The sequence below is a fragment of the Ambystoma mexicanum genome, chromosome 2q, assembly GCF_040938575.1.
Source record: "Ambystoma mexicanum isolate Mex_15411 chromosome 2q, UKY_AmexF1_1, whole genome shotgun sequence".
In the NCBI taxonomy this organism is placed as follows: Eukaryota; Metazoa; Chordata; class Amphibia; order Caudata; family Ambystomatidae; genus Ambystoma; species Ambystoma mexicanum.
Genome location: NC_090924.1, coordinates 16,232,959 through 16,521,316, shown reverse-complemented (window position 1 = coordinate 16,521,316; position 288,358 = coordinate 16,232,959).

Genomic DNA, 288,358 nt, shown 5'->3' with positions numbered 1-288,358 from the left:
CAATTCAATTCAACATTTTCTCCTCCTTGTGCTCCTCTCTAAATCCTCGACTCGCTCTTGGTCTTGGTGATGGGGGTGGGGGTAAAGGAATATTATCTAATGGAGACTGTGTAGCTTCTCAGGCTCCTGAGGGCGCCCCTCCCCCATAACGGTCGTTGGATGGAGGATTTGGTTTCCACAAGAGTCATTGTGAAAGAATTCCCTCTAGCCTCATCTGGGCATTTGTGTTCAATTGATGGGAACTTGTAGTGGGCATTTTCTTTTTCACAGGTGAAATAATGATATATGAGATATATATACAAAATGACAAATTGGCCCAAAAAAGAAGTAGGAATGATGCAGCTAGAAGGATACATGCTCGATTGTTGTACTTTCAGTGTTGTGATGCTAACTAGACTGGATAAGGCATAGCTCATGCAACATGTCCCCTGCCTAGAACAAAAGATACCGTTGCCCTCTGCTCTGCTCCAGACCACCATCGTCTGTTGCTGGAGAGGTACCAGGAATGGAAGCGAGAGGAGCAGCTAGCCACCAGTTGATGAAGGAACCACGGGAGCCACTGGCCCCCCACATGAACATTCGGACCCAGTGGTCGAAGTGTTCGAAAAGAAGTAGTGGAACTATGTTCCTTACTGGCGCTGACCTGACCCCGCTCCCCACAGACCTCATTGCCGTGCCCCCTCCCATGCACAATAAAAAACCCAAAACACATGTGCCTGCTCTTTAAGGAAACGTCCTATGCATTGCACTGAAAGTGCAAGTTCCAACCTCTTCCTACACTTTTATTTTAAAACGAAACCGTTCCAGAATGGTTTCTTTTTTAAATAAAAGTGTAGGAACGGTAAAACCGTTGCTAGGTGAGGGGGGGGGGGGGTGCACAGGCTGCTATAGCTTAGTGTCTTTCAGTTGTAGTCCGGGATGGAAGCTCAGGTGCAGCAACCAAAATGCTACCTTGCCCCGAGTCACGACATTCCTGACGTTAGATTAGCCCCTGAACTTTTCCAGACCTAGCAACACACCTGCCGCTCCCGACCGCTCCCGCCCATTTCGACCACTGTTCAGATCACCACGCAAATAGAAGGATGCTAGCTGGTGGCGGGGCCGGACGGAATGGCAAGCCACACTGCGGGTGTACCCGCATGCCGCTTCGCGTGCCCTCCCTTCACAGCTGCTTCCACCAGTCTCCTACCTTCGATAGCAGAAAGAAAACTGCTTTAAAAATTTTAAAGTAAGATAAATGGAAAGATTTTTTTTTTTTTTTAATCGTCGGACGACAACGTTAACAGTTAGAAACAAAATTTTATTTTTGAAAAGATGTGCGCTCCTTTTGATATATTTGAAAATATTTCATAAAATGAACAGTTACCATAATGTTTAAAACATGTTTACATGTTGGAAGCAGGAACATTCATTTCTTCCACACGGTCACACCATAAAAAAACTTCTTATGGGTGGGAGCTCACGCTACGTTGCTCAAAGCGAATGGGACCGTGTTCCACATTTTTGCTAGTTTGCTCTTGAGTTCTAGTGTAGGCAAGTATGTGTTCCTATTTCTTGTGTATTCGTTTTAGTAACCTAGTAGCACCAATCCTAATTTCTAGAGCTATATGTTCACCTGGCAGGTTATGTCTGTATATTATGTCTCTATAGCATGAGACAATACCCAAAGCCAGTTACTGAAATCTGAAAGGTTGTGGCAGCCAGCACGAGATCTGCATCCATTGTTGACAATGTGATGTCTTTTGTGGTGTTGACTCACAATATCAAGAGACATTGAAGCATTTCAAGGGATCCAGAAGAGGATCCAACGCACTTCCCCTGATTCTTTGATGCAATTTTTATTGCATGTGTAATGGATTGCCAATGTGAAATTCATTTATCTGGGTGATAGTGCCTGAGGGGCATTGCTTATTCATTTCTACGATTTAATATCGTATATGACCCAACGGCGTGCATGCTGAGCTGGGTGTCTGATGGATTATTGATTGCTACTGCCATCTTTGATTGATGACCACTTTGCAATGCAATGCTAATGTACGTTTCAAAAATGCATATGTATCTTCTGCAAAGTAAAGAGAAATGGCATTTGAAATAAGGAAAATAAAAACTAAACTCTTTTAGAACGCGCCTGGGTTAAAAGCTATTTTATATCAACATGTGGTGCTTGGTCAAATCCATTTACATAACCTTTAATCACGTTAGATTTCCGTACTGAAGGATCAATTGACCAACATTTTTTCAATTACAGAAAATATCCCATGTATGTATTTTTATATATTTTCTGTGATAACTCAATGCACATGAAGAACTCATTTGACTAAAATACCTTATTCCGAAAAGGTTCAATGCAATATCCACTGTAATGCTCATTTGGGAAACATATTCCCCGTCTTCATTTGCACACCAGCCACTCCACTTGTAGCTGTTTATCTAAGGACTCCCCCCAGAATCAAGGTGTGAAAAGGTGCTTTGCATACGAAAATTATCAGTCGGAAGGGCACATTTTATTTGTCTGTAATTACCAATCAAATCTGATTATGCATTCATAACCAAAGCGATTGTAACATTACAAATGTCTTTGTGAGCCAACAGTAATCGTCGATTAAAGTTATTCAATAGCGATATTGCCTTATCATGGTGTCCATCATTGTAATGTAGCTGGTACTGAGCTTGGTCTATGTGAGGCCATGCAAGAAGAGGCTATTACAATTGAGATGGGGACTAAAGTTTACATTGATTTATTTATTTTACACGCACAATCACCCCATCACCAGTGGATCACTGAGAACTAACGCTCTAAGCTTTGCTTGTGTGCAACAAATCTCATGGTGAAATGTTGGCAGGGTAGTCAAACTTGCACCCTTCAGAGGTCAGTAAATTATTGACTGAGGTAATAATAATAATCACAGTGCTTAGAAGTAGTTGAAGGAAGACTGCATAAACCACCACATAAAGTTAAATACCTGTCTGGATTACCTTAACTGGGTCATGTCTGTTCAGTTGTATTGCAGTTACAAATATAACCATCATTTGTGTTTGTTTTGTCGCAGCACTTGCACAGGTTAAAGAGTTGGGGTTTGAGTGTTCAAATGTTAGTCTTGAAGTTCTGAAACAGGCTGTGAAACCTTCGATTGGTGTAATGACAATCCCTCATACTTGAGCAAGGTCCCTCCTGCCACTGACCATTTATAGTACCTTTGACCAAATTGACTCCAAGTTAAGCTTGGTGGATGTTCAAACTAGAAATACAATACTCATCCGTGCCTCAAATAAGGTTTTGAGGTGGTATTATTTTACACACTTTTTATAATTAGAGTGTACATTAAATTGTGAGAGTAAATGTGATTTGCCTGCAAAAGAGTGCAAAATGTGTGCGACAAGCAACCAAAACATGAATAAACTGAAAAAAATTGAACATATTAGTAAGAAAACAGTGTAGCAAAGATGTCTGGTTTCAAATAGTGCTTTATATGTGTGGAAAGCTTGAACACACCATATAGGTTCAGCCTGATAATAAATGCGCACAATGCAGGAACACAGAAAAATACTTTTGTGCAATGCAAGCATGGAGTATTCACACCAAAAAGTAATTTCTTTGTTACAATTATAATTATTGTTCTTTCATAATGCACTTAATACCAACAATTGGTTTCTAAGTGCGGTATGATGATTTGAACCTGTGTTGCCATGCGTTGTCTTGCTTCAAAGACAAACGTGTTGCTCGTGATCTATACTTCCTCCCCTCCACCTATTATAAAGGATACGTCCCAATTGTTACTAAGTTTTCAATCATATTACTGACAGGACTGTAAAATGCAAGCAAAATAAAAATGCATGCATATTCCACTACATGAGCATCTAGACAAAAGACACAGCACTTAGACAAAACCTCAAATCTCATAGTCTGCTGTATCTTTCAGAAAAGCATGCTGCACACAGTTAAGAGAGCAAATGTCTTGTTTTTACACTGCTCCCTATGAGCCTGCTATTTCATCAAAGCATATAACAACCAAGATGCTCGGATTTATGTCAATTTACTAGCCCTCTGCTCTCCAATTGTGGATACATAATACACCAGAAAGATAAACGTGATAGTATTTGCAAGATGTTAATGCGTAAGAAGGCCTGGTACGACACTTATCTGGAGGCATGTTCCCATTGGGAGCTGTCAGAGGTATTTAGGGTGATATTTTTGGTTGGTGGTATTTTGGGATATTTTGTTGTATAGTGGTGAGCCTAACTTTAGAGTACTACCTGATAGTTGTTCTTATACCAGGATTACTAACAATAGGCAATACTGGACTTAGTACACTCTAAACAATGAACTTTTCCCCTGTGGTATTTTATTTACAATACTCAATATACCCTTTTGGCTTGCATCTCAGTATGCACTTACCATGTAAATGAAATATGAACATTCACACACACACACATAGCTCTTACAGCTTTGTGCCAGGAATCGAAAATAAACATCTCTAAGTGCAATTCACTTGTGGTTATTTTTCTTTGCAATGAAAGGGCCTTGCTATGCTAGATTTGAAAGTGTTTTTTTATTTTTATAAATGAGCCTGCAGGACAGTGGGCCTCATTACGAGTTTGGCGGTAGCCGTGCCCTTAAAGGCACGGCTACCACCAAACTCGTGACCGGCACCCACGAATGGGCCGTTACCAGCCCATTACGAGTTGAACGGGCCAGTAATTGCCCATTCGCGGGTGCCGGTATGGCCGGGCTCCCGATACCCATTCTGCCCGATAGGGCAGAATGGGGGTGTTGTTGCATGGTTGCACCGGCACTGTTTATAACGGTGCTGGTGCAATCACGAGTTCTGCTCGCGGGTGCCGCTCTGCATGCCTGGTCTGACCCAGCGTGCAGAGCGGCACCAGCAAGCCGAACTTGTAATGTGGCGGTACGGTAACAATGGTGCCGGTAGCACTACTGGCACCGTTGTTGCCTTATCGCCACTTTGAAATGAGGCCCAGTGTATTTTGGTAACTAGCCAGCGCTCTGTGAAAACTGACATGGAGCTTCTAAAAAGACTTGGTGAAGACTAAACTTCTATTACATTTGAATTTGGTTGCATGAATAAAAAAGAATATAAACACAGTTATGCACGTTTACGACTTCACTGTACGGTACCTAAAAATGAAATATCCACCCCTGACAAGTTTTGAATTATATTCTTCACCCCACCCTATCCAATACTAAGCAGTCCCACATTAACACACTCCTTAAATTAACTGAAGTTCACAAGGATAATCTTTACCTGTGTGTGTGTCCCGTACTGCCAGCACCCCCGTCTATCTGCTGTATACTCTCTTCTTAGTTTGGAAACAACACATGGGATCCTCTGTCAAAGCCTGCCTGCACACTTCGCCCAGGGCCAGCAAAATTCTTCCGAGATGGCTGCTAACCAGGAACCCGTAGCGAGAGAGTGAGAAGAAAAAGTCCCAGACCTTTCCTGACAAGCCTTTTTAGACCTACTCAGAATATAGATCCTACATACATAAACTGCAGAAATGCCCACCCCTTTCTGTGCCCTCATGTGTCATTTAAAATCACCTCCCTTTTTGTCAATCGGCCAGCCCTCCAGACAGTTCTGAAGCACATGACCAATTTGCCGGCTTCGAGCGGTACCAAATTGGATGGAAAAGTTGCATTTGCCCCGTTTCCTCCTCTGAAAGTCTTTTAAACAATAAGCAAAACAGATATCACATTCCACACTTCTGACTCGTCACATCTTCATTCAGACACAGCATAGCTTTGATTCTGTACATTTTTTTATGATATTTTCAAACTAACCCTGCACAGCCCAAATGCCTTGGAGTTATCAATCTGCACAAAGCTTATATAACTGGCATGAACTGATTTGTACTGATACTTAGTATGTAGATATGTTATATGTTAGATGGATAAGGTAAATTAGTATATGTTAGTCTGTTGTTTTTATTAGAGTGCAACTCAGCTCACAACTGTGGTGTCATGGTGCAAAGTGATAACACCCTGTTATACAATGCCCAATTCAAAACCTTTATTTTTCTAGCATGTGTTCTGTGCATTCCCAATATTGGCATCTATTAGATACAGCCTTAGTCTCACACATGAGTCTCACACTCTTGCTCTCCACTGGGACCAATATTTTACGCTGTTGAAATGCAGTGCTAGTTGAAATACATACCTTTACTAAATGTGGATGTTAAAATGTGGAGCTACCCTTGTTGAAATTCAGAATACATTTCCCTACACAACCTGTAATTCCCAAAGCCCAGGCCAAGTGCCATGAGCCGTCATTGTGTTAGGACAGGGACTCTAAATAGGCAGCCCTCAGGAAGACCAGCTTCTGTGCAATTTACGTGGACCTGAGGACTGCATGTGACACTGTGCCCACTGTTGGAGGTTCTCAGGGGGCTTAGTATTCCGGTTCTCTTCTTTGACGGCTATCCAGAGTTTGTATATGAGCAATACAGCTGTGGTTTGGTGGGGAATTTATCGTAGCACCTCGGGTAGGATCAACATCGAAAACGCTGTCTGCCAGTGGTGCGTCCTTGCTCCAAAACATTTCTGTATTTCTATAAATGGTGTTATTGAGGGGCTGTTGGCCTCCCCGAATGATGCATCAGTGATAGCTGGCGATAGGATACCAGTCTTGCTGTTTGCGGATGACGCGGTATTGCTATTCTTTACACCGACCGGCGTCTGCAAGCAGTTGGACTGCTATCTGATAACCAACTATCACGGACGCATCATTCTAGGAGTCCAACAGCTCTTAAATAACAACATTCATAAAAATACAGAAAGGTTTTGCGCGTTTTGCAAGAAAAATGGCATAGACTTAATCCATGGTTTTCAACACCAACACCAGGAGGAAACACAAAGGCCTCAAGCTGGCCCTGGAAGAGGGCGAAATAGAGCAAGTATAATTTTACGATTACTTGGGGCTGTAAGAGGATTCAATTCAACACTACAGCTAAGTCAACGCCTAGTCTATAATACTGAATGAAAACCCTTATTGATATATCTTTATGTACAGTTCATGCGTTCTGGATGACTACCCCTATATAACACCCCTCTCTTGGAATCCTCCTGACCCCACTGAGCCAAGAAGTAGTTCTGTTTTGCAAGTTAAAGGTTTATTTGATAAATTAAACAATATATATATATATCACGCTTTATAATAAATTAATAATTGAATATCACACTTAATCCGATATGATAAAGATTAACAACGGAGAATCTGGCACTAGCACACTTCTTTATAATCACTAAGGAGTTGACATGAAATGGATAAGATAGCAACAATACTTTTATGGTTTCCAATGGATACAATGTGGAATGAAATGCAGTACAGAAAATAACTTGATAGGATTTCAGCAAAAGACAATGTAATCACTTTCTTGGACAATTCACCCCCCCCTTTTATGCAATGCAAGGAAGTGGAAGGAAGGCACACAATTCTCAGAAATGCAATTCAAATGTAATTCAGTTCACCCCAGCAACTTAGACTACGGAAGTTGAAAACACAGGCCCAAATGCTTTTAAATGTGCTGGAAATGAAGAAAAAAAATATGCTAAAATGCTTTTAATTCCCTCTAGAGGTTCAGGGTGAGTGAAATCAAGTTAATATTAGTCCAGGCTCACACTAGCAATGATTCAGGGATGATTAGCAGGTTAAACGAATTTCTGGCAAAGGAAAGCAAGAAGCTTCTGTTTTCACACGTGGAGAAATTTGCAAATCGCTGCAAAATTTGCGAATGCGTGTTCCGCGATTGCGGTAAAACTATAAGGGGTAGGAATGTGGTTCTTGGTGCGATTAAAAGCTAAGATTCTAAGCTTTCAGATGAAAGTTACTGCAAGTCTCTAAGACAAACGGTCGCGGAGATATGAGCGATTTAGTGAAGGTCGTTTTTGGTTTTGCAAATTTTAAACGCAACACTTTTTCAGCTTTAAAAATGATGGCAGAATAACACAATTGCTAAGCTGCAGTTCTACTTAGATTAAAAATGGATTGAATTATATGATTTTAACTAAGAGATGTGTTCTGAGTTTTGCTGAGTACTCACAAGAGATTTTGAACCGGAAAGCGACTTGGTCACGGACTTCAGTCTGGTCAGGTCTTCCCGAGTTCCGCTCACAGCGCCTGGCCTCTGGAACTGCTCACAGCATCGGGGTCAGCACTCTGGATACAATGGCCTGGTCTCTGCTAGGCACCGGTTCTCTGGGTCGGGTCCTGCCTTCTCTTTGGATATTTCTGTCACCGGGTTCTTGCAAAAGTTCTTGGCAAAATTCAGACGGCGTCAGCCGGCTGTCTGAAGAGTTCAGTTGCAAAAAGATTTTCAGGCCTGTTGACAAATACTCTTGCTGGCAGTGGCCTTTTTGGTTAAGGTTCTGTAGTCTCTGTTTATCTTGGAGTCTAAGTGTTGGCTCCTTGAAGGTTGATGGAGGTAAGTCTGGATTTTTCCGGCAGAGCGTCCCGCTGCAGATGGAAATGAATCTCTCTACCTAAGTTTCAGTGGTCCATTTATATGTTCTGCAAGTGGGTGTGTGTGTTGGTCATAACTAAACTTGCCCCTCTCACTTGTCATTGGTCCAGCTTTCATTTCTCCCCTGATTGGGGGAGCTAAGTTGTGTCAGAGTGATGTCAGCCATTTATGATCTCTTGAAAAAAACTCCCCTGTCATCTGTGCACCCAAATCTATATATGATCAAAATACATATTTCACAGTTACACAGTTGTTTGAAATTACATACCCATGTCACATATCACATGAGGTATACTCTGTCCCAAATCTGCTGTTTCTAAGAGCTTGCATTCAAAAATGGCAACTTTTAGCACTTTTTAATGTGCTAAACAACATTGGATCTTCATTAAATTTTATACAACTGTTCCTCACATATCTACCCACATACCAATGCATTTTCGTTTGTCTAGCTGAAACAGGGAGTCTGTAATATTAATAAACAGCAGGGTTTTGTCCCAGAATATCCCACAATTTGGAGTTTGGGCTTGAATTAAAGGTACATTTTTTAAATTAAGTCTCTCAAAGTTATACATTTCTGTCATTTGATTACAAAGAGTTATCAGTGTTTTTGTAAAATATATATTTTACTTTCAATTCAGTCCTCAGAGTGTTGGAGTCCGCCTCCAAGACTTGGGTGGGTCAGTCACATCTCTTCTGGCAGGCAGGCCTTTGTTGACAGTAAAACAGTAAAAATCAACATATTCCTTTCAGAGGAGAGGGTCCATTGTGTGGTCTCTGGGAAGCTGAGATCAGGAGGCCAGGGAGCCACTTTGCATTTAATTAACAGAACCCTGTGATTTCCAGGCTTCTTGTGTTGAGTTCTGAAGTGTCAAGAGTTCTCAGGACAGGCAACCCCTTTGAACTTTTGATGAAATGAGACCCCTTTCTTTGCACTGGACAGTTTTGCAAGACAGCTCTCCTGTCAGAGTTTAGACCGCTAGCGCCACCCTCAGGATTTTGCGGTTACTGCATCCCTCCTTGGGATTTTTTTTTAGATTGATTCATTTCAGCAAGTGATATTACATGGAGTATATTGTCCATGTTCAGGACATGGCATTGGTGTGTTTCTGAAGTAAAGTAATTCTGTGCCCATGATTTTGCCATATTTGACATTCAAGAAAAATGAATTCCCAACAGTTATGGGTTTGCTTTTGGCAATCAGCATTGCCTCTCTGAGCTCACAATATAGGCGAAATGGGATTTTCCTGTGCATTTTCTGGGGAGCTCTGGCCATTATGATGTTTTCAATGCCAGTACTGCACAGTTTTGAGGTAGGGCTCGGATGCATGGGTAAATACATCCCACAGGGCTCAGAGTGATGGCTTCATGTAGTTGGTCAATGCCTTTGGAGAAAGCGAGGACAACTCTAGGCAGATATGGCGGTGCTCTATCCAGGTTCACAGTTGAACATGGTAATGGGGCAGTGCGTGTCTTCTTGGAAGCATATAAGGCCCAGGCGAGACAGGCCATGATATACGGGGCTGAGTTGTGGGGGTAGATATCCATTATTTGGCAAGAGTCAAAAACAAATATCTAAATAACAAATATCTAAATAACACTTGGATCACCTCTTAGCACTCACAATCTGCTAGTGTTTCTGGAGAAGGGCTGCAGGGGATGGTTTCCATCTGTCAGCTCCTCCCGGTGTTGTTTTGTGTCCGGTAGTCCAATGAAAATCTTGTTAAATATAGAGATGCATTGACAGATGTTCTTTCACAGTCTATGAAGTGGGTTGCGCACGTTAAGACATGCCTTGAAGACCTGGACCTTGGGGCTTATTGGAGCGACCCATGTTCGATTACCAAGCATACGAAAAGGTGTAGTAAAAAGGGCTGCTCTTGCTAAGGCGCAGCACGATGTTACTCAAAAAAGTCTTGGCTCTTCGTCTCTCGGGCGTTATTAAATATAAAGACCCAGGAGGGATATGAGGGTTACCTTGACTGTATAAAGCTCACATTTGAAAGGTCCTTATAAATAAAGATTCGGTTTGGTACATTGCCTATGGCATCTTTGAAACACAAGTGACATAATGAGGGCTCTCCTTTGTACCCTTTGTGTAACAGTGGAAATGAGGATCTGAATCATTTTTGTATGTTGTGCTCTGTTACATTGGCATTAAGGAAACGTTTTTTAAAGCAACTGTTTTGCCTACGTGGCTGCAGCACCATTGAGGATGCTATGGTAATTTGTTTAAATTCCACAGATACTGTGTTTGCTACTTGTAGATATTTAAAATTGGCATGGAGAATAAGATCAAAGAAGTTGCTGGTGTATACCCATTAATTACACAGTTATGCAATTCTGTAATTTTAATGAATCATGTGGTTAATTGTATGTATTGTATGCTGTTTTACTGATGTATGCTTTTATTACTTGTTTGTCGAAATAAAGTTAATTGAACTGAATTGACAAGGACTCTTGAAAAGATGATTTTTAGCTTTAAAATCTGCACTTCGTACAGCCAGCTGACATTTTGAAAGCCTACATTTTGAACTTTCCCCTTTATTGTGATTTAGAAGTCGAAATGTTACATGTGCTAGCAGCATCTGAGAATGTAGCATTCTATTGACATTTTGTGCTGCAAATCCAAATTGACCTCCATTCCCTTGGGAGTTCCTCTCTACCTTCTCCAACTCTTTTCTGCTCATCTTGCAGGCTCTTAGTCACACATATGAAGCACGAGAATGAGTACTGTAAATTAAATATTTTTGTCCTGAAGAACACCATTTTTCAACGGTTAAAATTCCTCATTGTTGAAACTAGCTATACAGCACTCTGGCCAACAAACTTTATTTTTTTCAAAATCGGGCACACCATCTCAATAGTAGACCGCATTTTCATTTTTCTTTTTCATTAATAGTTTACATTTGTTTTTTTGATTGAGAATTGACATATTTTCTTTCAAATTATTTGTTGTCATTAATGTGCAAATATGCACTTTGCTTTTTCTGTTCATGTTCAAATGATTCATATGCCTCACTTGATTAACTTTGGAGGCTTTATATTCGAATATGCCACACTACACATTATATATTTTGCTATATCTTAGATTTTTCTTTTTGCAACAAAAAAGATACCATTATCGTGATGACATTACATTTTGTGAGGTCAGTTATACATGTTATGTTATGTTATGTTATTTTGCACTTATATAGCGCCTTATATACCATTGGTATGGTCTGAAGGCGCTGGTAGGTTGAACGCCCTTGGGAACCGAAGTTCAGGTCAGTAGAGAAAGTAGGGAGATTCAACGGCACGTGTGCGCACCGGTTATGTGAGCAGCTGGTGTGGTATTTGTGTAATAGCTGCTTCTTAGCGGTAGGTGTGGTGGTTGAGATCACGGGTATGTGTTCGTTCTGGCAGGATTTATCCAGACCGACTGTGGCTGCGTTAGTGCCTGAGGAGAACGCCTGGCTGGGGAGTGTGTAACCAGCAGTGTTTACTTAGAATGATGGGGAGTGAGCGGGAGATGTTGGTATGAGAACAGTTATACCGAATGGTGTCATAGTATCTCTGTGTTCAAGTTGAGTGGTGGTGTAAAGAAGAGAGTAAGCGTGGGGTGTGATATGATGGGTTACATGCTCTCCAGTCCGTCCTGCGCGCTCACGTCGGCCCCGCGCGCTCCAGTCTGCCCCACGCATGCACTCCTGTCTGCCCCTGTATTTCGCATTCACCCACCTTACGGAGTCACCCGTTCCCCGCATTCATCCGTTCCCCGCACTCACCAGCTCCCCGCACTCATTCGCTCCCCGCACTCATTCGCTCACCGCACTCATCCACTCCCCACATTCATCCGCTTCCCGCACACATCCGCTCCCCGCATTCATCCGCTCCCCGCACTCATCTGTTCCCCTCATTCATCAGCTCTCCTCACTTCTCTGCTCAATGCACTCATCCACTCTATGTACTCATCTGCTCTATGCACTCGTGCTTTCCACGCATTGAACTCATCCGCACCCTGCACTGTCATGCGCCCCTTTTTTGTTAAACATTAGAGCCGTTGGAAGTTTGGCCGCCATGGATTGTCCCACTACGTTTGATACGTTTCTTAGGTCGCGGTCTAGTCTTCTCCCAACATGGCCGCCCCCATCTTATTAGCGTTCAGTTGCTGCCGGCTCGCCGCGTTGCAACATTTGCTTTCGGCTAATCTTGCTGTTGTTGCGCTTTGTTATTTCTCTTGGCTCTGCTGAGCCCCTCCTTTCCTCAGGGCTCCTCCGCCCCTCCCCACTACGTCATTTCTCTTTTTCCATCTCCTTCCCGGCTCTCCGGGATCGCTGTTTGCTCTCTCGCTGTCCCGCTTCCCTTCGCTCATTCTCCCCATCTCTCTATCTCCCCGGTAGGCTGCCGCTTACGGCTCTCTTTCTTCTCTGGCCCGTTTTCTCCCTTGGCGCTTCCCCGCCTCCTCTCAAACGTCACGGAGGATACTCCTGGACTCCTGCCGGCTGCCCTTGCCCTCCTGGTACCCTGGCACTTACCTGTTCCTGGTGTTTCGTGTTATTCACCGGTCACTAGAGTCTGCAGAATTATTTACCTTTGGCTAGACATCCTGGTTTTTTTTGCCTACTTGGCTTTTTCCCCGTTGGCTATCACGGTTCCGGGGCCACTGGTTTCCGGAAACTTCCGTAACCATTGTGGCGTCGTTCCATGGTAGACCGTATCTCCTAAAAAAGAAATCATCAGTCAAAGAAAGAAGAAAGAAGCTTCCCAAGGATATTTCCCCAGGTGAGGAGGAGGGGGAGGAAACAGAAGTGTGGAGTGACTTGGACATTACTGATAAACCCGAAGTCTTTGACATGCACTCATTCGCTCGCTTCACTCATCCGCTCCCCGCACTCATCAGTTCCCCATACTCATCTGCTCCCCGTACACATCCGCTCCGGGTACTCATCCGCTCCCCGTACTCATCTGCTCCCCGTACTCATCCGCTCCCCATACTCATCCGCTCCCCATACTCATCCACTCTATGTACTCATCCGCTCTATGTACTCATCCGCTCAATGCACTCGTGCTTTCCACGCTTTCAACTCATCCGCTCCCCGCACTCATCCGCTCTGCACACTCATCCGCTCTATGCACTCATCCGCTCTATGCATTCGCGCTTTCCCCGCATTCAACATTAATATGCACTCATCAGGCCCTTAGAGTCATTCGCTAATACGCAGTAATCCTGTTCTATAAATTCATTTGCTCTCTACACTCATCCGCTCTATACACTCGTCCGCTCTATACACTCGTCCGCTCTATACACTCATCCGCTCTTTACACTCATGCGCTCTATAACCTCATCCGCTCTATAACCTCATCCGCTCTATAACCTCGTCCACTCTATAACCTCATCTGCTCTATAACCTCATCCGCTCTATATACTCATCTGCTCTATATACTCATCCATTCTTTACCCTCATCTGCTCTATATGTTCATCCTCTCTATATACTCATCTGCTCTATATACTCATCCGCTCAGTGCACTCATCGGCTCTATATGCTCGTCCGCTCTATACACTCATCCGCTCTATACACTCATCCGCTCTATACACTCATCCGCTCTACACACTCTCCGCACTTTCATACTCATCCGCTCTACATACTCATCCGCTCTACATACTCATCTGCTTTACGTACTTATCCGCTCTACATACTCATCCGCTCTACATACTCATCCGCTCTACATATTCACTGATTGAGATTATGGTTGAATTATCTTTTTTCAAATGTAACCTATTCATCCCACTCGTCACATTTATTAGTTTCTTTTTTCAATACATTGTCCTGTTTTCTTCAGGTTCAGGGACACCGAGATAGTTTGCTTATGACACGCACTTAAAATACACTCTGTGTGATGAATCAAGGGAATATGTCCCTTCTCCCCAACAGGGAGCCCTCCTGTGAGGCTAGGGAGGTAAGCCGCTCTGCAACATCTCCCCCTAGGGGTTGAGGCATGTTTGACCTCACAGGGCACCACTGCCCTTTAGGGGACTAGGATTCTGTTTGTTCTGTGAGGAACTCCCTAAAGATGTACACACTGTGGCCTACATGGGATGCTCTAAAATACCAGAGAAATTTAAACAACAATACTGGGATTAAGAAAAACCTAATAGATGTCATTAACACCCAGAAACAGAACATGCTGCTTTCAATAGAAGTGTCCAATAATAGGAGGCCCAGAGGGAATCTTTAAACCATGTGAGAAACTTGTTTTGTGCAATTTATGAGGAAAAGTTGAATGTGAAACTGACAAAGTTAAACAGCCTTATTACGAGTTAGGTGTTAAGTCGTAAGGTTAGTAGTAACTAAGTTACCACCAATTTTACCACTACACCAAATTATGTGTTTTGGCTTTGAGTGGAGGATTTACCTCCAGCAAAACCCTGGAGGTAAATCTTCCCACTGAACGCCCAAAAAATCGGCAGAATTGGTGGAATTACCATGGCAGTGATTCCACCACTGTAATTCTGCAAAGAAAGCACCATTGGGTCCAATGGGCCAACAATAAATGGGGAATTACATTGCCACTGCCACTTGTAATCAGATGAAAATTCCACCTGACCGGGTGGTAGTAACAGTAATTCGTTTTTGGCAGATTTATCACAGAATTACCACCTACCTCATAATGAGGCTCAAAGTGTGGTTATATAAGAGAAAGAACTAATGAAAATATTGGAAGTGAAAGAAATTAACAGTGCATAACAGTACCTGGGAAAAGGAGAAGCATCCCGAAACGGTAATTCGTTTTTTGCCGATTTATCACAGAATTATCACCTACCTCATAATGAGGCTCAAAGTGTGGTTATATAAGAGAAAGAACTAATGAAAATATTGGAAGTGAAAGAAATGAACAGCGCATAACAGTACCTGGGAAAAGGAGAAGCATCCCGATATTTTATACAAGAAAAAATGACATAAGAGAAAGAGAATGTTATGAGCCAGAGTTCAGAGGAACTGTCCTGTTGAACATTATATACAAAATCAAATAAACCAGAACAAGGTGAACCATAATTGTCCAGGAGGGAAGGCCTACCAGAGAATCTGTATTTTTCAAGAATACTTCAAATCTAATAACAAGGAATACAGATGTTATAAAAGATCAACTAAGGCTATTCATAGGGAAGTGAGAAAAGCTAATAGCCCACTTGAAGTTTTACAGAGACTGATAAAATAAATAATGAAAGACAATTTGAAGATTATATTTGAAGGGTATATGGTACCCTTTGCCTTAGGACTCCTGAATAGTCAGGAGTCCTAAGGGAAAGGGTACCAAAAGTACCCTCAGGAGAAGGCAGCCAATCTCCGGACTGAAGTTAGTTTTTATAGTGGTAGGGACAGTTGGGTTCGTTTTGACAGCGTACTTATTTCTTTGGATGTTCACGACTGACTGAAAAGCACCTTACTTAGTAATATAGGTAAGGGCCACGCATAGTAATGGGGAAAGATAGGCCTTATACATTTCCTTCAATAAAAGTATGCGAAAAATGTCCTCGGAGTGTCTGTGTCCTTCTTCAGACTCGCCTCAACTCTTACACTGCATGCTCTGCTCATACAAAACACGCTCTTAGGATGCATGCTCTAGTGGCACACACACATACATTTATGACACACAGTTTATGACACACACTCTTACGACTCACACACAGTATCACAACACACACTCTTATGACACACACTTACCAGACACATACTTACAATACATGCTCTTATGACACACACACTTCCAACATACAATCTTACAACACACATGTTTATATTTATGTGAAAGGTTTTGGAGATGTAAATTGTTTACAAATATGAACTGACAAACTTTTATATGTCAGACACTTATACACCAAACACTGATTACGCTTACACAGTACACTATTAAGACACATGCTGTTACAACACATGCACTTACAACACACGTATATGCCTCCCAGTTGCCAAAACATTTCTGGACCCCTTTTGCAATGGAGCAGACAGGCTAAAAACAGCGATGTGGAAGGTTGCCCAGAGCAGTGTCAGTTGTTCAGCTTAATTCAAAACCTTCCTTCCATTCCTTTTTCGGTCCTACGTGTCTATGTACAGAAGAGCTAGAAGACGTGTGCTAAATTAATTACATATTCTACAGTACTCGACATGTACAGGTATGAAATCTACATTATCTCAGGAGGAAAGCTCAGGAGCAATGTGTTAGCCTTGGAAGCAAGACGACGCAGAGCAACACAGGTTCGATTCCTGGGTCCGCGCTTAGAAACCTCTGGGTATTAAACGTGTTATAAATAACCAATTTGAATTGCAATATATGAGAGAAACATAAAGGGTACCTGGTATAGTGACATACTCCCAGTTTAACATATATTACATGGCCCTCGGTAGTGGCCCTGTAGTTGTGGTTAAGTTGCTAAACCCATAGGAAGAGCACTTTTTTTCGGTGGCTTATAAATTCGCTCCCGCTGGAGGTATCCTCACCAAATTTTGCAAAAAAAAAGTATATGGACCGCTCTGAATATTTTTGCCAAGTTGGGTGAGGTTTCATGCAGGGGGGCAAAGTTATAGGGTGGTCCCAATATATATTTTTTTCCATAGATTGAATGGGCAAAAACTTTGCGCACAGCTACAGCCCGAACGGCTGGACGGATTTGCACCAAATTTGAGGCAGGAGCTGGGGTTTGGTTCAGAAAGCATGCTTTTGTGTGTTTGATGGAAATCCGACCAGTACTTTTTTTTGCAAATAACTGAAATGTGCATCTCCAAAAATGTGTGATATCTGGGTCCGCTCCGCGGACCCATTTCCCTGTTTGCTCCGCGGACAGACGTGTCATTGGCTTGCGGTCCAGCATGCTGTCGGAGAACTTTGGATGCGGCCGGTGGTTAGCTGGAGGGAGGAGTGCTGTACGTCAATATTTTTTCCCAAACACAGCCATGGTGTATCGGAGGACAGTGCAGAGGTGGAAGGGTCTAGAAAATATACTGTGCGCCATGTGTTGGTGGCAAGAAGGGCTGGAAAGGGTGGGGGAGTGAGAAGTGGTTCATGTGACATATGTAAATAGGGGGAAGAAGACAGAGGAGTGCCTACAGTATTTGTGCGTAGTGCACCAATTTGTGAGTACCCAGACAAGCGACTACTTTGTGTGGTAATTGGAGGCAGCTGTCATAACGGCCCAATAGCTTGTGCCGTGACCTGTTTGTGGTGACCTCTTTCGGTGGTGAGTGGTGGCAGGTGAATTTCAGATGGGGAGTGAATTGCACATGACATAAGTTGGGTGGGAGCCCCGGTGGCTTTGCTCTGAGGATGGATTGCAGTAGTTGGGCACATGGTGGCATGCATGGGTGCATGAAGTTGCGGTGGGTCTGTTGAAGGATTAGTCTATTGGGTGCAAGGCCATAGGCCATAGCCCTAGGCCAAGAGCCTAGGGCTTCAGCACACCCACCGCAGCAATGCATGTCTGACTCTGCATCTGGTAGAGGGTGGTGCTTGCATAGTGTGGTTTGTGCAGATTGTTTGGATTAGGGCCAATGTTGCGAACAGTATTTGGGTAGGTTGGCAGTGACACAATACTTTGTGAATGGAAGTGGTTACGCCCATAGAATGTGAATGAAAGTGCACAGGGGTGCAGAAGAAAGTGTTTTCTTTCTACATTATGGTAACAGTTGCAGTTTTCTGCTGCAGAGCTCCATGGCGGTGTGCAGGTTAGGTAGGAGTGCTGGTGCCAGTGGTGCATAGGTGCATAGTGGTAGTTGGTGACATGCTGACATGCATTGTTGCATTATGGTACAGTGAATGTGTGCAAGGAGCACACCCACTGCAGCAATGCAGGTTTGACAGTGCATCATGTACAGGGTGGTGATCTTTAGAGAATTGGCGTGGAGCACATTGTAGATGTGCTACAGCAGCGTGTACTGTGCGTTCCATGGTTGTGGTGATAGTTGCAACATGCTACAGTATTTGGTGTACGGCAGGAGATGGTGCAGTGAGAAGTTGTGCTGTGTGGCCACAGGGTATGGTGTTTCCATACTGTGAGTATGGAAGAGGGTATGGTTGAAGTGCAGTTTATATGTGCTTGGTTGCTGTGTGCAGATTCATTGAAGTAGGCCCAATGTTGTGAAGATGTTATGCTTAGGTTGCCAGTGACACAATACTTTGTGCATGGCAGTGGGTACGGGTGGTGCAGAGTGTGGTATGTTTGTGGATTCCGCTAATTGTGACACGTTTTCATGAATGGGTGTTTTATGGTGTGGGGGAGTTAGGTAGAAGTGCCACTATGTATGTTACACTTGTGCATAATGTTAGCTGCCCATATGGTTGCATGCATGGATCCATAGTATTGTGATGGGTGTGGGCAAGGGCTGCACTGTTGTGTGCATGGCCAAAGGTGTGCTGGGTGCACCTCAGTATTTTTGTGGATGCTCCAATCGTGCATTCTTTAGCAGAAGTTTTTGGTGGCGGCGCTTTGGAATCAAATAGAACGTGCATTGAGAGTGTTTAACGGTAAATATGGAGTGGTGTGCAGAAATGATATTGTGCAATGCAGAGGTTTGTATGTGATTGCTGCATGCATGTTTGAACATTTCACGGCACCCAATGAGGGAGTGCTGCAAAAATGCCAGTGCAAAGGGAATAAGTATTGTGTCTGCTTTACTGGGCCATGGCCCTCACTGTAGATGGGAAAGCGCACATGCCACATCCTGCCATTATGAGCACGGTGGACATGGAAGTGGAATTGTGGGAAATAGGCAATTAGGTGATAAGGGTGTGTTGACAGGAAGAGCGGTACCATTTTCTTCCAATACTGTGTTGTGAGGTTGGTAGAGATGGAGAGACGCACAGTGCTTATCGTCGTTGATACCTTTGTGCACCATCTGCACAGGTGTTGTGTGTTGCTGGTAATTTCTGGTTGGAACGAGTGGACGCTTTCTGGGGCTGTCAGTATGACAGCATTTTCAGCGGGATGGTTCGCCTTTGCAGATATGTAGCCTCCGTCATGAACATTGACTCTGTCATGGTGCACTATTGAAGTCTACATTTCGGGTTACATGTCGTGTGGATGTTTAATCCGTCACCTGAAGAGGTTGCTGAATGCAGTGATGTACATTTTTCTTACTGCCAAAGTCGTTTTCTCATGCATAACACCAAGAGGAGCATGGGCCCATGCCGGCATAATGTGTCCCAGCCGGAGGTCGGAAGGTGTGTTATAAACAGAAGCATGTGTGAATTTATGCAGACTGCTGGCATGTTCTCCACCCACTATGAGATTATGAGGTCGCTAAATATGCAGTACTTCTGTAGAAATGGCATTTATTTGAGTGCGATTGGCAATGCAGTTTTCCTTTACACTGTGCAAGAAGCATTGACCAGAATGTGGTAAAAATGTAAGGAGAGGCAAACAGAAACGCATATAAAGAGAAAAAACAAAAAAGTTGCTTGCACGCCCGTAAAAATAAAAAAAAAACTTTCTACATCTACGACAGAAGACCCAATCCCCTACCCAGATTGCTATTGCTTCCCACACCACCCCCGCCCCTCACTATCACGAAAATCTAGCAGATTCCGCTGTAATTTCAGGATTATACGTGCCACATCCTGGGTGGCCATGTGGATGGACAAATCGTGCATACTTTTACTGAACTTTGTAGTGGACATGCTTTGGAATGGCACGACACTTGTACTGTGAATGTGTAACCGTACATTTGAAGTTTACAGGAGTGACAGTGTTGGAGGATGGCAGGTTCGATGCGATTGGTGGATGCGTGTGTGCCTATTTACACGTTATCCAATGAGGTAGTGCTGCAGAGAAGATAGTTCAAAGGGAAGAAGGACTGCTCCAGCTTTACTGGGGTGCAGTCCTCGTGGTACTTTGGGAAGCGCGCATGCCACAATCTGCCCTTCTCGCCATGTTGCCCAAATGACATGGCACTGTGGGGATTATCCAATTAGGTACTGTGGGTGTGGCTCACAGGAAGGGGCAGTCAAACTGTTGTACATTACACTCTGCCTACTGAGGGTGGCTGACATGGCGAAACACATTGGGCCTCGTTACGACCCTGGCGGTATGGTGTGAATGGTGCCAGTAAGGCACCGGCACTGTCCACACCATACCGCCGAATTACGAGTTCTGCTTGTGGGTGCCTGACAGACCACCAGGTCTGAGCTGGCAGGCTGTGTGGCATCCGTGAGCAGAACTCGTGATTGCACCGGCACCATTATCAACAGTGCCGTTGCACCCATGCTCCCCACCCCAATTCTGCCCTGTGGGGCAGAAAGGGGTTCGGGAGCCCGGCCATAGCCCCACTTGCGAATGGGCAATTACCTGCCCATTTAACTCGTAATGGGCCGGTAATTGCCCAGTTACGGGTGCTGGTGCCGGTAGCGAGCTTGGCGGTAGCCGTGCCTGCCATACAGGCACGGCTACCGCCACGCTTGTAATGAGGCCCATTGTGTTGACTCTAGGTGATCCCTTTGTCATAGATCTGCACAACTATGCCCTGGAAAGACACTTTGACAGCAATTTTGGTTTGGAAGGAGGGGGCGCATTGTGGAACGCTGTGTATTAGTGCAGTTTCGCTGATATTCATGTACTTTGTGAAGACCTGGCCACTTTTGCTACTGTCGATGCTATCGTCATCCACTACGGCGGCATGTATATGGGTTACGTGGCTTGCTTAAATTTGTTCCGTCGACTCAGGAGATTGCTGGATGTCGTGAAGACGCTTTTTCCCACTGCCAAGGTGCTTTTCTCATCCATAATACCACGAAGAGTATGGGCCACTGCTCATTGATGTTGTTCCGGGCCAGACGCAGGAATGTGTCTCATCAACAGAAGAATGTGTACTTTTTTGTCCGCTCGTGGAATGTTCTTCTGCAACAATTATCTCCTTAGTTGAAATGAAATGATATTTTATTTATATCGCGCTTGTACACAAGTGTTTCAGAGCGCGACCAGGCAAAAAGGGAGGGGAACAAGGGAGAGAAAAAACAGAAAAAACAGCGATTTTACTAGGCCCGGTGACATTTAAAAAAGCGCAAGTGCATGGGAAAGGAAAATGGGAGGAAAGTGTGAAGCAGAGGAGAGAAAAACAAATAAATATTAAATAGAATAAATAATAAATAAGGGCTTTAAACCATTGTAGTGCAACCAGCAAGTAGCAGGTGAAAGTTAGTCAGAAAGGTATATCTGATAAGTGCAGATGAAACGTGGGAGGGGGATTGTATGGGTTCAGATACAGAACCCTAGTGCAGATGGTGGCCTGGAGGCAGTGCAGGAGGGTGGCAGGGTGAGCAGATACCTGGGCCCGAAAGAACAGAGGGTGGCCAGGTGCACAATGCCATGAGAAGAAACAGATCAACAGGGGAGAAGGGGGGCAAAGGCAGAGGCAAAGAGGAAGGTCTTGAGAAGTTTACGGAACCGAAGATGTTTTTCCTCAAGTTTCAAGGTGGCCGGCAGGCTGTTCCAAAGGGAGGCACCAGCCAAAGACAGGGATCTACCCCCAGCTCGTTTTTTTGCAAAACGACTAACCCTGAGGGAGTTAGAAGTAGAGGAGTGAAGGGCTTGAGAGGGGAGGTATTTACAGAGGGATAGTTAAAGGTATATTGGACCCAGGCCCCAGAAACCCTTGTGGACAATGCAGAGGGTTTTAAATGTAATCCTTGCATCCACTGGGAGCCAATGAAGGGATTTCAAGGCTGGAGAGATACGATCCCAGGGCTTGAGGCCAAGGACAAGTGTTGCAGTCCTGTTCTGGATTAGCTGTAGAGGGTGGAGAGTGGAGGCAGGGAGATTTAGGAAGAGGCTGTTACAGTAATCCAGTTTGGAAAGAACCAGAGCTTGGGAGACCGTGAGCTTTTGAGGGAAGGAGAGGAAAGGTAGAGTACCTCTAAGGAGGTCAAGTAAAAAGTTAGATTTTTTGGAGACATCAGAGATGTGTGCGGAGAAGGAAAGTGTAGAGTCAAAGATAACCCCAAGGTTCTTAGCCGCGCAAGTGGGGGTGGGAGGAGGGCCAAGGGAGGCCGGCCAGAGAGTGAGAGGAAAGGATAGAGATGGTGTACCATCCATTTTTCGTCTATGCATTATTGCTCATTTTCTATCTGCTGCTGCAGAACGAAGCTCTCACACGTAGTATGCAACAAATCTACTTCCAAATGAGATGCAACTAGAACATTGTGCCCAGTATATATGACCATTCATGCTTTCCATGTTGTGTAGAGATTTACAAATGCACCTTTCATCCAAATTCCATTCCTAGATACTGAGTTCATGTCCGATAGCTGCATATATGTGGTGCTAGTTGGCGTGTGGAACCAAAAGGTAGTTGTGGAAATGCAGAGGTTTTCCAAGAAAATGGCATTTTGTTGTCACCCATTAGCAATGCAGTTTTGTTTGCCCATCTACAGGATGCAGTAAAGAGTCTACTGTAATACTGTGAGCACAAGAAAACACAAAAGCAAATAAAAACCTAAAAAAGGTGTTTCTCTAGAAGCATCTAAAAAAATAGGCTATTTTAAGAGCCGCCCCTTACCACAAACCCTGGTTGAAAGTTATTCCACCACGCCCGCATGCAGCACGAAAGCCACATCTGGGGATTTTGAGGATGGCGGCCATAGAAATGGGACTGTGGGGATTGTCCAATCAGGTGATTAGGCTGTGCTGATATAGGAAGAAGGAATCCTGCTTCACTCGGCCCGCCCTCGCGGCACTTGGGGAAGCGCACGTGCCACATTCTGCACTTCTCACCATGCCGGCCTATGGAAATGGGACTGTAGGGATTGTCCTATCAGGTGCTCAGGGTGTGCGTCACAGGAAAGCGCTGCAATAGGAAGAAGGACTCCTCTGCTCTACTGGGGCGCAGCCCTCGCTGTACTTGGCAAAGCGCACGTGACACAATCTGCGCTTTTCACCATGCCGGCCAATGGAAATGGGACTGTGGGAATTGTCCTATCAGGTGCTCAGGGTGTGCATCACAGGAATTAGTATGCACCTATTACAATGGTTGCTGTCGCCAGCTAGCGGTCGGATGGCGTCTCATCAACAGAAGTATGTATACTTTTTTGTCCACTCGTGGGATGTTCTTCTGAAACAATGACTCCATTAGTTGTGGAAATGCAGAGTTGTTGAAAGCAAATGGCATTTTGTTGTCGTCCATTGGTAATTAAGTTTTCTTTGCTCATCTACAGGATGCGCTGAAGAGTTCACTGTAATAATGTGAGCACAAAAAAAACGAAATCAAATAAAAAATGAAAAAAAAGGTGTTTCTCTAGAAGCTCAGACACCTTCAAGATGCTAGAAGGAATCTTTAGTTGGACCACCCTACAACAGCTCTCTTTACACAGCACAAATACACAAAAAAATATGTTTAAGGGGTCCCTTGCTTTTCCATCCCCATCTGTGATCGGTCAAACCTGTATGTTATTTGCTATTGTATTCAAACATACCACTTCTAACTTTTTTCATCAAAAATATCAATATTTTATCATTTATAAAAGCACATCACTTTTAAAAAACTTTCATTAAATTTCATATTTTTCCTTTTTACAAGCATACTCAAACAGTACAAAATATATAAAACAGCCTTGTTTATCTAAAAAATCAATCACATAAACAATCTGTCATATGGTACTTAAATTCTTCTCTTTTTCAATTTATAGTATACCTATTTGTAGAACATCTTATCCATGTGCCTGTCTCATTTGACAGAGCAACACGGTAGTCCCACACCTTCAAGCTTCCTAGTGATAGTCAATCAATCATCAAACCATTCCCCATTCATAACACACCCAACATGTTTCATTTGTCATTTCAATCTCACACAATTAGCCAGGAAATTCTTCAGGGGTAAGTACTCAACAGCTGTTTATCTGAAAACAATGCTTGTCTTCTACTCGTAGTTGGAGTGTGATCTTCTGTCTCAATCCCATCTATCTTAGGTCTGGACCAGACAACAGATGATGGTCTGTGAAAAGCAAGCTAAAACAAAGATGGTTTGATTAGTAACCAGTCTTTTTATGTAGTTCTATCACTACAACAAGTCTATGGCCCTCATTACGAGGTTGGTGGTAGTCATGGTGCTATTTGCGCCATGACTACCACCAATAACGTTACCGTGTCCGGATTGGTGAGATGGGACTTACCGGTCCAGTCCGACCTTGGCGGGACTGGTAAGACCCCATTCACCAAACCATTCCCCATTCCCATTTGAGCCCCCATAGGGCTCAATGGGAATGGGGGCGCAAGTAACGGGCCGGCGTATGCCACGCCTGTTATTTGCACACAGGTCCCTTAACGGGTCCCGTTCTTAACACCAGGTCAGACCTGCCGTTAAGGAAGGGACCCACTAAGGGACCTCGTAGTAGGGCAGTAAGGGATTACCGGCACCGGTCTCCTTACCGGTGCCCAGTATCCCTCACCGCCCCACTCGGAATGAAAGCCTATATCTTGATTATGGTGGAGGACAAATAACTCTATTGCTCCCTCCTCATATCTATCTTGCATCTCCGCAACTTTGTACAGGGACGAGTTTCACAATGATACTTTCATGATAATATTTAACTTGTTCTTTACTATGGCTTTCTATTTTAACTTTTATCCTTCACCCTATCCCCACCATTGTCATTGGTGGGGGTTGGGGATCATGTCACCTGTCTCAAAATTACATAGTTCTGAATAGTTGGTCTCGTGTCTTATCTGCAACCATTTTACTGCCACACTCTTATATTCTGTAGCTTTAGGCGGTCCCATCAATGTCCGCAAAATGTTTTTTTTAAATACTCCCATGCAACAATTACATAGAAACAAGAGATTATTATAGGACTTCCTTTATCCTATCTACTTCACTTGTTATTCTATGGTCATGATGCCTCTAATTATATACCACATTACCTCTACGTCTTGGTTAATTGACATGTCCTTTTTCATACGTTCTCATACTTCGACGAATAAACTTTTCATCCTTGTAAAGTATCTTCGATGGCACAACTAGCTTCCTAGTCCCACACTGCTTGTATTTCAACAGGGCCTCAATCTATTGGTTGGAATTATAATGACATTTCACTCTTCAAATCTTAATTGAGTTTGTACCGCATCCTTGACAATCTCTGCATCAGATCATGCACTTATCTTAGTTTAGCCCGCTTCCTGTCCTTACCTGAGGATTATGAGGCGGATGCACATTTGTTTCAAATCTCGGTTGCTACTCGGGATCACGATCACTCTGGTTCCTTCTCATGGTCTGCCGCCTCCGGTCATACTATATCTGGCTCCATCAATTTCACTGTGGCTTTCAGACGAGCCTTTCCTTATAGTATTCACTTGTTCCCTACATCGCTCTTATGACATAATCACATTACCATACGTTAGTCTAGGGTCCTTTACTCGTATCCCAGCAAATCTTGCTCTACATTGTCAAGGTAACGAGGCATGTTTGCTAATCGCCATCCTAGTATTCATATATTTGATAAACGTAGCTTTTTGCCTACACAATTTTTAGAACCCGGTCATTATTAGTACATGACCAGGGGAAATGGGTCTATACGTTCTAGATGCTTTGCTGCACTCACATTCACCATTTGCCACTGCCTCCTAGGTTTGTATATGTTCTTCATTTACAATCCTCTTTACAGTTATTACCTATTCTCTATATTTAGACTACTTGTCTTATTTGGGCTTATTCTCTACTATTGCAGTTCTTTATTACAAATATGGCTTGAGTACTTGTTATTTTTTCTTTCATTATTCCAGAGGCTAGTGATACTCCAAATATAGCTCAGGTAATAGCTTTTTTTCATGGTGTTAGTCAAGGGGCTATTGGTAATCGTTAGAGCTGTTCCAGATTGATGTCATTCTGGTCTCTCATTCAGTCCAAGCTCCATGCTTTTCGTTAAGAAAATGTGTTCTTTTTCTTTCTTCAGGAGTTTCTTTTTATCCGTGTTGGTATCATTACTTGGTTTTATTTGATATATTACAGACCATGTTAGTTCTTCTGCCTTATGTATTTTGTTCTATAAAATGCCCTACCAAAGCTGCCATGTGAATCCTGTTTTTAATAGAGCTTTTATGTTCCGTGATTCGTCTTTTAACCTTTCTCTGTTTTACCTACATAGATCATTTTGCAGGGACATCAGATCACATAAACAACAAGTTCAGAATTACAATTTGTCAACCTTTCTTGCTTCTATTTCGTTTCCAGTCCCAAATCTATTTCTGTAGTTTTCTTGGATTGTTGGCAACACTTACAATTACCACATGGGTAGTGTCCTTTGGCACCTGCATTCCCCATGATTCTAGCAGTGTTGGCTGATTGCTTACTTGCCTTGGTATGTCATTACGCATTATATGGTCCTTGATTGTCTTACTCCTGCGTAAGGCAATTAGCGGTCTCTCTATGGGAACTTTCCCTTTCTCCAAGATCTTCCAATTCTGGTGTATAATTTTTGTGATCCAATTTGACAAATTACCATACGTGTTCACAAAGACCAGGCTCTCTTTCTTTTTGTCCATAGGTCTCTGTTGATGCTCAAGTAAGGCCTCACGATGATTATTGTCTGCTCTTTTCATTGCCTTTTTTGTAAGGTAAGGTGGATATCCTCTTTCATGTCCATTTTTTCTCAGTTTCCTGGCTCCTTCTCTGTAATCTTCTCTTTTGGTACTATTTCTTTTGAGCCACATGAACTGCCCAAAAGACAGGTTATCATGTATATGGGTTGGGTGGAAACATTTATAATGGAGTAATGAATTCCGGGCTCTAGGTTACTTGTACAGTTTCATGTAGAGTACTCAATTTTCTGTGTCTGCTTTGATCGTAATTTCGAGGTAGTTCAATTCTTCCTTACTATAATTCGGTGTAAACTTAAGATGTGGATCTTGTTGGTTTATCCATATCACAAACAATAGGGCTTCCTCCTCTCCCCCCTTGCAGACCAGAAAAACATCATCTATATACCTTCTCCACAGTTGGATCTTCTCTTTAAATGGTTTGGTATCCATATAGATAATGCCCTTTTCGAATGCCTCCATATAAAGGTTGGCAATACTTGGGGCTAGAGTAGCCCCCATCGCTGTTGCATGTATATGCTTGTAGTAATTCCCATTAAAATGGAAATAATTTTCCGTCAGCACTACTTCAGCGCACCACAAGATAAACGATGTAGGAGTATTGGTATCCTTTCTCTCTGCGAGTAGACGTTCCTCAAGTACGTCTAGTGATGCTCTCTGTGGTATATTTGTGTTTCTCCAGAAGCATCTACCAAAAAAAGCTCTTTTCAGAGCAGCACCTTACAACAAACTCCCCCTACCCTGGTTGCAATTTATTCCCCCATGCCCGCACACAGCACGAAAGCCACATCTGTGGATTTTCAGGATGGCGGTAATGGAAATTGGACTGTGGATGCAGAGGGATTGCGCAATACTATTTCTGGGCATGGTGTGTACGCAGAGGACTGTTGTACAGAACTGATACTGTTACATGGAGAGCTCTTCAATATTATTGGTGGATGCACGTGGAACTTTTTAACAGTATGCAATGACGGCGTGCTGGAAAGAAGACAGTAGAAAGGGAAGAAGGAATGTTTCTGCTTTATTGGGGCACGACCCTCACCGTCCTTGGGGAAACGCACGTGCACATCCTCCTGTTTTCAGCTTGCTACCCATGACATGGGGACAGTGGGGCTATCACACCAGTGTGTGTGGGTCACAGGAAGGGCCATTCTTGATGTCATCAATGAGATTTGCGATTGCATCTTTGATGTCATTGGTGTTAGTCCTTGCAGTGCACACTGGTGGCGCGGGTTATGGCTGCTTAGCTTGCCATAACTGGCAAATTACAGTTTTTTTTTCAGTTTTACCTGTAACCATAACGTCCCTGTAACAATGTTTTTTTGTTAGTGTATATATATATATACACTACAAAAAAAACTGTGTTGAGGGGACGTTATGGTTAAGTTGCCCTACCAAAATCCTGTGCAGTTCACTAAAAAAATAATTTCAACCTCCCCTTTCTGGTTCAAATTAAAACCCAAAAACCCCTGAAATTCGACAGTTATGGTAACCTAAGCCCCCAAGCCTGCCACCGCCCCTGTGCACTGCTACCACTAACACCCAGACCATGAAAGATGTCATCTCAAATGTCACTGATGACATCACTGACGACATCACATGTTTAGTCCCTTTGTTTTCTTTCCCTGCCATATATATATATATATATGTACATTCAGTAAAAAAAACTTTGTTAAAGGAATGTTATACTTCACAGTGAAACCAAAAAACACTGCTCATTCCCCCATTATGGTAAGCTAAGCAACCATAACTCGCACCATCTACGCTCATTGCTAAGACTAACTCCCAGGACATCAAAAATGACATCACTTTTTTTACTGAATGCACATATATATATATGGCAGGGAAAGAAAACAAAGGGACTAAACATGTGATGTCGTCAGTGTTGTCATCAGTGACATTTGAGATGACATCTTTCATGGTCTGGGTGTTAGTGGTAGCAGTGCACAGGGGCGGTGGCAGGATTGGGGGCCTAGGTTACCATAACTGTCGAATTTCAGGGGTTTTTCGGTTTTAATTTGAACCAGAAAGGGGAGGTTGAAATTATTTTTTTAGTGAACTGCACAGGTTTTTGGTAGGGCAACTTAACCATAGCATCCCCTCAACAAAGTTTTTTTTGTAGTGAATTTTACAGGATTTTGGAATGGGAACTTAATCATGACAGTGGGCCTCATTACGACCCAGGCGGTAAGTTACCGCCTGGGCCGTCACTTTACCACCATGGCGTAAACTACGTTTACGCCATGGTGGTTGGCGGACTTACCGCCCCATTCCGACCTTGGCGGGGCGGTAAGTCCCCAATCCCCATTTACCCTTCCCCATTCCCATTTTTGCCCCATAGGGCATAATGGGGATGGGGAAGGCGTTAATTACGCCACCGTAAATTACGGTGGCGTAATTAACTCCATGGTCCCTTAGCGCCATGGATTTTAACACCCGCTAAAAGCGGGTGTTAAAAGCTCCATGGCGCTAAGGGACCTCGTAATTGGCGGTAAGGGGTCGGCGCAGCTAACGCTGGCGTAAACCCCTTACCGCCAGGGTCGTAATGAGGCCCAGTGTGTCAAAGAAGTTGTTGTGTGGAATGTACACTGTGATTATGTGATTTTGGGAGATATGTAGTATAATGTACGTACTTGATATACATTTAACATAGAACATACAGATCCCCCTCCCTATTGATAATAGAAAGGGACGGACTGAGCGCCTGTTTGCGGACGGGGGCGACAGGATCAACATTACCCAAAGAGGCGGGGGGTATCTGAAAATGTACTATTGTCTTACACAAAAAGTGTACAACGTAGAAGAAGGACATAAAGATATCGTAAGTAGTAATAAGTAAATATGGAAACCTGAAGATGTGAAAAGAAAAGGACACATTTAATAAGCATGTAGAATGAAATGGATGGTACCATAAAAATAAAAGGATGCCTCCATCGTAATCACTTCACAGAAAGTCGGCAGCCTGGAACGACAGTGGACGGACGCAGTAGGAAGAAGTAACATTACATCAAAAGAGTGAGTGGAGGCCATATTTTTGTATGTGTGTGTTTTTTTTGTTATGTGGTGCAGGAATAATAATTTCTTTCTGTTCTTTTAACTCAGAAATGGCTAGTACTTTGGAGTGGCTGGAGGAGTATTTTCCGCATGGGGAAATGTCTGAAGACAGCGACAATAATGGTACATATTGCTCTGCATATGCAAAATAATGACCAGTATTTTATAGGCATTTAACATATGTATATTTTCTTTTAACAGACCAGGAAAGAAAAGGAGAAAGGGCAACAAACAAAACAGAAGAAGACAGGATAAAAAGAATTGAGCAGAAAATTGACATACTGAACGAGAATTTTAAAAGTTTATGGGAGTTTGTGGAGGACTGTGTGAGAGGAAAAGATTGTTACCATTGCTCCACCTGTACCTGCCCCACTTCTCCATTCCCTAGTGAACCATCCCCAAACCTTGAAGATGAAAATAGACGTTTTGACAAAATATCCATCCCTTTTTCCCCTCACAAATCTTCTCCTCATAACCAGCTCGTGTTGAATCCTAACTCCCCCATATTTGTGTCAGTGTCCGATTTCTCTGCTATTTCTTTGGACTGAAGTGTATGTGTGTGTGCGTTTGGAATGTTTTTGTGCAGTTGTTGTAGTGAAAGAGAGTGAGTAAACATTTCTTTTTTTAAAAGAAGTCAAATGTTCGCGAACAGCGCGCCTGTTCGACCTATCCGTAAGGAATGGAATGTGGGTGCTGTAAAGGCAGTACACCTACCCTTACTAATGTCAAGTAAGATGGACTTGAAGTTTGACCGCACCATCTGTTGAAGTTGTGCGTACATAAACAGAAAGGGGCGTCCTAAGGGCATTATACCTCGCTGTACTGCTTGTAAACGAGATGAAACATGTTCGTAGAACACACCAGATGTCCGGGTTGGCTGTAAATAAGCAAAATAGGAGTGTGTGAAGGACAGTATACCTGTACTTATCGGGCACAGCCAAAATGGTGCTGTCCGTAGAACAGGCGCGGTGGTCGGCAAGTTCGTAGGCAAACAAAATGGAGTTGTCCTAAGGACACTGGAACTATCCATACAGTGAACATATCATGTATGCACATGCGCAGTACAACCGTAAATATAGCGAACATTGCGCCTGTCCCTAACTGGCCATCTCACTTGTGTCGTACACTGTCAGTAGGACACTTGCACACATGCGCACGTTTGGTACTCTGCATTTGCTATCCAGCGGACTCTCATTTCTGGCGCGGATGTGTTCAGCATGTCATCATGTTACCACGCCCACACTGAGCGTGTGGACTAATTTGCGCAGTTTGTGTGCTTCCGCAATAGTCCAAAAGAAATTGTAGACACAAGGCAAAGTATTGTAGAGTGTAACAATATAATTTCACATATCCCAGGTAATAGCTGACCTGAGGACGTGATGTGTAACATTTTTGTACCGCTTTGCAGTGATGAAGACGGTCATGAGGCACACCCCTCCACCCCTACAAATGGCCACACCCCGAGCGCATCTTCATTCTACTTCTAACTATAGCAGATTGAGGTGTACTGCCTTTACTGCTGTAGAGACCAAAAGGAAACTAATCAGTATGTCTTCCATGACTGCTGTTGGTTCATTAGTCTCTGCACCACCCCCAAACCCACCACCACCTCCCCAAGAGCCTGCAGAGAGATATATGGGTGAGGATGTAGAGAGCGAGGAAGAAGAAGAGGAACAGAATGAATTGGAGGAACTCAGCAATAGGAGCACTCGCCGGGAGTCGTGGGTTTGGCGGTTGTTTTCCGTTTATGGGAACATACCAAAAGCACGTGCGAACCTGGTGAAGTGTAACCAGTGTGAGCTGGTGCTGAGTCGCTGAAGAGTTGGTTCATACAGCTTTGGTACAACAACCATGAAGCAACACCTCACTTCATTCCACACTGCGGATATTCGCAAGGTGGTGCCATGTGAAGAGCGTCGTCGCTTGAGTTCCTCCAGAGCATCCTCTGTGTCCGATCCTCCCACCACAAGAGACACTCCTGTGGTGGAGCGCCTCCCTCCAGCTGCCTCACAAGCCATTCACAATGCTGTTGACCCTTACCTTTCAAAGGTGACAATAGTGTGTAATTATTGTGATGCAGTACTCCGCAGCGGGGAGAGTTTGCGAAGTGCTTTTGAGGCTACGGTCGCAGAGCACCAGAAGATCTGCTCCTTACCTAAATAAAGCTCACCCTATATCTTTCTCTGTTCACTTGCCCTTTCTTATCCCCGTGGCTGGTGTCCCTTTCTTACCCTCCTTTGGCCTCTTCTCCTAGTGTGTCGTGTGCTGTGAAGCAATAAACGTGAAAACAACAAAAATGAGCTGCCTTTCTCAGTTTAAAGATAGAACTATGAAGTGCGGTCATGGACCCCCGCGGAGTGGTGGAAAAGTTTGCGGACAGTCGTAGGCGAAAAAAGGAAGGGTGCAAGCGGAGCAAACACAATGAAGTAGTCACTGGGAGTAAGTGGGCGCTCTGAAAAGAGCCTTTCGGTGGTGTGTTGTGTGGGTCAAAAAATGTGGATTGGAGAAAACGGATTGTCAGATAGGTTAGTGTGAATTCAAAAGAGGTTGCAATGCATTTTGTGCATTGCGAAGAAAAATCTGATTGCCAGCATATGTGAGGTGGACTCCATGTCTGCGGAAAATGAAAGTGCTGTGAAACAAACAGGGTAATTCATAGAATTTCGCAGAAAAGTGTCGCAAGCGGCTGGCGCAGAGTGTCCACGTGCGATTGTCTGCGCCAGGCGCGTGCGCCAACACCGATTTCCGCGCACAGCGTATTCATGGATTTTAGGCTCCCAAACCAGCCGTGGCGCAGAGTATCGCAGCGACCCTGCAGCAGCACCAGTAACGCCCCCAAGAACGCCCTCGCGCAAGGAAAAGCCATCAAAATCGCTAAATCATCGCAAAGGGCTGCGCTAACCCTGGACCAGTTTACAGGGCAGCCAAACAAGGAACGCAAAACGGGTAACGTTCATATCAGGGGTATGCGGGAAGTTTTACATGCGATTAGCCAGGGTAAGAGTATTACAGGGGTACGCGGGAAGTTTTACACGCGATTAGCCAGGGTACGTGTATGACAGGGGTACGCATGAAGTTTTACACGCGATTAGCCAGGGTAGGTGTATTACAGGGGTACGCAGGAATTATCACACGCGTTTTGGCTGGGTACGTGTATGACAGGGGTATGCGTGAAGTTTCACACGCGATTAGCCAGGGTACATGTATTACAGGGGTACGCAGGAATTATCACACACGATTTGGCTGGGTACGTGTATTACAGGGGTGCGCGGGAATTATCACACGCGATTTGGCTGGGTACGTGTATTGCAGGGGTGCGCGGGAATAATCACACGTGATTTGGCTGGGTACGTGTATTACAGGGGTGCGCAGGAATCATCACACGCGATTTGGCTGGGTACGTGTATTACAGGGGTGCGCGGGAATAATCACACGCGATTAGGCTGGGTGGGTCCTCACAGGTGTTCCCTGTACACCCTCCACGGCCCCTGCAGGCAGCCCACAAAACAGGGGACTACCCTGCACACCTGCTCATGTCTCCCACCCCCCACTCCCCCCCAGCAGTGTGGGGCACCCTCCACCAGGCCCCCACTCATGTCCCCTATCACCCCCACCCCCCAGCCACCATGGGCAGCCCCCACCAGGCTCCCACCCATGTCTACCACCACCCCCACCCCCCAGCACTGTGGGGCAGCCTCCACCAGGCCCCCACTCATGTCTCCCACCACCCCCACCCCCTAGCCACCATGGGCAGCCCCCACCAGGCTCCCACCCATGTCTCCCACCACCCCCACCCCCCAGCCACCATGGGCAGCCTCCACCAGGCCCCCACTCATGTCTCCCCCCCACCCCCCCAGCAGTGTGGGGCACCCTCCACCAGGCCCCCACCCATGTCTACCACCACCCCCACCCCCCAGCCACCATGGGCAGCCCCCACCAGGCCCCCACTCATGTCTCCCACCACCCCCACCCCCCAGCCACCATGGGCAGCCCCCACCAGGCTCCCACCCATGTCTCCAACCACCCCCACCCCCCAGCCACCATGGGCAGCCTCCACCAGGCCCCCACTCATGTCTCCGCCCCCACCCCCCCAGCAGTGTGGGGCACCCTCCACCAGGCCACCACCCATGTCTCCCACCACCCCCACCCCCCAGCCACCATGGGCAGGCTCCACCAGGCCCCCACTCATGTCTCCCACCCCCCACCCCCCCAGCAGTGTGGGGCACCCTCCACCAGGCCCCCATTCATGTCCCCTATCACCCCCACCCCCCAGCCACCATGGGCAGCCCCCACCAGGCTCCCACCCATGTCGACCACCACCCCCACCCCCCAGCACTGTGGGGCAGCCTCCACCAGGCCCCCGCTCATGTCTCCCACCACCCCCACCCCCCAGCCACCATGGGCAGCCTCCACCAGGCCCCCACTCATGTCCCCTATCACCCCCACCCCCCAGCCACCATGGGCAGCCCCCACCAGGCCCCCACTCATGTCCCCTATCACCCCCACCCCCAGCCACCATGGGCAGCCCCCACCAGGCTCCCACCCATGTCTACCACCACCCCCACCCCCAGCACTGTGGGGCAGCCTCCACCAGGCCCCCACCCATGTCTCCCACCCACCCCCACCCCCCAGCAGTGCAGGGGCAGCCTCCACCAGGCCCCCACTCATGTCTCCCACCCACCCCACCCCCAGCCACCATGGGCAGCCCCCACCAGGCCCCCACTCATGTCTCCTGTTAGGGAGAATTCTCTGTTTAGGCTGAATTTCCTAATCTAGTGAGTCCCCCAGCAGCTTTTCTGGATTTCTGGAGTTTGTTTTTTCCATCCTGCCAAGAGTGAGACTCTTTTCTCCCACTCTTGGACGTGTATGTGTGTAATTCCTTTGAAATGTCAATGTGTTTAATAGGCTATGGGGTCTCATAGGGTCTCATATGTTTTTCTATGTGTGTTACACCGCACCCTACGTGCCGTAACACGGGGGCGCCCTAGCGGGTCCCCCACCATAGACTCCATACCCGGGGACTGACTACTGTCTCCCCGGGCATGTAAAGTCACCATTGGCTTTACTAGACCTAAATTTACTAACAGAACTAGTACAAATCATCTTATTGTGGACGTACTAGTAGGGGTAATTTGATTACTCCTGGATCTGTTACTCGAGGGGGCACTGTCCCGTCCCCCCTCGTCGAGTTTTGGCTGGTGGCAGTGGAAACTACTTGTTATGTTCGACCCCGAGCATAACCCTATGGGATTCGTCCCATTGTTGGAGATTGATACTTTTTCTCATTAATCTCTAACGTACCACCGATCTACTTATCTTAAATAGGTTTATCGAGTAGAATTTTCTGCCAGAACTTGGTTTGTAAAATGGCGTCTGTGTTCGTCTCTGTGACTCCTAAACCAAAGGTCGAGCCCTTTGTTCCACTTTTGGCGGGCTCTGTACAGAGACCCTCCAAAGTGGTGCCATTCTGTCTGGGTTACCACAGGGGTGTGGGAGGGGGTTTAGGCGCCCTGGACCGAGTTGCCTCGACAACTCCGGTCGCACTCTGGAGTGATTGGCCCAGGTGGTGAGCCTTCCCGCTCACTACTTAGCATGTGTTGATTGACAGCTAGGCTGAATGAATGGGGGTTTTCTGCATAAAAGCAGGGCTTTTGGGACTGGATCTTCAGAAGTCGCCACAGGACCAAAAAATCCGATGAGGGTAACGCTGAGCCGACCTGCACGACGACACCTCCGGTGGAGCCCTGCGGAACCGACTCACCACTTCCCGACGACAGAGGAGATCTCCCTGCCGGAGAGTCTCTTCCCCTGACTGGTGGGAACAACCAGTCCCCTTTGCTTTTTATTCGCCTCAGGACGCGGTGGTCGAATTGCCCGTGCAGAAGCACCTCGGCAACCGGATAACCACTACCCCTGAACCGCGACCAAAAGGTGGTGCCTTGTGACGGAGCACTCCGCGGCTGGTCTCTTCCCTGGTGGTACACCGGACTTCATTTTCTTCGACGACGAGATCATCTCTACTCTTGGCAAAGAACCAACGTGCATCCACCACCAGGAACAACTGCCCCCGCCGGAGCTGCCTTCCACAACAAGGTACTGTGTCCGCCTGGCTTCCCTTTTGATCGGTTCGAGTGAGGTGTCTTAATCCTCTCCGTTCCGTTGGGTCGCCTCCAAGCTTTTCTCATTCGTTGTTCTGAACTGGTCTATCCACCGATAACAATTTGCAATACAGACTTGAATGCATCTCCACTAGAGACTTTTTGGGACATCGCGCCTTGCCTCTCTCCGAGTGGGCCTGGCCTCTGAACTTTATGATCTATTGTGAGTCTTGCCTTCATGCCTTGCATTTTATCCGCTTGGATCGAACTGTGTTGATTTCGTAACCTGCCTATCTTTTTCTCTCCCGTCCTAACTAATATTCGAGTGTCATCTGGGTTGAGGTATACACCTCTGTCTGAAAATAAGTGGTACCAGTAGAACCTAGAGTTGTCGATATTGCTAGGGGGATTGATCGTCTACTTCGTAGAGTAATTGTGCTTGATTTGTTTGCCGTGATTTGCCTTAGTGTTTTTCATAGACATTTTGTATAAATAAATACCTTAATATCTCTACACTAAGCCTCGTTGCGTGTTTGCTTGTCTTGCTGCGAAGAATTGCCCTATGTTGTATACTCCACATACTGCTCAAATTACCTTGAGAGAAGTCTGACTGCTCAGCCACAGCTACCACGTGTATCTGTGTGGTGCAGACTGCTACCAAGTGGGTTCACCGCCAACGCCTGTAGTCCTACATCTTTTGCAGTGGTCCCAGAGGGAACTGCACAGGTTTCCGCCTAACATCTCCCACCCACCCCCACCCCCAGCAGTGCAGGGGCAGCATCCACCAGGCCCCCGCTCATGTCTCCCACCCACCCCACCCCCCAGCCACCATGGGCAGCCCCCACCAGGCTCCCACCCATGTCTACCACCACCCCCACCCCCCAGCAGTGCAGGGGCAGCCTCCACCAGGCTCCCACCCATGTCTACCACCACCCCCACCCCCCAGCCACCATGGGCAGCCCCCACTAGGCTCCCACCCATGTCTCCCACCACCCCCACCCCCCAGCAGTGCAGGGGCAGCCTCCACCAGGCCCCCACTCATGTCTCCCACCCCCCACCCCCCCAGCAGTGTGGGGCACCCTCCACCAGGCCCCCACCCATGTCTCCCACCACCCCCACCCCCAACAGTGCAGGGGCAGCCTCCACCAGGCCCCCACTCATGTCTACCACCCACCCCCACCCCCCAGCCACCATGGGCAGCCCCCACCAGGCTCCCACTCATGTCTCCCACCACCCCCACCCCCAATCCACCATGGGCAGCCTCCACCAGGCCCCCACTCATGTCGCCCACCCACCCCATCCCCCATAACTGTGGAGCACCCTCCACCAGGCTCCCACCCATGTCTCCCACAACCCCCACCCCCAGCCACCATGGGCAGCCCCCACCAGGCCCCCACTCATGTCTCCCACCCACCCCCACCCCCCAGCAGTGCAGGGGCAGCCTCCACCAGGCTCCCACTCATGTCTCCCACCCACCCCACCCCCCAGCCACCATGGGCAGCCCCACCAGGCTCCCACTCATGTCCCCTATCACCCACACCCCCACCAGTGCAGGGGCAGCCTCCACCAGGCTCCCACTCATGTCTCCCACCCACCCCAGCCACCATGGGCAGCCCCCACCAGGCTCCCACTCATGTCCCCTATCACCCCCACCCCCAGCAGTGCAGGGGCAGCCTCCACCAGGCCCCCACTCATGTCTACCACCCCCCACCCCCCCAGCAGTGTGGGGCACCCTCCACCAGGCCCCCACCCATGTCTCCCACCACCCCCACCTCCCAGCCACCATGGGCAGTCTCCACCAGGCCCCCACTCATGTCTCCCGCCCACCCCACCCCCCAGCCACCATGGGCAGCCCCCACCAGGCTCCCACTCATGTCTACCACCCCCCACCCCCCCAGCAGTGTGGGGCACCCTCCACCAGGTCCCCACTCATGTCTACTACCCACCCCACCCCCCAGCCACCATGGGCAGCCTCCACCAGGCCCCCACTCATGTCTCCCACCCACCCCACCCCCCAGCACTGTGGGGCAGCCTCCACCAGGCCCCCACTCATGTCTCCCACCACCCCGACCCCCCAGCCACCATGGGCAGCCCCCACCAGGCTCCCACCCATGTCTCCCACCACCTCCACCCCCCAGCAACCATGGGCAGCCTCCACCAGGCCCCCACTCATGTATCCCACCCCCAACCCCCCAGCAGTGTGGGGCACCCTGCACCAGGCCCCCACTCATGTCCCCTATCACCCTCACCCCCCAGCCACCATGGGCAGCCCCCACCAGGCTCCCACCCATGTCTACCACCACCCCCACCCCCCAGCACTGTGGGGCAGCCTCCACCAGGCTCCCACCCATGTCGACCACCACCCCCACCCCCAGCCACCATGGGCAGCCCCCACCAGGCCCCCACTCATGTCTCCCACCCACCCCCACCCCCAGCACTGTGGGGCACCCTCCACCAGGCTCCCACTCATGTCTCCCACCCACCCCACCCCCCAGCCACCATGGGCAGCCGCCACCAGGCTCCCACTCATGTCCCCTATCACCCCCACCCCCAGCAGTGCAGGGGCAGCCTCCACCAGGCTCCCACTCATGTCTCCCACCCACCCCAGCCACCATGGGCAGCCCCCACCAGGCTCCCACTCATGTCCCCTATCACCCCCACCCCCAGCAGTGCAGGGGCAGCCTCCACCAGGCCCCCACTCATGTCTACCACCCCCCAACCCCCCAGCAGTGTGGGGCACCCTCCACCAGGCCCCCACCCATGTCTCACACCACCCCCACACCCCAGCCACCATGGGCAGCCTCCACCAGGCCCCCACTCATGTCTCACACCCACCCCACTCCCCAGCCACCATGGGCAGCCCCCACCAGGCTCCCACTCATGTCTACAACCCCCCCACCCCCCCAGCAGTGTGGGGCACCCTCCACCAGGCCCCCACTCATGTCTACCACCCACCCCACCCCCCAGCAACCATGGGCAGCCTCCACCAGGCCCCCACTCATGTCAAACCACCCACCCCACCCCCCAGCACTGTGGGGCAGCCTCCACCAGGCCCCCACTCATGTCTCCCACCACCCCCACCCCCCAGCCACCATGGGCAGCCCCAACCAGGCTCCCACCCATGTCTCCCACCACCCCCACCCCCCAGCCACCATGGGCAGCCTCCACCAGGCCCCCACTCATGTCTCCTACCCCCCACCCCCCCAGCAGTGTGGGGCACCCTCCACCAGGCCCCCATTCATGTCCCCTATCACCCCCACCCCCCAGCCACCATGGGCAGCCCCCACCAGGCTCCCACCCATGTCGACCACCACCCCCACCCCCCAGCACTGTGGGGCAGCCTCCACCAGGCCCCCGCTCATGTCTCCCACCACCCCCACCCCCCAGCCACCATGGGCAGCCTCCACCAGGCCCCCACTCATGTCCCCTATCACCCCCACCCCCCAGCCACCATGGGCAGCCCCCACCAGGCCCCCACTCATGTCCCCTATCACCCCCACCCCCAGCCACCATGGGCAGCCCCCACCAGGCTCCCACCCATGTCTACCACCACCCCCACCCCCAGCACTGTGGGGCAGCCTCCACCAGGCCCCCACCCATGTCTCCCACCCACCCCCACCCCCCAGCAGTGCAGGGGCAGCCTCCACCAGGCCCCCACTCATGTCTCCCACCCACCCCACCCCCAGCCACCATGGGCAGCCCCCACCAGGCCCCCACTCATGTCTCCTGTTAGGGAGAATTCTCTGTTTAGGCTGAATTTCCTAATCTAGTGAGTCCCCCAGCAGCTTTTCTGGATTTCTGGAGTTTGTTTTTTCCATCCTGCCAAGAGTGAGACTCTTTTCTCCCACTCTTGGACGTGTATGTGTGTAATTCCTTTGAAATGTCAATGTGTTTAATAGGCTATGGGGTCTCATAGGGTCTCATATGTTTTTCTATGTGTGTTACACCGCACCCTACGTGCCGTAACACGGGGGCGCCCTAGCGGGTCCCCCACCATAGACTCCATACCCGGGGACTGACTACTGTCTCCCCGGGCATGTAAAGTCACCATTGGCTTTACTAGACCTAAATTTACTAACAGAACTAGTACAAATCATCTTATTGTGGACGTACTAGTAGGGGTAATTTGATTACTCCTGGATCTGTTACTCGAGGGGGCACTGTCCCGTCCCCCCTCGTCGAGTTTTGGCTGGTGGCAGTGGAAACTACTTGTTATGTTCGACCCCGAGCATAACCCTATGGGATTCGTCCCATTGTTGGAGATTGATACTTTTTCTCATTAATCTCTAACGTACCACCGATCTACTTATCTTAAATAGGTTTATCGAGTAGAATTTTCTGCCAGAACTTGGTTTGTAAAATGGCGTCTGTGTTCGTCTCTGTGACTCCTAAACCAAAGGTCGAGCCCTTTGTTCCACTTTTGGCGGGCTCTGTACAGAGACCCTCCAAAGTGGTGCCATTCTGTCTGGGTTACCACAGGGGTGTGGGAGGGGGTTTAGGCGCCCTGGACCGAGTTGCCTCGACAACTCCGGTCGCACTCTGGAGTGATTGGCCCAGGTGGTGAGCCTTCCCGCTCACTACTTAGCATGTGTTGATTGACAGCTAGGCTGAATGAATGGGGGTTTTCTGCATAAAAGCAGGGCTTTTGGGACTGGATCTTCAGAAGTCGCCACAGGACCAAAAAATCCGATGAGGGTAACGCTGAGCCGACCTGCACGACGACACCTCCGGTGGAGCCCTGCGGAACCGACTCACCACTTCCCGACGACAGAGGAGATCTCCCTGCCGGAGAGTCTCTTCCCCTGACTGGTGGGAACAACCAGTCCCCTTTGCTTTTTATTCGCCTCAGGACGCGGTGGTCGAATTGCCCGTGCAGAAGCACCTCGGCAACCGGATAACCACTACCCCTGAACCGCGACCAAAAGGTGGTGCCTTGTGACGGAGCACTCCGCGGCTGGTCTCTTCCCTGGTGGTACACCGGACTTCATTTTCTTCGACGACGAGATCATCTCTACTCTTGGCAAAGAACCAACGTGCATCCACCACCAGGAACAACTGCCCCCGCCGGAGCTGCCTTCCACAACAAGGTACTGTGTCCGCCTGGCTTCCCTTTTGATCGGTTCGAGTGAGGTGTCTTAATCCTCTCCGTTCCGTTGGGTCGCCTCCAAGCTTTTCTCATTCGTTGTTCTGAACTGGTCTATCCACCGATAACAATTTGCAATACAGACTTGAATGCATCTCCACTAGAGACTTTTTGGGACATCGCGCCTTGCCTCTCTCCGAGTGGGCCTGGCCTCTGAACTTTATGATCTATTGTGAGTCTTGCCTTCATGCCTTGCATTTTATCCGCATGGATCGAACTGTGTTGATTTCGTAACCTGCCTATCTTTTTCTCTCCCGTCCTAACTAATATTCGAGTGTCATCTGGGTTGAGGTATACACCTCTGTCTGAAAATAAGTGGTACCAGTAGAACCTAGAGTTGTCGATATTGCTAGGGGGATTGATCGTCTACTTCGTAGAGTAATTGTGCTTGATTTGTTTGCCGTGATTTGCCTTAGTGTTTTTCATAGACATTTTGTATAAATAAATACCTTAATATCTCTACACTAAGCCTCGTTGCGTGTTTGCTTGTCTTGCTGCGAAGAATTGCCCTATGTTGTATACTCCACATACTGCTCAAATTACCTTGAGAGAAGTCTGACTGCTCAGCCACAGCTACCACGTGTATCTGTGTGGTGCAGACTGCTACCAAGTGGGTTCACCGCCAACGCCTGTAGTCCTACATCTTTTGCAGTGGTCCCAGAGGGAACTGCACAGGTTTCCGCCTAACATCTCCCACCCACCCCCACCCCCAGCAGTGCAGGGGCAGCATCCACCAGGCCCCCGCTCATGTCTCCCACCCACCCCACCCCCCAGCCACCATGGGCAGCCCCCACCAGGCTCCCACCCATGTCTACCACCACCCCCACCCCCCAGCAGTGCAGGGGCAGCCTCCACCAGGCTCCCACCCATGTCTACCACCACCCCCACCCCCCAGCCACCATGGGCAGCCCCCACTAGGCTCCCACCCATGTCTCCCACCACCCCCACCCCCCAGCAGTGCAGGGGCAGCCTCCACCAGGCCCCCACTCATGTCTCCCACCCCCCACCCCCCCAGCAGTGTGGGGCACCCTCCACCAGGCCCCCACCCATGTCTCCCACCACCCCCACCCCCAACAGTGCAGGGGCAGCCTCCACCAGGCCCCCACTCATGTCTACCACCCACCCCCACCCCCCAGCCACCATGGGCAGCCCCCACCAGGCTCCCACTCATGTCTCCCACCACCCCCACCCCCAATCCACCATGGGCAGCCTCCACCAGGCCCCCACTCATGTCGCCCACCCACCCCATCCCCCATAACTGTGGAGCACCCTCCACCAGGCTCCCACCCATGTCTCCCACAACCCCCACCCCCAGCCACCATGGGCAGCCCCCACCAGGCCCCCACTCATGTCTCCCACCCACCCCCACCCCCCAGCAGTGCAGGGGCAGCCTCCACCAGGCTCCCACTCATGTCTCCCACCCACCCCACCCCCCAGCCACCATGGGCAGCCCCACCAGGCTCCCACTCATGTCCCCTATCACCCACACCCCCACCAGTGCAGGGGCAGCCTCCACCAGGCTCCCACTCATGTCTCCCACCCACCCCAGCCACCATGGGCAGCCCCCACCAGGCTCCCACTCATGTCCCCTATCACCCCCACCCCCAGCAGTGCAGGGGCAGCCTCCACCAGGCCCCCACTCATGTCTACCACCCCCCACCCCCCCAGCAGTGTGGGGCACCCTCCACCAGGCCCCCACCCATGTCTCCCACCACCCCCACCTCCCAGCCACCATGGGCAGTCTCCACCAGGCCCCCACTCATGTCTCCCGCCCACCCCACCCCCCAGCCACCATGGGCAGCCCCCACCAGGCTCCCACTCATGTCTACCACCCCCCACCCCCCCAGCAGTGTGGGGCACCCTCCACCAGGTCCCCACTCATGTCTACTACCCACCCCACCCCCCAGCCACCATGGGCAGCCTCCACCAGGCCCCCACTCATGTCTCCCACCCACCCCACCCCCCAGCACTGTGGGGCAGCCTCCACCAGGCCCCCACTCATGTCTCCCACCACCCCGACCCCCCAGCCACCATGGGCAGCCCCCACCAGGCTCCCACCCATGTCTCCCACCACCTCCACCCCCCAGCAACCATGGGCAGCCTCCACCAGGCCCCCACTCATGTATCCCACCCCCCAACCCCCCAGCAGTGTGGGGCACCCTGCACCAGGCCCCCACTCATGTCCCCTATCACCCTCACCCCCCAGCCACCATGGGCAGCCCCCACCAGGCTCCCACCCATGTCTACCACCACCCCCACCCCCCAGCACTGTGGGGCAGCCTCCACCAGGCTCCCACCCATGTCGACCACCACCCCCACCCCCAGCCACCATGGGCAGACCCCACCAGGCCCCCACTCATGTCTCCCACCCACCCCCACCCCCAGCACTGTGGGGCACCCTCCACCAGGCTCCCACTCATGTCTCCCACCCACCCCACCCCCCAGCCACCATGGGCAGCCGCCACCAGGCTCCCACTCATGTCCCCTATCACCCCCACCCCCAGCAGTGCAGGGGCAGCCTCCACCAGGCTCCCACTCATGTCTCCCACCCACCCCAGCCACCATGGGCAGCCCCCACCAGGCTCCCACTCATGTCCCCTATCACCCCCACCCCCAGCAGTGCAGGGGCAGCCTCCACCAGGCCCCCACTCATGTCTACCACCCCCCAACCCCCCAGCAGTGTGGGGCACCCTCCACCAGGCCCCCACCCATGTCTCACACCACCCCCACACCCCAGCCACCATGGGCAGCCTCCACCAGGCCCCCACTCATGTCTCACACCCACCCCACTCCCCAGCCACCATGGGCAGCCCCCACCAGGCTCCCACTCATGTCTACAACCCCCCCACCCCCCCAGCAGTGTGGGGCACCCTCCACCAGGCCCCCACTCATGTCTACCACCCACCCCACCCCCCAGCAACCATGGGCAGCCTCCACCAGGCCCCCACTCATGTCAAACCACCCACCCCACCCCCCAGCACTGTGGGGCAGCCTCCACCAGGCCCCCACTCATGTCTCCCACCACCCCCACCCCCCAGCCACCATGGGCAGCCCCAACCAGGCTCCCACCCATGTCTCCCACCACCCCCACCCCCCAGCCACCATGGGCAGCCTCCACCAGGCCCCCACTCATGTCTCCTACCCCCCACCCCCCCCAGCAGTGGGGGGCACCCTCCACCAGGCCCCCACCCATGTCTCCCACCACCCCCACCCCCCAGCCACCATGGGCAGCCCCCACCAGACCCCCACTCATGTCTCCCACCCACCCCCACCCCCCAGCAGTGCAGGGACAGCCTCCACCAGGCCCCCACTCATGTCTCCCACCCACCCCACCCCCCAGCCACCATGGGCAGCCCCCACTAGTCTCCCACCCATGTCTTCCACCACCCCCACTCCCCAGCAGTGCAGGGGCAGCCTCCACCATGCTCCCACCCATGTCTACCACCACCCCCACCCCCCAACCACCATGGGCAGCCCCCACCAGGCTCCCACCCATGTCTCCCACCACCCCCACCCCCCAGCAGTGCAGGGGCAGCCTCCACCAGGCCCCAACTCATGTCTCCCACCCCCCACCCCCCAGCAGTGTGGGGCACCCTCCACCAGGCCCCCACCCATGTCTCCCACCACCCCCACCCCCCAGCCACCATGGGCAGCCCCCACCAGACTCCCACCCATGTCGACCACCACCCCCACCCCCCAGCCACCATGGGCAGCCTCCACCAGGCCCCCACTCATGTCTCCCACCCCCCCACCCCCCCCAGCAGTGTGGGGCACCCTCCACCAGGCCCCCACCCATGTCTCCCACCACCCCACCCCCCAGCCACCATGGGCAGCCTCCACCAGGCCCCCACTCATGTCTCCCACCCAACCCACCCCCAGCCACCATGGGCAGCCTCCACCAGGCTCCCACTCATGTCCCCTATCACCCCCACCCCCAGCAGTGCAGGGGCAGCCTCCACCAGGCCCCCACTCATGTCTCCCACCCACCCCACCCCCCAGCCACCATGGGCAGCCCCCAACAGGCTCCCACTCATGTCCCCTATCACCCCCACCCCCAGCAGTGGAGGGGCAGCCTCCACCAGGCCCCCACTCATGTCTACCACCCACCCCCACCCCCCAGCCATCATGGGCAGCCCCCACCAGGCTCCCACTCATGTCTCCCACCCACCCCACCCCCCAGCACTGTGGGGCACCCTCCACCAGGCTCCCACCCATGTCTCCCACCACCCCCACCCCCCAGCCACCATGGGCAGCCCCCACCAGGCCCCCACTCATGTCTCCCACCCACCCCCACCCCCCAGCATTGCTGGGGCAGCCTCCACCAGGCCCCCACTCATTTCTCCCACCCACCCCCCAGCACTGTGGGGCACCCTCCACCAGGCTCCCAACCATGTCTCCCACCCACCCCACCACCCAGCCACCATGGGCAGCCTCCACCAGGCCCCCACTCATGTCTCCCACCCACCCCACCCCCCAGCCACCATGGGCAGACCCCACCAGGCTCCCACTCATGTCCCCTATCACCCCCAACCCCAGCAGTGCAGGCTCTACCAGGCGCCCACTCATGTCTACCACCCACCCCCACCCCCCAGCAGTGCAGGGGCAGCCTCCACCAGGCCCCCACTCATGTCCCCCTGCCCACAGGCCCTGACAATCCTCAAGCATGGGCCTCATGGCCAGCCACCACAGCCCAAAGACACAACCAAGTATTACATGCGCCCATGATACTACTCCAATGGAAACAATGTAAATCAACACATGTGTCTCACACACACACACAATGGTTGCAAGTGAACCTGAAAACCCATATCATGACATGCATGAAAACAATGAGATGAAACCACACATTGAAGAATGAAAAAATCAAAATAATGTATTAAAAACAACAGTAATGGCAATCAAAATTAAACAAAATACACAAGTAAAAAAATAACAAAATTAAGCTGGCTGTCCCTTTTCAAATTAAAATCAATAAATGATAATCCAAAAAAAATTCATCCAAAGTTCAAGTCCATAAAAAGGAAATGAAGGGAAAAAAGAAATAGAAAACCTTTGCTCCATGGAAAAAAATATTCATAGTAAAAAAAATATCCAAATGCAAAGTCCAACTATGTACAAAGTATTCAGGGTCCATCATCCCAACAGAAGAAATAAAACCTACCAAAAAACCTATCTAAAATGGAACTATATACAAAAGGTGGAGCAGTGTCCGTCAACTCCAAATAAAAATAAACTATAAAGGAAACCTATCACTAAATAACTATATACAATGGCGGCAGGCCAGTCCAGCAGCTCACTCAGTGGTGTCCCGGGCCAGGGCATCACCGAACTCCTCGTCTATGTCCCGGAGGCGGTACTGTTCCATGGCCCCGAGGGTCCGCAGGGACGCCGACATGTTCACCTCCAACTCCCTGCGGATTGCCACGAGGCACTCGGCCCGCCTCAGGGCCCTCTGCATGGAGTTCTCCACCCTGACCATCGTGAGCCGCGCCTCTTCCGCCCGCCGCCGCTCCGCATCTATGGCGTGGCCCAACCGCTGCCACACGCAAGACACTTCCCGTCCAGGGTCCTCCTGCCCTCCGGCCGATGCCTGCCCCTCCGATGTTGAAGGCCCCGAGCTATCGTGGCTCCCACCTACAGCCTCCTGCTGCTGCAGCTGCTGCTGTCCATGTGCCCTGTCCGATGGTGCCTGCACATCCTCCTCCAGCTGGGGTGCAGTCGTTGATGTGGCCACCCCTGCTGGACGTCCAACTCCCGACTGTGGCAGGGATCTGTTGTCCACCAGCCTGGCCGCACGGTCGGAGGCAGCTCCACAGGGCACCCAGGTGACACATGGGTGGGAAGATGGAATGGAGGACGACTGGGGCATAGGGGGTTCCGTGGAGGAGGGGGTCAGAACAAGGTCCAGGAAACAGAGGAATCTAGCCCTGGTGAGCTGTCCCAGTGGGTCAACGCGGTCAACGAGCCATGCGAGAAGACGTGCAGACTCATCATGAAAAGACTGCAGGTCAGCTCGCATGGCCCGTTGACGCAACGCCACCCCACCCTGGACAGGCTCAACCTGGTGCAGGATAGCCACATCCGCAGGGAGAGGAAGGCTAGGTGTTGTAAGCCAATCCCCTCCCTGAGAACGGGTCTGGAGGTAGGCATCCCCGCTGGTGCAAGATGATGCAGTGACAGGAGCAGGGACAGGATTGCACACAGGCACCTCCGCGGCGGCCTGCGCTGCCTCCTGTCCCTGATCCTGCACTGCACCACTAGCACCAGTGGAATCCCCACCTCCAGACCCCGCCTCTGTCGCTTGCACGGCCTCCTCCTCCTCCAAACCCCCCACCAACCTGGATGACTCCGTGCCATCTTCCTCCGTTGGGCCCTGTGGGGTCCCAGCTGCCCCTTCTGCTGCCGAGGAGTCCAACTCCAACCTCCGCCTCTTGAACCTCCCCTCGGCAGCTGCGGCCTGGGACACAGCACCGGACTCCTCACTCCCCGATGAGATCAGAACCTGGGAGGGGATCCGGGCCTTGCGTCTCCGGCTGGTGGTGCGACCCCTGCCGCTGTGCTCCACAGCACCTTCTCCGCCCTCTTCATCAGATGACGCTGCAGACAGGGAGAAAGAAAACACAGGCATCAGGGCACTGTACAATGGACTCATACACACATGACAGTTATACATGAGTGGCATTGGTAAACCTCAGACATGGCATCACAATCCCCAACACACATGTCATTTCAACTTGCACACATGAGCAATACCACAGCCATTTTGCAACAGCCAGCACCATCCATTCACATACAACAGCATGAGCAGCCAAAGGTCATCCACACATCACATGCAACATAGGGAGTACACTACACATGCACACACACCACCAAACTTGCATGCATGTGTACACCTCCGCCAACTGTCGCAGTGTTCCGATCGACATCCATGTCACACCTGACAATCATTCCTCCACATCCTGTGCCATGCAAGCCCACACACACAAGCACCATCCATGTGACACACATGAGACCCCTCGCATGTGTCACCCTCACGGCCCTGTACACCCCCCCTACTTGCCCACATAAAAATACATGTTCAACCTGCACACTCCTGGCACACCACACGCACAGCTTACAATCAGTATGCGTGTACACTTACCGCTCGACTCCAGACGGGTCTGCCTATCAAGGCCTGGACGTGGAGCGCTGGGGATATGCATTCCAGGACCCTCATCTGATCTTCCGACAAGTGGTCCCGGAGGGTCCTGGACCTGAAGTCCTCCCAGCGCTTCCTGACACGTTCGTAGTCGCGGACTGCCACCTCCTCCGCGTTGATGGCAGTCACGATGTCCATCCAGATCCGAGTCCGTCCTTCCTTGTCGGCGCGCAACCTTCCGAAGAGGGCATCATACTGCCCCAGGACATGCTCCACCAGGACACCAACTTCGGTGGCAGTGAAGCTGGTGCCCCTCTGCCTCCTTGGCTGGGGGTTGCCACTGGTGCCAGATGTTGAAGTGCCCGACATGGCAACCCCAGAGGCAGGAGTGGGTCGGCAACTGGGTCCTGGGGCTGGGCTGTGGGCCGATGGAAAAGCAGTTGGGAGTCTTCGGTTCCAGCAGGGGTGGTCACAGCAACAGCACCCCTGGCTGATGTGCAGGCAGCAAATGGCAGGGCACGTGGGCAGCAGGCAGTCAGGCAGCAGCAGATGGCAGGTGAGAGCGTGGTCAGGGCTCTGGGGGGCAGTAATTCGGCCTTCTGGGCAGGAGCGTGGTCTTCCGTGTGTGAACGCGTGGCCAGCTTGATACGGAGTGATTTTGCATGTGAAAATCCAGCACGTCTGCGTGTAAATCGAGGAAAGGCCCTTAGCGCGTAAGCTCGTCAGCACACGTCTGTACATTCATTGGCCCAAAGGCCACCAGCGTATGCACGTCTATGAAGTCACGTGCACGTTGAATATGGCACAAGTTTGAAATGTTGCGTGTTAAAAAAATGAAAGACACGTCCGAGTGTCAAAGCGTGTAATTGGTGGAAATGGCCTTAGCACGTACACGCGGAAGTGACAAAGCATGTAATTGGTGGAAATGGCCTTAGCGCGTACACGCGGAAGTGACGCTGGACGTGTGGGCCTGCATAAAAGGTACGTGTAGAACACCATTTCCTTGTACGTGCTTTTCGTGGAGAGCGAGTGGGTGAAATCTGTACTTTTTGTCGTTTCACACGCAATTTACTTCACGCCGTTTCAAGTTCGTACTCCCTGTTACCTCTGACAGCTTTTTCTCTTTTTTCTCTTTTTCTGGTTTTCCTGGGCCTGTTCCCTCAAACAACGTTCCCTTCTACTGTTGTCCTGTCTCCTCAGACAGCGTACAATTCTTCTTTTGGCGGGGGTGTTGCCAACGCGCACACGCGCTTCTTTTCCACGCTCTTTTTCCTGGCAGACGGTGAGTCACGCATGTATCTAACATCTGTGCTTGCCCCGTATTTAGCCTACCCCTTCAGAGGTCATTCTAGGCTGCGTGTGACACGCATACGTTCATTCTTGTGTTACTGGGTGCCACAGCGTAGTGCAGGTTTTTTTTTCCGCACACGTGGTCTAGGAGGGGATGCGTGCACGTTATCTCCCTTTTTTGGGCTTCCTGTGCGTTGCGTGACCCGTCATCCTTCCCCAGGGGTCACATTCAGCCTTGCTAGAGCACTAGGGTACGATTACCATCTGGTACCCAACCCCTTTGACCCCCAATTGCCCAGGACAATAGTTTACAGCCACTCCCATACGCACATTAACATCAGTGCCATGGTTGGGAGGCGAGGAATCCGTAAGGGTGGCAAAGGTGGACGAGCCACAAGTGGTGGCCGTGGTGGATCCGTTAGGGGACGTGGTCGTTACTTGCAGGGTGACCCAGTCCCCCCATGTGTGGAGGACCAGTCAAGGGCATCCATAATCCCCCCCGCTCCCCCTGGTTGAGGGTGATGTGGCTGACACCATCCATGCTCAGCCCTTGTTGGACCAGCCCATTGTGGCACCAGACCTGGCTGACTCCATGGCTGACTTCCAGGTCAGCAGGCCTATGACACGTGCGCTGGTGCACGTTGATGTCATCAGGTCACGTTGATTAGGGGCAGCAAGGTCATCTGCTGCCCCAAGTAGGCAGGGTGGAGAGGCTGCAGGGGCAGCTGCGGCTCCATCCACCCCAGCTCTCACACACCCAGCCAGGACAGTGTCGGTCCTAGTCCATCCTGCTGACATTCCCCCTGACACCATTACACTTGAGCCAATGCCTGCACCAACTCCCATGCTGAGTGTGCAATCCCACACTCCTGATACATAGTCCACCAAGGTTCCTGCCCCTAGTGTCCAGAGTGGCGTAGGACACTCAGGATCACCACCACCTTCCAAGCAGAAGAGGAAGAGTGTTCGTCCGGCACAGGCTGATGCCCCAGACACGGCTACACAGTCCGGCCCGTCGAGGAAGCCCAGCTTCACGGATGCCGAACTGAATGCACTTGTCGAGTATGTGTCCGCACATGATAACGAAATGGTCATTGTTGCAGGATCCAAGACCACACCTGCACAACGCCAGGCACACTGGCAGACCGTTGCGGACATCATAAGTGCCCTTGGAATCGTGAGGCGCACAGCCAATGATTGCTATAAGCGCTGGAATGACCTAAAGTGCAGGGCAAAGAATAAGCTGGCCTCAAGTCATGCCGCAACTCTAGTGACTAGAGGTGGGTCTCCAGTAGAAGACATGGAACTCACTCCACATGAGTCAGTCGCTGGGACCTACGTCACGGAGGAACAGATCCAAGGCGTGGGAGATCTGCCTGATTATGAGGCATTGTCCGGTGAGTGCACATGCATGTGTGTGTCATCCATGTGCATGGTGTGTGTGTGAGGGCTTCTGTTTGTGTGCCAGGTGAGGGTGTGTGCGCCTGAGTTGTTTGGGTCACCCATGTGCTTCATGCAATACATTCTGCGGAGCAGCATTTGGCCATAGCAGTATCCCTTCTGCCAACAGTAGACATGTAGCCCAACAGCACGCCAGTTGCCCTTGAAGTGTCACCTTGCCACAACATTGTTGCTTATTTTTCTCTGTTCATTCAGGCAGATTGTTTGCATTCCACCACTTTTACTAGGCATTTCTCAGTCCTCTAGTCACATGTCTGACATGGCTATGGTAAAGTGGAGTGACTTTGCTACCTGGATATCATTTGTTTAGACATGTCCCTGTGCAATCGGACCATTTTGGACTGGCAGCTCCAGGTGAAAAATCAGACATGTTTGATTAAGAAAAGCTATTACATGAGGGAACTGGACTGAATGAATAAGTGCTGCCCTCCTCTCCATCTTCACTCAATAGCAATGGTACATGCCATCTGTGTGATGGCATGTGTGTTTCACCTGGCAATCACAGGCCAATGTGTGATGCCACTGCCAGGCAGCATGCAGAAAATGTGTTCATCTTCCATCTTGGTGTCATCAGTGTGTGCCATTTGCCTGCCCTTCATATGCAGTAAGGGTGCATGCATGGGAGGGTTTTAGTCATGTGGGACATGTGTCAATCAAGTACTGTTATTGTAGCTTCTCAGCCCTAATTGTGTGCCATAGTGCTAATGCCTGTTTCCATTTGTTTTCTTTTATGTATTTGCAGGGGAAGACGCACCTGATACTGCTGGGGTTGTGGAGATGGTGCAGACCCAGGAGGGGTCTGAGGGCCGACCGACCACCAGTGAGGGACGTGGTGTGGTGGTGGGTGAGAACCCACAAATGCTGCAGGTCGTGCTCTCAAGGGGTGTCTCTGGCTGCACCTCCCCCGAGCTGTACTCAGGTGTTGATTCGGATGATGAGACCTACGTGCCGTCGCAGGTGAGTGTTCCTGGGAGGGATTCTGTTCTGTCCGACCCACCTGCACCAGGGTTAGAACCCTCAATGGGGATGTCAGTGTTGGCAGCTACGCCTTTGGTGGTTACGGATGCAGGGTCACACTCCGCGACATCTGATCCTGTTCCTGGGCCAGCAGATCAGAGGGGGAATGCAGTCCTGCAGCCTCAGGCAGTGCCGGCACAGCAAGGCGCAGTTCGCCTTGCCCCAGACAGGTGTGGTGCCCGCCGACGTGGTGGCCATACGCCACCTGGCAATACCGCATGGGAGCAATCCATTTACGGTATGGCAACCCAACAGGAAGCATCATCAGAGATGATGGCTCAGGCCATGGATAGGGTGGCCACTTCCATTGTCCCCCCCGAAAGGCTGATGGAGCGACTACAGCAGGCAACCGACTCCATCTGCCAGTCACACAGGGAGGACATGTTGGCGTCCAACAGGGACAGGCGGGCGGCACTGGCGACTCTGCAGGAAGCCATCTCCATAGAGTCCCAGGGCCACAGGGAAGCCCTGAGGCTGAAACTCCTTCACCTCAGGACGACTCTTGTTGAGCTTGAGGCTTAAACAAACCGAAGGACAGAACAGCAGCTGGAGCGTCTCATCCGTACGCTCTCAGCTGACATGAAGGCAACTAGGGCGGAGGTCCGGGCATCCCGTGAGTTGTTGCATGGGGACCTCCGCACACTCATCCTCCAGAACGAGACCTACCACACCCGCATGCTTGCAGCCATTGAGGAACAGACTAGGGCCTTGCGTGGGCTGCCTCCCATAGTGCCACCACCTCCGGATGCAGCCGCACAGGGTGAGAATAGCGACAGCAGTGATACTCCCACAATAGGGTAGCCGTGTGGGCCATGAGCAAGATCCACACAGGTGGGTTTTGGTGTACACCCTGTCCTCGGACCTCCTGGGTGGCCTCCCCAACCCCCCCGGGCCCATTAATGGCCATTTTTTTTTTTTTTTAATTTTTCTTTTTTTTATTTTTTTTTTATTTTTTTTGGGAGAGTGTGTTGCCTTGTGTGGCTCCCGTGGGCATACGCTGCATTGTGGCTGGGCACATGCAGGCTTGTCATGTATTTGGTTCAGATGCTTGGCTTTTTGTCACACACACCCCTCCTGCTTCCCGTTGCCATGGGCTTGCAAAGGGTGTGCCCAAGTGACATTGACGTACATGGTGACATTGGACTCCCACTACATGTGTGGGTAGTCTAGTCAATACTGTGTATACATTCCTAGTGCATATTGCTGTTGTGTTGTACACTGCATGTTGCATTGATGTGTAACTCATCATCCATGTCTACCTCCTAATTTGCAGGTCCTTTCCTCATGTCTACACAAGGCCCTCTACTTTGGAGATGGAGTCCATGTTGGCAGCAGTGCACCTACAACTCTAGATGGCGGCAACACTGTACAGTTGGAAGTGGTGGGAGTGCAGGCATTTCCAGGTGGTGAGACTACCAATTTCTTACATTCGTAATGTCATGTTAATGGTAGTTTTGCGGGTCAGTAGCTGATAAGTGTTATTGCTAAATACCTGCTCAAGTGTGTTGTTGGGCCTGCATTACTGTGACCATTTCAGGTGTCGCGAGTTTCAATTAGGGACACTGTACTTTGTGACACTTGTGTCATGTTGTGGGGATTACTTTGTTTACCCGCACATAGCATGACATGGCATGGTGTGTCGTGTGGCGGTGCTGGGGATGGGTTGGGTGACATGGCACTGTCCTCATGTTGCATTTTGCAAGTGGGTATTCATTTTAGCTGCATGAATGTGTTTTTTCACGAAACTGCATTGGTGCTGTCTGTGTAGGTAGGGATGCACACATTGTAACACTTCCAGGTGAACAATCTCAGGCTGATATGGTTTTGATGGTTGATTCTCCAGACATTCAGGATCATTGTCAGGTTGAGTCATCATTGATTGTCAGATGGTATGTGCCAGGGCAGTGTGCACTCCACAGGGGTGTGATTTCTATGTGAAGTAATTAGCCACTAGCTGTGTACGGGCTGCCTCCCCCCGTGCCCTTTCCCCTCCCATGCGCAGCGGGCGGGCATTTGGTTGGGGATGTGGGGGAACCACCATGTCCACGGCCAGGCCCTGGCGTGTTGCAACGTTGTGCAGGACACATGCTGCCACTATGATCCTGCACGCTACTGGGGGAGCGTATAACAGCTGCCCGCCAGAACGGTCAAGGGAGCGAAAGCGTGACTTAAGCACTCCAATGTGCGCTCCACTATGCCCCGGGTTGCAATGTGGGCTGTGTTATATCTTACCTCGGGTGGCGTGGTGGGGTTCCGAATTGGCGTCATCATGTGGGGGCTGAGAGGGTAGGCACTGTCCCCTGTGGAGGTGGTGATGGGTATCATTGGTGGGGTTGTGACCTTTCTCAGTATCTGACATGCATGCATGTGCAGTGGCATTCATACTCACCAAGCAGCCATGTATCGCCATGCCGCCTAGCTTCTAGGTCCCGGCTTAGGGTGGACATTCGGTAAATGAAGCTGTCGTGGGTGGACCCGGGATAGTTGGCATATACTGAGGTGATGATTCCCTTGGCATTACATACTACCTGCACGTTGATGGAATGCCAGTGCTTGCGGTTCCTATAGATGTGTTCAGATGCCCTGGGGGGACGTAGAGCCACATGGGTGCAGCCGATGGCACCTAGCACTTTGGGGAATCGTGCCACACCGTAAAAATCCAGGGCGGCAGCATGCCTTTCTGCAGGTGTTCTGGGCAGGTATATGTGCCTGCGGACTGATGGGCGTGCAGTGATGATGTTCAAGACCTTGTGTAGGCAGCGTGACTGCGTGGCCTGTGACACCCCACCCACTATGGCACTTGTCTGCTGAAATGATCCAGTGGCTAAGAAGTGCAGTACATTGAGGACCTTCTCCAGGGGGCTGAGTGCTTGGGAGCACAGGGTGGGTGATGTGAGGTCATCCTCCCACTCACTCACCAGGTCCAGTATTATGTGTGGTGGAAACCTGTACTTCCCATACACCTGGTCATCAGGCATCCCAAAAAGGCTGGTTCTGGGTGTGAAAATTCTGGGCCTGACTATCCTCCTCCTCCTCCTTTGGTAGCCCACGGCCACTGCTGCTAGGAATGGTATATTCATCCTGGCGTCTGAGCTTGTTAGTTTTTTGCGCGCAAATTTATGCGTCGCGGGTCGACATATGCCTGCTTCCTACTGGCGTACGTGTTTCTTTGCGCGTGTTGTAGGCGAGCGTGTGAAACTTCCCGCGCACCCCTGAAATCCATGTACCCAGGCCAATAGCGTGTGGAAATTACCGCGCACCTCGGAATACACGTGCGCTGATGTACTCGCGTGTGTAAGTGCCCGCGCACCCCTGAAATACACGTACATAGGCCAATCGCATGTACGCGCACTTTGGTCCAATTACACGCGATGACACTCTGACGTGCAGTCTTTCCACGTGTGCTCCGTCATCACGTGCTATGAGGGAAACACCCGTGCGAGTCACATCACAGACGCGCTTACGCGCTGAGGGCCTTTGGTCCAATAGAATTGCGTATGCGTGCTGACGCGCTTACGCGCTAAGGGCCTTTCCTCGAATTTTACGCTGATGTGCAGGATTTTCACGTGCCAAATCACTCCTTATCAAGCTGGCCACGCGAAAACACACGGAAGACCACGCTCCTGCCCAGAAGGCCGAATTACTGCCCCCAGTGCCCCGAGCAGCCTCCCACGTGCCATCTGCTGCTGCCTGCCTGCCTGCCTGCCTGCTGCCACCGTGCCCTGCCATTTGGTGCCTGCACATCAGCCATCTGCAGGGGTCCAGTTGCTGTGTCCACCCCTGCTGGAACAGAAGACTCCCGACTGGGATAACATCGCTCCACAGCCCAGCCCCAGGACCCAGTTGCCCACCCACTCCTGCCTCTGGGGTTGCCATGTCGGGCACTTCGACATCTGGCACCAGTGGCAACCCCAGGCCAGAGGGGCAGAGGGGCACCAGCTTCACTGCCACCGAAGTTGATGTCCTGGTGGAGCATGTCCTGGGGCAGTATGATGCCCTCTTTGGATCGTCCCGCGCCAGCAAGGAAGGACGGGAGAGGATCTGGGCCGACTGTGTGGCTGCCATCAACGCGGAGGGGGTGGCAACCCACGACGTCCAGAAGATCAAGAGTCGCTGGGAGAACTTGAGGTCCAGGACCCTCGTGAAGGCCCGGCGCCTCGTGGAGGGGGGCCGGGGCCACATGATTTCCATCCAGATGAGGGTCCTGGAACGCGTACGCCCAGCACTCCACGCCCAGATCCTTGAGAGGGAGACCCGTCTGGAGTTGAGCGGTAAGTGGCCAAGCATTGCTGTGTGAGACAGGGCATGTTGCGGTGTGCTGGTTGTCTGATACTTGCCTGTATGTGTGACATAGGCCATGTACGCATGTATGTGTGCAGGGAAATCATGGTAATGCATGTGCGACCAGTGATGTGTGAACCACATGGTCGTTGCATGTGTTTAAATGCGACATGGGGAGCCCTATGCAGATTTTACACATGAGAGCATGCCATTCTCTGTTCCTGGACATGGGTGGGGGTGAGGGATGGGTGCTGATGCCAGGTACATATATGGTAGCCATGTCTGTGTGCCTGACCTGCGTGTCTGTGACTTGTGAATACCATGGATGCATGACACATGTCTGTGACAATGCACAGATTCACTGATGCAGCCTAGTTATCCTTGTATCCGCTGTGTTTGGGGTGTATGAGGCCAGATGGATGTGACTGAGGTGAAGTGTGTGCATGTGATAGGCATGACCCATGATGCATGTGATTTACAAATCATTGTATGTTTCAAGAGTCCATTGGACATGTATGGAAATGTCCATGGCATGCACCATGCCTGTTACTGTGTGTGTTTTGCCTGGACTGACCCATGTGTTGTGGAGGGGCATGATGGAAGTGTACTTTGACAGTGGTACTCATCTGCTATTGCTTCGTGTCTAGGGGACCATTGTACAGTACCCTGATGCTTGTGTTCTATGTCTCCCTGTACGCAGTGGCTAGTGAAGAAGAGGGCGGAGACGGCGCTGTGGAGCAAGGCGGCGGGGATGCCCCCACGGCTGCAGCGGAAGGGGTGGGTGAGCCCCCACAGGGGCCTGCTATGGCGGAAGACAGTGAGGAGCCATCCAGGTTGGTGGTTTCCACAGAGAAGGAGGAGGCCGCCACTGAGGCACACATGGGGCCTGGTGGGGGCATCCCTGCTGGTGCAAGTGGTGCAGTCCAGGGGCAGGGGCAGGAGGCAGCACAGGTCACTGTGGAGGGGCCTGTGCATGTCGCTGTCCCTGACCCTGTGAGTGCAAAACCATGCACCAGCAGGGATGCCCCGTCCCAGGCCCGTCTGCAGGTACAGGGGATGTCCATGTCACCTGACTCCCCTCCACCTGTGGACGAGGGGACCCGTGGCCGTATGGAGAAGGTCCTGATTGGGGTCGCGATGCGTGCGGGTGCAATTCGTGATGACGTGCATGCTTCCCGGGAGTAGCACGCACGTCATCACGAAGAGCACCGTGCCGACGTGGCCCAATTGGGATCTTCCATGTTCGGGGGTTTCCTGCATGTGTCGACCAATCTGGCGGCCCTCTCCTCCTCTGTGGAGGCTATACGCCGGTCGTTCTCCTTGCCGTCTTCCGGCCCAGATGCCACCAGGGCCCCCTGTGGACCTGCCCTGACCAATGCAGCCAGCTTGGTGGGGATCCCATCCCTGCCACAGTCGGGAGTCGGAGGTCCAGCAGGGGTGGACACCACAGCAACTGTACCCCAGCAGATGGAGGATGTGCCGGCATCATCAGGCAGGGCACGTGCACAACAGCGTCGGTGGATTCCATCAGCATGGATGCCGTCATGCTGGCAGAGGCGGTTGCGTCGGAGGCAGCAGCAGAGTCAACGTGGGAGGCATCATGGCTCGGGGCCATCAACATCGGAGGGGCAGGCATCGGCCGGAGGGCAGGAGGACCCAGGACGTAAAGTGTCTTCCGTGTGGCTGCGGTTGGGCCAGCAGATAGGTGCGGAGCAGCGGCGGGCGGAAGAGGCGCGGCTCACGATGGTCAGGGCGGAGAACTCCATGCGGAGGGCCCTGAGGCGGGCCGAGTGCCTCGAGGCAATCCGCAGGGGGTTGGAGGAGCAGATGGCGTCGTCCCTGCGGACCCTCGGGGCCATGGAACAGGACCGCCTCCGGGACATCGAAGAGGAGTTTGATGATGCCCTGGCCCGGAACACCACGGAGTGAGCCCGGGCTACTTGCCCGCCGCCTTTGTATATAGTTCTTTAGTTTTAGGTTTCCTTTGTTTCTTCTTATGATTTGGAGTCGACAGACACTGCTCCACTTTTTGAATATAGTTGCATTTTAGTTAGGGTTTTTTTGTAGGTTTCCTTTGTTCACTTGGGCTTATGGACCCTTGGATGTTTTGTACATAGTTCTTCATTGGATTGTTTTATTTTTTTTGTTTTTATTTATTCACCATGGAGCAATGGTCTTTGCATTTATTTTTCTTTCTCGGATTGATTTTATTTTTAATGTGACTTTGGACAACATTTTTTTGAATTTGGATTTGTAGTTTGTCTTTTTTTTTATTGCCATTGTAGTTTGTTTCATTTCATTTGCATTCTATTTTTTTTAATACAATTTTGTTTTCATACTTCACTGTGTGGTATCATCTCATTGGTTTCATGCATGTCATGTTGGGTGTTTTCCCATTCAATTGCAACCATTGTGTGTGACGGACATGGGTTCATTTGCTTTATGAACATTGGGGGTGTAACGTGTAATTACCATTTCCATGTGGGTGAATGGGTTACTTGGTAGGGCCTTTTGGCTGTGGAGGCTGACCATAACGCACATGATTGGGGATTGTGAGGACCTGGGTGCAGGGGGACATGAGTGGGGGCCTGGTGGAGGCTGCCCCTGCACTGCTGGTGGTGGGGGTGATAGGGGACATGAGTGGGGGCCTGGTGGAGGGTGCCCCTGCACTGCTGGGGGGTGGGGGTGATAGGGGACATGAGTGGGGGCCTGGTGGAGGGTGCCCCTGCACTGCTGGGGGGTGGGGGTGGTGGTAGACATGGGTGGGAGCCTGGTGGGGGCTGCCCATGGTGGCTGGGGGTTGGGGGTGGTGGTAGACATGGGTGGGAGCCTGGTGGGGGCTGCCCGTGGTGGCTGGGGGGTGGGGGTGATGGTAGACATGGGTGGGAGCCTGGTGGGGGCTGCCCCTGCACTGCTGGGGTTGGGGGTGATAGGGGACATGAGTGGGGGCCTGGTGGAGGCTGCCCCTGCACTGCTGGGGGTGGGGGTGATAGGGGACATGAGTGGGGGCCTGGTGGAGGCTGCCCCTGCACTGCTGGGGGTGGGGGTGATAGGGGACATGAGTGGGGGCCTGGTGGAGGGTGCCCCTGCACTGCTGGGGGGTGGGGGTGGTGGTAGACATGGGTGGGAGTCTGGTGGGGGCTGCCCATGGTGGCTGGGGGTTGGGGGTGGTGGTAGACATGGGTGGGAGCCTGGTGGGTGCTGCCCCTGCACTGCTGGGGGTGGGGGTGATAGGGGACATGAGTGGGGGCCTGGTGGAGGCTGCCCCTGCACTGCTGGGGGTGGGGGTGATAGGGGACATGAGTGGGGGCCTCGTGGAGGCTGCTCCTGCACTGCTGGGGGTGGGGGTGATAGGGGACATGAGTGGGGGCCTGTTGGAGGCTGCCTCTGCACTGCTGGGGGTGGGGGTGATAGGGGACATGAGTGGGGGCCTGGTGGAGGGTGCCCCCGGTGGCTGGGGGGTGGGGGTGGTGGTAGACATGGGTGGGAGCCTGGTGGGTGCTGCCCATGGTGGCTGGGGGGTGGGGTGGGTGGGAGACATGAGTGGGGGCCTGGTGGAGGCTGCCCCTGCACTGCTGGGGGGTGGGGGTGATAGGGGACATGAGTGGGGGCCTGGTGGAGGCTGCCCCTGCACTGCTGGGGGTGGGGGAGATAGGGGACATGAGTGGGGGCCTGGTGGAGGCTGCCCCTGCACTGCTGGGGGTGGGGGTAATAGGGGACATGAGTGGGGGCCTGGTGGAGGCTGCCCCTGCACTGCTGGGGGTGGGGGTGATAGGGGACATGAGTGGGGGGCTGGTGGAGGCTGCCCCTGCACTGCTGGGGGTGGGGGTGATAGGGGACATGAGTGGGGGCCTGGTAGAGGGTGCCCCTGGTGGCTGGGGGGTGGGGGTGGTGGGAGACATGAGTGGGGGCCTGGTGGAGGCTGCCCCTGGTGGCTGGGGGGTGGGGGTGGTGGGAGACATGAGTGGGGGCCTGGTGGAGGCTGCCCCACAGTGCTGGGGGGTGGGGGTGGTGGTAGACATGGGTGGGAGCCTGGTGGGGGCTGCCCATGGTGGCTGGGGGGTGGGGGTGGTGGGAGACATGAGTGGGGGCCTGGTGGAGGCTGCCCCTGCACTGATGGGGGTGGGGGTGATAGGGGACATGAGTGGGGGCCTGGTGGAGGGTGCCCCTACACTGCTGGGGGGTGGGAGTGTTGGTAGACATGGGTGGGAGCCTGGTGGGGGCTGCCATGGTGGCTGGGGGGTGGGGTGATTGGGAGACATGAGTGGGGGCCTGGTGGAGGCTGCCCCTGCACTGCTGGGGGTGGGGGTGATAGGGGACATGAGTGGGGGCCTGGTGGAGGGTGCCCCTGCACTGCTGGGGGGTGGGGGTGGTGGTAGACATGGGTGGGAGCCTGGTGGGGGCTGCCCATGGTGGCTGTGGGGGTGGGGGTAGTGGTAGACATGGATGGGAGCCTGGTGGGGGCTGCCCATGGTGGCTGGGGGTTGGGGGTGATAGGGGACATGAGTGGGGGCCTGGTGGAGGCTGCCCCTGCACTGCTGGGGGTGGGGGTGATAGGGGACATGAGTGGGGGCCTGGTGGAGGCTGCCCCTGCACTGCTGGGGGTGGGGGTGATAGGGGATATGAGTGGGGGCCTGGTGGAGGGTGCCCCCAGTGGCTGGGGGGTGGGGGTGGTGGGAGACATCAGTGGGGGCCTGGTGGAGGCTGCCACTGGTGGCTGGGGGGTGGGGGTGGTGGGAGACATGAGTGGGGGCCTGGTGGAGGCTGCCCCACAGTGCTGGGGGGTGGGGGTGGTGGGAGACATGAGTGGGGGCCTGGTGGGGGCTGCCCATGGTGGCTGGGGGGTGGGGGTGGTGGTAGACATGGGTGGGAGCCTGGTGGGGGCTGCCCATGGTGGCTGGGGGGTGGGGGTGGTGGGAGACATGAGTGGGGGCCTGGTGGAGGCTGCCCCTGCACTGCTGGGGGTGGGGGTGATAGGGGACATGAGTGGGGGCCTGGTGGAGGCTGCCCCTGCACTGCTGTGGGTGGGGGTGATAGGGGACTTGAGTGGGGGCCTGGTGGAGGGTGCCCCTGCACTGCTGGGGGGTGGGGGTGGTGGTAGACATGGGTGGGAGCCAGGTGGGGGCTGCCCATGGTGGCTGGGGGGTGGGGTGGGTGGGAGACATGAGTGGGGGCCTGGTGGAGGCTGCCCCACAGTGCTGGGGGGTGGGGGTGGTGGTAGACATGGGTGGGAGCCTGGTGGGGGCTGCCCATGGTGGCTGGGGGGTGGGGGTGGTGGGAGACATGAGTGGGGGCCTGGTGGAGGCTGCCCCTGCACTGCTGGGGGTGGGGGTGATAGGGGACATGAGTGGGGGCCTGGTGGAGGGTGCCCCTACACTGCTGGGGGGTGGGGGTGTTGGTAGACATGGGTGGGAGCCTGGTGGGGGCTGCCCATGGTGGCTGGGGGGTGGGGTGATTGGGAGACATGAGTGGGGGCCTGGTGGAGGCTGCCCCTGCACTGCTGGGGGTGGGGGTGATAGGGGACATGAGTGGGGGCCTGGTGGAGGGTGCCCCTGCACTGCTGGGGGGTGGGGGTGGTGGTAGACATGGGTGGGAGCCTGGTGGGGGCTGCCCATGGTGGCTGTGGGGGTGGGGGTAGTGGTAGACATGGATGGGAGCCTGGTGGGGGCTGCCCATGGTGGCTGGGGGGGTGGGGGTGGTGGGAGACATGAGTGGGGGCCTGGTGGAGGCTGCCCCACAGTGCTGGGGGGTGGGGGTGGTGGGAGACATGAGTGGGGGCCTGGTGGGGGCTGCCCATGGTGGCTGGGGGGTGGGGGTGGTGGGAGACATGAGTGGGGGCCTGGTGGAGGCTGCCCCACAGTGCTGGGGGGTGGGGTGATTGGGAGACATGAGTGGGGGCCTGGTGTAGGCTGCCCCTGCACTGCTGGGGGTGGGGGTGATAGGGGACATGAGTGGGGGCCTGGTGGAGGCTGCCCCTGCACTGCTGGGGGTGGGGGTGATAGGGGACATGAGTGGGGGCCTGGTGGAGGGTGCCCCCAGTGGCTGGGGGGTGGGGGTGGTGGGAGACATGAGTGGGGGCCTAGTGGAGGCTGCCACTGGTGGCTGGGGGGTGGGGGTGGTGGGAGACATGAGTGGGGGCCTGGTGGAGGCTGCCCCACAGTGCTGGGGGGTGGGGGTGGTGGGAGACATGAGTGGGGGCCTGGTGGGGGCTGCCCATGGTGGCTGGGGGGTGGGGGTGGTGGTAGACATGATTGGGAGCCTGGTGGGGGCTGCCACTGCACTGCTGGGGGTGGGGGTGATAGGGGACATGAGTGGGGGCCTGGTGGAGGCTGCCCCTGCACTGCTGGGGGTGGGGGTGATAGGGGACATGAGTGGGTGCCTGGTGGAGGCTGCCCCTGCACTGCTGGGGGTGGGGGTGATAGGGGACATGAGTGGGGGCCTGGTGGAGGGTGCCCCCAGTGGCTGGGGGCTGGGGGTGGTGGGAGACATGAGTGGGGGCCTGGTGGAGGCTGCCCCTGGTGGCTGGGGGGTGGGGGTGGTGGGAGACATGAGTAGGGGCCTGGTGGAGGCTGCCCCACAGTGCTGGGGGGTGGGGGTGGTGGGAGACATGAGTGGGGGCCTGTTGGAGGCTGCCCCTGCTCTGCTGGGGGTGGGGGTGATAGGGGACATGAGTGGGGGCCTGTTGGAGGCTGCCCCTGCACTGCTGGGGGGTGGGGGTGATAGGGGACATGAGTGGGGGCCTTGTGGTGCTGCCCCTGCACTGCGGGGGGGGGTGGAGGTGGTAGGAGACATGAGTGGAGGCCTGGTGGTGCTGCCCCTGCACTGCTGGGGGGTGGTGGTGGTGGGAGACATGAGTGTGGGCCTGGTGGAGGGTGCCCCTGCACTGCTGGGGGGTGGGGGTGGTGGTAGACATGGGTGGGAGCCTGGTGGGTGCTGCCCATGGTGGCTGGGGGGTGGGGTGGGTGGGAGACATGAGTGGGGGCCTGGTGGAGGCTGCCCCTGCACTGCTGGGGGGTGGGGGTGATAGGGGACATGTGTGGGGGCCTGGTGGAGGCTGCCCCTGCACTGCTGGGGGTGGGGGTGATAGGGGACATGAGTGGGGGCCTGGTGGAGGCTGCCCCTGCACTGCTGGGGGTGGGGGTGATAGGGGACATGAGTGGGGGCCTGGTGGAGGCTGCCCCTCCACTGCTGGGGGGTGGGGGTGATAGGGGACATGAGTGGGGGCCTGGTGGTGCTGCCCCTGCACTGCAGGGGGGTGGGGGGGTGGGAGACATGAGTGGGGGCCTGGTGGTGCTGCCCCTGCACTGCTGGGGGGTGGGGGGGAGGTTGGGAGACATGAGTGTGGGCCTGGTGGAGGGTGCCCCTGCACTGCTGGGGGGTGGGGGTGGTGGTAGACATGGGTGGGAGCCTGGTGGGTGCTGCCCATGGTGGCTGGGGAGTGGGGTGGGTGGGAGACATGAGTGGGGGCCTGGTGGAGGCTGCCCCTGCACTGCTGGGGGGTGGGGGTGATAGGGGACATGAGTGGGGGCCTGGTGGAGGCTGCCCCTGCACTGCTGGGGGTGGGGTTGACAGGGGACATGAGTGGGGGCCTGGTGGAGGCTGCCCCTGCACTGCTGGGGGTGGGGGTGATAGGGGACATGAGTGGGGGCCTGTTGGAGGGTGCCCCCGGTGGCTTGGGGGTGGGGGTGGTGGGAGACATGAGTGGGGGCCTGGTGGAGGCTGCCCCTGGAGGCTGGGGGGTGGGGGTGGTGGGAGACATGAGTGGGGGCCTGGTGGAGGCTGCCCCACAGTGCTGAGGGGTGGGGGTGGTGGTAGACATGGGTGGGAGCCTGGTGGTGGCCGCCCATGGTGGCTGGGGGTTGGGGGTGGTGGGAGACATGAGTGGGGGCCTGGTGGAGGCTGCCCCTGCACTGCTGGGGGTGGGGGTGATAGGGGACATGAGTGGGGGCCTGGTGGAGGCTGCCCCTGCACTGCTGGGGGTGGGGGTGATAGGGGACATGAGTGGGGGCCTGGTGGAGGGTGCCCCTGCACTGCTGGGGGGTGGGGGTGGTGGTAGACATGGGTGGGAGCCTGGTGGGGGCTGCCCATGGTGGCTGGGGGTGGGGGTGGTGGGAGACATGAGTGTGGGCCTGGTGGAGGGTGCCCCTGCACTGCTGGGGGGTGGGGGTGGTGGTAGACATGGGTGGGAGCCTGGTGTTGCCTGCCCATGGTGGCTGGGGGGTGGGTGGGAGACATGAGTGGGGGCCTGGTGGAGGCTGCCCCTGCACTGCTGGGGGGTGGGGGTGATAGGGGACATGAGTGGGGGCCTGGTGGAGGCTGCCCCTGCACTGCTGGGGGTGGGGGTGATAGGGGACATGAGTGGAGGCCTGGTGGATGGTGCCCCCGGTGGCTGGGGGGTGGGGGTGGTGGGAGACATGAGTGGGGGCCTGGTGGAGGCTGCCCCTGGTGGCTGGGGGGTGGGGGTGGTGGGAGACATGAGTGGGGGCCTGGTGGAGGCTGCCCCACAGTGCTGGGGGGTGGGGTGGTGGTAGACATGGGTGGGAGCCTGGTGGGGGCTGCCCATGGTGGCTGGGGGGTGGGGGTGGTGGGAGACATGAGTGGGGGCCTGGTGGAGGCTGCCCCTGCACTGCTGGGGGTGGGGGTGATAGGGGACATGAGTGGGGGCCTGGTGGTGCTGCCCCTGCACTGCGGGGGGTGGGGGTGATGGGAGACATGAGTGGGGGCCTGGTGGTGCTGCCCCTGCACTGCTGGGGGGTGGGGGTGGTGGGAGACATGAGTGTGGGCCTGGTGGAGGGTGCCCCTGCACTGCTGTGGGTGGGGGTGGTGGTAGACATGGGTGGGAGCCTGGTGGGTGCTGCCCATGGTGGCTGGGGGGTGGGGTGGGTGGGAGACATGAGTGGGGGCCTGGTGGAGGCTGCCCCTGCACTGCTGGGGGGTGGGGGTGATAGGGGACATGAGTGGGGGCCTGGTGGAGGCTTCCCCTGCACTGCTGGGGGTGGGGGTGATAGGGGACATGAGTGGGGGCCTGGTGGAGGCTGCCCCTGCACTGCTGGGGGTGGGGTGATAGGGGACATGAGTGGGGGCCTGGTGGAGGGTGCCCCCGGTGGCTGGGGGGTGGGGGTGGGGGTGGTGGGAGACATGATTGGGGGCCTGGTGGAGGCTGCCCCTGGTGGCTGGGGGTGGGGGTGGTGGGAGACATGAGTGGGGGCCTGGTGGAGGCTGCCCCATAGTGCTTGGGGGTGGGGATGGTGGTAGACATGGGTGGGAGCCTGGTGGGGGCTGCCCATGGTGGCTGGGGGGTGGGGGTGGTGGGAGACATGAGTGGGGGCCTGGTGGAGGCTGCCCCTGCACTGCTGGGGGTGGGGGTGATAGGGGACATGAGTGGGGGCCTGGTGGAGGCTGCCCCTGCACTGCTGTGGGTGGGGGTGATAGGGGACTTGAGTGGGGGCCTGGTGGAGGGTGCCCCTGCACTGCTGGGGGGTGGGGGTGGTGGAAGACATGGGTGGGAGCCTGGTGGGGGCTGCCCATGGTGGCTGGGGGGTGGGGTGGGTCGGAGACATGTGTGGGGGCCTGGTGGAGGCTGCCCCTGCACTGCTGGGGGGTGGGGGTGATAGGGGACATGAGTGGGGGCCTGGTGGAGGGTGCCCCACAGTGCTGGGGGGTGGGGGTGCTGGGTGACATGAGCAGGTGTGCAGGGTAGTCCCCTGTGGTGTCGGCTGCCTGCAGGGGCTGTGGAGGGTGTACAGGGAATACCTGGGAGCACCCAGCCAAATCGCGTGTAGAATTTCCCACGTACCCCTGAAATACACGTACCCAGCCAAATCGTGTGTGGAAATTCCCGCGCACGTACCCTGTCAAATCGCGTGTGGAACTTCCCGCGCACCCCTGAAATCCACGTACCCTGCCAGATCGCGTGTGAAACTTCCCGCGCACCCCTGAGATCCACGTACCCAGCCAAATCGTGTGTGGAAATTCCCGCGCACGTACCCGGCCAAATCGCGTGTGGAACTTCCCGCGCACCCCTGAAATCCACATACCCTGCCAAATCGCGTGTGAAACTTCCCGCGCACCCCTGAGATCCACGTACCCAGCCAAATCGCGTGTGGAAATTCCCGTGCACGTACCCGGCCAAATCGCGTGTGGAACTTCCCACGCACCCCTGAAATCCACATACCCGGCCAAATCGCGTGTGAAACTTCCTGCGCACCCCGGAATACACGCACACGTTATTTTTCAGTCAGCGGGTGTCCGTGTTTGTGGGTACCCCTTTGCACGTAATTTGTCCTGGAGGGCCACAGTATAGGACATTCATCATAGCTGTATATAGGTGCTATTTGTTGGCGCACCTTTTGGCGCACATTTATTACAGGCGCAGAGATGCTACCGCCTGCTTTCTTGTGGCGGTCGTGTTTGTGCCTTTGCGCTGGTTTGACCGTGCGCTTTTTTGCCCTATTCAATTCCATGAATACGTGTTGTAGGCGAGCGTGTGGGCGTTCCGCGCACTTGCACCCTGTACTTCCCCTGTGACGCCCACATTTTGGCAAGTTGTTCCCCATTCCGAGTGTTACGCCCCGTGTTACGCCTACTTTTGTTGTGTGCGCCGCGCTATGTGCGATTTTCGCTGTGGCCTGTGCGATTTTCGCTGTGACCTGGCGCACGCCGTTAGATGGCCTGTGCGCCAACGTGCGCCGCGCACTTTTTTAGCGCACATCCGATGGTTTTCTCGCGCACGGCCTTCCATGAATCGATGTGCGCTGCTTTTCGTGCAATTTTCACACTTGCAATGCGATTTTTGCTATTCCACTGCGAATCGCACGTTTTTGGCCACTTGCGCCACGCTAATTATTCCATGAATCGGCCTGTAAATGTTTTTATTGTGGAAAGAGGACATGCCAACATCTCTTAAAAATGCACACACAGCCTTATTCACATTGCGTCTCGCTTTCCCCATTTGTGGACCAAAAGCAGAAGAACGCAGCCATATTTGTCTTTGTGCAATACGGGAAAAAAGTATGTGACAATTTGGAAACATGTCCATGAACTTTGCAAGTCCTTCCTTCATTGCAAGTTGCAAAGAAATTCCAGAGACATGGCGCAAACTGTTTCCTCCGCAGAGAATGATAAGTATATCTGGAGGACACTCTGTCAGTAAAGTAACACAGAGAGGTATCAAATCCAGCCACCTCATGCCACACACGCCATGCCAGTGCACCTCCACATGAGGAAATCCGAGATCTGCAGGTAAACTGCAGCTTTCTGCATGCACCTTCAACCAATGTATCCAGATAATCTCTTTTCGAGCAAGGAAAGCCATGGCTGTGTGGTGTCTTGTCAGGGAGAAGATGGTCTTACTAAAGTGCGCCGTTCAGAACACATCTACTGAACTTTATGGACCAATCCCTAGCTACGCTCATTCTCATTTGCATGCGTCTCCACCACTGAATCCTCGTTGGTGATACGTGCTGGCTGAGAAGTACTGCTATGTTCGCGGACATGTATAGGATCAGAGCTTGACGACGGTACATTAAAGTGTCATTCCCCTTTTTCCCCTTTAAGATGGGCTCTGAAAAGAGTCATTTTCTTTTATTTTTGGCCAGATACCGTACAGACATCTGTTATTTTATTTATTTTTTTGTATTTTTTTTCCTTGCTTTACTCCTACAACCATTACAGAACCTTATCTAAAGCAAGCCTTATGTTCCAAAAGAACATCACATTTCCCAAAGAAGATAGAGCAACACCATCTGCTTCGAAATAATCCGCATTGCTTGAATCAATGTTATTGTGGCTGCAGAAAAATATACCAGCTCGTATCATGAATGCACGCATGCCGCGATTGATGATACACCTCCCAATACTTTCTTCTGGACAGAAAACAAGATTGGTGTCCCATTTTATTCTAGGCAGCAAAGCAGAAACAATTACTTTTGTTGTTGGGAAGATGGTCATGAGTGCTTCAACCAACTGTGCCAAATCGGCCAAGAAAGTACGTGAACTCACGTATCCCAAATGGGAAGCACCGTAGTGCAAAATTACCACATGAGGAGTGGTCATTTTACGCATGTCTCTGCAAACTTGCAGAATTGCCGCAGCATTGCCATCAGTGTCAGCGCTCCACACCACCACTACTCCTCTACCATCGAAATGGTGTGCCACATGCCTACTCTCGGCATAGTGTTTTAATCCATGCACAAAAATGTCTCCAATCACCAAAACCCTGACCCTCTGCACCTCTGCCATCTTCACTGTATGTACCGTCTTTCCACACAAAAGAGTAATGTGAACATCTGATTGGCTGATGCCTACAGTCCCCTTTCCATGCAGGATTTTCTGTAGAAGCCTGTATGTGACACGCCCTACTTGCGGACAAGCGTTGCTTACGTGCAGCACGTAACACTTACCCAGTCCTTCCACCCTTTCCACAGCAGTAGCAAGTCGAGTCCCTCATTGGACACACTAAGCAGTCACACAACCATCCACCAATCACATTGAACATCGCTAATTCTAACTCTGTCATCAAGATTGCGCACTTCAAAATTACTGTCGATGATTGTGAATGGAAGTCGCATATCATTGCAAAGCACCTACTTCATAAGCTACTGTGCAAGTATTGCGAATTTCTACGTACAGCTCCATGCATGCGCACATGCATGAGTATAGAATACAGGTTTGTATATTGTAATCAGAGAATATGTGCAACCATTATGACTTAATTTAGACAAATTAATGGCGCTAAATGTGCATAGGCAATACATACCAACGTTCCCCCTTTAAAGTATAAGATGTCCGATTTATCATTGACAAACCGCATGACTGCTTACTGTCTTCCGCATAATCTATACATACGTTGCAAGCATGCCTATTTAGGGCAGAACTCAATTTTGTATGTGAAAATGTCGGAGTTATGTACTGTGTACGGGCTACAGTAATGCTACTGGAAATGTAATCGCATGAGAAAAGTAAGCGCTTCCGAATGCTGTGGTGACATCTCCCTCTGAGGGTCTCCTGATTTTTCCCCATCTACTACTGTGCCCTCTCGCTTACAAACCTCTCTCCTATACATAGTACACCGTGTAAAAAACAAAGCATTTCCATAAACTTAAAATTGTTACCAATTTTGAAGGACTTTCAAGTACCATATTGCAAATACCATGGAAAGACTGCATAGAGTGAAGTGAAATGCACACATGCACTGGGTTGAAATATGAAAGTAGAATGCTGTGACGAAAGAAGCACATCTAATGTGTGCAGTATCATCACTGCTGTAAACACACTAAATAATTGATTTTGTTTTTTGTACCGCAGTGAACACTACTCTCCTGAGAATCAACAGTATCTACACTGCAGACAACATACCCGAAGAAACCTGGTTATTTTGAAAAATAAGTAAGTACAGTACTAGCTTTATATTGTAACTACTCCTCAAAGAGGTTGTGTGGGTTATTTGTTTATTTTGGGCGCCAAAGCAAACATTGATTTCTAAACCATTCTACCTACAAATATCCATTTATTGAACAAAGAATAATAGGCAGAATGGCTCACAAATCCCTGTGTGTTTGGAACTCAAACAACATACGTAATCCTTAGAAGGTTAGATTTAGAAAAGAAGTTGCTGTCGCAAGTTTATGGCATTTCGTTCATTAATAATGGTTTTCGTCACAAGTAGGCCACTTTGTAATCTCATTTGAAGCACATTGTAGCAGTATAGAAACAATAAAGTAGCATTACCAAATCATTGCAAGAGTCCAATGCACATACACACCATGACAAAGACCTCCCCATCAGACTCATGCACACATGCACACAGCACACAGACATTGGACAACAGACTAAAGTATACCTTTTTTTTTTTTTCAACAGACACCAAAGAATGCCTACCAAAAAGCAAATCCATAGAAAGGAACACAAAAGTAGAGCAAATAAAAATAAAAGTGCCCAATGTAAGCATCCACCTGTTGTAGAGTTTGTAGAGAATGTTGGAACAAACCAGCTAATGCAGTTGGTTAGCAAAACAATGGAAGTCTCAACTACCAAAACTTTACCTCCTCCATCAAAATGTGTCACAAAACACAAAAATATTGTCAAAAAAACAACTACCAGTACAGCTAACAATGCACCTAATAATCCTGATAGCGTAACAAGAATGCATAGTAAAAAAAGTATTTTATCAAAAATGTTTCATCACAGAGTGCTTCAGAATCTACTAAGAAGAGGAGCGAAATCATCCTACCCTTTAAAACCTACCGTAGAAAGTTAATCCTACAAGGTCTCGTGGACAGTGCAATCCTTCTCAAAAGGACGTTGTCTATATTAGTGTTAAATAGGATGAAAGCACTAACAAAACTAAGTACTATATTTTACATGTTTGTGGTGGTGAATGGAGTCACACAACAACCACAGAACCATATTTTAATGAAGAAGCATACAAACAAAATCAAACAAACACAATTGCCATCCATAGCAGTGGACGAGGGTATGAGAAAATTAATACTACCATCATGGAACAAGAAACACTGCTTACAAATGTATTCCCTGAAAACTCAGAATTACCTCTCGATTCAGCAGAACCACACCGTGCAGTATACAAATGGCCGTGCACATCATTGTGTACCATTCCAAACAAAGCGTTCAAATCTTTACGTCAGTTCCTTAATCAATATGTAAAAGGTAAAGAGAAAAGTAAAATGAAAATGCTGCAAAATATGGATATTTGTCCAGTGCGGAAATACACAGGACTAAAAGGACATTTATTAGCCTGCATTTCTGGGCCTATTTGCAAAAGCACCTTCCATGATATCAAAAGGATACCAATACATCATTCCAATGTAAGAAATCTAGTGAATAAAATATACTATGCAAAAAGTCCAGCTTCAGAATTAGGCAACATAAATACCACTCTTCTGCATGGTACACCCAAATACTTACAAGAAGAAATTGACCGTATTCAGATAAAGTATTTTGGAAGTGAGAGCCACTTACAAAATGCAACAGTTTTAGAACAAAGTAGCAACAATTCCGCACATAGCAACCTTCTATTACACACATACAGAAACAAAATAGTAAAATTTAAAAGGTCATCGGCCGAAGTACCAAACCATGTGTGTGTGTGTGCTGCCGCAGAACGTTTTACAAAAGGAACACAAAAAATGAGGACATAGCATACAAAATAGAAGACAATGAAGATTCTAAATGTTTTGAATTAGCTCTCTACCTTTAAGCAGAAGACAAATATGAACTAACTGAATGCCTAATATGTTGCAGTTACTGTACTACAAAATTAGACAACAGCCACACTCCTTCACATGCTATTACAAATAAGTATGAGAGCATAATAATTCAAACATTTCACCCATTTCAAGCAATTATACGCCTTCATCCAAAAACAACAAAATTACCTTCCTCTGAATTGGTGAAAGGCATTCGTGGCAAAGTAGTTTATTTGCCATTAGATCTAACGGAAAATGTACACACTCTAGGAGTGGAACGTTCAAAAGAGCATTCTTTAATAGTCTTGGTAAATGGGGTACCAACAAAGGACAAAAAGAATTGGCAACAATTAGTGGATTTACACAAAGTTAGACAAGCATTGCAATATCTAAAAGACAATAATGAGTACTACAAGGAAATAAATATTTATGAAAGCTTAAGGGAAACAATTGAAATAATTCAAGAGCCATCAGAAACAGGTCAATTCAAACTTCTGGATCCTGCTACAGTATCCAGTATCCACTCTTTTGGACCATTACACAATTCATCCATTGCATTCCAATGAAAGCAAAGATGATGCACTAGAAACTTACCAAATGCGACAAACCAAAGGGTCACCAATAAGTATATGGGAAAAAAGTATAGAAGCACATGCTTTTACACTGCTATTTCCTACTGGCAAAGGTGGAAGATACGATGATAGACCCACTCAGATTGGGGCATCAGAATACCGTTCATTACGAATGTATTCGCAAAATCCCAGATTTAGACAAAATGTGGAATACATATTCCACCTACTGAAAGTGAATTAGCAACACTATATTACGGAGTTACACACATTTTTAAATCTGGTACCCACTTTCAAAATATGTCAGCTACGCAGTTAATACAAAAAGTACAGGAAAAAGATGAGGTTTTACAATCAAGTATAACAAATTTGTTTGCAAACATTCGTGGTACAAAGGAATATTGGTTCCGACAGCACAGAGACGTGCGTTGTATGATCATAAACCTAGGACCACCGACTTGGTTTGTTACGCTAAGTTGTGCCGAATATGCATGGGAAGATTTACATGAGTTCCTACGCACAGCAAACAGCAATAAAAACAACATAGATATATTAACACCTGGAGAACTTTGCTCTGTAGATCCAGTTAATGTGTCAAGATATTTCCATCATCGTTTCATTGCCATGCTACACTCTATTTGCAATAAAACTGTTCCTCCCCCTGGAGAAGTACAGCACTTCTTTTGGAGAAAAGAATATCAAGCGAGAGGAGCACCACATATTCACATGCTGTTATGGATCAAAGGTGCACCGAAATTTGGTCACGACAGTGACAGCACTGTTTTGCAGTTTATCCAAAAATATATCCCTTGTGAAATACCTTCTCAACGGACACATAGTGAGCTGCATGGGCAGATTTTACAATTTCAAAGACACAAATGTGGCAAATATTGTTGCCGCAAATAAAAAAACAAAGGTAATACTACACCAAATGCTGCTTTGGTTTCCCTAGACCAGTTACAGAAACAGGTGAAGTAAACAACTTCATGTCTTCAGTTCGACATAGTGTTAAAAGTAAATCACCTAAGAACACGTATTACATAAAAAGAAGGGAAGAATCAAAATATATCAATGATTACAATGCAATCATTGCCCTCTTATGGAATGCAAACATAGATGTGCAGTACATTGCGGACAATTCCACTTCTGTTGCATGATATGTTATAGCCTACTTAACAAAAGCAGAAAAGACAGAGCATCAAGACCTCTGGGATGACCTAGCATCAGACAAAACATTATTACAGAAATTGTACAGCCTAGGCATAAAAAATGCTCTCTCATAGAGAAAGTGGCACCTATGAAGCAGCAGATCTTTTAACTGGTACTGCTTTGTATGGAAAATCAGACAACATAGTATGGCTCAGTCTTGGTCCTGCAAAATCTAGAAAAATAGTGCTAAAATCATATGAGGACAAAGAAACAATTGCCAGAAATGATTCCAACAGCCAAGACATTCTGAAAAACAATTTACTGGACACATACTATCCAAACAGGAGTAGCACTCTGGAAAGCATGTGTCTATACCACATAGCTCAAAACTTTTCATACAAAAATAATGTAAAACACAATGAAAGTAAACATAGATATAGAGTGAACGATTGTGAAGGGAGCTTAGTGAAAATAACCAAATGAAGCTTAATTAATCATGGAAAATTGTCATTAAAATGTCCTCAACAGAAAGAACTATATTACATGTCTCTGTTACAACTTTTCAAACCATGGAGAAAAGAGGAAGACATATTAGATAACTATGACTGCTATGAAGATGCTTTCAAAGTAAATGAAAGCGCTATCACTGATGTGAAATTTACGCAGTACAAAACAATGTTACACAATGAGCAGCAACAGGAAGAACAGGCCCAACTAAATAAGGACTCTTCCGACAGTAGTCAACCTTCTGTAACAGGAAGTCAAGAAGCACTAGGACAACCACTAATAGCAAATGAGGCTGAAATAGCTATGGCAGAAGTAGAAAACACCATGTATCAGTATCAAGAAGATACAGAAGACTTAACTGTGCAACAAGCAAAACTTAACAACGATCAGCGCACCATTTTTGAAGATGTAACAAAACAAATTGTACATGCTGTACAACACGAAAATAAAGAATGTACCTGCCAAAATTACAAACCTATGCTGCTGTACGTCAGTGGTGAAGCTGGATCAGGGAAAACATTCTTAATCAAAATCATCAGCAAGTTCCCTCAGCAATTGACAAGCAACAAACTATCAGCTGTTTTAATGGCCCCCACAGGTCCAGCTACCTACAACATAGGCGTTGCCACTTTACACTGATTACCACTGCTTCCAGTAGAGCATCAAAATAAATTAGACTACTACAAACTTTCTGCAGAAGCTGCAATGGAATTATGTAGAGTATTGAAACAAATGAAAATGCTACTAATAGATGAAGTGAGCATGGTCTCCAACCTAATGTTGGCTTTGATTCATCTCAGATAGCAAGAAGTACTTAAAAATAACAACGAAGAACTCTTTGCAGGGAAACACATTATCGTTTTCGGAGATCTTCTACAATTGGCACCAGTGAAAGGTGAACCGATTTTTAAAACCTTAGGCCACAAACTCTGCCGGAAAACTGTTGGTAGCATAGGTAATGTTAACCTTTGGCAACATTTCCAATATAGAGAATTAACTGAGAACATGCTTCAATCTGCAGATCTCACTTATGCCAACATCTTAAAAAGTATTAGAGTTGGTGTATTATCGCAAGAAGCACAAGTTTAATAGAAAAACCGGCACATACATGCACTTTATGGTGACAATGCATGTGCAACTGATTTTATGGAACAAATAGCGCACAAAAATGTCAATGTATGGCCTTAATGCCAACTCTTGCAAGCTGTTTCAAATTCAATGAAACAATGTTAAGTAAAGAAATGCAACCAATACTGGAAATTAATGCCACAGACAAACTAGACGTACATGGTATGACAGTACCCATGTGTGAGCAAGCCACAACAAGGCTAAGGGGGTAATTCATAGAACTCAGCGCACAAGTGGCGCATGCGGCTGGCGCACAGTGTGTGCGTGCGACTTTCTGCGCCAGCCGCATGCGCTAAAATCCATTTCCGCGCACAGAGTATTCATGGATTTTAACATCCAAAACCAGCCATGGCGCAGAGTGGTGCAGTGACCCAGCAGCAGTGCCAGTTACGCCCCCAACACCTCCCTGTGTGCCATGTACAGCGCACAAATCCCGTACATGGCGCACAGGCTCACAACCATGAAAATGCCTGTAAAACTCCCTGCGCACTGCTCCGAACACACGTACCCCACTGCGCAGGAAGTCTCACACGTGATTGGGCCTGTGCGAGCGGGGTACGTGGATTACTGGGGTGCGCGGGAAGTTTCACATGCGATTGGGCCTGTGCGAGCGGGGTACGTGGATTACTGGGGTGCGTGTAAAGTTTCACACATGATTGGCCCTGTGCGTGCGGGCTACCTGGATTACTGGGGTGCGTGTGAAGTTTCACACGCGATTGGGCCTGGGCGTGCGGGGTACATGGATTTGGGGGTGCACGGGAAGTTTCACACATGGCAGGCCCTGTGCGTACGGTCTACGTGGATTAATGGGGTGTGCGGGAAGTTTCACACGCGATTGGGCCTGTGCGAGCGGGGTATGTGGATTAGTGGGGTGCGCGGGAAGTTTCACATGCGATTGGCCCTGTGCGTGCGGGCTATGTGGATTACTGGGGTGCACAGGAAGTTTCACACGCGATTGGACCTGTGCGAGTAGGGTACGTGGATTACTGGGGTGCGCAGGAAGTTTCACACGCGATTGGCCCTGTGCGAGCAGGGTTCATGTATTACTGGGGTTCGCGGGAAGTTTCACACGCGATTGGCCCTGTGCGAGCAGGGTACGTGTATTACTGGGGTTTGCGGGAAGTTTCACACACGATTGGCCCTGTGCGAGTGGGATACGTGTATTTCTTGGGTGTGCGTGAAGTTTCACATGCGATTTTGCTGTCAGAGTGGGGTACGTGTATTTCGGGGGTGCACGTGAAGTTTCACACATGATTTTGCTGTCAGAGTGGGGTACGTATATTTCGGGGGTGCGCGGGGAGTCCTACACGTGAATTGGCAGTGTGGGTCCTCCCAGATGTCCCCTCTACCCCCTCCACGGCCCCTGCAGGCAGCCCACACCACAGGGGACTACCCTGCACCCCTGGTCATGTCCCACAGGCAGCCCATCCACCATGGGCATGCCCCCCAGCCAAGCCACATGTCACATTGCAATATGATCACCAACTCATGTCCCCCAGCACCCCCACCCCCAGCAGTGAGGGGCACCTGCCAGCAGGCCCCCACTCATGTCCCACTCATGTCCCCCAGCACCCACACCCCCCAGCAGTGAGGGGCACCTACCAGCAGGCCCCCACTCATGTCCCACTCATGTCCCCCAGCACCCCCACCCCCCAGCAGTGAGGGGCACCTGCCAGCAGGCCCCCACTCATGTCCCCCAGCACCCCTACCCCACAGCAGTGAGGGGCACCTGCCAGCGGGCCCCTACTCATGTCCCACTCATGTCCCCCTGCACCCCCACTCCCCAGCAGAGAGGGGCACCTGCCAGCAGGCCCCCACTAATGTCCCCCTGCACCCCCACCCCCCAGCAGTGAGGGGCACCTGCCAGCAGGCCCCCACTCATGTCCCCCAGCACCCCCAACCCCCAGCAGTGAGGGGCCCCTGCCAGCAGGCCCCCACTCATGTCCCCTAGCACCCCCACCTCCCAGCAGTGAGGGGCACCTGCCAGCAGGCCCCCACTCATGTTCCACTCATGTCCCCCTGAACCCCCACCCCCCAGCAGTGAGGGGCACCTGCCAGCAGGCCCCCACTCATTTCCCCCCCAACGTGTCAACATGACCCACAATCATGGCCCTCATGGCCACCAAAATCCCACCGCACGCCACCCCTGCCCAAATAACCAACCAAGCATAACATACACCCCACATTGAAATGCCCATTACATGAAACAACCGAAATGGCATGAATGTACATCAACACATGTCCGTCAAACACACACAATGGGTGCCAGTGAATGTGAAAACCCACATCGTGACATGCATGAAACCAATGAGAGAATACCACACATTGAAGTAGGGGAACAAATGTATTGAACAAAAAATGTGGTGAAAGAAAATCAAATACCAAACAATGGACATAAGGAAAACAATGCAGAATGTCACATAATGATAAAAAAAGGAAATCAGAATCCAAAATATATGAAATAAAAAAAAAGTCTCCTTCCAACAAAGCAAATCCAAACAGAAATGAAAAAGTAAAATCCATTGCTCCATGGAAAAATCAACAAAAGAAAATGCCGACAAATCCATACTCCAACTATTTACAAGGATGAAATCCTGGGTCCATGAGCCCAACTGTCCAAATGAAACCTACAAAAATACACTAACTAATGAACTATATAGAAAAATGTGGGGTATTGTCCAAGCGCCCCAAAAAAAATGAAAACCAAAATGAAACCTAACACTAACTAACTAACTAACTATTTACATTGTCAGCAGGCTAGTCCGACGACTCACTTTTGGATGTCCCGGGCCAGGGCATCATCGAACTCCCGCTCAATGTCCTGGAGGCGGTCCTCTTCCATGGCCCCGAGGGTTCGCAGGGACAATGACATGTTGGCCCCCAACTCCCTGCAAATTGCCTCAGTGCCCTCTGCATGGAGTTCTCTGCCCTGACCATTGTGAGCCGTGCCTCCTCCGACCCGCTGCCGCTCCGCATCTATGGCGTGGCCCAACCGCTGCCACACAGAAGACACTTGCAATCCTGGGTCCTCCTGCCCTCTGGCTGATGCCTGCCCCTCCGATGTTGAAGGCCCCGAGCCATCATTGCTCCCACCATGTTGCTGCTGCTGCTGTGCCTGTGCCTGCACCCTGGATCTTGCTGCCTGCACGTCCTCCTCCGGCTGGGGTGCAGTTGTCGTGGTGGCCATCCCTGAAGGACATCCGAATCCCGACTGTGGCAGGGATGTGTCCTCCACCATACTGGCCGCTGGGTCAGAGGCAGCTCCACAGGGTACCCAGGTGATACATGGGTGGGAAGATGGCATGGAGGATGACTGGTGTGTAGGGGGTTCAGGTGAGGAGGGGTTCACAAGAAGGTCCAGCACACGGAGGAATCCAGCACTGGTGACCCGTCCCAGTAGGTCAACGTTGTCAAAGAGGCATCCGAGATGACGTGCAGTGTCTTCACGAAAACACTGCAGGTCACCTCGCCTGCCCCATTGACGCAACGCTATCCCAGCCAGGACAGGCTTAACACGGTCCTGGATAGCCACGTCTGCAGGGAGAGGAGGGCCAGTTGTTGTGCGCCAATCCCCTCCCTGAAAACGGGTCTGGATGTAGGCATCCCTGCTGGTGCCGGAAGATGCAGTCACAGGATCAGGGACAGGATTACACACAGGCACCTGTGTGGTGGCCTGTGCTGCCTCCTGTCCCTACCCCTGCACTGCACCACTGGCACCAGTGGAATCCCCACCTCCAGACCCCGTGTGTGTCCCTTCCACGGCCTCCTCCTCCTCCAAACCCCCCACCAACCTGGATGACTCCATGCCATCTTCCTCCGTCGGCCCCTGTGGGGTCTCAGCTGCCCCTTCTGCTGCCGAGGAGTCCATCTCCAACCTCCGCCTCTTGGACCTACCCTCGGCAGCTGCGGCCTGGGACGCGGCACCAGACTCCTCACTCCCCGAAGATATGACAATCTGGGAGGGGAGCCGGGCCTTGCATCTCCGGCTGGCGGTGCGATCCCTGCCGCTTTGCTCCACAGCACTCTCTCCGCCCTCTTCATCAGTTGACGCTGCAGATCTCCGGCTGGCGGTGCGATCCCTGCCGCTTTGCTCCACAGCACTCTCTCCGCCCTCTTCATCAGTTGACGCTGCAGACAGGGACAGATAGAACACAGGCATCAGGGCACTGTACAATGGACTGATACACACATGACAGTTGTACATGAGTGGCAGTGTCAAACTTCAGACATGGTATCACACTCCCTAACACACATGTCATTTCTACTCACACACATGAGCAATTCCACAGCAATATTGCACCAGGCAGCACAATCCATACACATACAACAGCACCAGCATCCGAAGGTGAGCCTGACGACACATGAAACACGGGGAGTACACAACACATGGACACACACACCAACACACTTACATGCATGTGTGCATGTCCACCAACTGTCAGAGTGATGAGATCGCCATTCATGTCACATCTGGCATTCAGCCTTCTACATGTCAGTGCCACATGCATTCATGTTGCATCACAGTTGCACACTTGTCAAATACACACACATGCACATGTACACAGTGCAGATACATGCAGCTGGAACCAACATCCATGTGTGACACCACAACCATGCTAACGTACATACACAGTAATTCAAACATGTGCGCTCCCACATCTCCATTTGGCCTGCATGCTTATCCACACATACACCATCCATGTGTCTCACACATGAGAGGACTCGCATGTGTCAGCCTCACGCCCCTGTACATACACATCCATACATGGCCCTACAGAAACACACGTGCAACCTGCACACTACTGGCACACCACGACACGCACAAGGTCCAACCAGTGTGCATGTACACTTACCGCTCGACTCCAGGCGGGTCTGCCTCTAAAGGACCTGGACGTGGAGCGCTGGGCTTATGCATTCCAGGACCCTCATTTGGTGGTCGGACAGGTGGCCCCGGCACCCCTTGGAATCCGCTGCCTTCAAGAGGCGCCGGGCCTTGTCGAGGGTCCTGGACCTGAAGTCCTCCCAGCGCTTCTTGACATGTTTGATGTCGCGGACTGCCACCCCCTCCTCGTTGATGGCAGTCACGATGTCCATCCAGATCCTGGTCTGTCCTTCATAGTCGGCGCGCAAACTTCCAAAGAGGGCATCATACTGCCCCAGGACTTGCTCCACCAGGACACCAACTTCCCTGGCACTGAAGCTGGTGGCCCTCTGCCCCTCTGGCTGGGGGTTGCCAGTGGTGCCAGATGGTGTTGTGCCCGACATGGCAACCTCAGAGGCAGGTGTGGGTGGGCAACTGGGTCCTGGGGCTGGGCTGTGGAGCAATGGTATCCCAGTCGGGAGTCTTCAGTTCCAGCAGGGGTGGTCACTGCAACTTCAGCCCTGGCTGACGTGCAGGCAGCAAATAGCAGGGCACATGGGCACCAGGCAGGCAGCAGCAGATGGCAGGTGGGAGCCTGCTTGGGGTTCTTGGGGGCAGTAATTTGGCTTTCTGGCCAGGAGGGTGGTCTTCCTTGTGCTGTCGCGTGGCCAGCTTGATACGGAGTGATTTGGCACATGAAAAAATTGCACGCCAGTGTGTAATTCGAGGAAAGAGCCTTAGCGTGTAAGCGCATCTGTGATGTTACGTGCGTGGGCGTTTCCCTCGTGACGTGGGCATAGTGGTTCAGGGCGCATGAAAAAACTGCATGTCCACGTGTGAATGCGTGTAATCCGAGGAAAGGGCCTATGCGTCTGTGACGTGACATGCAAGGGAGTTCCCCTCAACACAAGTGCATGTTCATCGTACACGTGCAAAAACTGCACGTCCGAGTGTCAGCTCGTGTAATTGGATGAAAGAGCCTTAGCGCGTACACGCGTAAGTGACATTGTACGTGTGGGCCAGTTTAAAAGGTACGTGTAGGACGCCATTTCCTTGTAAGTGCTTTTCGTGGAGAGCGAGTGGGTACTTCTTGTCGGTTCACACGCGATTACTTCACAGCGTTTCAAGTTCGTACTCCCTGTTACCTCTGACAGCGTTCATTTTTCTTGTTGGGCCTGTTTCCTCAAACAGCGTTCACTTCTTCTTTTGTCCTGTCTCCTCAGACAGCGTACAATTCTTCATTTGGCGGGGGTGTTGCCAACGCACAGACGTGCTTCTTTTTTATGTTCTTTTTCCAGGCAGACGGTGAGTCGCGCACATATTTACCAACTGTGCTTGACCCGTGTGTCGCGTACCCCTTCAGAGGTCATAGTAGGCTGCGTGTAACACGCGTATGCTGTTTTTGTGTTTCTGGGTGCCACAGCATAGTGCAGATGGATTTTTCCATGCACGTGGTCTAAGAGGGGTTGCGTGCACATTATTTTTTGTTTTTGGGGTGCCCGTGCATTGCGTGACCCGTCATCTTCTCCCAGGGGTCACAGACAGCCTTTCTAGAGCACTAGGGTATGAATTCCATCTAGTACCCTACCCCTTTCACCACCAATTGTCCGGGACAATCGTTTACTGCTACTCCCATATGCACAACAACATCAGTGCCATGGTTGGGAGGCGACCAAGCGGTAAGGGAGGCAAAGGTGGCTGACCTCCAAAAGGTGGGCGTGGTGGGCGCGGTAGGGGACATGGCCAGGATTTGCAGGGTGCCCCTAGACCCCCATGTGTGGAGGAGCAATCAGGGACACCCATGCCCCCCCCATGGTTGTGGGAAATGTAGCTGACACCATCCCAGCTCAGCCCTTGTTGGACCAGCCCATTGTGGCACCTGAACTGGCACAGGATGACTCCCAGGCTGACTTCCAGGTCAGCAAGTCTACGCCACGTGTGGCGGTGCAAGTTGTTGTCACCAGGCCACGTGGATCTGGGGCAGCTATGTCATCTGCTACCCCAAGTAGGCAGGGCGGGGAGGCTTCAGGGGCAGCTGCAGCTCAATCCACCCCACCTCTGAGTCTCCCAGCTGAGACAGTGTTGGTCCCAGTCCTTCAAACCAGCGTTGCACCTGCCAACATCACCCTGCAGCCAATGCCTGCACCAAGACCTATGGTCATTGTGCATTCGCACACGCCTAGTACCCAGTCTTCCGGCACTTCTGCCCCTACTGACCAGAGCGGCGTAAGCCACTCAGGATCCGCACCACCTTTGAAAAAGAGGAAGAAGAGTGCTCTGGCACTACAGGCTGTGACCCCAGACATGGCTACCCACTCCGGCATGTCAAGGAAGCCTAGCTTAAATGACGCCGAACTTGATGCACTAGTGGCCTATGTGTCGGCACATAGCTGCAAAATGGTGGTTTCTGCAGGGTGCAAGACCACACCTGGTCAACGTAAGGCACACTGGCAGACCATCGCAGATATCATTAGTGCCCTTGGATTTGTGAGGCGCTCAGCTGATGATTGCTACAAGCGCTGGAATGACCTGAAACGCAGAACAAAGAACAAGCTGGCCTCAAATCATGCTTCTACTCTGGTGACTGGCGGTGGGTCTCCACAAGAGGACAACCAACTCACTGAACATGAGTCTGTTGCTGGAACCTTCATCACAGAGGAACAGATCCAAGGCGTGGGAGACCTACCAGGTTACGACGCATTGTCCGGTGAGTGCCCATGCATGTGTGTGTAATCCATGTGTATGTTGTGTGGGTGACGGGTTCTGATTGAGTGCCAGGTGAGGGTGTGTGCACCTGAGTGGCATGTGCTTCCTCCAAAACATTCACTGGCCTTGGATTTGGGTATGACAGTATCCCTTCTGCCCACAGTAGCCATTAAGCGCCACATTGCTGCAGTTTCCCTTGAACTATCATCTTGCAACAACATTGTTCAGAATTTTTCAGTGTTCATTCAGGCTGATTTTCTCAATTCTCCCACTTTTGCAATGCATTTTCCAGCCCTATTGTCACATATGTGACATGCTTCTGTCATTGATTACACCCCACATTGGCCCACATTTGTTACCTTGTTATGTGAATGATTAGACCATTCAGGCTAATTGAGTATTGGCCTGCTCACATTGATTTTTGGTGCCTGTTTCTATGTGGTACTTGATAGATGTTTCCTGTGATGTTTAAGTCACCAACCATTGATGTGTACATCTGCCTGCAATCACTGTATTCTTGTACACTGGATGTGTTGCAGTGAGTGGCACATGCATATTTTGTCACACTATGTAGCATTGTTCATCTCATCATGTCCATCTCACATGGATGGCTGACAGTACTCATTCACTGACATATAGCTGTACTTGTCAAATGTACCATGGCTATGCTACATGCCATCTGTGTGCTGGCATGTGTCATGTATGTGTATTGGACATGCCACTCACAGGCTAATGTGTGATGCCAGTGCTACCCAGCATACAGCAAATGTGTTGCTTTTCCATCTTGGTGTCATCAGTGTCTGCTTTTTGCCTCCCCTTCCAACTCAGTGACAGTGCATGCATGCCAGGGTTATAGTCATGTGGGACATGTGTAAATCATGTACTGGATCTCTGGCTTGTCAGGCCTATGTGTGTGCTATGGTGCTAATGCCTGTTTCCATTTTTTGTGTTTCATGTTTTTGCAGGTGATGACGCACTTCATGCTGTTGAGGTTGAGGAGATGTTGCAGACCCAGGTGGAATCTCAGGCACGACTGGGCACCAGTGGGGGACATGGTGTGGTGGTGGGTGAAAACCCAATCTTATTGCAGACCATACTGTCCTTGGGTGTCTCTGGGTGCACCTCCCCAGACCTCTATTCAGGTGCTGAATCGGATGATGAGACTTATGTGCCGTCGCAGGTGGGTGTTTCTGGCAGGGATTCTGTTCTGTCCAACCCACCTGCACCAGGGGTAGAACCCTATATGGGGTTGTCAGTGTTGGTAAGTCCGTCTTTGGCGGTTACGAATGCAGGGTCACACTCCACAACATCTGATCCTGTTCCTGGGCCAGCAGATCAGAGGGGGAATGCAGTCCTGCTGCTTCAGGCAGTGCCAGCACAGCAAGGTGCAGATCGCCTTGCCCCAAACAGGTGTGGTGCCCGCCGACGCGGTGGCTGTATGCCACCAGGCAATACTGTATGGGAAAACTCCATGTATGGTATGGCAACCAAACAGGCAGCATCAGTTGAAATGATGGCTCAGGCAATGGAGAGGGTGGCCACTTCCATTATCCCCCCTGAAAGCCAGATGGAGCAACAACAGCAGGCAACAGACTCCATTTGCCGATCACACAGGGAAGACATGTTGGCGTCCAACAGGGACAAACGGGCGGCACTGGAGACTCTGCGGTAAGCCATTTCTATAGAGTCATAGGGCCTCACGGAAGCCCTGAGGGTAGAACTCCATAACCTCAGGGAGACTCTTGTTGAACTTGAGGCTTCCACAAATTTGAGGACAGAACAGCAGCTGGAGCGGCTAACATGTTCGCTCTCAGCTGAGCTGCAGGCAACTCGGGAGGAGATCCGGGCATCACAGGAGGCCATGCATGCAGAAATGCAGGCAACCCATCAGGTGCTGCATGGGGATCTCCGTACTATCATCCTCCAGAACGAGACCTTCCACACCTGCATGCTTGCTGCCATGGAGGACCATACCAGGGCTTTGCGTGGGCTGCCTCCCATAGCACCACCACCTCCTGATGCAGCAGCAGAGGGTGATGATAGCGACCGCAGCACTTCTCCCACAGTAGCGTAGCCGTGCAGGCCATGAGCCTATGGAGGTGTTTTTTTTCACAACATCCACACAGGTGGGTGTTGGTGTGCACCCTGTCCTCGGGCCTCCTGGGTGGCCTCGGCCCCCACATGGCCATTTTTGATTTTTTTTTTTTTTTTTTTTTACAGTGTGTTGCCTTGTGTGGCTCCCGTGGGCATCCACTGTGTATTCCGGCTGGGCACATGCAGGCTTGTCCTGTGTTTGGGTTAGATGCTTGGGTTCCTGACACACACACCCCTTCTGCTTCCCATTTCCATGGGCTTGCAAAGGGTGTGACCAAGTGACAGTGGCTTATACAGTGACATTGGGCTCCCATGAGCTGTGTGGGCAGTCTGTAGTCATAACTGTGTGGATATCCCTAGTGGGGTTTGTTTTTGTATTGAACACTGCATGGTGTATTGATATGTGCTTGTGCATCCATGTCTTCCTCCTTATCCGCAGGTACCTTCTTCATGTCTTCACAAGGCCATCTCCTTTGCAGATGCAGTTCATGTTGTATGCAGTACACTGACACATTTGCCTGACAGCAACACTCTGGAGTTGGAAGGGGTCGATGTGCTGGTTTATTGAGGTTGTGAGACTTACATTACTTTGAGTTTGTACTGTCATATTTTGGCGATGTTTCATTCTATGTTGCTGTATTGTGTTGCTGGTAAGTATTTGGTCATGTGTGCTGTTTGTTTGTTATTGATTACTGGGAGCATATTGTCTGTGGCCTGTCTCTGTCTGTGGCCTGTTTCCATTTGGGACAGTGCACTTTGTGACACTTGTGTCATGTGTTGTGCATTCCTTTGTTTGCTTTCACATTGCATGACATGCCATGGTGTGTTGGGTGGCGGAGATGGGGAGGGATTGGGTGACATGGTGCTATTTTCATGTTTTATTTTGCAAGGGGATAGTCATTCCTGCAGCATAAATGTGTGTCTTTTTGTGACACAGCATTGGTTGTCTTTTGGTAGGTAGGAATGCACACAATGTAACACTTCCAGGTGACCAATCTCAGGCTGGTATGGTTGTGACAGTTGACTGTCCCTTATGTCATCATCATTGCTTGTGAGCTGGTATGTGCCAGGGTTGTGTGCACTCCAAAGGGGTGTGATTTTAGGTGAACTAATTAGCCACCAGCTGCGTTCGGGCTGCCTCACCACGTGCCCTTTCCCCTCCCATGCGCAGCGGCCGTGCTTGTGGTTGGGGATGTGGGAGCACCACCATGTCCACCGGCAGGCCATGGCGTGTTGCAACGTTGTGGCGTGTTGCAACGTTGTGCAGGACACATGCAGCCACTATGATCCTGCACACTACTGGGGGCGCGTATAGCAGCTGCCCACCAGAGCAGTCAAGGGAGCGAAAGCATGACTTGAGCACTCCGAATGTGCGCTCCACTATGCCCCGGGTTGCAATATGGTCTGTGTTGTATCTTACCTTGGGTGCTGTGGTGGGGTTCCGAATTGGCGTCATCATGTGGGTGCTCAGAGGGTAGGCACTGTCCCCTGGGGAGGTGATGATGGGTATCATTAGTGGGGTGGTGACATTACTCAGTATGTGACATGCATGCATGTGCAGGGGCATTTATACTCACCAAGCAGCCATGTATCACCATGCCGGCCAGCTTCTATGTCCCGGTTTAGGGTTGACATTCAGTAAATGAAATTGTCATGGGTGGACCCTGGATAGTTGGCATATACTGAGGTGATGATTCCCTTGGCATCACATACTACCTGCACGTTGATGGAATGCCAGCACTTGCGGTTTCTGTAGATGTGCTCAGTTGCCCTGGGAGGACGTAGAGCCACATGGGTGCAGTCAATGGCACCTAGCACTTTGGGGAAGTGTGCCACCACGTAAAAATCCTGGACGACAGCCTGCCTTTCTGCAGGTGTTCTGGGCAGGTATATGTGCCTGCGGACTGATGGGCGTGCAGTCATGATGGCCAACACCTGGTGCAGGCAGCGTGACTGTGTGGCCTGTGACACCCCCCCGCTATGGCACTTGTCTGCTGAAATGAACCAGTGGCCAAGAAGTGCAGTACATTGAGCACCTTTTCCAAGGGGCTCAGTGCTTGGGAGCACAGGGTGGGTGATGTGAGGTCATCCTCCCACTCACTCACCAGGTCGAGTATTATGTGAGATGGAAACCTGTACCTCCCATACACCTGGTCATCAGGCATCCCAAAAAGGCTGGTTCTGGGTGTAACAATTCTGGCCCTGACTATCCTCCTCCTCCTCCTTTGGTATCCCACGACCACTGCTGCGAGGAACGGTATATTCATCTTAGCGTCTGAGCTTGTTTGTTGTTTGCGTGCACTTTTATGCTGCACGGGTCCATGTACACCTACTTCCTGCTGGCGTACGTGTTTCTGGATTAGCGCATCTTTTTTAGCGCACGCGTTAGCCCCGTTCGATTCCATGAATACGTGTAGTAGGCGCGCATGTGGGTGTTCCGCGCATTTGCCTCCTGTACTTCCCCCATGACGCCCACATTTTCACGTGTTGTTCCCCATTCCGCGTGTTACGCCCCGTGTTACGCCTACTTTTGTTGTGTGCGCTGCGCTATGTGTGCTTTTGCTGTGCGCGTAGCTAACACTGTTTGAAGAGGTGTGCGCCAGCGTGGGCCACGCAGGATTTTAGCACACATCCATGGATTTACACGCGCACGGACTTCCATGAATTCACTGTGGGCGGGTTTTGCTGCGATTTTCGCACTTGCGCTGCGATTCGCATGCTTTCGCACGCTTGCACAGAAATTGTCAGCGCTCATTAATTCCATGAATTAATAGTAAATAGTTTAGAAAATTCAATCTCCAACTCAGCTGGGTTGGAAAAAATATTGAAATGATCCTTAAATTGTAGAGTAATGTTTAAACGTAACCTTGACGTAGAGCAAGGGCTTGTTAATGGAGCACTGGGCACAGTTGTTGGCTTTCAGTCATACCCACGTGATAGCAACATTCAGTTTGTCAATATTCGCTTTGATAAAGTTTCAGAAGTGAAAAGAATAGGGCGCTCAATTGCTTGATTCCTTCTCTTCAAAGACATGTATGTACGTAGAGAGCAATTTTCTCTAGCTCATGCATATGCACTTACCATTCATAAATCCCAAGGTCTTACCCTAGACAAAGCATTGATAGATATAGGAAACACAGTCTTTAAGGAAAGCATGAGCTACATAGCATTATCACGCTTACGTACACATTTGACGGTCTATTGCTAATGAACTTTGATGTAAGTAAAGTCAAAGCTGATATTCCTTGCATTCTAGAATACAATAGATTGCGTTCACTGTACACCCCTCATCTGAAACAATACCCTGTTCCAGTTAAAGTAAAATGTGGTCAAAGAAAACGAAATGAAACAGAAATGCAACAGAATCCATCCAACAGTAAACCCCTGAAAGAAAAGAAAAGAAGCTAAAGTTTCATCAATTACCGCAAACATAGAAGAACCTTTTAGGGAATGTAAAATGCACTCAGATACAGAACTTGCTGGAACATTCAAATGTGCAAATGAAAGTGGGGTAATTTGCTATGCAAATGTAGCAATTAATATTCTATTTCAATTGCCACCAATTGCTAATAATATTTACCTCCACAGTACAGACCAATTGTGTTTGCAAATGTTAGTGCTGCATAGAAATGCAACAAGCAATCCTGACAATACATACAGTGTTCATGGAGTAAGGCAACAATTGGACGACTGTGCTGGAATGGTGAGATTCAGTATGAACTCACAAGAAGATCCACAAGAATTTCTAATGTACATACTATTGGTATTGGAAAACAAAAGCATACCTGTAAATGAAATCTTCCAGATGTCGTACATGTGGAAACATACATGCACTCTCTGTAGCAAAGTGATACAGGAAGAAATCCCAAATGAGCGATTTGTGTATGTTTCCATACCAAATTGTGAGAGCATTCCATTTCAGCAACTTGTACAAAATGCAAACCATGGCAGATTATGTACTATTTGCAATTCAGACAATCGCTCCACCTTACTGATACAATCATATAGTGCCTACATAATACTTATGCTTCTATTACCTACTGTTGTAAAGGTTTTCTTTCCAAGTGACACTTGGCCGTGTGTGAATCCAGTCAGTTTGCAGTTGTTTTTGGTGCCATCTGCATTATAACGTAGAAGCATTAGTATTACGTATTTACTATGTGTTTGTATTACTAACGTGGAGTGATTATCTGAATTGCAGGTAGAGCATAATCTACCATGGTTTGCATTTTGTACAAGTTGCTGAAATGGAATGGATTCACAATTTGGTATTGATATATATATGAAGCGTTCATTGGGGATTTCTTCTTGTGTCACATTGTTGCAGAGAGTGCATGTATGTTTCCACATGTATGCAATCTGAAAGATTTCATTTATATGTATGTTTTTGTTTTCCAGTACTTATAGTAAGTACATTAGAAATTCTTGTGGATCTTCCTGTGTGTTTATAGTGAATTTCACTATTCCAGCACAGTAGTCCAATTGTCGTCTTATTCCAAAAACACTATATGTGTTGTCAGGATTGTTTGCTGCATTTCTGTGAAGTACTAACATTTGCAAACACAAAGGGTCTGTACTGTGTAAGTAAATGTTGTCAACAATTGGTGGTAATTGAAATAGAATATCCATTGTTACATTTGCATAGCAAATTACACCAACTATATTTGAGAATTTAAATGGTCCAGGTAGTTCTGTATCTAACTGCTTTTTTTGGAGTTTGTCTTCCTTCTTTAAAGAAGTACCTGGTTTACTTTCTCTAATTGATTCTTTTTTGTTTGTGGTACTTGATGAAGTATTAGTTTCTTTTACTCTCTTTGGAGGATTTGCAGTGATGTCCTGTTGCATTTCTGTTTGATTTAGTTTTCTTTTACAACGTTTTAGTTTTTGTGGAACAGAATATGTGTTTAGATGGAGAGTGTATAGTGAGCGAAGTCTATTATATTCTAAAATGCAAGAAATATCAGCGTTTACTAGAAATAGACCGTCAAGTGTACGTAAGCGTGATAGTGCTACGTAGCTCATGCCTTCTTCAAAGACTGTGTTACCAATATCTATCATTGCTTTGTCTAGGGTAAGACCTTGTGATTTATGAATCGTGACTGCGTATGCAAGAGTTAGAGAAAATTGTTCTCTGCGTAAATACATATCTTTGAAGAGAAGGAATCTAGCTGTTGAGCGTCCTATCCGTTTTACTTCTGAAAGTTTGTCAAAGAGTATATTGACAAACTGAATTTTGTTGTCACGTGGCTATGTTTGAAAGCCAACAACTGTACCCAGTGCTCCATTAACTAGTCCTTGGTCCACGTCAAGGTTACGTTTAAGCATTACTCTGCAATTTAAGGATAATTTTAACATCTTTTCTAAGCCTGCTGTGTTTGAGATTGATTTTTCTAAACTATTTAGTCTTGTTGTGGCTTGGTCACACATGGGTAGTGTCATTCCATGTACATCTAGTTTGTCTGTGGCGCTAATTTCCATTATTGGTTGCATTTCTTTACTTAGCATGATTTCATTGAATTTGAGACAGCTTGCAAGAGTTGGCATTAAGGCCATACAATTGACATTTTTGTGGGCTAATTGTTCCATAACATCTGTAGCACATGCATTATCGCCATAAAGTGCATTAATGTGCCAGGTTTTCAATGTTGCTTCTGCTTCTTTAGAAAGTATACCAACTCTCAAACTTTTTAAAATGTTGGCATAAGTTAGATCTGCAGATTGGTGCATGTTTTCTGTTAATTCTCTGTATTGGAAATGTTGCCAAAGGTTGACATTTCCAATGCTGCCAACAGTTTGTACGGCAGAGTTTGTGCCCTAATGTTTTGAAAATAGGTTCACCTTTTACTGGTGTTAATTGAAGAAGATCTCCAAAAACAATAATGTGTTTTCCTGCAAAGAGCTCTTCATAGTCTGTTTTGAGTACTTCTTGTAATCTGAGGTGAATCAAAGCTAACATCAGGTTGGAAACCATGCTCACTTCATCTATTAGTAGCATTTTCATTTGTTTCAATACTCTGCGTAATTCCATTGCAGCTTCTGCAGAAAGTTTGTAATAGTCTAATTTGTTCTGGTGTTCTACTGGTAATAGTAGTAATCGGTGTAATGTAACACCACCTATGTTGTAGGCAGCTAAACCTGTGAGGGCAGTGACAACAGCTGACAGTTTGTTGTTTGTCAATTGTTGAAGGAACTTACTAATGATTTTGATTAGGAATGTTTTGCCAGAACCAGCTTCACCACTGATGTACAGTAGTATAGGTTTATAATTATGGCAGGAACATTCTTTATTTTCATGTTTTACACCATGTGCAATTTGTTTTGTTACTTCTTGAAAAATGCTACTTTGCTCATTGTTTAGTTTTGATTGTGTAGTATAGTTAAGTCTTCCTTATCTTCATACTGACACATGGTGTTTTCTACTTCTATCATAGCTAATTCTGCCTCATTTGTTATTAGTGGTTCTCCCAGTGGTTCTTGGCTTCATGTTACAGAAGGTTGACTACTGTCAGGAGTATCCTTATCTAGTTGGGCTTGGAGTTCTTCTTCATGTTGCTGTTCATTGTGCAACATTGTTTTGTACTGTGTAAAGTTTACATCAGTTATAGTGCTTTCATTTGCTTTGAAAGCATCCTCATATGAGTCATAGTTATCTAGTAATTGTTCTTCTTTTCTCCATGGTTTGAAGAGTTGTAGCAGGGACATGTAATATACTTCTTTATGTTGAGGAGTCTTCAATGACAATTTGATATGATTAATTAAATTTGGTTTAGTGAGTTTATCTAAGCTGCCTTCACACTCTGTCACTCTATATTTACCTTTTTTTTCATCAGGTTTCATATTATTTTTGTATGTGTAGTTTTGGGCTATTTGGTATAGACACGTGTTTTCCAAAGTATTACTTCTGTTTGGGTAGTATGTGTCCGATATATTGTTTTTTAAAATGTCTTGGCTGTTTGGATCATGTTTGGTTATTGTTTCTATATCTTCATATGATTTTAGAACTCTTTTTCTAGATTTAGCTGGACCAAGACTTAGCCATACTATATTTTCAGATTTACCATACAATGAAGTACCAGTTAAATGATCAGCTGCTTCATAAGATCCACATTCTCAATGGTGAGCATGTTTATGCCCAAGCTGTATGATTTCTGAGATACTGTTTTATCTGATGACAGGTCATTCCAGAGGTCTTGGAGCTCTGTCTTTTCTGCTTTAGTTAAGTATGCTGTGACATATCGTGCAACTGCAGTAGAATTGTCTGCAATGTACTGCACATCTATGTTTGCATTCCATAAGTGGGCAATGATTGCATTATAATCATTGATATATTTTTCTTCTTCTTTTCTTTTTATGTAATATGTATTTTAGGTGACTTACCTTTAACACTATGTCTAACTGAAGACATGAGGTTGTTTACTTGACCTGTATTTGTAACTGGTCTAGGGAAACCAAATCGGCATTTGGTGTAGTATTTGCCTTTGTTTTTGTATTTGCGACGACAATATTTTCCACATTTGTGTCTTTGAAATTGTAAAATTTGTGCATGAAGATCACTATTTGTGGCTTCTGATGGAATTTCACAAGTGACATATTTTTCAATAAACTGTAAAACAGTGGCATCACTGTCTTGACCAAATTTAGGAGCATCTTTAATCCATAAAAGCATGCGGATATGTGGTGCTCCTCTGGCTTGGTATTCTTTTCTCCAAAAGAAGTGTTGCACTTCTCCAAGGGGAGGAACAGTTTTATTACAAATAAAATGTAGCATAGCAATGAAGCGATGGTGAAAATATCTTGAAACATTAACAGGATCCAAAGAACAAAGTTCTCCAGGTGTTAGAATATCTATGTTTGTTTTGTTTTTATTTGATATGCGTAGGAAATCATGTAAATCTTCCCATGCATATTCTGCACAACTTAATGTAACAAACCAAGTGGGTGGGCTAAGGTTTCTGATCATACAACGTACATCTCCATGACGTTGAAACCAGTACTCTTTAGTACCACGCATGTTTGCTAATAGATTGCTAATAGATTGCTAATAGATTTGTAATATTTGATTGTAAAACCTCATCTTTTTGTTGCACTTTCTCTAATAATTGTGTAGCTGTCATATTTTGAAAGTGTGATCCTGATTTTAATATGTGTGCAACTCCGTAACATAAAGTTGCTAGTTCACTTTCAAAGAGTAGGTGGAATATGTATTCCACATTTTGTCTAAATCTGGGATCTTCAGAATACATCCGTAATGAGCGGTATTCTGAAGCTGATATTTGAATAGGTCTATCATCCTACCTTCCTCCTTTGCCAGTAGGAAAGAGTAGAGGAAAAGCACGTGCTTCTACACTTTTTTCCCATATACTGATTGGCGATCCTTTTGTTTGACGCATTTGGTAAGTTTCCAGTACATCTTGTACGGTGTCATTACAGTGCAAAGGATGAATTGTATAATGGTCTAAAGTATTTGATATTGTAGCAGGATCTAGTAGCTGAAATTGACCAGCTTCTTGTGTTTCTTGAATTATTTCAGTTGTATCTTTCAAGTTTTCTTCAATATTAATTTCTTTGTAATATTCATTATTCTCTTTAAGATATTGGAAGGCTTGTCTAACTTTATATTAATCTACCAGCTGTTGCCATATTTTTTTGTCTTTTGAAGGTACTCCATTTACTAATATAATTAAAGATTGCTGCATTGGACGTTGCACTCCTAGAGTATGCACATTTTCTTTTAGATTTAATGGTAAATAAACTACTTTTCCACGAATGCCTTTTACCAATTCAGAGGGAGGTAATTTTGCTGTTTTTGGTTGAAGGCGTATTATTGCTTCAAATGGGTGTACTGTTTGAATTATGATGCTCTCATATAAATTAAGTTGTTTTAGAGGTTTTGGTACTGGGTATAATTCCAAATTATTTGTGATAGAACGTGAAGGAGTTTGGTTGTTGTCAAGTTTTGTAGTGCAATAACTGCAAAGTATTAAGGGCTCAGTTATTTCATATTTGTTTTCTGCTAGAAGGTAGAGAGCTAATTCAAACCATTTAGAATCTTCATTGTCTTCTATTTTGTATGATAGGTCCACAGTTTTTGTGTTACTTTTATAAAAAATTCTACGGCAACATACACATACATTGTTTGGTACTTCAGCTGATGTACTTTTAAATTTTAGTATTTCTTTTTGTATGTGTTTAGCAAAAGGTTGCCATGTGTAGAATTGTTGCTTAATTGGTTTAAAGCTATTTCATTCTGTAAATGGCTTTCACTTCCAAAATATTTTTTCTGGATATAGTGAATTTCTTCAAGTAGGTCTTTTGCTGTACCATGTAGAAGGATGTTATTTAACTTTGCTAGTGCTAAAGCAGGACTTTTAGCATAGTACAGTTTATAGACTAGATTTCTTATAGTTGAATGATGTGTTGATATCCTTTTGATATCATGGAAAGTGATTTTACAAGTAGGTCCTGTAATGCAGACCAATGAATGTCCTTGTAGTCCTGTGTTCTCGCGCACTGGACAGGTATCTATATTTTGCAGTAATTTAATTTTGATTTTGTCTTTGCTTTTTACATATTTATTGAGGAATTGGTGTAAAGATTTGAAACATTGTTTGGGAATGTTACACATTGACGTGCATGGCCATTTGTACACTAGACGTTCTGATTCAGTTGAATGGAGGGGTAATTCTAAGTTTTCAGGACGTATTTTTGTAAGGAGTACTTCTTGTTCCATTATGGTATTATTCACTTTTTCATAACCTCGACCACTGCTATTTATGGCAATTGTATTTGTTTGCTTTTGTTTGTACGCTTCTTCATTAAAATATGGTTCTGTGCTAGTAGTGTGATTCCATTCACCTCCGCAGATACTTAAGAAGTTCTTTCTGTTGACATTTCGCTTATTGAGAAGTATTTTTTGTAATTTAGTTATTAGTTTTGTTAGTGGTTTCATTTTGTTTAACAGTAAAATAAATACATTTCTTTTGAGAAGAATTGCACTGTCCATCAATGCTTCTAAGATTAATTTCCTACGATAGGTTTTAAGCTTTGAACCTGATTTCTCTCCTGTTTTTATAAGATTTTGAAGGACTTTGTGACGGTATATTTTGGCTAAAATACTTTTCTTGGTATGCTTACTTTGCACTATATTAACATTTGAAGAAGTAGTTTTATCTGTACTGATAGCTGATTTTCTGTTAATTGTTTTTTGGTTTGTTTTACATTTTGATAGAGGAAGCGAAGTTGTTGTACTTGAAACTTCTTGTGTTTCACTAAATGATTGTATTAGCTGTTTTGTTTCAACTTTTTTTACAAATTCTGCTGGAGATGGATGCTTATGCTGGACACCTTTATTTTCATTTGCTCTAATTTTGCGTTGCTTTCTACGGAGTTGTCTTTTGGTAGGCATTCTTTAGGGTCTGTTGAAAAAAATAAAGAAGATATGGGTTGGGGTGTTCTGGAATGTATGTGTGCTGTGTGCATGAGTGTTTGAGTAAGATGATAAAGATGTATGTAATGGTGCGTGATTGTGCATTGGGAACTAAAACTAGTAGGGATAGGTATTCTTGAATTTATGTGTTACTAAACTGGGGTTCAGATGACAAAAAAAAAGTAAGCTAGTGGCGTGGAAAAGTACAAATAGTAAATCTAATGTATACAATTAAAACAGTTGTTTGTTCTATAATATGAACATTGTAGTGGTTCAGTTGGCTAATTTGTGTGTCCAAAAATAGAAATTTGTGGGTTCTGGTTGTAAATCGCTGTTTAAGACATGGACATTTTTTGGACAAAATGGTACAAAATCTCTATTTTAAGAAACCAAAATAGCTCATATTAATGTTATAGTATATTTGATTACTAATATAAATATTATGGTGATATTTTACTTACTTTTTTTAAAATTAACAGGTAACTTCTTAGTTTTTCTTTCTTCTTCGAATTCGGCTGCTTCTTTTCAGGAAACTGGTCTTCACTGCAATTGTAAAAGCTTCAAATTAGTAACTTTGTTTGTATATAGCACTGTTTTTAATTTAGATATTGATTTTTTTAATTGTAATCCTCAGTGCCTTCTGTAAAACCATTAAACTAATTTATTTACATATGATACATTGCATCAGTTCAGTACATATGATATGTTGTTAATGAACACATTGTATTGAATGACTAACTGTAGCAAAAAAAAAATTTCTTTACTATGTCTTGTGAAATTTATAATATATTAGTGAATACCACTATTTCTGTAAGTAAACTGTTCTAGGTAATAGCGCCTCAATGTCATGTCTAATTTAAAGTAATTAAGTAAATAAATAAATAAAAACTAAAAATATGAAATTGTATAAGTATTTTTATAAAGGTTTAAACATAGATTGTGTTTGCATGCAATTTTGTTTGAATATATGTAGTCTATATATTTCATTTAAAAAATGTTAGTTTAACATGATTTGAGTGTGTGTATATAAAGAAAGTAAAAAGTATAAAGGTTTATAAGTGATAGTTGATTTTAGGAAATTGAAAAAAGTACAGTAAATTCATTTTACAGATTTAACAAGGTAAAAGTCTGGTTGAAAATGTGTTCATCTACCATAGCTCTCAACTCACACGCTTTTGGCGGGTGTCACACGCCTTGTAAAGGGCAGACTCACCCGCCAAGCCTCCTGCACGCCCATTCATTCCAATGGGCGTCTCACCCGCCAAAAACAAAATCGGGTGATTTCACCCACCTGTAAAACAAAAATGGTTGAGAGCTACGTCATCGACTATACAGAAAATATGCATACCTGAAGTTTGTGTTCATGCATATGGATATGCATGGAGCTGCAAGTAGAAATCTTGAAGACTTGTACAGTATTTGTGGTAGATGCTGCTTGCCAATGATATGACACTTGTACTCAGAGAGATTCAGAGTACATTTGCAGTGCTGATCTATGATGATGCAGTTAGATGTAGAGGTCTTGAATGTGATTGGTGCATGGTCATGTGATTTCTGAGGTACATCCAATGAGGGAATGGCAGAGAGAGTGCAGTGGAAATGGTAGAAGGGCTGTTCATGTTACAATATGTCCGCGGACATGGCGGTAGTTCGCGGACATCAGGAGTTACATCCGGGGATTTTTGGGTTCAGAAGTCATGCAAATGAAAATAGGCACTGAAAGGGATTGGTCAGGAAAGTTTGGTGGGTGTGTTGTGCCAGGAGAGATTTTCTCAGATACTCTTTTTGCTGAGAGAACAAAAGATAGCTATGGCTGTGTGTTTCAGAAAACAGATTGTTTGGATTTTAGGAGATTCGTGGATACATTGGTTGAAGGTGCATGCAGAAAGCTGTGGAGTAGCTGTAGATCTTGGATTCCCACATGTGGAAGTACACTGGCATGGAGTATGTGGAATGAAGTGGTTGGACTTGCTACCTCTCTGTACTACTTTGGAGACAGAGCAACATCCAGACATAATTGTAATTCATTGTGGAGGGAACAGTTTAGGACATGTGACTGGGATTTTTTTGCAATTTGCTATGAAAGAAGGACTTAGGAAGGTTATGGACATGTTTCCTAATTCTCAAGTGATATTTTCATGGATTGCGCAGAGACAAATGTGGCTTCGTTCTTCTTCATTTGGTCCACAAATGGAAAGAGCAAGGCGCAATGTTAATAAGGCTGTTTGTGGCTTTCTAAGAGATTTTGGCATGTCTTCTTTTCACAATGAAAATATTATGTTTTGTAGTACATACATTTTTCGCAGAGATGGAGTCCATCTTACTTATGCTGGCAATCAGATTTTTCTGAGAAATGTACAAAATGCATTGCGAGCTTTTTTGGAATTACAACAACGATTTTGAAGTAGATGTTAAGCATTTACAATTTTTGACTTACAAACACCACCCAAAGGCTCTTTTCAGAGCCACCACTTCTTTCCAGAGAAAATTACAATGTTTGTGATGGAGTAGCAACCCAATTTTTTTTAATGTTCGCGAACTGTCCGCGGACTTCTAAAAAATACAAAGAGCCCTGCTTCATTTATTTTCACTTCTATTTTTTAACTGGGAAAGGCGGCTCTGAAAAGCGCCTTATTTTTTTTTTGATTTTTGTAATTTTGTATTATTTTGGGTTTTTCAGACATGACACACTAGGAGAGGAGGGTAAAGGAGGGTAAAGGTGGGGACACCAACCACAGGGATAAGAAAGGGCGAGCTGAGAGAGGATGATGTAGAGTGAGTTTTTTTTGTGTAGTGAGCAGGTCTTCTCGTGCTCTGAGACGATAGTCTCAAAAGCACTTCGAAGTCGCTCCCCCCTGCAGAGTACTGTGTCACAGTACATACATACAACTGTGACCCTCGAAAGGTTAGGGTCATCAGCATTCTGTATGGCCTGTGAGGCAGCTTGAGAAAGACGCTGTCCCACAGAGGTGGTCCTTGTGGTGACAGGATCAGAAACAGAGGATGAAGTAGAGGAAATCAACCTGCTACGTTCTTCGCAAGGTACAACCCTGCGAATAGCCCCAGAGTGAAATGACCTCAGGTGTCGCTTCAGAGTAGTGGTCCCAAAGCTGTAGTTACCGTGCTTCCCGCGACTGAGTATCATTTTGCACTCATTGCAAGTAACATGGTTTGCACGAGCCTTAGGACCATTCCCATGAATGGTAAATAACCGCCACACCCAAGACTCACGCCTAGTGCGGGTAGTAGGGATTTCCTCTGCCTCATTCTCATCATCCTCTTCTTCCTCCTCCGCATCCTCAGTCCTGTTCCCCTCTTCAGGCCCTTGGGGAGGTGGTGGTGGTGGAGGGGGTGGTGGTGGTGTTGAAGCAGGTGCAGCACCAAGTGGCAGTTCAGCAGCCAAGGATGCCATCTCGATGATGGTGTAGTCTGCAGGTGGCAGCAAAAATCACTGTGTTCTGAGGAATAGCCAGAAACACAATGGGAATAAGCTCTTGGGCGTGGTCTTTTATAGGGGTGCTTGTGCGTGGTCCGCGGACATGCGCACTGTGCGCGGACAGATCGAACACAAAAAAAGGATCGGAAAGTTTCAAAAGGTATATAGAAACTCAAGATTGCTATGTGGGACTTGTGGCATGGTGAGATTTTATTGAAAAATATTATGGATTAACTGAAAATGTACTTTTAAATTGTTCGGGGACACGAACAGTGTCCGCATTTCAGGACACACGATGAGCGTGGGCGCGGTCATATGATCCGTTTGCGAACTAGTCCGCGAAGGAAGCGCCTGTCCGCAGGACACCAAGTGCACGGAGATTGGTTAGCGCATGCGCATTGATGTCCTGCGGACACTGTTCGGGTTCTGAAGTAATTAAAAGTGCGTCACACGTGAAATGAACATTTCAGGACACCGCGTGTGTTCTTAGAACAGTTTAAACTTGGTAGCGAACAGTAAGGACAGATATATTGTTCTTCAGGACACGTGTAATTTAGTTTATGTACGAACATTTCAGGACACCAATTGTGTTCTTAGAACAGTTTCAATTGGGTAGCGAACTCTACGAACAGGTATAGTGTTCTTCAGGACACCTCCATTTTCGTTTACGTACGAACATTTCAGGACACCAATAGCGTTCTTAGAACAGTTTGAACTTGCTAGTGAACAGTACCGGACAGGTATAGTGTTCTTTAGGACACTTTAATTTTTGTTTGTTTACGAACAATTCAGGACACCGCGTGTGTTCTTAGTACAGTTTCATGTTGCTAGTGAACACTACGAACAGTTGTACTGTTGTTCAGGACACATAATTTTCGTTTATTTACGAACATTTCAGGACACTAATTGTGTTCTTAGGACAGTTTTAAGTTGATAGCGAACATTACGGACAGATATAGTGTTCTTTAGAACACTTTAATTTTTGTTTCTTTACGAACATTTCAGGACACCAATTGTGTTCTTAGGACAGTTTCAACTTGCTAGCGAACAGTACGAACAGGTGTGGTGTTCTTCAGGACACCTCCATTTTCGTTTATGTATGAATATTTCAGAACACTCACACTGTCCGTGGACACTTTTATTGTTTTAAAAAAAAAACGGAAACTATTCACAATACAATATAAAAATTAAACTTTATTTAACATATATTAATAATTTATGACAAAGAAGGTGAGGCAGAAACAGAAACAAAAACAGGAGAATTTGGGGTTTCAACATGATTGGTATTAGGTGAAGAAGGGATGGAAATCTCATCAAAACGTTTTGGATTATGGAGAGGGTTTGGGGATAATTGACTGGGATATGGTGAGGAGGGACAAGTACATGTGGGGCAATGGTATGACGTTTTTGTTTTAAAATGATCTTCAACAAAAGTTTTCAAATTATTAAAATTGGTCAACAGTAAATCAATTTTTTCTTTTATGTTGTCAAGCGTGTTTTCCATAACAGCTTCTTCAGATGTAGTTTCTATTTTGTTATGCTCTGTACAAAGAAAATATATATATGTTAAATGTATACAAAATAATAATATTTAAATGGTTTATATTATAAAGTGTTTACCATTAGTTTCACTATCTTGTGACATTTCTTCATGTGGGAAATTGTCCTCTAGCCATTCCAGAGTACTAGACATTTCTGTGAGAAAAAAAAAAAGATAATATATTTTTTAATCTAATACAGAAAGTTTATAAATATATGAGTAAAATGAAGTACACTTACTATTTCTGGTAAGATAAATCCTATGTATTCAGTGGGTCTGGTCTTGTTCTCAGTTCTGTTGTGTCTGTGAGGTAATTATGTTGGAAGCCAATTTATGTTCTTGTGGTATATTCCATTTCAGAACATATTGTATTTAAATGAATGGTTAGTTACATATATGGGTTACATTTCTTATGTATTACTATATATAATGTGTTTGTGTGCTGCTTTTTGAATGTGTTAAATGTTCCTATATTATGATATAACAATCAAACAACCCCACCACCACCCCCCCCACAGTTTTTAGGTAGTGGTACTGTTCTCCGAACATGTCCGCGAACATTAAATAAGTTCGCGGACATCACGTTCATAAGAAGAGATCTAGTCAGTTACATATGACATGTATATAAAGTCAAAGTCATTATTGTTAAGTTTTGCTACTAAAAACCTATGAAATTCAGTGAAAAAACTTTGTTAAAGGGACGTTATGGTTAAGTTGCGCTACTAAAAACCTATGAAATTCAGTGAAAAAAACTTTGTTAAAGGGACCTTATGGTTAAGTTGCGCTACTAAAAACCTATGAAATTCAGTGAAAAAACTTTGTTAAAGGGACGTTATGGTTCCAAGTAAAACCGAAAAACCCTTGAAATTCGCCAGTTATGGTAAGCTAAGCAACCATAACTCGCGCCACCACCGTGCACTGCTAAAACTAACACCCAGGACATCAAAGATGACATCACAAATGTCATTGATGACATCACTGATGACATCACATGTGTATGTACTTCTCATGAAATATGTGTAGAAGGGATTCTTATTATGATGCGAAAAAAGTGTCAAGAATCATTGCAAGAAATATACCCTAATAAGTGCATTGAACGATGCATTGATATAAATATCATCCTATTATGGGGTTCTATCTAGTATACTAAGCTACTCATACAGAAACATAACATTGTGTGCAGCGTACAAGATGAAGGTATGATATTCGTAATGTTAATATGTTGAATAATGAAATGATAATTGTTTTCTTAATAGATTTTTGTGTACTGTGAAATATGTAATAAGTAGCTAATAAAACCCATGTATTACATAATTGCATTACTATAGACAAAACACAAAGACACAAGAACACATACCAATATGGGTATATACAGGGAAAGTGAAATTCGCAAAAAAGCACAAGTATTAGCAGAAACAATTCATAACTTAACTGATTAGTTTCATGCAAATAAATGATTGCTCTGTTTCAAAGCTGCTATTTACCCTATGTATATGTATCACTTGATGTGATTGGACCCTAAGGAAAGTACTGTGAGTACAATGTATACAAATATGACCATATACAGGGAAAGTACAGCCATAAAAAAAAACAGAACTATCAGAAAGTGCTCATAAGTCTAGTGATTATCTTTATGCACAAAAAGGATTGCTGTCTTTCAAGCTTGTATTTTCCCATATGTATATGTTTCATATGATGTGACTGTACTCTAAGGGAATTACTGTAGGAACCTACTAGAAGGATATGTCTACAAATGAAATAAAATTCTTAGTTTCTGACTGTTACTGAAGAAAACCATGTGGCCTAGATATGTCAGCAAAAGAGAAAATAGTGAGCCAGACATGTGATGTCATCAGTGATGTCATCAATGACATTTGTGATGTCATCTTTGATGTCCTGGGTGTTAGTCTTAGCAGTGCACGGTGGTGGCGCGAGTTATGGTTGCTTAGCTTACCATAACTGGCGAATTTCAAGGGTTTTTCGGTTTTACTTGGAACCATAACGTCCCTTTAACAACGTTTTTTCACTGAATTTCGTAGGTTTTTAGTAGCGCAAATTAACCATAACGTCCCTTTAACAAAGTTTTTTTCACTGAATTTCATAGGTTTTTAGTAGCGCAACTTAACCATAACGTCGCTTTAACAAAGTTTTTTCACTGATATATATATATATATACACAAAAAAATGATTGAGACCTAGTATGTTCGACATACCTCCAATATAAAATTCTACAACCATCGCATCCAAGTTACCATGAAACATTTTATTTTATTTCAGAATCCAAAATTAAAAAAATTGACCTCAGCTACGTGCTTTCTTCAAAACAGACACCATATATTATAAGTTGTTTTAACTATTTACAATTCAGCATCAAGAGCTAAAACATAAGCTAAATATCCAGTTACCGCATGAACAATGGACTATAACAATACATAAAGTGACAATTCACACATTACATCACCATAACATTGTATCACTCACCTAGTGCTCCTACTTAGGTCTTAAATCTACATATGTCAATTTGTGCTTTGTGAGACCTATATATATTTAACAATGTGAGAATTCCATTCTGTTAATTCGGTCGACATGTGTTTCAGCTGGTTAGTGAGCTGTTGTGCTGCTCCAATTATATTCGGTCTTCATCAGGACATGGGTGGAGCCTATTAATGCGCCACTCCATTTATTTTCTTGTGTTCACGTGTGTCTATAAAATACATTTTGTATATGTACACTACTATACAATAAAAACTGACATCAGAGTTTGGAATAACTGATGCTAATTTTCATATGTATAAAACACGTATTCAAGATATAAATTGCATAAATGGATTATATTTAAAACGTATGCCTTATATGCCTTAAGCTCATACTCATATGCACTCATACAGCAAATACTTCTATTACATACACTTATGCAAAATATACTCAAACGCTATATGTAATTCTCCAGACAAAAAAGACTGAAATTAATATGTATGTTTTTTTAAAGCAAGTGTTAAGGTTAACCTCACAAAAAATAAAGATCACAAAGAGTTGCACTAACATTGTTCAGGACCAAAAACTCACTGTGTACTACTACAAATTCAACGATGAAATTCCCTTAAAGACTTAGGAAGGTTACATCAATACCATTGTTGATGTGAGTGTTAAGGTTGGAATTGTAGTGATATGTCTTGTGCGTTTATAGTCCACAATACATAAAGTGACAATTCACACATTTCATCACCATAACATTGTATCACTCGCCTAGTGCTCCTACTTAGGTCTTAAACCTACATACGTCATTTTGTGCTTTGTCAGACCTATATATATTTAACAATGTGAGAATTCCTTTCCGTTAATTCGGTCGACACGTGTTTCGGCTGGTTAGTGAGCTGTTGTGCTGCTCCAATTATATTCGGCCTTCATCAGGACATGAGTGGAGCCTATTAATGCACCACTCCATTTATTTTCTTGTGTTCACGTGTGTCTATAAAATACATTTTGTATATGTACACTACTATACAATAAAAACTGACATCAGAGTTTGGAATAACTGATGCTAATTTTCATATGTATAAAACACGTATTCAAGATAAATATTGCATAAATGGATTACATTTAAAACGTATGCCTTATATGCCATAAGCTCATACTCATATGCACTCATACAGCAAATACTTCTACTACATACACTGATGCAAAATATACTCAAACGCTATACGTAATTCTCCAGACAAAAAAGACTGAAATTAATATGTATGTTTTTTTAAAGCAAGTGTTAAGGTTAACCTCACAAAAAATAAAGATCACAAAGAGTTGCACTAACATTGTTCAGGACCAAAAACTCACTGTGTACTACTACAAATTCAACCATGAAATTCCCTTAAAGACTTAGGAAGGTTACATCAAGACCATTGTTGATGTGAGTGTTAAGGTTGGAATTGTAGTGATATGTAGTGTGCATTTATAGTCCACAATACATAAAGTGACAATTCACACATTTCATCACCATAACATTGTATCACTCGCCTAGTGCTCCTACTTAGGTCTTAAACCTACATACGTCATTTTGTGCTTTGTCAGACCTATATATATTTAACAATGTGAGAATTCCTTTCCGTTAATTCGGTCGACACGTGTTTCAGCTGGTTATTGAGCTGTTGTGCTGCTCCAATTATATTCGGCCTTCATCAGGACATGAGTGGAGCCTATTAATGCACCACTCCATTTATTTTCTTGTGTTCATGTGTGTCTATAAAATACATTTTGTATATGTACACTACTATACAATAAAAACTGACATCAGAGTTTGGAATAACTGATGCTAATTTTCATATGTATAAAACACGTATTCAAGATAAACATTGCATAAATGGATTACATTTAAAACGTATGCCTTATATGCCATAAGCTCATACTCATATGCACTCATACAGCAAATACTTCTACTACATACACTTATGCAAAATATATTCAAACGCTATACGTAATTCTCCAGACAAAAAAGACTGAAATTAATATGTATGTTTTTTTAAAGCAAGTGTTAAGGTTAACCTCACAAAAAATAAAGATCACAAAGAGTTGCACTAACATTGTTCAGGACCAAAAACTCACTGTGTACTACTACAAATTCAACCATGAAATTCCCTTAAAGACTTAGGAAGGTTACATCAATACCATTGTTGATGTGAGTGTTAAGGTTGGAATTGTAGTGATATGTAGTGTGCGTTTATAGTCCACAATACATAAAGTGACAATTCACACATTTCATCACCATAACATTGTATCACTCGCCTAGTGCTCCTACTTAGGTCTTAAACCTACATACGTCATTGTGTGCTTTGTCAGACCTATATATATTTAACAATGTGAGAATTCCTTTCCGTTAATTCGGTCGACACGTGTTTCAGCTGGTTAGTGAGCTGTTGTGCTGCTCCAATTATATTCAGCCTTCATCAGGACATGGGTGGAGCCTATTAATGCACCACTCCATTTATTTTCTTGTGTTCACGGTTGTCTATAAAATACATTTGGTATATGTACACTACTATACAATAAAAACTGACATCAGAGTTTGGAATAACTGATGCTAATTTTCATATGTATAAAACACGTATTCAAGATAAACATTGCATAAATGGATTACATTTAAAACGTATGCCTTATATGCCATAAGCTCATACTCATATGCACTCATACAGCAAATACTTCTACTACATACACTGATGCAAAATATACTCAAACGCTATACGTAATTCTCCAGACAAAAAAGACTGAAATTAATATGTATGTTTTTTTAAAGCAAGTGTTAAGGTTAACCTCACAAAAAATAAAGATCACAAAGAGTTGCACTAACATTGTTCAGGACCAAAAACTCACTGTGTACTACTACAAATTCAACCATGAAATTCCCTTAAAGACTTAGGAAGGTTACATCAATACCATTGTTGATGTGAGTGTTGAGGTTGGAATTGTAGTGATATGTAGTGTGCGTTTATACGACCAGGTTTAATGTAGAATTTGTAGTGGTATACACTGAGCGTTTGCACCTTTAAATATGCTATTTTCACTCTTGTAGACTTTTTGTGAGATTAGCCTTAACTCCTGATTTAAATATTGCATATTACATATATTTTCATATCTCATTCATGCTTGCATCTCTCATATATGTTTGTACAGAGGAAAAAAAAGGTTAAATATTCAAAGGTATTTCTAGAGATATGTATTTTGATCATACAATGATTGCATGTTCTTTGTTGAGTGATTATTATTCATCATTTGAATACAATCATATCTCTTTTCACAGTTATAAGAGTTAGCATTAATGCCTGGTCCCCAAGTATAGGTGAAGTGACAGGGACATGAAGCTACTAGTGAGAATGGATGCTTTGGTGGGGCAATTTAACACCCAGAATTCTTAATATATAGTCCCCATGGTTGAACGTCTTCTCAGCATCATGTAAAATGACAGAATTCATATTTACTCTTAACCCTGTTTTTTTGTTGCTAAAAAATCAGTCCCATATTGCCCATGGAGTGTCTATGACAGATGATTAGTTCGGTTTGTATGATCTAATCTAGGGGGGACATACAGCCTCCATGTCAATCCAAAGTAGGACTGCCTGAATTTGGCAAACTTTCATTATAAATTGCGTTTTATGGCCAGGCACAATCTCAGTAACAATGATACAGTTAAATTCAATATAATCATCTCAGAAACATACATTGCTCAAAGTGAAACTGATGTATCCCCCTCTGGTGAGTGTGTCTATCTGACCTTGCTGAACATGCAACAATAAGTGCAAAGTGGGTCAAAATTTGCTTTTGCAAATCTGGAGATGCAAAAGAATATTGTAAGCATAGTATGTCACATTCATAAACATATGAAAGCTGAACTGTATATCAAAACATTAATACAACTAGTTGACGTGAAATAGAATAGTTTGGCTATGTACTAAATAGGGCAACATCTAGAGGATAATTCCCCTGGCTTTCCCAAGGATATATTAGCAACCAAAACACAGGGTTACAAATATGTTTAGGCGTGATTGACTGAGTATTTTACTAAACCAAAACTCAGGAGTGCTCCTCCAGAAAGTGTTATCCTTCCATCCCATTCCCATTCTGTTTGTTACTAGGTTTTAAGGATCATAAAGAGAGAATCCTGTGTTCACATTGTTCAGAAGGGAATTGCCATAGCATGTTGGTACTGGACTGCCCATGTGGGTGGGACAAAGACTGATAGGCAAATGGATATTTCCCATCTGTGAAAGGTACAGTGAGCAAAAATCAGGTGGCTGTGAAATCTCAAAGTGGTCAATAACCTCTGAACAGGTTATCATGCCATGTTCTTTCGAGAGAGGGGCGCCTGCTACCTTTTTTGTATTTTTGGAAGGAATTTGGGGTTGGTTACCCTAAGTTACCTGGGGGCAACCAGATGTGGACTCCCTGCACACTGTGCTCAGAGAGGCACAGCTCTACCTCACTGATGAGGCCCAACAAGGCTGAAACATGCAAATGGGGTTGCTGTTGGTACTCTTGTTCAGAAGGCAATTGCCATAGCATTTCGGTGCTGAACTGCCCATGTGGGCGGGACAAAGACTGATATGCAAATTGATATTTCCCATCTGTGAGAGGTACAGTGAGCAAAAAGCAGATGGCTGTGAACTCTCAAAGTGGTTAAAAACCACTGAATAGTTTATCATGCTGGGTTCTTTCGAGAGAGGGACGCATGCTACCTTTATTGTAGCTGTGTTGACATTCACTCCATTGTACATACATGCATGCAGAAATGTTTTTGGAAGAACAGACATCAATCTCTTTCAAACAGAAGAATCAAATGTAAAATTGAAATCAAAATTAATTCGAAAAATGGCAGAAAACAATGTGATAGATGTTTTTCAAAAAATGGTCAGTGATGATCTCAGACAAAACTATCTCAGAAATAAACCTTCTAAATTCAAACATAATCTCTCACTAAAAGAATCAAAATCTATTGACTCTCTTGCTAAAAATAAACAATGGGTAACTAAATCCGCTGACAAAGGAGGAAATATTGTTCTCATGCAAAGAAAGGATTACATAACTGAAAGAAACAGACATTTGAGTGACAGAAACTGTTACTCTATACTTCAAAAAAATCCAATCAAAGAACTGCAGACACAATGGTGTCTCATGATCAAAAATTGGGAAGAAATCGGCCTACTTTCAGAAGAAGAACACAACTATTTAGATAACACCTATCCAATAATGCCCATAATATATTTTTTACCGGAAATCCACAAAATATTCGACCAATTTCCATCATGCAGACCCATAATAAAAGGTATAGGCTCACTAACGGAGAGAGCCTCACAATACATAGACCTTCTTTTACAACCATTGACCCAACTCCGCAAACCTGTTCATGAGACATATTGAGATCAATCATGCGTGACAACACTCAGCATTTACAGAAAGATATATTGTTTACAGGGCACGTTACATCGATGATGTACTAATGATATGGAATGGAGACACAAGGAAACTACAAGAATACATCAGTTATTTGAACACAAATGATTACAATATCAAATTCACAGATAAAACAAGCCCAGAGAGCATATAATTTTTGGATTTACCCATCTACACGGATGGAGAAAAGATTTTGACCGACTTGTATATAAAACCTACTGCAGTAAACAAAGTTTTACATGCAGAAAGTAACCATGTGAAGCATATAATTAAAAATATACCTTACAGTGAAATTCTGAGAACAAAATGGAACTGCAGCTCAAAAGAAAAGTATGAAGAACATGTTTCACATCTCAAAGAAAAGTTTGTAAAGAGGGACTACAAAACGGAAGAAGTAGAAAGAGCCATAAGAAAAGCTGACAAAATACCAAGAACTGAATTATTAAAAGACAGACCAAAATTGAAAAATAAAGAGACAAAGGTAGATTTTATCACGACTTACAATAGTGAAGCATATATTCTAAAAAAACTATTAAAAAAACATTGTAATATTTTACAAAGTGATGAAACGATCAAAGAAAATATAGAAGTCAAACCAAGGATAATTTATCAAAGAGCTCCGACATTGAAACAAAAAGTCAGTCCGAGTCATCATAAAGGCGATAGAAATGAGATTCTCAGTCAATTCTTAGAAGTGCCAGCACCAACAGGAACTTATAGTTGCGGAAATTGTGCAGTTTGCAACCAAATGGAAAATGTAATGAAAGAAATAGAATTGCCAAATGGAAAACCTCAAAAGATCAAACAATATATTAATTGTAATACAAAAGTGTAATCTACACAATCACATGTATTTGCAAGAAAAGATATGTTGGGAGTACCATTAGAGCATTAAAAATCAGATTCCAAGAACATATACGAGCCATCAAAAACAACGACACGAGATACCCCATGGCAGTGCATTTTAATCAAGAACATCAAACAATTGAAATCAAAGAAATCTAATTCCTGGCCCTTGAAAGAGTAGACACAATGGAATGAGGAGGAAATAGAGAACTCCAGTTAAGAAAAGAGAAGCTAAATGGATATGTACCCTGGACACGTGTCACTCTGGCCTGAACTCTGAGCATGAGATGGCCTATTGGCTATAAAAATTGAAATTTTGAAAATAGAGTGCAAGATTTATTGAGTTTCATCCAATTTTAGAAAATACAAATCAATCATGACCACTTTTTTGAGTATACACACCTGGCTATCCTTGTACTTTCTGTTAACCATCATGGACATTTGGTATAAGTTTTCTTTAATTATGTCATTAGAATGTGTATTAAGAAAAAGGAGATCAGCCAAATTGTACCAAGTTGCTGACTAATTTTGACATTGTTTACACCAAATGCTCTTACCTTATGGTAAATCTGTACTGTTCACCTTTCTGTTTCTTTATTCTCTTATGTTTCATTTATTTACATATATACTTTATCCATATTCATTATGGCCTAAGAGACAATTTATCCAGGTTAATCCTACAAAAGCAGAACACAAACTATCATAACGGCTCAATCATTCTTTTAAAAGCAAAGGAACTAGATTGTGGTCATGGCACGAAAATAGAATTCAAAATGTCCGCTTTGCGTTATTGCGTGACACGTGTCATCATCGCGCAACGTAATGCGGTGACGTCATGCGTCACGTTATCGCAGCCTTTAAAAAGGAAAGAAAAAGCACGGATCCTGGCAGACAACTAGCAATCGCACCGAGAAGAACTTGAGGTAATTTATCAAGAGGAAAGCTAGAAATATATTCTGGGTTTAGCTTGCTATTGTCATAATTTGGGCACCTTATAAAAGGCTCAAATTCACAGCTGTGGAAAGTTAGAAGGTATATATTTAGGGTTTGGCATGTTATTGTCTTGGGTACTTTAGAAAGTACACATATATATATGAGAATTAGAAGCTTTGGAAAGCAAGAAGATACATATTTAGGGTTTGGTATGTCACTGTCTTGAGTACCTTGGAGTAGCTTGGAGAGAATAGTGGCAGCTTCAGAATAAGAGACCCTAATACCTAAAAGATGGCTAAACATATGGTTTGGGAATTGTAAAAGAATATGGCCTAAACTTATGACTTTTTAAAATTATTTCCAGAACTATATTATAAAAAATATCTCCATGAGAATAAAAATGAGAGATATAAAAATGAAAAAGGAATATTAAGAAATCAGAGAGATCATTGTTTATAAAAGAAACCACATTTAGGTGAGTACACTTAACAGGCTATGTAATTATAGTTGCTCACCGCATTTCACCACCACAAAAACCTAACATTTATTTATGATTCTAATTCTTAAAAGATTATTTTATTTTTTCCTTCTTTCTTTCATATTCTTTTTCCTAGTATCTCTCCTGAACAACCACGGGTATAAAACATGGGGAAACACGTGTTGAGAGAAATAAATATGTACAGAAAGAAATAAATATGAATATGTGAATCAATGAATGAAAATGGAAGTTGCATGATATTAATGCAAATAATAAATACCACATATGGAATAATTTTGTTGGTGTGATTTATACTGTTTTTACCAGAAGCGCAACCCACAAAAGTGTTTTCCAAAAAGAAAAACAGATTTAAATATTGCTGCAGTTGCAATATACACTTAAGGGTGCAGCATCTAGGTAAACCTACCAGTCAATTTTGGCACGAAATAGGAAGTAAAAGCCGACAAGGACTGCAATCAGTAAAACAAAATGCATGAATATGTATCTAATCATATTTCTGAAACCAGCCCCACTCAGCCCCATCAGTGGTGCAGTCCCTCTGGTATTTGTAGATTCAAAGGTTATTTAACAGAGCCCATGCCAGCTCTGGTATAGTGCCTTTCTTTCCATCAATAGCATTCCTGACTGAATCGTCCATTATGAAACAATGGATGTGACATAGTCACTGTGTCCTCACCAAGTAGAAAAAACAGTTTTTATTCTAGCTTTGTCCACAAGGCCTTCTGGGGCCTGGGGCCGCAATACTTTCAGCTCTCTCTTCCCAAATATCTTCCTTCTTGAGCTCTTCGCTCATCCTCCTCCAACTCCCTCAGGGTCAGTCACTTCTCCAAGCAATGAGTTGGTGGTAGATCTCTCTCTTCGGCAGGGGCCTCCCTCAGGAACAGCCTTCCTGCCTCCCTGAAACTTGAGGAGAACCATCTCCGGTTCTGGAAGCACCTCAAAACCATCCTCTTTGCTTCTGCCTTCTCTCCCCCTCTCCCCTGTTGAATTCCTGGTTGAAACTGCACTGGCTACCTGGCCACCCTTTCTGATCTCGGGCTCGGGCCCTGCCAATTGCACACCTGCACTGCGTCCCTGGCAACCACCGCACCTGGGGACTGTTATTCTGTATCCCTACAGTCCCCCCACCAGCACTTAGGTCTGCTCTTACCATGCACAGGCCACCATCTGGCCGTTTTATTTATCTTATTATTCTACTATCCCATGTACTGCACTTTCCCCCCTCCCCTCCCCCATGCACTTTTCCCTCCCCCCCTTCCCATGCACTTGCGCAATCTGAATGACACCTGGCCTAGTAAGATTGTTGGGCCTCATTACGTCTCAGGCGGTAAGGGGTTTACGGCGGCGTAAACAGCGCCGACCCTTACCGCCTGATTCCGAGGTCCCTTAGCGCCATGGAGGTTTTAACACCTGTGTTAAAATCCATGGCGCTAAGGGACCTTGATGTTAATTACGCCACCGTAATTTACGGTGGCGTAATTAACGCCTTCCCCACTCCCATTATGCCCTATGGGGCAAAAATGGGAATGGGGAAGGGTAAATGGGGATTGGGGACTTACCGCCCCGCCAACCTCGGAATGGGGCGGTAAGTCCGCCAACCACCATGGCGTAAACGTAGTTTACACCATGGTGGTAAAGGTACGACCCAGGCGGTAACTTACCGCCTGGGTCGTAATGAGGCCCAAGTTGTCTGTCTTCCCCCTGTTTCCCCCTCCCTTGCCTCGTCGCGCCTCAAAACACTTGTGTATAGGCGCGTTATAAATGCCATATCATATCATATCATAGCTTCTGGGTCAAGATCATGTACTCTGATAAAGTTATCCACTTCTTGCAGTGATTGGAAATTATACCAATGTTACTGTGTTGAACACAACAAGTGTGTCTATTTCTTCAAGATGAAGATAGTTGTACATTCCTTTTCCAAAACTAATTGTATATGTGTCAGTTCAGAATATCAATTACTCTCTGCTCCCCCTGAACATGGTCTCGCTGGAGTGCAGTTCTGTTAGTCGGCACAGGTTCAATTCCTCTGAAGGCATCATCTTTAGTCCTTCAGTTCATATCAGCGGTCGTGCAGTCTCTCTGGAATTTGTAGATTAATCAGCTATTATACATGGCCCATGCCTGCTCTGTCACACTGCCTTATGTCCATCAATAACATTCCTGAATGAGTAGTCCATTATGAATGTTCATAATCACTGTGGCCTAACCGGAAAGTAGTAATTGGAGAGTCTGGGGTGCTGGACAAGCCACCTTCTCTGTGATGGGACCCTTAGAAGAGGCAAGTTGGGGGTTCCACAAATGTGCACAGTCCTTCCAGTAATATTAAGAGTGACCAATAGTGCTTATGTCTCCTACGGTTAGATTGGTTGGTACTCTCAGACAAACACACAGACATCACACACACACATACAAGCAGCTGATAAAATGAAGAAATGCACGTCAACTAATTTGTACGCAATCTGTGGTTTCAGAAGTGCAGCAGGTGTCCAATTAAATGCTCTCTCTGGGACAAAACCAGCCTGGATAGTAGCCAGGGCTCCTAACCAAAATATATGAACAACAGTGTCCAGTCAGAGCGATACCATCAGAAAGGAAAGATGCAACTTCCACTGCATGAGACAGGCAGAAAATTGGCATGCAGCTATAGCTCTAATGCCTGATTCCAACATGGCAGACACGTGCAAGGCTTGAACAGAAAGGATTACCCTTGTCTGGAGATGAGGAAAGGGAGGGTCTACCAATTAGTGTAGAAAAAGGGTGCAATGTTCCAGAGACAATGGGCTTCATTACAAGTTTGCGGTAGCCTTGCCGGTAAAACCGGCAGGCTACCGCCGAACTTGAACATTTTTCTGGCGCCTGGCAATGGGGAAATACAGTGGCATTACAGCCCTGGCGGACCCTGTATTTCCCCATTGCCAGGCGCCGGAATTGATTATTCCCCATTCCCATTTGAATCCCATAGGACTCAATGGGAAGGGGAGGACGGTAGCACCAGCACCATTCACAATGGTGGCGGTGCTACCGTCAGTGTCTGCTTGAGGGTGCCGGTAACAACAGTACCGGCAAGCTTTCCAGAACCTTTGTTACCAGACCGGAAAACTTGTAATGAGGCACAATGACATGGACAGGAACTAGGGAACAAATACGGTGGCCAATCATGAATATAACCCCAAATATTATATTTTATTGTAACACTGTAGTAAGTTCCAAAGAAACTTTTACAATGCATTCTTAAGTAAACAAACACGTTTCATGAATATATTATATCACATGTCACAATTTAAACATGATATAACTTTCAATTTATTACATTACCTTTTTAAGAACAATGCATATTATTGATTAAACATTTATTCACTAAAATATAGTCAGGTCTATTCTACGCTAAAAGAGAATACAAAACTAGCAAGTAATTGACAGTTATTCTCCAGGTGTTTCAATAAATTCTGCCATACCTATAAAGTGCTATCTGCGTTGCATTAGAATCAGTGTTGAGACACTAGTTCCAGTCTAACTCATGACACAGATCTCACATCGACGTAGTGAATGGGTTCCCACGATTTTGCCTATAAGTAACATGTTGGGAACTGCTCCTATTATCCATAAGAGGGGGTACACTGGGAATGTTTTAGCTTTCAGGAAGAGCTCTCCTCTGTGTTTCAACAACACAGCCTTCAGTAAAAGTAGAACTAGCCCCAGACGGATATATTCTATTGGGGTCGAACGAGGGAGACCCAAAATAATACACCAGAAAAAACCCTCAATGACATTGAACCATTTCACATCCTTTAGGCCGAGAGGCTCCAGTCCATATAACCCCAATCTCATTCTTACCCACACTATGAAAGGCACACAATTTACACTTGTTTCTGGTGGAGGGTACAGTGTTGAGTGAATGTGAAGCATGCATGACTAGGCAGAGGTGGATAAGCACAAGTGAGATCAGGAATAGGCAAAGGAATAGGAGCAGAGGAAGAGTATTAGTAAGAGCAGAAAGAGGAGGACCTGAGCTACAGTGTTTTATATCAGGAGGGTCACTGGGGGCAGAGCATGTTACTGGGTTGGAAGACCTCCATTGTAAGTTTAGGCATGATAGTCACGGCTTCTACACTGGTGCACATATCAGCTCCCTGTGTGTCAAGTGATCAGCACTACTGCACTGGAAATGTCATATGCTGCGCATTGGGGCTCCCATCTCCTGAAACTCCAAGAACTTGAGCAAGTGAGGACCTGGGATCTGATACTGTGGTCTGTAAGCTGTCAACCAATTATGCTAAACACCCTCTTCCTGTCTGGGGTCTTTTATTTTTTTTACAAACTCTATTTTTATTTTCTTCTCAAGAGCTCCAGTAATAGGCATACATATGAGAAACATTATACGACATACTCATCACCAATCATCCTTTCGGTTCTCATCCCAATCTTATAACGGCTCATGAATTAACAGATATAACAGTTTCAACTACCTCCCACCATCCCCCTTCGTCATTTTAATCTAATTGATTTCGGTAGAACAGGAACACCGCAACTTGACACATTTGAGTCCAATGCAGGCAAGTCCGCCCTCTCAGGGCATGCTTATTCACACAATGGAGACCCTACGAAGGAGCTTAGGCTTAAAGAACATTTGTTCTCTGTCCTCCATGAATTCGTAGAGAGGCAGCCATACATTCAGGTATTTTGGGTAAGAGCCATATGCCAGTGCCAATAGCTTCTCCATCACCATCACTCCCCATAGCCTCACCCACCACGTGGCCACCACCAGCCCCTGTTTGGTTTTCCACGAATGCGCTAGGTTAATTCTGGCTGCGCTCAGCATATAAGTGATAAGAGTAGTTCTATTTCCTGTGTTGACATAGCATCCCTCCACTGCTTCCCCAGGAAGACCACCCCTGGGTCAAAAGGTAGTTGAACACCTGGGCAGGCAAACCACATATGGATCAGATCCCCAACTTGCCCATAGCCCCTCCAACATGTCGAGAGGTAACTTGGGTTGATGGAGTGCATTCGTTGTGGCGTTATGTACCACCTCAGACAGATATTATATGCTGCCTCTTTCATTGAAACGCATTTGGAACTTTTTGTGGCCCGGCGCCATATTTGGCTCGATGTCTCCTCTGGTATTGGCCTCCCTAAATCTAATTCCCATTTCTGCATGTATGGTAAGATTTCCTATGGGTCGGCCCCACACAATAGTCAATATAGTCTTGACACTCCTTTCTCTGTTGCCCCTTTTTTTACCGTGAGTTCCAGTCCTCTTGGGTCCAGGGATGCCCCCTCCCTTACTTTTGTGTTTGTGATCCAATGTCTAACTTGAGTGTAGCAGAAGCGCTCGCTTTCAGGAATTTGGAACTTATCTCTACACTCTTGGAATGTCATGGGTGTCCCCTCAGTGTAGAAATCCCCCAGTGTCAGAGTTGCCCCTCCCCAATGTGTCCAGAAATTGGGTTGCATGCCTGGTGTGAAGTCCGGGTTGTGGGCTACTAGTGTGCTTGGGCCCTCTCCTATTTTTATCCCCTTCCCTGTAGCGCTTTATCCCAGCACCATAGAGTGGCTTTCGTTGTTTCCTATAGTACTCCTCCACCTCCCCTGTGCCATTCATGGTAGGAATCCCAGACTTTCTAGTGGGATCATAGTTGCTTCTATTGCCAGGGTTGCCCATCGGTTCTGAACTTCCCAGGGAGCTCATTGCAGCATTGGGGCCACTTGTGCTGCCCCTAGATATCTGCCGAATTCCGGTACTCCCAGCCGCCTAAGTGCTTGTGACCAGATGAAGACCTTCCTAGGAACCCTGGCCTTTTTACCTTTCCAGATGAAAGTCATAACTTTGTAGATTTTGAATTGCTGGGCCTGGGATTTGTATTGGGAGCACTCCCACCACATATAGGAACCTGGCAGGAGGAGGGACATCTTGACTGCTGGCGAACCAGGATAGCTTCTGCATGTCCCATCTTTTAAGATCCTCCATCAGAGTCTTCAACAGTTCTGGAATATTTGCCCCGTAGAGCCTCCCATGAATAGATGCTAGGTGTATTCCCAGGTATTTAATGGATCTTTGTTCCCAGTTGAGCGGAAAGGGGCTCCCCCATTCTAACATTTGCCCTGGGTCTTCATTGACGTTAAGTGCCTTGGATTTGGGGTAAATAATATGGAATAAGAGCTTGGTGAATCTATCCTACAGCTTTAAAGCCACGGGGAGCGAGCAAGCTGTGTCGTTCAGGAACAGCAGAACATTGTCCGCTTAGAGGGCTATTTTCTGGGTACCGCTGTATCCTGCCTCCACCCCTTGAATTCTTTGTTCATCTCGTGCCATCTGTGCCAGGGGCTCCATAGACATGGGGAAGATCAGCGGTGACAATGGGCACCCCTGCCTCGTTCCTTTGTGGATCGGAATACTGTCAGTAAGTTGTCCATTAATCATCAGACGCGTGGTTGGGTTCCCATAATTCACCAGGTTCATGTGGGTAAAAATCGGGCCACACCTACCTTTTTCAAGGGTCAGTTGTAAAAAGCCCCAGTCTAGGCTGTCGAAAGGCTCTAGAAGCATTAAGTACCAGCACAGAAAACTGCTGTCCTGTCCTCCGTCCCCATTCAATGGTGTTTATGGCCCTGCGAATATTGTCCTATGTGTGGCGCCCCCTCACGAAACCAGCCTGGTCCGGATGGACAATTTTCGTGAGGATGTTTGCCAGCCTTGGGCCAGGATCGTGGGGTAGATTTTTGCATCCCTATTTAATAAGGAGATAGGGCAGTAGCTTGCACAATTGGATGGGTCTCTGTCAGGTTTTAACAGGAGCACCATGGTAGCTGGGCCCATGTTCCCAGAAGTCTGCCATGTGTCCCTTATGTGGTTGAAGAGTTTTGTTAAGGGACCTGCCAGGATGGTCTTGAAAGTCTTGTGATATGCGTTACATAGTCCACCTGGGCCAGGGGATTTGTGCCCCTTCAAAGCGTTTATGATCTCCCCTACCTCCTCTTCCTATATCAGCGCTTCCAACATCTGTCAGTCCGTTTCTGTAATTCGTGGCAATACCACTTGTCACAGAAACTCTACTTGTGCCTCCTTCTCTAGATTATCCCCTTTCAGGTTGTCTGTGCAGAATGAGTGCATGATTTTGGCTATCTCTTTTTCCCCCCTCATCATTTCCCTTCCCTGGTGTTTGAGCTGATTGATGTGGTTACAGACTTTCTGCTTCCTTAGTTTGCCTGCCAGGAATCAGTTAGCTTTATCCCCTTTTATGTAGTCAGTTTTCTTAGTTCGTAGGAGAAGTTGTGCAGATTCATCTGCGAGATGGCCCTCTAGGGCAGCCCTAACCTTTTTCAGTTCCCGCCAAGCCCTCTGTAACCCTTTATCTCTATAGTATGCTTGAGCAGTTGCCAGTGCGGCTTCCAGTCCCCACCTCACCTTCTCCTTCCTTTTTAAGAAGTTTGCTGTGTGAGTGATGAACTCCACCCTTACCACTGCTTTGCTAGCATCCCAGATTGTTCCCTAGTCAACCCCCTGTTTGATGTTTTCTTTAAAAGAATTTCTTAGGACCAATTCTATATCTGACCTAAGGGTCTGGTCTTTTAGGATTATTTCATTCAGGCTTTATAGCTTTCGGACCCACGGGAGAGGGGCCATTGGCTCCACCTTCAGAGAGACCGGTGCATGATCTGATAAGCATTGCACCACTATTTCCATCCCCGAGATTTGTGGGATCAGGGTGTCCAAAATCAGCACCATGTCAATCCGCAAGAAGCCCTTATGTGTGGCTGAATAGTGGGTGTAAGCTTTGTCCAGTGGGTGAAAAAACCACCAGGTTTCTATTAAATGTAATTCCCTAAGGAATCGAGCTAGCGATTGTCTGTGTATGTTGTCAATGGGGGTGGCTGGGAGGGTTTTATCCACTTCAGCATCCATTACGCAATTGAAATCACCTCCTATGAGGATCTGCCCCACCCCCCATTCTGCAATTTTTGATAGCAGCCTTAGCAAAAACCGGTCTTGTTTTTTAGTGTGAGCATAAATCGCCACTAGTGTTACCAATTGGCCCATCAGTATCCCTCCCAGCACCAGGTATAGGCCCTCCGGTTCCCTTTTTATGAATTGTTTCTTGAAGCGTACCCCTTTAGCAAACAGTATGCCCACTCCCTTTTTTTTAGTTCCACTTGAAGCTAAATATTGTGTGGGGAACCTTGTCCACAGGGAGAAGGTGTGTTTCCTGCAGCCACACCGCTGAGGTCTGATTTCCTTTTTATTGGGGAGTTCATCTCCTGGACATTTAGCATTACAATTTTCAAATCAGCCATTGTCGGGAAGTGGTTGTATGCCCTTTACCCCACTGCAGAGACCTTCAAGCCTCCTTAATTAGTCCACCTGTGGTGCACCAGCTATCAACCAAAATACCATGTTCCTTTGTCCCCCCCCAACTCCCCAACTTGTAACAACTCCGTAAACTTCAACAATAACATTCACCATGATGATACCATAGTGAGTCACCGGGTTTATATTACCCCCAGGAATTTGGGGTCCGGGTCCCTTTTCCCCCATCCACCTCCCTTTGTCTTGTATGAGATTATTGCCTTTCCACTCCCTGTCCTGGCAACCACCACCATCAGGAAGTTCCTCCAATATGGCACTCAGCCCCTCTCTTTCCTGCAGAACACCCTCTTACTCTCAGACCCTAGCAATCCCAGTGATTAAGTTATAGTCACCAGCTCGCTCTTCATGTCTCTGCTACTCCTATGAGATCTGCTGTTTTGGTTTCTTACAACCTCTCGGGCAGGGCCGTGCTCACTTCTGATGCCCCCTCTTGGGTCTGTCATCCTCTTCCATGTTTCAAGGAGTGATTTGCTCGCTGTCGTTGGTTCCGGCGACTCCATCCTCCTTCATGAGGTAGTCCATAGCCTCTTCTTTTGAGATTGTATTGTATTGCCCCTTCCACTCAAACCGGAGCCCATTCAGGAATGCCCATCCATCGGTAGTGCCCTTACCTTGATCTCAGCCAGTGTGTAACTACCCTCAGGCATTTCCACTTCATAAGTGTGGCTTGCGCCAGGTCCTGATAAAGCTGCATTGGTGTTGAGTGAAAACATATGGGTTCTCTTTTTAGGTCAGCCCACATAATATCTTCCTTCAGTTGGAATAGGTCTATCCGAGTCAGTACATTCGGGGTCAGGTTCCTTTTGAGTTGGTATGTGGAGTAAACTTTGTGTGTCCGGTCCAGAACAAGGTCCCTCTCGTCTGCCGGGTCCAGGATTTGCTTGAACAGGTTCACCACATATTGTTGCAGGTCAGTGTCCGCCACGGACTTCGGAATCCCCTGGATTCATATATTATTTTGCCTGGACATGTTTTCTGTATTCGCTTGTTTGTTTTGGACATGGTCCATTTGTTGTTCTAACTCCTGTAACCTCCTGGCCAGTTAATCTTCTTCCTGGCCTTGTTCTGCTACTGTGGTCTCCACCTCATCGACCCTTCTCTCTACAGCCATAACACCTTTATTGAGGTCCGCAATGGACTTGGCTAAATCTGAAGCGCTATCTTTGATGTCTTTTTTTAACTCTTTTAATATTGCCAGAAAGTCCAATTTCCATATAGGTGGATCATCTGACACTCGTGGGTTCTCTGAGGGAGGGGAGTGTATCTGAGCGGTCGCCTGTTGCTAGTTGCATTTCTGAGTTTCTGCAGTTTGCATCACAGCTATAATATCTCTGGACGCTGTACCTTTCTGTTTCGTCGCCTGTTTAGCCATCCTTGACTGTACTTGGGGTCTAAGGTGCCCCCAGCTAATGTTCTAAATCTTGGCAGCACCTTTGTTATGACCAATGGTTTCAATAATTGCCTTGCCCTAGGCCTTCTGCACCCATGGTTTTGTGCGGGTCTATTGCCAATTTTCAACAGATGGGATGCCCCTTTATTTGGCCTGCTGTGCGTTTGCTCCTTTGTTTTAGTGCTACTGTGTTTGAGCGCCTATGGTCCACGGTCCGCCGTCTCCCTATCAGGTTGTGCTTGATGCTCAGCTTTTGTGGCTCCCCCGTCTGTCCTGCTATAACAGGGGTGGTGTTAGTTAAGCCACCTCAGATGGGCCACTAGAGGTGTCCCCACTAATCTTCTGCCGTCCAACGGGATCTTTGTTACTCCAGGTACGTGCCAGGGACATGCTGTAGTACTTTTTGCTACCTTTGGCCGTTAAGGGCCATGTGGAGTCAACCAGGCTTCCCATTCCGCTGCTAGGCATTGCTATTTTCATGATTTGCGTGTTATGACCTTTTGCAGTCGCTTTACATTCCCCTTGTTTTTGGCTGACATCGAAGTGTTTTAGCCGCACTCTTAAGTCAGTTGCTCAGGGCTTTGCCGCTTTGGCCAGCATTCAGGAGATGCTGCCAGCCGATTGGGTTCTGGGCTCCCATTCCCGCCCAGTGAATCATTTGCAGCGTATCAACTGAGGCTTTAGTTCTGTTCCGGAATTGCCCTCCCGCCTCACCATGCATCCGCAGTGAAGTATTGTGTGTTTCTTCCCCGCCGCCACCAGCGTCTCCTTACCAGAGTCCTCCAGCGAGCCTCTATGTCCCTGTTCCGCTCTCCAGCCCGCTCGTGTGTGGGGGGAAGGGCTTCACCACTCGGGTCCTCGTTGCTATTGCCCGTTGATTTCGAGCAACGGGCACCCCACGGGTGGATGATGGTGGACCGTTTACCGCAGAGTTCTGTCTTCCTTCTTGGGGCCGAGTCAGTTTGTTGGTTTCGTCTCGGGACCTGGTCGACATCTTGGTGGGCATCCGCTTCGCACAGGGATTTTCACTCGCAACTCTGTCGGGCTGGGCTCCTTAGAACCGCAGTCTCATACAGTCGACTCCCGGGGCATTCCGAAGCCCATTACATATTTCTTTCGGGCTGCCAGACATATTTAAAGGGGGGGGTATGGGCCTCAAGGCGGGGAAGGGACTCAGAGCTTACCGAGAAGACATCTGCTGGAGTGCTTGGCTGGCCAGGCTCCCCTGACTCGGATATTTTATGGCAGCCAGTACTAGGGTACCCCTGAACAGAGGGTGGAATGAAAAGGCCGGCTCTAGCGTGCAACCATATATCACTTCTAGAGTCACACCACTTCATAGAGTTGATTGCTCACCCCAATGGCCTCACGATCCTCCCCTGTTTTCCTGTCAAATGTCACTTTATCGCGAATGAGAAACTAAGGCATGAAAAACAACCCCAGTGAAAAAGAAAACATTAAAAATAATGTTTTCTTAAAATTTAGAAAATAAAATACAATTATGCAGTATTATTATGGCGTTATTTCCTAAAAATAACTCCAACTTAATGTAGTAAAAATAACTCTTCCAAAGGTGATAACTGACTGTATTTACTGTTTAACAATATAAAAACGAATGAAAAGGAATAGAAAAAGGATTACTATAAATATGTATTAGAAGAAATGAGAAAGTCAAGAAGAAAGGACATGGACCACACAAATGGGCTTGGCAGGAGCAGAGGGACTAGGATGAAGATGTAGGACTAAATGCTAGGTTGCGGACAAACGAGTTGGACTTAGATGATGAATAGGATGAACAAAAAATGGACTAGGATGATGGACTAGGATAAAGTTGAAGGACTAAGACTAGGTTGAAAGAGAAGTATTAGGCCAATATATGTCTATGGCAAGAATGAAGAACTAGGATAAGGGATTATATTCAAGAAGACATAATATTGCTAAGGACACAGCTAAAAGAGGATTATGCTGAAGGGGAAAGGCTTGCAAGAAGGAGAAGAGCAATGACAAAGTAGAAGAACCAAGAAGAAAGAGAAAAAGAAGGCTTTGATGAAGTAAACATGATTAGGAGGAAGCACAAAGACTTGATTGAAGCACTGGGATGAAGGAGAAGGAGAAGGAAATACACCAATATGGAATGCAGAAAAAGATTAATTACTTGGAGCAAGGATGCAGGTGAAGGAATAACATGAAGGGGAAGGACTATGATGAAGGTGAAGGGCTAGGATGAAAGACTAAGACAAAGAAATGTATATTGTATTTAAGAATTAGTCCGCGGCCCGGTATAGCATAACACACACTAAGATCTTAAGTATTTCTGATGATGTTTCTTTTATGTAATTGATTTCCATTGTATATTAACTCTTTTTTTTATTTTACTGCATTTTATACTGCTTTTATGGCTTTGAGCTGAAATAAAGATGAATTTTATTGAGAAAGGAATGATTGTCACAAAGGAATACAATGAAGGAGAAGGAAAAGGGTGAAAGATTATGATAAGGACTAGGAGGAGGAAGTAGAAGTTATAGGACTGGGTCAAGGGGCTAGGACAAAGCAGAACGATGAAGGACTAGGTTGAAGAGATATATTAGGATGAAGAAGGTGGACAAAACTGAAAAGATTAAGAGCTAGGATGAAGGAGATATAATATGATGAAGGGGAAAGACTAGAACAAAGGAAACGCACAATGATGAGTGACTATAATAAGTGAATATATTGATGGAGAAGGACTTTGAAGTAATGTGAAGAAGGATTAAGATGAAGGTGGCCTAGGATGAAGGAGTATACAGGAGTAAAAGCTATCTGATACAAGATTGTGATGGAGAATGACCAAGATAAATTAAAATTACTCAGAAAAAGGATTATGATTAAGGAGTATGAGAAAAGAGAAGGACTCTGATGAACGAGGTCTATGAAGATGGACTACGCTTCATTTGTAGGTCAGCCTATGATAAAAGATTACGTTGAAGGTCTACAATTAAGGTATATGATGAAGGTATATATACTAGGACAAAATATTATAATGAAGGAATAGGATTACTGAGTATGGTGAGTGTGGGAGAAGGAAAAGAACAAAGGCCTCTGTCAAATGAGCATCACTAGGTCAAAGGATTATGCTGAAAAAGAACACTAGGATGAAGGGCTTTAATGAAGAAGAATGACTATGAGGACAGATTTTGACAAATGAAAAGGAAGAGCGTCAATGATGAAGGAAAAAGACACGACTAAGGAAAATCACTGTGATTATGGTCTATGAAGGAGAAGAAGGACTAGGTTGAAGGATTATGTGAAAGGAGAAACACTAGGATGGAAAACTATCATGAAGGATGATAATGACACAGGACAGTCGGGATGAGGACAAAGAAAAGACTAATATAATTGACTTTGATTAAGGAATGTTATGCAGGACTAGGATGAATGACTATGACAAATTAGAAGCACTAGGAGGAAAGAGAAATACTATGAAGTACTACGAGAAATAACTAGGGTGAAGAATAGAAGGGGAAGAACTAGGACAAAAGAATATGATATAGGAAAGGACTGGATTGTAGGGCAATGATGACTGAGAATGACATAACAAAGAGGAAAGACTAAGATTAATATGAAGAAGAAAGACTAGGATGGATAAGGACTCGAAGGTAGGAAAGTGATATACGAAAATGTAACTGTGACAAAGAAAAGGGACTAAGAAAAAGCACTATAATGAAGGATAAGGATTGGGCTGCAAGGATAGCTAAGGGGCTATAGGATTATCTTGGAAACAAGACAACACCGAGCAGAACAGGTTTAAAACCCATTTGAGCATTTAGAATTTTGATTCCAACATGAAACACAATATTACTATACACATTCACTTTCTTTTATGACATAGGACTATAAAAAAGGAGAAGAACTAGGATGAAGGACTACGATTAATGAAAAGGACTCTGATGAGGGGAAAGGTTCTATGATGGAAAATTGCCAAGACAAAAAGTAGTAATAATGAAAAAGGACTATTATTTAAGCAATAGAACCCATAGGTAAGGACCCGAGCGAAAAGGTAAGTGGGGTTGGGAGGGCAGGAGTGGGACGGGGAAGAGGAGAAAAAAAAAACATACCTGCGTCCCCGGCGTAGGACGAGGGAAGCCCCCAGCCGTGTGGAGGCGCAGAGCGGGCATGGCCCCGCTCCGAGTCTCCACACGGCTGGAGGCTTCCCTCGTCCCCCGCTGGGGACGCAGGACCAAGAAGGTAAGTTGGGGGGGGGTGGGAGGGAAGGGAGGGAATTTAAAAAAAAAAAAGTACCCGAGTCCCCGGCGGGGGGCGAAGGCAGCCTCTCAGCCGCGGGGAGGCTCGGAGCGGGGATGGCCCCGCTTCAAGCCTCCTCATTGGCTGAGGGGTTGCCACGCCCTCCGTTGGGGACAAAGGCCGTGGAATCCCGATGGAGGGATTCCCGGCCGGGTAGGGACCTGGCGAACCAATCAGAATGCTTGTTGCATTCAGATTGTCTCTCGCCGGGTACTAATATAGAATATTACACAGATTAAGGACCTAGATGAAAGAACCTTATAAATAAGGACTATAATTAATGGGAATGGGACAGATTAGATACTGCCCCACAGGAGCACAAGGATGAGTAGGGGTAACATTCCCACTCAGCCTTCACACTTCGACAAACCAAAACACAATGCAACCATGAAGGTAAAACAGGGACAGTTAAGAGATATACTTTGCCTTTTGTGGTAATGTGGGCTGAGGGAAGGCTATACCGATAAGAGGGGTCTGAAAGTGAACCAGTAGTGACAGAGACAACCCAATATTACTGTGCAAAATAAAGGGAATGTCCAATCAAGGTTCTATAAAAATATATATTACAGGGCATGCACTAGCGACTATAAAAAAGGAGAAGAACTAGGATGAAGGACTACGATTAATGAAAAGGACTCTGATGAGGGGAAAGGTTCTATGATGGAAAATTGCCAAGACAAAAAGTAGTAATAATGAAAAAGGACTATTATTTAAGCAATAGAACCCATAGGTAAGGACCCGAGCGAAAAGGTAAGTGGGGTTGGGAGGGCAGGAGTGGGACGGGGAAGAGGAGAAAAAAAAAACATACCTGCGTCCCCGGCGTAGGACGAGGGAAGCCCCCAGCCGTGTGGAGGCGCAGAGCGGGCATGGCCCCGCTCCGAGTCTCCACACGGCTGGAGGCTTCCCTCGTCCCCCGCTGGGGACGCAGGACCAAGAAGGTAAGTTGGGGGGGGGTGGGAGGGAAGGGAGGGAATTTAAAAAAAAAAAAAAGTACCCGAGTCCCCGGCGGGGGGCGAAGGCAGCCTCTCAGCCGCGGGGAGGCTCGGAGCGGGGATGGCCCCGCTTCAAGCCTCCTCATTGGCTGAGGGGTTGCCACACCCTCCGTTGGGGACAAAGGCCGTGGAATCCCGATGGAGGGATTCCCGGCCGGGTAGGGACCTGGCGAACCAATCAGAATGCTTGTTGCATTCAGATTGTCTCTCGCCGGGTACTAATATAGAATATTACACAGATTAAGGACCTAGATGAAAGAACCTTATAAATAAGGACTATAATTAATGGGAATGGGACAGATTAGATACTGCCCCACAGGAGCACAAGGATGAGTAGGGGTAACATTCCCACTCAGCCTTCACACTTCGACAAACCAAAACACAATGCAACCATGAAGGTAAAACAGGGACAGTTAAGAGATATACTTTGCCTTTTGTGGTAATGTGGGCTGAGGGAAGGCTATACTGATAAGAGGGGTCTGAAAGTGAACCAGTAGTGACAGAGACAACCCAATATTACTGTGCAAAATAAAGGGAATGTCCAATCAAGGTTCTATAAAAATATATATTACAGGGCATGCACTAGCGACCCTGTAGTTATGGTTAAATTGCCTAACCCATAGGAAAAGCACCTTTTGGCAGCTTATAACACCTGCCAACCCTGGACCAATCCTCACGAAACTTTGAAAAAAAAGTATATGGTCCTGTCAAATTGATTGCAAAGTCTGGTGAGGTTTTGTCGATTACGGCAAATTTATAGGGGGTCCCAGAATGTGTGGTGTTTCCCGTAGACGCAATGGAGAAAGAAATGTGCTCCTGCCTACAGCCCAAAACGGATGACATATTTTTACCAAATGTGTGGCAGGAGCGGTGGCTTGGTCCCAAAAGCGTGCTTTTGTAAATTTGGGGTAAATACGTCCAGTAGTTTTTTTTTAAACAGCCAAAAAGTAGGTAAATCAATATTAGCGATATCTGGGTCCGGTCCGCATACTCGCTTCTGTGTTCTAGACTAGAGATGTTCTAGTCTCACAGAATTAATTCCTTTTAATGCACGGATGGCAGTGTGGAACACACTTGCCACGCCCAGTTGCTGCTTTGCAGTCTGTTCCCACAGGGCCAATACACCAAAATTATGTAAGAGGTTTTGTCTTTGAGGCTATTACCTAATTTGGCAGTAATTTAGTATTGTGGTATTTTGCTGGTAAATTGGCATTACCTCATTTTGGTGGTAATTTAGTGATGAGCAAATGGTTTACACAACCCGATATGATAGGACAAACCTTCTCGCTTTTATAACTATGATACACTTCGGGCTGACTGTAAGCATGTACACAGACTCAGCACATTTATAGGGAACCCAGTCAGATCATAAATAATGTCAAGAATTGCATATAGAGTGTGCCAGTGACGTATCTACCCCATAGGCCCAGGACCTTGGAGGGCTTTGTTCCTTCTCAGCATGCATGATGAAACTCACTCATACAACACAGCAACTTTCTAGCTTGTATATATATATATTTTCCCCTTTTCTCTGATTTTACCTCCAGCTGTAAAAAAAAAGTGTACCACTGTGCTGTAGATACCAGAGCGCCTCCCAGTTACTTTCCCCCACTGAAATAATGACCATCAGACGTATGAAATGAAAAAGAAAACACTAAACACCAAAATTGCTTCTGCTATTGCAGTTATTATTTTTAAATACAGCAATATATAAGAAGAAAGAAAACATTACATTTCATGATAGCACAGTTATAATCTCTTACCAACAGGCTGGCACAGCTGCGATTCTCTGCAGAACAAAATATAAATGCATTGCAAACACTTTTTCTTCTCTTATTGTTAGTTGCCCGTGTGCGAAATAACCCATAATTACCTATTTGGAAATAATGCTCTATTTTTGTTTAAATAGTCACAGAGATAATTGGCAGTCACCCAGCGCTCTCCTCAATTTCACAAATACTTACATAAGAACTTGAAGTAGCTGTGTTATCTGCGGAACCACTCTTTGCTCCTGCCTGCGCTGAAGTCTTCCAAGCCACAGGATCCCTGGCACTTCACAGATGGCCTTGGGCTTTCAGGCAGATATGTGACTGCAACCCTTCTGCAGCTGGCAGCCAAAACCCCAGCACCCAGCAGTGGTGCAGGAAAGAACATAAAAGACCCAGCCTTTCGGTTCAACCCCCTATTTAATCAATCTGCCTGTCAATCAAGAGTTGCACTGCCTCGCCCTTGATATATCTGGACACCTCCTATACTCCTGACTCCACTGTCCAATCACCCACGAGAGCATGTATCAATTCATTTCCTGCACACTTAAGAGATTTCAGAATACACAAAAGACAGTTCATTTTTTTTCCTACCATGCATATTTGAGTTGTTTCTGAATTCTGGATTCATGGGAGGTGGGGAACATGGTGTGATCATTCTTTGGTTGTGATCCACTGTTGGTGGTGATTGATTATAGTGGCGCAAGCTATAGTTCATGTTTTGTCTTTCATTTTGTGGGAACTGTCCCCTATGCTGATTTCCATTTTCAATTAACCGATCTACATATCGTGGTCTGTCCTGATTACCATATACCATGATATTGGGGTCAGACCTGCCCTGCGCTCCAAATGTCTGGTAGGGACTATTGTTTCTTTGATCTTGATTTTGTCTCTGATTGTTATTCATGCCTGACATATCGGGCCGGTATCCCAACTGGGTCTGTCTCCCATGTACCTAGGATTAATGTAACTCTCTCTATTGCTCGGATCATGTGACTGAAACATCAGCGTTTGGGATGGCAATCTCTGTGGTGCGCCTCTCTGATCCAATGTCATATTCTTTCTGACCAGAGTTTGGGCTGATTCAAGTGACATTTTAGCAGATCTTGCCTCCATTACTGTTGTTGAGGAGTGTTTAGATCTTGACTTTATTTCTTTAATTCTATCTTCCTCTCCACTTTGATAATATATGACTTCATATAGTTTAGTTCCTTGATCCACAATCCACTCCAGTGACTTCTCTTGATTTGATGAAATTTGCAAATTAACAGGGATATTATTTATTTGCATAGGCGATAAAAGTAGGCAGACTACAACTCAGTGGAATTAGGACTAAAGGACACATCAAAGCGAGAGAATGCTCTTTTTAACTCTTGGAGAAATTGGTAAGGTGACACATTTGGTTTGGCTGTCATTGTATATGCGGCTTTCTTTGCATCCTGCAGTGACTGATATGGTGAAAAATTGTGTCTAACGTCTTTTTCAAATTCTGCCCATGACATATTTTCCTGTTCATTCAAGCCCCTGATGATGCTCGCTTTGGCAGCATCAAGAGAAAGTATTATCTATATTGTTCCCTGGATATTTGTAGGGCTTTAAATATGTCATGCACTGTCTCCAGGCGGTCCTCTATACAGCAATCACCACCTTTTTTGAATGGTTTAATTAGGGCCTTGATTGATTTCATTATTTTGATAGGGCTACTTGGCGCTATATTTGGAGTTGCATTATTCTGTTGTTCATTTCTTCTTCAGGGTTATGGGACTGATGGCAACCCCCAATGGGTGTGTCAAACCCCCAAAATGTGTTAAAACCAGAACCAGCCAACGGTATAAACACTGGGACATTATTCCCCTGTGTAGAAATGGGCTAACTTAAAACCCATTGAATGTGGTACCTTGTTGCTTTTCCTGAGACCTGAAATTGCATATTTGCTGTTCCAAATCTTTGCACTTTTTATGGAGCTGGTCTGCCTCTTGACACAGGTAAGTATTTTCATCACCCATTTTATTAATTACATCCTGCATTTGACTTATTTTCATTTGGCATTGATCAAATTAATTTTCCTTTCGGTCCTTTTCTTGGAACATTTTAGCTATCTCTTGTTCAATAGCCTGGAGCTCACTTTCCTTCTCCATGCTGTCCTTCTGGAGAGTTTTCATCTCTAATATAACATCCTCTTTATCTTGCCTAATGTCACTTATTAACCCTTTCAAGTGTTTTAGTTCCTGTTCACTGTCTTCAAACTGCTTCCTTCTCTGAGACAGTTGGATGTCGAATTCCTTGCATTTAGACTGCATTTCTTTTTGACATAACTCTAGTTCTGATTTTAACTTTTTCTCCTGCTAATTGCTACATCTAATTCGATTTTTAGTCTGCGAATTACCTCAGCATCATTTTCCTGCATTCGTAGAGATCTATTCAAAATTAACCAGATCTTGGAACAGAGCTTTATCAAGCAGTCTCTCTCAGAATTTTAGTCAGTAGCTCTACATAATCTCAGAAGACACACCTGAATTATACTGCCCTCTTCAAAGATGCTGTTCAGTGGTTCTTTCTGCACTTCTCCACAAATGTGAGCATGCCACTGTATGGCATTGTCTGATGACCACACCCCATGCGCATATCATTTTGCCTCTAGGTATTTCACCAGTCCTGGAAATGTAGCCTCAATTTGAGACATATTAATATAATGGGCAGCGTTGTTCTAGTATCAGAGAATAAATTCCCTTTAATCACGGATGGTGGTGTGGCACACACTTGCCACGCCCAGTAGCTGTTTTACAGTTTGTTCCCACAGGACCAATGCACCAAAATTATGTAAGAAGTTTTGTCTTTGGGGCTATTACCTAATTTGGCAGTAATTTAGTATTGTGGTATTTTGGTGGTAAATTGGTATTACCTCATTTTGGTGGTAATTTAGTGGTGAGCAAATGGTTTACACTACCCCATATGATAAGACAAACCATCTCCCTTTTATAACTATGATACACTTCGGGCTGACTGTAAGCATGTACTCAGACTCAGCACATTTATAGGGAACCCAGTAAGATCATAAATAATGTCAAGAATTGCATATAGAGTGTGCCAGTGATGTATCTACCCCATAGGCCTAGGACCTTGGAGGGCTTTGTTCCTTCTCAGCATGCATGATGAAACCCACTCATACAACACACCAACTTTCTAGCTTGTATATATATATATTTTCCCCTTTTCTCTGATTTTACCTCCAGCTGTAAAAAAAGAGCGCCACCTAGTTACTTTCCCCCACTGAAATAATGACCATCAGATGTATGAAATGAAAAAGAAAACACTAAACAACAAAATTGCTTCTGCTGTTGCAGTTATTATTTTTAAATACAGCAATATATAACAAGAAACAAAACATTACATTTCATGATAGCACAGTTATAATCTCTTACCAACAGGCTGACGCAGCTGCGATTCTCTGAGAAACAAAATATAAATGCATAGCAAAATCTTTTTCTTTTCTTATTGTTAGTTGCCCGTGTGCGAAATAACCCACAATGACCTATTTGAAAATAGTGCCCTATTCTTGTCTAAATAGTCATAGAGATAATTGGCAGTCACCCAACGCTCTCCTCAATTTCACAATTACTTACATAAGGACTTGAAGTAGCGGTGTTATCTGCGCGACCACTCTTTGCTCCTGCCTGCGCTGAAGCCTTCCAAGCCACACAATCCCTGGCACTTCAGAGATGTTGTAAGGGCTTCAAGCTACATATGTGACTGCAGCCCTTCTGCAGCCGGCAGCCAAAACTCCAGCACCCAGCAGTGGCGCATGAAAGAACAGAAAAGACCCAGCCTTTCGGTTCAACCCCCTATTTAATCAATCTACCTGTCAATCAAGAGTTGCACTGCCTCCCCCATGACGTATCTGGACACCTCCTATACTCCTGACTCCACTGTCCAATCACCCACGAGAGCATGTATCAATTTATTTCCTGCACACTGCAAGAGATTTCAGAGTGGACAAAAAACAGTTCATTTTTTTTCCTACCATGCATATGTATCTACCATGGAAAAACACTAAAACAGAATTTAATCTGTGTTCACTGACATTGCATTGCAATGTTAATCAGGGAATTAATTAGTTACTGAGGTGAGATGCATGGCAGATGGTTCCAGTAATACTTCACAGTTGGCCGAATTAGACTTTTGCCACAGGGGCTAGACGATGAGTGATGCCACAGCCATCAAAGTAGAGATCATGGGTGCATTGATGTGCGAAGATTGAGGCGGCATTTAAAGAGTTAGCTGGGCCAAGCCAAGGTTTTAACTCTTGATTAGAGTCAGCGTGTGACTCTCCAGTAATTCAGTTAGGGTCCGGGTCTTAGCAGGTGATAAGCTTTAGATATGAGTCGATACAGTGTTGAGCTGGTTGGAATTGCAAGCAAGTTTGAAGGGGTGGAGTGTAGCAACCAACGCTAGCAATTTGCCTCTTGTTCCAGGTGTGGTGAACATGGAGTGACCGGTTCAGTGGGTAGAACAGGCAGATTCAGCTGGTCTAGTCCTCTGGTTGCTGTGAGGCCCACTCAGGGGGATTAGAGGATAGGATGGTTCCATTTAGGGCCTGATCAAGTGGGTTAGTTTTACAGGATTGTGGCAGCTGTACACCTTTTACTAAGTTGCACTATGACACAGCATTTTTGCCATTTTAGTAGATGACTCGACTCTGTGAAATATGCCATATGTATAATTATTGAGTGGGTGATTATCAAGATAGTGATGGAGAACAATTGTCATGAGAACATGGTCTGAGGACTGCATAGATGCATTATATAAATAGTATGAAACATATATACACATAGATGTTAATATACAATTCAGTGGTTGAGTAAGAACCACCAGTACAGGGTGATAGATGACGGAATTAATTAGGAATTATGTTGTTAAGAGCTGGGGAAGGTTCACCTTCCAGAGAAAGAAACTGTAATTCCAAGAATGATTTGAAAGAAGTCATAGTTGAGATATTCTTGGTGTCTGGGGAAGGGTGTTCCATTCAAAAGGGTCAAGAAGAAAGGAGGAGCGAAATGCGGGGGAAGTACAGTGAGAGTGCAGAACTGGGAGATTGAGTAGGAGACTGCAGTGAAGAGTATGAGGAGGGGAGTGGCGTATAAAGGCACTGGCCCAATGGAAGAATAGACCATGAACTCAAAGGGGTCCTCCAAGGCAAGTAATGATTGAAACACCAAAGTAATCCAAGAAGGAGCGTACACAAAGCAGGAAGTAGTGACATTTATTCAGGCCCAGACACAGCTGGTAAAGCACAGTTCAAACAGCTCTGAGAACTGAACTGCATAAAGTGAGCTACCAACGCCGCCCACAGCGGGCAAAAGTTGATACACAAATTACAAAATTTGCATACACACATTTGAAACATTTTTTAAAACATCTTACAGAGCTGATCGGTTGGACAACACCAGTCCCCTATATCCAGGGCTTCTTTGAATGATTGTAGTTTGTCCCTGCCATCCTGGCCCCCATTGTCCAACACCACTCATTGTGAAGTCACAAACCTTCCCACACCGCCCCACAATTACGTTTCAAAGCATTGCGCGATTGTGCTGAGACTGGAACTTTATTCATCTGCCATTGGTCAGCCTCCTTCGAACGCAGAAGACAGCCTGAGCCTGGCAAAGGAGACACATTCACACAGCATCTAACTAATTAGGAGCCCTTCGGACATCAGCAAGGACACAAAACACTGTTGCGTCCTAGGGACACCAAAGCCTTTCCTGGTGATTGGTTCCCGGTCACCCGTTCCCTCATCCCCCAGCTCTCTTCCCATAGTCATCCGCCAAGGAGCAATTTGAAATTGCATACCTCACTGTGGTTGTATTATAGTTGACTGCATTTAATTTCTAATCCCTACAATTTGTCAGTGAGCCCCGAGGTGCGTGGCTCACTGGTCTCGAAAGTATCTACTGGTCCCATTCCCCTGTGGCTATGTTCTCCTGGGAACTGCCAACTTGCAACATTTCACCAGCACCCTGCTGTAGCTGAGCACTGAAGACATTCATGGTTACCCAGAACATGAGGACTATGGCTGCGAAAAGACTAATGTTTTACTTACCTGAGGCATAGATTCCAAAATGGCTGCTATGTTGTTCACACCGTTCTACACTACCTTTCTACCCATTACCCCTACCCCTTATTCCTACCCCCTGTGTGCCCCTTTCTCTCGTGCCCCACTCTATACCCCTAGTCCCACTCTACCCTGCTGACTTATCCGGCTTCACCTGAGCATAGGTTACATAGTGCAGCAGTCAATGATGTCCTCACCCCCAGGAGTGCCCCCTCACCTTCCCTGCTGCGTCCATCCCACCAGTTACATAATTGATAGGTGTACCCCCTTAGCATGGCAGCACTGAATGTGCACCTTTACTGCAAACAGATGTTATTTAAATAATGAGGAGACATGAGCTGTACATCTGAGCAAAATATTAGCACCCGGGCGGCAGAAGCAACCAATCAGGTTGTTCGGATCACGGGCGGAATCCCACAATCTCTGCTTGCATTTTGAGCAGCCAGATAGCTGCTTTCCCCACCCCCATATTCTCCCCACTGGCCCCCATTTCCACCTCCCCTACTCTCCCCTTCCCCTCAATGTTTTTTAAATCTCTTCCCAACCTTGCCCCACTTACCTGAATCGTTCAGTGGCACCACCCAGCCGCGCCACCACTCTGTGTCCTTGTTGGCAACTATGGAAATGGAAGAGGGGCTCTGTATGGAGCACCGTCTTCCAGCTCCATGGTGCTCATCTTGGGTAAGTATTTTGTTTGATTGAACGGGATGCCGCTGTTAGCACCCCAGCTTTCATAATTGAAAACCCATTCTGGGGGCTTCACCGGCTGGTAACGGCTATAATAAACAATCCCTGGAAATGGGTCTGAAATAGAGGCACATTTTGTTGTGGCTATTTGCATAGTATAATCTTGGTAAGTAAAGGGATACAACTCAGGGACGGTCTCCTTTGCTACCCTGAATATTATTATTTTTTTAAATATTTCTTTTTTATTGAAGCTCCTGGGCTGTGTCGAGTGCCATGTGGCTCTTCGTTTCTAGAGTGGCTAGCTTCCTTGTTCAGGCCTCTTAAAAAAACAGGGAGTTCACAAGTGTAAAACTTACAGCAGTGACCCTAAAAAAGAAAGAATAGGAAAAACAAATAATGTGTCTTTCTGGAATTCTATACAATAATTGCTAGACTCTTTAAAGGTTTATTTCAGACACACTTCAGGAGATGAGTCACTGATTTAGTCTGTTCTTAAACACCTCAAATTCACAATGCAGAATAAAACTTCCAAAAAGCATTTAGAGTAGAATAAGCATCCATTTTGGACTATGGGTCTCATCATCGGATGGGCGGAGCGGTAAACATGCAGCAGTGACACTATTACAATGCTGAGTTGGGGTGGAATGTTTGCGATTTACCTCCAGCTTTTAGCTGTAGGTAAATCTGGCCACTTTCCACCCATTTTTGGCGCTATTACCGTTGTGCCATTTGCTATTAGATCAGCAGTAATAGCGGCACAATTTCCACCATAGAGTCCTATGGACTCTGAAAGAAATGGCGATTTACGGCCTTGCCGTAACTCAGGATCCAGCGCTAATAGCACCTGACTGAGTTGCTATAATGCTATTTGCGTTGGGTGGTATCCCAGTGTATTTACCACCGGGATAGTGACCAACTTGTGATGACCCCCATGTATTTTGCTTTTCACAAGTTGCAGTTATAGAATATCTGCCGTTGTCTGTTGTGATCTTCACAAGACATTCCATTTTGGTGTCCTCGGTCACTTGACACAATCCTTGCGCCTTAAAACTTGTGTACAGTGCAAAAATGTTTGACCATAGCACTTAAAGTGTTCATTGTGCCACAATGAATGCTTTGTTGTAAGGTGTCTATCTTTCCTATCTCTTTGGCATTCTGTTCAGGATGTTTGTTTGCATGTATGAGGTAACAAGTGCCCAGAGTACGGGATGATGTGTTAGATCGCTGCTTCCCCTGCACTACTGTAAATTCTTTAATACACAGTTATGAACTATCCTAATGGTATGTATTTTGCCAACCTCTGAAGCCTGAAAAGTAGATCTACACAGGTTTGACAAGTGGCCAACTTTGCACCAGACCTGCAGATTAACTGTCCTGGGGTTGAATCTCAGTTACCAGTTTAATGATATCCACTACAGAGTGTAATTTGCTTTCTGACTTTGAGAACATTCAGACATGTAATTGCTAAATTTACTGTAGCTGGTAAGATAGCTATTGCTGGTGAGATAGCTCAGTGGGTTGAGCGTTCGCTGCTGAGATGTGTGTGTGTGGTCTGAGGTTGCAGGTTTGAATCCCGGCAAGGCTAATTCAACCGTTCATTCTCATGAGGTTGATAAATGAGTACCAACACAGGTTGGGTGATATTGTATGTATATTTCCTCTATATAAAGAGCTTAAGTGGAAATGCTATATAACAACAGATCTTTATCATTAGGCCTTGGACTTCTGCTAGCATTCGTAGTAATTTGCTAATATGGTCCTATACACACTGATATTAATAATACATATGGTGATCCATTCTTGTATGAAATGTATATCACATTGCAGTAATATCGTAACCATATTTTTCGTTGTGTATTTAGGAACAATGTTATGTGATGTCACTTCCTGTTTTGTCTAAGTGATGAAAGGTTGTGTTCCATCGCTTCCTGTGATGTCACTTTGGTGTGGGGTCAAATGGCATCACTTCCTGTGCTGTCATCCCAGGTCAAGGGCCATGTGATGTCACTTCTGCTACCCCAGGCATTTTTGTGAAATGTCATCCCTGATATAACTGTCTGTACCTTCTGGAAACAATGATTTTCCTGCCATTCACATTGACAATGATAACTTTCAATAATGTTTAGTCTTGGGAAGCTAGAGAAATACTGCTATTGTTAGTACTCACCAATTCCAGAGCAGGTTTGTGGGAACGGTGACAGAGCTGAAAACCAGACAATCGAAGCGATTACTGTATTGTAGTAACACCATGGCCAGATACCGGCCCAAGTCTCCTCAGAGAGGGAGTTCTTTCCCTTGAAACATCCCTCTGCTGTGAAGAACACACCAGAACAGAGGAGCAAATCAACTGGAAGAGCAGGTAGAACATACCGCCAAGGTGCCAGGCTGTAAAGGAAAAGGCAACCAGTTAGACAACTTGTTTATGGAAGAAGGAGTACAATAAGAGCAATAGGTATTGGAATAAGCTGCTGTTCTAGCACGGATGTTGATAATTTCTTAGTAGAACTGAAGAACTCCTCAATGCCTTTTTGACCTACGAATAACAAAAGATAATAATTATGCTATGCCAGGGATCTAAATAAAAGAACTTTAAGGATGTCAATTGGGCTCTTACCGGTAGTGTGGCTGTCAAGTGGGAAGATGGATGAGGTTGCGCAAGACAAGGAATCGAAGGGTGAGGAAATGAAGGAAGAAAGGGAATGTTTGTAGGTATCTAATCCCGAATGGCATGAGGGCTGAGCTAGTTCCGGGAAGGTGCACTGATTGTTAGCTGCAGAGTGTCCTGGTCGTGTGCACAAGTTAATCCTGAAGACGTTAACTGAAAAAACGTCCCAGTGTTCCTAAAGGATTCCTTGCGTCGGATTTCCAGAACGAGAGCCGGAGTCCTTAGCATTGGGGTCCAGCAGCAGTGGGGCGTGCTGAGGTATGTAGAGAGACAGGCAGAGGTTCTGTTATCGTGTGGGCAACAACTAGGATCAAAAAACAGGAGACAGGAAACAGTACACGGGACAGGCTAGGTTCGGCAATGTTGCTGGCAAAGTGAAAAAGAATCGGTATCAAAAGGCAATCCGTGGTCAAAGCAGAGGTCCAAAATACAGTAGATTCAAAACGAGAGACTTTAGGTACAACTTTAATTAGAAGCAGCTTGTAACAGAACAGGTACATTTTATATGGGCGAAGTGAGTGGAGCCTGCCACACAGAACAGACAATACAACCAGATAATCATTCTGCAGCCTACGTCGTGCTGCAGTGGAATGCATTGTTGCGGAAGGATGCATATACACGGCACATCTTCATGGCAACCGCCAATGATGGTAAAACAGAGATACCATGCACCGAGATTGATGAGAAGTAATCTTCCTCAAACGGTCATGTGGTTTGTGGGGTCGAGAGCAGACCCTTAGGATCGTGACAGCTATCATATTAACTATTTGTAGACTATTGGGCAGATTTCTTGACCTGTTGGCCATCTTACCTAAGGCTAAGCTTTGATGGGTGAGTCTACTAATAAGATATTGGTTTTGCTAGAATTCCTTGATACACTGCTGTGGTGCATACAAAAGTACATACAGGGTGGCAGATACAAAATTATATTCATCATCATTATGTTTATTTCGGATATGCGTATTACAATCCATGAAACAATACAAAATACAAATTACAATTAAAATATCTCACAATAAGGATATAATTCATAAAATTCCATAGAAAACCCATACAAATCCATGTCCTAACAATAATCATACAAATTGTCTTTTCATGTCATACTTCTGAGCATACATTTCCTCAAATAGAGTGCTGATTTTAAGTATGTAAGCATAGGCCAACCCACATGAGGTGAGTCAGCTCACAATAAGTATATTAGAGCAGGCCGATATTGCACAAAGCCCATTTCACGCAATAAGAGCTGTAGAAGAGAACCTCTCACTTTGGCATATGCGGGACAGAAAAATTCCAAATGTGCAAGGTCCTCATGTGGCGCAACACACAGAGGGCAAGACAAATTGGTAATCCCCCCAGACCAAGCAGCCACTACCACCCATAATGGGACACAATCAAACTGTGCCCTAGTTATGAGCCCACGTTCTATTCTGCCCACAACAAGTAATTCTGAAAACCAGAGGTCATGATGGAGTTAACTCTCTGTTGTTGGGTTTCAACAACTCCTTGCTTTGTGTATTCGTACTCACATGCTCATAAAAGTGGGCAGTCACAATTTTGTCTCCCCTAGGGAGAGCATATTGCCAGGCCGAAACAAGTGTGTGATGTTAATTGCTCCTAATTGTTTTATAAAATGGCACAACCATTGGACCTTACCACCAGTATCTTTAGCAATCTTAGAATCAATTCATGAGTAAGAATAGCTCTTTCTATGCCCCAAAGCCTAAGCCAATGCAGGGTGGGCTGCAAGGAGACCACATCCCTGATTGGCCCTCAGCCCAGTTCCATGTATACTCCATAATTTGGAGCTGACGATGGCAAGCCCAACATTTTCTTGAAACAATATAGTCCACTATTTGAACAGCGTTAACATTAGCGTAACCCAACAGCTCCATTCCAAATCTGGCCACTGAGGCCGCCTCGCATTTATACCATTTGAGCAGTAAATCAATCGGTCTGGCTCTAAACATGGTCATAGCCCTGGTAACCCCACCCAGAGCCCGTTTGAACCGCACAGCCTGTTTTTTTATGTGGGTGCTGGCACAGAAGCTGGCAGGAAATCTGACCCCTAAGTAGTCGATACGATTGACCCTGGGGTTCACACTGCACTTACAATGGATGGCCCTGAATTTCACCATAAGCCTTCCCTGCCAACAGACCATTGCTGCCGACTTTGCTGTATTTTAGCACAAAATCTAACCTATGCATAAAAACAGCATAGTCAGAAATGAAGCACTGCCGTTCTCTTGGGTTACGTGCCATCAGGACAGAGTCATCTGTGTATACAAGAACCAGGAGAGACCGACCACCTATCCTAGGTACGTCAGTGCAACAGTTATGTATTATAATGATGAGGTGGCAGGGCCAAGACGCAATTTAATCACTATCTATGTCTTATCGGTTCCCTTGTCTGCGGCCGTCCTAGTGAAGGGATAAGCATGATGAGAGATAGAACATATACAATAATGAGAGTGGCAGGAATGTCTAACGAGGATTTGCAGTGAAATAAATGAATGTGAAAATACTCTCCAGACACAGACCTTAAAATTGCATGTGTCTGATAACCAGGAGTATAACAACAGCAGCACTACTGACATGTTGATGAATTCAAATGGCACTAAAAAGATCCATCAATGCCAGACCACTAACAGCCCCACTTTTAACAAACTGTCGCAAATCATCTAGAATAACACAATAAGTGGAAATTTGAGTGAAATATATCCAGAAGCCATGCTTATTCATGTCAAATTGACACTTTAGGGTCTTCAGAATTTGCCTAAAATCAATGGAATACGTCTTCGCGTCACCAATAATTTATATATTTCAGAAAAGCCAATATTTGAAGGTGGTCCCTGAGCATTTGCAATAGGTTTATACTGATCTACTGAGGGAAAAATGCAAATCATCTGTTTACTTGACAGAGTAGCCAAGGGTTGTAGCTCATGCCTTAAGGCGTATTGCTGCTAATGTTGTGAAGGTCCTACAGGCTAGATTACAGCCTATCCTATTGTACATAAGGCACATTTTAGTTGTGTACTTGGTATATAGTCAGTACCAAAATGATTGCCCTAGTACTAATAGGGCACAGTGAGAAGGCATAGGGCAATTTTTCCCAGTTTGCTATCACTGTGTAAAATTGCAATACCAGCAATGCAAAGCTTCTGTAATGAGTCCCCAATGGATATCACCCTGTTTTCACATCACTTTGATTTACAATGTTTTTCAAAAAAACAACTCACGATTCAGAAAATATATGCTTACTACTTCACAAAACACAAATGAAGGTATAGTTTCAAAACCACTAAGCAATTTCCTATTGCAGTAATATGCAACTTTTCAATGTTTCTCTGCTTTGTTAAACTTCTCATTCTACCCAGTGTATAGTATTGATTTTGAATATTTTAACTAGCAATAACATTGAGTTTTCCATGACAGTCAATCACGGGCTACTTTATATGTAACGTGAATTTTAAAAAAGCCCAGTGCCTTTTTGCATTCTAAATTCCAAAGCCATTTAACTAATTGCAGGTCATTAAGTTCAACTCTTTTGAATAATCAGGGAAGTCAATCTAATGTATGCACCTTTCTAAACAGTGGAGTGATGCACAAGCAGCGGTTACAGATAGTATGGGATACATGATTGTCCTGGAGAAGAATGCACAGTTCCAAAGGATGAATCTCTTGATATCCTTGTCGTCCGGCTAATAGTACACAAACAACTTCCTTTATTCATTGTAATTGGGTCGTCCAGCTAATGATGCAGGAACAACTTCCTTTATTCATTGTAATTGGGTCGTCCAGTTAATAATACAGGAACAACTTCATTTATTCAATGTAATGTGTGTTAAACTTTGCCAGCTCTGTAAGTAGCCATTTACTGGAAAGGCTTGGCTATTTCCATCGAGCGTTTTTACATTAGCCCACGCCGTGAGTTCACTAACAGTGTAGGCAGAATTGCATGTTGTGGGTTATTGTGTCATACAGAATGGCACTACTTTGCGAAGAAAAATCTTCGAGCATCAGCAGGGGTCAAAAGTCTCACATTTAAATTGCTTCATTGCTAGAACTGTGGTTCCTTTTATATTTCGGTCGACATATTTTTATTGAAAGCTTCGCAAGAACAGCAAGAACGTACCAATCAATGTAAGCAAAGATTGTCCAAGTTCCATCATTGTGCTCTCTAGCAGAGGGTACTGTGCAGCAATAACGAGCGACGCATCGATAGTCACAAAAGCAAATGAACATTTAAAAGGATCTGGGGAGGGGTTGTCAAATGGTACAAGTGCCTCCGAGACTGGCCAAATCCTCTTGCAGATAAAAGATATGGTTATGCAAAACGTTATTTGCACAAGGTATTACATGTACCCTAACTGAGCCAAGTAGATAGTGGTCACCTTTCTATACATCGAAATGATGCTAAAATTCAACAGTGCATACCATAACTAAGCGGTGAATGATGTGTAGTCAATTATGACACCTCACATTTAGGTATGATTAGATTAGACTGCAACATGTTATGTGTCCTAAATATAGGCAGGGACACGTTTTTAGAGTTCACCTTGTGTCACTTACGTTGCCAAGGATGAAGCACTGTCTCAAGGACAAAAGATGTTTAGTTAATCACTTTTAAGCATTGGCTTGCCTGCAAGTTAGAAAGTTATATAATGCAGGGATGCTGAGTTTGGTTCTGGTGTAGACACTACGCCTTGTATTACTTAAGTGTTAAGCAGAAGTTCCAAGGGTTGGAATGGGTGTTAATGGCCTCAGGACAATAACACCCGTTCCTGCCCTTTGAACGGGTGCTTATCAGTACTAGCAATCGTTACACGGGCTGGATTGGGGCGATTTTAAAGTATTTTCTTTTCGTGAACAGGTCACCTCGTGGCGTCTGTTTACGAAAGAAAATACCATACCAAGATGGCTGCCATGGATTGGGAAGGTGGGGCTCCATATGGAGACCCTCTTTCATTTCCATGGCAGCTTCGCTGCAAAGAGCTAAGTGGGGAGGGGGCTCGAACAAAAAGTGTATGGGGGACGATGGCAGTGGGGAAACGGTTATCTGGTGGCTTGGAACTTGGGCTAGATCGGCAGTTTCAGCCCGCATTCTTAGCCTCCTGATTGGCTGACTCCCTACCCCCCACTCCCCTGACCCCACAGGGTGCTATTATGTTAGTTTAAGATTATGCTCAATTTAAACTGAGCCTAATTACCAGTGCCCCCCATAATTCATTTATTTGCTATAGCAATTGCATTTGTTATTCAGTAATTCCGAGCAATGACTTGAATGCTCATTGATCTTTTCTAGTTTTGATGGATCCGTTTATCATTATTAATTGTTTTTGCCATTACCAATCAACTAAACATGTTTCGTCTTTGGCTTTACCAATAAAATAAAGTTGTTTCACCTCTGTCAACAGCAGTTACGTGTTCAGCATTTCTTCATGGAAATATATTAGGCAACACATTGTATATTTAGATATAGATTAACTCAATTACATGTGTAAATACTTTTATAGACACAAACATATTCTCTTATTCCTTGCAATTAAGGATTCATGGGGCTGGTCTCTCTTTAATTTAGAGACCCACGTAAACGTACCAGTCATTTACCGTAAATTCTACTCTTTAATTGAAGTTCATGACATTTAATGGGTCGTGCCTTCATCTATATGGTTAATATGGTTGGTGTATTTTCGTTCCCAAGAGTTTTTATGGGCAACAAAATCATTGCACATAGAGCTGCATGATTTTATAAAATAATCCTGCTTTGTATAACAGTGACAGGACACCTACTCTGTGTGGTCCGTCTCATGCTGGGTCAGGAAACCTACCGCTGAGATTTGAGCTGCTCATTGGCAGAGCAGGAAAAGTAAAATAAATACTCAACAGTAAGCCTACTACAGCAATCTGTCTGCTGCCAAGCACAGTGCTGCTGTCTGAACCATCCAGACAGGAAGAAGGGAAGTAACTTGACAGATTAAGGGTATTCCTGAATGGCAAATATTGTTTTAATTTTTAGTGATGACACAGATAAGACTGATGAGAAACATTTGGGGATACGAATGAAGGATGTGGTAACATGACACAGGCGTTACCTGTTTGTATTTCAAAAAAGGTAGCAGGCGCTGCTCTCCGTTACCTGTTTGTACCCCAAAACGCCCATCTCCACCGACTCTCTCCACTGTCAATGCCTAGGGACATCTCAAAAGATAGCAAAGTGAAGCAAGGGCATCCAAACGAAACATAGTAATGTATTTGGACAACTACCAGTATAGTAAAGAATTGCACCACACTGTCTGAGTGCCATAAACAACATCACAAATAGTACTTGCATTGTCTACAGTGTAACTCGAAACTACTTGAAAAAGTACATATCAAATTACATAGCCATCTACAATTCTAAACATTAGCCGGATACGCTTCTGCTGTAATATGATCCAGTACTTAAGTTTAGCACTCCTGTGCTAATTATACCTCTGCCTTTCCCACCTCTCTCTGGCCTTCCTTCCTGGGCCCCCTCCCCTCACTGGCCTGTGTGGCAAAAAACCTCAGCGTCATCTTTGATTCCTCTCGCTCTTTCTCTCCACACATCTCGAACCTTGCAATAAATCCAACTTTCAGCTTCACCTCCTCAGAGGCATTCTACCTTTCCTCACCTTCCCCCAGAAACAAATTATCTCTAGAGCTCTAGTTCTGTCTAGGCTGAACTACTGCAAAAGGCTCTTCCTCAATCTTCCTCTCTGAACCCTTCAACCCCTTCAACTAATCCAGAATAGGGCTGCAAGACGTATCCTTGGCCTGAAGGCCGCATCTCTCCAGCTCTAAAATATCTCCACTGGCTCCCAATGACTGCAAGGATTACATTCAAGACCCTTTGCATCACCCACAAGGCAGTTTGGGTCCTGGAACCTCCCTACATCCAGCTTTCTCCCTCCAAATACCCCCTTGCTAGAGTTGTTCAGTCCTCTAGCGCCAACTCTCTACAGGTCATATGTTTCCCTAAGCAGAGAGTGGGAGGTAGATCCCTTTCCTCAACAGGATCCTCCTTCTGGAACAGCCTCCCTGCCCCCTTCAGACTTGAGCCAGATCTTCTTAAGTTCCGAAAACTGCTCAAGACTTTCCTCTTCTCCTCCTCCTTCTCCCTCCCCCTCCTGTGCTAATTATCCCTCTGCCACTGAGACTGGTGTCTGGTCATACCGGGGCCAGACCATCACTGACCAGTCTTACCCAGCATCCCCGACCAGCACTTGCCCTTGGGCACCCTTCCCCGGGCTAACCCATTCTCGTTCGTCTTGCACATTCCACTTATCTTACCTTCCCCTTTTCCCATAGCACTTGCCCCTGCGGCTCCTCTGAGCACTTGCTCATCCACTGTGGCCCCCCACTTCTGCACTTCCCCCCTTACCGGTCCCCTCCTGCACTTTTATGTCCTTTGTTTTTGCACTTGCACAGTAGGATTGCACAAGGCCACTATAACCGTCACTGTTGTTTCTATAACCTATGTCCCAGTGCCCCCATTTTTTGTCTTGTGGCACCTGGAAACACTTGTGTATAGGCGCCATACAAATGTCCAATAAATACATAAAAAATAGCAGTTAACTAAACATGCTTTTTTTAAAAAACATGCCAGTGTATTGGAAATTAGTACCCGTCAAATGGAGGGGGGCAGTGGTGGCCTGCCAGCCAATGAGGAGGCTCAGAACGGGGGAATTACCACATGGTAATCCCCCACTCCGAGTTTCCTCATTGCTGGAGGCCACCATTTCCCCCAGCGGGGCTTCTGGGAGGTGCTCCCATGCTACCCCCTCCTAACTCCCCATCCACAGATTTCACCCTCCCTTCCCTCCACTTACCTGCTTTTTTGCTCCTCATTGGGAGCTGACACGATGGAAACACTTCTGCCGCAGCGTGCCTGCTCCCGATCTGCCACAGGCCACCATGGAAAGGAAGAAGGGACTACACGTAGTCCGTTCTCTCCTTTCCATGGCAGCCATTTTATTGTTTTGGTTTACTTTTTTTCCTATTTTTTGAATTTCCGCCATGGAAAAAGAGAATGGACTACATGTAGTCCCTTCTTCCTTTCCCTGGGGGCCATTTTGTGTTTACTTTTTTTTATTGTTTTCAATGGCCGCTCTGGAAAGGGAAAATGGACTTCATTTTTCATTCCCCAGCAGCCATTTATTTACTTGTTTGTTTCCTGTTACGAAATGCCAAAGCGTTTCGGAACAGAGGAAACATGCTTTAGTACCCCAGGCTCATGGGCCGGGGCAATAATGGCAATAAACCCCTCGCAGGGGGTGGGCATTACCACTTCATGTAATGCCCCAGGGCCTTCGTTAAGGGCCTTCGTATGGGGCCTGGAGCATTACCTGAAGTGGTAATGCCCCCTCTGCTGAGGGATTATTGCTTAAATGGGCCCCTCAGTTCTAGAGGATATTTCAGAAGTTCTATCGCAGCCTTTACACTGTTGATATGAAACATAGCGTGGAAAGGCAGACATTTATAAGCACATTTTAGAGCAAACCTGTAACAATAGAATACGATCTGAGTGTCTAAAAAAAGCAGAGGCCCAATTCTCCCGAATAATAAAGTGTCAGGTTCTGTTAGGAGACTCGCTGAATTTTGTACAAATTTCCCATATAAATTGCTTCCTTTTTCAACCTGTGCTGGAAGAGGACTTGTGAAGAGGTACGCTGCCACACACTTAGTTGGTGAACACAATTACAGTCCATTTAAAACTGTCTATTAATGTATTCATATACCATAATTTATTTGATACCAACCCATTAAACAACTGTATGTGGATGGAAAATTCCCCATACAACAATGTTGCATTGTTCCAGGGGCAACTACCACTCACCACACTAACACAATTATTGGCATTTCCGATGTTACAAAGATGGGTAAAAATAGATTCCGAAGTCATACAGCTAGTTGACTGTCTTGGGGGATTCCTCTGGTAATCACTATTCAAAACCAACATAGCTGGAAATTGTATTAAGTCAATACAAGCTTTCTATAACTGTATGTGTTGAGTTAATGACGAATTGCCATAAGCATCACAAAAACACATGGTACAAGGGAGAGGTGTCTGTTTGCACCCTTACTATACCCTTTATATGGAGTAGTTTACATATCAAATTCTTCATAATCCTACCTTTAACCGAAGAAAGTACAAAACCATGCATTTAAAATAATGCTTTATTCAACCGTGTGGCATTCTATAGCTCATCTGCCAAAGTAAATTCTAGCAAAATTGAAAAATGCTGAGGTTACAAATTAAATATTGCTAAAACCATGATCCTAAAGACTAGATGCCCTCCACTGGATTTGCCTTTCAATCAAATTCATCTATCATTTAGATAGATACATTCAGCTATGTATACAATGTTTCTCCGTATGTATGTGGATTAGCTTAATAAGATACAGGACATTCTGAATAAGTGTCAAACCCGTCACTTATCAATGATTAGCAAAGTAATGATTACAATTATTACGGTCCCTCTTTGTTTCCTGTCTGTTTTTGTTAACCTTACTACTGCATACCAGAAAGTATTATTCACAAAAGGCATGTCATTGCCTAGGAATCTTATATGGACATAAAGAAAGGTAAGGAAAAGCCTACAATATTTGATTCTATCCCTAGACAGTGGAGGTTGGGCATTACCAAGTTGACCTTTGCCAAGGTGGCAATGGGGAATCCGTTACTAAAAATCATAACAAATACATCGAGTAAACTAGCATTCAGTGACTCATGCAAAAATGATGCAAATATTAATGTATGCTGAAATATTGAAAGTCATCAAACTTTGTACAGATTGGTAGAAACATAAAAACAGCCATTACCATCAATCTGAATAATCATATGGAAAACTTTCAAGATCCCAGATATGATGTGAATACATTGCTCAACTAAAATAACGTTTTACTTAAGAATATTTAAAAATAAGAGAGTATTAAAATGGGAAACAAATTAATCCTATACACGAGGGGTCCTTTTGACAGGATACCTATAAATGCTTCATGGGATCTGTAAATTAAATACAACAACTTTCATTGAAGCATTGTTAAAATCTTTACATATGAGAATGCTTACACAAGGATAAGGTTGCTAAGAATATAGCTGTGTGTTATAGCGAATTTTCCTTTTTGCATCTTTCCCTCTATTGATTTTAATGAAATCCTATCATATCCGCCTATGGCTTTGTATCCTGGCTGACTTTTTGGCATGAGAGAGCTCTAGTTACCACCACTCACATGCTCAAATCACACATTTTGGGTTAACCAATGATGGCTTTCTGTCATGAGTGGGGGCTATGCCCCCTAGCTTTAGTGACAGGTAGCAAAGTCCACCCATGTGCTTTATTTGTACGGGAGACTTTGTAGCCTGCTTCAGTGCAGCGGCATGTCCCTTGCTACACATTTATTTTGTATGAAGAACCCAGAATGACTATTTGGTGCATGCATACTAGTTATAATATCTTACTGGGGCATGCCATTTTTTTACTGGGCATCTATGATAAAACAAGCAGGATATCTGTTATTACATGGCTAGACTCGCATATTTTGGTGCAAAAAGTCTAGCTTTTCCTTACTGGGGCATGGCATTTTTTATTGAACATCTATGATAAAGCAAGTATGATAAGTGTTATTGCATGGTGTGAGGCAGACATTGTATCAAGAGAGACACGTATTTAACAGTAACAGCTCAAAAGCCTTTATTTATAAACTTTGTTGAGTTGGTGGAATGCCTAACTGGACCTAACTGTAAAGGGGTGGTTCCCGCAACTGATGTTTCTGAAGGCCGTCGATCTCCGTAAGTCCATAATCAAAGTCCATCTGTGTCTAAACCTATGCTTTTTTCTGCTTTAAGTGTATATATTTATATTGCGCCGTAGCCTGCGGGCATCAGGGCACACATGCTTGCCCTCACTCTTAGACAAAATGTGTTCAAGGATCTTCTTAAAGAAAAATGGTGGTTAAAATTAAAATGTAAATCACAGCTGGTTTCAGGTAGTCTTACCAATAGGTGTAGTTCTGCCAGTTCAAAATAGTTAAACTCAAAGGGTTGCCCTTGGAATATTCCACGTAGGGCTCTTGCTGTAAATCAATAGAGTTCACAGTGCCTCTGGGTCTCTTGAGGTTCCCTTCCCCAAGCTTCAATCCTTCCAGTTCCAAACAGAAAGACAGTTCCTGTTAGGCCTTTCAGTGTTCCCTTCCCCAAGGTTTAGACTTCTCTTCCCAATGTTCAACAATGTCTCTGGTGGGCCTCTCAGGGTTACCTTGCCCAAGTCTAGGCCCCTCTGGTTTTATACAAAAGTTCACCTTGTCAAGATGCACTGTTTTAACACACAGTCCTTTCCATTGGATAGTATCAGAGATTTTTGAAAATGCTGGGCATTGGCTCCTCTCCTGCGTGACCACTCTGACCCCTATCTTTGTACTCTGTTTCTTCCTTTTGTTAACCTTTCCATCTCATGCTCTTTTCCACTCAGGCTTTGATTCTCTTTCACCTTATTTCACCTTTCTTTCCTGCTATGGTTCACATCTACACCCTTTGCTCTTCTTTGATGTGCCTCTTGCACATTCCTCTTGACTTTATCGTGCCCCTGACATATTCTGTTCTTAGGACGTGCACCCTTGTACCTTCCTTTCTTTGTATCATGCCTCTTGGACTTTCCCTTTTCAACCTGCGGGTCTTTCATACACCTTTTCCTGATTGCAGGTAATTTGCACCCTTTTCTTTACTTTCTCTCACTTTGTAATTCAGTTTCTCAATGTTGTGGGTTGCGTGCACCCTTCTTTCCTGTTCTGGGTCGCTTGCACCCTATTTTTGCTTTCTTTCACTTGTTTTCAGTCTTTCACTCACTTTACTGTCTTTTGCTTCGCGCCCCTTGCGCACTCTGCTTTTTCCTTGCTTTATTTCCTTTCCGCTTACTGCTTTACTTTCTGCTTTCAAGCCACAAGGGTTCTCTCATTAACCTAGCGAGACTTACCCAGACAGCGCGGTGCCAGCGAGCAGCTCCATGGGAAACGGGGGGTCAGCGTCTCACAACCTGCCCCTCAGACATCCATTGTTTAATTGTCTGACCATGCCTAACTCTATCAATGGGACAGCCTACTGGTGTTACATGGTAGGCCTCACAACGTATCCCGATGTTGTTTATATTGGTAATCCTCATTGCTCCTGATTGCCTCTTTTTCGTCCCAGTATTTATAGGAAATGGGAAGGGGGAGATGGGGAGTGATTGGAAATACATCATTAAGGTGGAAGGAGAGTAAGTTGGTGTATATTTGGTAAAGGGTTAATACCATGGCTCGCCCTTGGGTATTCTCCTCCCAATCCCCATGACTCTCTACTAAGGTGATCCTCCCTCGCATGTCCACCCCCAGGTTTGGGATCCAAGAGCAATGCCCTTCCCTTGCCACATGAATGGAATATTTTGGGAGGAGTAGATGGGAGAATACCATCAGGTTAATCACAATGGCTAGCCTGGCATATTTTGGTGCAGTCAGTCTAGCTATAATTTCTTACTGTATTTATGTATAAAGATCATTCGGAAAAACACGTGCCATCAAGCCTACACTAAAATATAAAGCCACTGCAAAGATTTAAAACAGATATAAAAATAGGCTAACAGTTACAAAAAAGAAAAAGAAAAAGCAAAATGGTATCTATTTCATTGCAACCTCCTTTGAGTGTGTACTTGTTTAGCACATTCCCTTAAAAAAATACAACAGTTAAAAGCATCAATCATATAGCAATTAAGAGAAAATAATTAAAAGTCCTCTGGGTATTCTTTTAACCTTAGAAAAGCACTACAACTTCACTCAGCCTTTATTAGATAAGTTCTTATTCTCATATCTCAACAATGACAATGCAATCAAGGATGTGCTAGCTTTTAGCAACTAAATAGGGGCTGATTTGCATTGTCTAAAATTCAAAGATTTGAGAAGTGGGTTTAAGAAGTGCTGACAGGGTATCTTGTGGGAGGGGCAGAAGAAGTACAGGTGTAAGAAGTCCTCCGTAACGCTTTTACAAATACTACCGATTTGATTAGATGGATTGTTCCCTGACTACTTTGCAGTACTCCCATTCAACAAAATGACATTAAACCTGGCTGTAGTGCTGAGGACACACTCGCGTCTTAGCTTAGTCGGTGACAAGTAACCAGGCAGATGACTTTCTCATAGAAAATGATATACCTACTATTGGTAGATTTCTTAAAGGCATGGTCTAGTAAAAATTTGTATTGTCCCTACGGGTCGGCCATGTTTTTTTAAGCCTAAGTGGCTCGATTTTAGAAAACTTTCCTATGGACCTTACCCGGGTTTTTGTCCATTGAACGCACGTGAAAACAAGCACCAGGGAGCCGCCATTTTCTGATAATCCTATCTTTTCCCTGATCGCCCTGGCTGACCTGCTTTTGCGACACTAAATCAATTCCCCCGCCCCTGAGCCTGACATTATCAAAACATTCATATTCCCCGCCTCTGCCCGTGACGTTACTGTGCTGCGTAGGCAAACGTGCCCAGTCGTCTTCTGCGCGACTCCACACAGAACCCGGAAACCAACACAGATCAACTCACAACACAGCGCGCCACAATTCGGAATATGAAACTGTACTTTAAAATGAAACAGCAACACGGTACTTTTGGTAAAGTACATTTATTTGACATTAAATGTTTAGAGAATATTCAGCAATTGACATATGAACTCCGGAAGCCATTTATTTTCTTTTATCTGTATCTGCAATAACTGTTCCGTTTCATCTTGAGTCACGCGCTGTTCCTTTATGGTACACAGGGTGTTCATTTTCGTAAAAAGAATCACTTTGGAAGCACGGTGAACCGCAAGGCTGTTCCATCAACTAGGCACTAGTCCAGCATAAAGGTTGATATGTTGCTTCTAGCCACTAGTACAGCGTAAGGGCATGTGGGCCCTTGGCGATTGTCCCATAATATGGTGATTGTGCTCCAGTTGTTGGCACGAAGCTGCAGGTGTCTGCTGAAGAATCCATCCGCCGGTGTCTCAAACAGGTGGCAGTGGCAGAAAGGGATCAAATACCTGTTATGAAAACAAAAAAATGATAATTAGTCTCACTAGCCGAACTTCATTAATATTACTCATTTTATTTATTACGGCCGATCAGAAACTATTTGCTTGCAAGGATAGTTCAATGGAGTATGTTCGGCTCTAAAATCAATGCGAAAAGTAACGAGATAAATCGAGGCCAACACACAATGATAAACGACAGTTAGTCTACATGCGTGAGGAATGATATGATATATGATATGGCATGTGTAACGCGCCTATACTCAAGTGTTTCTAGGCGTGATGAGGCAGGTGGGGAACAAGGGCAGACAGACAACAATCCTACTAGGCCAGGTATCTTTCTGATCGCGCATGGGGAAGGGCTGTACATGGTTAGTTGAATACAAATGAAATAATAGGGCCAGCTGGTGGCAAGTGCAAGGTAAATGCCGGGAGAAGGGGCTGAAGGATACAGAGACAGTCCCGTAGTGCATGTAGGCAGTGCAGGGAAAAGTGGCTGGGCCAAGGACCGGGATCGGTGAGACCAGTGGACCTGCATGCCCATGTGCCCTCTACGAACAGTTTTACTTGCTTTTCCTAGCTCTTCATTCATTCATTTATTCATGCATCCATTCATTAAATCTTCATTCCGGTATAAAAGCGTGTAAAGATTTACTTACATTATATTTGAAATTTCCATTGTGTCTCTTCGTAATGCAGTCTGTAAAACGGACCGTGCTCTTGACAACGATTTTTCGTATACTGACCTAAAATGAAACTCGGTCTAGTTTCTGAATTTTCTGCCTTATCGTCTCTTACGTTATTGCACACTCCCTTCAAATGTAGTTCTTTCGGCATGGTCCCTGTCTCAAGGTCAAAAAACAATAGACCCTTATACTTCCAGTGCGACTTGTGGGCCTCATCTGGGCGCTGTCCTTCGCATTCTTTATTTGCAACATCACGTAGTATAGGCATCTGTGAGAACTTGAAGTTTAGAATCCGTCTATGTAGTGCGCCTCAATGTGCAAATGCGAACTGGCTTCTCTCCCAAATGCCACGGCCCGCTTGGCTGGCGCGTTCTAAGTGCCTCAATTTTGTCCCCGTTGTCTGCGAGCTTTGCAGCCCAAATTGAGACATTTAATTTTTGGCAGAAGGTCAGGGAAAGTATAAAGTACCACAGGAGTTGAGTTAAAAGTGAGATTTATTGTTTGTTTGTTTGTTTTATTATTTGCAATACGCAAGCCTCCCCTCCGTTAACAGTGCGCGGCATTTACATTTACATGAGATGAGACATGAGAAAAATATATACATACACATATGTGAGGTAAATAGAGAGAATTCAAAGATGACACCAGCTTGTTCGCCACCCATGATGGTGAAGGTAGGGGTTAGGCAATCGTATTGCAATTATTTAAACCGGGATTTGTACTTCACAATCAGCTGTGCTTCGGGTGGGCATGGCACAGTCGCAATGTTCGGTGGCAATGGATCACTGCTCTGCACAGAAACGTACAAAATTCCATATCTGTGCTTCTCTAACACAGCAACAATAAGGCCTTTCACAAAGTCGAGCTGCATTTCATCATAGACTGGTTTGATCATCCATTGCTTACTTCGTTTTGAAAACACCTTAGTGTAGCGAGGCATCCTTACTTTACCCCTAGTCCTAGATTGTTCACGTCCGACATTGCTGTTATGGGCCAAGACCGCTAGTAGAGTGCGATGTTTAATGCCCCGAAAGCTAAAATGCAAGCGCTTTGGCCTGTACTTTAGGCACATATTGTGGAACACCTCCAAATCTCCTGTGTGACAGAATTCTGTCAGTCCTCTCAAATCTCTTGATAGAGTTTTGTCAAAAACAATCTTCTCAATGGCTTTGTGTGTCGGTGAAGATGGAATCAACCACTTCTTCTTCCGTGCCTCCTCTGGGGACAAAGGGCCATGTTCACATTGGTGGAAATGTTCATTTGCTGTCCAGCGGTGAACGTTGGTACAGTGGTGCATCAGTGACCGCCATTTTTCAAGTAGTATTTCCACTGACCCCTCACAAGTTTTTGAGCTCCACCAAAGATGGTTGGTGATAGAATGTGACCACTGCAAAATACTTTCAAAACCTTTTTTTTTCCCTGCAGCCGAGATTTTCTTATTGATTGATTTAGCAAGATGCCATACGTCAAATTGATGTTTAATATGTGGGAACTGCTCTCTCATTGTCTTGGCAATTGAAACGTGTCTATCCGTGGCTATGAGGTCGATGTGCATTCCCCTCGATTGTGGATATTCCACTGATTTTATAAAACCTAGTTTCTCCATGGCCACTGAGGATGTACATTGTGTTACCTGCACGACCACCAAACTCACAATTTTCTTACTATCCATGTCCTGAAAGTGGTAGGTGCAGTACTTGGCAGAAAATCCAGGGCTGTCGCACTGTCCAATCGCCGGCTAGCCTGAATCGTTTGCCTTCGAATGTACTTGCTAGAGACAATTGTTCAATTTTCCAAGCATCACTAATGGCCGGAAACAGATAATCACGTTGGTATGTGTAGTACAGCGCTTTAGAAATGAAATGGAGTCCCACAAACTGAAAGAAAGCCTCTAACTTTCTAAAACTGGAGCCACTAAAAAGTGATGCAGCTGCACACAGTAGATTGCCTGCTGGCAGTTTCCCCAGCATCGGTTGTGCAGACCATGAGAACCTATGATTTAATCTACAGGCGGCATTTATTTTGACGTTACTGCCTTTTTTTTGACGAGTCATATTAATCAATGGCTTCCCACATACTTTCCCTCTAATGGAATGCACACATTTCAGCATACTTATAATTTCCATCAAACAACTGTCGAATACAATGTATTTGCTCTCTTTCATTAGACTGTCATCCTGCGTCAACGTTGTTTCGGTCTTTGACGTTGTGGAGATTTCAACACATTGGTAAGTAATATCGCTGATATCAAGTTCTGATGCGTCTATGGATGCTGCGGCTGGTTCATTCTCTGTCATTTCAACATCTATTACTTCGACATTGATGGGAGAACACAACAATGTCGACAGGTTTTTTGGTGGCAAATTTTTGGCGGGTGTAGATTGTGTAAATTGATCTGCAACTACTTCAGAGCTATCTTCAATACATTCAATAACATCTTCTTGTGGTGGTGCGGTCGCACTGTAGCTATAGTCCAATGCAACTTTGCTGTAGTCTAATTCATGTTCTGGCCATTGGACATGAGCATCTCGAGCCTGAACACGCCTCGCCTCAATTAATAGTTCCTCCATAGTGTACACGGTCTGGCAAGCCACATCTCTCATTCGCTTCACTGTCTGTGTGTGTATAGTTCTGACACCCACGGGTAACTGGAGGAGAGATTGGAAAAGGGATGTTCAGTTTAAACACAAGATGGAGTGTAGTAGAATTGACTGGAAAAAAACATAAAATAGTCCCCAGCACAAACATTTTTTTAAAGTTATGAACTGTTTGTAACTAACCTTTTTTTGTTTTTTTTTCTTTGCAACTTTTTTGACTGGAGCTCCGATTCGTTTCCGCATGTCCTCCCTTTCTCTTGCGCTGCAACGACTATATTTTCTGTATCCGCATAGACAGCACGGAATGAGGCTCCATCGTCTCCCTGAAACATAGTACTTTCATTACTATGTATCAAAATATTGTTACCATAAAACACACGTGAGGACGAACACACAGGTACATCTCAATAGCCAAATACGATTTAAACATTGTGTGCAACAATCAAACGACAAGTATTCGACCAGTGATGATCTATTTTGATGGAACTGTCAGTATCCATACCACTGGCTCTGCATGGACTGCCATGAATGGTTGTATTGGAGAGGAGACATCCGCATCTCCCTGAAACACAGTACTTGCATTAGTATGCTTTTCAATATTGGAAACACAACACACACTTGGGGTCGACGGCACAGGTACATATAAAGAAATAACCGCAAATGATGCATTGTCCAAATGAATCAAGGAAAATCCAAATATGATCACATTTCATCGACTTATTTCAACGATTCCTTTACATCTGCATCATCTAAATGAGATGTTGTGATTGTTGTGGAAGCTCCGTCGTCTCCCTGAAACACAGTACTTGGATTAGTATGGTTTTCAATATTGGAAACATAACACACACTTGGGGTCAAACGCACAGGTACATATAAAGAGATAACCGTGAAAGATGCATTGTCCAAAAGAATCAAGGAAAATCCAAATATGATCACATTTCATCGACTTATTTCAACGATTCCTTTACATCTGCATCATCTAAATGAGATGTTGTGATTGTGGTGGAAGCTTCGTCGTCTCCCTGAAACACAGCACTTGCGTTAATAGGGAAGAAAGTATAGCAAATGGAATCACGTTATATGATCACGCATGATGGAGCTGTCATTATCCATACCTCGTGCTGCTGAAGAATATCTATGGATGTTGCAAATGTAGGGCGCACTTCTGAAAGCTGTTGCGCCGATTCGTATACTTGAATGTCAGGCTCTGCATCAAGTGCAGGGGTTGACGCTCCATCAACTGCCTGAAACATAGTACTTGCATTAGTGAGGATTACAATTGTGAAAACATAACACACACCTGGGGTCGACAGCACAGGTACATATCAACGGCTAACCACAAATGAAACATTGTGTAGAACAATCAAACGACAAGAATTCCAGCTCTGATGATGACGCTCGATGGAGCTGTCAGTATCCATACCTCCTGATGTTGAAAAACATCTAGAAATGTTGTAGATGTGGCGGACGCTTCAGCATCTCCCTGAAAGACAGTACTTGCATTAGTATAGATAACACTAATTATAACTGAAAACAAACACCAGTGGACGATAACTAAGGTGTATATCAATTGGAAAGCAGTAACCAAACATTCGGTAAAATAATTACACGATACAATAAAACTATTACTTGACATGCATAAAACAAGTATGTAGCGGATTAGCCTAGTAAGATTACCTGATACGCGCTAGAAGTGGTTGATAACTGCGACCACGTCAAGGATGTAGAATGTTCTTGCTTTAGATTCAAGGGATAGTCAAGAAGTTGTAAAGGTCAATTAATGATTGATAATGAAATGCCAATATTAAAAATAGCCATGTAAGCCGACAGAATACTTGAAAAATGCTCAATACAGCACAGTTCCCTGTCCCCATATATATGTACATTGCGTTTGTGGGTTATGAAATCGAAAAAGAATATATTGATAAATGTCAATATTCAAAAAACTATACATTCATATCAATATCGAAATTATTACAAGGGATAGAACACCTACAATATCTATTAATCCATTCGGCTACACACTACCGCAAGGCCGAAAGTTAAATCCGGACACTTGACTCACCGGTGGCGGAATGTGGACGAATAGAGTGGGAATAGCGTTTTTGCGCAATTTCCGTGTCGTTCGCCGTTTATTCTTCTTTGTTACCCAAGAAGTTGTGTACATGTCCAAGGAAAAGTGCCAGCTGCAGATGCGGTATCGATCACCCCTCTTGTCCTCTAAGACTTGTTGGACTCTACTTTCCAGCTCATCCAGTGGATATCCGCAATGTCTGACCCATTCTCTTATTCGATCAACAGTTTTCGGGAATACATGCATTGTAGTTCCTTCAGATTTCGCATGGGTCTTCGAAGGGCAACCGCTAATCGAACAGGCAGGCATTGTTGATAAATCTGAAAAGTAAATATCGACATTATTATACAATCTTCAAGAGTAAAGATTTGATACAAAAGTAAATGAATCATACAATGATCAATGCAAGGTTTGTTTTGGTCGCAGGAACTATACCAGTTCATTATGTGCTGCTTAGTATTTGCATAAGTTGCAGAAATGTATAATTGATGTGACTGAAATCTGAACATGTGACACGTCCCTTGGATGTTCTGTCTTGCACGAGAAGGAAACATGCTAACATTATTAACTGGACCCCCGAAGGATGCAATTCAATCACAATAGTCACAAATGAAAATAAATAGATCTATTGATAGCATAGCAAGTCAATACCAATAAGACCAATGAACATAGCACTATTGTGTACCCTACTCGAAAATAGATAGAAATTTATAAATCTGCGAAATATGACCAGGATACATGGCCTTACCTTGACCAACAAACAGTTGGATTCAGCAAGCAGAGCAGTATGTTGCGGGAGGATAGGTGGATGGCCACAGGTAGCGCACTGATGGGTATGCTCGAAGCGGTCACAGAAGTTCACGGATAGCACGACGACTAGCAGATTAGCATAGATCTCAGTGGTTCCCAGGTAGCACGTTCAAGAGTTGACTTGTTCTCATGAGACATATCGAGTGGTTTTTAAAGTATTAGAAACTGGGGTGTGTTTGTGAATGAATGACGTATGTATGTCGTGGTATTAGGGGGGCGGCCTGCTTGAAGGGGAGGCCTGCCTGGAGACACGGGGTCTGAAGAGGCCATGTGACCGATGGCCCCTTGGCGTGGGACACCTTTTGAAGTGTACATGCAGTTTGCCCCCTTGGCCTTTCGCGCCCCTGACAGCCCCCCATGCCAGCGCTCATCCCCGGGTGTGAACCGCCTTTGATAGAGGGGGTTGGGATGGATGGGCCTGGGGCGTGCAGATAAGGCACAGGAAGACTGCTGAATGGAGACACACTTATATGGATTGCAGGGGGGCGGCCTGCCTCAGGGGAGGCCTGCCTGGAGACACGGGGTCTGAGGAGGCCATGTGACCGATGGCCCCTTGAAGTGGGACACCTTTTGAAGTGTACATGTAGTTTGGCACCTTGGCCTTTCGCGCCCCTGACAGCCCCCCATGCCAGCGCACATCCACCGGCGCGAACCGCCTTTGATACAAGGGGGTGGGATGGATGGGCCTGGGGCGTGCAGATAAGGCACAGGAAGACTGCTGAATGGAGACACACTTATGTGGATTGCAGGGGGGCGGCCTGCCTCAGGGGAGGCCTGCCTGGAGACACGGGGTCTGAGGAGGCCATGTGACGGATGGCCCCTTGGCGTGGGACACCTTTTGAAGTGTACATGTCGTTAGGCACCTTGGCCGTTCGCGCCCGTCACAGCCCCCCATGCCAGCGCGCATCAGTATATCGTTGCTTATCATTAACAAATGCCACATACCGGAGATTCTAGTGAGCACAGACCCACACTTCAACCGGTGTATTATAGTGGTCAAGACTGTATAATCCAATGGTAAATGTTAGTATAGATATATGTGTGACTTTTATAGAGACATAACCTACTGAAAGACTTTGAGCAAGTGTGTTTTAGTGCATGCATTATCGAGAATATGTTATCTTAGCTTAGATAGATAGTGACCACCCTGCTTCACAGCAACCAGACCTTCACCCATTCGGAGCACAGATGTCTGACGTCCATCCTTGAATGGAGACACACTTGATTCATTTAAAAAATCGAGACAACCGTTGTTAAAATATATGTGGTGTTTTATTTTGTATCTTATTTTTATGACACAAAAATACAAGACTTTAAAGATTATACAGGTCAGGTTGCAGCACAGCGAGAGAAAATCCCCTGTACTGACCGCTGTCACTCGGGAACGTTTCTCTAATGGCACGAACGGCACAGGTGGTATCACTCTTCGAACGCGGTGTCCAAGCCTCCCGTGAAGCCACCATGTAAAGGTACGATAGGCCACCAGCCTGTACCACCTGTGAAAAGGAATGAAACAAACTGTTTTTAAATTGTCAATGACAATTCTTGTAACTAATGGCATTTTACACGGACAAATGCTATCTAGACAATGCACACTATTCAACGACTTACATGCGTTACAATGATATGTAGATGTAATTTTGGATATAGTAGAAGACCATGAAATAGGAGTGGCATGACAAGCAGAGTATACTTACTCGTTACTCGGATTACGAGGACGAACAGTTGCTCGAAGTTCGTGCATAAGCACCATCATTATTCTCAACACGGCCCGTGTGAGGCAGGCTGCCCTGAAGTCTGGCAGCTCGGTGATGCATTGCGGTCGTTTCCGAAATGTGGGCCAGGCATCCCGAGTTTTCTCGGCAGCAGCAGTTCTCGTCCTCGGTTGGCATTAGCTCACACCGATTGCATGTGCACCAGGTGGAGACGCCGTCCATTCGACTAGGCCCAGGCTCTTCATCTGTTGATTCGTCCTGCCAACTGCCGTCTGAATCCCCATCGTTTTCGCGTGCTTCCCTTTCCAGTAGTTCCTCCTCGGTATACTCGGGCTCATACATGTAGGGCATTATTGTAGCCATTGTGTGTTAAACAAACTAAAATAATTTATAGCGGTGGTACTGGTATCTGTTCACACGGGCTACAAGCGGCGAAGGTAGCTGACCAGAGCACTGAAACGAGTCATAGAATACTCAAAGTAACAAAGAGAGAGGAATGGAATCGAAAATCGGCTGCTGTGTGTTGTGAAACGGTCTGTTTATACTTATTGAGAAGAGAGCCGTCCTGCCATTTCCATGGCGACACGTCATTAGCTGAAGCGCAGCGAATGTTGACACGAGACGTGCTTTGGCGTTGGGAAATGGGCAGTACGAGTCTGCTGATGACAGGCTCAGGGGCGGGGGAATTGATTTAGTGCCGCAAATGCAGGTCAGCCAGGGCGATCAGGGAAAAGATAGGATTATCAGAAAATGGTGGCTCCCTGGTGCTTGTTTTCGCGTGCGTTCAATGGATGAAAACTCGGGTAAGGTCCATAGGAAAGTTTTCTAAAATCGAGCCACTTAGGCTTAAAAAAACATTGCCGACCCGTAGGGACAATAAAATTTTTTACTAGACCATGCCTTTAAGTTACAGCTGTTTTCTTTCCAGTGTAGTTCTAAAATTGTGGTCAGAAATGATTTTAACTGCCAAAGGTTGTGACAAAGATGAAAATAGGCATTAAAGTTCACCAACTGAAGGGATTGTTTAATAAAAGTCATCCACGGAACCGTCAATACATTTTTCACACTATATAAGTGAGACATAATTTACTTGATCAGCAAAGCCTTGTCATTTGTCCAGACCCTTAGCCATAACTTAATACGTTCCAATCTCAGATCACCTTCTAACAGTGTTAGATCTAGCTAATTATGAGGTTTATCTATATTTGACTTGCCCATAAAGTTACAGATTAATACTGCATGCAGATTAAGCTGCGTTTGTCTAGAAGTCAGGACTGTTCATGAATTTGGTGTAGGTATCCTACAACTTTTGTAGTGAACAAGGGGACCTAGCCAACACAACTGTATCATCAGCATACGCTTAGAAAGGAATGTGGTGCTTCCCAAAGTGAGGGACGTAGGTATTACACACATGTATGGATTCAGTAAGGCTATTAGTAAATAGGGAAAAATGTAAGGGGGCCAATACACAACCCTGACCTACCCCTGATTCCACAGGAAACTAGGATGTACAGTGTCCATTATTTTCTCATTGTAAACATGCCACATGATCACTATGGAGGCTCAAAGGGATGTGAATAAGGTGCATTAGGCAATTCATATTTTGGTGGGGGCTGCTGGGAGCATGTTTTTGCCCATCCCTAAATCTAGCAGCCCTGCTTCCGCTTTAAAGCAATCAAGATACGTGTTATTACATCACTAGACTTGCATTTGGTGCCACTAGTCTAGCTATATTATTTTACATGGCTTTTTTGAATTGGTGTCATGGCTAGATTGGCATACTTTGGTGCAGCAAGACTCTCTATAATTTTTTACTGTGGCATGTCATTTTTTACTAGGTGTCAAGCAAGGTATCTCAGGGGCGCACAGTACCTGTGGGTCTTGAGGAAGGTCGGCTCACGGATCTTCGTGTTGGGTACAGATTGTTTCCTAGCAGGTGTAATGATGGTGAGATCCCAACCCTTTCACTCCACATGGTAAGAACATGGGAGAGAGGCAGGGTCAAGCTCGCCACACCACGGACTCACTTCCCAGTATTAGTATGTTTTGGCTTAAGCCTTTACAAAAAAATAATACAAAATTGTTAGCATAAAACACATAAAAATTACATTAAATTTCATTGTTTTCCCCCAACCCTGCCAATTTTCTATTTTTCAGCTAGATCAATGTTTTGAAGACTTTTGTCCTTTATTTTATTTTGTTAGATGATCAGTCCATTTTCTGTTATCACCTGGATTGCTGCAAACGTCAAAACTGCGTTGCTTCCTGAGGTAATTCTGTCCCAAAAGAGGTCTGAAATTATATCTTCCTCTCTCCACACAAAGTCTCTGAAAAGTCTCAGTCGTTGAGGCCATGTTCCTTCACATTCCATTAGAACATGCCTTAATGTTTGTTTGGCAGGGTTGATACAGATTGAACATAGTTTTTTTGCCACGTCCCCTTGGTTGCGCTTTTCCAGAACAGCCCCACATTGGACAAGGTTCAGTCTCATTCTAAGAAAGTCTGAGCGCAGTTTCCTGTTTGGGGATTTTAGTAGATAGCAAGAGAGACACCCCAGCTTCTTTTCTCCCTTCAAAAATGGATTTTGAGTTGGTTTATCTCTTACTCTCTCTACTGTTTCGATCCAATCCCATTGTTCTAGTCTTCTTTTCACTTTGAGTGGGTTTAGGATTAAGGTCTCTTTGTTTATATCTAAAATCTTCAGTCTTTCCAGTGTTCTCGCCTCTAACAAAGTGAGGATAGTTGATTTTTTTTGCAGTGTTTCATGTCTGAGGTCTCCATACAGTTTCGAGTCCTTACTTATTGCTATTTCTCGAGACAATGTAATCAGCTTCCAGTCTGCCATACAGTTCAGCGATTTTAGACCTACCTCAAATCTCAAGCTTTTTGAGGAGGCACAGTTTGGGAGACCCAGAGCTTTTTTCCATAGGCGGCCCTCAAAATTGTCCCAGTTTATGAACCAAAGATCGGGTTTGGCTTCTAAACAATACAGAATGACTGGGACCACTTTGGCAAGGTAGAACTTTATCAATGGGAGAATAGAAAATTTACAGAGTTTATAGTTTAATTTGATCATTTGTGATGTGAGTTGAGTTACTTTAGCCATGATTTCACTTTCTGCTTTGTATAATGCTGGATGGGCATGGATGTTATATCCCAAGTATTTTATGGTTTCTACTGTTCTTATCCGTTCTCCTCCCATATTCCAGTTTATGTGTTTTGTTTTTAGTAGCGGATGTTTGAAGATCAGGATATTTGATTTAGCCGGGTTTACTGTCAGTTTGTTTACTCCCACATACTCACTCAGTTTGTCAAGTAAATGTTGTAGACCAATTGCTGTTCTGTCGAGGAGAACTATATCATCCGCGTACGCGAGCCAACATATTTTTCTCCCATTTAATATTGGACTTGGATACAGAGGAATGACTGGACATTCTTCAGTGATCAGATATACATTTTATCGTTGCTTTCCACCCCAAGACAGGTGGACCTCAATTGACCCATATCATGCATTGTTGTCCTGTCATCAGTGGACTTCATCACTGTCCCTGGAGCCTCTTGGGGCATCATCGCTGCCCCAGACACCATCTTGCCTAGAAACTTGTCACTTGGCAGATCCTTGCCTCATGGCATAGGAACCGTGTTGCCTGCAGACACTGATCTCTACTGTGAATAGGGGCATGTCTGGAGTCTGCCTTTCACATACACTAGTTGCAGGCCTTCCTGAGCGTGACTGACCTTGCCTCATCAACTCACCTTGACTGCAGAGTCCTGGGGGTTGTGCATCATCATGAGGTTATCTATTTAGCTCCAGTACAGCAAATGAATCTCTGTGACCACACCTGCCTCGGGATATCAGAAACATCACGATCCAGATTCAAACTTGACATCAAAATCAACCTCTGCACCTGCGACTCTTGGATCACCTCGATCTGGATGAAAGGTGTGAGTATTCGGCCTAGCTACCCTTATTTGACTTTAGGTGGTGAATATATGGTCAGAAATTCCATTCTAGGAATCCAAGAAATGGTGCAGATGGCAAGATACCTTCTGCCCTTTGGTAAACCGATTTTGACCAAAAAAGATGCTTTTAAAATCTCAAAAACGTATGCATTGCCTTTAGCCAAGTTGTTGCTGGGGAACTTTGCAACTTCCTAACCTCCTCTTCAGCCCATTTGAAGTATTATTTTATAACTTTGGAACATTACTGACCTGGCTAAGGAAGGACCTCTTAAGCTTTTTAAGGTAACCTCCTTATATATTGTAAATCATATTGTTTAAAATTACTTTACACATTTTCTCTCCTCCAATTCACTTAAAACTGTTATGCCATTGCATTACATTGTTTCTTATAGCTGTGTGAAACTGTGAAGTGTTCTGTAGTCCCGTTTTGGGGCTGCATATTAAGTTTATAATTGTCCAGATAATTGTGTTTGTAGTTTGTGGTATACGTTATTTTTAAGTTTGACCTGTAAGTGATATGGCCTAATAAATAATGTAGGAAAGAAGGTGCCTGAGCACTGATCCGAGCTGAGTAATCAGCGGAGAGAAGGTGAGGCGAGGAGGCATTGAGCCATTGAGGGTGTTGTTTCTCATTCCTGCTTCTGCTTCCGTGGGGGATTTTGTGCCCCTTGAGAGTTCTGAGCGTCTGAGCTTGTTGATTCGATGTGAGCACTTTAGAAAAACTCCCTGCATTAGTGCGCTAACTGGAGTTCGCCCCCTCATGGCTTTTATTTTTATTATTTTCCGGAGGCTTACTGTGCTGCTTACTGTGCTTTCTGTGATACTGTGTGAAGGCACAAAGTTGGGTGCAAAGTCACTATACAGTTCTGCTGTGTATTCTGTGTGCTGTGGATACTAAGTGTGGGCTAACAAGATCTTTCTGTGGTAATCCACTTATCCGCCTGGGAGCATCGGATGCTCAGCGTTCCCCAAGCTACCTGAGCTTTCAAAACCCGCAGGTGCAAAGTCACCATACAGTTTCCAGTTCTGCTGTACGGCTGGGTACAGAATTTTACCATAGGGCGCCCAGTGCCTCAGCTTGAAATCCCTAGTCGCTGTAAGTACTTTGACCTAAGATGAACTTTTACTAGTGTGCATGCATGGATGACCTAAGGAGCGGTGTGGGTCAGCCCTGTTGTTGGATGTTGCAAACTTGGCTCCTATTTCTGACCAGGAAATGCTGCTGACTGTTTTCATGCCTTTCCATCCACCTTCAAAGGTGGCCAGCAGTGCTACAAATGGTGTATGCCTGGGTAATGAACTGCCTAGCCCGGCCTCAACCTCAATGCTCCTTTCTCAACAGGGCAGTGTGGAAGCTTTGACCAGCTTGGACATTTCCCAACCGCCAGATCATACCAGAAAGATCACTGCTTTGTTTTTCGGACTTTGAAGAAAACATCTTCTTTGTGTGAGTATCCGGCTTGTGGGCTGGTTCAAGAGTGGCAAGGGGCTTGCGAACATTTAGATTTTTTTAATGACAATATCGGAGGCGGCAGAGAAGGAAGATTACATTTGCATGCCGAATACTCAGCCGGAAATATAATCAGTAGACTATTTAAACAGTGATTCATCATTTACTTTCTGGCATTTGGGCCTCCTAGGTGACTCTCTGCGGCTCTCAAACAGTTCCAATGCAGCTCAATGAATGCTGATGTTCTATCCAAGATCAATCAAGTCCTATGTCTGCTGGTTTCATTGTATGAAGGGATCAAAGCTGAGACAAAGTCAAACTCTGTCTTACTAGAATCCCTCTTATTTGAGACTGTACATCTTCACAGAACTGTAAAGGACTTTTTATTTAATCAAAAGCTAGGAGAGTTATGGGGGAGTTTCTGGAATTTCTGGAAGGGTGGCAAATGAACCCGAGTGTTTATCTCAAGGGGTCCCTAACATTGCCACTGCAGGTCATACTATTGAACCCTCCCTTTCCTTCGTCCTCAGCCCAGTCTGTGTTGCAGGGGTTTCGCAGTCAATTGTAATGGAGATTCTGTTGACTCTTGCAACATTCTGGGCCTCATTACAAGTTTGGTGGTAGCCTTGCCGGTAAAACCGGCAGGCTGCTGCCAAACGTGCACATTTTTCCGTTGTCCAGGAATGGGCAATTACCGGGGTATTACAACCCCGGGGGACCCGGTATTTTCCCATTCCTGGGCGCTGGAAAATAGAGCTTAATGGGAATGGGGAAGCCAGATGCACCGGCACCATTCATGAATGGTGCCGGTGCATCCGACATGCACTTCTCGCAGGTGCCGGTACACCCGCCAGGTCAGACCCAGCGGGCGAAAAGGCACCCGTGAGAACTCGTAGTTTGCCGGTCTGGTAACTATGGTACCGGCAAGCTTACTGGTACCGTAGTTACCGGACCGGCAAACTTGTAATGAGGCCTTCTGAATCATTTTACATCTGTACCACCTGTCCCAGTTCAAATATTCTTGGTGGGCTGTGTCCCAAAGATTCTGTATGGTTATGAAATTCTTGCTCCCTGGGCGTTGGACTTCTTGCCTGCAATATAAGGGCGGATGTGGAGGAAGAGTTTGCGGGTATCGAGTGGCATTCCTCTGGCAGCAGTGAGGTATGAACATGGATCATACTCACTCAAATATCGAGCATTATGGAAACATCTATCCCTCTATTATAAGATTTTATGTCCAGTAAATGACCTCTGCCTTTTTGACGATTTGAATTCTATACTTTGTCCATGGGGGGATACATTTATTTGTACCTATTCAGAGTTTTAACAGGATCCTTTCTGATATTGTTTAATCAATTGCTAATTTTGTTGAGAATCTGCACACAGGCAAAAGGGCTTTGTTCAATTATGATTGGGCATCCACACTCAATTCCCTTCACCAGGGGCGTTGCTAGGGGGGGCTAAGGGGGCTATAGCCCCTAATCCTTTGGTTGTAGCCCCGGATAGAATCTCAGGAGCTACAGCCAAAAGACTAGCTAGCCCCCAGTCCCAACAGTACCGACATCAGCTTAGCCCCGGGTCTTTTACAGACCTAGCAACTCCCCTGCCCTTTCATCATATGTATCAAAACATCTGAGGTACGACTACAAACGGGCGAGTGTACTTGGCTCCATACCTGTTGGATTTCTCCAGATCTGACTGTCCGCTGACACTTTGTAAGATTAGAGTGGAATTTGGCTCCCGCTAGGGAGGTGTTGGCACGAAAAGGCAAGCTACCTAATAATCAGGCTATATGTAGCTGACGCAAAGCCGAAAAAAAATGATGGAGACACTTGAACACCTTGTAACTTCATGCCCAACTCTTCAAGGGAAACAAGACCTATATTTTAGGCATTACAAAGAGCTTTTGTATTTGGCGGATCAAGTGGCTCTGTGGGACATTTGTCTTGCTGGTCAGACCACTTCTCTTATTATGGCAATTACAGGCTTTTTAAATTCACTGCAATTGGGGAAGCAAGAGGAGGATGCTTGAAAAATGGTAACATGATGAATTTAAATATTTTAATTTGTGTCATTTTCTTATTATGATGAATTGAAAAATGTTATGTGGTTCGGTTTTTTAAAATGAATTGATAAATTAATTGGAACTGTGTATTAGGATTTGTATGAATATATTATTGAAATGGTTGCTTTATTTGTTTTCCCTTTGCTTAAAGGTTATTTATTGTATAACTGTAATAAATAAAACAAATAAAACAAATAAATACATAATGCATTTAATTCTGGAAATACCACTTAAAGATCTATGCAAATTGTGGAATACAGGTACAAGACAGTGAAGCTTTGCAGTGTTGTCAAGTGGTTAAGCACATATAGTGCACTGCACTAAATGTTGAGCTAATACAATAAATATAATACTAAATAAAGTATAGACAATGAATTGATACAACTGAAAACCTAGATCAATAAAAATAACTTTGTTCTGCTAACCGGTGTGGTGTCCCAGGAACTAGGAATGCTGTGATCCAAAAACTGATGAATCATGAGGAAAATAGACATATTGATATCCCTAGAGAGTGGAAGGGGTGGTCTGATGCTGGGCCCACTGCTGGTATAAACCCCTGTCTTTAACTATTCTTTTGCCTAGTATTTATATCTCCAACTCTGTGGTTAAAAACCTCTGTAGCCTGCAAAGAGATATGAATATCCAATTGCTTATGATCAGACTAAATTCACACAAAAGGAAGTCGAGACGAATAGACAGAGCACACACCTATCACCCTTAAGGTGTAAGAGTGTCAGATAAGGAAATTATAAGAGTTTGCTAACTAGCTCTAAATGCTGTGTCACAAACTGTCTGAACAACCCTAACCATACTTTGATCACTGTTCAAGCGATCTCAGAAACACCGCAAGTCTCATTATCTTGTATGATTCCTCAACAATGTACTCTCTATCTAGATGTGTTCCAGAAAGATGAAGTGAAGACACTGGCTCCTTATCACCCTGAGTATTGTACGATACAATTGCTTGTGAACTTCACCATGCCCTTTAGGCTTATACAAGAATCTACATCTCCTGGTAGTGCGTCTTTGTTTTTCATATCGAAAAAGGACCACATAATGTAGGTCTTGTATTGATTACAGCGGCCTAAATAAGATCCCATGGAAGGAAAATACCTTCCACCATTAATCCTGGATACCTTTGAAGCAGTGCAAAATGCTTGCATATTTACAAAGCTAGAATTACAAGGTGTGCATGATCTTATCCGAATAAAAGATGGCAATGAATGTCCTTTGGTCAGTTTGAATACTGTGTGATGCCATTCAGCTTGAACAATGCACTAGCTGTGTTCCAATATTCTGTTATTTTCCTGAATCCTCCAAGAACATCACTGACCTCTGTCGTCTGTTGCAGGATCATCTTGGAGCAAAGCACGAAAAATGCATTTTTGACTCCCCTTCCGTACCTTACTTGCTGTACATTCTTTCTTCAAAAAGTAGCTCTATGGACACTTAGAGATTAGGCCTATTGTTATCTGGAATGCCCTTTCTTTTAGCAATTATTTTTCAGAAAATGAATCAGGTACTGCCCCTACTCCAGTTGCTCAGAAAGAACACACAGTTTACATGGACCGGAAAGAGGAAATGACATTTGAGTGATTGAGGGAAACCTACTAAACCGATCTTATTCTGGTCCATCCCGACAACTGAATAGCCTTCATCCTAGAGGCATATATCTTTGATTGGGCCAGCAGAGCGGTCTTGAAAAAGCTGCAAGGAGACCAAGAAGAGCATCCTATTGAAGCAGACTTGAAACAGCTGCAAGGAGACGAAGAAGAACATAATATTGCTTATTTTTCAAGAACTCTGTCGGAATCAGAAAGAAATTATTTCATCATGCAAAAATAATTTCTGGTGATTAAACTTGCTTCAGTGGAGACATCTACTCCTTGAGGCTCAGACTGCTACAGAAATATGTACTGATCATCAAAATCTACAGTTGCTACAGAATTTCAGTTGTCACATCAGCAGACAAGCCTGATGGTTTAATTTGTTTTCACAGTAGAACTTATTTCTGACTCCCTTTCCCAGATGGGCTAGATCACTATTGATGAAAGCAAGTCTGCAGAAAGGATGTTTCCAGAAACATCTTTTAACATGGTTGTCAAGACTTCCATCCAGCAACTCAGTTTTTCCATGGTCCTCAGTCAGATTCTACAAATCCTTAAGCAGTGTTATTATCAAAAATGTAAGAAGGTCTGGAAACAGCCGACGAGATTGAGTTATGGCTATCTACTTGCATGTACAGCTTTAGGCCTATGGGTACATTTATGTCAGTGAAACAGGGACTCAAACATGAGCGTCCATATGAGAAAGCCATATGTATCAGGAAAAAAAAAGATGTGCCATGAATTAAGAACTATTGATTGTGTGAATGTATGGAGTGATGAACTTGTGTACAGTAAGCAAAAACATAAAAAAATAATACAAGAATTGGCTAAAAAGATATAGGATATCTGAGGACAATGTAGTGTGGCAAAGTATAGTTAGGATTCTATTGGATGGGGACACAAAAGAATGCTTGTCTAAATACAAAATAGTGCCCAGTAAGGGTGAAGAAGAGATACTTTGTAATATTGATGAGGCAAAATGGGAAAACCACCTCCTGAATAAATTCTCTGGTAGCAAAACAAAGATTGAAAGGAAGCCCCATATTGACTTAAAAATTGACCGTGATGATCTAATAGCAATAACTAAGAAGCTTAAATCCTCCAGAGCCCCTGGGCCTGATGGGGTAGGTAACATAATCCTAAAGGATAACCCCATCCTTTGGTCAGATATTCTTATGACCCTTTTTCCAAAAACTAATAAGCACAGTTATGATACCAGAGTCTTGGAGGAAAATTATCATCTGTTGGCATTGACTAATGCACCACTAAAAATTGTTTGTTGCTTAATTCTGAAAGAAATTAACTATTGGATAGAAAAGGATGATATCCGCAGTAGATTCTAGACAGCTCTTTAGAAAAGGCTCTTCTACTAATACTAACATCTTTCTGATAAACACTCTTCAGGAAGAGACAAAGCATAAAGACTCCTTGCCTTTATATCTTCTGTTTGTAGACTTTTCATCTGCATTTGATACCGTAGACAGAACTAAATTGTGGGCTAAACTTGAAAAAATGGGAATGTCAGAGCACTTCTTATGAGCCTGTAAAGTAATAACACTGCCAGAGTTAGATAGAATAACAAAGGCAAGTTATCTGGACAGATACCTATAAGAAGGGGAGTGAGACAGGGCTGTGCACTTGCACCAGCCCTGTTTAACCTGTTCCTCGCCAACTTTGGCAGGGTATTTCTTAAAAAGCTTAACTCATTCCCTTAAATAGGTAAAAACAAAGTGGGCTGGATTGGTTATGCCGATTATTTAATAATCGTGGACAACACCTTCATGGGAATTTATCATAGTGCCCTTGCATTATTTACATATGCAGAACTAAATGGATTAAAGGTAAATCTAAAAGAACACAATTTGTGGCGGCAGGGAGAAAACAATTTGGTGGTTCAAATAGTGCTAGTTTACTGGGAGTCATCTAAAGGGTAACCAGTTATAGATATTTGGGATATGATCTTACCTATAATTAAGAAACATGAATTACTCTGACAGAATAAGAGATCTAAGGCTCTATCCACTATGTCTAGAAAAACAAATTTCTCAGAACAAACTGCTGGCTCTAGTCTATTGAGAGTTCTCAATGTGTATAAGTAGAAACTATCTGCAGCATTTCTCAATGCCCTTGAAACATCCTCTGACGAATGGGGTATTTGGGCTGACTGATTAGAAGGATGTGTATGGAGAAGGATATTGGGCCTTACGAACTATACCCCCTATTGAAGCTATAAGGCTCGAACTGAGCTTGATATCGTTGGCGACTCTTGTTGAAATTAACAGAGGTAAATTATACAAAAAGATCCACTTTGCTAAACTTAATTCCCTATTGGACATTGTGAAGTCTTCATTATATAAAAATAAATGTGCCACACTGCAGAAATTTAAATTGAAAAACGAGATGTTCTTTAATAAGATAAGATGGAAGCCTTACTGCGAGTATGGAGAAGGTCCTGGCTTAACAACAGTAAACAATAGTGCAGAAAAATGGGACTGGGTCACTAGCCATGAGAAAGTATCTGGTATGAGATCTTTAAGTACTTTTGCTAGGATGTATTTTACATATAAGCAGCTACACATGTGTCTAAAGCTCCTACCTTTGCCTCTAACACAGAGGATGTTTATGAATCTACGATTCAATAGAATGGAGGTATTGGAAGTAAGGGGTGCATGGCTTGGACTAACTAAGGAAAAATGGATATATAGAATCTGAATGATACCCAACAGTTTGAATCATCCAGACATGTCCTGACCTCCTGCTCAAAAATGAAGGAGAATTATGAGCAATATCTGAGTAAATATGTTGAGAATCTGAATGATATCTCTAGAGAAGTATTTTGGCTAAGATGTGTATCGGTATACAGTTGCGGCCTTACAATTACAATTGCAATAACGCAGGTATGGAAATGTGCCAGAATATATCTATCGTGTTTTGAAGAAGATGTGAAACTGTTGGCTAATTGTAGTCATACTCAGCATGTTATGCAATTTAAGGGTGGCCCTAGCCTAAATCCTTCTCGCATTCCTAATTTTATTGATGCTTATTTTTTTTATTTCTTTATATGTATAATGATATTTTTATCAGCTGTAAGGAAATTGAATTGAATTCAATCGAATTGAATGTTTTCTCTGTGTGTATTTGTATAGGTTTTGTATAAGTGTTTATAAGTCTTGTATATGTTTTGTGTAAAGGTTTGTCTGGACTGTAAACACAAATATAAAAAGAATTATAAAAGAAACACTTCACTTCAAGCACAAGGTAAATGGCTCAACCAACAATGCTGAACCCTCCCTGGACACAATCTTCTGCAGAAAGAGACTCTGTGCATCCACTCCACTAATATCAATGGTATGGAGTGATAACCACCTGATACCATTTTCTGTCAAGCTTCAAGCCCGGTTACCACCTGAAAATACAATACCATACACCAAATGGAAGAGAAAATGGAAAAACCTGGACCTGGAACCCTTAAAAAAATTGCTAGAACTGACTCAGCCAAACACTGATGAGTAGGAAAGACTGATCCCGGAATCAATGGACAAAACAATGAACACATGGATCACTCAGGCCTTAGACCATCTACTACCTGCAAACCCATTTAAAGCCACAACAAAAAAAGATGGCAGCAAGATGGTTCCCTGAAGAGCTGAGACAACTCAAAGAAACCAACCAAAAACTGGAAGAAATATGCAGAATCCAATATAATAACTGGACAAAATAAAATACCAAAGACAACTCAGAATATATAAATCTTGAGTCCTCAAATCAAATAAGCATATTATGCCACAAGGATTCTATCACACACTAACCCACAGAAGGAAGTCTTCAAAATCATGAAAGAAATCAAAAATGACACACCCTTCAATAAAAGCACCATCCCATCACAATAACTATGCAACAACATCACCAGCTACCTTCGAACAAAAATAGAACCAATTCTTCAGACCATCGAAGCAAACCACAAAACTATAAACACAACCACAGGACCTGCAACAACAAGCGACCCGCCAATCACAGCAAGAATCTACCGGTTTGACCCAATAGACATAGAAGGTTTCTCTGCGCTAATAAAGGAGACCAACCTCACTGGATCTTCTAGTGAACCTTGTCCACTGAACATCTACAGAGAAATCCTCAAACACAATACCACAGCAACACATTTCCACCTGAAAACAGGAGATGTACCGAAGTCTCTCAAATACATACATACCTCTAATTAAAAATGAAACAGAAAGCGCAGAAGACCCCAGCAACTACAGGGCAATATCCAACCTGCCGTAACCGGCTAAAATATAGGAGAAGCATGTATATAATATTGTGTTCAACTATGTTGGAGCAAATGGATTTCTTGACTAGTCGCAAGTTGGCTTCAGACCCAAGAGAGGAACAAAATCAGCACTCCTATCATATGGGACAAGCTTACAATAAAAACAGACAATAATATTATATATGACCTCATACTTCTAGATATATCAGCAGCGTTCAACACAATCCGACACATGAGATTATTCAAAAGGGTTGATGAATATGGTGTAAAATGGGTAAAATCCTTCCTCACTAACCAAACTGAAAGAACATACCTACCACCCTCTACATCAACCTCCAAAATCGTCTCCTGCAGAGTGCCACAAATCTGCTGCCCTTAAAGCAAAAAAAAGCATACTACGCCACAAGGATTCAACCGGCAACTAACCCACAGAAGGAACTCTTCAAAATCATCAATGAAATCAAAAATCCCACACCCTGCAATTAAGGCGCCATCCCATCACAAGCACTATGCGCCAAAATCACCAACTACCTTCAAACACAAATAGAAACAATTCTTCAGTTCGTTGAAGCAAGCTGCAAAACTATAAACACAACCGCAGAACCTCCAACAACAAGCAACCTGCCAATCACAGAAGGACACTACCAGATGGATCAAAATAATAGAATAAGAGTCTATCCATCCTCTGCCCTCTCCTTTTCAACCTCTACATGTCCCTGTTGATTAAAATAAAATCATTCACAACCACGGACTGATTGCCTACAACTATGCAGATGATACACAATTGATCATCAAGATAGCTGCAACAAGAACCAAATGACACCCTCAACAAGTGCCTCACAGACATGTACAGTTGGGTGACAACCAACAATCTCAAATTAAATCAGGCCAACATGGAAATAATGATCTCACCTCCAGGGGAATCCGCAACAAACTCACAAATGTACTGGCCACCTGGCATGGGATCCCAACCGGAGACATCAAATGGGGTAAATAACCTGGGAATACTAATGGACAACTGACCCTCACTGGAACCATGAGTCAATGCTATTACATAGAAATGCTTCTATCTCCAGAGATAAATCAGAGGGATGTTGTCCTATCTATCATTCCCACACAGAACCCTCACAGTCATTTCCCGATTTTTAGCAAGAATTGACTATGCAAACAGCCTCTACCTTGCAATGCCAGAACTTCTAACCAAAAAACTCTAGCACATCCAAAATAGTGCAACAAGGATACTGATGAGATTAATCAGAAGAGACCACATTTTGCCAGCGCTACGAAGCTTACTCTGGCTCCCAGTTAAAAAAACGAATCAAATTCAAAGCCCTTTGCATTGCCCAAAAATCATTACACGAACAAGGAGACAAAATCAACTGCTACCATCCAGGAAGAGACCTATGATGTATCGCCAAATAGAATGGAAACAATATGAAAACAATATGAAAACAGGACATTTAGAGGAAAAGCATTCTCACGCCTAATTGCCAACTTCTTTAACACAACACAAAAGGAAATCAGGATAATATAATGCCATCTCACATTCAGAAAATTACTGAAAACTTGGCTGTTCAACTCACAATGCCCAGCACAAAATGGACATTTCCAGTGACACAACAGGGTCTAAAACATAAATCATCAATTACTAAGCCCCACCCTTTACTCCACTCTACAGCATACCCTACACCTACTTCATATGCTCCTCGTGATCAGCATAGTCTCCACCAAAAGACAGAACCCACCAATGCAACATGAAACAAACTGCTGCAAACACCCAATCACTTGACACTACCCATACGGACACAACAGCCCCAGTACACATAACCCAACCACACCTAGACACCCGACCCACACCAGATTTTCCCCATGTTCTACAAGCACCAACAGGAAAGGACAACCTTCCTCTTTGTCATCTTGTCCCACTAACCTACTGTAAACTAGGTATACCAGAGTACAGAGGTTCGTGCTACACAATCACCATTCAGCAGAGTACTCCGGGCCCAACGAGCCCTCCCCTGGTAATGATGGAGGACTCAGTCAAGGGCAAGCTAGAACTGTCTTTTATTTTCCAAACAGACGGGGATCATAAAGTAAAACAATTCTCCAGCAATCACAGCTCCTGAGCCCATGTCAGGCATTTTTGTTCGCAAACGTTGTCACAACCTAGAACCGTTCTCCAAAAACATACAAGCCCATACTATTGTACTATTGGATGACTGGGGCGGTAGTGTCTATAGATGGCACCTATAGAGGTTTGCTGACTGGTCCTTGTATGTCAAGTGATCTCACCTGAGACTTCCCCAAAAACTATCTATTACATTGTTGCAGGGTCACAGAACTGCCATTAGCCTTTGCCCTTTGCCATTCTCCCCTTAATTTGTATTCCCCAATTAGCTGGACAGTGTCTCCTCAGGGCTACAACCACTGGCGTAACAGGGGCCCCTGCAGCCCCCGCGGTAGGGGGGCCGCTAACACAGGCCTGGGAGGGGGCCCCACTTGGAGAAAAAAATGGAGAATAAAATGAAAAAAAATATTTTTTTTCTAAATCTTTTTTTTTATTATTTCTTTTTGAAATCACTTTGCCTTCATAAAGACAATATTTCTGCAACAGAAATAATGTCTTTATGAAGGCAGAGTGACTACAAAAAGAAACTTTCTTTTTGAAGTCCGAGGGATCGCCCTACCCCATGACATGGAAGACCCCAGGCTGGAGGCCTCCATGTCATGGGGTGGGGGAACCCTATGACTTCAAAACGAAATAGTTTATTTTTGAAGTCATTCTGCCTTCATAAAGAAATGATTTCCGTTATGGTTTGGTCCTTAACAGAAATAATTTCTTTATGATTTCAAAAAGAAACAACCAGTCGCCAAACTTGTGCTTTTTTCCGGCACCCGCAAATGGGCAATTACCTTGGTCATTACGGCCCCGCCGGACCTGGTAATTGCCCATTCGCGGGCACTGGAAAAAAATGCTCCCCATTTGATCCCCATAGGGTTCAATGGGAATGGGGAGCTCGGATGCACCAGCACCATTCAGAATGGTGCCGGTGCATCCGACATGCTCTGCTCGCGGGTGCCGGTATGCCCGCCAGGTCAGACCTGGCAGGCGGGAAGGCACCCGGGAGAAGAACTCGTAGTTTGCTGGTCTGGTAACAACGGTACCGGCAAGCTTACCGGTACCGTTGTTACCGGACCAGCAAACCTATACTGAGGCCCAATTTCTTTTTTAAGTGATAGGGCTCCCCTCAACCCAATGACGTGTGTGAGTGTATTGTGAAAGGGTGTACACTTAAATGTGCAGGTGGCTGCCTGTGTGAGTGCATGGTGAAAAGGTGCACACAAATGTATGGGTGACTGGGTGTGCTTATGTGCGTGTACGATGAGAGGGTGCACACTTAAATGTATGAATGGCTTCCTAGGTGTGCCTGTATGGTGAAAGAGTGCACACTTAAATGTAAGGATGGCTGGGTGTGCATGTGTGTATATGGTGAATGAGGTTTGTGCTTGTGTTCAGGGGCACAACAAAACCTACATTTCGGGGGGCTGTTCCTTCACATTTTGGAAGAGGCGTTAACTTCACGGGTGGTGGGGGAGGCAAACTTATTTGTGTGGGGGCATCTAACTTCTTTATGCATTTTAATGAGACTATTCTAGTGCAGCTTCAATGTTACAAGCAGTTTACTCTCTTCTTTAAGTGTGAAAGCACCCACTTATGAACTGTTGTGAGAATGAACAGCCTCCTGTTCCCTTTCTACCCTTCCAATCACTTCCCTGGCATGAAAGTACTAAACCCACATCACAATTTCAATTGTCTAAAACATTTGGCATTTGGATGCAGGTACTAACAGTGAAATGCTTAACGTTAGTAACTACTGGGCCCTTGTTAACAGCGAAACCCAGGAGCCATTTAACATCTGTGTCCTGTTCTGTCCGGTAACTGCTCTGAAGGTCAGCCAGGTTGAGTCAAAATAGCCCAAAGTTTCTGGGGGTGAGTGCTGCAGCCCAGTCAACTGAATATTGTTAGGCCCCTACTTGTGTTTAATGCCTTAATTACTTATTGGTAATCGTCATTACTCTTAGCCCTATTCTTCCTTGTCCCTGTACTTGTGTATGAGGCAGTACTTGTGTAGGAGGGAATATGCCTCATACAAAGCTCGGGAATGAGGTAGAGGTACATGCAGGTAATGCCTGACTTAGCTACCTCTATATTCATTACTCCTAATCCCACTCTTCCTCAAGGAGCAAGGAGCCTCAAACGTAAACTCTGGGACAAGGAAGAGGGAAGTGAAGGTAATTCTGGGCCAAGGAGCTGATTTTGGAGGTTGGGGTAGGGCATGGGAGGGAGAGGGGATGTGTGGGTGGTGGAATTGTGCGATAAATCATAATGGTTGTTCATGTCCAGGCTAAGCAGGCATGATATGTGGTATTAGTGGCTAGAGAGGCATTTTGGTGCGCCCAGTCTAGTTATTCCTCAGTTTGGTATGACTTTTTTTTGACTGTGCATTTCTGATAAAGCAGTCCTGCTAAGTGTAATTACCTGGCTAGATTGGCATTTGGGTGCTGCCAGTCTAGCCATTTCTCACTGCAGCATTGTATATTTTTTGAGCATCTGTGATAAAATGATATGATATAAGTCTATTAAAACCCGCCTATACACAAGTGTTTCTTGGCGCGACAAGCAATGGAGTGCAGATAGAGGGTGGACAAGACAAATGATCTTACTTGGCCTTGTGTCATTCAAATCGTGCAAGTGCGAGAATGAGAAATGCAAAGAGAATTGGAGGGGGAAGTGCAAGGAAGAAGGTAGGGGAAAACAGGGCTGTAATGCTCTGAGTAAGTGCAGCCAGGACATTGAGGCTCTTGGTAGTGCAAGGAGAACAAGGGACTGTAGGGTTACAGTTACAGTCCCTAAGTGCATGGTAGGCCGGAGGCAGTGCAAGGGTGACTGATCAAGAAAGAGCCTGGACTCAGTGAGACTCTGAGGGTAGCCAAGCAACCAGTCAGTACAGCAGACAGGTAGGTCAGGTAGGTCAGCAGGGGAGGGAGAGAGCAAAAGCAGAGGAGAAGAGGAAAGTTTTGAGCTGCTTCCGGAACATCAGGTGGTCCGCTAAAGTTTGAGAGGGGTAGGGAGGCCATTCCAGAGGGAGGCACCTGCAGAGGAGAGAGATCTACCCCCACTCTCTGCCTGAAGAAGCGTCTAGCCCTTAGAGAGTTGCAGGTAGCCGGGGGAAGGGCTAGAGAAAAAAGGTATTTTGGAAGAGAGCGTTGGATGTAGTGTGGGCCAGACCCCAGAAAGCTTTGTGGACAATGCAAAGGGTCTTGAACTTGATTCTTGCAACAACCGGGAGCCAGTGGAGAGATTTCAGGGCTGTAGAGATATGATCCATGGGCTTGTGTCCAAGGATAAGTCTCGATGTCCTGTTCTGGAATAGTTGCAGAGGGCAGAGGGTAGAGGAAGACATCTTGACAAAGAGGCTGTTGCAGTAGTGCAGCCTAGAGAGAAACAGGGCTCTGGAGACAGTGAGCTTCTGGGGGAACGTGAGAAAGGGAAGAGTCCCTTTGAGGAGGAGAAGCTGGTAGGTAGTGGGACTTCTTGGCAATGTCCGAGATGCTAGGAGAGAAAAAGAGAGTGGAGTCGAAGATGACACTAAAGGTTTTTTGCCTCGCAGGAAGGAAAAAGAAGAGGGCCCAAGGTGGGAGGCCAGAGTGAGAGAGGGAAACCAGGGACAGGAGTCCAATGAGACGGATCTCCATCGTAATGGCACTAAGGTAGATATTGTTGGAGGTGCACCAATCCTGAATCACGGATAGACAGTCAGGAATGAGCAAGAGATGAGAGGAACCTGAAGGAAAGCTGAGTGTCATCCCCATAACACAGTTAGAGGAGAAGGTAGAGATCAGGTGGGCCAAAGTGGCCAAGTAGAGGTTGAAAAACCAGGGTGAGAGGATAGAGCCCCGGGAATACCACAGGTAGAGAGAGAGGTGGCAGAGAGAAAGGGACCAAGTTGGACCTGGGAGTGGCAGTCCAAGAGGAAGGAGGTCAGCCACTCCAGGGCCTGATCCATGATACCCAGATTCTCACAGAATCGATTGATCAGGATGGCGTGGTTGACTTTGTCGAAAGTAGAGGAAAGATCAAGGCGGATTAGGACAGTAGGAATTCTGGAATAAAGGTTAGAGAGCAGATCTTCACAGGTGTTCAGGAGAGAAGTTTTGGTGCCTGTGGCAGCTCTGAAGCCAGACTGATGGTCATGGAGACAACCAACAGATTCAATGTGGAGAGTAAGCTGGGATATGGGCAGCTTTTTTCCAAGAGTTTGCCCAGGTATGGGGTGATGGAGATTGGGCAATAGTTTGCCGGACAGGTAGGATCGGCAGACGGCTTCTTGAGGAGTGGGTGAACAAGGGAGTGCTTAAGGGGAGAGGGGAAGGTTCCAGCAGTGAAAGAGTGATTACAGAAATCGGCCAAGGTGCAGCAAAGGTGTCAATATGGTTCTGGAGGAGCAGGGTAGCACCTGTTTGGAAGGCACTTTGATGGATCGGACTTGTCTAGAAACATTGTCAGGTGTTGTCAGAGAGAAAGAGGCGAAAGGAGGAGGAGAGGTAGATATGGCGAAAGGGGGCAGCCGAGAGAGGAAGAGGGAGAGGAGGAGGAGATAGTGGACAGGATGTCCTGAGTTTTAGCAGAGAAGTGAGAGGCAAGAGCCAAAAATAGGACCTGGGAGGGAACAGGAGAGGTGGAGACCGAGAGGCAGCAGAGACCCGGGCTTCAATGTGTGCTCTCTTCTTGATCAGTGTTATTGCTACGACTGGCTTTTTGCGCAACAGTCTAGGTATGTCTAAATGTGGCCTGGCATGCTTTACTGTAATGTTATAACGTCTACATTGGTCTACATTGGTCTACATTGTGCAGCCAGTGGGACATGTTTTCAATGTGGCATGGCATTTTTAATAGCAACGCATTAATGTTCCTGTGCACTGTTGGTGACTTGCATGTATTGGATTGGTGTTATCCTACAAAACAATGGCAACACTCTGGCTTTTTAGCCAATTTTTCTCAGAAAGTGTGCTGTATATTGCATTACAACACATATTTATATCTTTCTCCTAGTACAGTGTGCGGTATACCCCTTCAACAGCACGTTCATGCATATTGTGCAAGCGTGATAATCTAGGCCGGCTCAGAGTGTGGCACGACCTGTGATTTGTTGCCGAGTTGGGGGGGGGCCCTCAGCATGGCTCGCAGGGGTGCCCCCACATTTTGTGTTACGCCACTGGCTACAACCCCGCTCTGTTCTCAATCCCCATTGTTGCCACTGGTATATCCACCTAGCCTGAGAGAGTGCCTGCAAGTTGCAACATTGTTATACAACTCATGTTTCAGTTCTTTTCTTCTTTGCTGGAAACTACTTCTCTTCCCACCGTGGGTAAATGGCTATTGTTTGGCTCGGCTGCACCACCTGGGTGAAGACAGAAAGGTTTTTTGGTCTGCAATTAGTGAGGATTTATTCTGCTATTTTGCAGGTGGCTCCTTCTCCCTGGAGCCAGGAATGTTCTGTTCGCCTCTGACCTTGGCTGCGAGCACCAGTTCTGAGCAGCGTGCTGCAAAATCTGTTTTCCTTCTTCCCTTATTACGAGCCCTGTGGCTTCATGTAACTCTACTATGGTTATGCTATGATTTCTATATGTCTATATTGTACTCGTTTCCATATGGGTTAGTGGTACTTGGTTCTAGAAAGGCTCTTTATACGATTCTGTGGTTCCATATGGTTAGTTGCAATAAGCGGCTGCAAGCTTGCTCTGCATCTCTTGCTTTCTTGCTTTCTTGCACTTCTGCTAATGCAAGAAAATAAAGACTTTCAACAGTATGTGCATGTGTCCATCCTCTATCTACAGGACTGTATATGCATGTTCTTCATGTGTGCACGTGTGTGTCCATGTAACTTCGGCAGGGATGCGAGTTTGCTTCATGGCTACCGTTACTATGTTGTGGCGTCTTTAATGATGTCAACACAGCTGGATATTCATCGTTAGTCAACCAGTTGCAGTGTTGAGGCACCTGTATCCATGAAGACATCACTGAATAAGGTTTGAACAGTTGTCTAAGAGAGTATCTGCTCACATGTGTAGAATGTACTGGCCCTCCTGCGAGTTGGCCAAACAGTCACTGTCATCTCTTGTTTCTCAGTCTTCGAGCTCTCATGCATATAGGGGTGCCGAGGGGCATTTCAGGGACCCTCTCTTTTTCTACCCAAACCAACCCATTCTCTTACAGAACCATGAGAGTGTCTGCAGACCATACTTATGGTAATGGCATTTGGTATAAAGTCAATGCATGTCAGCGTGGTGGTGCTACAAACTGCTATAATACCGGTCATGCCTTGCTATTCTTGTTAGCCAAGCATGAAAGATTAAAGACACAGTTTCAACAAGGAGTGTTGGCTAAGGGTTCTGCCCTGAAGATGGATATTATTCAAAATGCATAGGCGCTCATTGAACCCATGTTGTTGCAACATTGCCTCATCATATTAAAATTTACTGTATCTTAGGTTTTGGCTTAAAGAAATTTGACTTATGAGAGTTAACATTGGAGAAACACTGTTAGAGTATTGAGAACATGCAAAGTTTAATTTAAAGTTTCAGCCCAGGTTTTGAGCCAAGCAGGAGCCTGTGGTTCTCACAGAGGTAACCCTGGGAGTCCCTCTTTGTATAATATTGGCCTTATGCCAAGTGCATTTTCTCACCACTGAGCTCTGAAAACAATAGACATTAGGATTGAGTATCTGAATATATTTTTAATTATAAAATTATAAATTATAATTGTTGTCTTTTACTAACTTAAAAGAACTTAAAGCAGCAGTGCCCACCTGTATCAGGTTCTCTGTGCGGTATAAAGTTAAGATAACATAACACGGACAAGGAGCTGAATTTCTCCAAACCAAGATCAGCTGCTACCAACCAGGAAGAGACCTAAGATCAAGCAACAACCTCCAAATCGAGCCAAAACAATACAAAAAAAAAACAATTCAGAGGAACAGCATTCTCATGCCTAATTACTAATCTATGCAACTCAATGCCAAAGGAAATTAGGACCACAGAAGGCCACATCACCTTCAGAAAACAACTGAAAACATGGCTATTCAGCTGGCAAAGACCAACACAAAGGGAGAACACCAACAATACCAATGGGGGCTGAAGGAAAGCCACCAACCAGTAACCCACCACTTCCCACTCCTCCTCTCCTAACCATGCATCACATTTAGATAGATTTGTGTATACTACCCATGCCCCACATATAGATAGATCTGTGAAGACTAGCCATGCGTCACATTTAGATAAATTTAGGAAAGGCTAGCCATGCATCTTAGATACAATTGTAAATATTAACCGTGCATCACATTTAGATAGATTTGTGTAGATTAGCCATGCGTAACTTCTAGATAGATCTGTGAAGATTTGCCATGCGCCACTTTAGCTGTTTAATCGTACTGCCTGCAGAAGCATACTTTGTGTCTGGTAATTCTTACTGCAAAGAGATGAGCCAATGGGACTTGCCAATGTATTGCACTTAGAGGAATTTTTGGGAGCAGCTAGTGCATTGAGCTTGTAGGGGTGCAGGGGGCAGTCAGTGTACTGCACCTGGAAAAATGGAAGGGTATCATTGAGTTTCAGTTGGATGAATGCTGAGGACATACTAGTGAGTAACCAACGTACTAACCAACGCGTTCCTGCTCCACTCCAACATGCTTCACAAGTACTATTCATGCTTATGGGGTAGCCAAACTGAACACAAATACATACCACATTTAACTAACATTAGCACACAACAAACAATCCTAGACACTTGACCATACCCTTACGGATACAACAATCCAGCACGCACAACCATAATTACCATAACTACCAGCAAAACTACACAGGAAACACACTAAAACACAAACCCGAAAACAAATTCAGTTGAGGAACCTTTTCACAAAGGACACTTGTTAAGGTAGACCTCAGCGCCCTTCTGTTTCTTAACAGAAACTGATATTAGTCGCATGAATTGTGTAACAACTGAGAAAATGTGGTTCCTCCACTCCGTTTTGTAAACTGATAGTGAGAAGATGGTTACTTTTTTTCATTCATGTGCCAAATGCACAATATAAAGACTACACTTAGTCAAAGTCTGTTTTTTAAGACTGTATTTATGATAAGCGAGTGCCCTTTATGATGACACGTGTTTCAACGGACTCAGCGGTCTTTTTCAAATCAGGGCTAGTTAGTGAAACATCATATATTCAAATCACAATCGTTGACATTCATTAGGTAATGTACAGTTAGTGCAAAGAAAGAAGTGTCGTATGTAGCACAGACATCAAGGGAGGGGGATTTGGTGAGGATTGATGTGGATAAACAGTGTTGCATTTAAAACAAAGAAAAAGTGAGAGACATAAATATCAAAAAACAATAACAATGGGAGAAAGGGAAAAGAGAAAAAAAATATCTTTCATGAGTTCATTAGTCTTTTGGGTATCGGCTTGCAAAATTAAAAGCAAATAGTAAGTGATCTTCAACTTGTAGCAAAGAGAATTTCGTCTTACCTAATAGTATTGATTTATAATTCGGAATGTGGCTTTTCAGCAACTCAAAAATAGTCATGGGCTCAATCCCAGCCTGCCAAGTGAACTTTGGGTAATTAGTTTGACATTCATTTTACTGAATGATTATTTAAATTATACGTATTTATCTAAGTCAGGATAGACTTGATTTCTACTTTCCAATTTGAACAGACCCATAAGTAAAATTAGACGGGAAACGGGTTTAAAGTATCTAATGCTTTTTCTAGTGCCATTCAGTTGGTCAGAAGGCTGCGCGAGGAATCTATTATTTATATAACGTTAGATCGTACTTGTAGAACCTTATTGCACTGTTAAATAAATAATTGGCAAGTTCAATCTCATTAATTGTTCCGCGTGTCGTGCGGACCAATGGTGCAGGTTACTACTGCTAGTCTCTTACCTCTTTAGTTCAGGCACGACCACCGTGCAAATCTGTCCGCGTTCGAAAGGCAAACCGAAAATGGTGGCCTTAACTGTTATGGTTCCGGTCTCCACGGCGACCATAATGGTCCTTCTGCAGTTTCTACTATGGGCGCCATGTTATGGGCTCGGAGAGCAGAGAATACCGCTTTCAGCCGTATGAACCTATACTGCAAGTAGAATACAAAATATATGTGCTCAAAAGTACGGCATGATGTATAATAGTAAACAATCTGGAGTTAGAGTGGGTCCCATTATAAATGTGTATTGCGAACATCACGTATAAGGCACTTAATATAAATATCAGCAGATGTCTTGTTCCTAAAAAGATGCATGGACTGTTGCCATGACAACTGGTAGAAATACTTACTCGGTTAAGAATTGCTAATTGTTACTGAATGGCGTGCTAACGGTTTAAGAACAATTGGAGCGTTATGAACACTATAGTTCTAAATTATATTATGTGTTGATTTCCCAATTGAACATTAATTTGGATTAGTAACATAAATAGAATACTAGATAAGGTTTACAAATAAAGATCACAGTTGAACACATGCTATTGGCATGGTGAGTTGCCGTGGCAAATAATATGATTGATATTTCTGAAAAATCTTTCTGGTTAGGGATTGCTAATCGTTGCTGAATGGTGTGCTAACGGTTTAAGAACAATTAAAGCATTATGAACACTGTGGTCCTAAATTATACTGTGGTCCTAAATTATATTATATGATGAATTCCCAAATTAACATTAATTTAGATTAGTGACATAAACAAATTACTAGATAAGGTTTACAAATACAGATCACAGTTAACCACAGGCTATTTGCATGGTCAGTTGCCATAGCAACTAATATGATTGATATTTCTGAAAAATCTTTCTGGTAATTATAAGGGGCTGATTAAAAGGTATATAACAAGGTCGTATTATTTGCATTTCCGGTCGTTGGATGAACTGGGAGGTAAATAGACCAAATGGTAAACTCATAGTAAGTACATAGCCTATAATTCATAACTCATCCACAGCTACTTAATTTATAGGAAAGAGGACATCTCATTGTCCGAGTTTAAGCCTCTTTCAACTGTCCGAAAGCGACATATTAGTTTTGCTTCCTCTTGTCTTAGTTTCATCTCTTGATCTCCTCCTCTGGGTCCAAGGGTTACTTTTTTGAGTCCCAAAAAGTTAATGTCTTTTTTACTATTTAATTGATGTTTTCTTTGCCAGTGGGATTCCAGTGGTAAATTGAAGTTCCGACTTCCAATAATGGACATATGTTCCCGAATTCTTGTTCTCATTTCTCTAATGGTGCTCCCAATGTACATTTTGTTACACTGACAAATTATTGCGTAAACTACAAATTTAGTTTTACAGTTAATGAAGTCAGTAATTTTATACTTAATAACAAATGAATCTTCAAAAACTTCTGTATTGCTCATTGCATATTGACACATGGAACATGAGCTACATTTCCGAAAGCCCCTGGGTAGTTGAGGCAGCCATGTTGTTGTTTCTGTGTCCTTTTCTTCAGGTAGAAATGAGGGGCTAAGAGTATTTTTCAGCCTTCTTGCTCTTTTGAATGTCACTGAAGGACTGTTGTCAATGAAATCTTTAATGTGGGGATCTAATTTTAAAAGATCCCAGTTCTTTTTTAAGATCTTCCTCAGTACTGCATAGTTAGTGCAATAGGTTGTGATACATCTAATTCGTTCTGATTGGTTGCCGATTTGCTTGTTGGGAATCAGTGTGTTTTCTCTGTTGAGTTCCCTTGCTTGAACACGTGCTTTTGTGATATTTTTTCTGGCATATCCTCTGGTTAAAAAACGTGTTGAGAGCAACTTGCATTCTTCTTCAAAGGCGGCTTCTGCCGAACAATTCCTGCAAGCTCGTATGAATTCCCCTTTTGGGATATTTTTTATTACAGGGTTGTAGTGGCAACTCGTCGCGAACAGAGTTGGTTTTGTATAGGTTTTGGTCAGCAATTTCTTGTTATCTATATAGATTGTGAGATCTAAAAAATTCACCTCTGATGTGCTTGAGTTCCCGGTAAATTGTATTCCTAAGGTATTTTGATTTGCTCTTTGTTTGAAACTTTGTAGTTGATCATCATTCTCTTTCCAGATGTAAAAAACATCATCTATGTATCGATTCCATAGAACAACATTATCTTCATAGTCTGCATCCGAGTAAATGCGTTGGTCTTCATACATAGCCATTGCAAGATTAGCAAGAGCCGGGGCATATTTCACTCCCATAGCTACGCCACAGGTCTGCCTCTAGTACTCTTTATTGAATAGAAAAACATTATTTGTCAAAGTTAGAAGCAACATTTCTTTGAGCATCTGTATTGATTGATAGCTTGATGCTGTGTCCTGAGAGAAGGTGTAATCAATCGCATCTAATGCTGTGTTATGCTTAATTGATGTATATAAAGCTGTGACATCCCATGTGACCAAAATGTACCCAGCTTTCCAATAAACTTCTGATAGCTTATTGATGATCGATGTTGTGTCTTTCAGATATGCTCTAGTTATGCTTACTTTAGGTCTTAGAATATTGTCAATGTATTCAGCCATATTAACAGTAGCCCAACCTATCCCACTTAGAATAGGTCTCCCTTCTGGAATTCGCTCAAATGTTTTGTGAACTTTGGGTAGGAAATATATGGTCGGTAATGTAGGATGTTTGATCTCCAGTGCTTGTTTTTCTTCATCTGTTAAGAGTCCTTGACGGTGCTATCCTAAGATTGCTTCTGTAAGTTACTTTATAATGTCTATCTTAGGGTTTGATGGTAGCTTCACATAACATAGTGGTATGGTTAAATGATTATAAACCATTGTTAAATAGTCTTCACGATTCATCACTACAATTTTTCCGCCCTTGTCGGCTGCTTTGATCGTTAATTTTAAATCTTGTTGTAATTCTTGAAGAGCTTTTCTTTCTGTTCATGACAGGTTGTCAAATTTATGTCTGACTTTAGGGGTTTTACCTCTATTGCTTGCATCAAAAGCGTCATTTAGGTCTTTGGTCACTGATTTGTAAAATGCATGTATTAAATTGTCTGGCATAAGTTGAGGTGTAAATTTCGATCTGTTTTTTATTTCCTTGTGTGCAAGACTGCTTTGTTGTATTTGTAATTCATATATGGTTTCATGAATAGGCCGTTCTGTGTTGTCTTCCAAAGATCTGAGTACATGAATGTAATTAAGATCTTCAATGGTAAATTCACTTTTCCTCATAGATGTGTCCTTCTGTTGGTAAGTACTAGTCACTTTGGTAGCAAACCATTTTTTAAGTTTTAGTTTTCTGACGGATTTGAATAAGTCTATATGGACATCCGTGATGTTGTAGTCTATTTGTTCAGTAGTGAAATTTCTTCTGTGTTTAGAGTCCGATTGGATAAGTTCAAAACTAAATTATTCACTTCGTCTTTTTGCTGCTCTCTCGCTGCAGCTCTTGTAAGCCTTCTGAAATCTTCTAGGGTATCAGGATTCAATGAATCTACCACTCCCACGACTCCATGTGTACCTGTGACTGGTTGCTGTTGATTCGTTTGTTGTGGTAGTAAAAAACGTACTTGTTTTTGATATATGGTACGGTTGCCTTTCTTGTATCTTCTAATTTGGTTTAGAAAGCCTAGTGCTGTGGTTGTTTGATTTTCTGCATCTGTTTCTTTGTCTGATTCCTTGTCTTGATCACCTTTGGAATCTGCATCCGGACTGCCTGGTGATGTGTTCGGAGTACTCTCTCTAGAGAGTGGTTTTGATCATTGTTTATATTTGTCTTGAAATGTGTACACCTTATCATCCTGATAATCACGGTCATCTCTGAAAAATGTTATCATTTTCCTTCCTAAACACAAACCCAACATAACATTCACCTGCATACAACAAACAACCAGAGCACCGGACCTTCCCCTTACGGACACAACAAGCCAGTGTGCATGATCAAACTACCACCCAAACCGCACATGAAACACACAAACGCACACTAAACATAAGAGCATTAGATTGAGTCTTACCCTTACGGATACAACAAACCAGTACATGCAACCAACTGACCTGCAAGCCAATACACAGAGATGCCAGTTTGTCCTTGTTCTGGGCCTATCATATCCTTCAACCCTTACTAAAAACACACTGCTCTCTTTCTTGCAGAGTCACATGATTGCCTGTAGACCACCCCAGTTACATAACATAACATATATGTAATAAAAATATAACATTCAGAACAAATTATCTCCAGCATCCAAATTCAGATTGTTAGCAAAGATACTAAAATCCATCTTTATAGCATTATAACATTAATAAATAGATGATGTGCTGGTCAATCACTGAGTGAATAGGGAGACCAGCATGCAGCGTATGTGCAAAATGTAATTCCATTTTTTTATGACACTCACAGTGATAGATGGCAGACAGCTCAAGTTTCACTCTTAGGTGGGAATAAGACTAATACTAAGGTACAAATAGCCCACACAAACACACACAATAAAGAAATGTTCACACACTATACTTACAGAAGAAAGTTCTCTTTATAAAGCTGGACATACATACAAATCAAAGGACAGAATTACTTTTTTGTCATTATGATATTGTCTGTGGGCCAGGCAGAGGCTCTACTACCATTCCACAGTCCGTTCACTTGCATTTGTTTACATGTTCATGAACTACACTCATGCATAAAGAGGGGAAAAGAAAATGACAAGAAAAGTATGCAGCAGAGAGAGAGCGAGAGTAAACCAACCATGGTCAAAAGAAATGTGTCAACCGAAACTACAACAACCAAGTAAAGTTAAGGTTGTTGTAACCACATCGAACCCAGCATGCAGAGAGTACCTTACCTCAGTGCACGTTTATAGTAAAATTAAAGGCAAGATCCAGGGCTGTGGGTTGTAAAGAAGATAAAATTGCAGAGCTCTGTTTTCTCTTGCTGGTTGGTGGGTATCCCATTCTTTTCAGAAAATAGATTACTTCACAGTAATATACTTTATGGTAATCGCTTCAAATTAATGATATGTACTTGTGGGTTAAGGGGTAGAAGGGGGATGGAAGGGGTTTGGTGTAGGCATGGTAGTAAAGTATAAGCAAGATATAGAGGGGTACCCCCCAAAAAAAGTAAGCAAAAATTTGAAAAATGTACCACTGAGTAAATTACCAAGAATTAATTATGTTTGTTGACTTAACATGGAACCGGTTGTTGCATAAAGTGAGCTTGGGATAGCAAGGGCAATTGAACATGGGGAGAAAGACAGAGGGCACGAGAGAGGGAGAGAGAGAGAGAAGGAGAGAGAGAGAAAAAGAGAGAGGAAAAGAGAGAAAGTCAAGTGAATGTGTTATGTTATACTGCTGTTCTTTGTTAAAGATTTGTTTAAAAATCATTCAGGTGCTGTGGAATTCCAGTCATGATATGTATGCTGTTTATTTGTTTGTTTATTCATTTATAATGTGCACCAGACTCAAGGGTATCAGGGCGCGAACAAATTGCATGAATTTTCACAGATTGGTTACAGAGGTAAAAAGCAGTACAGAAATGTATAGTGAAATCGATACAAGGTAAGATTAGAGGGTAAATCAAGTGAATAAAACAGTTACAGGAATATTCACAGCTTGATTACAGGGCAAAATGCAATACAGAAATACATAGAGATATCAATACAGGATATTGAGAATAGAGCAAGTGAAAAAGAAATACAGTGGAGAGTAATTATAGTAGGGGTATAGTCAGTATGTGTAGGCTGTGGGGCCTTGTCATGACAGTACGGGGCCTTACTGATCATGTGCTTTGAGGTGGTTGATACATTTTTGTCTAAAGTGAAGGTATGGCTGTTCCGCTCGTATAGGAGGGGGTAGGGGATTCCATAGCTCAGCAGCTTTAACAGGAAAGCTGCAGCCCCCTACTTTGGAGAGTTTAGTTCTTGGGACAATAAGGCAGTTGGTGTTCACTGATCTAGAGGGCTGTGTTGATGATTTTCTGCAGAATCTTTCACTGAGGTAGAGGGAGGCTGTATTATTAAGACATGTATGTGTCAGGGAGGCTGTTTTGAGCTGGATTTTGTCGCTCGTGGAGAGCCAGTTGTTTTGTCACCTATATTCGGAGATGTGGTCTCTCCTGGAGATACCCAAGGCTGCTCTCAGGGCATTGTTTTAGAGGGTTTGGATTTTCTTTGTGATGTGTTTATTCGATCCAATGTAGAGGGCGTTAAAATAGTCTTGTTTAGACTATATAAGGGCTCTGGCAAGGGTAATGCAGCTACCTTTAGAAAGAACGGCTTTGCCTACTCTAATAAGTCTGCAAGTATATGCAGTCGTGGATGTCATAGAGTTGACTTGCTTGGTGAATGAGAGGGTAGAATCGAGGTAGAAACCTAGATTTTTTACCTCAGTGGCGACCTTGATAGAGTTACCGTCTATTATGATGGAGTACTCAAGTCTAATTTTTTGAGGTTGGGGGTAGTGCCCAGGATGATTAGTTCAGTCTTGTCGTCATTCAGGCATAAACCATGTGTTGCCATCCATGGCTGGATGACAAGGTAGACCCTGTTCACCAAGGCCAAATCCTTGTCATAATCCCCTGAAAGTGGAAGGAGAATCTGGGAATCATTTGCATAGTTGGTGTAGGTGATACCAAGATGGTCCAGATCATTGAAAAGGGGCTTGGTGAAGATATTGTCCAGCAAGGGCAGAACACAAGATCCCTGGGGTACTCCACAGGTGATAGGGGTAGGGTCTGCGGCAGCTGAGGGTGAGAAGACTCTCATGGTCCTTTTATTAAGAAACTATTTAATCCATGTAATGGCCTCTTTGGAGAAGTGCGCAGCTGATTTTAGGTGGCCGCAAAGGACCTTGTGATCAACCAAGTTGAATGCGGCAGAGAGATCTAGAAGGAGAAGGAGAGCTGATTTACCCTTATCCCTGAGTTCATCTATTTGAGCCTTGAGGTCTATTAATGCTGTTTCTGTTCCATGTTGGGGACGGAAGCCTGATTGTCGCACTCCTAGTAGGGGGTTAGATTCCAAGAATTATTGAATTTGTAAGTAGGTGACCTAATCTATTATTTTAAGGAGGAAAGGCACTGTAGTGTTAGGTTGGTATTTGGTCGGGATGGAAGGGATGGAAGGGTCAAGCGTTTGTTTTTTCAAGAGGGGGAGAACCCAAGACTCTTTGAAGTTGCTTGGGATCGAGCCAGATGTAAATGAGGCATTGATGAGTTAAGATATGTCTCTCACCGCATCCTTGATGAGTTGAGCAGGGCATTGGTCACCATGGCAGTTCGAAGGCTTAAGTGAGAGTATTATTTTTTTCTGCCTTCGGTATGGAGACTTTGGAGAAGTTAAAACAAGTTATGAGATTGTGGAGGGTTATGGGGTGGGGTGTAAGGGGGGTATAGTAGGGAGAGATGTTTTTTTGTGGCAACTTTGTCTTGGAGGGGGGTTATTTAGTTAGCTAAGGCAGACTGAGTGTTAGTGCACCATGTTTTATCCTTAGTGAAAGTGTCTTGTACTGGGATTGGAGTTTCTAATTCTTTGAGAATTACAAAAAGTTCCTTAGTGCTAGATTTAGCTTGAGCTATTCAGTTGTTGTATGAATCACGTTTTGCTAGGCAATTTTTTTTTATAGACAGCTGATATCATATTAAGTTTAAAACAAAGGGGGGTCTGAGAGTCTCTCTAACAGCACGAACATGGCCCATTGACCTGTTCTTGGGTGGATGGACCCTGGGACAGCCTCAACCAAGACGTTAGCTCAATGTCCATTTCACAAAGGAGAAATATACCTGCATATCAGTCTTTTTCCTGCCCAGGGTCATTCCAGCACAGAAATGCTAGGCAATTCTCCTCTGAGTACCAACAGCAACACCATACATGTTTTTCAGCGTTGTTGGGCATCATCAACGAGGTGGAGCTGTGCCTCTATGAAAACAGTAAGCAAGGGGTCCACATCTGGATTCCCCTGGTAACTTAGGGTGCGACCCAAAGTTAATTAATATGTAAACGAAATGGGGATCTGGGAGTCTCTCTAACAGCATGAACACGGCCCATTCACCTGTTCTTGGGTGGATGGCCCCTGGGAGAGTCTCACCCAAGTCTTTAGCTCACTGTCCCTTTCACAGAGGAGAACTATCCCTGCATATCAGTCTTTGTCCTTCCCACAGGCAGTCAAGCACTGAAATGCTAGGCAATTCTCCTCCGAACAAGAGTACCAACAGCAACTGTATACACGTGTTTCAGCCTTGTTGGGCATCATCAGTGAGGTGGAGCTGTGCCTCTCTGGGAACAGTTAGCAAGGGGTCTATGTCTGGATTCCCCTGGTAACTTAGGGTGAGACACAAAGTTACTTAATATGTAAAACAAAGGGGGGTCTGGGAGTCTCTCTAAAACCACCAACACGGCCCATTGACCTGTTCTTGGGTGGACGGCCCCTGGGAGAGTCTTAACCAAGTATTTAGCTCATTGTCCCTTTCACAGAGGAGAAATAACACTGCATATCAGTCTTTGCCCTGCCCAGGAGCAGTCCAGCACCGAAATGCTAGGCAATTCTCCTCTGAATAAGAGTACCAACATCAACCCCAGACACGTGTTTCAACATCGTTGGGTATCATTAGTGAGGTGGAGCTGTGCCTCTATGAGAACAGTGAGCAAGGGGTCCACGTCTGGATTCCCATGTAACTTAGGGTGAGACCCAAAGTTACTTAATATGTAAAACAAAGGGGGGTCTGGGAGTCTCTCTAACAGAACGAACACGGTGCCATTGACCTGTTCTTGGGTGGATGGCCCCTGGGAGAGTCGCAACCAAGTATTTAGCTCATTGTCCCTTTCACAGAGGAGAAATAACACTGCATATCAGTCTTTGCCCTGCCCAGGAGCAGTCCAGCACCGAAATGGTAGGCAAATCTCTTCTGCACAAGAGTACCAACAGCAACCCCACACACGTGTTTCAGCCCTGTTGGGCACATCAGTGAGGTGGAGCTGTACCTCTCTGAGATCAGTGAGCAAGGGGTCTTTGTCTGGATTACCCTGGTAACTTAGGGTGAGACCCAAAGTTACTTAATATGTAAATCAAAGGGGGCTCTGGCAGTCTCTCTAACAGCACGAACAAAGCCCATTGACCTGTTCTTGGGTGGATGGCCCCTGGGAGAGTCGCAACCAAGTATTTAGCTCATTGTCCCTTTCACAGAGGAGAAATAACACTGCATATCAGCCTTTGTCCTGCGCAGGGACAGTCCAGCACCGAAATGCTAGGCAATTCTCCTCTGAACAAGAGTACCAACAGCAACCCCATACACATGTTTCAGCCTTGTTGGGCATCATCAGTGAGGTGGAGCTGTGCCTCTCTGAGAACAGTGAGCAAGGGGTCCACGTCTGGATTCCCCTGGTAACTTAGGGTGAGAATCAAAGTTACTTAATATGTAAAACAAAGGGGGGTCTGGGTGTCTCTCTAACAGCACGAACACGGCCCATTGACCTGTTCATGGGTGGATGGCCAATGGGAGAGTCTCAACCAAGTCTTTAGCTCACTGTCCCTTTCACTGAGAAGAAATAGCCCTGCATATCAGTCTTTGTCCTTCCCATGGACAGTCCAGCACCAAAATGCTAGGCAATTTTCCTCTGAGCAAGAGTACCAACAGCAACCCCATACACGTGTTTCAGCCATGTTGGGCATCATCAGTGAGGTGGAGCTTTGCCTCTCCGAGAACAGTGAGCAAGGGGTCCACGTCTGGATTCCCCTGGTAACTTAGGGTGAGAATCAAAGTTACTTAATATGTAAAGCAAAGGGGGGTCTGGGAATCTCTCTAACAGCAGGAACACGGCCCATTAACCTGTTCTTGGGTGGATAGCGCCTGGGAGAGTCTCAACCAAGTATTTAGCTCACTGTCCCTTTCACAGAGGAGAAATATCCCTGCATATCAGTCTTTATCCTGCCCAGGGGCAGTCCAGCACCGAAATGCTAGGAAATTATCTACTGAGCAAGAGTACCAACAGCAACACCATACACATGTTTCAGCCTTTTTGGGCACATCAGTGAGGTGGAGCTGTGCCTCTCTGAGAACAGTGAGCACAGGGTCCACGTCTGGATTCCCCTGGTAACTTAGGGTGAGACCCAAAGTTACTTAATATGTAAGACAAAGGGGGGTCTGGGAGTCTGTCTAACAGCACGAATATGGCCCATTGATCTGTTCTTGGGTGAATGGCCCCGGGAGAGTCTCAACCAAGCCTTTAGCTCACTGTCCCTTTCACAGAGGAGAAATATCCCTGCATATCAGTCTTTATCCTGCCCAGGGCAGTCCAGCACCAAAATGCTAGGCAATTCTCCCCTGAACAAGAGTACCAACAGCAACACCATACATATGTTTCAGCCTTGTTGGGCATCATCAGTGAGGTGGAGCTGTGCCTCGCTGAGAACAGTGAGCACAGGGTCCACGTCTGGATTCCCCTTGTAACTTAGGGTGAGACCCAAAGTTACTTAATATGTAAAACAAAGGGGGGTCTGAGAGTCTCTCTAACAGCACTAACATGGCCCATTGACCTGTTCTTGGGTGGATGGACCCTGGGACAGTCTCAACCAAGACGTTAGCTCAATGTCCATTTCACAAAGGAGAAATATACCTGCATATCAGTCTTTTTCCTGCCCTGGGTCATTCCAGCACAGAAATGCTAGGCAATTCTCCTCTGAGTACCAACAGCAACACCATACATATTTTTCAGCATTGTTGGGCATCATCAACGAGGTGGAGCTGTGCCTCTATGAAAACAGTAAGCAAGGGGTCCACATCTGGATTCCCCTGGTAACTTAGGGTGCGACCCAAAGTTAATTAATATGTAAACGAAATGGGGGTCTGGGAGTCTCTCTAACAGCATGAACACGGCCCATTGACCTGTTCTTGGGTGGATGGCCCCTGGGAGAGTCTCACCCAAGTCTTTAGCTCCCTGTCCCTTTCACAGAGGAGAACTATCCCTGCATATCAGTCTTTGTCCTTCCCACAGGCAGTCAAGCACTGAAATGCTAGGCAATTCTCCTCCGAACAAGAGTACCAACAGCAACTGCATACACGTGTTTCAGCCTTGTTGGGCATCATCAGTGAGGTGGAGCTGTGCCTCTCTGGGAACAGTTAGCAAGGGGTCTATGTCTGGATTCCCCTGGTAACTTAGGGTGAAACGCAAAGTTACTTAATATGTAAAACAAAGGGGGGTCTGGGAGTCTCTCTAAAACCACCAACACGGCCCATTGACCTGTTCTTGGGTGGACGGCCCCTGGGAGAGTCTTAACCAAGTCTTTAGCTCACTGTCCCTTTCACAGAGGAGAAATATCCCTGCATATCAGTCTTTGTCCTTCCCACAGGCAGTCAAGCACTGAAATGCTAGGCAATTCTCCTCCGAACAAGAGTACCAACAGCAACCCCATACATGTATTTCAACCTTGTTGGGCATCATCAGTGAGGTGGAGCTGTGCCTCTATGAGAACAGTGAGCAAGGGGTCGACGTCTGGATTCCCCTGGTGACTTAGGGTGAGACCCAATGTTACTTAATATGTAAAACAAAGGGGGGTCTGGGAGTCTCTCTAACAGCACAAACATGGCCCACTGACCTGTTCTTGGGTGGATGACCCCTGGGAGAGTCTCAACCAAGTCTTCAGCTCACTATCCCTTTCACAGAGGAGAAATATCCCTGCATATCAGTCTTTGTCCTGCCCAGGGGCAGTCCAGCACCGAAATGCTAGGCAATTCTCCTCTGAACAAGGGTACCAACATCAACCCCAGACACGTGTTTCAGCATCGTTGGGTATCATTAGTGAGGTGGAGCTGTGCCTCTATGAGAACAGTGAGCAAGGGGTCCACGTCTGGATTCCCCATGTAACTTAGGGTGAGACCCAAAGTTACTTAATATGTAAAACAAAGGGGGGTCTGGGAGTGTCTCTAACGGAACGAACACGGTGCCATTGACCTGTTCTTGGGTGGATGGCCCCTGGGAGAGTCGCAACCAAGTATTTAGCTCATTGTCCCTTTCACAGAGGAGAAATAACACTGCATATCAGTCTTTGCCCTGCCCAGGAGCAGTTCAGCACCGAAATGCTAGGCAATTCTCTTCTGCACAAGAGTACCAACAGCAACCCCACACAAGTGTTTCAGCCCTGTTGGGCACATCAGTGAGGTGGAGCTGTACCTCTCTGAGATCAGTGAGCAAGGGGTCTTTGTCTGGATTACCCTGGTAACTTAGGGTGAGACCCAAAGTTACTTAATATGTAAGACAAAGGGGGGTCTGGGAGTCTGTCTAACAGCACGAATATGGCCCATTGATCTGTTCTTGGGTGAATGGCCCCGGGAGAGTCTCAACCAAGCCTTTAGCTCACTGTCCCTTTCACAGAGGAGAAATATGCCTGCATATCAGTCTTTAGCCTGCCCAGGGCAGTCCAGCACCAAAATGCTAGGCAATTCTCCCCTGAACAAGAGTACCAACAGCAACACCATACATATGTTTCAGCCTTGTTGGGCATCATCAGTGAGGTGGAGCTGTGCCTCGCTGAGAACAGTGAGCACAGGGTCCACGTCTGGATTCCCCTGGTAACTTAGGGTGAGACCCAAAGTTAGTTAATATGTAAAACAAAGGGGGGTCTGAGAGTCTCTCTAACAGCACTAACATGGCCCATTGACCTGTTCTTGGGTGGATGGACCCTTGGACAGTCTCAACCAAGACGTTAGCTCAATGTCCATTTCACAAAGGAGAAATATACCTGCATATCAGTCTTTTTCCTGCCCAGGGTCATTCCAGCACAGAAATGCTAGGCAATTCTCCTCTGAGTACCAACAGCAACACCATACATATTTTTCAGCATTGTTGGGCATCATCAACGAGGTGGAGCTGTGCCTCTATGAAAACAGTAAGCAAGGGGTCCACATCTGGATTCCCCTGGTAACTTAGGGTGCGACCCAAAGTTAATTAATATGTAAACGAAATGGGGGTCTGGGAGTCTCTCTAACAGCATGAACACGGCCCATTGACCTGTTCTTGGGTGGATGGCCCCTGGGAGAGTCTCACCCAAGTCTTTAGCTCACTGTCCCTTTCACAGAGGAGAACTATCCCTGCATATCAGTCTTTGTCCTTCCCACAGGCAGTCAAGCACTGAAATGCTAGACAATTCTCCTCCGAACAAGAGTACCAACCGCAACTGCATACACGTGTTTCAGCCTTGTTGGGCATCATCAGTGAGGTGGAGCTGTGCCTCTCTGGGAACAGTTAGCAAGGGGTCTATGTCTGGATTCCCCTGGTAACTTAGGGTGAGACGCAAAGTTACTTAATATGTAAAACAAAGGGGGGTCTGGGAGTCTCTCTAAAACCACCAACACTGCCCATTGACCTGTTCTTGGGTGGACGGCCCCTGGGAGAGTCTTAACCAAGTCTTTAGCTCACTGTCCCTTTCACAGAGGAGAAATATCCCTGCATAACAGTCTTTGTCCTTCCCACAGGCAGTCAAGCACTGAAATGCTAGGCAATTCTCCTCCGAACAAGAGTACCAACAGCAACCCCATACACGTATTTCAACCTTGTTGGGCATCATCAGTGAGGTGGAGCTGTGCCTCTATGAGAACAGTGAGCAAGGGGTTGACGTCTGGATTCCCCTGGTGACTTAGGGTGAGACCCAATGTTACTTAATATGTAAAACAAAGGGGGGTCTGGGAGTCTCTCTAACAGCACAAACATGGCCCACTGACCTGTTCTTGGGTGGATGACCCCTGGGAGAGTCTCAACCAAGTCTTTAGCTCACTATCCCTTTCACAGAGGAGAAATATCCCTGCATATCAGTCTTTGTCCTGCCCAGGGGCAGTGCAGCACCGAAATGCTAGGCAATTCTCCTCTGAACAAGGGTACCAACATCAACCCCAGACACGTGTTTCAGCATCGTTGGGTATCATTAGTGAGGTGGAGCTGTGCCTCTATGAGAACAGTGAGCAAGGGGTCCACGTCTGGATTCCCCATGTAACTTAGGGTGAGGCCCAAAGTTACTTAATATGTAAAACAAAGGGGGGTCTGGGAGTCTCTCTAACGGAACGAACACGGTGCCATTGACCTGTTCTTGGGTGGATGGCCCCTGGGAGAGTCACAACCAAGTATTTAGCTCATTGTCCCTTTCACAGAGGAGAAATAACACTGCATATCAGCCTTTGTCCTGCGCAGGGACAGTCCAGCACCGAAATGCTAGGCAATTCTCTTCTCCACAAGAGTACCAACAGCAACCCCACACACGTGTTTCAGCCCTGTTGGGCACATCAGTGAGGTGGAGCTGTGCCTCTCTGAGAACAGTGAGCAAGGGGTCCACGTCTGGATTCCCCTGGTAACTTAGGGTGAGAATCAAAGTTACTTAATATGTAAAACAAAGGGGGGTCTGGGAATCTCTCTAACAGCACGAACACGGCCCATTGACCTGTTCATGGGTGGATGGCCAATGGGAGAGCCTCAACCAAGTCTTTAGCTCACTGTCCCTTTCACAGAGAAGAAATAGCCCTGCATATCAGTCTTTGTCCTTCCCATGGACAGTCCAGCACCAAAATGCTAGGCAATTTTCCTCTGAGCAAGAGTACCAACAGCAACCCCATACAAGTGTTTCAGCCATGTTGGGCATGATCAGTGAGGTGGAGCTTTGCCTCTCCGAGAACAGTGAGCAAGGGGTCCACGTCTGGATTCCCCTGGTAACTTAGGGTGAGAATCAAAGTTACTTAATATGTAAAGCAAAGGGGGGTCTGGGAATCTCTCTAACAGCAGGAACACGGCCCATTAACCTGTTCTTGGGTGGATAGCGCCTGGGAGAGTCTCAACCAAGTATTTAGCTCACTGTCCCTTTCACAGAGGAGAAATATCCCTGCATATCAGTCTTTATCCTGCCCAGGGGCAGTCCAGCACTGAAATTATAGGAAATTCTCAACTGAGCAAGAGTACCAACAGCAACACCATACACATGTTTCAGCCTTTTTGGGCATCATCAGTGAGGTGGAGCTGTGCCTCTCTGAGAACAGTGAGCACAGGGTCCACGTCTGGATTCCCCTGATAACTTAGGGTGAGACCCAAAGTTACTTAATATGTAAGACAAAGGGGGGTCTGGGAGTCTGTCTAACAGCACGAATATGGCCCATTGATCTGTTCTTGGGTGAATGGCCCCGGGAGAGTCTCAACCAAGTCTTTAGCTCATTGTCCCTTTCACAGAGGAGAAATATCCCTGCATATCAGTCTTTGTTCTGACCAGGGGCAATCCAGCACCATAATGCTAGGCAATTCTCCTTTGAAAAAGAGTACCAACAGCAACCCCATACATGTGTTTCAGCCTTGGTGGGCATCATCAGTGAGGTGGAGCTGTGCCTCTCTGAGAACAGTGAGCAGGGGGTCCACGTCTGGATTCCCCTAGTAACTTAGGGTGAGACCCAAAGTTACTTAATATGTAAAACAAAGGGGGGACTGGGAGTCTCTCTAACAGCATGAACATGCCCATTGACCTGTTCTTGGATGGATGGCCCCTAGGAGAGTCTCAACCAAGTCTTTAGCTCACTGTCCCTTTCACAGAGGAGAAATATCCCTGCATATCAGTCTTTATCCTGCCCAGGGCAGTCCAGCACCAAAATGCTAGGCAATTCTCCCCTGAACAAGAGTACCAACAGCAACACCATACATATGTTTCAGCCTTGATGGGCATCATCAGTGAGGTGGAGCTGTGCCTCGTCTGGATTCCCCTGGTAACTTAGGGTGAGACCCAAAGTTACTTAATATGTAAAACAAAGGGGGGTCTGGGAGTGTGTCTAACAGCACGAACACGGCCCATTGATCTGTCCTTGGGTGAATGGCCCCTGGGAGAGTCTCACCCAAGTCTTTAGCTCACTGTCCCTTTCACAGAGGAGAAATATCCCTGCATATCAGTCTTTGTTCTGACCAGAGGCAATCCAGCACCAAAATGCTAGGCAATTCTCCTCTGAAAAAGAGTACCAACAGCAACCCCATACACGTATTTCAACCTTGTTGGGCATCATCAGTGAGGTGGAGCTGTGCCTCTATGAGAACAGTGAGCAAGGGGTTGACGTCTGGATTCCCCTGGTGACTTAGGGTGAGACCCAATGTTACTTAATATGTAAAACAAAGGGGGGTCTGGGAGTCTCTCTAACAGCACAAACATGGCCCACTGACCTGTTCTTGGGTGGATGACCCCTGGGAGAGTCTCAACCAAGTCTTTAGCTCACTATCCCTTTCACAGAGGAGAAATATCCCTGCATATCAGTCTTTGTCCTGCCCAGGGGCAGTGCAGCACCGAAATGCTAGGCAATTCTCCTCTGAACAAGGGTACCAACATCAACCCCAGACACGTGTTTCAGCATCGTTGGGTATCATTAGTGAGGTGGAGCTGTGCCTCTATGAGAACAGTGAGCAAGGGGTCCACGTCTGGATTCCCCATGTAACTTAGGGTGAGGCCCAAAGTTACTTAATATGTAAAACAAAGGGGGGTCTGGGAGTCTCTCTAACGGAACGAACACGGTGCCATTGACCTGTTCTTGGGTGGATGGCCCCTGGGAGAGTCACAACCAAGTATTTAGCTCATTGTCCCTTTCACAGAGGAGAAATAACACTGCATATCAGCCTTTGTCCTGCGCAGGGACAGTCCAGCACCGAAATGCTAGGCAATTCTCTTCTCCACAAGAGTACCAACAGCAACCCCACACACGTGTTTCAGCCCTGTTGGGCACATCAGTGAGGTGGAGCTGTGCCTCTCTGAGAACAGTGAGCAAGGGGTCCACGTCTGGATTCCCCTGGTAACTTAGGGTGAGAATCAAAGTTACTTAATATGTAAAACAAAGGGGGGTCTGGGAATCTCTCTAACAGCACGAACACGGCCCATTGACCTGTTCATGGGTGGATGGCCAATGGGAGAGCCTCAACCAAGTCTTTAGCTCACTGTCCCTTTCACAGAGAAGAAATAGCCCTGCATATCAGTCTTTGTCCTTCCCATGGACAGTCCAGCACCAAAATGCTAGGCAATTTTCCTCTGAGCAAGAGTACCAACAGCAACCCCATACAAGTGTTTCAGCCATGTTGGGCATGATCAGTGAGGTGGAGCTTTGCCTCTCCGAGAACAGTGAGCAAGGGGTCCACGTCTGGATTCCCCTGGTAACTTAGGGTGAGAATCAAAGTTACTTAATATGTAAAGCAAAGGGGGGTCTGGGAATCTCTCTAACAGCAGGAACACGGCCCATTAACCTGTTCTTGGGTGGATAGCGCCTGGGAGAGTCTCAACCAAGTATTTAGCTCACTGTCCCTTTCACAGAGGAGAAATATCCCTGCATATCAGTCTTTATCCTGCCCAGGGGCAGTCCAGCACTGAAATTATAGGAAATTCTCAACTGAGCAAGAGTACCAACAGCAACACCATACACATGTTTCAGCCTTTTTGGGCATCATCAGTGAGGTGGAGCTGTGCCTCTCTGAGAACAGTGAGCACAGGGTCCACGTCTGGATTCCCCTGATAACTTAGGGTGAGACCCAAAGTTACTTAATATGTAAGACAAAGGGGGGTCTGGGAGTCTGTCTAACAGCACGAATATGGCCCATTGATCTGTTCTTGGGTGAATGGCCCCGGGAGAGTCTCAACCAAGTCTTTAGCTCATTGTCCCTTTCACAGAGGAGAAATATCCCTGCATATCAGTCTTTGTTCTGACCAGGGGCAATCCAGCACCATAATGCTAGGCAATTCTCCTTTGAAAAAGAGTACCAACAGCAACCCCATACATGTGTTTCAGCCTTGGTGGGCATCATCAGTGAGGTGGAGCTGTGCCTCTCTGAGAACAGTGAGCAGGGGGTCCACGTCTGGATTCCCCTAGTAACTTAGGGTGAGACCCAAAGTTACTTAATATGTAAAACAAAGGGGGGACTGGGAGTCTCTCTAACAGCATGAACATGCCCATTGACCTGTTCTTGGATGGATGGCCCCTAGGAGAGTCTCAACCAAGTCTTTAGCTCACTGTCCCTTTCACAGAGGAGAAATATCCCTGCATATCAGTCTTTATCCTGCCCAGGGCAGTCCAGCACCAAAATGCTAGGCAATTCTCCCCTGAACAAGAGTACCAACAGCAACACCATACATATGTTTCAGCCTTGATGGGCATCATCAGTGAGGTGGAGCTGTGCCTCGTCTGGATTCCCCTGGTAACTTAGGGTGAGACCCAAAGTTACTTAATATGTAAAACAAAGGGGGGTCTGGGAGTGTGTCTAACAGCACGAACACGGCCCATTGATCTGTCCTTGGGTGAATGGCCCCTGGGAGAGTCTCACCCAAGTCTTTAGCTCACTGTCCCTTTCACAGAGGAGAAATATCCCTGCATATCAGTCTTTGTTCTGACCAGAGGCAATCCAGCACCAAAATGCTAGGCAATTCTCCTCTGAAAAAGAGTACCAACAGCAACCCCATACACGTGTTTCAGCCTTGTTGGGCATCATTAGTGAGGTGGAGCTGTGCCTCTCTGAGATCAGCGAGCAGGGGGTCCACTTCTGGATTCCCCTGGTAATTTAGGGTGAGACCCAAAGTTACTTCATATGTAAAACAAAGGGGGGTCTGGGAGTCTCTCTAACAGCAGGAACACAGCCCATTTACCTGTTCTTTGGGGCATGGCCCCTGGGAGAGTCTCAACCAAGTTTTTAGCTCACTGTCCCTTTCACAGAGGAGAAGTATCCATGCATATCAGTCTTTGTCCTGCCTAGAGGCAGTCCAGCACCGAAATGGTAGGGAACTCTCCTCTGAACAAGAGTACCAACGGCAACCCCATACACATGTTTCAACCTTGTTGGGCATCATCAGTGAGGTGGAGCTGTGCCTCTCTGAGAACATTGAGCAAGGGGTGCACGTCTGGATTCCACTGGTAACTTCGCGTGAGACCCAAAGTTACTTAATGTTTAAAACTAAGGGGGGTCTGGAAGTCTCTCTAAGAGCACGAACATGGCCCATTGACCTGTTCTTGGGTGGATGGCCCCTGGGAGAGTCTCAACCAAGTCTTTAGCACACTGTCCCTTTCACATTTGTTTTGCATATTAGGTAACTTTGGGTATCATCCTAAGTTACCAGGGGAATCCAGACGTGGACCTCTTGCTGACTGTTCCCAGAGAGGCACAGCTCCACCTCACTGATGATGCCCAACAAGGCAGAAACACCTGTATGGGGTTGCGGTTGGTACTCTTGTTCAGAGGAGAATTGCCTAGCATTTTGGTGCTGGACTGCCCCTGGGCAGGACAAAGACTGATATGCAGGGATATGTCTCCTCTGTGAAAGAGACAGTGAGCTAAAGACTTGGTTGAGACTCTCCCGGGGGCCATCCACTCAAGGGCAGGTCAATGGGCTGTGATCGTGCCGCTATAGAGACTCCCAGAACTTCATTTGTTTTGCATATTAAGTAACCCTAAGTTAGCAGCGGAATCCAGATGTGGACCCCTTGCTCCCTGTTCTCAGAGAGGCACAGCTCCACCTCACTGAAGATACCCAACAAGGCTGAAACACGTGTATGGGGTTGCTGTTGGTACTCTTGTTCATTGGAGAATTGCCTAGCATTTCGGTGCTGGACTGCTCCTGGGTAGGACAAAGACTGATATACAGAGATATTTCTCCTCTGTGAAAGGGACAGTGAGCTAAAGACATGGTTGAGACTCACCTGCGGGCCATCCACCCAAGAACAGGTCAATGGGATGTATTCGTATCAGTAGAGAGACTCCCAGAACCCCATTTGTTTTGTATCTTATTAAGTTTAGTTCTATTTTCTGAAGACGGGAGTAGCCTCCAAGTTATTTCACATCTTCTTTTCTCCAAACGTAGTGCTTTCAGTTGTGGTGTAAACCATGAGTTGAGGTGTGCTTTAGGTTTACTACATCTCATTTTGAGGGGGGCAATGGAATCAAGAGATGCTGTCATACTTTTTTTGTAGTCTGCGACTAACATGTTGGGGTCCATGTTGTCTGGGAGGGTGTTGAGAGTAGGAAGAATGAGAGGTATATGGGTATCCGTGGTGCTATTCTTTTTGTTCCATGTTAAAGTAGGAGGGGCAGTGATCACCTTTTTAGATGTAGGTTTGGTGTTAGCGAGATTAAGAGATACTAGGTGGTGGTCAGTCTAAATTTGAGGGGTGATGGTGTTGATAGTGACATTGCATTTATATTCTGCCACCCAGTCCAGGGTTCTTTCTTTGTCATGAGTAGGTAGGTGAACTTTCTGTGTTATTCCTATTTCTGATAGGGTGAGGGACGTGCTAACTGCAAATGTGTCAAGGGGGTCATTGAAGCCCAGATTGAAGTCTCCTAATAGACGAGTTTGTGATGTCTTTTTTAAGTTATCTGAGAGCAAGGATAACCAGATTGGGCCTGAGGGTCTATATAAAAGATGAATTGTCAGAGTCTGTGAATTAGCGATGGGCAGTTTAGCCGTGAAGGCCTCACAGGAGGTATAATGTGGGGATTAAACGATTCTTATAGAAAAGCTAGATTTAGCGATGAGGGCAATGCCTCCTCCTCACGCCTTGCATCTATCAGCCCTTAGGATAGTGTAACTGTCAGGTACAGCAAGCATGATAGCTGGTCCTGCTGCCTCATGCAGCCAGGTTTAAGTTATGGCCAGGAAATCATAATTTTCAGCCAAGATCAAGTCAGAAATCTCGGTGGGGTGTGCAACTAGAGATCTAGCATTGAATAATGCTCCTTTAAGGTTTGACATATTGTTGAAGATATTTGAGATTCCAGTAGTGAATGTTTAGAGGGTGAGGAACGCAGGGGTTTGAGTAGGAGTCTGGCAGTTGGAGAGGGAAGGAGACGGTGTGGGTGCAGGAGGTGAATGAAGTTGGGGGTTTGAATACCAATGAACTTGTGAGTGCACTTTGAATAAAGCTTACGTGAATCATTACCATTGTGTCTGCACTCCACATTGTATCAGTGGTGATGAGTGGGCAAACTGATGTTCCCCTGTGACGAGCTCCATCCGCTGTGTTCTGTGATCTTCACATCGAGGACTGCTGGAGTGCCTCTCTAAACCTCATGGGATGTCCCCTGTGCCTGTCAAAAGGTCCGCAGCACCCCTCTGTCACACACGGGGTGCAAGTGCCTGTGTATCGGGTCGTGATCACAGCAGTGGGCACTTGATGAAGGCATGCCTCAACATGAAGCACAAGTGACATCGGTGAAGTATTACCATGGTGTAGGTCCACTCACAGTGGAATTTTCCTGTTAGTTTCTGACAAGTATAATGAGGGCAACTGATGAAGATGTCAGTCCAGTCAGCTTCCCTGAAGGTGAAGGCAAGGAAAATACCTGCTGTACGTTGAGGAACTCTGCTACTCCGTGCAACTGGTTAGAAACTAACAGTGACCTGTTTCAACTTAGGGATTCTGTGGGTGTCCGGTCAAAATGTTCAAAAACAAAGGGTCGAATGACCTTTTGTTCGAAAGTAAAAGGATCGAAAAAAAGGTTCGACATTTTTTGATTTATTTATTTATATATTTTTTAGTTTAGAATGTAAAAAAAAGTTTTTCATAAAAAGAAAACAGGGGGTTGGGGGGGAACCACACTGTAAAAAAAATTAAAAAATGTGAACCTTTTTTTCGGTCCTTTGTCGAGAAAAAGGCATTCGAGCCTTTTGTTTTCGAAACTTTGACTGTGAACCGATTCTGTGCCTTGGATGTTCTTTGACAGCTCTCTTGAAAGCTAACATGGACTGCCTCACCAGAACTACCTAGAAATTAGAACACTGCACACATATTCACTTTATGCATAATGAGCAGCCTGCCACCTCAGTTTTTCCCAAACCCCGGAGTTCCCACCGTCAAATGGGAAATGTGGAAGGAAGACTTCCAGGATTATTTGTCACCAATCCATGGATCATCAGACACTATTGACCCACGCTGTGTGCTACTCATGCAACGCCTTGGGTTTGAGGCCAGCAGAATTCTGAAAAGCCTTCCTGAAATGCCACAAGATGGATATGGTAAGGAAAGTGGTGGAGGAGAACTCCACAGTGCATATTCATGCATAATGGGAAAATTAGATATACATGTTGAGAAGATGAGCATAATTCTAGAACAGTATTATTTTTGTATACGTAAACAAGTAAAGGGAGAGTCAATAGCAAACATAATTACTTGGCTTAGAGAACGTGCCAATACATGCGCAATTTTGGTCCATTCAACGATGATCAGCTTTGGGATACATGTATGTTAATGGTCTGAGAAAACAAAATAAGAAAGGAAATATAGACCAAAAGGGACCACACTTTTGCAGAAATTCTAGACGTTGCGAAAAAGATGGAGCACATGATGGCGTTTGTGCAGGAACTTGATAAGAAGGATCTACAGATGGGAAAATATCAATATGTGGCTTTGACTGGACAGTCTGACCATAAGAAAGTCCAATCCAAGAAGCTAGTAGCTTGCAACAAGGGAAGCAATGCCAAAAAACAGCAGGGGACACTGAAGGGAGAAAAGGGAAGGAGCCGACTGTCAAGAGGTGTTTCAGATTCGGAAGCATTTTCCACTTTGCAAGCAATGGATCGTGTTATGGTTTCCTGTGAGAAAAAGAGGCATTTTGCACCCTGTTGCATAACATTTTCACATGCTAGTGTGAAAGAGATAAGCATCCAATCTGAGGAGAATAGTGATAAAGTGGTCAATGGTGAGATGTGTGATGGGGTGAGTTGGTCAGTTAGCCAGGTGGGTTAAAAAACAAGAGGTGAAAACCACATGCTGTGGTTGTGGTGAATGGAGTAGGAGTGCCATGCTAGTGGAAACAGTGTTAGACTACACCAATTTGGACAACTTCTTGTGGGAAAACAGGTTCAGGGTACTAAACTCAAAACTTTCTTGATAAAGGCAAGTGTGTATGGGGGGTCACACATAGATATATGGGTGTCTTTCAACCTCCGATAGAGTACAAGGGAAAATCAACGGTGGTGAATGTCTATGTGTCAAAGAAAGGAGAAGGCTTTCTAGGATGGTATGAGCACAGTGAAATGGGGACTGTGGTAGACCCAAGTGTTCCAGGACAAGTAGCTCTAGTGAGCGACCTGTATGAGTGCTGCCCAGAAGAGAAATGCAAGGATGTGTTTAAGGAAACTGTGGGCCTCATTACGGGTTATGCTGTAATGGATTACCGGCACCAGTAAGGGCACCAGTGCCGGTAATCCCTTATGATCCTATTCCGAGGTCCTTTAGCGGGTCCCTTAATGCCTGGTTTTACCAGGCGTTATGGATGGGACCCATTAAGGGACTTCAGAGCTAATAACGGTACCGCAAATTGCGGTACCGTTATTAGCTCCATACCCATTCCCATTGAGCCCTATGGGGCCTCGAATGGGAATGGGGAATGGTTCCCAGAATGGGGACTTACCGGGTGCTCCAAGGTTGGAATGACCCGGTAAGTCCCTATTTCAGGAACCCGGACCCGGAATGCGGTAAGGGGGTAGCCATGGCGCTAATAGCGCCATGGCTACCGCCTACCACGTAATGAGGCCCTGTGTGTTTCAAGGGATACTACCATCAGATTAAGTTAAGGTAAGTTTTCAAATCCTCTCTATGCAAGAGTCAGGACAGTGCCAATTTTCATGACAGAGGAAGTTACCATGGAAATAAAGAGGTTGGAAAATAAAGGGGTGATTGAACCTGTTGAGTTATCTGAATGGGTGTCACCCATAGTTGTGGTACAGAAGGCAAATTATCTGATAAGGCTGTGTGTAGATTTGAGAGGATTGAACTGGGAGATTATTGTAGACAGATTTCAACTCCTGAAAATTGGAGAGATAGTAAGCAATGCTGCAGGAGCCAACATTTTTAGCACTTTGGATCTAGCGTCTGCATATCACCAAGTGAGGCTACATCCTGAGTTCAGAGATATCACCACATTTGTGTGTCATCAAGGAATTTTCATGTTTAGGAAAATGCCTTTTGGCCAATTCTCGGCTGCTGAATTCTTCCAAAGAGTGATGTATCACTTATTAAAGGGTGAGTACGAGGTGCCATACTTTCAAGATATCTGGCCTCATTATGAGTATTCTGGTCCAGTAACAATGGTACTGGTAAGATACCAGCACCATTGTTACCAGACCGGCACACTCCAAGTTCTGCGGACGGGTGCCGTCCCTCCAGCAGGCAGAACAGCACCCTCTCGCAGACATTGACGGAAGCACCAGCACCATTACAAACAGTGCCAGTGCTTCCGTCCTCCCCATTCCCATTGAGTCCTATGGGACTCGAATGGGAATGGGGAGTAATTTCTTCCGGCGCCTGACTTTGGGGAATTATCCAGACCACCACAGTTGTAATGCCCCGGTTATTCCCCATTGCCAGGCGCCAGAGAAAAACACGACTCGAGAAACCTGAAGGAGCATGATCAAGGACTAGGAATGGTTTTGAGAATGTTGTCTGAGGCAGGGCTCACTCCTTGGAAGGAGAAATGCAAGTTTAGGGAGACATAAATTGACTATCTCAGTGACTAGGGTTGAAACCAAAGGGAGGGCTGCTAAAGGCTATAACAGATGTGGAACCTCCAAAAACAGCCAAGAGGTCATGTCCTTCCTAGGACTAGCTGAATATTATGCAAAACAAAAGAGGTGATTGCTTGAAGGTTTGGAATGAAGACTAGCCTCTGGCATTGCTCTGGGCAGCCCTCCAGAGCATCTTTCTTCACCTGCCAAGCCATTACAAAAGAGGAAAGACCATCTTCTCCTGCATATCAGGCTTGGTCCCACCCCAAAAGGGGAAGTCCTGCCCAAATTGCTTGGTCACATCTCTTCGAGACCATAAGCATCTCAAACATGTTTCAGCCTCATTGTGCCTGTTTCGGCTTTATTGGGCCTCATAAGTGAGTAGTAGCTTGGTTCTCACTGATGACACCCAATGAGACCGAAACATGTCTGTGGATGATTGTGGTCTCGTGTAGAAGGGATGTGACCTAGCAGTTCGGGCTGCATCGTTAGGGGTGGGACACAGCATGATTTGCATATGGTCTTTCCCCTTCTGGAATGGCTTGGCAGGCTGAAGAACAATGGTCTGGAGGGTTGCCCAGAGCAATGCCAGAGGTCAGGATTCACTTCAAACCCTCTGGCCATCAACCCTTTTGTTTTGCATAAGTCACTACAAGTGGGACGGATATGACCAGACGTGGTTCCAGAGCCTGCTGCACCAGGAGACCCAAGCTACTCCTCACTGATGATGCCCAGTGAGGCCGAAACATGTCTGGGGATGCTTGTGGTCTCATGCAGAAGGGATGTGACCTAGCAGTTTGGGCTGGACTGCCCATTTTGGGGAGGGACCAAGCCTGATTCACATATGGTGTCACCCCAAGTATGATGGGTATGCCCATAGAATGAGAAGCTCCTAGTGTTGGCTGGGCTATCAGGAAATGTATGTTGTTTTTGTGGGGAAGAGAGGTTTTTTTCACAGATCATAAATCTTTGGTGGGAATATTCATAAGCAAAGGATTGGACAGAGTTTCCAGAAGGATACTGGAAGCCCTCAACACCACCCTTTTCAGCCTCCATCAACCGACAAGTGCTTCTGAAACAATGCACCTGCAAACCGAAACCATCAGCACCCTGGTACACACAAGAACTCAACCTCTGCAAAAGAGTCATCAGGAAACAAGAGAAAACCTTGTGCCACACCAGGACCGCATATGACCTGGCACTCCTCAAGGTACTCTGAGCAACCCACTGACAACTCATTAACACAGCCCATGCCACCTATTATCAGAACACAATAGCAGAACCGACAACCAAAGCAGAGCCCTCTTCAAAGTGGTCAAGCACTGCATCAACCCGCTACCGACCCAGCCGTACCACACTCCATTTAAAAATCCACCGCCATCAATACCTTCTTCATTGACAAAATTGGTAAAATTTGCCAGCACATAGACACCGGCTCTCCATCCACAAACCCACCTCAAATCCCTCCTCGTGAAATCGCCACACCCTGGACAAAATTGAAGACGCTCTCAACAGAGGACCTGGTAGAAACCCTAGCCGCCCTTAAAAGCCACATTGTATACAGACAACATCCTCCCAGCACCCATCCTCAAGACCATCCCTGCTGAAGCTCTCCTTTCCTACACGGAGACCAGCAACAGCTCCATAACTCAAGGCACCTTCCCATTGACCTAAAAAACAGGACAAATCTTCCCTCTACTAAAGAAACCCACTCTGGATCCCGACAACCTAGTTAACTATCACCCCGCCCAACTTCCCTTCCTAGGTAAGATCATCAAGAAAGCGGTAGCTGCACAACTGCAGCAACACATCAAAACCAACAATCTCCTCTAAACCTACAAATCTGGGTTCATACACAGATTCAGCATGGAGACAGCAACCATACAGGTGGTTGACAACACCCTCAACATCCTTTATGATGGTCATGCCTGCCTCCTAGTTCTACTCAACCTCTTGGACACTTTTGACACGGTAGAGCACCAGGTGCTTTCGGACATCCTACATCACTGCATGGGGCTCAGCAACCTTGTCCTATGCTGGTTCAAGTCCTACATTGCCAACCGCCAGCAGTTTGTTAAGATGGACTCCTCTAGATCGCCAATGCTACCGGTCACCTGTGGAGTCCTGCAGGGTACCATCCTCTACCCAGTGATCTTCAATTTATACATGGAGTCACTGGGAGCCTTCCTAGCCACACAAAACATCCAAATCCACCAATATGCCAATGACACACAGCTATACCTCAAGATCTACTCCATCAGGTACCTACATAGGCTCAAAAACTCTCTCTCGCTGATCAAGTATTCGATGTCCAGTGCACACTTGAAGCTCAACCCCTCCAACACCCAATTCCTTAATCTTGATCTCCCATATATACAGACCTGGCTATCAACCATCAACTCTGAGGGCTTCACACCTGAGCTCACCTTCTGCACCAAGTCCCTCTGGGTCCACTTCAACAAACACATCTACTTCAAGACACACATAGCTAAGAAAACTCAGACAACTTGGTATCAGCTCTCCCTCCTGTGGAAAGGCAAGCCATTCCTCCCTCCTGACAGCTTTAGATCCACTGTTCAAACACCGGCCCTATTGCACCTGGATGGGAGCAATGCACTCCTTGATGGCCTCCCCTCTGTATCCTACCCTCCACTGCATATCTGTTGCGGTGTTACCTCTAAAAAACGCTCTGCTCTGCATGTGTATTGTTGTATACCTCGGCAAAGCGCTCTGTTATGTATCTGTATGTTTAGTGCCTTTCAAGATACTGAGAAGGAGGAAGGCACATACTGCAGTTTGTCCGCCATGGCTGGGGAGAGCATACTTTGTTGAGTGGGATCAGGGGTGATTGAAGGAAGTGGTAGAGAACAAAGCTCGACACATGAAAGACAGGTTTGATAGCTTGAGGAGAGTGAGGAAGTATGACATTTTCGGAGGGGAGAACATCTGTGTGAGTAAGCCAGGCATTGTCCTAAATGGATAAAGCAGGTAATGGGGACCACAATGGGTCAGGAAGTTTTTGTATTTTAATGCTGTGTTGGAAGATGGTAGGACATTGAATAAGGGGAGAGCTGTGAAGGAAATGGGAGGATTAAACACTCTTTCCTTGCTGAAAACTGAGTCTTTGTTATGTAAGGGGGAGGTTTGTTATGTTATATTGTGCTTCTTTGTTAAAGATTTGTTTACAAATCATTCATGAGCTGATGGGAATTCCACAGCACAACATGTATTTAGTTGAAGATATTCGAGATTCCAGAAGAGAATGTTAGAGGGAAGGAATGTTGGGGTAGGAGAAGGAGTCTGGTACATGTAAAGAGAAGGAGAAGGTGAGGGTGCAGGAGGTAACTGAAGCTAGGAGATTGAACACCCACGAACCTGCGACTGTAATTTGAATATAGCTTGCCTAGATCACTACTGTGGTGTCTGTGCTCCACGTTGTTTCAGAAAGCCATGTCTACATCATACATTTACAAAAAGGTAAGATCTGAAAACATGAACAAAGAAAATTAAAAACAGGAAAGTGTCTAAATGACACAGAGCAGCAATCTAAACATGTATAATGCCTTATTTCACAGGTGAACGCAAGCCAATGCAGAATCCATTTCCAGAGCCATTATTGGCACAAAGATCAAATACAGCAGTAGTCTCATGGTCAATCACTGCAAAGTCGATTGCAAAAGAATCCAAATGGTCCAGAACGGAGCAGTAAGAGTGGTCGCTGGTTTAGTCCACCGTGACCACATCTCCGAGGCAAGACGCGCCTTACATTGGCTCCCAGTAGAGGCCTGAGCCAATTATAGATTGCTAACGATTGTCTTTAAATGTAGGCTTGGAATAATACCCACCTACCTGCACGCCACTATCATAGAGAAGGTCAGCAGCAGGGCTTTTAGATCCAGCAACCAAAGCCTCCTGGTGCTTCCGCAATGTAAATTAAAAAAGGTTGAGAACTGAGCTTTCTTCATTGCCACACCCAAACTTTGGAACTCACTACCGCAGACCCTCAGACAACATCCCTCCCTGACGGTCTTCAAGAAAGCTCTTAAGACTTGCTTGTTCTACTGACCGCTCACTCTGACCTTATCCACTGGATAGCCCTAACCTGCTGAGACTTTGTCCCTTCTTGTTTTCTGTACTATCAGTCCTGTCTGCGCCCTCAAGCCTCAGGGTCCATGGGCGCGCCTTACAAATTAATTAAAGCAAAGTAAAAAAGTGAGCATACAACAAACAATTGGTCATTCCACAGGTGAGTATATATCACATAATAGTTTGGTAAAGTTTACATTATTTGGTCACAGAGTTTATTGGAACCAAGTCAATTGCCAGCTCCAGTGTACAGGGCAAATGTGGTTAAATAATAATACCAAATTCCAGGGGGGGAGAAGAGGCAACATTTCAGTTGGTGATAAACAAACACGACTCCATAGTATATCTGGACCAGAAGTCGAAAAGTAAGAGGCCCTTGAAAGAAGATTGACAAAAGGATTTAAAATTTTGTATGAAAACAGAGTCTTGGATCTGATTCCTGGGAAGATGGTCTGCAGACAAAGGCTCCTGGCAATGAACATTGGAACAATCGAGGGAGTAGGAGTCTCAAGACCCCAAAAGTGTGTTGAAGGCTGCTGTAAACTGAACAAAAGGTCCAACGCATTTTGGTGCAGTTGGTTAACACATCAGGCGTACTGTCTGTCCCAGTTGAGGTTCCAGGTAGAAGGACTCCACAGAGGGCCCTTGGAGAGGAAACAATTTAAGCACCAATGTAGGCAAGACCCACAGGAGGCAACCCCCAAGACGGCATACTGAAAGAGAACTACAACAGGAGCAGAGTAGCCCAATACCGTATGTTCTGGTAAGGTCAGTGAATGCTCTAGTTTTGACTCAGCTGTTCAGGGACGACAGCACCAACAATGCTGTTTAGTTTACAGCAGAGCCACAGGGGCTCCCACTCTGTCCCAGTGATGCAGATGAGGAGGACCCAAACATTCCTAAAGGATCAAGGGAAGGGAGAACCTGCAAAACAGGGATGTTGCTAAGTCTGGAAAAGATCTGGGGCTATGCTAAAGTCAGGCTTGTAGGAACTCGGAGCTAGTTAGCCTTTTCATTGTAGGCCCTGAGGCTACAACCAAAAGACTCGGGGCTATAGCCCATTCAGTCCCCCCCACTATCAATGCCTCTGCTGCAAAATGATCGCGGTGTGCGAGCAGTGTGTCTGGTGAGGACGTGAGGACAGACCGCTGTTTTGCAGCTCTCAGACTGCATTCAGTTCGCTTCATGGACCATCAAGAAGATTCTGTTATTACAGCTTCTACAGTCCGCTTTCTATTTCCTCAGAAGCACCTTCCAACTTCCTACATAATCACCGCGCATGCACGGAGCGCTGCACGGTTTGCGAGCAGTGTGTCTGGTGAGGACGTGAGGACAGACCGCTGTTTTGCTGCTCTCAGACTGCATTCAGTTCATTTCACGGACCATCAAGAAGATTCTGTTATCACAGCTTCTACAGTCCGCTTTCTATTTCCACAGAAGCACCTTCCAATTTCCTACATAATCACTGCGCATTCGCGGAGCGCTGCACGGTGTGCGAGCAGTGTGTCTGGTGTCTGGATTCGGGAGGAGGGGTAAGCGGGTCTTTCCTCTTCTTGCTTCTCCTTCCCCGTTATCCTTTGTGGATTTCCACAGAAAGAAACTGTGAATTTACACCACTGAAAATAAACAGAATAGTCCATCTTGTGCACCTAATATATAATTCAATTGCGGACAGTCGTGAGGGCTCCACGATACCCCTCTGTGTGTTCAATCTACTCCCTCTGCTTCCAGTTCCTCCTGCATTCCACCCTGACCCACTCTGACCCAGCGCTCCCCGTACCCGTGTACCCCTGACTTGCCAGACCGACCTCCTACCAACATGGCACTGCCTACTCCGACCGAGGTCAATCATGAGAAACGTTGCTTGAGAAGCAACAAATTGTCAAACTAAGCCGGAGGGGTTGGGGGAGCCATAGAAGGGAGGGTGACTTACCCCAAAATGATTCCTGCCATCACTGACTCAGCCAGCTTTCCAACCAGAAACAACACTGAAAGTCCCTGAGCCTCCGAAGAACGAGGCTCCGACTGAACCTGTAACGACATTGTTACTGAATCAATCACTGTCAGCAGAGAGTCCGCTTCCCCCTCGCACTACATCAGGAGAAGGACTTGAACGAGGCCGAGGGCCAGTACGAGTGGAGGACTTGCCGGTCTCGAAGGCAATGCCGGCCCACATCGAGGTCATGGTACCTCCAGTTGAAGCAACAGAAGCCTCGTCTAACAAATCTGGGAAGCAAGGGAGCCCTCAAACAGAAACTCAAACCCCCACCTGTTCCGCCGTATCGACGAGTGACTCCCTGCCTGAGGCTGTCGGAGGACGGCATCGGCGGGGTCTGAACGGCAGGGGGGAGAAAACCCGCACCGGGAAACAGGCGAAGGCCCCCTACAACTAAAATCGACAAAAGATCTCCCTATTGTTCGTAACAGGGCTGTGGACGGAGCCGGGGAAGCGCAGGCTCAGGCTTTCCCTCGGCATAGGCTCTCAACCACATCCCTGATCCACAGAAGTACGAATCCACCTATGGGAAATCAGGACTTGAACACTACTAAGGACTCAGCCATAAGAATTGGCTCAAGCGACTCGTTGATATCCGACCAAGAAGATCAGTCTATAATATATGAATCGTGGAGCTTCGACGGTGAAATTGACCTTCACCTAAATGATTATGATGCCTCCGACCTCATACCAAAGGAAATAAATTCAAATGGGACGGCAAAAATAAAACATGCACCGAACAAAATATTTACAAAAAAACGGCGAAAAGTCGGCCCCAAAACACAGGGGGGCTCAAAGTGCTTTCCAACCTCTCTGATTTCGTCCTCTCTGAAAGAATATTTTTTGAAACAACATAAAAGGAAACTGGACAAAGATTCAGAGCTCTGTGACGCAGAGATCTTGGAGGTCGTCCAAGACCCCCCTCCGGCAAACAAATCTCGTAAAACTGACCCAACCAATCCAAGGCTGGACCCAAAGCCAAAATCACCAATGCAAAAGTCATCGAACACTGAAGTTACCCCCAAAACACCAGTCCAGAAACATCGGTCAGAAACTTCAACACCTCCTACTGCTACCCCAAGCGTCCAAAGAAGTATCGGGCATCTAAACATCAACGAATCAGAAAAAACACCAGTGGTATACCCGGCCCAGGGGACAGCGAGTTCACTAGCCCCCACCACACCCATACGTGACCAGGCCAGCTCAAAAACAGCAGCTGTACACACAGAAGATCGCCACGCATGGACAGGAGCCCATATACATGGATCACGTTGCACCTACTAGGCGCCCCAAGCAGAGGAGTTAAGCCACCCTCAAGATAAATCGATATCCTCAGACAGAAGAACCCAAGACAGAACCTCCCAGCAACTTGGCAATAAAGGTGTCTACACTCCGGCCAAAAGCAGACGACTAAGTGAAATTTCAGCTTCTGCCCAGAAGGAGACTCCCACTAAAAATATAGACCTGCTATCGATAATTTCATCAATCACAATAGCACTAAACCCATTCACAAAGCTCTACGAGTCCATCAATGAGGCCCTAAAGGATAACACTATGGTGTCAGCCACAATGATGGCTAAATTGACTTTTATTGAAGGCTTTATAACAGCCCTGGACTCAAAAACCAGTAAAACACAGGCGTCCTTGGAGACAAAAATCACTAAACTTGAAGACCAGCTAAAAGAAAGGCACAACATGGCTCAAGCCACTGCCGCATCATTCACTAGAGCGACTCAAACTACGGAAGGGCCAAAACAGAAGGACCTGGCTCCCATTTTTTCAAAAACAATATCACGGCAATCGGCCGCTATACCAGAGTCTAGGCCTCCAACAGAGCAAACAGTGTCTGATTCCAATCAGATCCAATCATCAAAAAAACACAATCAGCAAAAAAAAACCAAGAACTGACCATTCCATCAAATCAAATAAGGGAAAAGTTACCCCAGGTACTGTTGGTTCCAGGCAACGGAAAAAAGGAAGAAGCAAAAATAAGGCGAGACAGAATGTACACGACCCTCACTACCCACCACAGTAGTTCACCAGGGCCTGGTCCAGTCACCCAAAATGATCGAGGAATTCCAGGATAGCAGTGACCTAATGAACCTGTCTCAGCACCTCGACAATTCAGAAGATCCACCAGTAACAATAAAAACACTCCAGTCAGTTAATAAACTACCACAAGCAGCCTCAATTAAAAATGTATCGCCGATTTACATTGATGAAGCAGATGGTGGCAACGAGATTTCTCAACAGAGGATCCGGCCGGATGAGGCCGTTGGGGTTCCTCCGGATACGCAAAGGCATAACCAAATGAGTCCGCACACGCAAAGAGAAAGCCAGAAAAATACTACAGGAAACAGAAGAGAGCACCGATCAGACGCCCATAGGCCAACCCGGCATACCAACGAACCCTGGATGTTTCAAGAACCTAAGAAGTCGGAAGAAAAATTATCAGGAACTACAATCTTTAAACTCGAGCAAATTTCATCTAAAGATGGATATATGGTACTGAATAGAAAAACGGTTTTAAAAACCCTGGCTAAAATCAGCAAGCTTCCACACCTGACGACCAATGACTTTGAGTTGGTGGAACCATACCACCGTGAACATAGAGCAAAAGCATATATTGATATAAGAAACAAAGCGCTAGCTGAAATCCCCACAGACGTGACAAAAGACCTGCACCAACTAGGATTCAACCTGCTCCCACTACTAAAGCCTAAATCTAAACAATCAGACCAAGAAATTCGTAGGAGGGGTTCTCCGAACAGGACACACTACGTCTCAAGAACGGAAGCTCTATGCAACTGAAATCGATGGCAAGATACCCCGAGGCGATGAATAGCCTGGCAACAGAGTACGAAGAATGGACCGGAAGAGTCATACAGGAGAAAAGAGGGCGCTAACCATGAGTCATCAACAAATTTCGCAAGCTCCCTCCGGAGCATCCAACACCACAAACAATACAAAACTCTACAAAGTCCAACAGAAAGAAATTCTGGAACATACAAACGGGAGGAAAATAGCCTAAACCAAAAAACTCAGAAGATCGTAAAAGTTTCAGACGGACCATGGAAGTGGCTGGCAGACACTTTTGGATGAAGTCAAAAGAAATTGCAGTTAACAGGTAGCCCCCAAGATCAAGTCACGTCGAGCGAGGCAATCGCGCCAAAGTGCTCCAAAAAAGAACTGGTAATGGCATCATGGAACACAAGAGGCTACAAACATCTAACCCGCCCCAGCGACGTCAACTTGGGAAATTTCGACATTTTATGCTTACAGGAAACCTGGCTAACAGATCAACCAACAATAGACGGATATGCAATTGAACTATCACCAGCTTGCAGGTTGCTACTGGGTAGACCGTCCTCAGGCTTACTAACCACAATTCGCATAGGCTCAGGGATTACACCAAAAAGTAAAATCATCGAAGCCTACGGCATGCTTGGAACTTTAACTTCATGGAAGCGCCGTGACCCAAATCTTGACTCATGGACCACCTCGGACCTGGCAATAATAAATCTGTACTGGAATCCTGAGAGAACGTCAACAAAAAAATTCTGTAAATCTGTCGCCCAAGCTATCGACACTATCAATGTGGATCTAGAGGTAGACAACATCATAATCTGTGGCGACTTAAACTGCAAGTGCAAAATCCAGTCCACACCCAAAAGAGCCCTAGCCTACCACCCCCTGGCAGACGAAAGAGGTTTGGCATGGTCAAAATTAATGAAATCAAGAAACTTTTACAATGCAGCAACTTTACGAGACCCTGAACCACAGATCCCTACGTGGGAAAGACAAGAAGCATTTGCTACTCTTGATTACATCTTCATAACCGAAGGTTTTATCCCCCATATTTCCGCATTCAAAGTACTGAAAATGTTAGAAAGTGACCATAACTTGCTACAAATGGCCTGGATGTCATGATGCCTGCCCCCGGAGCACCAGGCCAGGCCCAGCACCCCTCGGAAGCAGGCATCATGCCCTTGGGTAAAAGCCCAGCGGCCCCTTATAGGGGCTCTTTGGACTCAGTCCTGGCGCCTTTGGCGCCAGGCTCATGTTGGACATCAGTCCTGGCGCCATAGGCGCCAGGCTCATAAAGGGAGGTGTTTGGTGCACTTATCTGATGCAGACCATGCTGCACGCTTCAGGCCTCCCTGAGACCTGAAAGGGACTATTTTTTCATAGGGACTATTTTTTCACTTGGGCGTGGCCAGGGAAGGATACATACCTAGTTGGGGAAGGATACATACCTGGGACTTCTTTGGAGGCTATTTAAGCCACGCCCAGACAGCAGCTCATGCTTCGTGTTGTTCTGCATTCCAGCAGCTGAACGCTCACCGTGTCTGCTCCTGCTCCTGGACTCCAGCCACGCCCGCCTCGAACCTAGAACTCCTGTTAGGAAAGAAGAGAAGAGAAAGGTGAAAACCACGAACTATTTCACACTTCTTACCTGCATCCGGAATCTTCACTCCAGCATCCCTGAAGAAGGACTTCCATTTAAAAGCATTGCGTTGCTCGCTGCAGCGCGCTCTTCACTCACCTGTCCTCGAGACATCTCCCGGCTCCATCGCGGCTGTCAGCACATGTCGCCACATCTCTGCGCCTAGGGGAGAGAAGAAGAGACAAAAGGTGAGCAAAGGGAACATCGGAGGAAAGCCTAATTTACAGCCATAATACTTACCAGCTTTTCTTGGTGTCATCCCATATTTCGGGTCGGCGCCGCTCCGATTATTGGGAAATGATACAGACATTTAGAGGAATCGCCCTCACTAACTCACCTGAGTTTACCATCGGCAATTAACCCCTTCAACGCATCGTCTTCATTCTGCATCTGAAATAAAGGACAGATCACAAGTTAGGAAGACAACATAAAAGGGGGCTCACTCTTGAACTTTTGAATCTTCATACTTACAGCGTTTCGCTCAGAAAAGTCAAGAGGATTTTGCCAGCGCTATTCTGAAAACCAGTGAAGTAACTGGACTAACAAGCGCCCCTGCACCAGACGCAGGATGGAGAGTTCATCCTTCCAAACCATAAGGTGAGCTTAAACCGGGGGTTTGGAGGAGGAAGTTAGAGGAGAACAAAGGGGAACAAGGGGGGAATCAAGCACACTATTCTGCAGACGGTTAATTCCCTTTCTCATCTGCAGAAGGATATTCCTACGGGCCAGTCAAGCAAGATTTGGGGAACCAGTTCAATCAGTGTTCCGGGCTCTGCGCATCACGCTTGAAGAGGCCACAGCAATCCAGACTAGACCTGCGCCTCCTTGGGAACCAGGTGAGCGTTACACTTGAGTTCCCAGGGCCCGGAAAGGCTGTTATATACATCAACGGTGGAATCCTACAAGTGACAAACCCGACTTCGCCTTACCTCAGAAAATATAAGAACAATAAAGAAAAGGTTAAATACAGACCCAGGGTTCGCAACTTCATGCGCGGTCACCAAGAGACCAGACTACACACCTTTACTGTCACCTCACAGGGTGTGCTTTTCAGGAACAAACAGCTAACAGCCCACACATAACCACACCTACGATCGGATGGTGGTGATTAAGAGTCGTGAAATAAGAAACCTGAAAAATTTCGCAATTCGCCATTAAACAGAAGAGGCGTGGTCTGTATACCGAAAGGGAGCAAACCACTACAAATCGTGGATTAAATATCACGAGGCGATTCTCTACCAAAATAACGCCGAAGCCATGTTGAAGACCTGGGCTTCTAGAAACACAAGAGACTTCTGGAACTTACTGAAGGGTACAAATGGACAAAGGGCACCTCCATTTGCTAACGCTGTTTCGCAACAAAACTGGGTCTCCCACTTCAGCGACTTATTCCAGCCTCCTTCAATTCCTGAACAAACAAAAACACAGTTGTTCAAGGAATCCTGTATACCCTTGACAGACGTGGAAGATATCTTAAGAATAATTGCGAAATTGAAATCCTCGAGAGCACCAGGCCCAGATAGCTTGAACAACATAGACATCAAAAAACAACTGGAAGAATGGGCAGCAGTAATAAGTGTACTTTTTAATCACTGCCACAAAGCGAAACAAATCCCAGAATCCTGGAAAGAAGCGGTTCTGGTCCCAATCTTTAAAAAAGGTTGTAGAGAAAGTCCGTCAAACTACAGGCCAATCGCTCTGTTAGACATTCTAGGAAAAATATTTGCGACTCTGCTTCTCTCTCATTTCCAAAAATGGGCCAAAGAATCTCCTGCTTCTGATATTTTCCAGATAGGTTTCCAAAAGGGCACAGGCACGGCGATCAATCTATTACTGCTAAACATCATAAAAGCAAAAGTGAAAACTGGTGCTCGCAAGATCCAATTGGCATTAGTGGACCTTTCGAAGGCATTTGACATGGTGGATCGCAACGAACTTTGGTCCAAACTAAGAACCTGGAAATGCCCGCCTTCGATACTGGAACCAATTATGGCTCTACATACAAAAACCACGATGCGTGTCCATTTGAGCCAACAAGGCCATCTCTCAAACATAATCCACTCGGAACGAGGGGTCTAACAAGGCTGCCCTTGGCCACGGCGTTGTTTATTGCCTTCATCTGAGATATTCAACTCACTGAAAACAAAATCTGCTCGTTCCCTCCAAAGGTGGGACTGACTAGAGTCTCCAGGTTATGGTACGCCGATGACCTGATCTTGATGGACCAGACCAAAATAGGTCTGCAACGCCAACTCGCGAACCTCTCAGCTTACATGAAAAATAACAACTTGGAAATTAACAAACAAAAAACAAAAAGTCTTCTTTTCACCAAATTGACACTCGACCGCAAAGTCCTGCCGGTCTGGTTCCTTGAAAATACCAAACTGGAAGTGGTGAAAGAATATAAATAGCTTGGGGTTTGGATCGACAACTCGCTGAAAGAAAATACCATCCAGAATTCCCTTTGGGACAAAACAAGAAATTTGACAGCGCACCTAAAAGTCGTTGACAAAAAAATTTGAAAGTTTTCATGGACTCCAGCCCTGCAATTTTACAAATCCAAAATGTTTCCAGTCTTAACATACGGAATGAGCGCAAACCTAACTCTTCCCCAAGAGATTTGGACAAAGCTGGAAGGCTTTGTGTGGAAAGCGGTGCTGGGACTTCCAAAGTCAGCACCCATGGCGGCGATCCGGCGAGACCTGGGCCTTGTGTCCCTTGCATCAGTAGTCGAACAAACTGCGCTTCAACTGTACAAAAAAACTCTTTTGCCTGACTCCCTCCCAATCTTCCAGGTAGTAGCAGAAGAAATAAAAAGAGGGGGATGTAAATCTCTTAATACTTGGGTAAAGAAATTGAAATACAAACTGGAAGAGATAGCCTGTACGGAAGAACACTTAATCACAAATCCAGGTAGACTGAAAGAAAAAATAGAACAGCAAGATTGGATCTTGACCAACGAAAAGATCCTGTCCTACAAATCACTCAAAGACCTGCCGCCCGGCCATAATAAACTAAAAACACCCTTGAGATACTGCAAAACATTTCCTGAGAAGGAGCTGAGAAGAACCTTTATGAGAGCCCGGCTAAACATCCTACATACAAGAGAAATTCTGGCTACCAGATCACAATCTCCTACAGCTACATGTCGTCTATGTGAAAATCCAGATCAAACAGAAACAGTAAGACACCTCCTTACGACTTGTCCAGAAATGTCTAAGGAAAGAGAGGCGTACTGGCACCACTGATATCCTATCCATCAGTGCTAAGCGAAGAAATGGGTTGGTGTCGGCTAATTGCTGGAGACTCAGCAAGATGGTCGAGGGCTGCAGCAAAACTCCTGGACATAGCACTGAAATGAGTAACTCCAGCAAATGTACGACCAAAAATGAGCAATTCTCCAATATGACCTCAAAAAGGACTTAATGAAAGAAAACGGCAGATGAAAGTGGTGTCTCAAGTATCATCCTCTTTTCCTTTCTTTTCTTTTCTTTTCTTTTCAGAACTACAAAGCAAGAACGGCAAAAGACTTTGTAAAAATCTTTAAATGATTAAACACAAATACAAAATAAACAATGATCCCATGAGTAGAGAATGAGTAGATAAAACCTCCAGGAGGATCATGAGTTCAAGGCAGAGTTTCAAAAAGGGTGCCCAGAATCACTTTCTTCTTCTACCTACATCAATACATAGTGCCCTGGTGCTACACCATTGTATACACACACACACACAATTATGGGGGATAGCCCAGCCCTAAAAAACACATCTCATGAACAATTCAAAAATGTGTCAGCATTGCAATTCGAGAAGTCCTGTTTCACAGACACATTCAATGGGTTGTCAGAACTTCACCTACCTCAAACTGTATTCCATTCAGTATATGGCATCTAGGTTTCAATGTTTAAATACTTCTACCTGTATTTTCATTGTCAAAGATCATCTGCAGATGACAAAATGACGCTAGCTTAAACATACGTGTAGACAAATATACAGTTCTTCAAAAGATTCCCTTTTTCTGGAAGACCATACGGATCCCGTTTGATCCATGGTACTAACAATCATCCCATTGTATACACTGCCTCTCACTATCAGTTATATCTATGACCACCAACTCTTCAGAAAGGCCCTGAAGAACTAGCAATTTCCTTTGTCTCCATAGAGCACTTTTCTCTGCCTAGTATTGTTATTTCGAGAGATTTCTTGTTTAAGACAGGCATTTCTCCTTAGGATCACAGCAAAGGGACTAAGTCGAGGTAGAATGAGCGCTAGTTAACACAATTCGATTTAACAGCTATAATCTCAAAATTGTTAAATTATTTCTCTTCCACCACTGGTGGTTCGCCACTCTTTGTTTCTGCAAACCCAGATTTATACCTGGGTTCTCTCACCCTGATTCCCAAAATGAATCCGACACATGTATTCACATTACAAAGGCATCAACCATTAATCACCTTAGTTAGGGGCTCACAACGAGTTGGGCGGTGCAGTAAAAATGCAGAGGTATAGCATTACCAGTGCATTGCCATCACATTACCGCACCACCTAATTACGAGTTTGCAGGAAAGTTGGAGAATTCACCTCCAGCTTTGAGCTGGAGGCAAATCTGCTGACTTTCCGCCCATTTTCTGCACAACTTCCACAGCAGCATTACCACCGCAGCAATTACACCAAAAAGGCCCCATTGAGTCCTACGGACTAAAATAAAATGTGGACTTACACCGCCACCTGTAATCCGGCGATAATACAACAGGACCATGTGGTTAATTATGCTGGGCGGTATTCCAGCAGATTTACTGCTGAGATACCGCCCAGCTCATGTGAGCCAAGGGTTAAGAGGAAAGCGGAAGATCCACCATAAAGAGTGTGGCGCAAGAAAATTGCCATCCAGCAGCAACATGGAACCTAAACAGGGAATGGGTCCTGTACACCAACGAAAGAACAAACCCAGAACTAGGCATTGGAGGATGGAGTGCACAAATGTTTGTTTCTTTTAGAGAGCATTCCATCAGGGGTGGACTGGGAACTAAAAGAGACCCTGGAAATAATTACAGGGCACCAAAACATGCCCTGGAAATAATGTTCAAAGTGGCCCCATATGACACATTTTCAGCAAGCCCAATGCTTTTCCTATGAGAACATTTGGAAATACCACACAAATGAGGCCCAGGGTGCAGAGGCCCACCGGGAAATCTCCAGAGTACCCTATAGGCCAGTCCACCCCTGCATTCCATTAGTGGCATAGAGATGCAAATACAGTACAAGTAAACCAGTCTATTACCATTTCATAACTGGAAATGAGTAGGCTGCACCGTATCGCTTCAATCTTTAAGAAACACGGGTTATGATTAAAGTAAATCACTTGATCCTAACCTAAGCTTCCACATCAATTAATAATTAACAATAGGTATATATGCAAGTTCTCTAAGGGTGATTTATATAATGCATACAACAGTCAGTTTTGAGTATTATTGTCATATTATGTTGTTTGGGAACAGAATGAGTCACAACACCTGCCTAGGATCATGTGCTAGGTTATTTTATGTTGATTGCTTCCATACTGAACAATAGCACACAGGAAGAGGGTAATACAGTAACTCAGAAAAATGCAGAAGTCAGGTTATACTGTAGAGTGCAAAAGGTTTACTTTAAAGTAAGGTGCTACAAAAAAAGAGCCTTTGCCGATGCTGTAAATCTGCAAGCACATATGTTTATTTTTAAAAATATGAAGTAACTCAAAGGATGTAGGTTAGTCATGAGGGCATGCACGCTCATTCTCTGAATATATATTTATTTACAAAGATATAAGAGTTCCCCCAGAGGGTGTTACAAATCACTTTGCAATAAAATAATCTTAGACGCCATTATGTAGGGACCGATAAAATCATATTAAAACAATTCTTCACCAGAGAAGGTGAAGCCTACTGAAGGGAAAATAGCAGAAGAGTGCTGTGGTTACTAATAATGAAGCATTTACTGAATTGAATAGCCTACTGTATGAAGCAAAGTAAGAATATATGTAAAGCCCACATATATGAAAAAACTAAATGTGAAGACTGGATGCAGATCTAAAGATATGACTTTCACGGAAACCGAAATGCAGCAGTAGACATAAAAGAAAACATTCTTATTAGCACTAAAGCTATCTGACAAAATGGGTTTGGGCGAAAAAGGGATTTTTTTTCTCATTAGCCACCTCTGTTTTTTAATAGTGTTTACTGAGAAGCGGGCGCAGTTTAGAGGCGGTAAAGGCAACACCAATACCCACCAGTACATGTATTATTCTCTCCCTCCCTGAAATGTTATTGTTGGGTATTAGTTATCCTTTGAATGGAATAGAAGACTACTTAGAAACCTATGATGCCAGCCCATTTCCTTGTAGTGAATCGTGTATGTAGATATTTAAGTGAGCGAGATCCAATAGTGATTCAGGGTCGATTGATGTGAAATGGATGTGCACCTGGGCTGCAACTGAAAAGGCGTTGATCCCAGGGAAAGTACTCCTGAATTGCGTGATTCAAGCCATTGACAACGTGTCCCTACAACTGGGATTGGAGACACCCTTAGATTATTTGCACATATTCGAGCTGTAAACATGGCGCAATGTAAATATTTATGCTCAAAAGGTATCCTCTCATCTGTCCATAGCTGACTGATGGCAACCTTTCAGTGGGACATCTTACTGCATTTTTACAGAAGTGGGTTTTGGGTGCTAGGGGGACAGTGTTTGTTATGATAGCGCTGGCCGGAAGAGTGATAGGGAAAGGGATGGAACGGCGACCATACAAGGGTGCCCCTCCCAAAGAAAAGTAGTGGGAGAACGAATGTGGCAAGTTGTTCCTTGCAGCCAGATGTCCTGGATCCACTGAAAATTGGCATGGAACCCTAGGAAAAGCATAGCTGCAAAGTGAACACATCATGTGTGACACCTTTTGCCAGTTGTGGCTTTGTACAATGCAAGCTGGAACTTGTAGAGCCATATTTTTATTGACTAAAATTAAACTATAAGTCCCTGTTATCAGGCTTTCACCCTTATAAATAACGGCGACACACCAGCTGGAACTGAATGAACCTTCTTTATTGGAATACAATCTGGAAGTGCCTCACTTCCCGTCCCCTTTCTCCAACCCCCTTTCTTAACCCTTTGTCACATCCTGTGACGTCCATTGCAGGGACTGTCTTAAAGCTACAGTACCCATAACAACACCCTTGGACAATTGTCCTTGCAAGGTACTTGGCCAGAACTCTTATACGGTATGACTCGGATCTCGTCACCCTTAAACGCAAGTGCAGGGTGGCAGAGAGGAAATGGCTTGCTTCATGATCATCATCTGACAAACTGGCCTGCGGCCTGCTCCAAAGGCAATACCGGCTCTCCGTTCTCACCAAGAAGAGAGCCCTTATCCAAGCCCGCATCTCTGCGGCATCTAACAATTTGGCCGAACTCTTTAAAATCTGCAAGGAGCTGGCCAACCCTGCTGCAGTTTCTACCTCTCCTGTCCCCTCCCAGGCCGTTTGCACGGCACTGGCCTCTCACTTCATCTCAAAAACTCAAGACATCCTGTCCTCAATCTCCTCCTATCACCTCCCCCCCTCTATTCCGTGCTCTTCCTCTGGCCCTTCTGCAGCCACCCCTCCTCCCTCCTTCTCTGCCTTTCCCCTTTTTCCTACTGGCAAGGTTTCGAGATAAGTCCGATCTATGAAAGTCTCGTCAAAACAGGTTCACTCCTGTTCCTCCAAAACTATCAAGGACCACATCGACTCCTTGGCTCCTGCCCCGGCTGACTTCTGCAATCACTCCTTCGCCTCTGGAGTCTTCCCATCCCCCCTCAAGCACTCCCTTGTGCACCCCCTTCTTAAGAAACCCTCTTTCGAACCCTCCTGCCTGGCTAACTATCACCCAATCTCTATCACTCCCTTCCTGGGCAAGCTCCTGGAAAAACTGGCCATCTCCCAGCTTAATCTCCATGATGAATCTGTTGATAGTCTTCATGACCATCAGTCTGGTTTCAGAGCTGCCAGAAGCACAGAAACTGCTCTCCTGAACATCCGTGAGGACCTGCTCTCGAACCTTGACTCTAACACCCCATGTGTTCTCATTTTGCTCAATCTCTCTTCTGCCTTTAATACTGTCAACCACACCATCCTGCTCAACCGTCTCTGTGATAACTGGGTATCACTGGTCAGGCTCTGGCGTGGCTGACCTCTTTCCTCTCCAATCTACCCTCCAAGGTCCAACTGGGGTCCTTCCTCTCTGAGATCCTTTTCTCTACCTGTGGTGTCCCCGAGGGATCTAACCTCTCCCCCTGGCTGTTCAACCAGCATCTGGCACTTCTTGCCCACCGCATCGCCACTCTCTGTCCCAACTTTCAGTGCTACGCGGATGATACCCAGCTCATTTTCAGGCTACCCTCGGCCTCCTCTTCCCCTTACCTCATCTATGACTGTCTTTCTGCTATCCATGAATGGTGTGCCGCCAATGACCTGTGCCTTAATGTCAGTAAGACTTTGATTCTACTCATCGGCACACCCACTCCCTCCTTCCCTGCAGCTCTCTGGCCGGCCTCTGTTGGCCCTCTTCCTGCTCCTACCTGCAAGGCAAAACACCTCGGGGTCATCTTCGACTCCACACTCTCTTTCTCTCCTCACATATCTGACGTCTCTAAGAAGAAGAGGACTGCAAGACTTGTCCTTGGCCTCAAGGACAGGGACCGTATCTCTCCAGGACTGAAATCACTACACTGGCTCCCAGTAGCTGCCAGGATTAAGTACAAAACCCTCTGCATTGTTCACAAGGCCTTCTGGGGCCTTGGGCCAAAATACCTCCAACTCTCTCTTCCTAAATATCTTCCTTCTTGAGCTCTTCGCTCATCCGCCTCCAACTCCCTCAGGGTCAGCCGCTTCTCCAAGCAACGAGTTGGGGGTAGATCTCTCTCCGCAGCGGGGGCCTCCCTCTGGAACAGCCTTCCTGCCTCCCTGAAACTTGAGGAGAACCATATCCGGTTCTGGAGGCACCCCAAAACCTTCCTCTTTGCCTACGCTTTCTCTACCCCTCTCCCCTGCTAAAATCACTGAACCTGTACTGAATCTGCAACTGGGCCACTCACCGATCTCGGTCCTTGGCCCAGCCACTCTTCCCTGCACTGCCTCCCTGGCAACCCCTGCACTGCGGGACTGTCTCTGTATCCCTACAGCCCCTCCTCCCGGCACTTACCTTGCACTTGCCACCAGTTGGCCCTTATTATTTATCTTGTATTCTACTAACCCTGTACTGCACTTTCTCCTCTCCCTTTCCCCTTGCACTTTTCCCTTCCCCTCTACCCTTGCACTTACGCAATCTGAGTGACACATGGCCTAGTAGGATTGTTGTCTGTCTCCCCTTGTTCCCCCCCCTGCCTCGTCGCACCTTTAAACACTTGTGTATAGGCGCGTTACAAATGCCATATCATATCATATCATACCATATCATATCATATCATATCATACTGTGAATTAACATCCTTCTACTAGTCTTGGAGGCCTCTTGATGACCCTTTGGGGTTGTCCTCGTGACTCCTGACTTGAGCCACTGTCAGTCAGGTCTTGTGATTCCGACTGACGTTGAACCTGTGGTTCGAGGGGAACCCACTCTTCATCTTGTATGTCATAATACTCAGGGTCTGGGTCGGCTGGTGGCGGTCTCTCATCTTCTCCCCTCAGTATGTGTTTGAACATTGAGCTATTTCTGGTCACCTCCTTTGACTCGCTTGCAGCCGTGACCATTGTCCCTTTTACGGCGACTACTTGGAGGGGCTCTGGGTTATATCTTGAGTCCGTTTTCTTGGTCATATTCTGTTGAACCCGGACTTCGTCTCCGATCTGGAACTCTTTTGCCTGAGCTCTTCTCTTCTCGTCTGTATGAAGCCTGGTTTTCTCCTTTCGTTCGCCATCCTGTCTGATGACCTCTTGCTCTGGTTGAGGCCATAAACCTTTCTGCCATCCCATTGGCTTGGGGCCAGCGTGTTGTGATCTTTTGATGTGTAAACCCCATGTGTTTTGCGAATATGCTGAATTTGTGTCCGCTGAATGGTGGACCATTGTCTGACTTTATTGTGTTCGGGATACCCCATTTGCTGATGACTTTGTTGAACGTGGCGGCTACATGTGCGAATGCTGTGGACTTTACTTTCTATACTATGGGGAATCTTGAATGTTCGTCAATGAATAATAGTAGGTATTCTCCAGTCTGTAGTGGGCCATAAAAGTCGACTGCAACTCGCTCCCATGAGTGGTGTGGGATTGTGGTTATTCGGAGCGGCAACAGGGTTTCTGCTTTACCAGTGCATTGGCAGGCTGTGCAGTTCTTCACCCACTTGTCAACCATATCATCCATGGAGGGGAACCAGACGTGGCACCTGAGTTGTCTTTTGGTGTTGTCCGCACCCCTGTGGCCTTCGTGGGCCGTCTTGATGATGTAAGCTCTGAGCGTCACTGGTATTACTAGTCGGCATCCCCTCAGCAGGATCGTCTTGTCCTGGACGGCCAGTTCGGTGTGTATCTTGGCAAGCCTTTCGAGCTCATCTCTGCATGCCCCATGGGGTCTCTGTACTGCCCAACGGAAGTCTTTCCATTTATTATTTTCTGTCAAGCTTATCGCTAGTGCCATGGAGGGATCTGCTGCTGAGGCTACTGCAATGGTTTCGATGGAAATGGCAGGGGGTAGTGCATTGGCTTTTACATAGCTTACGTATTTGGCATCACCGGATCTAGGAATGGGTTTTCCCGTCGGGTGTCTGGATAAATAGTCTGCAGGATCGTTCTCGCCACCTGGTTGATGAATGATGTCAAAATGATATTCTTGAAGGGGGATGCCCCAGCTTTCGATTCTGGGAGGCATTTTTGTCCTTGGGTTCCCGAAGAGGGATAGCAGCGCCTGGTGATCCGTTATTAGAGTGAATATTTTTCCGGCGACAAAATTGTGAAAATTTTCACAGGCCCAGATGGCTGCCAGACTTTCCTTTTCTGCCTGGGAGTATGCCGATTCAGGTGGAGCTAACGTTCTGCTAGCATAGGCAATTACATGTCTCAGATGGGTGTCCGGGCTGCTGGTTTATGCAAGGATGGCTCCTAACTCCACTGGACTGATGTCCACCACGATTTCAGTATGCCAGTCGGGGTCAAAGTACGTGAGCTTCGGGCCTCTGCAAGGGCTAATTTGATGGAGTCAAACACCCCCTGGCATTCGTCTGTCCAGGTGAATGGGACCTCTTTTTGCAACAGGCGGCAAAGGGGTTCAGTAACGGTGGCAAAATGTGGTACATATCGAGCACAATATCCGGCCATTCCCAGGAATGATCTTACATCGGCGGCCTGTTCAGGTCTCTACAAGTGGAAGACGGTGGAAACTTTTTCTGGGTCTAGAGTCATTCCGTCGGCCGAGAAGATGTGTCCAAAGAATTTGAGCTTGGAATTGCCGAATCGACACTTCTCCTGGTTGAGGGTCAGTCTTGGACAGCTGTACAGGTGGCGCAAAGTGCTTCATCATGTTCTTTCCAAGTCTTTCCGAACACGAGGATGTCATTGCTGTAATTTAAGGTTCCTCTCACCGGTCTGATGATTTGCCTTATTGTTTCATGAACAATTTCAGCTGCCGACGATATCCTGAAGTTTCGCCGTTTGTACAGGTATAGTCCGTCGTGGGATGCAAACGTGGTGATTGGTCGTGATTCTGGATGGAGTACCAACTGGTGGTATCCTTGATTCAGATCCAGTTTTGAGAAAAGAATGGCTTTGTTTAGTTGAACGATCATGTCTTTGATGTTGGGTCCTGGATGGCGTTCCTATTGGATGGCTGTGTTGGCTACTCTCATGTCGACGCACAGTCGCAGTCGACCCCCATCCTTTGGAACAATCACAAGTGGAGAGACCCAAGGTGTTGGTCCAGTGGCTGGTTCTATGATGTCATCTCGAAGGAGCTGCTTTAGTTCATTAGATACCGCCACTTGCAGGTGGAACCCAACTCTGCATGGGTGCTGTGGGACTGGGCGGACCGCTGGATCAATATTTCGTTTGATTGGTGGAACTTTCATCTTGCCTAGGCCTTGGCAGAGATGGGGAAATTCTTTCAGGATGTCATCCTTCGAGATGTTCGGGCTCATGAGTGGCGTGTGACAAATGTTGTGTATGTATCCTCCAGTTTCACTTATGTTGATGAGGCCTAGGCAGAAAGCCGTCTAATAGCTCAACATGCATCGCTCCTTCATTGGGCTCCTTATTACATGTATAATGGTGGTAGTGACTTGTCTGCGTGGATCAGTTGTCTTTTAAATGAACCAACACAGTGCAGGGGGATGTCGGCACCCCATTGGAATATTCTGGAGGTCGTCTGCGTTAGTTGTGGCTTGTCTAGCAGTTGTTGGAATTCTTTCTCCCCCATAATGTTTACTGTGGCTCCTAAGTCAATGAGGAAGGAGAATTGTTTGTCACAAATGTCCACCGGTATCCGTGGCGCTTCCCGTGCCTCCTCTTCATCCATGATGAGGTTTACGAATGCATCTTGTGAATTTAAGTCAAAGTGATCGCTCTCATAGTCTTGGGAGTTTTGAGATATGGCTTGGTGGCATGCGCGAGGTGGGGGTGGACCATAATATTCATCCCTGATTCATGGATCTAATTCTTGTGGTTCATATTCTTGGAATTCGTATTCTGGTATAGCTCCTCCACTACTCTCGCGTATCTCCTTGATCCTTGTTGGTAAGGATGCATCTGGTATGACTGATTTGGCTGTGTCCTTTGGTATGCTCTGTATTGCGGTGACGAGGTTGGTCGTGGTGTGGGAAAAGGTTTGCCCTCTCTGCAAACAGACTGAAAGTGACCTTCCCTGCTGCAGTTGCCACATTTTTGGGTGAGTGCAGGGCATAATCCGGCATGTGGGAAGACCATCCCATACCTGTAGCATTGCCTTTGCATCCGTGGGGTCGGAGTGTAGTTTGAGTTGCCAGGCCTTTCCCCTGCCCTGGTGTGTGCGTTTGAAGTGCTACTACTACATCATGTTTTTCTTGTTTGAGCAAGATTGTACTGGTCATATTTGTGACCTGGTTGTCAACTCTTTCAAGGATCCTGTCCATTTCACTTACTTCTTCGATGGAGAGGGGCTTCTTGAAGAGTTGCTTTTTCAGTGTGGGTGAAAGGCACCCTTCTATTACGCGTAGCCGAATGGCTTCTTCTAGAGAAAATGCATGGAACTGGCAATGTGCTCCCTTAACTTGACGTCTGGTGATGAATTCATCAACTGTTTCATCATTGCGCTGTGTTTATTGATTAAACATATACCTTTCATAGTCCCTGTTGGGTTCAATGACCAGTCTTTTGTTGAGGGCAGTTGTTAAGGTGGCAAAGTCAGTGGCCCTCATTACGACCCTGGCGGAAATCGAAAAACGATGGCGGAAATGCATCACCGCCATCGAATAGCGCTCGGTGCGATTATGACCCGTCACCGTAAAGTACGATGCCATTAGCGACACCGTAGTGAACGCCAACGCTAACTGCACCAAGTACGCGCACGCGCGCCATGCGAAACTGTAATTACCACCATGGCGCAACGGTACGCGAATTCTGACCCTAGCGGACATTTACCTAACGCCATCAAGCATGGCGGAAAGTACCATTCCGCCATGGCGAGAAGTACGGCATCGCGAACCAACCGTAAATGGCCCTACTGAGTGCCTGTACACCACTCCCTGGCCACATTGCACAACTCCTCATAGGTGCAATGAAGTCACACAATGCAACCAGTGAAATGTACAAGTCACCCATGCATGCCAATGAACAAATGAATGTAGGGGCTCCAAGTGCCTTATGAGTGGCCATCCATATTTGCCATGGCACCATTGCCGTACTGATGCAGCACAGGCATGTGAAGGTTCAAGTACAGCAACATGAACTGAAATATGAGACAAACAAAAACAGGCCCCCCATCGCTTGACACCAGTGTAAGGCAACATTCAAAGCAGTATCCTGAGTGAGACTGCACCAGCCCTGTACTCCTGCCAGTAAACAAACCAACCATCAGCATAAGCATGTACCACACAAGTTGGCAGAGTGACTGAGCAGCCAGGCTCATCTCAAGAGGTGCCAATGGGAGCTGCAGGGCACAGATTGCACGAATACAGAAGCTATTCCAATGGACATGACCTCAGTCTCCCTCCAAGAAACGCACGCAAACACAGGCACCTGTGACCAGCCATATTCTGATAATCACATCATTCCACCAATCCACCTGGCTGACCGGCATCTGTTACACAAAAGCTAATCCCCCGCCCCTGAGCATGACAACATCAAAACAGTCATAATGGCAGCCCCTATCCCTGACCTCACTGGGCTTCGTAGGCAAACGCGGCCAGTACAGTACCACGCAACCATACTCAGAAGCCGGAACCCAATGCAGATCTTCTCACAATACATCGCTCCACAAATAGGAATATGCTACATTACTTGCAAAGAATAACGCTACACGGTCAATATCAGAATAGAAATTTAATGCACAACAAAATCACCAAGTCCATACAGCTATTAGGTCATGAACTCCAAAATATATTTCATTATTGTGGGCTGCATCCGCAATAAATGACCAGCTTCTTCTTGTGTGACGCCCTGTTCCTTCATGGTACACAGGGGCTACATTCACGTTCAAAAAGGCAACATGGAAGCGCCTACAACCGCAGGGCCGTCCCATTAGGTAGGCACTAGTCCAGCTGAAAGGTCGATATTTTGCTCCTAGCCACTAGTACTGCGTAAGGGCATGTGGCCCATTGGCGATCGTCCCATAAGATCGTAATGGTGCTCCACTGATTAACACGAAGCAGCAGGTGTCGGGAGTAAAAGCCATCTGCAGGAGTGGCATACAGATGGCAGCGGCAAAAGGGGAGGAGATACCTGTCACCCAAATGAAATGAAAAAGAATAGTATGGGCATCAGAACTTCATTTGAATTACTCACTTCAATGATCACACTAAATCCACAGCCATATGCATGCTAGCCCACTCAAAAGGATTATTCCCACCCAAAAATCACTTGCGAATCATAACTATATAAATCGAGGTGAAAACACTATTACAAACGAGTGTTTGTGTGCATGCGTCTGTTAAAACAGAATCCATTAGATGGGATTAGTAACGTGCATAGACACAAGTGTTTGAAGGTGCGTCGAGACAGGGAGGGTTCAACAAGGGCAGATAGACGATGGTCCCACTATGGCAGCCCTGCATCACATAGCGCAGGGGAAGTGGATAGATTCCAAAAAGCCCTGTACATGGCAAACTCTCTATTAAATCATCTGTCCATGCATCCATACATCATTCCCTCATCCCGGTATGAAAACGCCTGATTATTTGCTCACATAACATGTGAAATTTCCATTGAGTCTGTGCGTAATGCAGTCTGCAAAATCCACTGTGCTCCAGCCCGGAATTCCAGTGTTGTGAAGTAACATGTATTTGGGAACGTCCTGCCTTATCGTCCACTACGCTATTGCGCATCCCATACTATTCATATCAATTATTGCATTCTCGCCATGGCCCCTGTCCGAAGGACATTAAACAATAGAACTTTATATCTGTAGTCAGACCTGTGGGCGTCTCCTCGCCGCTAGCTGAAAACCGAAAGCGCTGTCCTTCGAATTCCTCATTTGCAACATCACGTCGAAAAGGCATCTGTGACCGCTTGAAATCACAAATCCATCCATGTAGTGCGGCAGTGTGTGAAAATGGCAACTGGCTTCACTCACAAATGGGACGCCCCGCCCGTCGGTGAACCTCGGTACAGTGCTGCATGAGGGTCCACCGTTAATCGAGTACTACATTCCACTGACCCTTCACAAGTTTGTTCGCGACTGCAAAGATAGTATGTGAAACAATGGGAGCATAGCAGAATGAACATATAAACCAATATTTCACTGCCATCGGGATTAAATACATGATTGTAATAGCAAGATGCCATGCGTCAAATTGCAGCGTTGTGTGCGGGACGTGCTCGCCCAAAGGGGATTGCAGCTGGCACAGGTGGAATGAATCACCACAGGTGGAGGCTATCAGCCTGAAAACACATAAATTGCACACCCAACCCCCTCCCACAACCACACCCACTCCAAAATGCTACCGGCAGGACTAGCGATGTTGGCCTTGGGGGACCTGATAGCACTGCAAGTACTCCAACTTCAAGAAGAAGACGAACACCAACTACTACAACAACCGGCCGCACAGAGGAGACGCAGGAGGAGGAGGAGGGCAAGGCAGGGCCAGCAAGGCCCACCAGCACAGCCACTACCACCACGCAGGCAGCCCGCAATCCCACGCCTCCGAGCTCATCCGTTCAACCTCACTGATGAGCAGATCCACACCCTCTACCGTTTCGACCGGGACACCATAACCGCCATTGTGGACATGACACACGCTGACCTTGTCAGCATGATAGATAGCCCAACCGCCATCCCACCCCTACTGAAGGTGGTGTCTGTACTCCACTTCCTGGCCACAGGCACCTACCAGCACACAGTCGGACAGTTGCATGGCATTTCACAGCCACTGTTGTCACGGACACTATTGCAAGTGCTCGATGCCCTCCTGAAGCACGCAGACGACTACATCTCTCTACCACGCTCGGAGCAGGAAATTACGAACACAAAAGTGGGATTCCATGCACTTGCCGGCATACCGGGTTGCATTGGTGCCATCGACTGCACCCATGTGGAATTGGTTGTCCCACATGCCATGGAGGCCCAGTACCGCAACCGAAAACAATATAATTCTCTTAATGTACAAATGGTGTGTGACTCCAACAGGATCATTACACATTGTTGTGCCCGATTTCCTGGATCAACCCATGATTCTATGGTCTTGAGGAACTCTACAATACCACGCTACATGGAGCGACACGCAGGGAACAGATCCTGGCTACTCGGTGAGTCTCATTTCATGCATGATAATGTGGGGTATGTGATGCGGCAATGACCTGGCAGGAAGGGGGGGGGGATGCGTACGTAGCAATGTCATTCCACAAACATCCTTTATTGTCCACATACAGGTGATGCCGGGTATCCACTGAAGAGATGGCTCCTTACACCACTCCGGAACCCACAGAACCAGCATGAGGAGGACTACAACCATGCCCACTCACGTACCCGTGTAGTCATAGAACAGGCATTCGGCCTACTGAAGGGTCGTTTCCGCTGCCTCAGAAGGTCTGGCGGGGCACTCCTGTACCGCCATGAGAAGGTTGCAAAGATGGTCATGGCATGTGTCATGCTACACAACATGTGCGTACGTAGAAATGTGCCCATGCCCCGTGACGCAGAACTGCAAGCACCTGAAGATGGTCATGATGAGGGTGGGGATGTGGCAGCACCTCAAGGAGTCCGCGAGGCACAGGAGGGCCGTGAAATTCGTCAGATTCTCATAGATTCATGCTTCTAGCACTCACGCCTGGTGGCTGATACATGGACACGGGACTTGTGGCACTGTGTGTGTCTGGAACATGCACAATATGGACTGTACGCCTATAAAGGCTTCGTACACAAAGATCAATGTCCACACATCTCATTGGATGATTGTGAAATGTTTATAGCATATGTGAAATTATGTTACACACCCCATCGACCCGCCACCCAAGTAAGCCCAACACACCCCCTCCACCCTCCTACCTCCCCCCCGAACACCAGTGTCCAAAGATGCTCATTGTCAGTGGTCAGACGCTATTGCAAGCCCCCTCTCCGGGTATCAGGGGCACCCCTGCCTGTGGAGCGCAGGTTCCTCCCAGATCTACGTTGGGGGCTGCCCTGGACGGAACTTGCAACGGATGATGTCTCTGCCTGCTCACGTCCATGCATGTCCCTAAGGGTTTGTGAGAGCTCAGTGAGCACACGGCGCACAGCGGCAAGTTCAGCACATACGTCTTTGGACGTCGCATGCAGTTCCCCCCTCAGGCTCTCGGTGCTTCTCTCCATTTGTACCCTCAGGCTCTCGGTGCTTCTCTCCATTTGTGCCCTTAGTGTCTCTGTACTTCTCTCCATTTCTGCCCTAAGTGTCTCAGTAGATGTTTCTATGGCTGCCTTAGTACCCCCACATTCATCAGCATGGTCCTTGAGGAGCGTGGCCAGTTGCTGCTGTTGCACGATCACCTGGTCGAGGGACTGTTGCCTCTGCTGTGCCATGGCCATTTGCGGTGGTGTCACAGAGGGGCTGATCACCTCATGTTGCCTTGCCACAGGGCTTGTGGGGGATGGCCAGTCGTCGTCTTGTGGGTGCCCCTGCGTGGTATCCTCATAGTGTACGGGATGAAACAAACAGGGGGATTGAGACAGGTCATGGATGGATCCTACATCGACATCACCGTTTTCTGTGTCGGAGCATGCTGCCATTAATGCAGTGTCACCTATGGTGCTGCTGCCACCAGAAGCAGTGCCTTCTGTGGCATCCATTGGGGGGACCTGTGGTGGTGCTGTTGTGGGCATGCTGGCTGCTGGGGTGCCTGTTGAAGTCCCCTCCTGTGTGCTGCCACTTGATTTGTGCAGCTGCCGTGTCTTGATCCGTGCAGCTGAGGTGGAGGGTCTTTGGCAGTTGGTCTTGGCCCTCTTTGCAGGTGTGCTGGTAGGGGTGTCCTGGAGCTCGTCGTTTGAATCGGACCCTGTGGTGGAGTAAAGGACGGCGAGCGTTATTGATGGGTCTGTGGAAATTGGAATGGCAATGTATCACATGCATTGGGGTGGTACCTGAGGGTGATTTGGGTCAGGGCCTTGGAGGTGGTTTCATTTTTGTGTGGATTGAGGATGCAGTTGTTTTGCAGCCTGCAGTTAGGGTGTGCCTGCTGCACGTGTAGAGGGTGTTTTTAGGATTTTTAATTATTTATGTATTTAATGTGACTTTTAAAGTGCGCTATCAGGCCAATGTATGTGGACGTTCTCCTGGACATGTGTTTCTGTTGCACTATGTGGACACATGGTACTTCACATGATTGGACATTGTGGATTTAGCATTGTTTTATTTGGCCCACCTACCTGATTCTTCGGATGTCTGCACTCCTTTCTCCATCCCTCCGACTCCCTCTATACTCTCCATTCCAATGGTGGAGGCACAGATTTCTTCCCAGGGGGTCAACTTGATGGGTGATTCCGATCCTCCCCCGGTAGCTGTGGCAATGTTACGGTTGGCGGATAGTATGCTCCGTACGCGTATCCGCAAGTCGTCCCATCGCTTTCTGCATTGCTGTGGGTTGCGGGGTGCGGTCCCCACCGCACTTACCCGCTGTGCCACCAGGGCCCATATGGCCTTCTTGTTCGCAAGTGCCGTCCTGGTCATTTGCGTCGAGAAGACGACGGCAGCATTCTCCTGGAGGGTCTCTGTGAGCACGGTGAGTTCCTCACGGGAGAAGTGGACCTGCCGCTTGCGGTCGCACGCTTTTTTCGCTACTTTTCCCATTTTTATTGTTTTCACTAGGGTGGATGACGGGTTGGGATGTGTCTCAGGGTAGTATTTTTAATGGTTGTGTGGGAATTCTGATTTTATAGGTGTACGGCGTGCTGTTTCCCGTTCCGGGACCATGTTTTTACTTCCGTTTCCGTATATTTACGGTCACCGTATTTTCCGATTGCCGCTCATTACGGTGACCGCTATGATGGGTGGCAGAACTGCACCTAGGGCGCCGTACGACGGCGGGGAGGGGCGTTTTGGGGACATTTCCGCCATCGCGGACTTTGCACTTCCGCCATGGCGTAGTGCTTGTGCCCGATGGGTCGGAATTAGCCGCACTTTACTCCGTCGTGCAATGGCGGAAACGCTATTTACGCTATGGCGGTCAGGTCAGTTACTTTCCGCCAGGGTCGTAATGAGGGCCAGTGTGTTCTGCTGGCGGGATGGTTTTGATTAAGGTTTTTATTTTGGTGGCAGCTGTGTTGATAAACATGCTGCAGCTATAAAGTTGTTAAAGTCTTCAAGCCGCTTGACCCACCAAGGGCCTTTGTCTGCTTGTGTGTCATGGAGAAAGGCAGGGGCATGCGCCATGCCGTCGCCGTTGACCACGTTACTGGTGGGGGTGCTGTGTGGCCTGTCCGGCTTGATCAGGGGATGTGCTCATGGTTCGTGAGGTGCGCCCTGTTTTGGGGTTTTATATGTGTCCTGTATGACGGAGCGTGCTGCCCTGCTGAGCTTGCTCAGGAGCACTCGATGTTGAGGTGCACTTAATAATGAAGCACCAGGATTTGGGTATGTGCAATGGAGTGCGGTCTCCTTCACCTTTGGTGCGGTAATACCCATGGTGGGGGAGGGACGCTCGTGGGTTATGTGGAACATGTTGTGGTCACAGGGTGAGAGGCGCTCTTGTCTTGTTGCATGTGGCTGGTTGTCTGCAGTATGGACTGTTCACGTGGGGCGGGCTGCCACTTGGGAGTTTTCTTACTGTAGAGGCTTGCTGAAGGTGCAGGGGGGCACAGCAGGATCACTGGCCTACAGAGGCGTACACCTCGACTTGCAGTGAGGCTCTCAGGAGAATGTAGGGGCCCAGCGGGATCGCCAGCCCACGGAGGAGGAGCCACTGGAGCATGGGCGCACTGGAACTGAGTGAACCTTCTTTATTGGAATGCAATCTGGAAGTGCCTCCCTCCCGTCCCCTTTCTCCAACCACCTTTCTTAACCCCTCGTCACATCCTTCTGTGACGTCCATTGCAGGGATTGTCTTAAAGCGACAGTACCCGTAACAGTCCCCAGCAGGCAATATGCAAAACAGGATCTGACTGATGGTGTCACGCAAGACCTGGGAGAACGTGACACTTATTGAGTAGAATGGAGGACAAAACCTAAATGCAAAGTGAAAATATAGGTGATTCTGATGCTGTCATTATAAGTGTTGCAGGCGCTAGAATTCACATATAGACTATGGGCCTCATTACACGTTTGTCGGTCCGGGAACTATGGTACCAGTAAGCATGCCGGTACCATAGTTCAAGGGACCGGCAAACTGCGAGTTCTGCTCGCGGGTGTCATTGCGGCTGCCATGGACTGGCTTGGCGGCCGTGCCGGCTCCCGCAACCAGAGCATGTCGGATGCACCGGCACCGTTGATAATGGTGCTGGTGCATCCGGCTTCCCCATTCCCATTGAGCCGTATGGGGCTCAAATGGGAATGGGGAAGAACATTTTCCGGCGCCCAGGAATGGGCAAATACCGGGACCGGCAAGGCCGTAATGACCCGGTCATTGCCCATTCCTGGGCGCCTGAAAAAAATAAATACCGGCGGCAGCCGTGCCTGTATTTGAGGCACGTCTACAGCCAGCCTCATAATAAGGCCCTATGTTCACATTTCCATCAATGACGGGCACTTTTAAAAGAGTGTTTTGAAGTATTGTAATGTTATGGAAGTGACCTTTGAGCATGGAACTGAGCATTGATTTGCAACACAAGGCTAAGGCTAAGAAGGGCCCAAGTGATATACGTATTGCAATAGGAGGCCAAAAGAGACAAATAATTAAAAGGCTTAACGACCTTCTCGGTACGTAAGACCTATTTTGAAGGTGGCGCATTCTTCCGAAGTCGGAAGCAATGTGACACTTTCGGAATACATGTAGCGGTTGCTAGGATGGGTTGGAAACCAACCTAGCAACTGCCACATTCATAAACTGGCTTTTTGGAAGCCTATTCTTGTGGCACTCCTCCAGTTTAATATGTGCCACAAGAAGCCTTGTTTGGTGTAAATGGAAGTGTCCATACACCCGTGTTGTATATGGACACTTTCATGTACACCAAAGCAAGCAGCTTCAACGTTGCTGCAACGTTGAAGCTGCTTGCTTTGGTGTACATGAAAGTGTTCATATACAACACACGGGTGTATATGAACACTTTCATTTCCACCAAACTGAGCAGCTTCAACGTTACATTCTGCAACGTTGAAGCTGCTGGCTTTGGTGTAAATGAAAGTGTAAATGAAAGTGTTCATATACATCGCACGGGTGTATAGGAACACTTTTATTTAAACCAATGCGAGCAGCTTCAACATTGCATTCTGCAACATTGAAGCTGCTGGCTTTGGTGTAAATGAAAGTGTTCATATACAGATGCTCGCTTTAAATGAAAGTGTTCATATACACCACACGGGTGTATATGAACACTTTGCTATACACCAAAGTAAGCAGCTTCAACATCCTGCAATGTTGAAGCTGCTCACTTTGGTGTATAGGAATTGTGTTCTCGGCAGCATTTTTGTAAAATAACGAATATGTCGTTATTTTACAAAAATGCTGCCGAGATTGGATTGCGCCCATAACACCTTAAAACAGGCACAATCCACACAGAGCACTGTCGTGCTCTACGAGGACGTCCTGGCCCTCTTGAGAATAGTAGTGGAGCCTGGGTGTCCTCTTTTGGCACAGTGAATCGTGCTATTTGGCACCTTCACTGCGCCAAGTTGAGAATAGGCCCCTGAGTCTGGCCACGTACGTGGGTAGTTCCTAAGTCTTTTAAAGTCTGTTTATATATGGACGTATATATACATATATACAAAAAGAACGTACAAAACAGAGAATACATGCTGATCTTTTCGAACTGTGCAGTAATTCGAACAAACAAAGAAGCATGGCTCGCTGAAGTAATACTGACTGATACGAACTGGGCCGCTCGTGTGATAGTATATAATATCTGGTAGAATATCATGGAAACAGTGACAAGAATACAGCATGGCTTTACAAATGTGCAGTGAATACATGATATTATGCGCCTTGAATGACGAAAGAACACTTGCGTGTTTTTAGGGAATCACGTTGAGTTACACCACATCCGGAAGCCATTACAGGGAGACAAGAATAAGAAGAGAAATAAGAACTAATAAGAAAAGGGACTGTAGCCAAGAGAGTCGCATCACATTTGGGCTTGAGGTAAAATCCTTAATACATAATATTGTTACCGATTGGTTGTGAGGTTTGAATACCAACTTCACATTTCCTGCGCCCCCATTCATATTTTTAGGTTAATGGTGTCGCGTGCGTGTGAAAGGAAACAGAGAAAAAATGACTCCACTCCGTTGTGGTTCTGAATGAAGAGACTTTCACACAAAGAACTGCGCCCCAGAAAAGAGATTTTGTTGTGCACTACCTAGTCTGGTTTTATTCTTAGGAGGGTTGTTGTTGAGAAACGTGTTTTGGCACAACCTGTGCCTTCTTCAAATCAGGGCAAATTCAGTGTTAAATATCACCCAGTACTGTTCAAAGTTTAAAAATTAAAACAAAAGTGGTCATAAATGTATGTGATAGTAATGATTGGCAAAACGAAAAAAACATATTATTGCCAGAGAGATGAGGGAGTGGTAAAAGGGAGGGTAGTTAGGGTGAAAAAAGAGAGAAACAAATATAGAACAGATGAGCAAACAATAGGTCAACACCATTGAGCATTAGAAAATCAGCAGATACATTATGTCATGTGTGACTTACAGGCCGATTCATGGAATCAATGTGCGCCGAAACTTCCGGCGCAAGTGTGCAAAAATGTGCGATTCGCAGTGAAAGAGCGAAAATCGCAGTGCAAGTGCGAATATCGCAGGGAAACCATCGCACATCTATTCATGGAAGTCTGTGCGCCAGTAAAATCAAGGATGTGCGTTGAAAAAGTGCGCAGCATCATCTAACGGCGTGCGCCAAGGCCACAGCGAAAGTGCACATAGCGCGGCGCACATAACAAAAGTAGGCGGAACATGGGGCGGAACACTCGGAATGGGGAACAACTCGTGAAAATGTGGGCGTCACCGGGGAAGTACAGGAGGCAAGTGCGCGGAACGCCCACACGCTCACCTACAACACGTATTCATGGAATCGAATAGGGCAAACCAGCGCACGGGCAAAGACGCGCACTGACCCAAACCCGTACGCCACAGGAAGGCAGGCGGTAGCGTCCCTGCGCTGGAAAAAAATGTGTACCAAAATGTGCGCTAACAAAAAGCACGAATAAACAGCTCTGATGAATGTCCCATATTGTGGCCCCCTAGGACAAATGACGTGCAAAGGGGTACGCGACAAACAGCGACACCCGCTGTGTGAAAAATGAGCTTGTGCCTGTATTTCGTGTGTGCGCGTGAAGTTTCACACGCGATCGGGCATGGGGGAGCCGGGTACGTGTATTTCAGGGGTGCGCGTGAAGTTCCACACGCGATCGTGCCTGGGGGAGCGGGATACGTGTATTCCAGGGGTTCGTGTGAAGTTTCAAATGCGATAGGCCCTGTGCGAGTGGGGTGCGTGTATTCCTGGGGTTCGCGTGAAGTTTCACAGGCGATTGGGCTGGGTACGTGTAAATCTGGGGTGCGCGGGAAGTTTCACACGTGATTGGCCTTGGTCGAGCAGGGAACGTGTATTTCGGGGGTGCGTGGGAATTATCACACGCGACAGGCCCTGTGCGAGTGGGGTACGTGTATATCTGGGGTGCAGGGGAATCCTACACGTGAATTGGCAGTGTGGGTCCTCCCAGGTGTCCCCTCTACACCCTCCACGGCCCCTGCAGGCAGCCCACACCACAGGGGACTTCATGTTCCGCAGGCAGCCCATCCACCATGGGCATGCCCCCCAGGCAAGCCACATGTCAGCTTGCACCACTACTACTACTGATCACCAACGCATGACCCCCTGCACCCCCACCCCCCAGCAGTGCGGGGCACCTGCCAGCAGGCCCCCACTCATGTCCCACTCATGTCCCCCTGCACCCCCACCCCCCACAAGTGCGGGACACCTGCCAGCAGGCCCCCACTCATATCCAACTCATGTCCCCATGCACCCCCACCCCCCAGCAATGCGGGGTACCTGCTAGCAGGCCCCCACTCATGTCCCCTTGCACACCCACGCCCCAGCAGTGCGGGGCACCTGCCAGCAGGCACCCACTCATGTCCCACTCATGTCCCCCTGCACCCTCACCCCCCACCAGTGCGGGGCACCTGCCAGCAGGCCCCCACTCATGTCCCACTCATGTCCCCCTGCACCCCCACCCCCCACCAGTGCGGGGCACCTGCCAGCAGGACCCCACTCATGTCCCACTCATGTCCCCCTGCACCCCCACCCCCCACCAGTGCGGGGCACCTGCCAGCAGGCCCCCACTCATGTCCCCCTGCACCCCCACCCGCCAGCAGTGCGGGGCACCTGCCAGCAGGCCCCCCTCATGTCCCCTTGCACACCCACCCCCCACCAGTGCGGGGCACCTGCCAGCAGGCCCCCACTCATGTCCCCCTGGACCCCCAGCAGTGCGGGGCACCTGCCAGCAGGCCCCCACTCATGTCCCCCTGCACCCCCACCCCCCAGCAGTGCGGGGCACCTGACAGCAGGCCCCCACTCATGTCCCCTTGCACACACACCCCCCACCAGTGCGGGGGCACCTGCCAGCAGGCCCCCACTCATGTCCCACTCATGTCCCCCTGCACCCCCACCCCCCACCAGTGCGGGGCACCTTCCAGCAGGCCCCCACTCATGTCCCCTTGCACACCCACCCCCCAGCATTGCGGGGCACCTGCCAGCAGGCCCCCACTCATGCCCCAATCATGTCCCCCTGCACCCCCACCCCCAACCAGTGCGGGGCACCTGCCAGCAGGCCCCCACTCATGTCCCCCTGCACCCCCACCCCCCACCATTGCGGGGCACCTGCCAGCAGGACCCCACTCATGTCCCCCTGCACCCCCACCCCACACCAGTGCGGGGCACCTGCCAGCAGGCCCCCACTCATGTCCCCTTGCTCACCCACCCCCCACCAGTGCGGGGCACCTGCCAGAAGGCCCCCACTCATGTCCCCCTGCACCCCCACCCCCCACCAGTGCGGGGCACCTGCCAGCAGGCCCCCACTCATGTCCCCTTGCTCACCCACCCCCCACCAGTGCGGGGCACCTGCCAGCAGGCCCCCACTCATGTCCCCTTGCACACCCACCCCCCACCAGTGCAAGGCACCTGCCAGCAGGCCCCCACTCATGTCCCCTTGCACACCCACCCCCCACCAGCGCGGGGCACCTGCCAGCAGGCCCCCACTCATGTCTCACTCATGTCCCCCTGCACCCCCACCCCCCAGCAGTGCAGGGTACCTGCCAGCAGGCCCCCACTCATGTCCCCTTGCACACCCACCCCCACCAGTGTGGGGCACCTGCCAGCAGGCCCCCACTCATGTCCCCTTGCACACCCACCCCCCACCAGTGCGGGGCCCCTGTAAACAGGCCCCCACTCATGTCCCCTTGCACACCCACCCCCCACCAGTGCGGGGCACCTGCCAGCAGGCCCCCACTCATGTCCCACTCATGTCCCCCTGCACCCCCACCCCCCACCAGTGCGGGGCACCTGCCAGCAGGCCCCCACTCATGTCCCCTTGCACACCCACCCCCCAGCAGTGCGGGGCACCTGCCAGCAGGCCCCCACTCATGTCCCCCTGCACCCCCACCCCCCACCAGTGCGGGGCACCTGCCAGCAGGCCCCCACTCATGTCCCCTTGCACACCCACCCCCCAGCTGTGAAATGGCGATCCCACGACACAAACCAAAAGTCAACTATGTACATCAACTCATGTCCGCCACATGAAGGCAGGCGGTAGCGTCCCTGCGCATTAAAAAGGTGTGCGCTAACGAAAAGCTGTATATACAGCACGATGAATGTCCCATACTGTGGCCCTCTAGGACAAATGACGTGCAAAGGGGTACGCAACAAACACGGACACCCGCTGTGTCAAAAATAGCGTGTATTACGGGTGCTCACAGGAAGTTTCACACGCGATTGGGCCTGGGCGAACGGGGTACGTGTACTTCAGGGGCTCGCGGGAAGTTTCACACGCGATTGGGCCTGGGCGAGCGGGGTACGTGTACTTCAGGGGCTCGCGGGAAGTTTCACACGCGATTGGGCCTGGCCGAGCGGGGTATGTGTATCACTGTGGTGGGCGTGGAAGTACAGGAGGCAAATGCACGGAACGCGCACACGCAAAAAAAGTCACGCTAATCCGGAAACACGTATGCAAGCAGGAAGCAGGCATACGTCGACCCGCGCAGCATAAAAGTGCGTGCAAACTACAAACAAGCTCAGACGCCAGGATGAATATACCGTTCCTAGCAGCAGTGGCCGTGGGATACCGCAGGAAGAGGAGGAGGATAGCTAGGGCCAGAATTTTTACACCCAGAACCAGCCTTTTTGGGATGCCTGATGACCACGTTTATGGGAGGTATAGGTTTCCACCTCACATAATACTCAACCTGGTCAGTGAGTGGGAGGATGACCTCACATCACCCACCCTCTGCTCCCAAGCACTCAGTCCCTTGGTGAAGGTCCTTAATGTACTGCACTACTTGGCCACTGGATCATTTCAGCCCCAGAATCCTTATGAGTAGCCCTGTTGGCAACCCACAAGTCAGCAGCCTTAGGTAGCTCCCTGGAATCCAATTCCTTCGAATCAGCCAAGTTCTGTCTGAGCTCAGGAGAACAGGCATCATAAATAGACTCCAACATAAAAAGATTCTTCATACCCTCATAAGTGTTCACCTTGTAACCCTTAATCCATCCCTCTAAGTTTTTCAACCCTTCACTCACCCAGGTAGCCCAAGGGGTACCATCATGCTTTTTGAGTGTTCTAAACCTCTTAAGATACTGGGAAGGGGTCTTCCCGAACCTAGCTATCAAAGCTAGTTTCACACTTTCGTAATCCTTCTTATCCACCTCCCCCAACTCCATTACCACATCAGTCGCAACAGGGGGAAGCCTAGAGAACAGCCAGGGAAGTAACTCATTCCCTGTGATGTCCTGGAGCCCATGATTATATTCAAACAGTTTTAACCAATCCAACACATCCAATCTAGGTTCATACATACCCACTAATTCCTTAGGCATCCGGGGTCTTTTGGGACTGGAACTTCTAGAGGAACCTGAGGAGAGAGAAGCATTTTCCACAGACAACTTTTTCATCTCTAACTCATAATTAAGTTATATTTCTCTGAGCCTTAACTCAGCTTGCTTCTGCTCAGCCTGGGCATTCATCCGTCTGAACTCTAGCTCTTGGTTTCTTTCAGATTGGGCTAAAAAACGTTTGTACTCTAATTCAAGCTTCATTTTTTCAAGTTCAAAATAAGCAGGGTTACATGTGGGACCTGGTATGGGCCCCGTAGTTACAGTAGGTAAGGCAGACAGAGGCTCAGAGGGGCTAACGTCAATAGGTTCACTTTCCTCTTCTGACTCATTATCAAGACTTTGATTCAGATCAATACCATCACTGTTTTCTACGTTGGCTGGAGAAGTTGGTTCCTCAGAACCAGTACCCAGACTTTGGTTTTCCAGCAATCTCGCTATCAGTTCTACTTTCTTGCCTCTTACAGAAAGATTCTCTTGTCTACAGAGAACTCTCAAACTCTCAGTATTTTCACCTGACAAGGACTCTTGACTGTAAACTTCCATAGTAGACATGTTTTTTTGAAAGTTGCTTTTTAGTGATAAGCTCTGTGGTTAGTTATCCTAAAGTGTTGAAAAGCACTCTAAACTGTATACTCAATATAAATTCCACCGCTGTACACCAGTGTTAAGCAGAAACCTGTGCAGTTCCCTCTTGGACCACTGCAAAAGATTTAGGCCTACAGGTGTTTGGCAGTAAACCCACTTGGTAGCCGTCTGTACCACACAGATTCACCTGGTAGCTGTGGCTGAGCAGTCACACTTCTCTCAAGAAAAGTTAGGCAGTATGTGGAGTATACAAAATAGGGCAATTTACACAGTAGAACAAGCAGACACGGAACAGAGCTTGGGTGTAAAGATATATAATTATTTATTTAAAAACACATCTATGAAAAACACACTGGCAAAATTACGGCAAACAACTTCAATCACAATTACTATAAGTATATCAATCCCCTAACAATATTTCGACAAGTCTAGGTTCACCGGCACCACTTATTTTCAGACAGAGGTGAATGCTTTAACCTAGAAGGCACTCTAATATTCGTTAGAACGGGAGAGAAAAGGCAGGGTATGAAACCAACACGGTACCAACACTTTTACGAAGCAGATGCAAGACAAGTAAGGCAGGGTCTACTGTGGATCACAAAGTTCAGAGGCCAGGCCCACTCGGAGAGAGGCAAGGCGATATGTCCCAAAAAGTATCACAGTGGAAATGCACTTCGAGTCTTTGTAGCAAATTGTCACAGAAAGGTTGTACCAGATTATAACAAAAATTTAAGAAGGTCTGGAGGCGACCCAAGGGAAAGGTAGGGATTAAGACACCCCACGCTAACCGTCACAAGGGAAGCCAGGCGGACACAGTACCTTGTAAGTGCAGAGACAGCTCCAGCGGGGGCAGTTGTTCCTGGTGGTGGATGCAAGTCGGGGCTTTGCCAAGAGATGAGATGGTCTCGTCGTCGAAGTAAAGTTGAAGATCGTTGCACCACCAGGGAAGAGACCAGCCGCGGAGTGCTCCGTCACAGGGCACCACCTTTTGGTCGCGGTACGGGCTAGTGGCTATCTGATTGCCGGGGTGCTCAGCACAGGCAATTCGACCACTACGCCCTGGAAGCGAAGAAAAAGCACCAGTCAGGGGAAGAAGACTCTCCAGCCGGGAGATCTCCTCTGTTGTTGGGAAGTGGTGAGACGGTTCAGCAGGGCTCCACCAGAGGTGTCGTCGTTGCAGGTCGGCTCATCTTTACCCTCATCGGATTCTTAGGTCCTGTGGCGACTTTTGAAGATCCAGTCCCAAAAGCCCTGCTTTTATGCAGAAAAACCCCATTCATTCAGCCTAGCTGTCAATCAAAACACGCTAAGTGGTGAGCGGGTGGCTCACCACTTGGGCCAATCACACCAGAGTACGACTTGAGTTGGCAAGGCAACTCAATCCAGGGTGCCTAAACCCCCTCCCACACCCCATGTGGTACCCAGACAGAATGGCACCACTTTGGAGGGCTCCTGTGAAGAAGCCCGCCAAAAGTGGAACAAAGGGCTCAACCTTTGGTTCGGAGTTACAGAAGCGAACACAGACGCCATTTTAAAAACCGAGTTCTGACAGAAAATACCAACCGGTAGATTTATTTAAGACAAATAAACCGGCGGTATGTTAGAGACTAACGGGAAAAAGTATTAGCCTCCACCAATGGGAAGAATCCATAGAATTATATTCGGGGTCGAATATAACAAGTAGTTTCCACTGCCACCAGCCAAAACTCGACGAGGGGGGACGGGACAGTGCCCCCTCGAACAACAGACCCACGGGTAATGGAATTACCCCTACCAGTACGTCCACAATAGGATGGTTTGTACTAGTTCTGTTAGTAAATTTAGGTCTAGTAAAGCCAATGGTGACTTTACATGCCCTGGGAGACAGTAGTCAGTCCCAGGGTATGGAGTCTATGGTGGGGATATTCTAGGACACCCCAGTGTTACGGCACGGAGGGTGCGGTGTCACACACATAGCAAAACACTTGAGACCCTATGGAGTAAAAGACCCCATATCCCATAGAACACATTGACATTCAAAGGAATTAACCACATTCATGTCCAAGAGTGGGAGAAAAGAGTCACACTCTTGGCAGGATGGAAAAAAACAAACTCCAGAAATCCAGCAAAGCTGCTGGGGGACTCACTAGGATAGGAAATTCAGCCTAAACAGAGAATTCTCCCTAACACCACCTCCCCAGGGGACAGTGCCTACCCTCTGAGCACCCACATGATGACGCCAATTCGGAACCCCACCACGCCACCCGAGGTAAGTTACAACACAGCCCATATTGCAACCCGGGGCATAGTGGAGCGCACATTCGGAGTGCTCAAGTCACGCTTTCGCTCCCTTGACCGCTTTGGTGGGCACTGTTATACGCTCCCCCAGTAGTGTGCAGGATCATAGTGGCAGCATGTGTCCTGCACAACGTTGCAACACGCAGGAGCCTGCCGGTGGACATGGTGGTGCCCCCACATCCCCAACCGCATGCACGCCCGCTGCGCATGGGAGGGGAAAGGGCACGGGGTGAGGCAGCCCGTACGCAGCTGGTGGCTAATTACTTCATCTAAAATCACACCCCTGTGGAGTGCACACAGCCCTGGCACATACCAGCTGACTATCAATGATGATGAGTCAACTGACAGTCAACTGTCACAACCATACCAGCCTGAGATTTTTCATCTGGTAGTGTTCCATTGTGTGCATCCCTACCTACACAAACACCACCAATGCTGTGTCATCATAAGACACACTTCTATGCTGCTAAAATCATTACCCCCTTGCAAGATACAACATGACAACAGTGCCATGTCACCCAACACCTCCCCAGCACCGCCCCCAACACACCATGGCATGTCATGCTATGTGAGAGCAAACAAAGGAATCCCCAAAACATGACACAAGTGTCAAAAAGTACAGTGTCCCGATGGGAAAATGGCCACACACAATGTGCTCCCATTAATGTAGAACTGACAACACACATGACCAAATACTTACCACAATACAATGCAGCTAGCCACCCCAAACATAGCATTCACATGACAGAACTAAGTTAAAGGATACGTAGACTTACAACCTGGTGATGCTAGCACATCGACCACCATCAACTGTACAGTGTTGGTGCCACGCAAATCTGGAAGTGCATTACTTACAACATGAACTCCATCTCCAAAGTAGACGGCCTTGTGAAGACATGTGGAATGAACCTGCAAATTAGGAGGGAGACATGGATGCACAAGCACACATCAATACACCATGCAGTGAACAATACTACAACAATATGCACTAGGAATGTATACACAGTATTGACTACAGACTGCCCACACATGTCATGGGAGTCCAACGTCACTGTGTAAGTTACTGTCACTTGGGCACACCCTTTGCAAGCCCATGGTAACGGGAAGCAGGAGGGGTGTGTGTCTCACGAACCCAAGCATCTAACCCAAACAAAAAAAACACCTCCATGGGCTCATGGTCTGCACGGCTACGTTAATGAGAGAGATTCTGAATCGCTGTGGTCGCTCTCATCACCCTGTGCTGCTGCCGCCACAATAGGTGGTGGTGCTATGGAAGGCAGCCCACGCAAAGCACTAGTCTGGTCCTCCATGGCAGCAAGCATGTGGGTGTGCAAGGTCTCGTTCTGGAGGATTATGGTGCGGAGATCCCAATGCACCACCTGACGTGATGTCTGGACCTCCTCCCGAGTTGCCTGCATCTCTGCTGAGAGCGTACGTGTGACACACTCCAGCAGCTGTTCTGTCCTTGTGACAGTGGAAGCCTCAAGCTCCACAAGAGTCTGCCTAAGGTGACGGACTTCTACCCTCAGGGCTTCCCTCTAGCCCTGGGACTCTAAAGAAATGGCTTCCCGCAGAGTGTCCAGGGCCGCCCGTCTGTCCCTGTTGGACGCCAACATGTCGTCCCTGAGTGATTGGCAAATGGAGTCTGTTGCCTGCTGTAGTTGCTCCATCTGCCTCTCTGGGGGGACAATGGAAGTGGCCACCCTCTCCATAGCTTGAGCCATCATCTCAGATGCTGCTGCCTGTTGGTTTGCCATACCGTATATGGATCTCTCCCATGCGGTATTGCCTGGTGGCGTACGGCCACCGCGTTGGCGGGCACCATACCTGTCTGGGGCAAGGCGAACTGTGCCTTGCTGTGTCGGCACTGCCTGAGGCTGCAGGACTGCATTCCCCCTCTGATCTGCTGGGCCAGGAACAGCATCAGATGTTGCGGAGTGTGGCCCTGCATCCGTAACCACCAAAGGCGGACCTACCAACACTGACATCCCCATAGTGGGCTGTACCCCTGGTGCAGGTGGGTCGGACAGAACAGAATCCCTACCAGAAACACCTACCTGCGAAGCCACATAGGTCTCATCATCCGAATCAACACCCGAAAAGAGGTCTGGTGAGGTGCACTCAGAGACACTCCTGGAGAGAACGGTCTGCAGCAAGAGTGGGTTCTCACCCACCACCACACCCCGTCCCCCACTGGTGCCCGGTCGTGCCTGAGATCCCTCCTGGGTCTGCACCATCTCCTCACCCTCAACAGCATCAAGTGCGTCATCCCCTGCAGAACCATGAAAGACAAAAAATGGAAACAGGCATAAGCACCATGGCACACAATTAGGCCTCACGAGGTACAGAACCAGTACTTGATTGACACATGTCCCACATGACTATAACTCTCCCATGCATGCACTGTCACTGAGTTTGAAGGGGAGGAAAATGTCAGACACTGATGACACCAAGATGGAAGAGCAACACATTAGCTGCATGCTGGCTAGCAGAGCCATCACACATTGGCCTGTGAGTGGCATGTCCAATCCACATACATGACCATGCCATCACACAGATGGCATGTACCATAGGCATGTCACATCTCGTTTGACAATAGGGCTCAGATATGCGTAGTGAAAGTGGGGGGATCAAAACAATCAGCCTGAATGAACAATGAGAAATACGGAACAATGTTGTTGCAAGATACCACTTCAAGGGCGACTTGCGTGATGTTGCACAAAAACTCTACTGTGGGCAGAAGGGCTACTGTAATACCCAAATCCAGGGGCGCAGAATGTTATGGATGAAGCACATGGGTGACCCAAACCACTCAGGCACACACACCCTCACCTGGCACTCAATCAGAACCCCTCACACACACAACATACACATGGATCACACACACATGCATGTGCACTCACCGGACAATGCCTCATAATCTGGCAGATCTCCCACACCTTGGATCTGTTCCTCTGTGACGTAGGTCCCAGCAACAGACTCATGTACAGTGAGTTCAATGTCCTCTTGTGGAGACCCACCTCCAGTCACCAGAGTAGCGGCATGACTTGAGGCCAGCTTTTTCTTTGCCCTGCGCTTAAGGTCATTCTAGCGCTTGTAGCAATCACCAGATGTGCGCCTCACTGATCCAAGGGCACTTATGATGTCCGCAACGGTCTGCCAGTGTGCCTGACGTTGAGCAGGTGTGGTCTTGCACCCTGCAGTTATCAACATTTCGCTGTCGTGTGTGGACACATACTGCACAATTGCATCACGTTCGGCTTCATTGAAGCTAGGCTTCCTTTGCGTGCCGGACTGCGTAGCCGTGTCTGGGGTATCAGCCTGTAGTGGACGAGCACTCTTCCTCTTTTTCTTGGAAGGTGGTGGGGATTCTGAGTGGCCTACGCCACTCTGGCCACCAGGGGCAGGAGCACCGGTGGACTGGGTAGTTGGGGTGTGGGAATGCACACTGAGCATGGGACTTGGTGCAGGCATTGGCTGAAGTGTTACGTAGTCAGGGGGAACGTTAGCAAGATGGACTGGGACCAACACTGCCCTGGCTGGGAGAGTCAGAGCTGGGGTGGATGGAGCTGCAGCTGCCCCTGCAGCCTCCCCACCCTGCCTACTCGGGGCAGCAGATGACATAGCTGCCCCTGATCCACGTGGCCTGGTGACACCAACTTGCACCGCCACACGTGGCCTAGACTTGGCGACCTGGAAGTCAGCCTGGGAGTCACCCTCTGCCAGGTCAGGTGCCACAATGGGCCGGTCCAACAAGGGCTGATCAGAGATGGTGTCAGCCACGTTTCCCTCAACTATGAAGGGGGGTATGGGTGTCCCTGACTGGTCCTCCACACATGGGGGGCTAGGGGTACCCTGCAAATCCCAGCCATGTCCCCTACTGCACCCACCACGGCCACCTCTTGAGGCTCGGCCACCTTTGCCACCCTTACCGCTTGGTCGCCTCCCAACCATGGCACTGATGTGCGTATGGGAGTTGCAGTAAACTATTGTACGGGGCAATTGGGTGTCAAAGGGGTAGGGTACTAGATGGAATTCGTACCCTAGTGCTCTAGCAAGGCTGTATGTGACCCCTGGGGAAAGATGACGGGTCACACAACGCACAGGCACCCCAAAAACAGAAAATAACGTGCACGCAACCCCTCGTAGACCACGTGCGTGGAAAAATGAACACGCACTATGCTGTGGCACCCAGAAACACAAAAATGAACGTACGCGTGTTACACGCAGCCTACAATGACCTCTGAAGGGGTAAGCGACACACGGGGCAAGCACAGTTGGTAAATAAGTGCGCGACTCACCGTCTGCCTGGAAAATGAGCGTGAAAAATACGCGCGTGTGCGCGTTGGCAACACCCCCGCCAAGAGAAGAATTGTACACTGTGTGAGGAGACAGGACAAAAGGAGAAGTGAACGCTGTTTGAGGAAACAGGCCCAACAGAAAATCAGAAAAAGCTGTCAGAGGTAACAGGGAGTACGAACTAGAGAGGCTGTGAAGTAAATAGCGTGTGAACCGACAAGAAGTACAGAATTCACCCACTCGCTCTCCATGAAAAGCACGTACAAGGAAATGACGTCCTATACGTGCCTTTTGAACCGGCCCACACGTCCCACGTCACTTCCGCGTATACGCGCTAAGGCCCTATCCTCCAATTACACGAGCTGACACTCGGACGTGCAGTTCTTGGACGTGTAACATGCATCCGTGTACAGGGAAATGCCTGCGCACGCATGTCACAGACGCGCTTACGCACTAAGGGCCTTTGGTCCAATGAAATCGCGTACGCGTGCTGACACGCTTACGCGCTAAGGGCCTTTCCTTGAATCACACGCTGACGTGCAATTTTTCACATGCCAAATCACTCCGTATCAAGCTGGCCACGCGGAAACACATGGAAGACCACGCTCCTGCCCAACAGGCCGAATCACTGCCTCCCAGAGCCCCGAGCAGCCTCCCACCTGCCATCTGCTGCTGCCTGCCTGCCTGCTGCCCACGTGCCCTGCTATTTGGTGCCTGCACATCAGCCATCTGCAGGGGTCCAGTTGCTGTGTCCACCCCTGCTGGAACTGAAGACTCCCGACTGGGATACCATCGCTCCACAGCCCAGTCCCAGGACCCAGTTGCCCACATACGCATGCCTCTGGGGTTGCCATGTCGGGCACACCACCATCTGGCAGCACTGGCAACCCCCAGCCAGAGAGGCAGAGGGGCACCAGCTTCACTGCCACCGAAGTTGGTGTCCTGGTGGAACTTGTCCTGGAGCATTACGATACCCTCTTCGGATCATCACGCGCCAACAAGGAAGGACGGGACAGGATCTGGGACGACTTTGTGGTTGCCATCAACGCGGAGGGGGTGGCAACCCGCAACATCAAGCAAGTGAGGAAGCGCTGGGAGGACTTGAGGTCCAGGACCCTCATGAAGGCCCGGAGCCTCGTGGAGGGGGGCCGGGGCACCATGAGTACCATCCAGCTGAGGGTCCTGGAACGCGTATGCCCAGCGCTCCACGCTCAGATCCTTGAGAGGCAGACCCGCCTGGAGTTGAGCGGTAAGTGGCCAAGCATTGCCGTGTGAGACAGGGCATGTTGCAGTGGGCTGGTTGTCTGATACTTGCCTGTATGTGTGACATAGGCCATGTACGTATGTGTGTGTGCAGGGACATCATGGTCATGCATGTGGGACCAGTAATGTGTGAACCACATGGTTGGTGCATGTGTTGAAATGCAACATGGGGAGCTCTATGCGGAATGGACACATGAAAGCATGCTAGTCTCTGTTCCTGGACATGGGTGGGGGTGAGGGATGGGTGCTGATGCCATGTACATGTATGTTGTCCATGTCTGTGTATCTGACCTGCATGTGTGTGACTTGTAAATGCCATGGATGCATGACACATGTCTGTGACAATGTTTGGATTCACTGATGCAGCCTAGTCATCCTTGTATCCACTGTGTCTGGGGTGTACGAGTCCAGATGGATGAAACTACGGTGAGGAGTGTGCATGTGATAGGCATGACCCATGATGCATGTGAGTTTCAAACCAACATTGTATGTTTCAAGAGTCCCTTGGACATGTATGCTAATGTCCATGGCATGCGCCATGCCTGTTACTGCATGTGTTTTGCCTGCACTGACCCATGTGTTGTGGAGGGACATGATGGAAGTAATGTTTGACAGTGCCACTCATCTGCTATTGCTTCCTGTCTAGGGGACCATTGTACAGTATCCTGATGCTTGTGTTCTATGTCTCCCTCTACACAGCGCCAAGTGAAGAAGAGGGCGGAGACGGCGCTGTGGAGCAAAGCGGCGGGCATGCCCCCACGGCTGCAGCGGAAGGGGTGGGTGAGCCCCCACAGGGGCTTGCAATGGCGGAAGATGGTGTGGAGCCATCCAGGTTGGTGGTTTCCACAGAGGAGGAGGAGGTCGCTACTGAGTCGTACATGGGGCCTGGTGGGGACATCCCTGCTGGTGCAAGTGGTGCAGTCCAGGGGCAGGGGCAGGAGGCAGCAGAGGTCGCCGTGGAGGGGCCTGTGCATGTCACTGTCCCAGACACTGTGACTGCACCACCATGCACCAGCAGGGATGCCCCATTCCAGGCCCATCCGCAGGGAGGGGGGATGTCCATGTCATCTGACACTCCTCTACCTGCGGACGAGGGGACCCCTGGCCTTATGGAGAAGGTCCTGATTGGTGTCTCGTTGCGCACGGGTGTCATTCGTGATGAGGTGCGTGCTTTCCGGGGGGAGCACGCACGTCATCACGAAGAGCACCGTGCCAACGTGGCCCAGTTGGGAGCGACCATGGTCGGGGGTTTCCTACATGTGTCGGGCACTCTGGCGACCCTCTCCTCCTCTGTGGAGGCTATGCGCTAGTCGTTCTCCATGCCGTCTTCCAGCCCAGATGCCACCAGGGCCCCCTGTGGACCTGCCCCGACCAACGCAGCCAGCTCGGTGGGGATCCCATCCCTGCCACAGTCGGGAGTCGGAGGTCCAGCAGGGGTGGACACACTAGCAACTGGATCCCAGCAGATGGAGGATGTGACGGCATCATCGGGCAGGGCACGTGCACGACGGCGTCGGTGGATTCCATCAGCCTGGATGCCGTTGTGCTGGCAGAGGCAGTTGCGTCAGAGGCAGCGGCAGGCTCGACGTGGGAGGCATCATGGCTCGGGGCCATCAACATCAGAGGGGCAGGCATCGGCCGGAGAGCAGGAGAACCCTGGAATCGGAGTGTCTTCCGTGTGGGAGCGGTTGGGCCAGCAGATAGGTGCGGAGCGACGGCGGGCGGAGGAGGAAAGGCTCACAATGGTCAGGGCAGAGAACTCCATGCGGAGGGCGCTGAGGTGGGCTGAGTGCCTCGAGGGTATTCGCAGGGAGTTGGAGCTGGACACTGCATTATCCCTGCGAGACCTCGGGGACAGTGAACATGCCTGCCTCCAAGCCATTGAACAGGAGTTCGATGATGCCCTGGCCCATGACATCAACCAGTGAGCTGTCGGACTAGCCCGCCGCCTTTCTATATAGTTATTTAGGTTTAGGTTTCATTTCTTTATTATTATGATTTGGAGTCCACGGACTTTGCTCCACTTTTTGTATATAGTTGTATTTTAGATAGGGTTTTTGTTAGGTTTCATTTGCTTTTGGGATAATGGACCCTGCAGACTTTCTTTTTCAATTTTCAGGACATGTATATACTTTCTTTTAGTCATATTCACATGCAGTAATGTTTTTTTATGCTTTTCATCTTTGGATTTCATTCTATGGACTTTGGGGATGCACCACTTATATTTTTGAATTTTTTGGATTTCTTTTCTTGCTTGGATTTGACTTTCTTTTTCTTATTTCAAAAATTATTTCTTCTTTTGCATGTGTGCTTTTCATTTTGACATTTGTTGTACTTTTTAATACATTTATTTATTCTACATTATTGGTGTGGTGTACAGTGATGGTTTGGTGCATGTCTCCATGAGCATTGGCACAGTCATGTGTTGCAACTGTGTGGCTCTGTAGGACATTTGCTGAAGGGCATGCTGGTTCTTTTCAGACTATCATGGAATGGGTGATTTACTAGGGAGTGGGTGCAGTGGATCGTTGGGTGTTTGCACTGGGGGGTGGAGGGTTGGGATTTGGTTTGGCATTAGGGCCATGGGTCTGTATAGTCATGGCGTGGTGTTTGGGGGACATGTGTGGGGGCCTGCTGGCAGGTGCCCTGCACTGGTGGGGGTGCAGGGGGACATGAGTGGGACATGAGTGGGGGCCTGCTGGCAGGTGCCCCGTACTGGTGGGGGATGGGGGTGCAGGGGGACATGAGTGGGACATGAGTGGGGGCCTGCTGGCAGGTTCCCCGCACTGGTGGGGGCTGGGGGTGCAAGGGGACATGAGTGGGGGCCTACTGGCAGTTGCCCCAAACTGTTGGGGGGTTGGTGTGCAAGGGGACATGAGTGGGGGCCTGCTGGCAGGTGCCATGCACTGGTGGGGGTGCAGGGGGACATGAGTGGGGGCCTGCTGGCAGATGCCCCGCACTGGTGGGGGGTGGGGTTGCAGGGGGACATGAGTGGGACATGAGTGGGGGCCTGCTGGCAGGTGCCCCGCACTGCTGGGGGGTGGGTGTGCAAGGGGACAGGAGTGGGGGCCTGCTGGCAGGTGCCCCGCACTGCTGGGGGGTGGGTGTGCAAGGGGACATGAGTGGGGGCCTGCTGGCAGGTGCCCCACACTGCTGGGGGTGGGTGTGCAAGGGGACATGAGTGGGGGCCTGCTGGCAGGTGCCCCGCACTGCTGGGGGGTGGGTGTGCAAGGGGATATGAGTGGGGGCCTGCTGGCAGGTGCCCCACACTGGTGGGGGGTGGGGGTGCAGGGGGACATGAGTGAGACATGAGTGGGGGCCTGCTGGCAGGTGCCCCACACTGGTGGGGGGTGGGGGTGCAGGGGGACATGAGTGGGACATGAGTGGGGGCCTGCTGGCAGGTGCCCCGCACTGCTGGGGGGTGGGGGTGCAGGGGGACATGAGTGGGACATGAGTGGGGGCCTGCTGGCAGGTGCCTCGCACTGCTGGTGGGTGGTGGTGCAGGGGGACATGAGTGGGGGCCTGCTGGCAGGTGCCCCGCACTGCTGGGGGGTGGGGGTCCAGGGGGACATGAGTTGGTGACCAGTAGTGCAAGGTGACATGTGGCTTTGCTGGGGGGCATGCCCATGGTGGATGGGCTGCCTGCGGGACATGACCAGGGGTGCAGGGTAGTCCCCTGTGGTGTGGGCTGCCTGCAGGGGCCGTGGAGGGTGTAGAGGGAACACCTGGGAGGACCCACGCTGCCAATTCACGTGTAGGACTCCCTGGCACACCCGTAATACACATACCCAGCCCATTCGCGTGTGAAACTTCCACGCACCCCTGAAATACATGTACCCAGGCCAATTGCGTGTGAAACTTCCCGCGCACCCCTGAAATACACGTACCCAGCCCATTCGCATGTGAGACTTCCCGCGCACCCCTGAAATACACGTACCTAGCCCATTCGCATGTGAGACTTCCCGCACACCCCTGAAATACACATACCCAGCCAATTCGCGTGTGAAACTTCCCGCGCACCCAGGTACCCAGCCCATTCGCTTGTGAAACTTCCCTTGCACCCCTGAAATACATGTACCCAGGCCAATCGCGTGTGAAACTTCCCGCACACCCCTGAAATACACATACCCAGGCCAATCGCGTGTGAAACTTCCCGCGCACCCCTGAAATACATGTACCCAGGCCAATCGCGTGTGAAACTTCCCGCGCACCCCTGAAATACACGTACCCAGCCCATTCGCGTGTGAGACTTCCCGCGCACCCCTGAAATACACTTACCCAGCCCATTCGCATGTGAGACTTCCCGCGCACCCCTGAAATACACGTACCCAGCCCATTCGCGTGTGAAACTTCCCGCGCACCCACGTACCCAGCCCATTCGCTTGTGAAACTTCCTGCGCACCCCTGAAATACACATACCCAGGCCAATCGCGTGTGAAACTTCCCACACACCCCTGAAATACACGTACCCTGGCCAATCGCGTGTGAAACTTCCCACGCACCACTGAAATACACGTACCCAGCCCATTCGCGTGTGAGACTTCCCGCGCACCCCTGAAATACACGTACCCAGCCCATTCGCGTGTGAAACTTCCCGCGCACCCCTGAAATACACGTACCCAGCCCATTCGCGTGTGAGACTTCCCGCGCACCCCTGAAATACACGTACCCAGCCCATTCACGTGTAAAACTTCCCGCGCACCCCTGAAATACACGTACCCAGCCCATTCGCGTGTGAAACTTCCCGCGCACCCCTGAAATACACGTACCCTGGCCAATCGCGTGTGAAACTTCCCGCGCACCCCTGAAATACACGTGCCCAGGCCAATCGCGTGTGAAACTTCCCGCGCACCCCTGAAATACACGTACCCAGCCCATTCGCGTGTGAGACTTCCCGTGAACCCCTGAAATACACGTACCCAGCCCATTCGCGTGTGATACTTCCCATGCACCCCTGAAATACACGTACCCAGGCCAATCACGTGTGAAACTTCCCACGAACCAGAGTTATACACGTACCCCACTCGCACAGGCCCTTTCATGTGTGGAAGTTACCGCGAAACTTGTAATACACGTTCCCCGCTTGGCGTTTGCTGTTTGCCAGTCCGGTAAACTGGTTTTGGGTTGGTGCAGACCTTTGCGCTGGATTGGGGATTTTGATGCCTTTTCCTTGCGCGAGGGCGTTCTTGGGGACGTAACTGGCACTGCTGCAGGGTCGCTGCGCCACTCTGCACCACGGTTGGTTTTGGAGGCTAAAATCCATGAATACGCTGTGCGCTTAAATGGATTTTATCGCACGCGCCTGCGCCACTTTTGTGCGAATTTCCATGAATTACCCTGTGAGTCATTTTATAAATAAGCTTTCTCATTTTTGTACAACATCTTCAATACTAATCTCCTTAGTTTTACTAAGGCAAACTACATGTGACTATTCCTCTCTTTTAAGGTGCTTGCTCTTAACTATCCACCCATTGTTTACTGTGTGTCTTAATTCCTTTGGCAAATGAACCAGTCACATCGTTATCATACATATATCATTCATTGTCAAGCATTGGTTACATCCATCCCCACTGAAAACCCGTTAAAGTACTCCCAAATTAGTGCATAAAGCTGCAATATATCTGAGTATCTAGCCTTACCTGGTTAGATTGGCCTTTTGGCATAAATGAAGATGTTGGTCTTACCATTGTCTTCTGTCCGTAATTACTGGTGTTATGTTCTTTTGTCTTGGGTGGCCGCAGTCCCTGGGTTAATCACACCTATAATGTATTTTCGCATCTTGTTATAGAAATATATAGTATGTTTCTGTTTTGGGCGTATTAAGTGTATTTACCTCCCACCGTTCCTTACGGCCTTGCATTGCCAGTTTTATTATTTAAGGGGAGTCTAACACGTCTACACTTGCAGTCTAGTATTCTCAGAGCTAATGAAAACCTGAACGCATGTACTTTGTGTGCATGTGCGTTCAATTTAATACCGTTGTTAAAGGTACAATGAAAAGCTATTGAATAGTGAAGCTGTCCCGTTAGGGCAAACCTCTGTGTACCCATTCTGTGTAATACCAATTATTGCACGTGTAACAGAAGGCTCTTATGAGACAAGATAGGTAAAAGTGTTGTTACTAGGAAGCTCTGAAAATCGGGGTACTAGTTTTGCAAGCCTGCATCCTAAAATAAACAAACATATTACGTGAACACTCAAGGATTAAGTATATTTTAAAGCCCCTTGTACAGTTCAAAGTTTCCCCATGATATGACTGATGTGGCATCAATGTTATTAGCATCCCAGCCATTCCGTCTTGCTGGTTAGTGTTACGGGTGACCCTCCCAATGTGCATTGCCCCTTTAAGGGGATGTGTTCCTCGCACGTGTGTTGCCCCTTTAAGAGGGGCCATGACTGTGTCATGGCCCAAGCTAATAAAAGGAGCTCCTGCAGGCACGTGAGACAGAGCGGCTGCAGACTCCCAAAGAGGAACGACTGAGTCCGTGTCTCATTATCAATGTAGGCCCCAGGCCTACACGTGGAGGCACAGGCCTGCACGCCCAGACACTGAGGGACCCGCATGCCAGGATGGCAGCCGAGGTCCCCTCAGTCAGAGGCCTGGCAGGCTGTGACCCCACGCCAGGGTGCTGAGGCCCATGGCACCCGGGGCCATGCCGGATGTCCATGGCAGGCCCCCACCCCACACATCGTGGGCCTGCACGGCGCTAGCAGAGATAGCGCCCAGGGGCGCCTGCAGGATGACCATGGCAGGCAACCCCCAACAATGGCGACGAGGACCACGAGCCCGCGTTAAACCTTTCTGCCAGTAAGTGGAAAGGGGGGGAAGAGGAGTATCAAGCCCCACCGCGGTGTCGCGTGGCCTGCGCCTCACTGCCGCGACATGGTCGGTGTAGGCCCCGGCTGCCCTGCGGTGAGGGGCACTCGAAGAGGAGCGTCCGGCCCCACCGCGGTTTTGCGTGGCCTGCGCCTCACCGCTGTGGCATGGGCGATGGAGGCCTGGGCTGCCCCGCGGTGTGATGCACACCCGGCGGCGCTCCGCCGCAAAGAAGACAACGGATGGAGCCGCCTTCCCCAACCATGTGGAGGTTGTCTGATCCGCGGCGTCGGCCACGTGAAAATGCATATGCTGGCGGCACCGTGCCGCGTGAAGGGGGCGGTGCCAGCTGATGCACTCTCCTCGTGAGGACAAGTCTGGCGGTGGAGGTGGCCGTGGACGTGGGGAGACAGAGCCTCGCCCCGCCTTAAGGCCCCCACCATCAGGGCCCACGGGGGCTGGACGGTGCTCCGGGAACCGGAGCAGGAAGAAAAAAAGAGAAGACGGACGAAGTGAAGGCGGCTGTCCACCCCTCCCCCGCGGGAGAAGAATGGTTGCCGGCTGCCCTGTGGTGACGATGTCTTTCCCCGCCTCCCCCCCCTCGGGAGCCGTAACAAAGAGGTGAGCTGAGTGCCCCTCCCCCACCCGCGTGGACACAAAAAAAAAAAAAGGAAAAAGAAAGGGGGAGTCGCCAAAGAGCTGCCGCGCCCCCCCAGAGGCGGCCCCAACATTCACCCGGGCCCTAAAAAAAAAAAAAAGAAAAAAAAAAATGAAAATTGCGTCAAAGGAAAGCGGCGTCGGCCGCGTGTGCTGCTGCTGGCCCTGCCGCAGTGGGGAAGAAAATCCCTGAGGGAGGGAGCCTGCCCGCAAAACAAACCCCGCCCGGAGAAGGTGAGGCCGCATCTCCCCCCAGGAAGGAGAGGGCTCATGGAGGGGAAGGCCTCAAGGGAAAACAAATTACTAAAAGTAACGCCGGCGCCAGACAAATTACTAAAAGTAATTGCGGCGCCAGTCATCGGCGCAGAAGGGCATGAAGTGACGGCTCTTCAGTAATCCCGGGGCCCTCTGGCAAGTGGTTGAGGGCAGGATTGTCCAATGGAACTTCGGGGACACGAGTAATGATGGGAAGTGCTGTGCCCTGCACCGGAGGTCACCTCCATGCACAGTGCCAGCAAGAAAACAAGAAGGGAAGCGATGGCGGTCATGTGGCAGTGCATGGATAATCTAAATGCATCAAAAGCGCAGACGCCTGCCCCGGGAACTGAGTAAGACTCGGTGCCGGCCGACACCATTCACAGAACCCCACTGTCGACATCAAACTGTCACGGGTGTCCCACGGCCATGGGTGCGCCGTACTGCCTGAAGAACAAATGGCCTCGGCGCACAAACGGTGGCAATTTGCTGATCGCACTCCTCAGAACTCCATGCCAGGACATTTCAGCATCCGACGCCCAGCACTCTGGACACTTTAGTGACAGGGCCATAGAAAGATAGATCACCCTGACAACGAAGACGTCTTGCCGGCCCTGCAGACGGCCTCGACACCCTCCCACCAAGATCCCCTACTGGAGCATCGGAGGATCAAGGAGCTGGTGGCCCTGCCGGCCTGCTAGCATCACCCAGGGCCACACAAGGACTTGCTCCGGCCTGGAGCTGTGAAAGAAGAGCGAAGCCCATCATGGCCAACAAGGAACAGGTGGCTGCCCACACCACGTCCGGCGCCGCGGTACCAGCCTCATCCAGTCAGGAGTGGTGCACTACCACAGGTGCGTGCTCCGGCCTGAGGAAGAAATGACCCCAGTACACCATAGGTGGCCACTGGATAGCCATGTTGTGATCAACCGGGGACTTCCACCCTCATGTTCATCAGAACCGGAGCGGGAACAGATCAGCATCCCACGCCCTGTGCAGTGTACTCCGGATCGTTTCATTGTCCTAATCCCTGGGCATTGTACACCGGGATGTCAGCATCATCGAGTGCGAGGACAAACCAACAAGGAGGACTCTATGCCCGCCCTGCAAGGGGCCTCGACGTCTTGCCACGGAAGTCCCCACTGGACCACCCGAGGACCAAGGAGTGGAGGGTGACCGTGACACTCACATGAAGAGGTGGTGCACTGGGCAGGTCGGGGTGAGGCCATTCAGTCCAGCGGAATGTGAGCGATCACGTATGCCATGTCGGCACAGCACTAGCGGCGGGGCAGTAGCAATCCGCCGGCACCACAGCGTCACTCCGAGCACAGGGCACCTGAGTAAGGTGCACCATGCGGAAGGGACAAAGGACTGTGCACCAATGACTGCCCTGTACCATTAAAGGCTGGCATTGACCCAGCGCCAACCATGGTCTCACCATGGCCTATGTGGGATTTTTCACCCTCACGCCACTCACGGGTCACAGTTGTGAGTACCGGGACGTCCAGTATTCTGGGTGCTGCAGGGCTTGACAACGTATGGGGGCCCCAACTCTGGGGAAGGGGCGCTGGGTGCTGTCAGGTGATCCGAGATGGCGGGTCCCACTATGCACCGGTGACGCGAAATCCCGCAGCGATGCCAGCCAGACAAGGAAGGGGCACTGTAACAACAAGGACAAGGAGAGGTCGACCCACAGTGAGGTGGTCATCTCCCGGCACAGTGCCAGCGGAACACAGCGGAACAAGAGCCACCCTGCCTGCCAGACTGGTGGGCCCAGACAGCGGGTCGCCAAGGACACCCTGCATGCTACGACATCGAAGGTCCGTGTGACTTACCAGCAAACCAGAAAGCCCTGGACCCCAACCCTAGGGGTCAGTACATCAGGATAGAAGTGAGTCGCAGCTCAGCATGAGGGTTTGTGCGCCCGTGTGCGGTCCTGGTGGAAGGAGACACTTCGGACCGGGGAACATCGCCGGTGAAGGGGCAGGTGATGACCGATCACCCCGTGCCCGATCAACAGCACCGTGCCCCGCCAACAGCCCGAGGAGAAGCGCGATTACTGGTGACCGGTGTCCCGCTGATCGGCTATGAACATCAGGGAACAAGGCTGATGTGGCCCCTGGCACCCTCAGGTGCGGCTTTGCCGGCCATGGACAGTACTGTCACTGGACCTGGACCCGGGACGTGAATCCTGAGCTGACGCCAGTAGTAGGCGAGATGATATCCTGCGGTCCTACGATTGCGTAAAGAGGACTCTGTAATCTGGTGCATTGCCGCTGTGGACCTGTATATTACTAACATGCTTAGAGTGGTCTCCGTAGTGAGCCATAAGGTGAAGCGGTGGCCCCGCATATACGAGGCGTACATAGCGCCAGCCGCAGAACATGGTGTTTTGTTAATGGTTGCAGGTTCTAACCCCAGGTGAATAAAGGGTTTGTAAACTGTGGGGAAATGCCTACATTCCACCGGCAGCTCACCCCGCGACTGTTTCCCCACGGAGAAGGTTTAGAAGTGTTTGGTGTGATGTTTTGTTATCATTTTGAGTTATTTATGCATGTGGCCGTGTCATAGCTTAGCATGTGGTTGTTTCAGCAGGGTCTGAAACAAGAAGTAGTTTGTCGCTCTGTAACCACTGGGACGCAAGTATGTTCAGCCACGTTTGTTTGTTTGTTATGAAAAAGGAGGAGTGTTACGGGTGACCCTCCCAATGTGCATTGCCCCTTTAAGGGGATGTGTTCCTCCCACGTGTGTTGCCCCTTTAAGAGGGGCCATGACTGTGTCATGGCCCAAGCTAATAAAAGGAGCTCCTGCAGGCATGTGAGACAGAGCGGCTGCAGACTCCCAAAGAGGAACGACTGAGTCCGTGTCTCATTATCAATGTAGGCCCCAGGCCTACACGTGGAGGCACAGGCCTGCACGCCCAGACACTGAGGGACCCGCATGCCAGGATGGCAGCCGAGGTCCCCTCAGTCAGAGGCCTGGCAGGCTGTGACCCCACACCAGGGTGCCGAGGCCCATGGCACCCGGGGCCATGCCGGATGTCCATGGCAGGCCCCCACCCCACACATCGTGGGCCTGCACGGCGCTAGCAGAGATAGCGCCCAGGGGCGCCTGCAGGATGACCATGGCAGGCGACCCCCAACAGTTAGGGCTTACCTGCAACGTCTCTGTTCTCTTGCGTTCGCGTGGGCGTTCCGATTCTAATGGAGACGCCGGCCCAAAAAAAGGCACTTGTATATTATGGTTGTCATGGTAGCCAACCAACCTTTTTCTGTTTCTATTGTCAAGCTTTTAGAGCCGCCATCTTTTGGGATGGGGCTTACATGCCCAAACTTTACCTAACGTGTTAGTACCCATATTTATTTATCATCGTCTGAAAAAAGAGGCTTGATGTCCGTTTTGTTGATACTACCCGCTGCCTTACATCCAACACCCACTTTATGAATGCTGCTAAGTGGTCCCGAAATCTTATTTGTGCAATTTAGGTTACTAAATTGCATTCATGCATTCCTTTTATGTTAATCTGTGAAGCTAATCTAAATATCACTATTTCAGTAATGCGCTTAGTTACAAAGAAATTCTTGAGTCCCTTGTTTTCGGAACTGTACGCATGCTCTGCACATCTAGATTGAGCATCAACTGTCAATTTCCGACGCACTCACTGGGTCCAAACTATAATTAGTGAAACACATTTCACGTCTGGATGGTGCCCCGTTTTTGACCAAATCTGAAAATAATAGCCTAGTTTAGAAGCAACGTGCTTATTATGGCCTCGATTACCTAACACTCATAGACATTCATGTGACACTTTAATCTCTTTTGATGGCTATCTATGTATCGGCATTTTTTGGAGTAAACCGACTGTTGTCAAACCAACTATACATCTGCCATCAAAGTGGGGGGAGTTTTTATTGGAGCCCTTGTTCAGCTAACCGTCAATTGGACTGTTCTAGATGGCGGCTTATCCATGTCTTCCATGTGTTCGCTGAGAATTGACATTGCACTGGTGCATCAAAATTTGTAAATCACCAAAAATGCCTGGAAAAATCTTATTTGGCATCTCATATGTATGAAGTTCAATGTATCACAGTCATAATGGACACAATAATTGGTAATTAGATCTGAACATTACATCATAATTACCCTCATTGTACAACCTTGTACTAATTTGTACAACCCTAAACCCATTTGTCTTTAATTGGCTCCTGAGTTTTGGCCATTTCGTTGTCCGTATTTAAGCTGACTTCCAATGTTATAAATCTGCAAATTAAGAAGGCTTCCACATGTCTCAATAACTGTTCTCCATTTCCACCTCTTTTCCCGGTTGTCACTTTCTGTAGACCTATAAATCTGATCTCTTGCTTTATTTCCATTTGGTGGTTCCTTTGCCAATGTTGCCCAATGGAAGTGTAGCATCTTGGCTCACAATTGTTGATAAATCTTCACATATCCGTGTTCTTAACTCCTGGATAGTACAGCCTATATATACTTGTTTGCATGTACAAATTATTGCATATACCGCACATTTGGACTTGCAATTGATATTCTCCTTAATTTTCATGCTGGTCCCTCTTGTGTCTTGAAATTTATCTGTGCTGTTCTGGGCATATTTGCATAAAGTACATGTGCCACATTTCCTGAAACCTGCTGATTTGGTTGGCAGCCAGGATTCAGTCAGTCTTCTGTTTTTATCTGGGAGCAGTAATGGACTTAAGTTCATTTTGAAGCTCTTGGCTTTTCTGTAGATTAGATTTGGATCTTCATCCACATACTTTGATATGTGCAGGTCCAATTTTAAAAGAAGCCAATGTTTCTTCAAGATGTTACTAATCACATGATTATTATTGCAAAAGGTAGTTATGAATTTCACTTTCTCAGTCTCCTTGGCGGTACTTTTGTCTTTTTGAATTAATGTCTGTTCTCTTGTAATTGTCATGGCCTTGTCACATGTTGCTTTGATGCATTTATTAGAGTAGCCTCTCTGTCGGATCTTGCATATATCAAGTCACATTCTTTTGTGAACTCACATGGGTCCTTGCAATTTCTCTGTGCCCTGATGAATTCCCCTGTTGGTATATTTCTTTTGACAAATTCATGATGGCCACTAGTTGCATGTAGCATTGAATTGACTTCTGTCACTTTCCGATAGGTTTTTGTCATCAGACGATCCCTCGCAGGGTAGATCATTAGGTCTAGAAAATGAATGCTTGTCCAGCTGTTGGTCCCAGTGAACTCAATTCCTACATCGCTTTGATTCATCCTTGTAATAAAGTCATTCAAATTGTCAGATGGTCCATTCCAGATAAGGAGCACGTCATCAATGTAACGTGCTCATAAGATCACTTTTTCCGAGAATGCCTTTTCTGTATACACATGTTTGTCTTCAAACATCCGCATAAAGAGATTTGCCAACACGGGCATATGTGGTGCCCATTGCTACTCCTCTTCTTTGTCTCAAGAATTTATTGTTAAAGATAAATACATTGGGTTCTAAGGTTGCCATGCGCATTTATTTTAACATGGATACAATGATATAGTGCGAATCAGAATCCTCTTTGAAGACGTAATCAATGGTTTCCACTGCTAAATCGTACCTGATCGATGTGTCTAAGGTTCTCACATCCCATGTGGCCAGAAGAAAATTCGGTTGTCATTTTATTCCTTCAGTGATCTTAAATGCGTCTGTTGTGGCCTTAATATAGGCTTTCAATTTGGGTACCCTTGGGCGTAAAATGTTGTCTATGTATTCAGCCATTTCTTTTCTGTGGCGCACCCAATGCCACTAACTGTTGGTCTCCCCTCAGGGATATGTTCAAATGGTTTGTGAACTTTGGGTAAAAAGTAGATCATCGGCAAGACTGGGTGTTTCACAAATAGATATGATTTCTCCTCATCTGTTAATAGTACTTTTCTCTGCTGTCCTGTGATCAGTTCATCCAGTTCCTGATTTATTTGGTTCCTTGGATTGCTGGGCAGCTTTTCATAGTATTCTAGTGTACTCAGGTGGTTCTCGGCCATTGCTATGTACTCTCTTCTATTCATGATTATGATGTTTTCACCCTTGTCAGCTTCTTTAATGACTATACCCTTGTCTTGATTTAGTTCTTTCAATGCCTGGTACTTCTTTGTTGTTAAGTTGACGTTGGATTTCCTTTTTCTCTTGTTCTTGCTGTGCCTGTCTGATGCATCATTGAGATCCCTGGTGACTGTTTTGTAAAAGGCATCAATCATGTTTTCTGGTCAGAGTTGAGGTGTGAACTTGGATTTTGATTTCAGTTCTTCTCTGAGCAAACCAACGGGTGTTATCTCTAGCTCCTGTAGTGTATTGTGTATTTCAAAAGATCTGGTACCTGTAAGAATCGTAGTGTATGAATGCTGTCCAAATCTTCTATGGTCATATGCTTTTCTCTCTCTGGCTTTGAGATTCATTTTGTCTCATCACTTGTGTTGCAAAGTACTTCTTTTAATTAAGTTTCTATATACATTTGAATAGGTCTATTTGTTCCTCTATGTTGTTTAATTCACATGTGGGCGCGAATGATAATCCTTTATTTAGCAGTGTAATCACTTCCGTAGATAGAATTTTGTCCCATAGATTCATGACCAAATTATTCATTTGGTTCTCCTGGCCGCTTCCCTTGCGCCGGCCATCGTAATGCTCCTGTAATCCTCTAGAGCTTCTGGGTTTCCCACATCTGCCCCTCCCCCTCCATTCTCTCCTCCTGGCGTATGTTGTTTCTTGTCCCTATTGGTAGGTAACTGAAAACGGACTTGCTTGTACGGTATGTTCCTATTCCCTTTCTTGGATCTACGAATTTGGTTTAAAAAACCTGAACTTTCCTTGTTCTTGTCACTTTCTTCTGATGTTTCATTTTCTTTTTGGGTTTCTGATTCCACATCAGAGCTTCCCGAAGAGGTATTTGGAGTGCTTCCTCTTGATAATGGTTTATTGTATTGATTGAATTTTTCCTGAAAGGTGTATACGCAGTCTTCCTAATAATCTCTTTCATTCCTGAAAAACGTTTGTAGTTTTCTTAGTTTAATTTCATCTTGGTAATCCTTTGATATCTCATGCATCTTTTGATAGTTTTTCTCCTTAGTTACTTCTAAAGCCTTTGTATCAGATATTTCTTTTTTGATGATTTCAATCTGTTCAGTTGCTCCCTCCCCATGTTCCACCAATAGTTCGAACATGTTCTTGGAGCTTGAGTTCAGGTTATGCTCCCATTGTTCTGCTAGATCTTTATCCTCATCTTTGATCAAATCAGGGAAGATCAGTATACGTAAACCCCTTGGTATTTGCTTATTTTTTAAGTATTTCTTTAATGAGATCATCTCCCAATACTTGTCAATTTCCTTTCTGGAAGCTCTTTCCAGTATGATTAATTTTAATCTTAAGTCCTCTCTTTTTGGATTCACATTTGTGAATGCATGGGGAGTACTGCTCCTTGGGGAAAAAAGATTGATTGCTTCTTCTTTTCTGTTTTGTAAATATTCTGCCATGGCCGCTTGACCCTGGTCAGCAAGGCTGTTGGTATTATTGATACAAATACTGATTTGTTGTGGGGTTGGAATACCAACTTCAAATGCACTGTGCCCCATTCAAATCTTTAGGTTTATGGTGTCGCGTGTGTGTGAAAGGAAACAGAGAAAAAATTCCCCCACTCTGTTGTGGTTATGAAAGAAGAGACTTTCACACAAAGAACTGTGCCACAGAAAAGAGATTTTCTTGTGCAAAACCTTGTCTGGTTTTATTCATTACATAATTGAACTCCCGTAGGAGGGCCCTTGTTGATGGAAAGTTAACAACAAGAACCTTTGAAGAGAGGAATAGTCACATGTAGTTTGCCTTATTAAAATTAAGGAGATTAGTATCGAAGATGTTGTACAATAATAAGAAAGCTCATTTATAAAATGACTAAGTCACACATGATATAATGTACCTGCAGGTGTTTTAATGCTCAGTGGTGTTGACCTGTTTCCTCATCTGTTCTATATTTGTTTCTCTCTTTTTTTACCCTAACTACCCTCCCTTTTACCACTCCCTCATCTCTGTGGCAATAATATGTGCTTTCAAATTTTTTTTGTTTTGTTTTGCCCATCATTACTATTACATACATCTGTGACCACTTTTGTTTTAATTTTTAAACTTTGAACAGTACTGTGTGATATTTAACACTAAATTTGCCCTGATTTGAAGAAGGCACAGACAGGCTGTGCCGAAACACGTGTCTCAACAAGGGCCCTCCTACGGTTGTTCACTTATGTAATGAATAAAACCAGATAAGGTTGTGCACAAGAAAATCTCTTTTCTGTGGTGCAGTTCTTTGTGTGAAAGACTCTTCTTACATAATATTGTTATCATTATTTTGAATGTGAGAATGGGTTGTTGTGGAGAATATTAAGGAGAATAGACAAAAAATAAGCCCTTTAGCCTCTGTGGGTGTGGGGGCCTGTGTGGCAGTAGACAGATCATTACCAGATCTTCATGATCTTACATAATTGTTGTGGCATTCACATGCAAAAGAAATGATGAATGCTGAACACACCCAGTTCAAAAAAGTTTTTGGGAAACTTTCCCCTAGGTCGGATGTGGAGGCACCACCATATCTGATGGACGAGGCGATCTCACAGACGCATCTAAATGACAGGTCCTGAAGAAGATGACCATAATCACCATGTCATCGAAACCGGTCGACCATCTTAATGCACGATATCCAGTCATATGGTATTTCATCAAAACCTAATTGTCAGGAGCACCAACATTTTCCTCGTGTTTGGTGTCATTTACCAGACTTATCTGGTGTAAATTAAAGAAAAACACAACCCACAGGCTACCGAGATTAGAATAAACCACTGGTCCCGTAATACCAATATCCACTCTTTTTTATTTTAATTTATTTTTACTAGATTTTTATAACCCCTAGTTGAACCATACATTACCACTTGATCTATACAACATGCACACACTCCCTCAGAGGTGAATAAAGCAATAATACGACCTTGAGCCAAAAGGAAATACTGCCTCCATTAAATATTCATTTAAGATATACAGACTTGGTTCAACTTTGTAACCTTTTGAAAACGCTGTAACTGTACACATTGTAGATTCAGGGACAGTATTTTTCACTATAGGGCATAGGGTGTTCTTCTTAGCCTAGCGACAGTACTAGCATACACATTAAGTGGGAACAGCAAATTACTATTGTTATAAATAATCAATTGCCATTATGAATGTTTTTGTGTGATACGAGAAAAAAGAAGGCACATAACAATGAGAATGGCATTCTTTGTTGGAAGCAGTACAAAATAAAAACACAGCCGCTTCTGGAAACTGGTAACCACAGGAGACAGAGCTAAGAGAAAAACTAATGAGGATGCTTGGTATAGCCGTTTAAAAAACCTGTATGCTTTTGGCAATGACCCTATGACACCAGAATGTAATAGAAGTGTCACTAATCTGACTGGCATGCAACCATTAGTACCATTTATTATAGGTGAGATTAGGAGTGCAATTGTCTGCCAAATAAAGCAAAGGCACCCGGTCCTGAAAAGGTGCCAGTAGACCTATTTAGGGAAGAGCTGGATATATTTTCCTCCATCTTTCACCACGTATTTAATGCAATTTTCTCAGAATCAGTTGTACTCATTTTCGCGGAAGTCACAGATAGTCCCGATATTAAAAAAGGGTATTTAGGTAATCCTGCAAACTGCGCCCAATCTCGCTCGTAGATGTGGGACATTCTCTTTTTTCACGAGGACAGTCCTGGAAAGATTACAATCATAATTGACAGAGCAGGAGATAATTAGACATTACCAAGCAGGGTTCTAGCAGCCTTTAGCACCGTTGATCAGGCTTTTCACACATACATAAAACAGAAAAAGTGTGTAGTCCTCAGGGAAGATTAATCTATATGTTATTTTCATTGGCTGAGAACCACATTTGAAGCTGTGGCCAGGGACAAGTTGTGGAATGCACTGATCACCAAATGTATACCTGGCCATTTGCTTAGAGCTATTCAGCTACTGTACGGTATCAATGAAGCAACTGAGAGGTGGAGTATAACAGGCAGTCAGGTTCATAGAGGTGTTAGGTAGGGCTGCGTCCTCGCCCCAACCTTGTTTTGCATCTTTAAAATTGGCATATAGAGGAGTTGCTCTCGGTTGAGGCAGATGCCCTATGGCTAGGCTGTGAGAAGGTCTCATTATCACTATTCGCTGATGATGCTAAACTATTTTCAACAACTCCTATGCGGTTAAAACAACAATTTAAGCTCTTGCACAAACTCAGCAGATCTATGGGCCTAGACATTAGTGGCTCCAAAACGAAATCACAATTTTTTCAGCCGCCACGCATGCAGCAGTGAAATATGGTGAAATATTAATGCATGGCGAGTGCCTGGAACAAGTTACATTAGACAACTAACTAGAGCTCAGATTTACAAGCAATTGTCGATGGGGTCAACACCTGGATAAACTCAATTTCCCACTTGAAAGAACAGGCTCCTTATTAGCGAGGTTCGCTTGGGTACATGACTTTGGAGCCCTTGCACCAACGTTGGAGATTTATAAGCTGTAGACAAGAGCAGCTTAAATGTTGTTGAACTATGGGGGTACCATAATACAGCAAGCATTTCGATTAAGGAGAACACATTTTTTTAAAGTGTTTAAAGTACTGATTGTCCCTAAAAGCATGACAAACGTGCCTTTACCATTAAAAACGGTTATTAGATCCATTGCAGCCATAATAGAACTTGGATCAGTCCTTAAATGGATATGTTTGTGTGTTTCCCCAAGCTCACAAAATTTAAAGAAGCTTTGGAAGACTTGTTGACACAGGAAGGGGCGCGATTGCTTCCCGCATGCTGCCATGTAAAAAATATGCTGATGAATTTAGGCTTTTCGCAGGTGCGTTCCACCCCAGGCGTCAGTGATGGTGGGACAACAATTAAGATAAAAGAAGCATATAACATATATTTACTTAATTCTGTTATGTAGGTTAGTGAGTGCTCTAACCTCTATCACTCCTTTTGGGATGTAAAACAGGGTTTTGGCTATGAAAAATATCTGGATTTAGTGAACCCCCTCTTGTCTGATCACTTTATATTAGATTTCACTCAACACACTGCCCCTTGCACAGTTTAAACATTCCTAGAGCATGTTGAATGAAGATATCTGTCCCTCTTTTAAAACCAGAGGGGAGAATGTGTTACGTGTCCCCTTTCTCTTGCCTTACTAGGAAGCCCTGCGTTGTCTATATTTAGTGAGTGGTCTAACCTCTATCACTCCTTTTGGGATGTAAAACAGAGTTTTGGCTATGAAAAATATCTGGATTTAGTGAACCCCCTCTTGCCCGATCACTGTATATTATATTTCACTTCAACACACTGCCCCTTGCACAGTTTAAACATTCCTAGAGCATGTTGAATGAAGATATCTGTCCCTCTTTTAAAACCAGAGGGGAGAATGTGTTACGTGTCCCCTTTCTCTTGCCTTACTAGGAAGCCCTGCGTTGTCTATATTTGAAACCTTTGCAGAGAAGCAACGGTGTAACCACAGTATGTGACGCCATGTTCTTCTGTAAGGCAACATATAATATGGATGTTGTTTGTTCATTTTTTTTATAAGTGCGTATAAATAGGGCGTGGCTGAAAACCGTAACATGGTTTGACTGTTATTTTATTGACTGCCTATTAGACAGGACTTTTATGGAATTCTTTTATTTACGCATTGTTTCATGATTTGTATTACTGTATTGCATTTTATGGCTGTTAGACTCAATGTCGAATAAAGCCTTATGTTGATGATGATGATAATTGCAAATTCTGTTCGTGATCGGCGTGCTAAGCTTCAGTGAAATAATGCATTAAGTAATCCAAATACTCAACATTTCAGGTGATTTGGCTGAGTTGAACTTTCCTCAACTTCCAAACTAAAATCTAGGGCAGAATTGGTACTTCATCTGGATGAGGTTCTCTGTAGGTCGACATTGACACTCTGCCCATTTCTGCAGTCCAGCCATTCACATATGTTCACTTACTATATACACCCATTAACAAGAAACAGGGAGATTATAGAGGACAGTGTTCAGAAAATGGCTTACCTCAGTTTCGCGCCTTGAAACACTTGTGTATAGGCGCGTTACAAATGCCATATCATATCATAACGGGCTGCAGTGAAATGAGAGCAAAACCTAAACTGCATGTGAAATGATGAAGAGGTATCCTACCATGTGTGTGGGAGTTATGCTGGAGATAAGAGCATAGGCCCCTATTTCCTGTTGCTGGTGTGAGCATTTAAGGAGCTCACAAATGCATCAATCACAAAATATAGTGGGAGAGAAAGAGTGAAAAAGGGAAGGATGTTCTCTGTAAAAATGCAGCCAGGGCCACATCATGGTGAAGGGGAATGAGGATATGCGAGTTCACATTTTAAAATGGGGTTAATCAGCTAAGACTGTGGAGAAAACTGGTGAACATTGATCAGTGGATAGGAATGCAGTGGGAAGGTGCCCTTTCCGCTTAGGCATAGAAGAATCATACAGTGGATATATGTGTATCCTAGGGAGAGAGTTGTACAAAAATATGAGAAGAACATGAAAAGAAATAAATACATTGAAAACAATGTGGATGAAAGAATGAGTCTAACAAAAGGATGAAAATAACAGATGGGATGGAGCAATGAAATGGGAAAAAGGCAAAAGGTGTGATCTAGGGGCTGGGTGGCTGGCTGATGTTATGAGTGCCTAAACATATCGGAAGCCGGAGTAGAAGTTGGCCTGTTCAACAAGATTGGTTAATGGTCCTTCGATGGACTGTCAGAGTTAAAGCAAATCCGTCTTGTGAATTACCTCCTCATGTTCCTACCAATATGTAACATCTTATGAGGAAGGCCTAACAGACAAGTTTGAGATTTAACACATGACGTGAAAGGGAGTATAATCTATTGTTAGAGGTCTAGTACAAATAATGTAATTAATCAGCTGTCAAAAAGTCAACTACAAAAATATTTTTCTAATTAAAAATGTAATCAGATACAAATTGGTCAATTCAGGGTTGTGTCACAATTCTGCCACTTGAACACTGGGAGTAGCCCTCCATGGACTCTCTGAAGCTTGCAACTCACCATTACATGTCATCCCTAACTATAGGCTTGCATACCTTTGATTTTACATGCTCTTTGGCAAGTATTGGAACCATTGGATTACACAAACCATATGTCGCATAATGCCCCAGTTGGTCCTTTGGAAAACCTGGTTATAGCCATACAACCCCCAGAAGTCTAATGGGACCGCTTTGCTTTCACTTTCCAAGGTTCTGAGATGGAGGGTACAATACGGTGTACTGCTCTAATTAGCAGCCAATGAGCCTGCTTTAACTAGGGATGTTTCAGTAGATAAGAAGCTGACTACATTCACACTTTATTGTTCTATTGGGCATGTTTCCAGGCTCTTTTGCTTTGATCTAAGATTTCCGAATGCAAGAACCTAAATAACGTTTTAGTGCCCCGCAGCCCTGTGTCTGTCTGCATGTGTGTTCTCTGCATTCTGCCAGCAGCTACTTGTTCAGTATCTATTTGCTCTCTACCCTGCAGAGTTTCAGTCTGTAGTTTGTCTATAATGTCATTGATCCAATTCTGTAGCTTGCACTGCTGGTCCTTTATTCAAGTTCATACTTTCCAGTCAGTTATTGAAGTACTCAGTTCCCTTGTTCTTAGTCTGCAGTGCTCTTGCTCTTCATTATGTCTTGATCCTCATTTCCTTAGACTTCCTGCTTTTTCCCTTGATATTTTCTGTAAAGGTTGGTGTTACTGTTCATCTGCTCTATTGGGGTCCTTTTAAACAGCCCTAAAAGGCAATACTTCGTATCTGCCCTGGCCTTTGCCATACGTTCTACTGCACTGATGATGCTCACAGTTTATGTCACTTGCCGCAGCACATTTATACTTGATGTATTGCCTTTTAGAACCTTTTTTAGCCACACCCAAACATTAAATTTTCCCCCAGAACATTGCTATGTGCACCACAGCATGGAAACACCAGACCACTAAATAAATGTGTTTAGAGGTGTAGTTAATGAAACCCTGAGAAAGTCAAATATACCTCATATATAAATATAATATACTATAATGCAGAGCATACTAAAGAGACCCACAGTTTCAGATTCCCAAAGACAGTGGCAACCGCAAAGAGGAACACTTTAAAGGACAATGAGGAAAGCAGATATGAGGGAAGAAAAAGGCTAATAAAGATGTTGGGCCTCATTACAACTCACCCGGTATGGAAACAACGGTGGCGGTAAACCCGCTGCCACCGTTGTTTCCATACCGGGTGATCACGACTCCTGCAGGCGGGGGCATCAATCCCGCCAGGTCTGACCTGGCGGGTTTAACACCGCCCGTCTGCAGGCGGACGAGGAAACACCGGCACCATCACGAGCTTACACCATTCCGCCTCCGGAATTCCCGGGTCACCGGGGTTGTAATGCCCCAGTAATTCCGGGAATCATGGAGGCGGAATGGTAATACGAGTCCGGCGGTAACCAGGCAGTTTTACCGCCTCGGTTACCGCCCGACTCGTAGTGAGGCCCATTGACAAGAAAAAACAAGTCTTCACAAAAGGGAAAGTCCTGAAGTGTTGAATTTTAAGATGTGGTCAAGGACAAGGGACATCTTTCATAAAACCTGAGCTTAGTGTCCTAAAATATACTTACTGTAAGAGGAAATATGCAGGCACGGATAGGAGTGAAATAATGATGACAACATGGTCGAAATCAGACGTGTCAGTGTTTGACTACTAGCAAATAGCCCATATACAATGCCAGCAACATAGCATAGGTACTAACACCAATTGAGGAGATTTCAACACAATTAATAATATAACAAACAGCATAATATGCAAATACATTCTCAAAAGAGCACGTTTGAAAACATATATATATATATATATATATATATATATATATATATATATATATTACAGGGCCTGCAGTAGCGGCCCAGTAGTTATGATATGATATAATATTTTATTTATATCGCGCCTATACACGACTGTTTCAAGGCGCGCCGAGGCAGGGGAGGGGATAAGGGGGGACAAGACAAGAATCCTACTAGGCCTAGTAACATTGAGATTGTGCAAGTGCGGGTAGAGGAAAGGGATGATGTTCTGGGGAAATGGGAGGAGGAGCAAGTGTAGGAAATAGGCTCGAAATATCAAAAAAGAAACAAACAGGAAGTTCAGACAGCAGTTGGCAGTGCAGGGGTTAAGTGCAGACAGCAAATGTTAGAAAGTGCAGGTAGGGGGACTGTAGGGTTGCAGATACAGCCCCAAGTGCAGGGTTGTCATGCAGAAGTTCAGGTTTGCAACTGGGAGGGCAGGGACCATGGCCCGTGGTTCAGAGGGTAGTCAGGTAACCAGTGCAGTTTTAGACAGGAGATCAGCAGGGAAGAGGACGAGAGAAGGCAGCAGCAAAGAGGAAAGTCTTGAGCTGCTTCCAGAACTGGAGATGGTTCTGCTCAAGTTTCAGAGAGGCAGGGAGGCTGTTCCAGAGGGAGGTGCCAGCTGAAGAGAGAGAGAGAGATCTGCCCCCAGCTTGTTGCTTGGAAAAGCAACTGACCCTCAAGGAGTTGGAGCTGGAGGAGCGAAGAGCTTGAGGAGGAAGATACTTCAGAAGAGAAATCTGGAGATATTTTGGTCCCAGGTCCCAGACGGCCTTGTTGACAATGCAAAGGCTCTTGAACTTGGTCTTAGCAGCCACTGGGACCCAATGGAGAGATTTCAGTGCTGAATAAATACGATCCCTGAGCTTGAGGCCAAGGACAAGTCTCACAGTCCTGTTCTAGATGAGTTGCAGAGGGGGGAGAGTAGAAGCAGGCAGATTTAAAAAGAGGCTGTTACAGCAGTCAAGCCTAGTGAGATCCAGTGCTCTAGAGACAGTGAGCTTCTGGGGGAAGGAGAGGAAGGGAAGAATACCTCTGAGGAGGTGCAGTTGGTAGTTTGACTTCTTAGAAACATCAGAGATGTGAGGAGAGAAGGAGAATATGGAGTCGAAGATACCCCTAACATTCTTAGTCTCACAGGTGGGAGCAGGAGGAGGGCCAAGGGAGCCGGCCAGAGAGTGAGGGGAAAGAGGGGTGCAGGTGTGCCGATGAGGAGGATCTCTGTCTTGCTGGCATTGAGACAGAGATCATTGGTGGCATACCACTCTTGGATTGCAGACAGACAAACCTGGTTGAGAGAGGCAGAGGCGGTGGCAGAGGGAGCCTGAAAGTGAGCTGGCTATCATCAGCATAGCACTGAGAGTTGGAGCAGAGGGCAGCAATGCGATTGGTGAGAGGTGCAAGGTATTGGTTGAACAACCACAGAGAAACATTAGACCGCAGGTGGAGAGATAGAGGAGAGGAAGGACCCAAGCTGGACCTGGGAGGGTCGATCAGAGAGGAAGAAGTCAGGCCAGGCCAGAGCATGATCAGTGATGCCCAGGATATCACAGAGCCGGTTGAGCAGGATGAAATGGTTGACAGTTTCAAAGGCAGAAGAGAGATTGAGCAGGATCAGGACAGAGGGGAGATTAGAATCAAGGTTAGAGGGCAGGTCTTCACGGATGTTCAGGAGAGCAGTTTCCGTGCTTCTGGCTGCTCTGAAGCGAGACTGATGGTAATGGAGAGAACCATCAGATTCAGTGTGAAGATTAAGCTAGGAGATGGCCAGCTTTTCCAGGAGTTTGCCCAGGAAAGGAGTGATAGAGAATTGCTAAACCCAAAGGAAGAGGAAGAACACTTTTTGGGCAGCTTATAACTTTCTCTGCCCCAGACGTATCCACATGAAACTTTGCAAAATAAGAATATGGCCCTGTCAGATTGATTCTGCAAAGTTTGGTTAGGTTTTGTGTAGGAGGAGCAACATTATAGGAGCAAGGTAATAGGCGGGGTCATAAACTTTGTAGTTTTTCCCATAGACGCATTAATAATAATTTGCCCATGCCTACAGCCCAAACCGCAGGATGGATTTTCACAGAATGTGCGACAGGATAGTGCTCATTGAATATGTATTTGATTATAATTATTATGATTACTTAGTTTTATAGCATTATGAAGCTGGAATCTCTGGTTTAGTTACATATAAATGTTTTTAGACCCTCATAAACAGTACATCATAAGTACTATGTTTGGTACGACATTAGTGTATAACACACTGCTGTTGTTTTGACATTAAATAATCATTGGGTCATTCGAAAAAAAAATCTGTACTGGATTATAAAAAAACTGATTACAGTTACGTGAGTGGAAGAGTGATAGTATGTTTGTTGGAAGTATGTTGTGATTAAGGGAAATAGTTAGATACTTTTTGGCGTATTGTAACTAAATTAGGGGTTAGAAAATGTTTTGTCATATAAGAATTGAGATGAAGAATTTGAACTGTTTTGAAATTAAGGGTATTTTTCAAGTAGTTAGATACCTGTTGGTGTATTCTAATATTCTAACTAGATTGACTTTCAAAAGTACGATTCTAGTATTGTGGATGGTGAATACTATATATATATATATATATATATATATATATATATATATATATATATATATATATATATATATATATATATATGGTACAGCACTATATGGTACAGGTATTATGTATACCTGCTGGCGTATTCTAACTGGTAATTGTGTTATAGTTTAGTGACTACATTTTGGTTGAAGGAATATTAAGTAGGCATTTGTTAAATGTGCTGCTAACATATGTTTTGGAGTAACAGAGGTATCATTACATTCAAACCAACCACTTAATTCTTTGACATATGCAGTGTAGTGCCCTGATGTGGTTGTGGCACCAGTGTGCCATTCTATACCTACTAATGTGAAGGTTTTCTTTCCAAGAGATAGTTGGCCTTGTGTGAAGCTGGTAAGCTCACAGTTATTTTTGGTACTATCTGAATTGTCCCTTAGAAGCATTAGTAGGACATTTTGGCTATGTCAGTTTATTTTTATGATGGAACGATTGTCTGAATTCCAAAAAGGGCATAATATGCCATGATTTGCATTATGCAGAAGTTGGTAAAATGGAATGGATTCAGATTTTGGTATGGACACAGGTACAAATCGTTCATTAGGGATGTGGTCTTGTGAAACATTGTTGCAGAGAGTGCATGTATGTTTCCATGTTTACGAAATCTGCACAATTTCATTAATAGGGATGTTTTTGGTTTCCAGTCCTTGTAGTAAGTACATTAGGAATTCTGGTGGATCTTTCTGTGTGTTTATGGTAAATTTTGCCATTCCTGCACAGTAGTCCAATTATTGCTTTATACCTGAGACACTGTAAGTGTTGTAAGGATTATTTGTGGCATTTCTATGAAGGACAAGCATTTGTAAATACAACTGGTCCGAACCGTTTAAGTAGAAGTTGTGAACAATTGGTGGCAATCGAAAGAAAAGATTCATTGTCACATTAGCATAACAAGTTACTCCAGTTGTTTTGCTGAATTTCAATGGACCAGAGAGTTTTGTATGTGGATCGTTGAATAATGGGTCTGCAGATGTTTATGGAGAAGAGACATTTGTGTCGTTTTTTCTGATGGACGTGCAGTTGATTTTGTGCTAGACAGTTTTGTGGTCCTATTTTTTGATGCATTTTTAACTTCTGCAAGTTTGTCAAAGTGGATGTTGCCAAACTGAATGTTGTTGTCATGTGGATATGTTTGGAAGCCAATAATTGTACCAATTGTTCTATTGACTAAACCTTCTCCTATGTCAAGGTTAAGTTTTAGAATTACTCTGCAGTTCACACACAAAGTCAAAATGTTCTCCAATCCAGGAAGTGTCATGTTGTGCACTTTTAGTGTGTCTTTGGAACTGATATAACGTATGGGTTACATTTATTTTTCAACATTGTCTAGTTGAATTGACTACAGCTTGCAAGGGTTGATATTAAGGACATACAGTTTAGATTTTGTAGAGTTCATTGTTCAATGACATCAGGAGCAGATGTTTTTCGTCCATATAGCTCTTGGATTAGTCTACTATTTAAGATGGATTCTGCATCTTTAGTAAGCTGACCAGTTCTAATGCTTTTTAAAATGTTAGCATAAGTGATGTCTGCAAACTGACGCATGTTTTGAGTTAGTTCTCTGTAGTGAAAATGTTGCCTCAGATTTACATTTCCAATTTTGCTAAGGGTATTGCAGCATTGTTTGTGTCCTAATGTTTTGAAAATAGGTTGACCTTTCACTGGGATTAACAGTAGTTCATTTCCGAAACCAATAACATGTTTTCCTCCAAACAGTTATTTGCAGTTGATTTATAAGACTTGCATTCTGAGATTAATTAAAGCCAGCATGAGGTTTGAAAACATGCTTACTTCGTTGATCAGGAGCACTTTCATTTGTTTTAGAATTATGCATACTTCAGTAGCAGCTTCTGCTTATAATTTGTAGTGTTCTCATTTGTTTTGGTGTTCTACGTGCAGGAGCAGTAGTCGGTGTAAAGTTACACCACCTATGTTGTAGGCAGCTAAACCAGTGGGGCTGTTACTACAGCTGAAAGGTTGTTGTTTGTTAAGTTTGGTAGAAATGTTCTGATTATTTTAATTAGGAATGCATTGACAAAACCAGCTTCACCACTTACATACAGGAGCAGAGGTTTATAATTGTTACACGAGGCTTCCTTCATAAGATCAGATGCAATATTTACTGGTTGTATCATTTGGTGTGACGTTGATTTTGTAGGTGTAGTTTTGGGCAATGTGGTACAGACACATGTTTTCCAAAGCAGTACTTCTGTTTGGATAGTATGTGTCAATTAAATTGTTTTTTTACAATGTCCTGGCTGTTGGGATCGTTTGTGGCTATGCTTTCTATCTTATGGTAGGATTTTAGTACTCTTTTTTGGGATGAAGCTGATCCAAGGTTCAGCCAGACAATGTGTTCAGATTTGCCATATAAGGCTGCACCTGTTAAACGTTCTGCATCTTTGTAGCACCCACCATTCTCTATGAAAGAGCTTTTTTATACAGAAACTGTACAATTTTTATGATAGTGTTTTGTCAGATGATATGTCATCCCAGAGGTCTTTTAGCTCTGGTTTCTCAGCGTTGGTGACATATCTTGCAACTGCAGTGGAATTGTCTGAAATGTATTCTATTTCTATGTTTGCATTCCACAAGAGGGCAATGACTGCAGTGTAATCATTGATTTACTTGGATGCTTCCTCCCTGTTAATGTTGTATGTATTGTTAGGGAATTTGCCTTTTACGCTGTGTCTAACAGAAGACATTAAGCTATTTACTTTTCCTTTTTTACAAATTATTCTAGCAAAGCCAAAACAACATTTAGTGTAGTATTTGTCTTTGTTTTGAAATCTATGTTGGCAGCATTTGCCACACTTATGTTTTTGGAAGTGTACGACTTGTGTTTGTAGGTCACTATCTATGGTTTGTGAAGGGATGTCGCAGGTAATGTATTTTTCAATAAACTGTAAAACAGTGGCCAAATTTAGAAGCATCTTTTATCCACAAAAGCCTGTGGATTTGTGGTGCTCCTCTGGATTTATATTCTTTCTCCAAAAGAAGTGCTGCACGACTTCAAGCGGAATGGTGTAATTATGTTGCTGATGAAGTGCAATATGGCAATAAAGCGATTGTGAAAGTACCTTGGTACAATGACATGGTCAAGAGAACAGAGTTCTCCTGATGTTTTATATCTATTCCATCGTTATTTTGGTTTGCAGTGCGTAAGAAATTGTGCAAGTCATCCCATGCGTACTCTGCACAACTTAAAGTAATAAACCATGTGGGTGGTCCTAGGTTCCTTAACATACAATGTAAATCAGCATGACATCGGAACCAGTATGCCTTTGTACCACGCATGTTTGCCAAAAGATTTGTGATACTTGACTGCAAAACTTCATCTTTGTCTTTTATTCTTTGAAGAAGTTGGGTAGTGGATATGTTTAAAAAGTTAGAACCTGTTTTTAATGTGCGTGCAACTCCATAACGTAGAGTTGCTAATTACTTTCAAAGAGGAGGTGAAAAATGTATTCAACATTTTGTCTGAATCTGGGTTCTTCAGAACACATTTTTAAAGAGCGATATTCTGATGCACTAATTTGAGTGGACCTTTCATCATATCTTCCTCCTTTTCTTGTAGGAAAGAGTAGCAGAAAATAACTTGCTTCTACACTTTATTCCCATATGTTCATTGGGGATCCTTTGGCTTAATGCATTTGATATGTTTTCAATGCATCATCACTGCTGTCTTAAGAGTGTAGTGGGTGAATTGTATACTGGTCTAAAATGTTGTCTGTAGTAACACGATGTACATGTTCAAATTGGCCAGTTGCTGGTGAGTCTAGAGTAATTTGGGTGGGTTCTCTTAAGTTTTCCTCTATTTATATCTGTGTAGTATTCATTGGGCCTCATTACGGTTTTTGCGGTACGCGTGCCTGTAACAAAAGCACGGATGCCGCCAAACCCGTGATTTTACCTGCACCCGCGAATGGGCAATTACCAGGTCATGCCGAGTTTGGCAGACCCGGTAATTGCCCATTCGCGGGTGCTGGCAATAAGGGACTCCTCATCCCCATTTGGCCACATAGGGCTGAATGGGAATGGGGAGCTCAGATGCACCGGCACCGTTCAGGCAGCGCGAGACCCACGAGCACAACTCGTATTATGGCGGTACGGTAGAAATGGTGCGGGTAGCACTACCGGCGACATTATTACTGTACCGCCATACTTATAATGAGGCCCATTGTCTTCTTTTAAATATTGTAGGGCTTGTCTAACTGTGTTTAAGTCGACTAGTTGTTACCAACATTTGTTGTCTTTTGTTGGCACACCATTAACTAGTATAATCAAAGATTGATCTGTTGGTCGTTGTACTCCTAGATTTTGTACATTTTCTTCTAGATCTAATGGCAAATATACTACTTTGCCATGGATGCCCTTTAGTAACTCGGATGTAGGTAATTATGCTGATTTAGGTTGAAGGTGTATTGTAGCTTGAAATGGGTGTCCTGTTTGGATTAAAATGCTCTCATATAAATTAAGTTGTTGGAGAGCTTTCGGAAGCGGGAATAATTCTAAATTCTTAGTGATAGCACTTGATGACATTTGGTCATTGTCAAGCTTTGTGTTGCAGTACGTGTAAACTCTTGAGGGGTCAGTTATTTTGTTTTTAGTTTCTGCTTTCACATATAAAGGTAAATGGACCCATTGGGATTCTTCATTGTTTTCTATTTTGTAGGCTAGATTTACTATTTTTGTGCTCTTTATATAAAACGATCTGCTGCAACAGACAGATATTTGGTCTGGTATTTCAGCAGATGTGTTTTGAAATTTAGCTATTTCTTTTTTGCATGTCTTTATTAGGACATTCGTGTTTATGAGGTTTTCTGTATTGTTTACTGAAGGAAGAGAATGTTCTTAATCAACTTCAGTTCCACAGTATTTACATTGGATGTGCTCTATTTCTTGAAACAGTTTTTTGACTGTTCCATGTGGGATAATGTTATTTAAATTGTGCAGTTCTAGACCAGGACTTTTTTGCATAGTATAGTCGATGCACAAGATTCCATATAGTAGAATGGTGTGTAGCTAACATTTTGATGTGATGGAAAGTGCTTTTGAAGCAGTTCCTAAAATGCAGGCTAATGAATGTCCTCGCAGACCAGTGTGGCTGCACACTGGACAAGAGTCTATGGTTTGTAAAGTTTTCATTTTAGTTTTTTCTTTTACTTTCACATTGGGATTGAGAAGTTGTTGTAAAGATTTACAGAGTAATTCATAGAATTTCGCACAAAACTGGCGCACGCGGCTGGCGCACAGTGGGCGCGTGCGAATGTCTGCGCCAGCCGCGTGCGCTAAAATCGATTTCCGCGCACAGCGTATTCATGGATTTTAGCCTCCAAAACCAGCCGTGGCGCAGAGTGGCGCAGCGACCCTGCAGCAGCGCCAGTTACGCCCCCAAGAACGCCCTTGCGCAAGGAAAAGCCATCAAAATCCCCAATATAGCGCAAAGGGCCGCGCTAACCCTGGACCAGTTTACAGGGCTGCCAAACAGCAAAGCCAAGCGGGGAACGTGTATTACTTGGGTGCGTGTGAAGTTTCACACGTGAAAGGGCCTGTGCGAGTGGGGTACGTGTATTCCTGGGGTTCGTGTGAAGTTTTACACACGAAAGGGCCCTGTGCGAATGGGGTACGTGTATTATGGGGTTCGCGGGAAGTCTCACACGCCATTTCAGCAGGGTACGTGTATAACTGGGGTTCGCGGGAAGTTTGACACGTGAAAGGGCCCTGTGCGAGCGGGGTACGTGTGTTATGGGATTCACGGGAAGTGTTTAACTGGGTTTTGCGGGAAGTTTTACACGCGAAAGGGCCCTGTGCGAGTGGGGTACGTGTATTCCTGGGGTTCGTGTGAAGTTTGACACGCGAAAGGGCCCTGTGCGAGCGGGGTACGTGTATTATGGGGTTCGCGGGAAGTCTCACACACGATTTCAGCCGGGTACATGTATTATGGGGTTCGCAGGAAGTCTCACATGCGAAAGGGTCCTGTGCGAGTGGGGTATGTGTGTTACGGGGTTCGCAGGAAGTCTCACACGCCATTTCAGCAGGGTACATGGATTCCTGGGGTTCGCGTGAAGTTTGACACGTGAAAGGGCAAGGCCCGTGCGCGCCACGTCACAGACGCACTTACGCGCAAAGGGCCTTTGGTCCAATGAAATCGTGTACGTGTGCTGACCCGCTTACGCGCTAAGGGCCTTTCCTCGAATTACATGCTGACATGCACATTTTTCACGTGCCAAATCACTCCGTATCAAGCTGGCCACGCATACACACATGTAAGACCATGCTCCTGCCCTGAAGGCCATTTTCCTGCCCACCAGAGCCCCGAGCACGCTCCCACCTGCCATCTGCTGCTGCCTGACTGTCTGCTGCCCACGTGCCCTGCTATTTGGGGCCTGCACATCAGCCATCTGCAGGGGTCCAGTTGCTGTGTCCACCCCTGCTGGAACAGAAGACTCCCGACTGGGATACCATCGCTCCACAACCCAGCCCCAGGACCCAGTTGCCCACCCACTCCTGCCTCTGAGGTTGCCATGTCGGGCACATCTCCATCTGGCACCACTGGCAACCCCCAGCCAGAGAGGCAGAGGGCCACCAGCTTCACTGCCACCGAAGTTGGTGTCCCGGTGGAGCATGTCCTGGGGCATTATGATGCCCTCTTCAGAACATCACGCACCAACAAGGAAGAACGGGAGAGGATCTGGGACGACGTAGTGGTTGCCATCAACACGGAGGGGGTGGCAACCTGCAACATCAAGCACATCAAGAAGCGCTGGGACGACTTTAGGTCCAGGACCCTCCACAAGGCCTGGCGCCTCGCGGAGGGGGGCCGGGCACGCATGAGTAACATCCAGATGAGGGTCCTGGAACGCATAGGCCCAGCGCTCCATGCCCCGATCCTTTGGAGGCAGACCCGCCTGGAGTTGAGCGGTAAGTGGCCAAGCATTGCTGTGTGAGACAGGATATGTTGCAGTGGACTGCTAGTCTGATGCTTGCCTGTATGTGTGACATAGGCCATGCATGGATGTGTGTGTGCAGGGACATCATGGTCCTGCATGTGAGACCAGTTATGTGTGAACCACATGGTTAGTGCATGTGTTTAAATGCAACATGGGGAGCTCTATGCGGAATGCACACATGAAAGCATGTCTGTCTCTGTTCCTGGACATGAAGGGGGGGTGAGGAATGGGTGCTGATGTCATGTACTTGTATGGTGCACGTGTGTGTGTGTGTGTGCCAGAGAAGTGTGTGTGTGACTTTGAAACGCCATGGCTGCATGTGACTTTGAGGGCAACATGTTGGTTTACAGGGGCCCTTCTACATGGATGTTGATGTTGATTGCAGGCGCAGGGACTGTTTCTGCATGTATGTTGTGTGCATTGACCCATGGGTTGTGGAATGACAGGATGGAAGTGATATTAGACAGTGCCACTCATGTGTTATTGCTTCCTGTCTAGGGTATTTTGTACTGTACCCTGATGCTTGTGTTCTATGTCTCCCTCTATGCAGCGTCAAGTGAAGAAGAGGGCGGAGACGGCGCTGTGGAGCCAAGCGGCGGGGATGCCTCCACTGGGCGGCGACACAAGGCCCAGCCACCCTCCCAGGAATTACCATCATCCAGGACCAAGGGGGCTGGTGCTGCATCTGCCACAACGGCTGTGGCGGAAGGGCCGGGTGAGCCCCCACAGGGGCTTCCAATGGCGGAAGACGGTGTGGAGACATCCAGGTTGCTGGTCTCCACAGAGGAGGAGGAGCCCGCTACTGAGCCGCACATGGGGCCTGGTGGGTGTAGTAGCACTAGTGCAAGTGGTGCAGTCCAGGGCCAGGGCCAGGAGGCAGCACAGGTCACCGCGGAGGGGCCTGTGCATGTCGCTGTCCCTGACCCTGTGACTGCACCACCATGCACCAGCAGGGAGGCCCCGTACCAGGCCCGTCCGCAGGTAGGGGAGAGTGCCATGTCATCTGCCTGTCCACTACCTGCGGACGAGGGGCCCCACAAACTATGGGCTCTGACCTGGTTGGTGGGTCCCTACATGTGTTGCGCACTCTGGCGGACCTCTCCTCCTCTGTGGAGACTATGCTCCAGTCGTTCTCCACACCGTCTTCCGGCCCAGATTCCACCAGGGCCCCCTGTGGACCTGGCCCGACCAACACAGCCAGCTTGGTGAAGCTCACATCGCTGCCACAGTCGGGAGTCGTTGGCCCAGCAGGGGTGGACACCACAACTGGAGACCAGCTGATGGAGGTTGTGCAGGCACCATCAGACACGGCACATGGACAGCAGCAGCAGGAGCAGGCTCTAGGTGGGAGCAATGATGGCTCGGGGCCTTCAACATCGGAGGGGCAGGCATCGGCCAGAGGGCAGGGGGACCCAGGACTGGAAATGTCTTCCGTGTGGCAGCGGTTAGGCCATGCTATAGATGCGGAGCGGCAGCGGGCAGATGAGGCATGGCTCGCGGGAAGTCTCACACGCTATTTCAGCAGGGTACGTGTATTTCAGGGGTGCGCAGGAAGTCTCACACGCGATTTCAGCAGGGTACGTGTATTTCAGGGGTGCGCAGGAAGTCTCACACGCGATTGGCCTGGGTACGTGTATTTCAGGGGTGCGCAGGAAGTCTCACACACGATTTCAGCAGGGTATGTGTATTTCAGGGGTGCGCAGGAAGTCTCACACGCGATTGGCCTGGGTACGTGTATTGCAGGGGTGCGTGGGAAGTGTCACACGCTATTTCAGCAGGGTACGTGTATTTCAGGGGTGCGTGGGAAGTCTCACACGCGATTTCAGCAGGGTACGTGTATTTCAGGGGTGCGCGGGAAGTCTCACACGCGATTTCAGCAGGGTACGTGTATTTTTGGGGTGCGCGGGAAGTCTCACACGCGATTGGCC